We start from the raw sequence: 288358 nt of genomic DNA on the forward strand, positions 1-288358 counted from the left end.
GCCTGTTGGAATTAGGTCAATTAGAGATTCTATCTCATTCCTTTTTGGTATATGAGTTGAAAATAGTTTATCTGGAACTATTGTTTTAGTAATTGCATCTTTGGGCATATAGATTATAGGGATCTCATTGCCCAAGTCCAGGCATATGTCAATGTGGCTTTTCAGGTGGCTTTTATGACCAAAACCTGTCCTTTGGCACCATGTGCCATTTTTATTCAATCTATACATGGCTTTAATTGCTTCTCCGCTCAAGAATAATTTCAAGGGTGGAATTTGCAGTAAAAATTCTAATGCAGCAGTAGGGGTACTATTTAAAGCCCCACTAATGCTTAGGCAAGCAAGTCTTTGCACCTTTTGTAAAATGTTTAAATACGAGCTTTTGTTAATAACATTAATCCAGACCACGCATCCGTAAGAAAGCATTGGTCGGACAATGGCAGTATAAATCCATAGAGTAGATTTTGGGTTAAGGCCCCATTGTTTACCAACGATTCGCCTACAAAGTACTAGAACATTTGTGGCTGTTTGTGCCTTTTCTTTTATATGGGTGATCCATGTAAGTTTACTATCCAGGTAACATCCTAGGTATTTAACGCATTCCTTACGCCTAATAATCTGGTGACCCAGATATAAATCTGCCAGTTTCCATTTCCTTCTCCACGTGAAAACTATGACCTCAGATTTTTCAGCAGAGAAAGAAAGGCCATTTGTATCACCCCAGTGTGAAACTTTATTTAAGATCTGCTGAGCTTGATTATGTAGGGTTCCGATATCGAAACCCTGTAATAACACAATAAGGTCATCTGCATAAGCCTGTAACATGCCAGGTTCCTCCCGTAGAAGTACTAAGAGTGAGTCGAAAACCAGGTTCCACAGGAACGGAGAAAGAATACCACCCTGCGGACACCCTTTAGTAATATCTCTCTTTACTTCATAGTCAGCGAGACTAACACAGATATTCCTGTTTTTAATCATGAAGATGACCCATCTAGTTATCATAGGGTGAATATGACTTCCAGTAAGGGCCTTATGTATTTTCTCGAAACCGATGTTATCAAAGGCTCCTACAATATCCAGTAGAATCCCAATGGCAAAGTGTCCGTCTATAATTGTCTTTTCTATTCTCCACACGAGTTGGTGTAAGGCCGACTCAGTGGAGAAGCCAGGCCTAAAACCATGTTGGTCTAAGCCAAAGATATGTTTCAGATTATTATCTGACTGGAGATGCCAGAAAATCAATCGCTCCAACAGCTTAAGCTGGAAGGATGTTAGCGTGATCATTCTAAAAGAGTTTGGTTTCTCATATGTATCTTTTCCTGGTTTAGGAAGAAACACACCTCGTGAAGTTCTCCAGACCTTAGGAACATATCCTAAAATCAAACTGGACCTGAATATGTCCACGAGAATGTGACCAAAAATATCCCAGCCTTTCTGAAGCAGAATTGGGTAAATGCCATCGTTCCCTGGAGATTTAAAGGGAAGAAATACATGAAGGGCCGCTTTAGCCTTTTCAAAATTCACAATTGTCTTAGCAAAATCCAGATCTAATGGATTATGAAGTAGTTCCAATGGATTTTCCTGGGGGTCAGAGGTGACACTTCTGTCCCCCGGATGAAAATTCAACATGGTCGAAAGTGTATCCAAAGGGTTTATAGTATAACTGCCATCAGGTCGCATAACCGATGAGAGTTGAGACTCCTGAGATCTTTTAAGAATCTTATGTACTCTGGCAGTCTCGTGGTAGGACAGAATATCTGTGCAGAACGATCTCCATGAGTTGTATTTAGTTTTTCTGATTTCACTTTTAAATTTCCTTTGTAGAATTTTGAAGTTAGACCAGTTAACTTCAGATTTATTTCTGACAGCTTTCCTGTGCGCTCTCCGAACCTCTAGGCGGAGGCTTTCAAGCTCCTTGGTCCACCAAACTCTCTTGCTAGGAGAGTACTTCCTTCGTTTGAGAGGGCATGATGCATGATAAGATTCAATAATGATATTTGTCAAGTTGTCTGCTTGAATATCAAGCTCCTCGACTGTACAATTATTGTCTAAAACCTGAAGGTTAATAACATTAGAAACCAGGAAATCCTTATAAAGGTCCCAATTTGTGTTTTTAATGTTTCTGAAATATTCAACTGGAATTTCATCTCTAATACAAAATTGTATAAGGCGATGGTCAGAAAGTGAGGGATTGTCACTTACATGCCAATTCTCAATAAGGTTATAAATATCAGATGAAGTTAATGTGAGGTCAATGACTTCTTCTCTTCTTCTGTTAACAAAGGTGGGGCGATTTCCCCTATTTACCCAAGTTAGGTTGGTATTCATTATAAATTCCATGAGTTTTTCTCCTCTAGGATTAGTATCAGAACTGCCCCATGACAGGTGGTGAGCGTTAACATCACCACCAATAACCATAGGAATATTGTTTATTTCACAGAAGCTCACAAGATCTATAAATTCTTGCGGAATGTTAAGGTCATAAGCCATGTAAACTGAGCAAAAACAAATGTTTCCTCTCAGTGAACTGTTTATGTCCTTAATTACAATAGCAGTTAAGTCCTCTGATGTAAATTGGGATAATTTCATAGCCTTTATATTTTTAGAAATGTAAATGCTAGTTCTAGGTCTTTTATCAGGTCCCTCTGTCGAAAAGAAGTGCGCGTTCATGGGCCTACCAAGGATTTTACCCTTGTACACCCAAGGTTCTTGAATTAATGCAACAAAAGTGTCTTGCTTACCTAATTGAGCAGCTAAATTATATGAAGCTGCTCTGCTATGTTGCAAGTTTAACTGACTAACCTTAACCATTAAAACAGGTTAAATGAAAGAAAAGAACTTACCCTGAAGGATTTTAGGAGAGACTTAGTTAAAAGCCGCATCCTTAGCATACTACTTCAAAGGAAGTAGTGACAAGGGAGACCTATTCAGGTGTCTTCTCCAGAGCCTCCAAAGAAAGCTCTGGTTCCGACTCCTTTTCGGTCTCCCTTTCTTCCGTCAACTGTTTCTTTGGAGGATCCCTGGGCGAAGGAATTGATTTCTCCTGTTGCCTTGGTTCCTTCAACTGTACACAGCCACGGGCACCACAAAAAAGTTTGAAATTCTGGGCCTCCAGATAATCCATAAGTTCATGTTCTACTCCCAGCACCAAGGTATTACCTCCGTCTCCAGGGATAACTGCCTTGATGGCGATCTTCTTAACATCAAGGCCCTTGTTGCAGGCATCAAGGAGCTTGATGTTATCTTTTGGTGACCTGTTTCCAGGAAACCAAGCGAAAAACCTCTTCATGGGGGGTCTGTCTCCGGGAGCCATGGCATGATAACCTGGATGGTTTTCTTCAGGGCCGGGTAGATCATTAATTAAAGTCTTCAGGACGTCCACAGTCTCCTGGTCCTCACATGCAATGTTGAGGCCATTCGGCTGCAGGACTGTCTTGTGGACCCTGCAGGTGGTGATAGAGCCATCTATAATTCGATCATCAATTATAGAGGTGATGAAATCTGAATCCACCGATGTTATGTCTCTGGAATCATCCTTGCAGACGATTCGCAGAGTGATTGCCTTTCTTGCAGCTTGACTATATAGCCGTCGTTTCTTGAGGGCCATTTCCGGGGTGTCACCAGCAATGCGTTCTCTCTTACGAGACTCTTCATTGCTTGGATGGTTCTTCCTCACCGGTTTGGAGGTTGCCCCAGAGGTCCCAGCTTTATCTGTTTTCTCTTTCGCTCCCTTCTCCCCAGAGATCGAGATTCTTTCCATGGCCCTCTCCAGTCGTTTCCGCTCTTTCTGGCGTTGCCTTTTTTCTCTTCTTTTAATTACAACCTCCATCATTGGTGACTGGTCATCCGCTTGCGCATCTGGCACAGTACTTCTGACAGAGGAGTCAGTATCCATCCCCACTGGGTTCAAGGCGTCCGTGTCCGAAGGCACATTCACCCTTCCACCAGCGGTTCTGGTTTCTGTAGTCCTAAAGAGAAGAGCGTCCGCACCCGAGGGTACATTCACTCCCTCAGAAGGAATTACAGTGGTTATAGTGGGGATTTCAGAAGATGCTTTGTTATCTAATTTTGTATTACAAGCATCCATTTTGGTATAAGATTGAAGGAAGGGGGAGAAAAATTCCTTCCGATTTTCTAAGAGCCAGTTTGGAGGGGCTAGCCCCAGATTCAGCAGCCAGTAGTGACCTCGGAAGAGCCCCCCGCTCTGCCATGCAGGACCCCACCCAGGCACCACCTGGAACTACAAGGCAGGCGAGATTATACACCAGCTGATAGAGCAGCCAGGACATGCTGGTTAGGCTGCCCCGGGCTCCTGTACTATCTGGCGGCCTGAGACGCAAAACTCAGCTTTTCTCCTGTATCCTCTACACGGCTGCTTCCTCCAAGACCCCTCCTCTCCAGATCAAAGGTCCTCGGAATTTCAAATCCTCCTTACAATCGCCGGTTTTCCCAGGGAAGAGCGGTCCGTTGGGTCGTCATAAGATTACTCATCATCAGACCGAACCTCATCCCACTGAACCCCAGTATGCCACAGGACTTTGTGACAGTTACCCATTTAGCACCACCCAGGGGGCACGTGTGACAACAAAAAGACGTAATCATCGAAGAACATATTCAAGAGATGTTAAAGAATAAAATAATAACGCCCATAAATAGTGAGTTCGCGAGTCCAGTCGTACTATGTAGGAAAAAGAACGAGTTTCCTTCTTCGGATAAAAGGGCTCGGAGGTTTGCTATCGATTACAGAAAACTGAATAGTATCACTAAATTCCCAGTTTACCCTTTGCCGGTTATAGAGGAAATTATTAGAAAGATCAAATCTACTAGATATATGACTACTTTGGACTTAACGTCTGGCTACTATCAAATAGCTATGAAACCCGAACACATACATAAAACCGCGTTTATAACAAAATCGGGCACTTATGCATTTTTACGCATGCCCTTTGGGTTGTGTGGGGCCCCATCAACATTCCAGAGAGCTATGGACATTCTTCTAAAGCCTGTCCTAGGAAAATCAACTTTAATCTATCTAGATGATATAATTATAACGAGTAGTACGTTGGAACAACATATTAAAGATCTAGAAGAAGTTTTTAAATTATTAAAAGAGGTCGGTCTTACAATTAACGCCTCAAAATGCAAGTTCGCAACTAAAGAACTTAAATATCTGGGTTATAAAATTTCGCAAAAGGGTATAGAAACGCAAGATTAAAAAATAAAAGCAATCAAGAATTTCCCACCGCCCAACACCGCCAAGAAACTTTCGTCTTTCCTTGGGTTATGTTCTTACTATCGATCTTTCATAAAAGATTTCGCTAATATTGTTGAACCACTCTTAGTAATCAAAAGAAAAAAGAGTAAATTTACGTGGACAGCGGAAGCTAACACAGCTTTTGAAAGATTAAAAGAAGCGCTTATTAATGCCCCTGTTTTAAAATTCCCGGAGGGGGACGAAAACCTGGAAATTGCAGCAGATGCGTCGGACTATGCGGTGGGTGCGGTTCTTATGAAAAATAGCCATCCTCTGGCATTTTTTAGTAAAACGTTGAATCAGACACAAAGGAATTATACAGCTAGAGAGAGAGAAACATTAGCCGTATTAATTGCTGTACAAAAATTTCGAGTTTATTTCGGCAAAGCGCCAGTAACAGTCTTTTCGGATCATGCGGCTGTTGGTAGACTTTATTCGGGGAAAACCCTAACGCCCAGGTTAATAAGATGGGCTTTAAAACTCCAAGAATATAATCTAATAATAAAATATCAATCGGGTGAGGAAAACAATGTAGCTGACGCACTTTATCGTATAAAACTGGACGATGAAGGAAATGAACTTAAATGCGCTGTGTTGACTTCAAAAATTTTAGATTCTAGAGATACGATTATCACTGAACTGAAAGCTGATCCTGAATTTGGAAATATCTATGCATATTTGAATGACCCCGAAAGCTTTGAGCACACAGATATCGATGCGATAAGAAATAGAGCAGAAAACTATGAAATAATAGATAATTTATTATTTTATACGAAAACAACAAACGAAAATCTCGAGTACAAACCAGTCATCCCAGCCTCGCTTCCATTAAGCATTTTGAAAGAATTACACTACGCGAAAACAGCGAGTCATTTAGGTGTCAGAAAGACTTTAAAAAGGGTACGCGAGGCGGTATATTTCCCGCAATTATACAAAATAGTAACTGCGTATGTCAGGTCCTGCAATCAATGTCAGTTAATAAATCATATTAATTACAGCCCGGCCGGGTACTTAAATAGCATTCGCGCTACATTTCCGAATGAAATTTTAGGCATAGATCTTCTTGGTCCCTTCCCCCAGAGAGAGTTAAATAAAAATCGTTTTCTTTTAGTAATTGTAGATCACTTTTCAAAATGGACAGAAATTGTTCCACTTAAACGCGCGTCAGCCAAAACAGTCGCAGATGCATTCTTACACAGATACGTTTTAAAATACGGTGCACCGATAAAAGTCATTAGCGATAACGGAAAACAATTCATTAGTCAAATATTTGAAAACATATGCACTGGACTTGGCATACGCCATATCAAAATGGTTCCGTATAGACCACAGGCAAACATAGCAGAAAGAGTGAATAAAAAACATTGTAAAAATAATTCGCAGTTACGTGAGCACACATCACAAGCGCTGGGATGGCTACATAAATGAATTAGCTTATGCTTTAAGAACGGCACATCATGATACTACGGGAAAAACTCCAGCAGAATTATTTCTAGGCAGAAAGTTAATTACGCCTTTAGATAAATTATTCTTTGTGCAACAAAGAGAGCAGGAGTTTAAACAAAAAGATGTGCAAAAGGTGATTGATCAGGCGCTTAAAACCTCGGATACGGCAAGAAATAGGCAGAAACTATATTACGATAGAAAACGCCGTGAAGCAGATTTTAAAGTTAGGGATAAAGTATTGAAGCGGAAATTTTCTTTATGAAGTGCCCCAGACAATTTTACCGCAAAGTTAGCTCCAAAATTTGAAGGCCCCTATGTAATTCAGGAAATCAAAGGAGTATTATTGTACCTTAAGAACGAGAGAGGGGAAATCTGTAAAGCAAGTCCCGACCAGGTGAAAAAATACTATAATCAAAATGATTTTGAAATACTTAAAAGTTTCTTGCAGGACTCAAGCCTAAAAGAAGTAGAAGGTCCAGAAATAACGACAACCGTTCCACCACCCAAGAAGCAGAGAACTGAAGAGAGACCTAGCCCTTCTACAACCCAGACGACGGTACCAAAAAGAAAAAAAGAAAATTTTCAGACTCCAGCATTTAAGAAAAACAAGAATGCAAAGCCACTGCGTAAAGAAACCTTGGTAAAGAGGAAACCACCACCTACAACGTATCGCAGTACAAATTATACATCAAGGAGAACGCTCCCAGGGCCAGAGAGTCAGTTGCAAACAAGGCCGCCGTTCCGAAAACTGAAAAGACAGCAGGAGGAACGAAAATACCAGGAACAACAGAAGAAATTCAAGAAGGACTCCAGACCGGAGGACGTCAACACCAGCCGTCCAAGGGAAAAACGAAAAAGACAGCAACCCGGCGATTGCTACGCCAAGAGGCGAGCATGCTGAGGACGCAAAAGAAAAACTAATGTGGACGACACTCGGAGATCTGTAAGGAGAAGATTGACGTCCATGAAACCTATAACGTGGGAACAATTTTGCCAGAAAAGAATGACGGAGTTTCAATCATCGAAAACTCAAAGATAAGTTAAAATCTTCTATAATTTTTTTTTTCTTTTGTTCCGAAATGTTATGCGTAAGTACGAAGTTCTATGTTTTGACGAAAGTCAATATGTCTCGGTTGAGACTTAGTTTTGTTTTACTTTATTTAGCTAAAAAGTATTATTTTCTTTAAGTATAAAATCTAAGAACAAGCATTTTCTGTTGGTCGAAAGACTAATTCTGTTATAGTAAAGCCAAAATTTGGCCGAAGATAAAAGTAACTTCGTATTCTTGTATTAATAAGAATTTTAGTTTCAGTGCCGCCAGCTTGGCGAAGAATGAGTAAAGTAAAAATTTATTTTCTCTTATTCATTTTATGGTAAATTGTAAAAATCATATGTATTAAAATTTTGTAAATATACGTAAATACTTGAAAGTTATGTAAAAGTAGAATTTAGTCTAGAAGCATAAAATTTTAGATGCTAAAAGTAAAATGCTCAAAAGCAATGAATTCAAAATTTAAGTATTAAACTGTAGAGAAAATCATGCTTTAGAGCGAAAGCCTGCATGTCTAAAGATGAATGAGGGGGAAGTTAGAATGAATGTGTTGTGTAGGGTTCTCCACCTACACTTGAATTTTTAAGAGTGTTAAAGTAGCTCATCGAGTTGTAGAATGTCGAGTAAGGTGTGTCTATTTGGTCGTTGAATTCTAACAAATCATGGTGGTTAGGGGAAGTGTTGTAAGACTAAAACACGAATATTCCCGTTTGACACCACACATGGTGAAGAGCCAGATTAAAGTTAAATTAATGTTTGAATAATTGAATGAATGTGAAGTAAGCAGTAACTAAGGAAAACGAATCGTTTAAAAACAAAAATTTATTCAGTGTCAAGAAAGTGTAAATTATAATGTATTTAGAAAGATACTGATACTTATTCCTTCCAGATGCTGGAAGGAAAAGAACAAGATTGATTGATGAAGTCCAGGAAAAGTTGCTGTAAGAAGAGAGATTTATATAAGTAGCGACAGAAATTTAGTATACATTTTGTTACATAAGATTTTTTTTTTTTTTTTTTTTGTTTTTTTTTTGTGTGTGTGTGTAAACGAGGCTCTTAAGAGTTAGAATTTTAGAAACTTTACAACATGTCGTTTGTAGGACATGCTTCCAAGTTTTCCAAATTCTGGCAGCGGCAAATGCAGGGTTTATATTTATTTTAACTAACATTTATTTTAAGTTTAAACTATCTTTCCTGTCAAGCCTTACTTTCCCCTGGAACTGCCAGTGCCAGAGTATGTAAATTTTAGTAGAACGCGCAAGGATTCAAATTATCAGCGGAAGTATTCTGAGTTAAATAGAAAGGAAACGAGTTCGAGATGTGCTGTTCTTACTTCACGAGCGCGGAGGTAGTTAGCCAGAAATTGAAGGACCCCGCGTTTCGGCCTGTGTGCTTGCCTCGGAGAATTGTTAATCGTTCAACGTGATATTCAAAGTTTGCTGAATTAGCAGCGGTATTGTAAAACGCGGTGAGGTTAGTTACTTTTAGAGAGCTTCGTAGTTAGAGTCTTGTTATTATTTCTTTTCAAGTTCTTATTTTTATTTTACCGCCGGGTCGGCGTAGTTTGTGAGCGTCAAGAGCACGCAATTGTAATTTCTTAAGTTGAATAAAAAGGGACTTAAACCCTTAGCAAGACTGTCTATTTTCCAGTTTCAACAGTCACCTCTTGGTTGCGTGCAGGTTGGAGGCGCGCAACTCTACAAGCTTTACTTGAAATGCTTTTAATTTTTTTTTTTTTCTTTTTTTGGTTCAGCCAAAAGTTAACAAGTGTGTTATGTGTTATTTTTGAAATTTTCGTTGAGAGTTCGAACATAGGAAATTTCCATTAGTTGTTCTTTTCCTTCACTGCATATTTGAAAGTACATTTGATCAAAATGTAACTTTCTAATTCAGTTTTTGTTATCACAATCCCAGGGAAAACACATGTTGAAATTATTTATCAATGAGAAACAATGATTTTTGATGTCGCAGGCTAATACTTCTTTTATTTTCAAATTTCTTTCGGTTAGAAAACTTTCTAAAAGTGGTAAAAAGCATAAAATATTATTATTCAATTCTTTGTGTATTAGCTCGAGTTTTTTAATCATTGTATTTATTTTAAGTTAAATAAATTAACACTTTGTCCTTATAACCCTAAATTTAATTCATTTAAAAAAATGACAAAAATATCAGCTAAATATGCTAAATGCGCCAACCATAATTCACTTAATAAACCATTTTGGAATTCAGATTATGAATCACAGAGGAAAATGAGAATTTCTGATCAAAGTTCAAAAAGAAGATTTTAAAACTTTACCTCTGGATAACTACTTTACTTCGTTTCGTGTTCACTGCCCATCTCTTGGCACAGAATCGTAAGTATTCCTGAATTTAAAGCCCGTCTTTTAATAAAATTAACACTTTTCACAGCTGGATTCAAAACGATTTTCAGGTTTTCGGGAATTGTTTTGTCTACTAAAGCTTTACTATGAATGGAGAAGTAAATAAATTTAGGTTCAGGTGCGACTTTATTTCAGAAATAACACCGGAACGGGCCCGAGCTCCGTCACTGTATATGGCAATTCACTTATTTTAAGGAATGTCATTCTCAGACGTAAAACTGTCAACCACTTTGAAAATTTCATTTGCAGTTGCTTTAAAGAGATTCATAAAATAAATAATCTTCGGCAATTTGTTTCTCTTCTTCGAAACGTACGTAAACTAATAACTGAACAAAGTTCGTCATATCAGTACTTTCATCCAATATTCAATGCAAAATGTTAAGTCTGTCTATTGAATTTGCCATTTCATGAATTTGTCGACTTATTCTTTCATTAATAACGGAATAGTTTTAAGTTCATTAGCCACGTTTTCGTTGAATAATGTTAAAACGATATCTTTAGCTGCTCGTACTATAAGTTTTTTTTCCAATAGAGTGAGCCTGCCCAATATTGGCAATTCACTAGCTTACTATGTAACTAACTTCCAAAGCTTTTTCACTTTTGAAGTAATAAAACCTTCATTACTTGTTTACTCTTTTTGAACTCCGAATATTTCCTTTTAGCATGTTCATTTAAGTTGACACGCTCAAATTCAAGGTGTCGTTTAAGAAACGATGGTTTTATATTTTGATTGCTTAATAGTTTAACGGCAAACAACGCATTGAGGCCGAGGGTCCATTTCATCTCCATTCCAAATACACTCAAATGATATGTACCTTTCATTATAATTTCTATAAACAATTTTTCTTTTTCATTTCAATATTTTTAGTGATAATTAATTGCCCTATATCCATCACCTGTAAATAATCGCTTTCCTGGGCAGTTTTCATTTAAATGCACAATATATCACGAGTTCCTCAAAAATAAACGACGATATTTTCAAACAGCGTAGAAAAGTAAGGAATATAAAGCAACAAGAAGACAAGATACTTGTTGTCAAAGGGACAAAAAATCGACATAAAAAATTATTCTAATTGAAAATAGAGTAATATGAGCCCGGAAACGGTGGCGATATAAAGTGTAGACATGTTAATGAATCGATCAACTCAAAAAGATTTAATGGCATCTTATTATCTCTTTACAGAAACTTATTTTTTTCCTATTAAATACAACTCCCATTTCTATAACTCCTTTTACAAACACCATTTATGACAAATTTTGGTCTGTCTGTGGCTAAAAGAATATTTGTGAAAATAAAAACTGGCTTGAACAAAGCTCAAATAGCATAAATTTACGAGTGATAGAGAAAAAACTTAAGCAGGATGTTGGGATATTTAATTTTTGAATTTAATACTTCAAATACTTTTTTTCATTGCATACCACCTATTTTTCTCTTGCGTACCACCAGTGGTAAGCGTTAGCCTGGAATCGAACCTAGGTTGAAACTATTAGCGTTCAACGAATTTACTACTCAGCAGCTAATTTTGAGCAATTCTGTCTGAAAGAAGACTGTTCCTGTCTGAAGATAGATTAAGCTTTTGTACAAAACTATCTCCGATTTCTGTCTTAGTTTTGCCTACTTTTTAACTTCTGCTCTTCATCGCTTAGTGAAAGAAAGAAGCTTTGCATCAAGTAATTTTATTGAATGTATTTTCTCAAATCCCTGCCATGAGGAGTGGGGAAGACCTCTGAATACTAGGAGTTCGGTGTCCACCGAAAACATCCCGGACAAAAAACAAAGGAAACAGCACAAAGAGAGAACACCGTCGTACAAAGCATTGTGGGAGAAAAAGAAAGCATGGAGAAAATATCGCAGTTTTAAAATATTGTGGTATAAAACATCACCATAGAAAATAAAATAGTAAAAAATCAGTTTTAAAACATCGTCGCATGAGATATTGTGGTATAAAATTAAGGTTAATTAAGTCCTCGGATGAAGGATAACATTACAGAAATGTTTTTTTCAGACTTTAGAAGTTTAACAACAACATTTTGTTCTAATTTAATTTTATATCATTTTGTGAAATCTTACATGATTTACAAACGCGAAATCTGTGGTCGCGATCCGCGGACCACAGATAGGCTTTAACTCCTTTTTTTATAGCATTCAAATCACTGAAAAGAAAAAAAAAAAAAAAAACACTAAAAAAATTGGAATTACATAAAATATCGAAGCGTATGTACAACATTGGGCGCTAAAAAAGTTTCTTAAAACAGCAACTTCACAAAAAGTGTTCTTAACCAACATAGGAAAAATGTCAACTCATTTGCAGAGCCATAAAAGTGAAAATGAGAGGTCAGCAATGCTGCTGTCGAGAACTTCAAATTGCTCTGCCGGCGTGCTTTCCAACTATACGACTATACGAGGGTATAGAACAAAAAGTAGGAGACTTGTTTACGCTTTTAAAGGTGGAATTAACACAAATCCAATGCTACTGAACTCTACAGCAGTAAAGTATAATAACATTCAGTAAAGTATAAATAAACCGTTCAGCAAAGTATAAATAAACCGTTATCTAATAACTTCTGTTCTGTCAGCTACTAATGCGAGTAGCATTTTTCTAGACATCCGAAAATGCACTGCATGATATCAGGTATCGGGAAAGAAATAGTAGATATCAAAGTACTATCCAGATTTCTTTGTGCTCATTCCACTTTTTTAAAAAAACGCTGCAGTATTAAGTAAGATTTTATGCATTTACTCATTTTACTTTCTTGTACAAAATAAAGAAAGTACTGCAATCGCGAAAAATTTCGGGTATCATATTTCAACATAAGCAGCCATTTTGACCACTCTCAAATTCATTTGAATGATTGGGAGACATCTGCACTTACGGACAGAATAAAGCACTCTATTTTCCGAAATGTATTGTTAATCGGATTTAAATTTTCGTTGAGTCTATACGTAGGTAGACACGTCTATGTATCTCGCAGAATTCAAAACTTAGTAGTGGCAGAATGTTGAAATTTGGTATATGAGACTGTTATAATATACAGTACACCTCTCTTTTACCCGACTCGGTTAACTCAGTAATTTGGTTCTTATATGTAGGTAAATATGTAGGTAATTTTTCGTTTAAAAATTGATTGAATTATGTTGTTCTTATGTTCCGGTTAAAGTTTTATGCCTTTACTTAATCTGCACGCAACAATTATAGAATTTTTAATTAGTTTAAATGGCGCTAGGCCTAACGATTTGTTTACATTTGAAACTCTTAGTAGAATAGCGAATTAAGTCGGTTGTTGCACCAACTTCAGTTTTTTGCGCAGTGGAATCAAAAGTTATTTTTCGCTTTTGTGCATCGAAACTTTGGTCTTCTTGTCTATTGGCTGAATTGTTTATTATGGCGTGGAAACTCTAATTTTGTTTGTAAAAAAATTTTTTTAATTGCTTTGAACTCTATTTGGTGTTTTAGGCTTTTTTGTATTATGTAATTTCTAATGAAAATGTTTTGAGTTTTTATACATTCTTGCCATGAGTTTAGTAAATTTTAATCAGATAGCCATGAAATTGTAGAAAAGGGGTTCTTGCGTTCAGTACAATGAACACACAATTCAGTAGAAAGATCATGTGTATGCAAATGTCAAGAAAAAAAGGTCACAGGCTGCGTGAGCGTACGCAAAACGCGTACGGTCGGCAGGCTCAACTCGAGATTACCATAAAAGGAAGGATGAAGATGCAATTAAAAACATTCGCTGCAAGTACAAGGAATTCTTTCGTAAAATATGGCTAGAAGAAATGATCTGGATGACTTCACACGTGGAAGAATGATCGAAAATCTGGAGTAGGGGCGAAGTGTGACCAGTATAGCTGAAGCGTTCGGAATCAACAAAGTGGCATTTCGCGCGTTTAGAAAGCCTTCCATACCATAGGTACAGCTATTAGAAAGGTTGATGGTGGCCATCCCAGGAAATAAACTGCAGAAAATAACTGATATATAGTCTCTCAGACGAAAAGTTTCCGAAACCAGTCAGCAAGCGCCACAGCTCAACAACTGTGAACAGCAACGGGCGACAATTGTCGTGGTTTACTGTGTCCAAACAAAGGGGGCCTATGCGTCTGCCATTCTGAACGCTGCATCCCTTTGAAAGTTGACCATCGGCATCACAGTTTACAGTGGTGCAAGGAGCGCAAAAACTGGGCATCTCATCAATGGAGTCGTATCCTCCTTACGGATGTGAATTGTTTTAGTGCCACAAGCGATTCTCAACACAAATTGATTTGGAGAGAGGTCGGGACACGGTTTAATCTCAGTAATATTACGGAAAGAGACCGTTACGGTGTTCTGAAGATCTCGTCTGGAGAGGCATTATGCTGAACGGGCGGACGGAGCTCCAAGTTTTCGACAGAAGTTCTGTAACAGGAGATCGCTATCGTCAGGTGGTGATCCTTCCCCATGTGCGTCTGTTCCGAGGCGCCATTGGAGCAGACTTCGTTTTTATGGATGACAATGCACGGCCACACCGGACTCTTGCTGTTCAGAAGCTACTGAAAAGTGAAGATATCACACGAATGGATTGGCCAGCGTGCTCCCTTGATTTAAACCCCATAGAACATGAGTGGGATGCTTTGGGGAGACGCTTGTGATACGATTACATCCTCCGGGGAACACCCAACAACTGAAACAAATGCTGATTGAAGAACGGGCACTCTTACCTCAAGATCTGTTGGAAAATCTGGTGCTGAATATGGAGAGACCGTTCGAAGCAACCATTGCAGTAAGGGGAGGGCATATCCCATACTAAGGAACACATGCTTGTTGTTCTTCCTCTTGTCCAGACAATCATGTGTAACGATACTATGAGTTCAATAAAGCCTGTTTTTGTTTGATTCCATACTGTATGCATTGTATTCCTTTTTAGAGCAATTATGCTTTCGTCATAGTTTAAAAACAAAATGCTGTCTCTTAATTCTGAATTTCATGTGTCTCAGATGATTTCTCGTAGAGATATGCCACAAAAAGAACACCTGTTGCTTAAGTTTGCACACCAGTGTACATCATTTAGTAGCAAAATAGTTGCCCCCCCTCTTACTGCCGACACCATTGTAAAATGATGGCTATATGAGCTACTTATGTTACTTAGTTTGACATGCTGGCACTATTGTAAACTAATCAATGTCACCTACTTTGAATTAAAAAATAAAATAAATCAATAAATTATACAGAGCTAGCTCACTTTTAGCCAACTAAAATAATCTTGAGAAAAGACAAGTGCTAATGCATAAAGATAACTGAGAGGTTATTTTGAATCGAGTAGAATTTTCCGGCAAAATTTGTAGATATAGGTATGAAATTAAGATGTATATAACAAGTAATCGATGAGAGGAAATAATTATTTTTTTTTATGAAAAAGAAGCTCAAAGGATTTTTACAAAGGGAAAGTTTTAAGGAAAATACATTATTTTTAATAGATCTGAAGGCTTGATATAATTTCAGAAACGACAAAATGTTTTATAAAACTTTATCAATTGTTTAAACTATAGTCAATATAAAACGTTGTCTTTTATGCTTACATGATCTCTTCAGCCACACTTTTAAGGCATTTTCCCTAAATTCTCTAGTTTATTTTGAAAACTTCTTTTAAATTAAAATATTATCCCTGGAAAGATAAGCGTTTATCCATCATCTTCGACACCATGTATTACGTATATCCAGTTGAATACGTATATTCAATTAATAATAACTTGAATAGGGTAATATGCGGATAGATCTAGAAAAGCAACTTAAACTCTAGGATTTAAGAAGCAAACGCAGTATGATATACGCAATTATATGTCGTTAACTTGAAAACGTTTCGTAAACATAACGTAAGAATAAAGATTAGCATTAACAACATGCATATAATCTATCTATATTATTATTATATGACTATAATTATAAACCTTGTAGGGTTTATATTTATTTTAACTAACATTTATTTTAAGTTTAAACTATCTTTCCTGTCAAGCCTTACTTTCCCCTGGAACTGCCAATGCCAGAATATGTAAATTTGAGTAGAGCGCGCAAGGATTCAAATTATCAGCGGAAGTATTATGATTTAAATAGGAAGGAAACGAGTTCGGTGTGAGATTCTTACTTCACGAGCGCGGAGGTAGTTAGCGAGAAATTGAAGAACCCCGCGTTTCGGCCTATGTGCTTGGCGGGAAGTAGTGTTAATCGTTCAAGTGAGCTTCAAGTCTGCTGAATTAGCAGCGGTATTGTAAAACGCGGTGAGTTAGTTATTTTAGAGAGCCTCGTAGTTAGAGTCTTGTCCTTAGTTTCTTTTCAGGTTATTATTTTTATTTGACTGCCGAGTTGGCACAGTCTGTGAGCGTCAAGAGCACGCAATTGTAATTTTTACGTTGAATAAAAAGGGACTTAAACCCTTCACAAGACTCTGTGTTTTATGCAGTTTTCACAGTCACCTCTTGATTGCGTGCAAGTTGGAGGCGCGCAACGTTACAACCTATATACACAGTAATTCAAAACTAGAGGAACAAACGTTTAGGATGGGAAGAACACACCTAGATGGCCCTGAATCACATAGTAATGCAGTATCAGAAATGCCATCCTAACCAGACAGGGGCTGTCACAGGAAAACCGTCGACAGCCACCGCAGATGTGTTAGGATGGAAAATATGATTACATCGTGTTCGCAAGTTAACATCTAAAGAACATACTCTTCTCTTCATTATCAGAGATTATGACTTCTCTGGTAATGAAGCATGGAGGTAGGAATAAAAGGAGGGGCCAATCCCGCACTACAAATGAAGCCGTGCTCCCAGGCTTTGGTCTCCAGATTCGGTGTTTTTTGTTTACATCCAGATGCTCCCTTTACTGCGCTTTGATAGTATTTCCATACACGACAGTTCCATATAAATCGAAAACCGGGACACTTCCGCATAAAAGAAACATTCATTGTGTGATGGCACTTTGTATAGTTTAGTGACATTTACGCAAAAATCACATTTTGGTGATTTTTTGATACCTTGCAACAGCGATTTTGATTATGAATTTGTTTTATAAAATTCTAAGCTATTGGACTACAAAAATATAGATTTTAGCAAAAATGTTATGCTTAAAGAATGAAAAATATCTTATGGTACCTTTAAAATTGTATACGTCTTTCGATAGCCTTGATAGACGCAACTTTTATTTTATGTTCCAAACACCAAAATGTTTTGAAATAAAATACATTTTTCTTGTCATCCACATATTATTGTAGCAAATATATGTTTTTTTCTTAATTTTTATGGGAGAGGCTTAATAGTTGTTCATTTTAAACTCATCATTTTATTTTTATATAGCTGAAAAATAATCACTTTGGGTTAACTAAAAAAATTAAATTACTACCAAATGCTGCAATACTCGTCAAAATTAATAAATTTTACAGATAGGCATGCTAATAAGTTAACTTTTCCTTGATTCGTAACCGCAAATTTGTGTAAAATTATATACAAATTTACATAAATGTGTGGCATAGAAGACAAATACATTTGCGAATTCTGCGGAAGTAGCATGTGCGGTCAAGATGATGTGACCATGTGAACGTACCACATCTACAAGGCAGCTTATCAAGAATTTGAAAATAGGGTGATCGAGGGAGATGAAAACATTCTGCATCCTGTCAAACGAGGTCCAATCATAAATGGTCCTCTTATTGATTAAAGATTTTTAAATGTTTTCCACGCAAGTCTTTTCTTCCCCGACATTCGAGGTTCATGCTCGCATGAAATATGTATGGGTATTTATGCATATGCTTACAAAAAGCATGTATCTGCCTTCAACAATATACATAAATATTTATTAAATTATTTATAAATGTATTAGGAAATGAAAGGTTTAGTGATTCATAAATTCCTGTAAAAGTTACTGTGAAGAAATCTAGTTATTAAATATATCTAAATTTATAATGTTTATAAATATTAGCGTAATATATAATAACCGTAACATTTAATTGCAAACATAAATACAAATTCTTTTCATAAATACGTTTATAAAACTATTTAAGCAAGACTTGTTCGTACTGGAAAGCAATCTGTTAAAAGGTTTTGCGAAGCAAATTCTGTGAGATGCTTACTTAAGGAACTAGAAGATTTTTAGAATATATATTGTTGAAATTAAGGGGAGAAAAGGTCTGATAAGTAAATTAAAAGAATTATTCTCTTACATTTTATAATAACTCAGTTACAAGTTTTAAATAATATTCTTTAAAAAATCCTTTTTTTATTCCCTTTCAAAAATATTCAGAGAAAGTCAAGTACATGGAAATGAACACGAATATTAAATGTACTTTAAGATTCGATTTAAAAGATGCCTCAGAAGCTAAAAAATCATGTCATATTTGAGAAAGTATTTCAGGAAGAAGCTCTGCAAATAAAAAAAATAAAGTGTAATTTTAATAGTAATAATCCAATAAACTTTAATCTTAATTTTTAATCTTGAACCAAATAAAATTATATTACCTTAAAATTTTTCTAATGTAATTAACGGAAACTTGTGAAAATATTTCATTCAAATTAAACTGTTCTTCGTAAAGTATAGCATTTAATTCCGTTCAGAATGAAATATTGTTTAAAAATATATTCTTTTCATATACGTAGGACTCTGAAATATTTTAGGAAAAGAAAATTTATACATTTAGACGTATGTTTAGGACTTAATTACAAAATCTTTACATCCGATCGTGTCAAAACCCATTGATCTTAATGGTAAGCCACTAAATATGTTGGTCTTCAAGAACGGATCGTCCCTGCTTCAAAGCAATGTACAGGGAAAACCAGTTAGGGCCTCTCCTCTTACTTCCTATTTCCATATAATGGAGTTACTCCAAGTTATAACTTGGTACCCGCAAGGAATTTCGGATGTTACAACGGGCATCCATCGGACGTTCGCTGTATACGACAAAGATGCGCCATTTCAAAACGCTCAGTGCATTTCCAAACCTCCGAAATGCGAGTGCCATGCCCTACATCATATTGCGAAATGTCCGGGCCCTTCTTCATCAGGAAAGCCAGGGCTTAATTTTATAGTCTTTAAATGTCAGCTTGAGATCACAATGAATTACAACAATTTTTTCCCTGCTACATATAATAATCAGCTGGAGGGTAAACAAAGGTGCACAAATTTGAAGCCAATAGTGGGTGGAGAAACTCTTTATTTCCAGATAAATTACAATACATGTGGCACTTTTAGTTTCACTACACGTGCTCAATGTACCGATCATTCACTTCCTATCGTTTAGGACTGCTTTTCAGACTCCGCACTGCTATGTGATTCCGAGTCGTCTAGGTATACTTTCTCCTCCTAGAAGTTCTCCAAATAGGCCTTGAACAGCAAAACTAAGTTAAGAAACTCTATCACTTTTAGCAATAAAGTAACTTAAAATCTGTAGGACGCATATTTGCATTTTTATCATCTGTGTTACGTGGTAACGAACAAGATTTCACATATAGCATATTTAATTCTTTCACATGGAAGTTGCCATTCACACTGGCAAATCGCCCAAATGCCTGAATCATTTTCTACCTGGTGCTTTTCTCCATCATGTTAATGCATGGCTCATTGCTTTCGGGAGTTTTTAAATGACATGACAATCAGTCTTTTGAATCGTCTAAAAGTACTTCTGTTATTTGAATGCACCTTTCTTCTTCTTTGTTTCGTTTCAATATTTAATTATTGATGTCCTAAATTGCAATCTTGTCCTAAGTGAAAACTGCACAAAGTGGTGAAAGCGTATGAAGATCCCAGGAGGAAAATTGTCGCTTCACTTAAGTAGGTTATTCTTAGCGTTGTAGCACTCTACTTGGCGTGGGAAAAGGAAATCCATTCCAACAAAAATACATATCTACGGGCGTTTCAAATGTTCAAGTGAAACAGATTTAGTCTCTAACGTTGCGAAAGAGTTAAATAGTCACTGAAAAAATTTTTTTGACGTTTGGGTGTAGTTGCCGTGTTTGGCTTATGAATAAAGCACAAAGGTTTCATACTTCCGTTTATAAAATCTTTCCTACGTATTACACAAAAGTGTTGGAAATGTTCTCCCATCTTTTGAATAAAAGTCCACATTAAGCATCCATATGAATTCTTTCTTTTCTTCTAATTAGGACCACTGTTTCTAATTTTCTTGCTATTAGTAAACTTATCTCTTAAGCTGGCTCTCTGAAAATGCAGACATCAATTTAGAACTATTACTCGTAGTAATTTAGTTCTGTCAAAATAACCTACATTTTAACCTCCTGTCCAGTTTTATTTACTAGCAAAGGAAGTACTATAATATCGAAAAGTTTCAGGTATCGTATTTCAACGGAAATATCCCTTTTTACAGTTCCCGTATACATTTTGAACGATATTTTTGCATGACGTCTATACGTACGCTCAGAATAAAGGACTCTGTTTCCAAAACGAGTTGTAAAATCGATTTAAAAAGGGATTTTTTTTCTACGTCTGTACGTACGAATGTATGTATGTACTTCGCATAACTCAAAAACCATTAGCCATAGAACTTTGAAATTTGTACATAGGATTACGCACTTATCTTGCCTTATATTTGCCTTGCCTTGATATGCACACATATATTTGCCTTGAGGGATCGGTTAATTTAGAATAATTCGAGTCGAGGAAATAAATTTAAATGCAGACAGACTCAGACAACTCCAGACCCAAACAAATGTGACTGTAATATAACTGTAAGCAATGAAACATTCGTAACTCATTTGATGATTCACTCACAGTTAAAAGTATTATTGATTGCCAGTTACTTTATATGACACAGCGGAAGAAGGATTGGCTAGTTGCCTAAGGAATTGTGTAATGGTTTGAATTGGGCTAAACAATTGCATTGCTTTCGTGCACATCAATGACGGTCACAGTGGAATTCCCCGCAATTAACATTTTACTCGATGGCAAATTTTAACTTTCTAGACGTTTTGTTGTTTTAACAATATTCATTAATTATAACATTTTGCTGTTTTCTGCCAATACTATTAATTTTTTTTTTTTTTCGTACCATTGACTAAGCCGTAACGTATGCTTAGAGGTACACGTTGTACTCTAAGCTACTCTAAGTACAGCTGCTCTACATTTGCATTTCTGACAAACTATTTTAATATAACTAATTAGCTTAAATTTATTTCAGATGTTAAACGAAAACGTATACAGATCCGTATAAGATCGGACTACAGTTTCTTTTCAGTTTAAAAATTATTATAAATTTAAATTTTTAGATATTCTTTTAAATTTTGAAGTTTAAAGCCCTTGAAATATTAGAATGTAATCTGAAATATTTATACTTAAATCTTTTAATTAAAAATGTCCTGCTATACGAGAACAGGTATGATTCACGTGTGGTACACTTGAAGAGCCGTCCCGTAATTGAAGAGCCCGTAATTGAAGAGCCGTAATAAAATTGGGACGAAACTGAGCAAAATCGTACTATCGCCTGCATGGTGCTCAAGGCTCTTACCAACGATAGGCGCAATCTTGTATTCCATGCACTTACTTATATGCACAAAACTAGTAATGTCAGTGTATAAGCACATTCTAGAGTTCATTTCTGCTAAAGGAGGACATATTACCTGTTAATTTTACTACTATTACTGTACACTGCGAAAAAAAATTGGTACAGCTCCTATGTTTCCCGCTCCACTCGGCCAGTTGGCGAAAGTCAAACAGCAGTTTTCATGTCTCGAAAGCGCGACTTAGGTTATATATTAGATTTATATATAACAGTGCTCTAGCATAGGTACAAAAGCGGGCTTTATCTGAAACGACATGCCAGTTGTTTTCCATATTTCGATTCTAGGACTCAAATTGTGCCTAAATATTAAATTTTGTAAAATTTGGTGCGAAATTTACGAAGAAATTCAAAAATTTATTTTGGCGCATTTTTTTCAGTTAGCGCCAAGAATAATTCACTTGGCGAACTTCTTAATTTATAGCAATCTATATTCTTTTCCTTTTTTTCATTGTAAAAGAGCGTAGAAAGAGTCATCGTTCATTATTTCAAATAATTTTAACAAACCCATATTTAGCTTTATTATCGTTTGTAACCACTAAGTCAAATTTCAAAACGAGCCAATACGTAAATTCACAAATATCTTAGGAAATTTTGAATTAAAAAACTCTAATTTTTCGCAGGTATGCTTAGAAATACATCTTTAAGATGATGGTAAACGTTTTATAGGTTATAATTCAAAATTTTTTCGAAAAATTTAGAAAAATTATTTAAAAATAAATCATAAAAAATGGTCGAATTTTATTTGGAATGAAACTAAATTTCGAATTCTCGAAGAAGGACTCAAGTAAGTTTATTAAAAAAAAGAGATATTAATAAATATATATCAAATTTAATTAACATTGAGGAGCTAAAATTTTCAGGTTATTTTTTAAAAACTGGCGATTTTTACAAAACTTGGCAGTTTGGCATAATTTGGGTCGACGAATCGAAATATAGAAAACAATTGCATTTCATTTCAGTAAAATTCCGATTTTGAGTCAAAATATTTGCATTAGAACAATGCTATATGTAAATCTAATATATATTTTAAGTCACGCTTTCGAGACAAGAAAAACGCAAGTTGAATTTCGTCAATCGACCCCTTAGAACGGGAGATATAAGAACTGTCCTTTTTTTTCTGTAGTGTACATGTAACTATGTATGTAAATGATCTAAATAATCGCTTTGTAGGAATGATTTCGCACACTATAGTACATTTGAAGCACGAAACGCACTGAAAAATCTTAGCTGTGCAAATTCATTTATAAGCAGATGGATAAGCGGATGCATCTAGCGAAAAGCGGCGGAATGTTTTATGACAATCTGATAGTAATTAAGATTTAGAATTAATAAACAGAAGAAGAAGAAGAAATGGAACAGATTATCTCAGATTGAATTATTTAATGCAAAAATTACAATAATTTCCTTCAGTTAAAAAGCACAAAATTAATAAAAACATTAAAGCTTTTGCAATCTAGGTAAATTTTACAGTCTAATATGTTAACAAATTTTATTTGTATATTATATATTTATAATATTACACATTTAAATAAAGTTAATACATGCAAGAAACACCAGTTCACCAGTATTCTTTAGAAACCTCCAGGTGGAATTTCATTACTTCAACCTAAAATTGAAAAGTAACTGTTTTACATCAAAACTAATCAAAGGAATTCTGAAAAAAAAAAGATTTGATAAGAATTTATTTTTATATAGTCAAATGTTTAATGCAAGATGTCCCATACATCTGAACAGAGATTCTTAACAAAATCAACAAATCGGTGCATCGGGGTATTCTTCGCAATTTTATGAATTTTTTATGAAATAAACGTTTGAAACTTTATGCTTTCTAAAAAGAAATTAACCCTACATATGGTATGCAACAAATTCAAATATGTTTCAAAGAAAATTTGTTTTCTTATACGTATGTTAAGAGGATGATTATGTATTTTCACCACAATTCTTATCTTGTATTAAATTCACAGTTTATTTGTATTAATATTGAGAATGGGAAAAGAATTTAAAAGGTCTCAAAATTAGAAACATTAGTTAAAAATTTTAATTCGATATTATTTTAGGGCAGAAGCAAGGTACCTTGGTTTTCATCTGCAACTCTCAGTTTTCTTTTCAATGGATTATTCAGTTATTTCCAGACATTTCGTATTGTCAGACACTTTATGGGATTAACGTAAGCATCTGGTGAGATTCCAGGCAACGAACAAAGCAAATGACAATCACGTCTGGCATCTGGCGACAACATCATTTAATGAAAACTGGCGAAACGATTTGTCTAAGGCATCTGGCAAGAGCAAATAATATATGCACTGACTTCGAAATAGAGCATATGCAAATATTTCTTCAGAGAAATTAAAAGTTCTTCGATAACTCTAAGAGCTTTCACAAAAAAAAAAGTATTTAAATAACTTTGACTATGTAGTTCTACCAGAAAATTGAGCACTTAGAGATCTACTTTGCAGAATCTCCTCGAAGAAGTTCCTAACTATTAGTATTCTCTTTGCGACCACACCATAACAGATTTAAGCCACTAACGTTTCCTTGCGACCCGTCTACTATAGCCGCCAGAGTCAAATACCTGAATGCCTTATTTCTCATTATGAACCAGGTGGTTCCCTAGCGGATTCCCTCGACGTATTCTTCATGCGATGTCCAAATTTGTACTAATTTTGGGCGCAAGAACAGATGTTGCTCGGCAACTTGAACTCTTTTTCTCAAGAATTCTTCTGGTTATTCGCATTACTTTATAAAGTATTCAAGAGATAACGGACTGTATCGGCTAAACAGGCAAACCATGAAGTTGCCAAAATGTATTTATATGGCAACCCAGGTATATGCCCAACCGGAACAGACAATTGTTGATTTTTACTTAAAATTCAACGAACATGTTTTTGGTGTTTAGTTTTGTTGTTTTATACATTTTTTGTTTCTTGTAAGGAATCCTAATGGGATTGTGAAGCTTGCCGACTGATGAAAACTAACGTTGCATATTTTTCAGAAATATGGCATTTTGCCCAAAAATAGATATCCCAAAACCGGCATTCCATGAAGTTGTACTTCTTAAATGATCCAATTTAATGGAAAGTTTTAGAAGGCGAAATGCGAAATTTGTGCTATACTTCGATGTTTCAAGCGAAAGCAGATTTCTGTGTAGATGGGGAGGAAACAAATATGGGCAGAACCAAGTTTGTACAATTCTGTAAGTTTTTTTAAAGGAAAACAGATCGCTCAGTACACCGGTTCGTGAAAACGTAAAGCTTCTTAAAAAATGTTGCTAAGGATTTGTTTCTCCCTTTTATTAATTCCATTGCTTCATTACTCTCTTTTGGAACTCTTAACGCCTGATCATTTTCAAAATGGCTATTTCCATTCGCCTATTAGTTTGGCAAGCAATTTAGCCGCCAGCAGATTAGCAACGTTTTGGAGGTGGATGATAATAATCCGAAAATAACCTTTTCAAGAAATATGGCAGTGTGTTAGTATCATTATTGCATTATTTGTAACTGTGCCAAAATATGTGACTGATTTATTTCAGTATGATGAGACTTTTTCTGTATGCATCCCTAGTTTGGGAATGCACGTGAAAGCAGAATCGACAAAAATCAGCAGTTCCCAAAACAGGATACTTTTTAACGTTTTTAATATGTCTTAGTTTAGGAATTTAATGTTATTAATCAAGACTTAAATAAATTGGCTGCCAACAATGAATTTGTAGACTGTCAAATAGCTGCTACAATTCAATGAGAAGTTCAAAGTTTCAAGTTATGATCAAGACTGTTTATCACAATTTAAGAGGAAATGTATCATGATCTCGACTGGAAATTCTTAGGACTGGTTCCTTGGAATCACGTGCTTTGGCAATTTTTGCCTGTAGCTAAGTTGCATATTTCAATTGTTAATGACTTTATTATATTTCTCAATTCCTGATTAATTTTTTGCCTGTTTACGTAGCATCTAGCGATTATTTTTTAAAACCATGCGCCAATAACAGTATTTCAATAAACGATGTGGTAACAATCCTTGGGGGTTCGGCCAGATAAGTAACGATTGATACTGGATATATTGAAGCTATTTCTACTTTTTTGATTTTCTTCATTTTACCATACGATCTAGAAACGAAAAAGCAATGTGTAAGTTTGGAAAGCGGCTGCTGGACTCTATTCACACTTTGCACTCGGAGGTGACTCTCGGTCATCACTTGCTTTGATGCGGTTACTCGAGAGCTGACTGTCGGTCGACACTTCATTTGATATGGTAACTTGAGGAGTGACTCTTTGTCCCCACTTGGTTTGATTGCTAGCTCTAGAGGGGACTCTCGGTCACCACTTGATTTCATGTGGTAACTCGAGAAATAACTTTTGATCAATACTCGGTTTAATGCGATAATTCGAGATGTAACATTGCTTATTTAGATTTGGTTTGGGCAGTATCGTTTCATGAGTGTATTCAACAATACATGAATGTAAAGCAACTGCCAGTTTTCTTTATATAAATTAGTTTTTTTTTTTAGATTTATTGTTATATATGCGTCTTCGAATTTAGTTCAAACTCGACCATCCTGATCATAGGATATTATTTTCAAAGTTACGGAGAGCAGTAAGCATAAAATGCCATGAAGGAATAGTTTAAGTAAGATGCGTTCAATTTTTCGTAGATAAGGAACGAAATTCTATCTCTGCGTAGACTACTGGACTACAGAGAAGAGGAAAGCAGTCATGAGGATCGCGATGGTATAAAAAGGCGACAAATATGGTAATAGATTGTGAATGTGAAAGTGACAGTGATTCCGCAGAGGCAACAGAAAATTCAGAATATATAACGCGCACAAACTTCGAAGAAATGATGTAAAGCATACTGTTTGTATCCGGCGAAAGCGCAAGTGTCTTCGGACATAAAATAACTATTATAATTCTGTGAAATTGCTTTACATTAGCTGTAAGAATTTCACTCAGTTCTTCTCGGCTTGCTCATCTATCCAAGTGTAAAAAGGCTCGAAGGCAAAGAGTTAATATTTAGTGTTACCTACATCTTCGAAAGTCCGTTTTGTAACGGTTAGCATCAGAAGATCTAAGAAAGAATCTCATCGTTTAGAGGAGGAATATATTTTAAGAATTATGCAAAAAACGAGGGTTTATACTGTTCTAGGTAACAAATTAATTATGTTAAAATTAAATTAATTCTTTTTAAAACGTGTAAAATCGAAAATGCACAAAAACAGAATGCAAAAACAACTTTAGTTGCTCTATTATGAACTATGTTTCAACCTGTATTATTAAATGGTCATCTCTATTAAAAACAATGACTACATTCAGTTACATTTGGCAATGAAGGAAGCTCTCATTACAATGTTTACAAACATATAAAGATTTATATCTGCGCTATATATTTTGCAGCAGCAAACGAAGGGGGTCAGTGCAATAATTGCCACAGAAAAGCAAAAACGTACCACGTACAAGTGTCCCTTTGATATTTCAAATACGAATTTTGATACACCAAATACTTCAAATATGAATGTCAACATGATCGAAAAGTGGCCTCTAGCGTAAATTGAATTGCAGTTGTAGTAATTAATCGTAACATGTGTTGTTGAATGACATTTTTTTTGCTGCCATTATCATGAATATTATTATGCTATTTCCGGCGCCTCCGAGAATCCCCAAGAAGAATTATCACATGTACAAAATCATGAGAATCTTTCCTATAGGAAAATCAAATTATAGGAACAAAGGGAGACCCTCGTTTCGGGAATTAGCATGGAAAATTAGTCTCGTTGGACCTTAGACCAAAATTATAAATGCTTTGTTATTTACGGTTGTGCACGAATTACAAGCTGTGGTTCTTGATCGAAAAAAGAAATGCGAGTGTTGAAAAAGCTTTTCCATTGCTCTGACGGGAAAGAGGAAGTTGCATCTTTCACGAGAGGGCTATGTAGCAAACTTTCGGAAGTTTCTTACACGCAGTAAGCACTGTATTTTTGCTTATTTCTGTTAATTATTACACTGAACTATTTAATTTTTTATTATAAAATGAACACAGCTATTTGCCTGAAGTACTTACTTGCGTAACTATAGAAGCAAAATTCCGCGCGATGTATTTAAGAAATACTGGTGAGAAATGATAAATGGCATCAACTTACTCAAAATCACATTAGTCGTCTAAAAAAGGAATCTATCCAGCTGAAGCAATCACTCACGATGTTTGTAATATTTCTAACTATCGTTTTACAAACATTTACGACTGCTCTATATCCTCTGATGAATAAATTCTTGCAGAAGCTGAAAAGTGCTATTATCCTAATCCACCATCCACCACCTTTTCCAGGATTATCCCCACCTCCTCCAAGAGCTCCTTCACCTTCTCCGAATCCAAATATTCCCTTGATTACTTCTTGCAAGCCTTCTTCAGTTACTTCTTCCACATTAATCTAAAAAAAAAAAAAAAAAGATATAAAAAGTTGAATATGTATGAAATAAAAGTTAAAATTAAACGCATGTTTTGGTAAGTTTAGCTAAAGAAATCATGAGATATGCTCGATATGTCTTTATATCGAAATGTCGCGCACATGAAATACGAATGTCAAAATGATCAAACTATTGCGTCTTGCCTAAATTGAAGTTTTATTAATACTTTAATAACAATACTTGCCTTATTCTGACTTAGTCTGGTAAATATGAGCAAACATAAAAATAAAAACAGTAATAATGCAAAAATAATAGGAATAATAAAATACACGAGAAAATGGAAAACCTTTTAAAGAACAATACAAGACAAAAAGAAATAATGTTTATGAAATATTGAAAATATTTAAATGTTGAAGTAACTAGCTGTATGTTATAAAAATAAACCATAAAACTCCCAAATATACATTTGTTAAAAGACAGAGAGAGAGAAGCAATGTGGAAAAGAAAACAAGCAAATCAGTGCACAATGAAAATATCCACATTTTTTACCACGAGACGATATTGCTCAATTGCTTTTCAAAATTAAAGGATAACGTGAAAAAATATGCTCACTTATTAAAGTTAATGATTAGTTCCAAACAAAACCCAAAACAGCACTTCAGCACTTATGTAAGACCGTAAAGCATGCAAATTATTTCGTTGACAATGTGTTATGCAATGGAAACATGTTTGAATTCGCGAGGCTGCTGTTGGTTAACGTTAATGTCTTTCTAAGTGTGATCAGAAATTATTGCTCATTATTCAAGGGCATCATTTAATTGAAAGGCAAAAGCAACGGTTAACTGGAAGATTCGACGTGGAACACCCTAAATCTGAATAGCCTTCAGAATGTTATATCAAGAACTTGGCATCGAATTTTAAGCACCAAGTCAGTTAGTAGATACCCTGGATAAGGGCAGCTAAGTATAATAATTGCGTCCAGAAACCATCTTTTCTTAGTCCATCAAAGAGACCATGAAATAGCTACGAGACGTAATTTAGATCTTCAGACTACCACAGGAATTCACAGAGGAATTCAAATCTACCGTTCTACAGCAAGTGTTTAATTTTAAGCAAGGAAAACGATATTTTGTGTCCCACTCACTTCGTCTTTCAGAAATGCTCATTTCGCGTAATATCGCCGTCATATTTTTTGGAATCAAGAAAAATGTGATAGCGTTTTGTTAAGTGATGAATCCACATACAGCATGAAACTTTGCCTAAACGTGTTTTGATCTGAATGAAAAAAGTAACACTCAACTTGCGTTTGATTCTTCATGAAGGAGTCTAGTCAAACAGAAGAAGTTTCGTGATTCGGCATGGAATCATTAAGAAAGACCACAAAGAAATGCATACGATTAATGGAAGTTCTACAATCTTTAGCAGAAATGTGGATGATGAACTCCACGGAGAACTGTTTAAGGGTGTTGTTGATCCAGCAACTTTGTTAATGGATGACAATACTGAACGGCACGGAGCAACTGTAGTGTCAGAATACTTGACTTCAGAAGATATCTCTCGAACAGTCTATCCAGTTTACTCATCATATTTGAAGATGAGCATGCGCAGAATTCTTATTTCTTCAAATTACAGAGCACTAAATGCCTCTTTCAACCCATCATCCATAATCTAAAAAAGGACACTGTCATAAAATAACGGCTTGCAAGTTCTACAACTTTGGTCAACATTTTGGCAAACTGCACGATATCAAGATAACAGGTAGTAGCCGTTTATCTGACATTTGACCGTACATCATATTAACCGCCATCTACCATGTTCCTTCTAATAACAGGCGTATACCATATTCTTACCTTTTAAAAGATATAATATTAGGTAAAAGTCTAGATATCTGCTCATTTTTTAACTTCACCATAAAGTATGAAAATGGCATTTTCCCCCAGCGGCCCGCACTATTGTACACTGTAGACTACTTGGCCCTCTTGAGCTATTGAGTTTGGCATACTTCATTTATGCTAATCGTCTTTACAGACATATAAATGATTGAAAACCAGTCACAAACTATTGTACACTCATGACTACTTGGCCATTTTGAGGTCTTGAGTTTGACACGCCTGATCTACGCTAATGGCCTCTGTCGACATAAAAATCAGTAAGAAAACCGTTAAAAGCTATTGTACACTGATGGCTACTTGGCCTCCTCGAGGTACTAATTTTGATATGCCTGATCTAAGCTAATGATCTCTATTGTGATTAAAAATCAGCAAAAAAGTTATTATAAACTATTGCATCCTGATGACTAGTTGGTACTCTTGAAGTATGAGGTTTGACTTGTCTAATCTGCACAGATGGAATTTTTGAGACACAAATTATTGAAAAATCCGTTACAAATTATTGTACACTGATGACTACTTGACCATTTTCAGGTTGTGAGTTTCACATGCCTCCTCTATGCTAATGGCCTCTATCGAAACACAAGTTAGCGAAAACGCCATTACAAATTATTGCACACTGATTACTACTTGACACATGTCAATCTCAATAGCTGAAGAAAGCTCAGCACTAATCAGCCTACAATAGTTTGTAATAAGCTTTCACTTAATTTTATCTCGATAAACTTGTCTGCTCTACGTTAAAGACTATATTAAATCATAACCCACTGAAAAAGCCGTTAAAACTATTCTACACTGACATTTACTTGGCACTCTTGAGGTACAGGGTTCGATATCCCTGATCTACGCTAATGGCCTGTGTCGACACATAAATCAATGAAAAAAAAAGTTGCAAACTACTATTATACACTGATAACTGCTTGGCCTCCTTTAGATACTCAGTTTGATATTCCTTATCTACACTTATGACCTCTATCGGGGCATAAATCAACGAAAAAGCTATTGAAAACTGTTGTACATCCATGACTACCTGGCTTTTTTGAGATGCTGAATTTGAAATGTCTGATCTGCACTAATGGCCTTTGTTAGGTATAAAAAAGTGAAAATGCGTTATGAACTGTCGTCATATTAATTTTGCTCAGCTTCAAGCACATTTCTAATGTAAACGTAACACATAATAATCTCTATTCCAAGTTAATACAAGTTTTCCTTCGTGCGTATTTTAAGAAGTATGTCCTGCATTTTTTCACACACGAAACAAAGAGAATTTATTTCATGGATTAAAAGTATCTATTCTTTTTGTATGATTAATATGTAAGTAAACTAGTAATAGATGTATAGCTCTTGTAAATACACTGTTAGCCATTAAAATTGCAACACCATGAAAGAAGACAAATACAAAAAAGTTATTTATTGCACGTAAACAGTATGGCGTGAAGACAAAATAATTAAATTTGTAAGCATTTTGAAGGTTTACAGGTGTGCTAAATTATTAGAAACAGCTGCCACCTCTGGCAGCTAAAACGGCCCTTACCCCATCAAACTGGGTTTGGATGACAGAAATGGGCAACTCTTTCCATGCTACTTCAAGTCTATGCCACACTTCATCAACCGTATTAGCCAGAGAGGGATGGAGGGCCAGACTCTCTGTAACTAATGACCCGATGTTTTCAGTGGGTGACAGATCTGGAGACCGTGCAGACCAGGGCAGCAATCGAATACCCTGTGTATCGAGGAAGGTCAGAACACGACGTGCAACATTTAATCTTGTATTATCTTGTTGGAACATGGCCTTTGGAGGCCTCGAAGACAGAACACAACCACTGGACATAAATGTCAGAAATGTACCCATCTGCGTTTAAATTACCGTCGATCCGAACTAGAGATGTGCATGTCGTGTACATCTCTAGTTCTAGTCTGCCCAAACCATCACACCAGGTGCAAAGCCCCTGTGCCGATATCAAATGCAAGCAGGCAACGTGCGGTCTCCTCGGACACTCCAGACACGTATTCGGCCGTCAGAATTCTGCACGTAGAACCGGGACTTGTTTAAAAAGGTGACATTGCGCCACTCCTGTACCTAGATCCAGAGTGACCGTCTCTCTCTACGCTGCATTGTCAAGGGAACCGAAGTAATAGTCACCCTGCTGCAAACGTCGACGCACCTTACGAGCTCATACTGAGCATGCTGCAAACGTGCCCATTTCCTGAGTAATGGTCCATGATGGTACGGTTTTTCAGTTCTGAACCCACAATTTGTCTGTCCTCTCTGGCGTTAGTCATGGGAGGGCGTTGAGATCCTGCATGCCGTTCAGTATGACCTTTACCAATGCATTGATTCCATATTCGCATGACAGTGGTTGGATGTCGACCAATGCGACCGAACGGAATAATAATCTACATTTTCGTTACAAATCTAGACAACAATTGTATATATTGTAAATATTTTTCATCTTCTTCCTTATTTAACCAAGATTTTCAAGACTGTGTTCATAATGTTTAGTGTTTTGTGTTTGCATCTGCAAAGCCATTGGCTATATACTGTAAATTCTGCAAAGCAAGGACTTTGTTTTTATTACGCTTAACCATAAGGTCTTTACATTATTTATGTTTTAGTTACTTATTTAATGATCGAGTGTCGTCTTCACCTTCTCTTGTACATAGCGCCTTCCTACTGGCTCACGTGATTGACACGCCCACCCAACCAGGACTTTACATTTTCAGATATTATTCAAGAATTATTTTATTTTATTGCTTCATTTCAATTTTATTATGTCAAGAAAAAGACTGTGTTTTCTGCAAAATTACTGAAAGTTATGCCATAACTCTCATTTAATTGAAAAACTCTGAATAAATGCTTTTATCAGCACCTCCAATGAGAACGTGACTCCCAGTCACATGACTTCTACTAGTTGCTCATTCCAGTCCGCGAAGAATCTCCGTAGAGTCTACACGCAGTTTCACAACGCTCCGAAACACCTACTCTTTCTGCGCAACTTTAATTAATCTTCTATTTATCAGATCGAAAGAATAACTTGTATTTATACCTATGTACGCCTTCCTAATGACTTTGTCACCTCGATCATATTTCACCTTCGGGTGCGGCGCTCAGGCGCCACTGAGCTAAGAAAAATAAAAGTGAATTGCTTAGACCGCTATAACTATAGGTTAAAACCCGTGGTGGTTAATGCCTAGTGTGAGAATGACGATTCTGATTCTTCCATCGACGCCCTCCAACAGGCTTCGACGAGAGCCCTTCCAGAAGGGCTACGAACAGTGGAAGACGCGCTGGCAGCGCTGTGTTGATGTTGAAGGATTATATTTTGAAGAATTTTAGTCCGCTGTACTTAAATGTCCAATAAATTTCAAGTTCTGAGGTAAGTTTTGAAACTTTTAAATTACACCCTGTATACATATACAGGGTGATCAGCGAATAAGCCCTGATTTCAAAATTAAATATCTCTACAACAAAAATCGATAGAATTATGCGGTAAACTGTACATTTATTAGCAAAACTGTAAAAATAGTATACAAAAGTTTAGAAAATTTTGTTACGAAAATCGTTAACAGATGGCGCTCTGCACTGAAAACTCTCTCTGAGAGGAGTAAAAAAAATTAGTTAAAGAAATAAAGTGAAGCAGCCTTTGCAATCAAAATACAATTTTTTCAAAATGTTCACCGTTCGAAACAATGAGGTGGCGTAAACGAACAATGAAATTTGACATCACGTCTTGCAATGTCTCGACGGAAATGGAATCACATGCAACACCAATTAACGATTCAAGCTCATCTAGAGTAGCAGGATTGTTTCGACAGACAGCGTCTTTCAATGCGCCCCACAGAAAGAAGTCACAAGGACTCAGATCGGGAGAATATGGAGGCCAAGCTATTTCTGTGTCGGTAAATTGAGGATAATCTAACGCAATTACTCTATTCCCAGAGTATTCATGAAGAAAGTGAAAAACTTTATTTGTTCGATGTGGTCGAGCCCCATCTTGCAGGAACCAGTCGATAGCTGGTCGATCCTCCAACGCTAGTTGAGTGCTGAAAAATCGTTCCAAAATTGTAATGTAACGTTCAGTAGTTATCGTTTCTCGTACGAAAAAGGGTCTGATAATGCCTCTGGCGCATACCGCAGCCCATGCCATAACTTTAGGCGACTGCAGTGCTTTTTCTTCACACAAAGGAGGAGTTTCGGTACCTCAAAATCTCCAGTTTTGTTTATTAACGATTCCATTCAAATGAAAATTATCCTCATCTGTGAACCAGATGCAGCTCACATCAAATCTGTTGTTGTCGATCATTATTAGAATCTGATTCGCAAAGTCAACCCTTTGTTGCACAGCTTTCAAGAGTATGGCCTGATGACTTTGGAATTTGTATGGAAACAGACGTAGGCTATTTTTAAATATTTTTTGTGTGCTTGTGATTTTCAAACCTGTCTCTGATGCAATAAGTCGGATGCTTTTCCTAGGACTTTGCTGAACAAATCCAGAAACTTTGGCTGCGTTTTCAGGGGTGACTATAGTTTGCTTAGGCCCATCATTTCCCTTTCGATCATTAGCCACGCTACCAGTTCATTTGAATTTCGCGAAGAGCATGCGAATGGTTTTCGCATCGGGTCCAACTGGAACATTGAATCCGTTTTGAAAACTGCGACGTGTTTGAATTCAGTTTGGCCCTCGCGGCCCTTAAAAACTCCATACCTAAAATGAGAGGATTTTGCAGATTCTTCACTACAAAAATTAATACTTTGAGGATTTCCTCTTTTACCTGTATGTTTAATGATAATTTCCCGATGCAGTGACAGGTTTCTCCTTGCGCCGCTATAATTTCCGTATTTTTGTTTTTAAATAATCGTAACCTATAAAAATTCTTTTTGAAGAATGTTTCGCTCATAAAATTACCTTCTGCTCCTGTATCGATGAGGGCTTCTACTGGTACATCGCCAACCAGGACTTGTATAATTGGTAGATGTGAGTTTTTTACGATGTCCGTATTTAAATGTCTTTTTGAGGGTTTTTTTAAGACTTCCGCGGTCTGGACCCTCGCTTTCACTGTCCCCTCTACTCGTTTAAAGCTTTCCTTTCAACTTCGGCCTTCTGGGTACGCGGATGTTTGTTTTCGAATTTCCTTTTTGGGCCTTGACCTTCAAGGTTCGATGAGTTAGCTTGATAGCTCTTTTCCCCATAAGAGCGGTTTGCCTTTCTGGTCTGCTCATTTGAAGATTGCCTTCGGGTACTTTGAGAATATGATGCCCTATAGCTTTTTCCACTATTCTGCGATTTTGAAACTTCACCGCCAATTCGAAGAGCTCCTGCAATGTGCTTGGGTTTCTAATTTCGAAGTAGTCTTGAAGAGCAGGTAACAATCTCGGTAAGATTATTTCAATAATTATATAATATTATTTTTGAAATTTTCAAATGTATATATCTGGCTTCCAAATTCCCCTAATAAAAATTTGCCTATATTCATCCACCATAGTGCGGCCTGTCCTCTTAATGCAGATGTGGCGATGGCAACTTTTTGTCTTTCAGGCACAGGGTAGAGCTTAAAGTGATTTTCTAGGCCTTCTAGAAATAACGCCACCGAATTTTTTCCGTCGAAATTAACGTTTGGCTTAATTGACGCTCTCAAAGTCTGGACCAGGTATCCAAATCCTTCCAATTCGCTTTCCATTTCTTGGTGTTGTCCCGCGGCTTCCATCCGATTTTCGGCCATTTCAGTTCGACAAGTGTTCGGGCGCCAGTGTAGAGTTGCGCGCCTCCAACCTGCACGCAACCAAGAGGTGACTGTTGAAACTGGAATTTAGACAGAGTCTTGCTAAGGCTTTAAGTCCCTTTTTATTCAACTTAAGAAATTACAATTGCGTGCTCTTGACGCTCACAAACTACGCCGACCCGGCGGTAAAATAAAAATAAGAACCTGAAAAGAAATAATAACAAGACTCTAACTACGAGGCTCTCTAAACGTAACGAACCTCACCACGTTTTACAATACCGCTGCTAATTCAGCAACTTTGAATATCACGTTGAACGATTAACAATTCTCCGAGGCAAGCACACAGGCCGAAACGCGGGAAGGAGGACAGAAAATATTCCATTTATTTCATTTTAATCAAATATGACTGCCATATACTGATGAAGTCATATTTCCAATTCTTATGAATGAATCTTCTTCACAAAAGATATTCTAATGCTGTACATACCTGGAGAAATGCTTTCTCCAAATTTGTTACGTTTTTGTAGAGGAACGACCTGTAATTTATGTACACATTTATATGACAGTTATGAGTATTAAATCTAAAAAATACAAATCTTTCAAATCAATGAATAAAGTGCCATAATCTATAAAAATTTCAAGTATAATGTGGTATAAAGCAATTGTAACCAACCATTACATCACAAAATGCATTTATTTCACAGCATTTATGACTCTTTTTTTTTGAAAAAAAAAAAAAAATACAGAAAATGAGAAGGAATTCCACTTGTTAATTGCTGTATTAAATGAAAACTTATTACTTTCTAATGTTGCGCGCTCCCAACCTGCATGCAACAATAGTGGTCACTGCTATGAACTGGAAAGTATACAAAGTCTTGAGAAGGGTTTAAATCCCTTTTTATTCAACTTTAGAAATTACAGATGCGTGCTCTTGACGCTCACAAACTACGCCGACCCGGCGGTAAAATAAAAATAAGAACCTGAAAAGAAATAATAACAAGACTCTAACTACGAGGCTCTCTAAACGTAACTAACCTCACCGCGTTTTACAATACCGCTGCTAATTCAGCAAACTTTGAATATCACGTTGAACGATTAACAAGTCTCCGAGGCAAGCACACAGGCCGAAACGCGGGGTTCTTCAATTTCTGGCTAACTACCTCCGCGCTCGTGAAGTAAGAACAGCACATCTCGAACTCGTTTCCTTTCTATTTAACTCAGAATACTTCCGTTGATAATTTGAATCCTTGCGCGTTCTACTAAAATTTACATACTCTGGCATTGGCAGTTCCAGGGGAAAATAAGGCTTGACAGGAAAGATAGTTTAAACTTAAAATAAATGTTAGTTAAAATAAATATAAACCCTACAAGTTAATCTGCATGTTATCTAATATATAAAATTCTCGTGTTACAATGTTTGTAATAATACTCCTCCGAAACGGCTTGACTGATTTTTATGAAATTTTATATGTATATTTGGTAGGTCTGAGAATCGGTCCATACCCCTAAGTGATAAGGGTGGTCCACCCCAATTTATTTTAAATTTTTTGGAAAGTTTTTTATTTTTATTTTTTTGTGGCATTAAAAATACATACAACCCTAAATTTTCATCCTTCTACCACCAACCCCTATTTTTAATAACGAAATTAGTAATTTAATAATTTTTAACCCTGGTCGATCACTGATCAATTATGACTTGATCAGTTATCTCTGCCAGGCGTCTACCGGTGTCATTTCTCACCCAGTAAACAGCACTGAGTAAGGATGAGACCGAAGCCTGTCTCCTGCCTCTCTCACACAATAAGCCTTCTCTCACTCCCTACACAGTTTTCGGCCATTATTATTGTTTGTGCATCGATCTTAGTAGTGACATTTGCAATTATCATTTTACTAGCTCAGTGTAACTCTCATTTTAATTATATTCTCAAGCGAGTGTAGTTCTCACGTTTAGTTAATTAAGTGATTTCATATAAGCTCAAAAGTATTCAACACGTGTCACGAGCTTTCACCAACAAAGGCTATTGTGTTACATGTATAAATTATTATTATATATTTATTAGTTTTTATTTATTATTTATTAATTTGTTTATTATTAAATGACATTACAATAATAATATTATAGTCAGCGCGTGCAAAATTTTGTGAGAATCATTTTAAAATAGAAATATTGTGAAAGGTAGTTAAAATAATAAAAGAAAATATACACGACATGCACTAAATAACACTAAATATAGTATATCTTCATAGAATAAATACATTATTACTATTCTGTTTTTCATCATTAAGTAATTCAGTTTGTTCTATTTATGCGTCTTTTGTACAGTGTACAAGACGCAAATGCCTAATTTGGGCCGTCAAACGACGACAGACATACGAAATATAAGAGCTTAAAGAACAGAAGAACAAATCCCGCAATATACTACTGATATGCGTGTGAGCATGGCGCAATTGCGGCAAGCAGACTTGGAAGATGCACGAGCTGAAAGAAATGAATAAACAAGATTAGAATAAAGACAAGCACGCCGTTTTATAGTTAACAGACATATAGCAAATGACCAACAACGCCAACAGGTACATCGATCATTTACATCTGATTCATTCCTGCGTCTAGCATTCGAGTACGAGCCCGATATTCAATAATATTATGCTCATTCAAAAGTGGTAATTGGTGCTATGGACACGGAATACCCGCATTGTAATGCTCTTAAATTTAAAAATGAGCCAGCTGGGATGTGTTGCGCATCAGGAAAACTACAACTACCTGAAATTGATACACCACCTGAACCATTGAACGGTTTGCTTATCGGCACGGATCCAGATTCTAACCTGTTCCTGAAGTCAATTCAACATTCAATTCATGTTTCCAAATCACATCGCTCGGAGCAGCGGAAATAGTTAAAAATAATGCTGCAAATGGTCAACAATTCAATTCAATATTCAAAATCAAAGCCCAAATTTATCACAAAGTGTTCTCGTTGCCACCAATGCCAAACGAGCCACATAAAGTTTTACAAATCTACTTTATGGGCGGTGAGGATTCCGGAAGCGCACTTGCCAATTGCGTGGATGCACGTTGTGGCTACAATAACCTCAATTCACTTTTTGCCAGACGCATCTTCGGCGAAATGGATGCTCTATTGATTGAGTACAATGAATTGTTGAAAATATTCAAATTATTGCATGCACAAATTACAAAGTGATAATCACGCTATTGTCATCAATCCTGATATAACACCAGCTGGAGAGCATATTCGTAGATTCAATCCATCTGTTGTTGACGACGTGCTGGAATCATGGTTGGCGATTGTACAGCTACACGAGAAATCGTGATACGTAGAAGAAATAATAATCTCCATTTCATTGCTGATACACACAGTTCATATGACGCTCTCCAATGTCCGCTAATGTTCTGGAAGGAACAAGAGGGATATTGCATAAATATTAAACAACGAGATCCCGTAACAGGTACTTCATTCATTATGAACTTACTCGTTTAACCAAAAACGTAATTTATTAAACTTATTAATTTGAATTAATATTTATGAATATATTATTACAGGAGCCGAAACAAACAAGAGCGTTAGCTCGAAGGATTATTATGCGTAACGGTTGATGATTAGACGCGGTCAGGACAACGTCATTCTACGATGTCGTGAGCTTTGTCAACAATTCATGGTCGACGACATGCACGTGAAGATAGAGAGCGAACGACTACGATACTTGTGATATAATCAACAAAAGCTGCGCACGGAAGAATACATTCACTTGCGAGACGCTATTGTCAACAACGCCGACGTCGCCGAAATTGGTAACTCTGTCATTCTACCATCATCATACATAGGCAGTCCACGTCATATGCAAGAATATACAGCGGTGGCCAAAATTGTGGACACTTTTGGAAATTTTTAAGTTTTTGAACTTTGTATGCTTATAGAAAACGTTACGTTTCACAAAATGCAAACTTGTATATATCATTTTAAAGAGAATGTATTACTGAATTCAATACAAAACACAAAATTCAATTATTTGCAATACAAAAAAAAAAGTTAAACGATAATAGTTATCGATATACATTAGATATTGATGATTGCAGTGAGTTATCAGTACTTAGTAGGGTACCCTTTATTTCTGATTACAGCTTCACATCGACTTTTCATTGAGCTGACAAGAGTTTTAAGCTCTTCTTTCGTTATTACATGATGCCAGGAAACAATTATAGTCTCAATTAGTTTCCTTTTATTTGATGGGCGCCTCATTCGGACAAGAGTTTTCAAACAGTGCCACAAATTTTCGATAGGATTGAGGTCAGGACTGTTTCCTGGCCATGACAACAATTTAATGCTCTTTGTACGAAACCACTCTTTCGATATTTTGGCCGTGTGGCAAGGAGCAGAATCCTGCTGAAAAATAAGCGAAGCATTGTTGGGAAAGAGATCTCTGATGGAAGGTAGAAGTTTTGGTTCTAGAATAGTGTCAGTGTATTTTCTGGCATTCAGTGTCCCATATATGACATGAAGGCGACCAATACCATCTGCTGACATGCATGACCAAATCATAACACAAACTGGGTTCTTCACAGTTGCTTGAATGCAGTCAGGATGTAGCTCTTCTCCTATTCTACGTCTTACATATTTTCGCCCATCACTACCGAATAACGATATCTTAGTTTCATCACTCCATATAACTTGTGACCACTGATCATCTGTCTAATTAGTGTGTTCCTTTGCCTACTGTAGTCTTTTTTTTCCTTGCTGAAAATTAAGATAAGGCTTTTGTTCGTGGAATTCTACCTCTCAGTCCAACATCTGTTAATCTTCTCCTGATTGTTCTTGAACTGACAGAAACACCAGCATCATTCAGATCACTTCTGATGGCCGCTGATGGCATTTTTCTATCTTGGAGGCATAGTCTTTTTATTCTTCTGTCATCAATAGATGTGGAGCAGCTTTTTCGGCCTTTTCCTACTTTGTTTTTTATTGAATTTGTCTCCTGATATCGTAAACAAAACTTTCGGACTCCAGGTGTAGTCACTGAACCACCCATCTGTCTTGCAATTTCAGCATAGGAAAGACCACTTTCTCGTAACACAATAATTTTACATCTCTTTCTAGATGTCCAATCTACTCTTTTATTTGATGTCATTGCTTCTTGACTAAATATTAAAAATTTTTACAAAAATTCCTACTTGTAATTGCAGTGTATAAGAAACAGGTCCTCCTTCTACAGAACAAAGCAAAATAATGAATTGTTTCAAGTGTAAACATGATGTCAGCTTCTACTGGCAGTTACTAACCTTTGATTGGTTCTCAGAACAAGAACAGTGATTGGCCAGGAAAGCTAGACATTACAAACCACTTCATAACTGTGTTTTTTATTTATATTAAAGTACATATAACTTTTTTGTATTTCAAATAATTGAATTTTGTGTTTTGTATTGAATTCAGTAATAAATTCTCTTTAAAATGATATATACAAGTTTGCATTTTGCGAAACGTAACATTTTCTATAAGCATACAAAGTTCAAAAACATAAAAATTTCCAAAAGTGTCCACAATTTTGGCCACCACTACAGGATGCTCTGCCTTTCGATGCGTGAACATGGACGACCGTGTGTGCTTATCACGTTCACATGTAATCCAAAATGGCTGGAGATTACATCTTTGCTATTGCCTGGCCAAAATGCAATACATCGTCATGACATTACAGCACATGTGTTCAGACAAAAATTAAACACATTTTAAAAATTAAACGTTTAATAAGTTTCATTATAAAATTACATTTATTCGATCCCACACGCTGCTGGATGTATTCGGTTGAATGGCAAAAGCGAGGATTACCTCCTGCACACATTTTGGTTTGGTTAATCGATAAAATCCGTCCTGAAGAAATTGATAGTATAATTTCTGCGGAAATTCTAGTGCCATCTACTGATCAGTTGCTGTTTGATATTGTTACAGCAAACGTGATTCATGGCCCGTGAGGTAATCTGAATCGTTTATCTCTTGCATGGCAGATGGAAAATGTACCAAAAGTTTTCCTAAAAATTTCACTAACGATACGATCACAAACGTCGACGGATATCCAATATATCGTCGAAGAAATCCCGATAATGGCTGTCAAACATTTATTCAAAACATTAGCAGACATTGACATTGACAATCATTGTGTGGTTCCATATTCGCCTCTGCTGAGCAAAACATTCAATGTTCATATTAATGTTGAGTTCTGCAATTCAGTGAACAGCATCAAATACATTTGCAAGTATGTGACTAAAGGCAGTGATATGGCTGTATTTCGAGTTAAAAATACCAATGTGAATGCTCATCCAGTGAATAACACCGATGAAATAACGCTCTACCAAATTGGACGGTACATCAGCTCCAATGAAGCTGTTTGGCGTATCTTTGGTTTCCCAATTCATGAATGGTATCCAGCAGTTATTCATTTAGGAATCCATCTTGAAAACGGTCAGTGCGTATTTTTCACGAACGAGACAGCTGTTGATCGTGCTATAAATCCACCAAAAACTAAACTCACCGAATTTTTTTAATTGTGTAGTCGTGCGGATGCTTTTGGTGCCTTTGCGCGAACATTACTCTATTCAGAAGTACCACGTTATTTCACATGGGCTCAAACAAAACAAAAAAAAAAAAAAAAAAAAAAATGGATGCCCCACAATCAAGGCACACCGATTGATCTAGTCTATTCAAACCAAACACCTTGGGGGCAAGTATTTACAGTCAATCCAAGGCAGACCGAGTGCTTTTATCTTCGACTGTTGTTGGTTAATGTCACCGGCCCATTGTCATTTCAAGATATACGTAAAGTGAATGGACAACAGTATTCAACGTATAAAGATGCATGCCTTGCACTCGGCTTGCTGGAAGAGGACAACCAGTGGGAATGGATGCTTGTCGAAGCAGCATTGAACTGTGCAGCAATACAAATTTGTCTACTATTCGCTATAGTGTTGACTAAATGTTTCCCAGCCGAAGCAGAGACATTGTGGGATAATCACAAAGATTCAATGACTGATGATATATTGCATCAACATCGTATACGGTGCAATGATTTAACGATAACATTCAGCAACGCTATATACTCATTGATTGTTATTGAGGATCTTTGCATTATCATTGCCAACTTACCACTCAGTCATTTCCGTATGCATTCGCCAAATCGAAGTGCATCTGATTTAATGAACACTGAAATGAATCGTGAAGTACAGTACAATACTCTAGAAATGGCAGTGATTGTTATTCGCAATGCCCCACTAATGAATGAGGAACAAAGAACCATTTACGACCGCATTATGCTCCCACTTTCGGCAGGACAAGATGGATTTTTTTTTTTTTTTGATGCACCAGGTGGAACTGGTAAAATATTCTTTATTTCGCTAATTCTCGCCGAAATACGATCAAATAATTGCATCGCATTGGCCGTTGCATCTGGCATTGCGGCAACTTTATTGGATGGAGGGCAGACCAGCTCATTCAGTATTTAAGCTGCCACTAAATATTCAAAATAACCCAGACGCAGTGTGCAACATAAAATAAAACAATCGTCCATGACCACAATGCTGAAACATCATCTGGGATGAATGCACTGTGGCATACAAACATTCGCTTGAAGCGTTGAAAAGAACATTGAAAGACATAAAAAACAACGACAAACTATTTGGCGGCACTCTGTTACTCCTTTCAGGTGATTTCAGACAAACACTTCCCGTCATTTTACGTTCAACGTAGGCTGATGAGATCAACGCTTGCTTAAAATAATCGCCACTTTGGTGTAATGTTGAAAAACGTAAACTGAAAATAAATATGCGCTTTCAAACGTTTCAAAATCCATCCCCTGAAACATTCTCAAAACAACTGTTAGATATCGGAGAATATGGAAAAGTTACTAATAGATGAAACTGTGTGCATAAAATTACCGAACGATTTCTGCACAATCCTCAATTCGCAAGATGCTCTCATTGACCAGATATTTCCCGATGTACACACACAATACATTAATCATGAATTGCTGGCAGAAAGAGCAATTTTAGCAACAAAAAATGTGGACGTCAACGATTTGAATCTCAAGATACAACGGTTGTTGCCAGGGAACTTGGTGTCATACAAATCTATTGATACAGTTTGCGATGCCAACGAAGCTGTGAATTATCCAACAGAGTTTGTGAACTCATTGGATTTGCCAGGCACGCCACCGCATAACTTACAACTGAAGTTTGGATCTCCAGTTATTTTGATTCGTAATATGAAGCCCCCCACGGCTATGCAATGGCACGCGATTAGTCATTAAAAAATTGATGAAAAACGTTGTCGAAGCCAGCATTTTAAATGGCAAATTCCGAGGTGAAAATATATTACTACCACGAATCCCTATTATACCCACAGATGTGCCAATTCAATTTAAACATCTTCAATTTCCAATTAGATTGGCATTTGCAATGACTTTCAATAAGTCTCAAGGCAAACGATGTCTGTCTGTGGCTTAGATTTGAACACACCATGATTTTCACACGAAACATTATGCGTGGCATTCTCTCGAGTGGGCAAACCATGCAGTTTGTTTGTGTTGGCTAAAGATGGGCTAACAAAAAATATTATACACTCTATTACATTAAGGGATTGATATTGTTTTTATGATATTTTCATAATTAGTGATAATATATAATTTTAAAGAATAAATTACAATAAATTAAAAAAAAAATGTTTGGTGTTTTGTTATTTTTATGTTCCGTCATCGTTCACAGCGCTCCATGCCTTTTTCACTCACATACCACATCCTCACACACAATAAGTTAGTTATTTTTTTCTACCAAAATTTTCCCTAGAAATAATTTATATGGCAAAACAACGTTTGCCGGGTCATCTAGTAGTTGTATAATTATCAACAATTTAGAAGTTGTTGGAGTGCGACTAAGCTTAATTTTTTTACTATAGCTGCCATATTTGTCTACGTTTGAAATTTAGCAGAATGGTGGATTTGTTGCCAATCTAGAGAAACTAAGCTTCGCAACAACAAAGTAACGTCTTCTTTTATTATTGCGAATTAAATTATGCTTAATCTATCCTGGAATTATTATTTAAATTATTAAATTATCTGGTATAGTGACTCAGCATAGCGTCCACAACAAATTAAATTAGTTTCTACGCCTTCAGTGTCTTTTTGCCGATTAAGACCAAAAGTAAACTGTTAGTTTTGTGCACCGAAAAATCTGTCAGCGCTGTAGCTGACCGAATTGCTTGTTTTCGCGTACAAACTGTAATTTTAATTGTAAAAATTATTTTTTTTAATTTTTTAACTGTATTTGGTGTTTTATGTTTTTCTATATCTTTAAATTTTTAATGAAGTTATTTTATGTTTTTCCATATCTTTAAATTTTTAATGAGGTTATTTTGTGTTTTTATTATTTTTGCCTTGCCGCGAAGTGAGAACTGAATTAATTGAATGAGAAATGTAATGAAATTCGAAGAAATAAGTCTTTCATGCTAATAGAAAATACTTTCGCCAGTTCTGATATCTGCATATGTGGGGAACTGGAAACTCCTGAGCATTACACTTTCTCATGCCCTGAGGATAACTGAGGATATTCACATAAAATCCCCCCGAACTGATCTCCTGGCATTCCAAAGGTCTCTAATTAAAGAAAAACATCAATATCCAAAGTTTCAAAAAATTATGCAACGACTCTTCCTACGGCCTAGATTTCTGTCAAGTGTAAGTCCACATACTGTATAAATTTAGAGAACTTTTACATGCTGTGGTTATGAACAAATGACTCCACTCGTTAACTTTATAAACTGCAATGAACCTTTATGTCTGAAATAACCATGGACACCCACCTCTTGAGCATTATTATTACAATTCATTATAACATTGTGGTGCCCGCACTAGTTATAATTATCTCATTATGTTTACTTATTTACTAATTATGTTTATCTTCTATTTTTTTCCACCAAATCAGATGTTCAATTTAATTTGTGAATTTCAAATTGTATTCAGACTATTTTGTTATCTACTTATGTCTTACGTCATTATTTTTAATAAATACTGGATACGGGGCGTACGGTGGGATTGCAGACAAACTCTATACCATTTGGAAAGCTTCAGTTATGTAAATTCTTATAAAACTTGCAATCCCTCCCTCCCCCTTTTTTTAAAGAGTTAGTATGGGAAGGCACTACCAGTTGACGTATGGTACATTGCTAGTGTCCCCCATACTTGTACCTGTACCTATAGTATTTGAATAGAACACGTGGCAACGATTAGATAATTCAATTCTTCGGATGATATATATATATATATATATATATATTCATTCTGAGTAATAAAATTAATGAGATGTAACGCTGTTTAAGTGAACCTAGCGCCAGAGTAACGTTATGGTAAGTAAATATAGTGAATTTTAAAAAGCGCATATATTCTAGTGTGGTTTATGGGCTATCGACGAAGTAGATTGAATTCAATTCAATAAGTTTAAATGAAATGCATGAAAAAATGCGTATAATTTAATATTCCGTATAAGGAAGTCATGTGGCGTACACATAAGATTTTTTTAAAACAAGGAGACAAAATAGTGCATTTTTGGAATGATGAAAGTAAGCTACAGACCTCATTAGCTAATCGTATAATTTCTTGTCCTTCTGGAGTTCTTTCAAGTCGATCACACAGGTCTCCAATTCTTTCTCCAACTTGCCTCAACTGTTCTGTTTGGTTGACTACAGTTCTAACAAATAGAAATAATTTACATTTATTCATATCTTTAAATACGTAAATTTTACTTGTTTATTGTTGTTCTAACGTTTTTTTTTTTTAAATTTTTAAATAATGGTTTTTTTATTTTATATGAATGTTCGAAGTAATTTTTAAATTGATTTGCGCTTGTAGGGGAATTCTTGACATGCGTATAGGTCGGCTAAATATGGAAACTGACTATTTAACTATAATAACTCTTAATTTACATAGGCATGACAAGGATGAAAAACGATGTCTGAGCAGTTGAGAAGAGTGTGAAATAAGCTAATCCCCCTGAAGAGTCAGTATTATTTCAGCATGTTTTCAATTGGTCACATTTTGGTAATTTGCTTTGATATTGGTATAATTTTTATTTGCAGTTTTTGCCTCTTAATATTGTACCTTCTACTACTGTTAGCTGGTGCTTGTAAGGAAATTTTTCCAGTCACTTTTATATACATCATATTCTTCTCAAAATAATTTTACCTTTGAGTTTTATAAAATCAATTTTTATTTTACCTTTGGTTTAATTTTTTCTTTCTTTCCTTCCCTATTATGAATTTGTAGATTGGAATTTATGTAGTTTCCAAATTGGATTTCTTAGTTTTCGTTATTGGCATTCTTACGTTTTACTTTTTTGGAATTTATCAGAATTTTACTGTATTCCCCTTTCCTTCACTTGATTATGTTTAATTAAATCACTGCAGTCTAGCAGCAGGATTCTTAAACAGTCCTTCTTTCCTTTTGTTTATGTTATCATATGTATGTGGGAATGGAAAGTCCTGCAGCCACTAGACGGCATCACAAATTTTTGTTATCCTGTTTGCGTTTTATACGCACCAGCATATCACCTATTTCTTGGTCTCTACAGGACTTTCTGCTTATTTAGCAAGACCATTACTTGTAAATATTGTGTATATAGTCTTCCAGTTTATGAGAAAATTTGTATTTTTATGTATTATCTTATCTCCAGGACTCACTTAGGCATTTCTGTTCCTGCATCGCTACATGAAGGAGCCAACTGAAGTAGCCGGTATACAGCTTGCATTTTTGCAAGCTAGACGCGGCAACAGCAAACGGAACGGAACGGTTTCTCAGCCGTTCGAGGATAATTTCTTTTGCTGACCAAAAAATTGTTGGTGACAAAATCGAGAAGGGGTTAAGGGATGGAATTATAAAAAGCCATTTTGTTCAGAATATTCTCCGCTAATTGTTTTGTGTAGGAAGCAAAATGGCTTGACTCGCCTTTGTGTAGATTTTCATGAATTAAATAAAAAAATAGTTAAGGATTCTTTTCCTATGCCACGAGTGGAGGAGCGCCACGAGTGGAGGGGCTTTCAGATCATATGGGTGAAGCAAACGCTTTTTCGACGTTAGACTTAGTAAATGATTTCTTTCCATGTTCCCATGGAGGAAAACTGCACTGAATATTTGGCATTCATTACACATGCAGGTCTGTGCGAATTCCTAAAAGCGCCTTTTGGTTTGTACACGTCACCAAGTATGTTCCAAAGATTTATTTATAATGTGTTTAGAGATTTAATTCGAGATGACACTGTTGTTACTTACATGGACGATTATGATTTTCCAGTGTGAAACGAGAAAGAAGGTTTAGAAATGTTAAAACGCATTTTAAAGTATCGAAAGAATACGGTTTGGAGATCAAATTTAGGAAATGCCAATTTTTAAAAAGAAAAATAGAAATTCTCGGGTATATTATTGAGGATTGTACAATTCGCCTACTCTTCTAAAAAAAGACATGCCTATTCAAAGTTTTCCGGAGCCCAAGAACCTTAAGAAAATTCAGAGCTTCTTAGGTCTTACGGGATATTTTAGAAAATTTATTGCCAACTATTCAAAAATAGTTAAACCACTAAGTGATCTTCTTCGTAACAGGGTAGAATTCAAATTTGGGCCTGAGAGAAAGGAGGCATTTAACAGATTGAAAGAACTTTTATCGATAAGTCCTGTTCTTCATATTTTCAAACAACGAGGACCACAAGAATTGCATACAGACGAAGGAGTCTTGCCTTCGGCGCTGCTTTGTTAGAAAAGGCCGACACTGGGCAGTTACACCCCACTTACTTTATAAGTGAAAACCTAACCTCCAACAAGGGAAGCTGTCTAGTTATAAGAGCACTACCTCTTCAACTGTCCAATGACGTCTGTTCACCATATCCGTCATCCAAACAACCCAGGTCAGGGGTTCAGGCGATTTCTAATCAAGCACCGAAAAAAATTGAGTCAGATAAAGAACATCATCGACTACTATCGACTAATATGTGCCACCCTTAATCTTCAATCCCCTCATTCTGCAATAATTTCAGAGTGTCATTTTTATCTCCACCAAACACACGCTTCTAGCGTGTCTTCAATCTCCATTCATAAAAGTGCCTTACCCCCATACCGTGTAGCAGAGCTGATTCCAATCGAGTGCGATGCACTGAACTGACATGAACTTAGGTTTAATTACCAAGTATATCATATTGAACTGTGTGTCCTAACAACTGTGTGCACCACACCACACTGACTGTGTGCACCACACTGTACGTACTATAAGGATAGACTGACATTACGAACTTTACTGTATATGTTTATTGTATCTATTTATTATTACGAACTTTATTGCATCTCACCTACCTATGAACATTACCATCACCAAATATAACAATATCCAGCTCCGTATATCCAAATGTATAACATCTTTATGATTGCATGTTACCTTGTTTAATACTCAATAAATACGGAAAGGTAGTACACCGAGAAAATATCATTTTTGTTCATAGTGATGATAGATGATATGGTGCTCCCTGTACTTGTTCCTGTTCTGTCTAGTTATGAGCTTGAAGTTTTAGCTATAAAGTAAGCTCAAAGGAAATTCAGAAATTACTGTTGATAATTATAGACAGCTGTTACAAGAATTTTAATGGGCTGTATTTTAAAATCATTTTATTTACTTTCATTTTTAAAACACTAACTCTATTTTCCCAAACTGTTAGAATTCAAAATCTAAAGAAAAAAATCTGAAATGTTTTAGATTTTAAATTATGTCCAAAGTGGACTTTTTTTAACGTTTTGTGTATTATTATTTATTAAATATCATGTTCTACGTACTCAAACCAAAACTACCATCAATACGATTTGTGTTGAGTACCACGAAATGTGACACGAAAGCACACAGCGAAGCCTTTCTCCAGTTTGGAGGGGAACTTAGAACTCTAGAAGATATAAAGCATGACATCAAATCAAGAATCAAAAATGACAATTTTGTTAAAGGAATTATTCCTTACCTTAAAAAATTTGCAAATATTTCAACCGAAATTAAAGATCTCATCGAACGAAAGAAGACCACAGAAAGAAGTACGAAGATCAGAACCGGCGCTGTACAATTCGGTTCTAAAAAAACATCCACAGTAAGAAAGCCCACAGGAATAATGCTCACAGGTATAAATTCTCACAGGATTAAAAGCCCACACAGAAGTATGCCCCTAAAGAAAAATACTCACAAGGAGAAATGCTCACTTAGAAATATGCTCACACGGAAAAAAGCTCACATAGATATATGCTCTTATGGAAATAAGCCCACTGGTAAATAAAATACGTAGAAATATCCTTACATTAATCAATCACTAATTAATCGATTTGAACATCGTACATCTACTTGAAATTTTTAAAGAAAAATTATTTGATCATTTGAAAAAAATATTGGACAAATGCTCATATTAACCATTTAGGGGCGGTATATAAAAGAGTGAAAACTATACTAAAATGTAGCGTGTACTGTAATATTTTATACTACTGCTCCCTGTGCGACATTTTTTCCTGTAACTGCCAATAGTTTATTTTTGTTTTTTTATTTACTCTATTTTTGCGTACTTTTGATTTGTATCTATAGAAATTGATGTTTGAATGTAGTTACGAGCCAAAAAAAGTTCTGGAAGACCACAGTTTCCAGTCAAAGTGTGGAATAATTATGAATAAGTTTCCTAAAACAACAAAGTATTACAAAAGCTTTCATAAGGTACTAAATTCATTATTTAATTGTAGCCATCCTAGTATGTGGTTTTTGTTTGACGAACTGAAAAAAAGATTTAATTTAGCCTGTCAACTTTTATTACTAGCTATTGTACATACAGGGCGTACTGAAATAAAAAAAAAATAAAAAAAAAGAAAGTATGTAAACTTATATTTGGTAATCGCGAATCATGTAAGAAACTATGATGAAATCGATGATAAAATATATATTTACATATATTAGCTAATATTCAGTAAGTTTGTAGAGACATTAGGTATTTTGGATGCAAGAGATGTGAAAAATGTTCCTCGGGAATCGAACCACGGATCTCTGGAATACGCGGCCAGCGTGCAGACCACCACACCACGAAGACGTGCTAGGAAGGCGGCAGAAATACATTATATACCGCCCCCTTTTAAAGGACGACTGGGGTTTCTAGGGGACCCAATCGCCAAATCCTGATTATGCAGAATCATCATCCACCACCCTTTTAGTTCGGGCGCCACTGTAGAGACATTAGGTATTTTGCAAGTAGGAGATGTGAAAATCAGCAAAGCCTTCACCGGAAATCGAACCACGGACCTCTGGAATACGCGCCCATAGTGCAGACCACCACACTAAGAAGGCATGCTATGAAGCCGGGAGAAATACCTTAAAGTTTATGTGCAATATACATGATGTATATATAACAAGATATTTTACGTAATTTAAATAAAATAATTATTCTTATTTACTTATTCTTTTGAATGTTTATATTATAAAATGTGTAACTTATACTTACTATTATTTTATTTTTTTAACAATTAAAATTGTAATAATTTTTCGCTGTATAATTCTGTTTCATTTTTCTTCCTTCCTCCTCTCTTTTTCCTAATTCAAAACGGCCCATTCGTTAATCTTATATAGCAACTAAATCTACATATAAGTTATGTAGTTTTTGATATATATATATATATATATATATATATATATCAAAAACTACATATATATATATATACACCATAGATGTTTTGGTAATTTAAATAGTTTTTCTTTGAAAAATTCAAGTAGCTGTACGATGTTCAAATCGATTAATTATTTATTGATTAATCTAAAGATATTTTTACGTATTTTATTTATCAGTGGGCTTATTTCCATGTGAGCATATATCTATGTGAACTTTTTTCCGTGTGAGCATATTTCTAAGTGAGCATTTTTCCTGTGGACATTTTTCCGGTCAATGTGCAATTCAGTACTCAGCTAGAAACAAAGTATTGGTAATCTCACAACCTATTAGCAACAAGACCAAAAAATGATCCGCAAAATTCGCCCCCCCCCGACGAGTTGGCTCCTACATAATATTAAAGAGAGACATTCTCCTGTGAGCTATCAAATAGCTGATATTAAAGATTCAAGTGTGTCTCTTGGAACGTATTGCACGTCTTCCCTGTGACCATTTAAAGAAACCTCTAATGAAACTGAGCCATTTTATCCCCTTAAGAATAGAGGAAAACCAAGAAAGAACATTTCTAGGAATGTTTCACAAAAGAACCAACCACACAGTTCTTCCTCTGGCTACTCACCGATATGTCTTCGTAACTGGGGGGGGGACTGTAACGAATGAATATCGTCAGCAACGCCCTCTACTGGCGCTATGGGGAGAATAATCAGTTCAACGCGAGGCATACTTTCGGACCTTAAACACAGGAAATATCCAATGGAAAAAGTTAAGCAGTTCTCCAAAACCCACGAGGGACAGAAAATTAGACTCCCCATATACCTACTGGAACTTAAAAAGATCCCCTGAGGGCAATAAGATTCACCAGCTTAGTAATATGTTTAGTTTTAACATCACCATAGAGAAATTCAATCCCAAGAAAAGGCAAGTCCAATGTTACCGCTGCCAGCAGTTCGGTCATTTGCAGTATTGTTGCAGTAATCTTGTCAGATGTGCAAAGTGCGGGCAACAGCATCGAAGTAATCAATGAAACATGAAGCCAGAAGACAAGCCTAAATGTATTTTCTGTGGACTCTGCCACGTCAGCAGCTATAGAGGCTGCAGTGAGTATAAGAAAAGATTCGAAAAAAAAAAGCCCTCCCCAGCCTAATGCTCCAGAATTCACCGAAGAAAACTTCCCTAGCTCCAAGACCAGCGCAGAAAAATCCCAGCCAAGCTACTTATAGCAAGAAACTAAAAGGTAAAATTACTCCTACCCCTAAAGACCTCAGCGACGCAATGAAATAGCTTCAGGATGAAAAGATAAACTCGTGTTTAACTTCCATCATCTCATATATTGGCAGAATCAGATCAGCAAAGAATTCTGCAGAGAAATTACAAACAGGCTTTCAAGCGGTTATGTTACTCATCAATTTCGTGGAATCCGAAGATTAGGAAAGATTTAGCAGTCCCTCTATGACGGACCAGTAGCGACGCAGGAAATTCACACAACTACTTTCCGGACCTTATCTCTGCTACGTCATATGCAGTCTACCTTCCTCTTCGAAGGTCTTATACGCAAGGCTCGTATCTAACATCTCGTGAGAATTCTTTTTCAGAATTCTCTGCCAACACTTCTAATATTAGGGTATGTTATGTTATGTTATGTTATGAAGAAGTGAGGGGGCCACCTAATATTTACCCTAAGTAAGCAGGTATTAGTCCCGTTCACACTAAGTAGAAAACTAACAACATTCTGGCATCATTCCTCGAGTCGTGATGGAAATTGTGACTCCAATGAGCACTACATGTACTGTCACCGGCGGCGGCATCAACGGTACTCCTAACCTTTCAGCGTTAAATTAGCTCAAGTAAGGGATTAAATTACATGATATACATTGAGATATAGATAGTTGTGCAGGTGCATATTTCAAGATGTTATCTATTGTAGTAGGTACAGGCAACATATTGCAGGACATTATATATTGCAATACAAACAGGCATGTTGTTTCCACGTTACAAATCATTTTTATAGACATGATCTGTTTACTATCAGAATTAATTAAGAACTATAAAATTTTGTACAAAGCTTACATATAAGTACTGTTGTAAAGTTGTGCTGAAACTTTAACAGCTCAATTTTGACGATTCAAAATTTGTTTTAACGTACGTTTTTATGTTAATTGATTTTCAGAAATTATATTATTGTCTAGCAGTACATGTTATCTGCATGTAAAAATTGATCATGACATTATAAATTGTGGTGGATAGAAGTAACTTATTTGTAGTGTATAGTAGATCATGCCTACAATCATTGACTTGTTTACATTTTTTTTTACAAACAGCTGTCAAAATTTGAGAAGAATATAAAATAATAAAAAAGACATAAATAAATCTGAAAACAAAAGAAAAAAAGAGCTTCATCTGCATACATATGTGTACTACGTACTTTTAGATATATCTGCATACATATGCTGATACATTGCCAACTTATATTTGTCAGTGCATTGTATGCAAGTACATATGTTTTTACAACAATTAATTTACATCAATTACATTCTATGATACATTACATTGTTGATACTTTACCAACACAATGCTGGCTATTTATTATATGTATTCACTTATCAGGTAATTGGTGATCTTATGTTACATAGAAATGTAGGGGTCATCTATTACCATTTACCTGAAGTAAACAGATAGAAGCCCCTTACCCTACTTGTGAGTGACTTATTTTGTGCTTCATATGGTTTTGCGATGCTTATTTCTTCCTATAAAGGTACGCCCGCGGACATTATATCTACTTTTAATTGCTTTATTTTGCTATGGCTGGAGCATTTCTTTGAAGGCGAAAGTTATGCCATTTCACCATGCGTTCGTTATATACAGGATGAGGCTTTTAGCCTAGGCGCCTGTTCTCCAAGTGCTTTGCACCTGAGCCTTCAACGCGAGGGGCAGAGTTGAACTGTTGTACTTAACTCACTCTCTAAGCCTTAATTGTTTTATGGAATTCCATGTTAAGTTTGTCATTTTGTGTTTATTAATATTAGATGTTAATAAAATGTTATTTAAAATCACCTCATGATTTTAATGATTAATAATCATTCACTTTCTTGATTAATACATCAGTCTCTTCATGTGATTCTAATTCGAATCACAGATCTCCAGTTTGCTAGTTGAATATGCTAACATTTACAGCATTTGATAATTCTTTACGTTTTCCCTACTTAAGGGGACAAGGGACGTTCAAATTAGTAAATTTCTTTCAAAAATTCGAAATTTCGTTTTTTGTTTCTAAAAATAAAGAATAATGTAAGTGATGTTTACATAAAAGAATTTTTAAGTTGCGATGAAAATTAAGCATTTTATAAGGAAATTTCGTTTTTGACATGGACATTTAAATGCGTTTAAAGGGCATTTAAAGGGCTGCCATATTTGTTTTTCAGACTTTGCACTCGCAAATTAATGTCTTTTTACAAATTTATTTTCTTTATTTATTGGCTTTTTATAAAATTTTAAGCGATATTAAAATGTTTACGCCTTCTTTTTTTAAAAGAATTCTTAGAACTAATATTTTTTTAATATTTTTTATGTGTATACTGTATGTTGTCGCCAATAAAGTCTGCTTGGCGAGATTTGCGCCGGCAAAACGAAAAAGTACCACAAAAAAAAAAAAAAAAAAAAAAAAAAAAAAAGGGAAATTTGCAAGTGATAAAGCAAATAAAAGATGGAATAAACGCAAAAGTGAAACTGTTGAATGTTTTGATACAGGTTTGCACAAAGTATGCAATCCAAATGCTGATGTTTCACACCATTCTGATGTAGATGTGTTACTACATTCTGATTTTTCTGACACACAGAGACACATTTTAAACAATAGTAAAATGTCGAGGACTGAACAGAAGTTGTGTTTCTTCAGTAACGCTCGAAATAATGATGATTTAGTAGAACATAATGCTTCTACTTACACTGTCATGTGTGATAATATGGGGATTCATTTACTCAAAGAACTTCGGTGTCAGTTTTGCAATAAAAATGAACTAAAAGTAAACAAAATAATGATAATTTTGGTTATTCTTCAACGCTACAGATAATGTGTAATTCATGCAATGCACTTTATGGCTCAACATACTCCAGTCCACGACTGGCTGAACAGCGGCGTTTTGAGATAAACAAAAACATGGTTGAAGCTTTTCTAAGTATTGGTAGAGGACATTCTGCTATGGAACAGTTTTCAATGTCTGTTGGTATGAAAACAATGGACAGGAAAACTTTCGATAAATGTGTTGTGCAGCTTGTAAAAGAAAGCAAGAGTATAAAAGAGAAAGTTTTTGAGCTTTCGAGAAAGCAGTACGGGAACAACATGAAATTCTATATGAATGATGAAATTATATATGAAAATAAAATTATATATGTTTTGAATTATATATGTTTGAATGAAATTATATATGTTGTAAAGTTGCCCGCTTCCAACCTGCACGCAACAAAGTGGAGACTGCTGAGAACTGGAAATAGACCAAAGTCTTGAGAAGAGTTTAAATCCCTTTTTATTCAACTTTAGAAATTACAAATGCGTGCTCTTGACGCTCACAAACTACGCCGACCCGGCGGTAAAATAAAAATAAGAAACTGAAAAGAGATAATAACAAGTGACTAACTACGAGGCTCTCTAAACGTAACTAACCTCACCGCGTTCTAAAATACCGCTGATAATTCAGCAAACTCTGAATATTACGTTGAAAGATTAACAATTTGCCGAGGCAAGCACACAGGCCGAAACGCATGGTTCTTCAATTTCTAACTAGCCACCTCCACACTCGTGAAGCAAGAAAGCACCCTTTTGAACTCGTTTCCCTTCTATTTAACTCAGAATACTTCCGCTGATAATTTGAATCCTTGCGCTTTCTACTAAAATTTACATAATCTGGCATTGGCAATTCCAGCGGAAAGTAAGGCTTGACAGGAATAATAGTTTAAACTTAAAATAAATGTTAGTTAAAATAAATATAAACCCTACAATGTTTTTAATTAGTCATGTTTAGCCTGAAATATTAAAGTATTTTCAAAGCAATGTGATTCTGAATATCAAAATGTGCATAAAATTGAATATCAAGTTATTTAACTCTGTTTTGACCTATGTTTAAATTTTTATGCTACTTATCTATAATCTCTTCGACTGTAAAATTTTTCTACCATCGAACAATCACATTTTGATATACTTTCCAAAATAATTAAAATATTATGTTTTATGCATTTAGTTTTTTTTTCCATAAATATTAAAATATATTCAAATTGATGTCATTATGAAGCATAAAAAGTTGCATAAAGTTGAGTAAATATATAGTTTATTACCACAAAATCAATTGCTAGGTCATATAAAATATGATTAGCACAGCCAATAGAATTCAAGGAATTGTGTCTACATTTATGCCATATACTATGAAACGACACTCCAGTGTCGATAATATACTCACCTTTCATAGATGGATACCAGCTTTCATGTTATTCCTTACTATTTTCTGGACAACTCAAATACCTTCTCTTTTATACCTTTGATCACATTTACAAGCTGAACAACACATTTATTGCAAGCTTTCCTATCCATTGCTTTGATACCAAGAGACACTGATAACTGTTCTGTAACCGAATGTCCTCTACCAATATTTAGAAAGAGTTTGAATCGCTTTTGTTTCAAATTGCCATTGTGCAATCAATCAAAGACTTGAATAGATTAAATCCATTTCATTTATATAATATTGAATTTGCAATGCTATGCAAAATAACTAAAGAAAAATTTTAGACAATAATATTTGAAATATAGGTAAAAGTAGGTTAGCAAGTGAATACAAGTCTACGTGATGTACCGTGTGTTATGCTTGTCTACAGAGCATAGCACATAAAACTGATTCTGTTTACACCAAATGAACAAAATTGAGCAGAGAAAGAACTAATAAATGAAGTAGTAATATAATAGAATGCAGAAGCATTTATAAGTCATTTTCAAGTATGTAAGTAAAAGAAAATCTTTATATTGTGTTTTCACGGATTTCAGATTTTTGAAAATTTTGAGTACTGAATTTATCTCTTGCGTTTTAATTGTTCTCGAATTATTTTCATACTTGATTTGTATCATTCCAATACTATTCACAAGAGAACTGTGCATCCATTTTACTGTTGATGAACGTTTCTAGGAATTAGGCTTTTCGTAAAATAACGACCCACAAAAATTAAAAAAATTGTGAAAAATTCAATAAATAATTTATTTTTCAATGATGTTTCATCTTATTTTAAAATGCATGCCCACTTTTATTTATCATTTGATATAGATTCATTAGGAAAATTACTGTAGGTTTCTTATTAAATTTATGAGCAAGGGGCTATATGAATATAAATATAAAAACGTAAAAATACATAAAATTATTTTACCTTTTTTTGAAAGATTTTACCTGTATCATTATAAAATTGTATACTTAGGTAAATACATGCACAATACACATAACTGAAAAATATTTTAAAGTTTGAACAAAAAGTAAAAATTTTTCATTCAAATATCCCGTGTCCCCTTAAAGGGAGATTGAGGGAAGCGATTAACGCTATTCCACCAAATCTGACTGCCGTTTTATTTCGGATGCTACCATTATTTTTTTTATATCCATAATGTGAGAAATGAATGGGCTTATGCCATAATTTAAACCACGCATCTTCCAGCTGCCACTGGATAGGATAAATACTTATACCCTGCATAGAGGGATCCCATAAACAATATGTCACACAAATCATTTCCTTTAATTAATTTATACATAACACGCCAATTCCATATGTTATCAAATTAAATTCTTTGGTCTTCTTAGATCCCGTACGCTTATAAATACATCAAACAGCGCTAGATTAATATGTCTTAATATCATTATTGCTAATTTTATATACCATTTCATAAGTAATACATAATTGTCATAATTTCAGATACTGTGTACTTTACGGTTTTTTGCTTATGGATAATATTAGTAGTGCATAGCAAATGAATTTTATCTACCAGTCAATCAACCCACTGCTAGAAGAGCAGTTTGTCATATTACGTGGAAATACTGTGCTTTAGTATTTTTGCAGTTTATTCTAAGATACAATCTGCAATTGCAATACTATTGCAAACTTTACCCACAATTACTGTATACGCTGCTGGTTGTGAGCGCAGTTTTCTGTAAATATTATTTAGAAAGTATTTTAGAACAATAAATGTTTACTTGCAGTTAAGAATTCTTTCTTTCTGCCTAAATTACACAAACTGGAGCAATCAAGTAGACTTCTGCAATCTCATCGAAGGTTTTGATAACAAAAATCTGAGCAAAATAATTTTATAATTTTCAAATTTCGCAAATAATTTTTTTTTCAAATCTAAACATAAATTTATTTTCATATGTGTCATTTTAACATTTTTTAGTTAATTGTTTGGATATCAAGAGGGACGATAATTTCAGGGACCGCCCCGAGCTGCAAAAGCTCTAGCTACGCCACTGACATGTCCGCAGAGAAACGATGGGAGAAAAATATTCCTAGAAGCTCGGCCCCTGAGCGCTTGAATAAATATTCCTAGAGCTTTAGCTGACCCAAGCTGTAAATTACTTCACTCATATGTACTGTGATTGGTCTAAAGCTGCCTGAAGACTTATCCTCTTTCAATAAAGTCAAATGAACCGAACCGCGCATTAACCGAGGAACGCAGAATGAGTTTCTCAATAAAGTTGAAGGCTGTAGACGATACCGGTTATTTTAGACAATATTGATCGCACTTAGTTGAATCCAGTGATCGTACAATAGGCGCCCTAGCTCATATCCACGTTATGGACACGTTACGTCATATCCACGTTATTTAAGAAAAGGCCCATGTAGCCACCTCGTTCGCTGGGACTCAAAATCCGAAAGGAAATACCAGTGTTCAGCTGCTTTTACCGGTCGGTCGCTGGTAGGTCAACATAGCGGTTAACAGCCAGAATCAATAGTCCCTTAAAGAAATTAATTAGAAGAGTAAGTGTCCATAATTTATTACTCAAAAAACGAAGGTTGAAACTCGCTGCAGCTTTTGCACCTGTAACTGTAATCTACTTACCACTTGCGATACAGATTCACAGAATATAGAGATTCAAATATCGGCGCAACACTAGAAGTAAAAGGCAAAGTACTAAACGAGTCGTTAGTGCAAAATTATTTATCAGATAGATTCAGGTGCTAGCTGTTGTGATAGACATACTTTCTTCTGAAGATCAATACACAATATTAAAACAATCAAGTTTGGAGTACTTTTACTGAAAAATGACCTTACGCTATTGCAATTCTCAGTCACCATTTTAAGCCCTAGTTTTTCAAAATGAATTACGAAGGTGCTTTAACACAAATATTCTTCTACAGACTGCATTAGACATTTTCTGAGTAGACAAGGACAGGATAAAATTGCTACCTTTTCAATGAAACGTATGCTGCACAGACTTGAGATCCCAGTTCTGTGCTGTCGTCATTGCCGAAATTAAATATGCAGATTTTATGTTCAACATCAGAAGTAAAGAACATTATGCCCTGACTAATAAGTATATTCCTCAAGAGAATCCTAAATAGCATATAGGTGACAGAATAGTTCCCAGGAGTGAAAAAAAAGAGAAAAAACTCTTCTGCGATGCAAATGACTGCTCAAAACAGTTCCATTCCCACCCTCAAAAAAAAAAAAAAAAAAAAAAAAAAAAGAAGAAGAAATCTGGACTTCACTCAAGAAAACAGCCAAACTGCCTGTTCAAAATCAGTTTATTTACACTGCTCGACAATGAAAATGCAACACCAAGAAGGAGTGGTCAGAAAGTGATGAAATTTGGAGAAAAGACAGAGACAGCAAGCAGCAATAAGTGATCTTTATTTCAAAATGATAGTCAGAATACAGGGCGAGAACGACGTCGGCTCAGTAGGATAAGCGATAAGCAACGGAGGACGTGGGCACTGTCCCTTTACCAAAAGGTTAATCGGTATAGCACCACGTCCACCTATATCTAGAGCCTAAAGAGGAATCACAAGACGCCACGCGCCGGGCGCCCAAACCCAGAGCCAAATTCAACCCGGGGGCAGTCCAACAGACCAAATGCCCACGAAAGACAGTCCCAACAACCGCCCAGGCCCCACATTTATTAAATAAAATAACAAAAGCATGTAGGGCCAAAAAGGGCGAGTTTGGACAATAAGCAAAAATTTTACAAAGGTGTAATACACACAAATATAGAATATACATAAGCTAAAGTACAGTCTGATGTTGGGCAGCCCAATAATATACAATGAATAAAATATAGACAGTAGAATTAGACTTAATGACAATATAACATAAAAATAGAGAACATAGTGAAATAATGAATGTAAATGATTACAGCAATACACAGAGGATATACCAAAAGAAATAAAAATAAAAGAATACAATGTAACAGAATGCAATAGCGGTACAATACGCTTCATCACGTGGTATTGTGGGAAAAACATGCAATAACGCTAATTATACGATTATGAGGAATAAAAATAACATATTTAGCCTGCATAAAAGTTAACGAATATAAGATACTATACAATACTATACAATATTACAATACAATACAATACAAAAAAAATTGACATATTTAACCTGTACTAAAAGCCAACTGATATAAGATACTATACAATACTATACAATACCACAATACAATACGATACAGTAGATACAATACCACAATATAATACGATACAGTAGATGCTATACAATACTATACAATGAAATTACAAAATACATTCAGTGTTGGTGACACAAAAATACATTTAAAATTGTCATGATACCAGTGATCCTAATGCAGCAAATAAATTGATGCAGTTACCTGCATAAAAGATAACTTATATAAGATACCATACAATACTATACAATACTACAATACAATACAATACAATACAATACAAAAGCTAATTAAACGATTATAATGAATAAAAATTAACATATTTAACCCGTATAAAGCCAACTGATATAAGATACTATACAATACAAAACAATACCATAATACGATACGATACAGTAGATACTATACAATACTATACAATAGAAATATAAAATACATTCAGTGTTGGTAACACAAATATACATTTAAAATTGTCATGACACTTGTGATCCTTATGCAGCAAATAAATTGATGCAGACAGTTAAATGTGTTACTATACATTTGCAAAGGATGAAATATAGACTTAAGTATGCCACAAATTATGAACATATATTATACCGTGAAAAACACAAAATACATTCAATGTTGGTATAAATACAATGGATATATTTAAAACAATGGATAATGGTTGGATATATTATACAATGAAAATCTCTAGCGACCCCAATACATTCAGTGTTATTATTACACAGAGAATTAAATGTTACATGGGCAATTGATGAAAAGAAGACAGTAACAGTATAATGTATAGCCAAATATGCAAGTATATGGTATAACGATGTTTAACAGCAACTGGCAAACAATGTACCATTAATACGCCCAACTAGATATGCCAAGATATTATATACTATTATACAGTGAAAAACGCAAAATACGTTCAATGTAGATATTATCATAGTGCATTATGAGGGAATACAGACAGTTATATGTTTGATAATACATGGGCAAAAGATAAAAATAAAGACAATAACATTATTATTCATAGGTAAATATGCAGATTTAATATATTCAGATATTTAACAGCACCTGGTAAAAAATGTACCATAAGTACATTGATAGCTGCTATGGACAACAAAGAGACTATTAGGACAATACATATGCAACAGATAAATATGCAAATTCAATATATACAGATATTTAACAGCACTTGATAATAAATGTGCATATGCAAAAGATAACATTATTATTCATCGGTAAATAGGCAAATGCAAGATATACAGATACTAAACAGCACCTGGTATTAAATGTACCATAGGTTCAAGGACAGCTGTTATAGACAATATTACCTGGTTGCACTTAGAAAAAGATGCTGAGAGAGAATATACAAATATTTGACTGCTGCTATACACAGCGACTTATAACAGATGGATTACAATAGATTACAATGGTTACAAACACTTCAGAGCATAAAAGTAGATGGGTTATAATATATACAAGCAGTTGAAGAAGTTGAATCATATGTCGATATTATAAGGCACGAAGATCAAGTCCCAGATTCATCAGTTTGTCAATTAAACGGACTATCTTTTTGACTTGATGCCGTTGCTTAATCAAAAAACGACTAAAGGCAGTCCTATCCGTTGGTGGAAAAGGAATATGGAATTCAGTAGTAAGTGGACAATCGATTAGATAGTGTTCTGGATTGCCCAGTTGTCCACAACTACAGAGTGCTGAGGAAGAGAGTCCATGTCTCTCGAAATATAAGGGAAAAGGCCCGTGGCCCGTAATGTAGAAGATCAGCTGTGATGGCATGATTAATCGGTCTAAATCTACTTTAGGGACATGGGCAAATGCTCGGCGACCAGTTTCCTCCGAACTCCATGCATTTTGCCACAAGGAGATGGCTGTGAGAAGTAAGTGACGCTTTAGATTAGATACTGGGCGTGAAACCGTCAAGGTCTGTGTTATCTCGTGATTCTGTGCTGCTTCTTTAGCAAGCCTATCGACAGTTTCATTACCGTAGTTCCCCACATGAGCTTTTGTCCATTCTAAACAAATGTGTAGATTTTTATGTCGAGACAAACTAGTTTGAATGTCCACAATAATGTGGGATGAATGCAGAGGATTTAAAATGGCATACAATGTGGAGAGACTATCGGTAAGAACATAGGAATGTCAATATCGATGATTAATGATTGTTTGTATTGCTTGTCGAATAGCAATAGCCTCACTCTGGAAGACGCTGTTAAAAGAAGACAGATGGCATTTCCACTGGTGAAGAGTTGTCTGATCTTGCAGTATGGCTATATATGCACAGACAACCTGATCTTCCAATTTAGAGCCTTCAGTATAAAAGACCAGATCAGCATGAGAAACTTGATGACTCGGTTTGAGATTAACTTTAACTCCCGTACCATAGAGGGAGGGGTGTTGATCTTCTCTGTTTATTGCTGCTTCATAATCATGGGAGGAGAAAGAGTGATCTCCAAACTGAACTGAACAGGCAAGTTGTCTAATCAACTGATAAGCTGCTTCCTTTTCAACCGCAATAGGTAAAGGCAAGACTCCAGCTGCAACTGCGAGGGCGTTAGCTGGTGATGTGCGGAAGGCACGAGTGATATTTAAGAGAAATGGTCTCTGTATACTATTTAAATGTCGGACTTTGCGTCCTTGCATTGGTGCTGCCCAAATTGCAGCACCATATGAAACAATCTTTTCAGTTACTGTTGCATATAAAACTTTAAGAAGATGTGGATTTAAGCCCCAGTGAATTCCCTTCATAAGTTTAAGGCGTTGAGCAATCACAGCAGTACGCTTCTTGAGATCTAAGACATGGGGAATCCAATTGAGTTTGTCGTCGAAAATAATTTCAAGGTATTTAAGTTCACGTTTAATACGAAGACGCTTGCCATTTATGGTTATTCTCGGCTGACGAGTCATAGAACCACCCTTCTTAGGAATGATCAGAATTTGCGATTTCTCTTCAGAGATTTGCAATTTAAAATCTTCACATCTAGTCTGAAACAAAGAACAGGTCTCCTGTGAGTTTGCTTGAAGTTGATCACGAGTCCTACCTCGCACTATGAATGCGGTATCATCGGCATAAGTAACCACAGTTGTATGTTCAGGCCATGGCTGCTTAAGGATAAGATTGTATGTCACATTCCAGAGAAAGGGTCTCGCACATGAACCCTGCGGGCACCCTCGAGTCTGACATCTATGTACCAGGCCTCCATTATAGGAAATGATCAAATGTCGATCGGACAGATAATGTGCAAGAGTATTATATAAATTGCGGGGGCAATTGGCATCTATTAATGCATACAGAACTGCCGGCCACCACAACGTATCGAAGGCGCTCTATAAATCCACTGAGATAAACGCTGTGTGGTGGCCGAAGAACTTATTGCGCAGGATGGTATCTTGAACTTCCTTTAAAGCGTGCAGTGTTGATCTTTTGGTGCGAAAACCGTATTGAAAAGGACACAGATAATTTGTTGAGTGCAAATGAAATCTCAATCGTCCCATAAGAAGTTTTTCAAAAGTTTTGCCAAAAGCTGACAACAAACAAATAGGGCGATAAGAATCGGCACGGGCTGGATCACGGTGTTTCTTTAAAAATAAGATCACCTGGCCAATTTTAAAACATCGAGGAAAAGTTCCACTATTGAATAGCTTATTAAACAGGCTTTGGAAGAGACTGAGATTGGTGCTAATAATCAATTTGACAATACGATAGTCAACACCATCTGGACCCGGTGCGCGCTTAATAGGGAGTTGGCGTAAGACTTGCCGAATTTCTTGAGTAGTAAAAATAACATCGTCTGGTGTTTGAAGACTAGAAGTTTGATTTCGAATAGTCTGATGAAAGGAGGAATCAGTTGAATTATCATCTGTAGAAAAAACCGTATCAAGGACTTCTGATAGAGTTGATTCAGTCAGGTGACTATTAGGACTAACTGTAGGTAAAAGATGGAAAGTTGCTGGCTTAAACAGCTTGTCGGTCGCAATCTTATGATGAATACCATAAACAGATGTTGTCTCAGAACAAAATTTGCGCCAGCTAGTTAATTTGGCACGTATAATCATTTGTTTGTAACATGCTCTTTCCTGTCGGTAAAGAAGCAGAGTATTGGAGCTGATATTATTTCGACGCTCTTGCTTTAGCCGACGTCGAAGAGCTCTACATTTTTGTTGTTGAGTACGAAGCTGAGCATTCCACCAATTTAATGTGCATAACTTCTTAGTGGTACGAATAGGCAAAACACTATCACATACTATTCGAATGGTAGACATAAGATCACTAGTAAAATTTTGTAGATCTTCACGAGAATGCAGAGATTGAAGACGAGAATGATAAGAGGCCAAATTGGCTTGAATGGCTGCAGTAAACTGTCTGACCTTTCGGCCAGGTAAATTATAACGCCGTATGATTGAGGTGGCTGTAGTTCCCGCGAGTGAAAAACGTATATAGTTATGGTCTGATAGACTTAGACCCTCAATTACTCGCCAATCTTGAAGAAGAGAGGTCATAGGCAAAGTAGACAAAGTCAAATCTGGCCAACCATGTGAATGTTGACGATCAAAAGTCGGAGGAGCATCATGTGAATTATGTTTCACGAGATTAAAACTGGAGATAAAAAATCTTCCAGAAGTCTACCCTTTACATCCGTAGTAGCATATCCCCACGAAACATTATGAGCATTAAAATCACCAGAAAAGAGCAAATTTGGAATTTGAATTGAGGCTCAGTAGGATGTAGGACCACCGCGGACAGCGATTCACGAAGAAACACGTCTAGGCATAGATTCAATAAGAGTGCGGATGGTGTCCTGACGGATGGCTCTCCATTCCCTTTCAACCATTTGCCACAGTTCGTCTTCTGAATGAGGCTGGGGCAGAGCCTGCAAATGGCGTCCTATCATATCCCATACATGTTCGATTGGTGTCATGTCAGGAGAGTACGATGGCCAGGGAAGCATCTGTATACCTTGCAGAGCAAGTTGGCAGATGAGAGCACTGTGTGGTCGGGCGTTATCCTGCTGAAAAATTGCATTAGGCAGCCCCTGAAGGTAGGGGATTGAAACCGGCCGCAGTACATTATCCAAGTATCGTTTGGCCATCTTAGTGCCCTGAATACGAACTAGAGGTGACATGAAATCGTAGGCAATAGCGCCCCAAACCATTATGCCAAGTTGTCGCGCGGTGGTTCGTTCCACCGCGCCGGATTAGATCTATCTCCACGTCCACAATAACTGCCGGATTAGATCTATCTCCACGTCGACGCCACACACGCATGCGACTGTCGCTGGATAAACAGAAGCGTGACTCATCTGAGGACACGACGTTTCGCCATTCTGTCACCCAAATCGCTCCAGTCCGGCACCATTCTAATCTTTGGCGTCTATGCTGTGGGGTCAATGGCAATCTTCTTAACTTACGCCGTGAGTGCAGGCCACGTTCAACCAATCGACAGGAAATGGTTCTGATCGATGCAGGAATATCCAGGGTATCTTGCACATGCTGCAAAATCGCGATGCAAGTGACTTGCGGGACCGCCACAGCTTGTCGACGGATGCGTCGATCCACGCGTGCTGACGTCACTCTAGCACCTACACACCTCCTTCTTGCCATATTTCCTTGTTCCAATCATTTTCGCCATTGCCGATGCACCGTGCTCGCATCCATGCGGGTATCAGCTGCGATTTGACATAAGGACAAACCCGCTCTTCTCAGTCCGATCACCATACCCCTCGTAAAATAGTCTATCTGCTGGATGGGCCTTCGTTGACGGTGGCCTGGCATTCTCTCCTATTACACGTATCCTCCGGGACAAAAACCAACTTTCTTCGATAACTCGTCTGGCAGAAATAACGACACGAATATTGCCCATCCTGCACGTTCCTTCCCTTAAATCTTACTTCACGTGCGTCGGAGAGCTGCGCATTTCACATCATTCGCATACTTCAGTGACGTGCGTCTACTCTAAAATTTGCATAAATTTCTCACCACTCCATCTTGGTGTTGCATTTCAATGTCCAGCAGTGTATTTAAATGAGAAAGACATCACTTTCAGACACCTTCAGTCGTCGTTGACTATCGTCAGATTCATTCTGTTAAATATGTCTTTTATCTTAACAACTAAACTTCTGCTTTTCAAGGGGAATGAAAGCTTCATAAACTATGCAGTTTTATAAGTGCTAACGATCTGAACGTGGTCAGAAAGAATCTTTTAATAATCCGAATTACTTGAATTGTGCTGGTGAACAGTTTACATGAGAAAATAAAAGAAAGAAAAAAATGTCAAGTGTCTTCCCTCTCTGAAAGCCCAACCAAACAATTTCTGAAATTGCAAGTTTTCGGACAGGATAATTTACAAGTGCACATTGGTATCGCAACCAAAAGAGAGGCTTCTGTAACTGAACCAATATGGTAGCAATATTTTTTGCTGCATCATTTGACTTTTGCCGCACATACCGTTGTATATATTTTGCGACCCAATTTCTTCTAAAAAATTAAAACATCGTGGATACTTACTGAAAATTTCCAAAGCCAAGTTGGATCAAATACAAATAATTCAATTTTTTCACAATCTAGTTGAAGGAACTTGAAAGAAATACAAAACATGCTGAATACTTCGAAACAAATGCGAATTAAGAAGCAAACGTAATCTTTCAAAGACTCAACGTCGCAAGAGTAGTAGAAGATGATTGGTCCGTGTTCGAAACGCTTTCTTGGTAGCGATACCAATGTGCACTTAAGAGTTTTGTTTCCGGGAACAAAGTCTCTAATAATCTTATTTAGAATTCTATTCGGCAATAGATCCAAATAGCAGGAAGAAGCTGTAGATTTTCTGACTGTTAAAGGAAGGCCTACTTCTTTGCTGTTCGTCTGCAAGTTTAAACAATTTATTAATATTATCATTAAAATCGCGTAGAATTGAGAAAAGACAGCTTAACCTTTCGCGAAACTCATACTGCTTAAATTTAAAGGTTAAATTTAACTTTAATTCAAAACTTCTAATACTAAGTAAGCATTTTATTATTATAATGAATGGTATATGGAGGATTCAAAAGATTTTTTTGGATTCGAGGAAAATTAGAATTTATTCCTGAAATCTGAAGTGCATTTCTTTAAAAATAATGCAATTTGTCCAGATAAAGAACTCTTTTCGTTTAAACAGAAAAATAATTTGGTACGTAAAATTCATTTTATGTGTATACATATATATATCAGACTTACGTGTGCACTTGTTGTACTTCTTCATCTCTTATTCCGAGCAAACTGCTGAATAAGTTTTCGGCTTCGTACACAAGGCTATTACGTGTTACCGGCTGAAACATCTGAGCCATTTTCAGCGAATAATGAAGGTCGGGCTAATTTGTATTTCAGTTGTGGACTTTAGACGATCTGTAGGCTTCACACGAAGTTTTGTTGTAACTCGCTCAGTAGAAACTTTGACTGGAATTTAAACAAAAAGATACATCTTAACAAACAAAAAGATACATTTTAAATTGCTCAATTTCTCAATCATTTCGATCCAAGTATTTCCTGCTTTTACCAGAAATCTCCAGAGAGGAACTTCTACTCGACAGTACTTAAAGTGAACCCATGCCACAAAGCGTTATTATAATGCAAAGAAATTTTGCATTTTATATACAACATGCTTTGAACCTATTCTTTCTTATGTTATACGCTGAGAATTATGCATCTAATTGATAGACGATTTCATTCAAATACAAGCAACTTATTATTAAATTAATACCGTACTCGTTTCTGAGACTTTTACGGCTTTGGACTTCAGCTTCGAAGTCAGGTTAAAGTCTCGTTTAAGAAGCTGCATTATACGAGTATTACCTAAATTAGCATAATTTTTAAATATTTGAGAGAAATTACGTTGGATTTGCGATATGATTTGCGCTAAAAAAGGATATCTGAATATCTGATCTCTAGCTGGAAGGTTGCGTAATTTTAATACAATTAAACAATTTTAGATTTGCGAAACTTGCTAGAATCTCTTACCTTTTGCTCTTCATTCCAACTGAACCATACTTCGAGAACCACGCAAATTTAAGTGGCATTTTTAATTAGTTAATATTGTTTTTAACACTATTAATTTCAGCGTCAATTATCATTTATTTAATAAAATTATTTTTAAATAAATTTTATTAATCATATTTATATTATTAATCAAAAATTAAACAGTTTTATATGTATTAAACTCAAAAAATTCTCATTAGTTTTGCTCTTCATTCCAACTCAGTCCTACTTCGAGAATCATGCTGATTTAAGTGGCATTATTAATTAGTTATAACTATTTTAAATAATATTAATTTCAGAATTCATTATTATTTATTCAATAAAATAATTTTTATAAAGTTATACTAATATCATTAATAAAATATTAAAAAAATTAAAGAGTTTAAGATTTATTAAACTCAAAAATTCCTCGTATATAATGCTATATAAATAATATTAACTAATTAATAATCCTTCTCTTATAATGGTACAAAAAATTCCATTCATACTCATACGTTTTTCAGTCCCATGTCATATGGAGCCCACATTAAAAATTTCGATAGAAAAATAACCTAATTCTGTTTCATTATATCAGAAACAATGACACGCAATTTTTAATGATTTTCGTCTTTCTAATCAAATGATTATAAAATCTCAATTTCCATCCAATATTTCACCTATATTCAACTTTAGTCGATTAAATGTGGCAAAACCATTTATCATAATTGATCAAAAAATCAATAGCATGAACCAAAAAACACACACACAAACATACATTCCTCTTTATATGTATAGATTTCGTGAAACTTACAAATTTTCGATTAACAAACTCTACGATTTGAAAGCGAGCAGTAGCAACACTTTTCGAAATAAAGCATTTTTATCCGAAACGTGCGAGACTGTTGACACTCGGAAAATTGAGTGCGAAAATTAGCGCTTTCAGAGTTTTTAAATAATATTTCCGCTGATTAAAGTCGTTCGTACGAAGATGGGAGTAGTCGAAATGGCTTTCCACGAATTTTTAGAATCAGGAATAATAATGTTTGGCAAAGTTATTTTTACTTCCTTGTACGAAGTAAAAAGTAATCATTGTAATCGCGAAAAATTTCGGGTACCATATTTCAGCAAAAATATCCATTTCACTGCTATCGAATGCAATTTAACGATGTTTTTTCGAGACATCTGTACGTAAGGACAGAATAAAGGATCCCTTTTTCCCAAATGAATTATAAAACTGATTTAAAATGAATTCTGAAGAGAATTTTTCGTGGCATCAGTCCGTACGTATCTCGCATAATTATAAAACGAGTAGCCTCAGAACGTTGAAATTTTGTAAGTAGTATAATTTTACGGGTTCTGGAACAGTTGAGTTGTTTGTTACTGCTTCTTGACGCGAGTGGCGTCAGAGACCACGCCGCTTTTTAGAGTTGAGTTGTTTTCTGCTGGTTATTTTAGCGGAAATGACATCATAAAGCATACTCATTTCCTAGTTTAGTTGTTTTACCATAGCTTCTATACCGGAAATGACATCACATCGTCATCGTATGTTTTTCGTTAATTATAATTCTGGTGTATGGTAACAATAGGACTTAATGAAACTTTACTTTGGAACAATGCTCTTGCGCTATAATTAAACATTTCAATAAATAATATGCGTCATTGAAGCAAATAAATTTTAATTATTCTTTATATAAATTATTGAATTTATAAATATGAATTATAATTTGAATTGTATTCGAACATAAAAAAATTCAGCGGTGGAGCATGACGTCATTCCTTTTGCGGTGGAGCATGACACCATTATTTTTGCGGTGGAGCATGATTACTGTTTTGCGGTGGAGCAAACGATGGAGAATGACGTCATTGTTTTGCGGTTGAGCAAGCGATGGAGAATGGCGGCATTACTCTAGCGGTGGAGCATGACGTCACTGTTTTGCGGTGGAGCAAACGATGGAGAACTACGTCATTGTTTTGCGGTGGAGCAAGCGATGGAGAATGGCGGCATTCATTGTTTTAGCGGCTGAGATTGAAGTTATTTTTTTTGCGGTGGAGCACGATGTCATTGTTTTGCGGTGGAGCAAGTGGTAGAGAATGATGGCATTGTTTTCGACAGGGAGAATGAGATCATTGTTTTAGCGGCGGAGATTGAAGTTATTACTTTAGCGGTGGAGCATGACGTCATTGTTTTGCGACGGAGCAAGAGGTCATTGTTTTAGCGGCGAAGATTGATGTTATTATTTTTGCGGTGGAGCAAGTGGTAGAGAATGATGCCATTGTTTTAGCGGTGGAGATTAACGCTATTATTTTTGCGGTCGAGCAAGCTGGGGAGAATGAGATTATTGTTTTAATGGCGGAGGATGATATGATTCATTCTGCGGTGGAGCAAAGTTTTCAGAGTACATATGCTCTGAGAAATGACGTCATGGATTTAGCGGTGGAGCAAAGTCTTCCAGTAAGAAATTCATCGCGACGTCATGAGGGTTTGTCCGAACATGTTATGCTTACTAAATGACGTCATTGCTTTTGCGGTGGAGAACCTTTTCCAGCTGAGAGAGTTTCTGAAGATCGATAACGTCATGAATGTAGCGGTGGAGCATACCTTTGGTGCAGATTGGGAAAGAAACTCTTCCCCCCGCTCCAGGGAAAATAGAAACTGTTGAAATTGTGCACTTAGCTCTTTGTGACGTCATGAAGGATTTCTTGAATATAGTACATTACTTTGTTCTCCCTTCCTCCAAACATATGTATAAAGGAATAAAAGAATGGCCCCCACCTTTCTCAGCTAGTCCCAGCATGATAGAATAATTAATGTATATTATATAAAAAAATTTTTTTGGAACTGTTTTGAAGAAAAATTACTGATTTGTAAAATATTATATTTTTTTTCGACGTGATAAAGGAATTAAACTCTATTAAGAAGTCCAAGTTAAGTGTGTTGTGTTAATAATAAAAAAGTAAGCAAAAAATCACAAGAAGATATTTCTTTTATTCATATCTTAGAAACAAATTAGGGTTACAAACTTGTTTTGTTCACAATTTCAACCACCTTTTCGAGGATAGTCTCTTTTTGGCTCCTTTAGGTCTAGCACACGCAGTTTTTGTCAGCAGTAAATGCTTGTTTTTTATGAACTCTTCAGGAAAATTGTTTATATTTAGCATTTCTTTCAAACTGTTCGAAGGCAGCAAGCTTTCAAGTTATATTTCTTAACAGAAAATTTATGAGTTGTACAATATTTGAGCCAGGAAACGCGTTACCATCCAGTATCAGTTCTTTGTTCTGCGTCCAAGAAACCTGATGTTGTTTTAAAAAAACTATTATTTTCTCTGCAACTGTTTTCTGTTTGACAGGAACTGTCTTAATGATTTCATTTTCTATATCAAAACGTATCTCATAAGATTGTTCGAGAGGTTCTACTTCAGAAACTTTGACAGCATTTACGTTAGGAAACGTTACATACTTTTGTAAAACCTGTATGTACATCTTTGCCTTTTCTTCATCGTCCATTTTCTTTTTTAAGATATGTTGAATTTGAATATTTGAATCACTCACATGTTCATCCTCAAAATGCTGCATGCGATCCAGGGGGACCAAAGCAAATTTCTTACTATGTTCCATGGATTAACGATGATAAGGCACCTACGGCTGCTGAAATGAGAAGCCGTCGCCTTTTTGAACTACGAGACGTCTTTTCTTAAAAAGAGGTAATTTTTATCAACTAATTTTCTTAAGATTCTTTTAAAAGGAGCGATTCGATTTTTGCTACGTCTATTGATAGGAATGTTTCCTTTTAGAAGATTTAACACACATTCACAAACGGATTTGATGAGATAATTGAGACACTTTTTTAAAATAGCTGATTTTGATCGACTTTTTCCTAAGAGCTTTAGATAATGTACATCTTTCTAATGAGACATTCTGATCGCAAATGAGGTCTTCTTCCTGCATACTTTTTTTTTATAAAGGTTGCAAAACCGGCGGCTTTGGTTAAGGCACAACAGTTAAATCCACGAGAATGATACGAACATATTAATGAAAATTTCTTTTCTAAATTTTCTATTTTAGGGCTTTCTAAACTTATAATGTCTCGAAATAAGAGATTTTCTAATTTTTTTTTTCTTTTCCAAACCTTTCACATATATATCAGAATAAACTGATGATAAGTACTATCAAATAATATGAAGAGTGGTATAAGGTAAAATACCATCATTCCAATTCAAATTATGGCGATTTCTAATCACCCATGTGTCATGCATCTGGCTGCGGTTAGCCAATCAACTGCCTGGTAGAGCACAGTAAGTGAGAGAGACGACAGTTGCATGTTAGCCTCAGAGGAGGCAGGTGGTAGATTATGTTGTAAGAGCAAGGTAGTGCTCCGAGTTTACCAATATGCTTTGAACATTAATTTTTTTACCATTATTCTTTGAACGTTAATTTTTAATAAATGTTTGTTTCGTTTTCCTTATGGTGCCTTATTCATCCGTAAGGTCATTACAGCACGCTCTCGATTTCGAGAACCAGAGCGAACGAAGCCGACTGGATTTTGAGAAAAGGTGAGAAATTTTTGTTGTAACTTTAAGGAAAATTTCTTCTAAATATGTTTAAGGGAGTAGTTAAAAGTGATTTGATTTCGATGTTGAAGGAACTCGGCGAAGAAGCCGATTCTAGTTTAAAAGTTGTAGAATTAAAAAATAAGCTTTTAAGCTCTAAAGAATATTTGAAAGATAAAGATTTTGTTATTGAATTTCTTAATACTACAGTTGAAGGAAGGAAAAAGTCAGAAGAAATTGTGAAACTGCGGTTGATGCAAATCGATAGTAGCAACGAATCTAGTAACAACGTAGAAAATACACTTTCATTAGATAAGCTTTTGAAAGCTGTACAGGCTTTATCGATTTCTGTACCTAAAAAGGGTGAAGCATGGAACTTATTTTTTGATTTCATAGAAAGGGCTTTTAAGCATAAGAACGTACCAAATGAGTTTAAGTCTGAAATTTTAAAGTGATAGGTGATAAATCTTCTAATATTCTAGTATATATTAAAAATGATGATTTGAAAGATTATGAAAAAATTAAATCTTTAATCATTAAGGAATATGAACCATCGCCAATTATATGTTTAGAAAAGTTTCGCCAAGCTCAAAGGTTGACGGGGGAAACTCATTTGCAGTTCGCCTCTCGTTTAAGATCATGTTGGATCCATTATTGTAAAAGTAGAAACGTCCATGATTTTGAGTCTTTAATTAACTTAATAATTTCTGACAAACTTTTTCAAACGTTGGATAGTGATTTAGCGTGCCATGTTGCAGTTCGACAAGGTGAAAGTTGGCTACGTCCAGAAGAACTAGCGAAGGAATGCGACACTTATTTCATCGCAAAAGGTAAATCTTTTGATGACATAAGAGGTGAAAAACGCGCTAATTTTCATGATTCATACAACAAAAACTCTAAATACATTCCACCAGCGCTAAGAAAAGATTCAGTGGTAAATGAACAGAAACATTCGTTCAAACCGCGAGAATGTTACGTGTGTAGTAGCAGTTTACATTTGGCTAACGATTGCCCGAACAGGCGAAATAAATTTAAGAGGTCCAATAAACAGAACGATAATTTCCCGGTCAAACCGAAAGTTAACACTTCAAGTAAACCGAAGGACAATGCGGTTGTTACAAATGTGAATTCTAAACATTTACAAAAACGCGAGTGTTCCGACGGAAAACTTAATTTTTATTCCTTGGAAAAGATTACTATTTACATTGCAGGGAAGCAAGTAGAAGCTATAAAAGATTCAGGTACGGAAATACCAATTTTGAACACTACATTAATTCCTGATTTAAAAATAGAAAGTAAGGGTAAAATCATTTTAAGTTCCGCATTTGGCGACGTCATAGAAGCAACGTTAGCAACTATTCCCATTTATTACAAAAAACCAAACAGTTGTCTATATTCGCGCGTAGAAGCTCTTTTCGCGTTAATAGATAAGCTCAATGTTCAATGTTTAATTACACCAGATGTATGGGATCGCATATTTGAAGACGAGAATGAATCAACAGTCTTCCCTGAAACGAAACCGGAAACTCATAAACAGAAATACCCTAAGGTTGGCGCCGTTGAACTGTCAAATGTAAATCTTTTTTATAGTTCAGTTGCGAATCAGAATGATGAACTACTAAACAGTTATTCGGAATCGAATAAATTTAAGGTCGATCAGAGAAACTGCCAAACGTTAATAAATTCTTTTAAGGACGCAGAATTAGGGAAGAATAATTTCTTTTTACAGGACGAATTATTATTTCATAAAGAAAAAATTTGTGGGGAAAACATACAACAGTTAGTTTTGCCCGAGAATTATCGAAATAAAGTCCTTCAATTAGCTCATGATTCCATATTCGGAAATCATTTAGGTATGAGGAAAACTAAAAGAATTAAGCTTTCATTTTATTGGCCGAACATATCCAAAGATGTAGAAAATTATTGTAGAACATGCGAAAGATGTCAATTAAAAAGTCCGGAAAGACAATCGGATAAAATTCCGATTACTCCTATTGTTCGCGCGCCATATCCCTTTCATACAGTAAAAATAGATATTATTGGTGAAATTTCACCTCCTTCAGGAAGAAAACATAAATATTGTTTGTGTTTGATAGATAATCATTCAAAATGGCCAGAAGTCATACCTTTAAAAGTCTTTCTGCTAAAGCTACTTGTGAGGCTCTTTTGGATATTTTTATGAGAACCGGCATTCCAGAAATAATTTGTAGTGATCAAGGCACTAATTTTACCTCACAGTTAACTCTAGAATTCGAAAAAAGGTTAGGAACTCATCCTCGTTTTTCGACACCTGGTTATCCAGCATCAAACGGCTCAGTGGAAAAATGGAATCGGGTATTTAAACAAATGTTACATCATGTAATTCGCACAGATCCTGTTAATTGGGACAAGCACATACCTTATTTACTTTTTGCGTATCGGGAAGTTCCAAATTGCACTACAGGTGTATCTCCATTTATGCTTATGTACGGTCGTGAAGCTAGAGGTCCCTTAGCTGTGTTAAAATCATCATGGTCCGATGAAATACCATTACCTCTTAATCTGAGTAATTCAGCAGTTGATTATCTACAAGAATTAAAGATAAATTTAGAGAAAGCATCTGAGCTCGCTTCTTTATCTGCCGCGGAAAAACAAGAAGCTTATGCATATTATTTTAACCGTCGCAAAAGTATGAAAGAATTTAAAAATGGTGATCTAGTATATTTACTTATACCAGACTCTAGCAACAAGCTATATGCTAGGTGGACAGGTCCAGGTGAAATTGTTGAAAGAGTAAATCCTCATTCTTACAAAGTTAAATTACCCGATGGGAGTGTGAGGCATGTTCATGTGAACAAAATAAGAAAATTTTATGTTCGAGCACAAACTGTGGGAGTGATATTTGAAGATGATTCGGAGTTTGGGGAAATTCATGCAACTCCAAATAAAGGAGATTGCGCAGTAACTAGAAGGAACATCGAGGTGGATATTAGTCATTTAGAAGGTAACAAACAAAAGGAATTACACGAGCTCTTACTCAAGCAAATCGCGTTATTTTCTGGTGAGATCCAAATAGCCAGCGTTGGTGAACATAGAATTCGGTTGTTACCTGGAGCTGAAAGAAAAAAGCCGTATATCTATAAGATCCCAGAATCTTTGAAACCTGAAGTAGATAAACAGATCGAGGAATTGGAGAGCTTGGGTCTTATTGAGCCAAATGAAGCTGAAATAGCATACCCAGTCGTATGTGTTGCCAAGAAAGACGGAAGTATGCGTTTATGTATTGATTTCAGGTTGTTGAATCAAGTAACCAAGCCTGTTGATTTTCCAATGGAGAATGTGACTGATCTAATCAATAAAATTGGGCACGCGAATGTTATCACCTGTTTAGATGTCTTGAAAGGTTACTGGGAAATACCTTTAGAAGAAGAAAGTCGTGATTTAACATCATTCAAGACACATCGTTCCCAATAGTGATGCCTTTTGGATTAAAAAATGCAGCTTCTACTTTTCAGCGAATGATGAATGATGCCTTAAGAAAACATAGTGATTTTTGCAAAGCATATATTGATGATATTGCTATCTTTTCACCAGATTAGAATTCTCATCTCAAACATTTAGATGCTGTTAAGTGATCTCAGATTTACGGTGAACGTAAAGAAATGTGTTTTTGCACGTTCGGAGATAAAGTATATAATAGGAGCTGGAAGACATCAACCTGATCCTGAAAAATTACAAGCCATCGAAATTATAAAAAGTTCTAAAACAAAGACTGCTCTAAAGAGTGCATTAGGCTTATTCAACTATTATCGTGATTACATAAAGAATTATGCAGAAATAGCTCGCCCATTGACGGAGCTTACGAAAAGGAAAATTCCTGAGATAATTCCATGGACTGATGTTGAGGAATCAGCATTTCAAGAACTGAAACGTCGACTGTGTGAAGCACCAAAACTGTACACTCCAGAACCAGAAAAACCTTACACCATACAGTGTGATGCTAGTTCATATGGTGTTGGTGCTTGCTTGTCACAACGAGACAGCAAAGGCAGTTTGCATCCTATCAGCTTTGTCAGTCAAAAACTTTCGAAGATTCAGCAGAACTGGTTAACTATTGAACGCGAGGCTTATGCCGTTGTGTGGTCATTAAAAAAGTTCGAGTGTTGGGTGTTTGGATCAAATATCGAGCTGATCACAGACCATAATCCCTTATTATATTTGTATAAGTCGGCACCGCATTCAGCCAAATTACAGAGGTGGGCAATGGCACTTCAGCGCTATAATATTCATATTTCTCATTGCCCTGGTGCACAATTGAAAAATGCAGATAGTCTTTCAAGACTAGTTGGTGATTAGAATAGGTGTGAACTAAGTATAAACTAATAAGTTTTAAAACTTTGCATTAGTTATCTTTCTTTTGTTCCGGAATTGTACGAGAGCTACTTTCCATCTGTTTTGAAAAACAAATTACTGGTTTTCATTTAATGTTGCATTATAATATTGTGTTTTGAAATAGTATTGCCTATATGTTTTATTACAGAACTCCGGTATTGTATCAAGTCGTCTGTTCATCTGTTGCGAGATGAATGTTTATTGCACTTATTTTAAAGTATGTTATTATGTCATGCATACATGTTCATATATTTTGAATTAATTTGGTATGTGGAGTACACAATTTAAGTTTGTATTTGTTGGTTCAGTTTTCAGATTCTGCTTCGCTTTGGCGTAGCACAATCTTACCGGGGGGTGTCATGTATCTGGCTGCGGTTAGCCAATCAACTGCCTGGTAGAGCCCAGCAAGTGAGAGAGACGACAGTTGCATGTTAGCCTCAGAGGAGGCAGGTGGTAGATTATGTTGTAAGAGCGAGGTAGTGCTCCGAGTTTACCAATATGCTTTGAACATTAATTTTTTTACCATAATTCTTTGAACGTTAATTTTTAATAAATGTTTGTTTCGTTTTCCTTATGGTGCCTTATTCATCCGTAAGGTCATTACACCATGTAAAGCACTTTTGATGATGGAGCGATAATTTTTCCCACGAATGAGGGGGTAGAAATGACCAACAGGCATGATGTACTTCATGTACGGAGAAAAATGCCAATTCTTTCACAATGTAACATTGAGGCTTCCGTTGGAAGCTTTCGGAGTCAATAACGATTGTAGAAGACATGTTAATTGCGCAACGTCTCAACATTAAGTGACTTAACGAGGCTCGTAAACGTAATGCTCCTCCCCTGGAAATATACCACTGCGCAGACGCAAACTTTCGTTTGTTTCAGGCCGTAAATCTATTAGCAAATAACTGAAAGGAGACAAAGTAGCACCCTGAAAGATTTCTTGAAAGGCCTTCAGTTTTCCTGGGAACATTTGTCTAGCTAAATGCATGGTTTAACTTTTATCTCTAGGATTTTTATATATGACAATGTAATGCGAATTTAAATGGATATTTCGCATCTCCTTGCCTTGATGAAAAACGTTTTGCATTATAAAGATAATTGAGAGTTTTTGGTGGTGGCTTCCTTTTGTGAAAAGCTTACTTAAACGCGTGTCGCTTGCTAACTCAGACATTAAATCATCTATAATAATAAAAGCATTTTGTAATGATTGGTAATTAGAAGGCAGTCCTTCAAATTTTACATTTTTTATTGAAATAAAAAGCGGTTAATAACTTCCATAGCAATAAACTATATTTAACGGCATAGAATTAAACATTTTGTGGTCTATCAATTTCTTAACAAAAACAGTTTTTCCTGAACCCGTAGGACCGCTGATGAGACAAGTAGAAGGATGGACTAACTTAGGCAGTTCCATCTTTTGAATGATAACTACAAATAAATATTTTGATTACACAAAATCTGCGACTTTAAATTGTTGCAGTCTTCGCTGTTATGATTCTTTGTGAATAGCCTCAACACTTTTATAGAACCCTTTATACATAAATATTTTATGTACTAAAAGCGTGTGTTCCCCTTTTTCTTTTATCCAAAGCTCGGACAAACGAAAAGGTTAATAACAGAATAAAAAAAAATGAAATATATATAGAGAAATAAAGGGGGAAAACAACACACATACACATAATAATTCTTTAAAAAACAAAAACGGTTTATTTTCTAAAAAGCATGTTTACACCATATCGTTTTTTGAAGAACTTAATTTAAATTCTCAGATAGTGAGCATTGAAAGTGAATCGCCTGGTAACCATACTGCTGCCGTAAAGGTCGAAAACAAAACTAACATTCGATTACCGAAAATTTGAATTCCTAAATGTTATGGTGATCCTAGTTTATTTTTGGAATTTTATAATTCCTTTGAAAATGCTATTGGTAATAATAATGAGTTAACAAAGGTCGAGAAGTTTACCTATCTTAAATCCTTACTCGCAGGACCTGCTTTAAGTGCAGTATCCGGGTTTGCACTATCTAATGAAAATTATGACGCTTCTATAAGTTTAATTAAAGAAAGATTTGGACGAACAGATTTGGTAATATCTTCGCACATGAATAAACTCTTGAATCTTGAACCGGTTAGAAGTTCGTCCAATGTGAAAGCACTAAGAACACTGTACGATAATGGGATACGATAATTTTGGAGGGAATAGTGATTGAGCCATTAGAGTAATGCATACTTTTCAGGGTAATTTGAACAACATTATATTCCATTAGTCTACCCTGGATGTACCCAAATGAATAAATATATAACCCTTCTTTTCTTAAAGTCCTCAACTTTAGTTCTTTAGCCAAATCAGATCTAATAAATGACCTCTGTGATCCACCATCAATTAAGATTTTTACTATTTGGCTTCTAGTATTATCTGTATCTGAAGAGTAAACAGTGCAAGTTTGTAAATATAACACATTTATCAGCAGTTTCATAAACAGTCTTAGAGTTAAACGACAGGGATGCAACTACATTCTGCTTAGAATCTGATACTGTAACTACTTTCTGTTTAACATCTGAAACTGCTCCCACTTCAGGAACAATATTTCTACAAAATAGCTTATTATGATTAAAACCATTACACAACTCACAAGGTTGAAGTTTCATTTTACATCTGGAAGATACACGGCCTCTCTTAAAACATCTCTAACAACGTCCATGGTATTTTAATATCGCTCATTTTTGCTCATTTGTTTTCTCACATTTTCCTACATCATGCGTATTTTCATTACAATAGAAACAATACGGCTTAGTCACTGTAGCTAACGCCGAAGCAGTAGGAATACTTGCCCCTTTTATGTAATTATTTTTATTCTGCTCAACACCGTAATTTGTGTCTCTTTTCTTTGAGTTTATTATTAAAGTAGAAGCTTCCCGACTCTCAAATTCCAATCTAATGAATTCGAGAAGTTCTATTAGGCTATATTGCAAATGTAAAATGTAAAATTCCAATGTAATTTGTAATGTAAAATGTAAAATTCCAAAATGTAAAATTCCCTCCAAAAACATGTTAGAAATATTAAAATCAGAAAATCTAAAATTAGCCGACGATAAATCAGTCATTGAGAAATTTGAAAAAGAATTGCATTTTACTAATATGTTTGTTATGGAAAACACATCGTGCAAACTTGGGTAATAATTTAGAAAATTCCAAGCGACGTCTAGTATCTTTGGTTAATAAACTAAAAAGTAATGAATGGCTTAGGGCGAATTATGATAGCATAATAAACGAACAGTTAAAAAATGAAATAATTGAAGAGTGCGAAATTGAAAGTTGTGATAGTAGTAAAATGTGTTACATGCCACATTCTCCAGTGGTAAGAAACAATGTAACAAAAACTAAAGTCCGTATCATGTTTGACGCATCTTCGAAGTGTAATGGGGTATCTCTGAACAACTGTTTGATGCCTTTCCCAAATTTGAATCCTTCTGTTTTGGACTTGATATTGCGGTTCAGACAATACAAACATGCGTTCTCAGCAGAGATTGAAAAGGCCTTTCTCCAGATTGGAATCTCTGAAATTGATAGAGATGTATTACGGTTTTTATACTTTGATAATAATTACAAAATGACTCGCGTTCCTTTCGGTGTATCATGTAACCCTTTCATTCTGGCGTGCACTATAAAAAAGCATATAAAGATAATAGAGTTAGACAATCCAGATATTTTTGGGATGTTGAACTGTTCGATCTACGTAGATGATGTTTTCTACGGTGCAGATTCTGTGGAACAGGCTTTTAAGTTAAGTACTGGAGCCTATTGCGGAATGAATTTGCGTCAGTTTAATACAAATTTCGAGAAACTAAAGAAACTTTGGGATGATTGTGGAATAATTAAATCAGAAAATGAACTAAATAATTCTTTAAAAGTATTAGGGCTTAACTGATGTACGAGTAAAGATGTAATTTCCTTGAACATAGACAACTTGTGCGAAACATTAAATAGTTGTAGAAAAACCACAAAAATAAATATATTAAAGGTGACTGCTACTATTTTCGATCCAGTAGGTTTCTTGGCGCCATTTGTATTACATGCAAAATTGATAAAACCTTTGGCAATTGGGTTTAGAATTTGACGATGAAGTTTCAACTGATAGTAAGCAGTTGTGGTCCGAGTGGAGCGGTGAAATCGAAAAATTAAACAAATTTGAAATTTCTCGAGAATTTTTCCCCGGCAATTTGAATCAAAATAAGGATATCGAATTTCATTTATTTTGTGATGCATCTATTAAAGCGTATGGTTCAGTTGCATATTTTAGGTCAGTTGAAGAAGGACAGGTAGCATTCATTATGGCAAAATCTAGAATTGCGCAGATAAAACAAAAACTCACACTTCCAAGGTTGGAGTTGCTAGGAGCATTAACATCAGCAAGACTTGCTAAACATTTAAAAGAGCTGTTTTCAATTCATGAAGAAAATATTTATCTGTGGACTGACAGTATGATAGTAGTTCACTGGATTCATAGTGCTCCTGAACGATGGAAAATGTTTGTAAAAAAGTCGAGTATCTGAAATGCAATCATTAACTTGCCCAAATAACTGGAGACATTGTAATGGGAAGTCCAATCCAGCGGACATTTTATCTCAAGGATGTTCAGCCGAATATTTGTTGTCTTCAAGATTATGGCAGTCTGGGCCAAACTGGTTAGTTGAATCAGTGAGTGCTTGGCCTAGTAAATTTATCGTGACAACGAAGTTTTCTGATGCTGAATTAGAGCGGAAAAAGTGTATAAATGATACGACAATACTACCGTCTATTGCAGAAAAATCTAATTCTCTGTTGAATCTTGAAAATTATAGTAAATTAATTAGAGCCATTAGAGTAACTGCATGGATATTTAGGTTTATTTACAATCTGAAAAATAAAACTGACAAGAAAACCGGACCCTTGATAGCAGAACTTTTTGCCGCAGAATTATATTTGATAAAATATAATTCTGCGGTTCAATATGAAAATTTTTCTGATGAAATAATTAGTTTAAAGTCTGAACAGTTGATTTCAAAAAACTCAAACATTTATGAACTAAATCCTTTTCTAAATGAGGAAAGAGTTTTGTTAGTAGGAGGAAGACTACAAAAATCAACTTTAAGTTTTCATGAAAAGCATCCTATAATTATTCCTTCAGAAACTCATTTTACAGATCTTCTAGTACGTGATGCACATGAACGAGTTCTTCATACAGCTGTAGCTAGTACTCTCATGTTCCTCCGTTAAAAGTATTTGATAATTAGATCTAGATAAAATGTGAAACGTGTTATAAGAAACTGTGTACTGTGTCAGCGGTATAACTCACGACCGATGCGACAAGTCTTAGCACCATTACCTCTATCTAAATTTAGAGTGCTAAGAGTATTAATATTGTGTGATTGTATTTTCCTTCCTGAAAACGTAATCTTAATGCTACTAATGTTGTATCTATTTTATTTATTTGCTATTTAAAGTACTGTATATTTAATATTTAAAGAAAAGTATATATTAAAAAATTTTAAAGTTGTATAAGTGTATTTAAAGTTTTAATTTAATTCTGAAAAACAAAAAGACAGGTTTCTTGTAATAATTCTAGTATTTTAGTTGAATTATGATAATCTTGATTTTGAAATCATTTGTTTAATATTATCTTGAGTTATATAAATTCTTGATTTAAATCTTGATGCTTGAACAGGAATGTTATAACAATAATTCTTGATGAAATTTATTTGAAAATTCACTTGATATTCTTGAAACATATGGTAAGTTTTACATGTTCTTGATATTTATGTGACATTTCTTTATTACAAAACTTGAATTTGTATTGAAATGCATAATGATTCTTGAAAATAATTCTTGAAAATGTTCATGTCACTGATAATCTTGATTGTTTTGAACTACAGTTCAGTCGGGTCCAGTGTGTAAGAAATTTTATCTAGAAATATATTTTAATCGCCAAAGAGGGCGTAAGTCTTTCATGATGTATATATACTTCTTGGTCTTGGTTCTGGCACCGCCAGTTGAATGTGTGTTAGACGTGAATAAACTTGGCAGTTTAGAAACCTGATTCGTAGTGTTTCATGTACACCATTTTTACAGTTTTGCTAATAAACGTACAGTTTACCGCATAATTCTATCGATCTTTGTTGTAGAGATATTTAATTTTGAAATCAAGGCTTATTCGCTCATCACCCTATATGTAAAGTATAAAAAATACGATGGCTTTTCTCTACACCAACAGGCAACCTCTAATTAACTTTCCGTAATTTCAGGATCTTCTCCCTAGAGCAGTACTTTCGAGAACATTCTGGCATGTTATGTAATCGCTGCTATAAATGACGACATTTTTCAACAGATTGCTTTTCTCCTACTGCAGCTTAAGAACTTTTTGCTGCCGCTCTTCCAGTCTGTCTTTCTTTGTTTGAATAGTATGACGCCGTAAATTTAAATTTAATGGTATTCAGTCTAAATTACTATCGCATATGTAATCTTGAACAATTTAAAAGGATAATGATTTACCATTTGAATTGAATAAAGATGTGGAAACAAACCAGTTAACCTCTTCTGTGTCATTTCATGCCAAGCTTTATGTGTGTGCTCGACTGCCAAAATGTGACGTATATATATGTGTGTGTGTGTAATATGAAAGTTTATGTCCAGCAATAAAAATTATATTATTAATTATATTAACTTGGAGTAAGCTGCGATGGATTGACAATGGTTCTTATAACTTGGAAAGACTTTAGTGCGTAATTAGAAAGATGAGACTCGAAAACGAGATTTGCAGAGAGACGTGGCCGAATTGAATATAATTTTTATTGCTGGACACAAACTAATTATTGAAAATATATTTTTCGTCGCACATGATCATGGGCCCAATCAGCACCCTACTATTTTATACACATTTTATAAAATCAAAGGGAACGAAGGAAGAAAGCAAAGGAAACAAAGTAGCGTCTTGACTGCAAGAGAGCTGTAGCGAAAGTGCGTAATATAGAAGCACACCAAGAGAAGGTTTAGGTTTAGGTTAGAAAGGTTTCAGTTTTCAAATTTTATTTCAAGTTCTGAATTATCTACGTTATCAGCGTTCAGCAAAAAAATGGTGCAGTCCAGAAAAGTTAGTGCTACTTTTAGAATACAGAGAGGAAATACCCAAAATTGAGAAATTTAAGAGGCTATTTCTAAATTAAATGATAAAGATGATTTGCTTGGTAAACCCTTAAATTAAAGAGGATGTCCTTCCATTGGATCACCTCCCACTGTGAGATTGAGGGAAATGAGAGGGCTCATTATATTGCCAAGAAGGGATCTTCCGTTCTTCAGAAACCCCTTGTGAAATTGCGATTCCTTTCAGCTAATTTGGAAATAGCTAGAATTTCTGAATGCTTTCTTCATGATACAGCTTTGCATTTTTCGAAAGGCAGACCTTGGAATGTACTCTTTTCTGTACAACAACGTGTTCCTGACTCACCTCGTGCGGCTGCAGTTGCAACTTTTAGAATGCTAACCAGGTACGATTGCCTCCGTGCTCAATTTTTTTCTTTTCAACATTGCGGATTCTACTACGTATTTTTCTTCGTATAACTGAACAAGATATGTTTGCTTTACATTTGGGCACTCGCTAAAGTGCGTTAGGCAAATTAAATATCTTGGAGTTATGATTGATGATCAACTTTCTTTCTTGCCTCATTTGAAGATGATTAAACTTCATTGTGCTACAATTTTGAATAAACTTTACGCTATTAAAGGACTTAGTAGTGATATTAAGAAGATCTTTTATAAAAGAAGTATTGAGAGAAAGATTCTGTATGCCTGTCCTGCATGGTACAGAAATAATGTGAGATTTAATAATCTGTTGATTCAGATTCAAAGATTAGCTATGCTAAGCATTACAAAGTGTTTTAGAACGGTCTCTAGTGCGTGCTTATTTACTTTAAGTGGCTGTGAGCCCATTTACTTGATTGCACAAAGAGAATGTATTCTTTTTAACTTAAAGAATGGTAAAAGTATTGAAATTGATATTGATTTTGAATTTTTTGAAGAAATAAATAATGTTGAAAAATTAAGTTTAAAAAATGTTAAGCATCCTGCATTATATTCAAATCTGGATTGGGATAAGAAAGTACCTTCGGGTGAAGGCTTTGAAATTTTTACTGATGGTTCTAAGATTGCAGGAAAAATTGGATGTTATTTTGTTGCTTTCTCAAGTGGAGAAATAAGTACTGTTCAAAAATTTCGTTTAAGTAATAATTCTTCAGTTTTTCAAGCGGAAGTTTACGCTATTTTAAAGTCCTTGGAATGGCTTTTGAGAAAGAATTCTCAAGAAGTTAATATTTATTCAGATAGCCAAAGTGAAATTCAAGCTATTGCCGCCTCTAAGATTTATACGGATTTGGTTCTTAGAACATTTAATTTATATTTGGAAGTTTCTAAGAAAAGAAATATTTATTTTCATTGGATTCGTGGACATATTGGTCCTTCAGGGAATGAACTCGCAGATTTTTACGCAAAGCAAGCCTCTAAAAAAGAGGTTATAGATGACTTTCTTCCAACGTCGACTGTTTCGTTTAAAAATTCTTTAAGGATTAAAATTATACAAGTTTGGCAATCCTATTGGGACAAAGAATTGAAAGGTAGATTTACCTATAAGTTCTTAAAAGAAGTTAACACAAAGGAAATTTTTGGAAATAGTTATCTGAATCAATTTCTTACTAATCATGCTCATGTTCCGTATTACTATAATAGATTTAATATTAAATCTATTATGTGTCAATGTGGATCTAGAGAAGCAGATGTGGAACATGTACTTAATTGTGCTTTGTTAAAGGATAGATGGTGTAGATTTATACCAAAATTGAGGTTTGAATCGGATGTTGTTAAAATATATATGGACGAAAAATCAAGAAAAGGAGTACAAGATGTTATGAAAAATATTACAGAAACAGAAGAAGATTTGTTTTTAAGTTCTCAGTAAAGTTAACGAATAAGAAAAAGTCTTTTGTTAAAAATGTATTAAAAAAATTATTATAACACAATCTTCTTAAAAACATTATGTAACATTGTAAAAATTGTAAAAATTATATATAATTACAATTGAGATATGTAATTTAATGTTTGTACTCTTATCTTAGATGGATTGATGTTTGTATTATAAAAGTTCATTGAGATAATGAAAAAATTTTCATGTAATATTGTATTTAAGTTTTGTTTTATTTATATTGTATTGTTAAGAGTAATCAAGAAGATTGTAATTTGTTTATGTAAAATTGTTTTCAATAAAGATATTTGTTGGCGGTGCCAACTTGTCTTTTATTCAGGGACGAGTACAGTATGGTGGTTGCATTAAAAAATGAGTAGTTCCATTAATCCCTGTATATACCGCAAGGTTCGCAGGAGTTATTAACCAGTCTTACATTTGGGATATTGCCGCGCACTATCTGCTTTTTCCTGTTGTGTGGTGAGATATCGGCCCAGGCAGCACGTTTTTAAAAATATACGTACAAAATATATATAAAATAATTTTGGTGAAATAAGGGTATGGTACTTTTTGCACGTTACTTTTACGAAATTTATACGAATAAAAAAGGCTGAAGATATTGTTGACTCTTTACCGTTATTTTTATCCAAAATTATACGTATCTGAATGTACTGAAAAAAAACTACAGCTTTTATGGTATATTTCATTCGTCACTTTTACGAATATTATATGAATTCGAATGTATTGAAAAAAAAAAAAAACTACTGACCTTATGGTCTACTTCATTCATCACTTTTCATATTCAATTCACATATTATACGAATTCTAAAAAGAGTGAAAATGAAGTTTATTAATTCAAAATATTTACTGTATTTCTGGCATTTAACTTTTGTGTTTAGATATAATTTTAGATGTTGTATATAAGATAAATATTTAGATAATTTTGAATTTGCATAATTTTCTCAAACTATTAATTTTTTTATGAAATAATAAGTTACATTGTAAAAGGAAACTTTCTAAAAATGTCTCGATAAAGCATTTTTTTTTTGTAGAGGTCAACTTTTAGCACTGATCTAATATATTTATAAAATTTAAAACCGAGAATGATAACAATAATAGTATATTACAATGCATTGCAAGATCGACTGATAAATGTAAATGTTTTACATATCATAATTATGTCTGTAACTATATGCCGAAAAATTTTAAAACAAAAGTTACTCGATTAACTTGTAGATGCTAATTAATAATATTTTCATTCACATGTTTTTGATAGACTTAATTTTAACAAAAGGAAATATATATATATATATGCATATTATCTGAAGATATAAATGCCATATTTGGAGCATTAAACATTAATACTCAAGGAACGTAAGCAAAAAAATTCAACTTCGTAATTTTTTGAAAATGTAAGATTTCTTCAATATCTCTCCTGGTCTATATTTAACAATTTAAAAATTTGGCATATTCATTAAAATAATCTAAATACACGATGTTTCGTTTTGCGCTACAATCGTTTAGTGAATTCGATAATTTACTGCATTTTAGTTTAAACAGTTATTTACTAAATTCAGTTTTGCAAAATAACACTTTAAATAAATTATTTCTTTTTTCGAAGGACATCTTCTCATACCATGTAAATGAACGGTAGCATTAATCGATTTAAAATAGAGAATTCAGGTTTACGAAATTTATTGCATATTTTGTAGTCACTTTGAAATGAAATATGAAATATTAAAAGTGATTTTAGCCTTTAAGTGTAACTTTTTTAATAGATTATTTTTTTTCCCCATTTACTAGAGCATTTTAACTTTCCAGCGCTACATATACGTTCCATTTTGCCGTACATACCTAAAAGGCGGATATGTAAAAATGTGACATAAAAATGACATTTTCACTTTTAATCATAAAACGCAAAAAATTTTCCATAGATTTATGTAAAAAATATGAGATTAAATACGTATATTTTACGAAAAATGCGGTAAAAAGATAATTGAAGATTTATGCAAATTTTTACCAAAAGTGTGCATTTATACACAGTAAAGAGGAGAGGACATCGAACTAAATTTTTACCAAAACCACTCGCATATGCAAAGAAAATATAGGAAAGATTGGAGATGGTACGTATATGCGATAAATTTACATAAATTTTTACTAAAAATATACGTAAATCCCTGAAATTTAAGTATTTCATACGTAAAAGTTAAGAATGAACTGCAATCTTTCGCATAAATATACCTAAATTTTACGTAAATCTTACGTATATTATAACATAAAAATATACGTAAATATTTACTATTCTTTCCTGGACACTTTTTACAATATTTTGACGTTCAGCTTGACCATTTTCTATACGAAGGGACATTCGTAAATTGCACTTATTTTTCTCATGCAATTTACGAATGCATGCTGCCTCGGGGAGAGCCCGTTGTCTAATGAACTACTGCCCAAACAACAGGCATTTGATAAATAATTAAACCTCTTAAATTAAATAATAAAATTAAAATTTAGTGATGCTAGTACTCATTTCCCTTCTTTGCCCACTAGCAAGTATTCTGAAAATGGCCATGTCGATGCAAAATACTGTATTAAATAATGTTTATGACGTCCCGCATAAAAACAGTTGCAAAAAATGGTCTCTAATTCCTTAGTCAAATTTTTCAGGAATTGTAGACTGGCTTTAACATTCAGCATTTAAAGATATTTCTTATCGGCCCCATGCTTGTATTTTAAGCATTGTTTGTCTTCAGTCAAGTATAGTGAGATAATTTTGCTAAATTTGTATGCCCCATATTCATAGAAGCTTTAAAGTTACGGTTATATATTTGAAACAGTATTATCTGTAAATATCAACAAAGTAAAGGAAAGACGCACTTTATATATATCAATATCAATATATGTGATATATTGCTTTCGAATGAGACATCATTCAAACGCAGACAGAATTGCTTTCGAATGATGTTGAAACTATTTTCTTTGCATTTCCGTTTCGATAAATTGAAATCTAGTGATCCTCAAATCCTTATCTAAGATTATTTTGTCACAATAAGTTTAAATGCATATTTCATCCCATATATTTTTATTTAAAATGAAGCCAATATCATCTATATGGCGGGTCACATTTTAAATCTACGTTTTAAATCATTTTCAGAAAAATAGCCTCTTGCGCTCCTAGCCGTCTTAAACTAATAATTATAAAAAAGTATGCGTAATGATTTTATTGAGCTAGTGTAATTTCATAAAAATGTTTAATGCTTTCAATAAGGCATCTCATGTTTTAAATTCTTTTCATTTGTATCAATAAAATTAAAAAGTAGAAAAAATAGTCTGAAGAACTGCGTGTACTGCTTTTAAATCGCTTGATCCTTAATTAGTGACAGACACATAAACTTTAAAAATTAAATAATTTATGCTTTGCCGAATGGCAACACATTGGCTCTTGGAATATAACAATATTTTATAGTAGGCAGTGGCAACACATTACTTTTTAATAATCGATTCATTAAAAATGGCTCTCGATTAAAACTGAATCTTATATTTTACTAAATGGCAACAATTTGGCCCATTAGCGAAAAAATTGCTTTATTTCAATTATTAGTTCAAAGGAGCGTTAGCTCAGAAGGACTATTACTTTCGTCTTCGCATTTTGCTTCGATTCCCTTTTCAAGCTGTTGCCACCAAATATTATCGCCCTGTGTTATATTTAAAGAAATTAAGTAATGAAGAATCTGCATAAATGTATTTTTCTTGAATTGCGATAAAACAACGGTACATAGAGCTATCGAATTTTGAATAACGTAATTCTCCTCCAAATACGGGCATCTGAAAGCCCGAATTGAAATTTGGAATTTGTTTTATTATCGATTTCATATTTTGTAAACCTTTAACTAATTTTTGATTAACAAACTCAAGGATTTCAAAGTGAGTAATGACAACGTTGTAGAGAAAAAATATTTTTATGTCCAGCGCGCGAGACTATGTATCGGAAATTCTAAAGATATGCTCATTTTTAAATTATTTTGCGACATTGCTGTTGAATTGAATTTTATGGTTTAAGTGTGAAGAAAATTATGTTTAATAAATAAACGTTACACAGAAAAAGTTTAAAAAATGGCCCTTTGGGTGTAATGTAAAATCTGAAAGCTTTCAGATTTTTTTATTTTTTTTCCGATTTATATTGGATCTTTATAAGCCACTGCTCGCTTTCAAATCGCTGAAATTCTTAAACAAAAATTCCTTAGATTTGCACATAATATTAGACAAACTGAAAAGAATTTCGAAACTCAAAATTCGCCCTTCCAGACGTAAATTTCGGGGTGAAAATATATGTTCAAAATTTGGTGGCTCTAGATACTGTCGAATTTCCACTGTACGAGGAAGATATGCACATAGAAACACTAATACGTAAAGATTTTTAATTGCTTATTGATAGAAGATTTTTTTATTATTTTTTCATTTTATTACGTATAATCATTGCTAAATCATTCATTGAAAATAAACTCCTAAATTCTAAAAATAAATTAATTTATGATGTTTAATATACTTTTTCCCAACGACTCCTATCGACTTAAAAGAATAAGTAAGATATTGTTCTTTTCTGAATCAATTACATCACTAGTTTGAACATTAAGTTAATTTACATAATCATTATCTTCTCTTGTAACTACATTGTTTACATAAATGTTCTCCCACCGCATTCCTGTTTTTAAATGTAAAAGTAATGTCACACGAAATGCAAAGAAAATGTTTCATTTTCTTTTATTACTACTTCAATAGCAGAGCAAGAATAATTAATATTGTTACGAATTTCGTACATAGGACAGATTTTATTGCATTTATATATGAAATGGTATTTTCCTGTGTAATGTAACGCGAAAAATCTAAAGACAGAAGTAATGCCCGAAAAGTAAAAATACATGGGCGAGCCCATTTAACATTGAGTTAATCTCGGTAATCTGGCGAAAAATCGCCAAGCTGACAACGGTTTTCGTGACTTATTTTGTCGCCAAATTTCGGAGAGAAAACCTAAAAGTCACCAAATGAGGCGACCATTTGACTACATTTTCGTCCGGTCCCTGTAACCCATAATAGATATTGTAATTGAATAAATGTAATTGACCACTATTTTAGCTGTAACCTTAATTCGACCCGCATATTGTTTTCCAGTAATTTCGCGAGAAGTACTAGAAATACCTCGGCAGCCGGTTGAAAACTGTGTAAGACCGCAGAGGGAGCACTTGCCCTTACTTAAATGGTTATTACTGTTGTTAGTTCAGCGTGAACTGAGATATTATCTCCCGATTAGCTTTCCCTTTAGATGAGCTTTATATTGCGTTGTGCTTAACGTTCTTAGTAGTTTGAAGTGTAACAAAAGAATCACTAAGGAGAATCTCCTTAGAGATTCTTTGGTGTAACTACTGATTGTACTCTCCGATACTGTGAACAACTGTACGAATATTTCTGTGGAAAATTCCAGAACTTTGAAATGTTTCCTTTGATAAAAAAAAAAAAAAAAAAAAAAAAAAAAAAATTCATTAACTTATCATCGCACCTGTGTGCATTCAATCAATTACGAAACCGTTCAAACACAGCAATATTTTTATTTTAATATTGAAATGCAATGACACGTTAAGTAAGAAGCAAGTGTATTTTTATCTTTCATCAAAATTGCAATTTCCTGCCGTTACACAGAGCATATTTTTAATGTAATTACAGATAAAAAAAATTAGTTTTCTTAGTTTTTAATAAATTTTAGCTTTTATTGTGTATGGAAATTTTTATCACAATATGCATGCAATAATTTCCATCCTGCTTTCTTAAGTTCCTTTACTTGGGTATGTATGCAGAATTCTGAGTATTTTTAGAGGCTAGACGAAAACAAAATATTCTGGAATAAGAATCTTAGAACTTTTGGAAACTTTGAATATCTAACTTCATATAAGAATAATAAAGTAAATTAAAAACCTTTTTTTTTTAATATTTTTAAGTTATTAATTAAGGCAATATTTGAAATCAACTTTTATGAGATAGCAAATTTAAGAATCAAGTTTTTTTTTTTTTTTTTTTTTTTTTTAACTGTCCCTTTAAATAATACTAGTGCAATACAAGTGAAGTTGAGTAAATGAAATATATTGTTAAAGCTTTAAAATCTAAAATTTTGGTTTCAGCATATACACAGGAAAATAAATACAGTAACAGTTCCTACTTTTTACAGATATTTAAGAATATTTTAAATCAAAGCAACGGTAAAATAGAGAGCTTTATTTCAATAATTAACACAGATGGAATGCTAGATTATTTTCAAAAAATTAATGAGTATTTTAAATCAAAGCAACGGTAAAGTAGAGAGGTTTATTTCGACAATAAAACCCAGATGAAAAACTACGCATGGAATGCTAGATTAATTTCGAAAACATTTAAAAGTATTTTAAATCAAATCAATAGTAAAGTATAGAGGTTTATTTCCCGAATTAACACAGATGAAAACTGCTCATGGAATTCTATATTATTTTTAAAAAAATTATATAGTATTTTAAATCAAAGCAATAGTAAAATAGAGAGTTTATTTCCATAATTAACACAGCTGAAACTACACATGGAACGCTAGATTATGTCCACAGAGTTAGAGTATTTTAAATTAAAAAATTAAAACAACGGTAAAGTAGAAAAGTGTTTTTTTTTTTTTTTTTTTTTTTTCAGAATTAACACAGATGAAAACTACACATGGTATTTTAGATTATTTTCGAAAAATTAAAGAATATTTTAAATCAAAGCGACGGTAAAACAGAGAGCTTTATTTCCATAATTAATACAGATGAAACTACACATGCAATGCTAGATTATGTCCGCAACGTTAAAGAGTATTTTAAATCAAAACAACGGTAAAGTAGAGAGGTTTATTTCCATAATTAACTCAGATGAAACTACACATAGAATGCTAGATTATGTTCAGAAAATTATAGAGTATTTTAAATCAGAGCAACGGTAAAAAGTTTATTTCCAGAATTAACGCAGATGAAACCTAAACATGAAATGGTAGATTATTTTCAGAAAATTAAGATTGCATCAGCTAGAGTCACTACAAGATGATATTTATCGAATATGTGCACGTTCATAGAAATTATAACTGCCATGATTTTCATTTAGAATACTTTTATTGGATTCAGTTTAGAATTTAAGTGTTGGAGGGGGGAATTTTCTTCAAAGTTCGGAGAACACCTCGTCTTAAGATCCAGATTTACCGTGTTTTAAAAATTAATAAATAATTTGGAGACTTCTTAAAACATGGGTCTTATCCAAGTTGCGACAATCGTACAAGTCAATTCCTCACGGGGTTTTTATATCATCAAACATTCCAAATTTTGGAGTTAAAACGTTTAACGCTTTTTAACAGGAAAAAGAGCGAAGGCTTGGAACTGAGTTCTAGAAACCTCTTGAAGAGAAGTAAAATTGTAACTTTCGAATGTGGCGCCAAAATCCCTCAGCTTTCGATAGCTAAAAGTTTCGCTTAATGTTCCTTTTTCTGTGTTTAGTTTTGGGTTATCAAAGTTCCTAAGCGTTTACTAAATATAAGCAAACAATCCTTTTGCCGGTAGGGTTTACGCGCATATACGTGCAAAAAATTACATAACCACAAAGACACACATTTAAACAAGACACCATATGGAAACAAAATTCACTTACCTCACAGTTTAAGTTTTAATGGAAGAAACAGAGTAAGCGCAGTTACTGATCTGAAGTCGCATTTCAAGGCTCATAAAATGAGCAGCAGCAGTGTTACCGGTGAGTCAATAGTCTAAGTTATGCCTCTGAATACATCACTTTCACTTTCGCTTGTATCCACTCGCACAAGGAAATGGACGAATACTCGTTTCCTTATCGGCCTTGTGAATGGCATTATCCAAATGTTTTAATATTTAAACGTCTAGACGTTTCTTTGTGTCTCACTCATATATCTATACCTGCTAACTTTTGGATAGTCACCCTACATTACAATCGGTAAATAATCGTTAGTACCCAAAGAAACCCTTTATTTAAATTCTTTTAATATGAAACTACACCTTTTGGGTTGGCTGGGTAAAAAATATCGATTAAGTTTCTGCTGAATTAGTAATTTTTAATTTTATAGAAATTATGTTAATATTATGTTATAAGTTAATTAATTATGTTATAATTAATTAATTATGTTATAAGTTAGTTTTCCTCCAATAATTTCATCATATATTACTTAATATACGTTTCATTAAGTGCTTACGTATCTAAATTTTTATTTGAAATAAACTACTGTTATTCAACATTAAATAAATACTAAATTTATCTTTATTTATGACATATTTTGTTCACTTGGATAGAAAATGTGTTATTTTTTTTAATTCGTAGACAAAGTGTTAAGGGGAGGGATGCCTTCGTGAAGGACTTTCTAGGGGAATCTGGCTCGTATACACGTTACACGTGGGCAAAACCAAGAAAACGCCCATGCAGCTAGCCTTATCTCATTTGCCTGACAGCAACATCAGAACAAGTTAGGGTTCCCACCCCTCCCGGAAATCCCGGAATTCAGTCGTGAAAATTAAAATTCCCCGGCTCCCAGAAGGAATTTAAAATAAATATTACTCTCCCGGAATATCAAGTTTCTCGAAAATAACGACACAATGCGCACGGACGAAATGGTTGAGAGTATCGAAAATCACACGACCGCGCACAGCAGCCAAAAAACGTCTATGCCAATAACATAATCTCTGCAGCAGGCGATCTACGGTGAGCGGTGAGTAAGCGCCTTACGGGATGAGTGAAGGCCATCTCCCATCAAGATGGCCTTGGATGAGTAGTGGTTTCATGCCGGCATCTCCCCTCACCCTCTCATTTTCAATCTATTCTTTCATTTAGTCTGCAGTTAGCCAGGACTTAGAAGAGAAGGGCTAGCTCATAGAGCTTTTCCCCCTGAAGCAGAAAGTGAGAAGTGATGACGTAGCCATGATGACGCTGAGCGCGCCAATATAATTCACAGCTTGGAAATTAGCGTTTTTGAACCAGCGTTTAAAATGAGCTGTGTGTGAAAGATAGCTATAATTTGGAAAAGGCAATGTTACTGCTTTATGAATTTTAGACTGAACCATTAAAAATTTAATAATGCTTACTCAATTTTAAAATAATAGATAAAATGTGCTACTCTTTTAACATAAAGTTCCGTGGTTTTTTTTATTTTTATTTGCAGGTTTTTTTTATTTAATGCACGTTTATTTCTAATCATTTCTTTATTTGCATGCTAACTGAGAGAATTTTTATGCAGTTTCTAAGATAACTATAATAGCAGCTATTTAAATTTACTCAAAAAACAACTTTACATCGACATAGGTTTAAACATATATGACATATATGGCAACATTTCTGCTAACCTACGTTTGATTTTTTGCCTAATTGTAAATTTTACATTGTTATAATTCTCTTCCGATTCAATATAATAGATATTTTTTAAATAATTTTGTAATTTATACTTATATCTATATTACAATTAAAGAAATGTATAAAAGATTTTTACCTTAATTTTGACAAAATAGCTTTATTCAGAGTACCTAAAACAGTTATTTAATTTTTCAAAAGTGTGAGTAAAGGAAGCAGGTCTTTTTATGCCAATTACTTTGATGTTTTATACTATTATATTTTATCTAGAATGCTAATCTAGCACAAAATCTAATCAATAATTAGTTACAAAGGATACAATAAGAATAACTTTAACAAGTACTTTACAAAATTAGTTTGTTATGTACTTGTCATTCTTGTTGGTACTATTTTGGTACTATTCATAATACCGAAGAGGCCCACCAGCGGCCGAGCGGTAAAGTCGCTGAACACTGGTAGTTCGGTCCGAGGTTCGAATCCCGCGAACGGGCTGGCTGCATGGGTGTTTTCGTGGTTTTCCCCATGTGTAATGTGTATACGAGCCAGTTTTCCTTAGAAAGTCCTCCACGAAGGCATCCCTCCCCTTAGGCAGATAGCCCTAGTGTGTTTTGCCATAATTAAATACACACATACACATAATACCGAAGATATTATCGATTAACTCATAGAAGTCAGATGCTTTCTGATTTCCTGTGGGGTAGAGTATACCTTTTGCGGTACTTTTTGAAAATAATCTTTTCTCTGGAGCGACTTTTTGTCTCTCGTTTCGCTTGACCATTAAATAATTTGGTTTTAGTTTGTGACACAATTTGATTTCTTCTCAATCTCTATTTAAAACCTCTTTAATAATATCAAAATTTCAAACAGTTACATCTTCTAAAACAAATCCTCTATCTAAAACGCGGTTTCTCAGTAATTTGAGGCAGAGCGCGAAATGAGACTCTGATTCAAACAAACTGCACATTTTGAAAAGAACCAACTTAGTCGAGTTTAGAGTCATTGCAGAGTTTTCAATCTATATGCATTTCATCGAAACTGAGAACGCATATTTTTTCTACAGAATACAAATATTCGCCTCTTTCCTTCTTTACAGTCAGAACATTACTTTGAATTCTTGGACTACACTAAAATTTAGAAAACACTAAAAAATAAAATAAACACCATTTCTTTAATTTGATAATACTAGGTAAAGATATTCCATTTTTTTTTTCTTTCCAAAAATCATAGCTGATTTTTGGACTATATGAAATCATAGCTGATTTGGTAAGATGACAGAGCTCTTATGACGATCCTACGTGAAATATTTTCACTAGTCCACCTGATTTTTTTCTTCTTTTTCAGTAATTTTTCCAGTAATGCATTAATCTGCGTCTTTATAAAAATAGGCTTTAGACATTTTTCCGAATTCTCCGATTTGTGCTACCCCCCCCTCCAAATTTCGCTATTTGAGATTTTAATTTCTGATACCAATTTCTGTCTAGATGTCGTCCACCTTCTTTGTCGCTGAACAAACATTCTAAAATTGTTCTTTTCTCTATTTTTCAATACTTTAATACAAGACTAGAACTAGAAGAGAAACACGCTAATGTGACAATCAAAATCGTAAAAAACAACCTTATATTTAGCGCAATATACAATTTAATACAATTAATACAATAATACAATACGCTTTAATACAATTTAATACAATTTTCTAAGGATATTATTTTGTTCTTCAAATTATCAATGCATTCTTGTTTATCCTTAAACATTCAGGATGATCTACATTTTCAATTGTGAGTTTTATTTCAAAATCATTAAAATTTGATTCATTATTGTCATCATGAATTTCGATTTATTATTGTCATCATAATTTACTTTCGGCACAGCATTCCATTCCAACAGTTTCTTTTTGTGGCTATCCAAACAAGCGATTTTTCATATCATCTTCATAAACACTGCATAGAAAATGTTCGCTGCAAATTTTTCCGCTCTTCACATTAATAGAATCTTCTCTTTGACATTTGTGTATCCATACTTTCTTCAAAAGCAAACTCTCATTTGGATCCTTTGGTCCCATGAAATAAAATATCTCATCCTTTCATACTTCTGTAAGTGCTACGGCACGTTACTGCAGCGCAAAAAGCCATATTACGTAAACGATACTTTACAATATAGAATTTAAAATAAAAACTGACTAAAATTACATATATATAAATTATTTTAAATATATACATTATTAGAAAACAGATATATATATTATTAAAATTAATTTGGGATATGTAACCTCTAGAAAATCGTCTCGCAGCTCAATGAAAATACTGTTTTAAACGCGGGAAATCAGGACAGGTGGCATCACAGTGACGTCAGATTATTGCCTGTTACGTCCCCCCACTAGGCTCGCGTCGGCGAGGAGTCGAACAAAGAAATGAGCTAGCCCTTCTATTTATCCCTGGCAGTTAGCTAGCTATCCACAAACAAGTGCGTATTTTGAAATTATTTAAATGCTTTCATAATAATGTCTAATGAAAAAAATGATTCTGTTTCTGCAAGTGAACAAGTACCACAAAGATAAAATATTCGACGTCGTTTCAAGACAAGTGGTTAACTCAATTTGATTGACTCATAGAGAAAGGTAACTTTAACGGAGAATGTAAAGTATGTCGGAAAACGGTTAATATTAAGTACGAGGATGTTAGAGCTTTAACTGGACATTCCCAAAGCAAGAAACACCAGGCGTTAATATTGAATAGGGATTTGTCGCAATCGGTTTCGAACATTTTCGTGAAGAAATCTTCAGAACAAGGCAATATATCAGCAACTGAAATTACTTCAGTCTATCATTGGATTAAACACCATCACACTTTTAATAGCCAGGATTGCGCAAATTGTATAGCACTCTATTTCCAGACTCTTCTGGTAGAATAAAATGTACAAGTATTTGCGACAGTGTGTTTGCTCCTACAGCTCAAAAAATACTTTTAAACGAGATGAAGGAGGCGGAGTTTTTTCAGTTGGGTCTAGAAGAAACTTGTTTTCCTCCCCCGGATTAAGTCAGCCAAGAGGTGGCAACGCTAGAACAAGCCCACGAAATTCATCTTGGCAAGGAGAGCAAGATTGCGCCTGTCGTTGGCTAGAGCACTTGTCTTGAGCACCATTACAGGTCACAATAAGACTTTGCTTAATTTCGCCCCAATTTTGATGGAGAGCATCATCGGGGACGATTTCTAGGGTCTCCAATCTCCTCTTTCCCTACCACAACCTCTCGAGAGGACTTTCGGCTCGCCACATATTTAAAGTGCCCTCATGGCGCAAAGACACTATACACCATGCCTTCTCCAGGATTCAAGTATGGGCCCTTCGTTACCGCAATAGGCTCCCCTAACCACTATACCGTCTGGGCCGTTCGGACAGAACTACCAATATTCAGTGACTTTGCCGCTCGGCCGCTGCTGCACGATAGGTGATTGGTATTAAACTTTTAGTGTTCTTGAAAAATGTTAAAGCTTCTTCCAGACTTTCTTATGAAGATTTACAATTACATTAAAATAAAAATATTTTTCAAGGAGAAAAAAAAGTTTTTTTTTATAACTTGCAAAATATCCCACATAGCACAGAAACATCCTTGGAATATCCCAAGGATGTTGCTCGCGGGATATGCTCACATCCTCAGGACATCCCGGAATATCCCGCGAACCTCCTAAACACCTCTTCCCGAGTGCTTAATGTCACATCCCGGGATATCCTCAGGACATCCTAACCAAGTCCCATCGACAGCGTGCGGGATGTTATTAGGATATGAACTCCTACTTACTACATCCTCAGGACATCCCGGGATATCCCACAAACCTCCTAAGCACATCCCATTATATCCTAAAAACATTCTATCTATGTCCCATCGACAGCGTATGGGATGTTATTAGGATTTAAAGTCCTACTTACTATCATCCCGTAATATCCCAATTTCCTCCTAAACTCATCCTCCTGAGCGCTTAATGTCACATCCCAGTATATCCTTAGGACATCCTATCTACGTCCCACCGACAGCGTATGGGATGTTATCAGGATTTGAAACACTAGTTACAATATCCCTTTAAACTCTCAACTGCTTAGTGTCACATCCCAGTATATATACAGAGGAAAATTCCAGTGAAAGTATGTGAAGGTGTGATGATCTAAAACCTACTTTTTTTACAAAGATAGTCTCAAATCCTTCTCCTATGGTTACTATGGAAAAATCAGAAATGTTGAAAATATTTATACAACTTATTTTGTTTTTAAATCTGAATTTGTGAATATATTAAAACTGAGCAAGGAAATTAAAGTGAATTATTAATACAAAATATTAAAACTGAAAATTTTGCTTTTATTTTTAAGATATAAAAATCTTTTGATCATTTTTAAACATCCAATAGCCCGCAAATTGAATTATTCATAATTAAATTATTTTACAAAATCAGTTTCTAATTTCAGTTAATTTGTATTAAAAATTGAATAATAAAATTAATCTTTATATAAATGAATCATCTTTCTTTAAAACATGTAAGGAATTTATAGTGTTTTGATGACATTGTTGGGAAATTGTTAAAAGGAATAAATTGTATTTTTAAAACTAAATAAATTCCTAGCCTCAGAATAAATAAATATGTTTTCGTAACATGAGAATGCTGCAGGCTTTTTTATATATTTAATATTTAGTTGTAAAAATTTGACATTATATTAACGATTCTTTATATCATTCAAAAGGTAACTCAAGAAGCTCTTCTAAAATTCTATCTTTCTGCTCACACAATTAAAAAAAAAATCTGAAAGGCCTCAGATTTTAGCAGTCACTCAAAGAGGCTAAAAGTTTATGAAGGCATAGATTATCAATAGAGATGGGGCAGTGGAAATAGCCAAACATTTTATAAGATACTGACACCAGAAAGTTATATATCTTCTATGTATTTGAAAAATGAAGAAATATATCATGTAATTATGTAGAAATATTAAAATGTTTTCAATTAGATATATCATGAATTAAATGCATTTTAAATCAATCAGATTAAAAATTTAAAAAATCATTGTTAAGAACTGTGTGTAATGCTTTTAAATAGCTTGGCTTGTTAGTCAATAATATATTAGATTTTAAAGGTAAATATGTTAAATTTTGCCAAATGGCAAGACTTGAATGAAAAGCGAAACAAGTTTACGACTGACGATATGAAGTCACATTTCAAAACTAATAGCCCTTTTAGATTAAAAAAAAAAGTTCTGAATATAATTTGCAATGGTTCATTGGTATTATTTTACGCAAAATTCAGTAAAATGAAATTTACCCATTGAAATCAGTACCAAATTAAACTTTGTAAATTCTAGCGCATGTTAAAGGTTGTCTCATCCAGAATTTTATTACTAACCATTCATTTCAGAGCAAAATAAAACAGTAATTGCCATTTATATGACAATCAATATCAAAAATTTAAATCTGCATTTTACGCAACATAGAAAAACTTCAAAAGATCTACTGTTTACCATGCAATTAAGGCATTTTATTCTGCAATAAACTCTACCAATTATTAATTCCATTAAGTATATTCAGTTTACTCTTTCTGCTCAATATATGCTATGTAAAATTTTCCATAAATTTATTAATTCATTTTATTTTGAGGTGAGCTTTTATTCAACTCTCAATGTCAACGAGAATGTTTAGTTCATTTTTTATTCAGTCTCAAAAGAGAAATCAAAATACGTGGATTTATGTACGTGTATTTATGAATCAAAATACATGAGAAATCACAGTGAGAAAAGCACTACCTTAAACTGTGATTATATATAACAAATGCAGTGAATTATAGTTAAAAAATAGTGAAAATATTTATATTTCTGAACTATTTCATATCTAACATTTTCAGTTTCGCATATGTGGCAATTTAAGAACTTTTTTACGTATACCAATTTTTTGAAATATCTGCAAATTTTTGTATCTTCAAGGAAAGCTTATTCTTTCACCTTTAGTATATAAGTAACGGTAATTTATTAGATAAAATTACTTAATGGGGAACACAGAAAAATATCTAACCACTTACCTTTGTGACTTCATCTGCAGAGAGACTAAAACCGTAGTTCAGCTAAATCTGCTATAATAAATGTTTATAATAATGCTAAATTATGCAATATCTATTAATATGACAAATTTTTGTAAAGCTATTTATTTGGATGAAAAATAAACACATTCAGAAATTTATGGCACTATATTATGATTAACAGAGGAAAAACACTTTTCAAAATTCAAAATAGTTTTTATTAATCAAATTTATCACATTTTATTTGAATTCATGAAAAACAATCTTATATCCATGTATTCTTATGTAGTATGTAAGAACTCTTGATAAATTGGATCTCTGTCATTGCCTTTCACAGCACCTAAAATAAAAAAACACTCACAATTACTATATGTGAATATAATTCATAATTAAATTTAAACAAATGTTTATTAGAATGCAAATTAAAGGAAGCATTTAAAATATTTTAACATTTAGTACCTATAAACAGAGTAGCAATTATTTGATTTTTCGATTACAGTAAAATAAACATGGGGGATGCCTTTTAAAATTTTTTATGTCAGAAAATAAACTCAAACCACCAGCTGAACATATGAGCAGTTTTATCAATCAGCCACTGGTAGGTAACCTGGATACTGAATCAACATATAAAGTTGCCAAGATAAAGAGAGAAACAAAATTATGATAATCACATCTTACCTATTCATAAAACTATTTTAAATTTAATGTGTAGGCAAGTCCAAAAATAGTGAGAATGAATTTATTTTGTAACACAAAGTAAAGTCTTGCAGGAGCAAAAAAAACTTGTCTCATGAGATTGGTAAGTAAAACATAATTAAATGCATCTGGTAACATTTATCTGACAACACATAAGTAATTGTTAGCTACGTGCAGAAAATAAAATCTGATCAGGGGCGTAGCTAGAGGGGGGCAAGGGGGGCATCTGTCCCCAGGCACAGAATCCAAGGGGCGCCAAACTGATGTTAGAACATTTTAGAATTAAATGTTTTCCATCCTTGGCAAGCAGTAGGGGGCACGAAATCTTCAGTTGTCCCTGAGCGCTGAAAACCCTAGCTATGACTCTGACTCTGATCATGTTAATGCAATTTTAAACTTTTGAACTTAACCGCAGAAATTTACCAAAGAAGTACTTGTAACAGTAGTAAATGAAGATGTGGCTAATCTTTACTGTATGGTACACCTTGGTTTCTGTCTGAAAAAAAATCGCAAAGTGGTATTGGTTGTTTGTGAAATGTGGAAGCCCATTGCGTCAAATAAGTTTTTCGGTAACCCTAATGTTGATAATGTTGGCGAAAGTAGCCTTTGGGAAAAAAAAAAAAAAAACACTTTTTTTTTGTCAATAAAAAGGAGTTATTTCTGCAAATATTGCCAACATGTTGTGATAAATTTAGTTTTGGGCTACTTTTTTTAACAGTAAACATTTTTTACGGTCCCAGGTTTTTGGTTCTTACCATTCTTTTCAATTGCTGTGTTTGGTTGCACCGAAGTGGTATGGTCTTGTATTTTGAACATGCTATTTATTATTTTGGTGTGGGTACCATCGTTTGAGTATGTCTGAGGTGACTAAGAGACGAAAAATTTGCATAACATAAGCCTAAACATATGCATGTGAAAAAAAGGTATGTTAAAAAAATGACGTTTCATTTATTTTATGTCTCTGTGTTTTAATTTTTGTTAGAAGATTTGTTGTTTAATGTTTTTATGTTAGGTAATATGTATTTTTGGTAACTTATTCCTCTCTCTTTGTGTATTTTTGGTTGTCTGTGTGTTAAGACAGTGGCGAATTTTTTCTGGTAACTATGATATTTTTAACTTTCTGATTTTCTTAAAGTGAAAATAGATCAATGTGTATATGGACAAAGTTAAGGCAGTGCACAATGCCCAGTTTGTGCAGTTCTCTGTTTTAATAGGTCGATGTGTACATGGACACAGAGTTTGTGTATGTCTTTGACTTCTTATTTTGGTTTTGTGTAGCGGCCACCTTGAAATTGGTGCCGATCTTGATATAAAAAAAGAAACGATTCGCCAAGGGTTACAGTAGAGTAAATTTTTACCAAAGATGTTCTACCATAATCACCATTTCAGTGGTTTAAACACTAGTGGGGCAGAGATGAAGATTTAAGTTTTGTTTACACAGCATGGTGGTTTAGGCACTCCAGCCATTACAGTAAACAAAATTATAATAAACATAGCCACAATAATTGTCTATAAATATTGATGTATAACACTGTATTAACTAATATATTTCTTATGCTAGTATATACATAATCCTAAATTGAAGGGAAAATCAGAAGACTGTGCATGCATTTTCCTTTAACTGAAACATGGATTTGACCCTACAAATCTCAGTCTTACGGGACATGCCACACTATGCAGATAGACAGTAAAAAGTGCTTGTGTTGTTTTTATTTGTTAGAGGTATGAAATAAATATACTTCTAGATTTTAATTTTTTCTTTTCTTGTTTTACATTTGGATAACCTATCAAAAAGTAAGGAATTTTGATATTATTACAATATCGGAGTTAAAATAACCATTATTGGACATGTTAAAGTAATGAAAATTTTAAATTAGGTTAAAAAGTAACCCTTAATGTGGCATATTTTTGAATTAAACTCTATCGACATTAAAAACAACAAAACGTCCCTCTTTATTAAGGACTTTAATTAACTAATTTTAAATACGGAGCTATGAATGAATTTTTTCCCTTGCATGTTATAATAACTGAAACAAAATTACTCTGATACAGTCAAAATTCCTAAATGCAAGTACATAAAATTTACTTTAGCAATTTAAAGAGATGAGACACACTGAACACATGAATAAATATCTATCAAAGAATAATTATTAAATTTGGCCCGTTCCATAGTAAACTTTAACCATTAGATTACATTATTACACCGTGTTATCAGTTTGAAAAGCAAGTCATATGCCAGATCTTGGATGTAAAAGAAATACACAAAATAATATACAGGTTATTGAAAAAGGATGTATACCAATGTTTATAGATATGATTAAATGTAACAGAAAATTTACTGTCACAACCACATTTTTAAATGAAATGTATTATTTTAACACTTTATAATATTTAAGGTATGGCATTAAATGCAACATTATGTGCCTGGACATAAGTTAGTAAATTAAAAAAAATAATAATAATCAAAGAATGAATGTCATGAAAAATTTCAAAAACAAGCAGAATTTAATTTAGAAGACCTTTAGACACTTATGATAAATAAATTTGAGAATTCTTCACCCAAAATTAAATTATAATTAACTAAAACCAGTTTGACTGACCTTCTACAAAATCCTTCAGCTGCAATTTTTTCTAGCTTGAAAACCAAATTCTTCTCCACATGGTAATAACATCTTAACCAGTTGAAATTCCTGCAGAAAGTTTGATAACACAGTAATAGAATTAATAGAATAGAAAAATTAACACAAAAGTATAGAACATCATTTAAACTTAACATTATTACAAATTTTGGTGCTTTCTGACTATCTGCAAAGCTGTGAAAATTGGCAAAATGGTTAGTTTATGGTTCATATCTACTGCTCTGTTCACAAGTAGTAATTCAAATAAGCACTTTATAAGAAACAATAAATTTTAGGATGCACACACACAAAAATATATATATATTGGGTCAATATTCACATATTTTTCATCCAATGGAATACTATTCAAAAATAAAGATTAAATATAAAGCATGTAAATGCATATTCATAGTTTGCTATTATCGTGTGCATACTCTTGCTGTTTTAGCATAAGTTGAAGCTGTGAGGGCAGATAAGAAAATATCAGAATTTTTCATGTATAAGAAAAGATTGCCCTGACAATAGTATCTCAATTGTTTAGCACTGACATTTACATAGCGCATTAGAAATATATAGTAATATATGTATAATAAAAAGATAATTGCATATTATTAATTCATTTTTTTAAATGCCAAACTTTAACAATTCTTTCACATATAATTAAACAGAATGCTTTCACAAGAACATCTAAAATCCATTCTTAACTAAAGAATAAATAATAAAACCATGTAAATTTCTTATCAAGCCCATCATTTCTGAAATGTCTACTTCTGAAAGTTCCCAGCATTTCTCAATATATTATTAAATTACTAAACTAAGCATCAATGATCGTCATGTTCGCTAATGTGGCAATATCTTTTACACTTCTTTGTTACCACAAGTAACAAGTAATATAATAATAATATACTTGTTACTTGTGGTAACAAAGAAGTTGGCTTCAATAAATCTTTAACTGTTACATGCTACATTTGTCTAAAATTTGTACAAATAATAAAATTAAATGAGCTCTTTATAATATGCTCAAAGAAATAATTTTGTATGAAAATTTGTATGTTATATATTGGCTTGATTAATGATTCAGGAAATAACTCGGGTTTTCAAAGTGCTTCCAATAATTCAAATTTCAGCTTGTGTCAAAATAAAATCTATAACACAAAGATAAGCAAATTTTCTTATGAACAATGCATTTTAACATTATTCAATCACTGGCAATCACACAGTACTGATTGCTTCAATAAACATTACTGTAACTGTGTTATTTAAAAGACTGTAATGTTTTAATTATTTCCTTAATTAAAACATTACAGTCTCTTCCTCCTTCTAACACCAAAAGAAAACCCAGATAAGAAATATAAAAATATCAGTAAAAATAAATTATATTATTGAATGACACTTTACATTAATTACACTTATGCATATATTATTTTATTATAAATTATTTCAAAATCAAAGAAGAGAAGGGGGAGAAACTTTAATATTGACATTTCTAAAATGATATAAACATTAATCATTTAGTACAGTTTGTTATTTCAGGCAAAAAGAATTCACTTTTCTGGATAGCATTTATATTTCCATCTCACTTTCAATGAAACATCAAGAGAAATGCATATAATTTAAACACCAGTTTATTTTATTTATCAGACAGATTATGTCAACTCGAAAAAAACCTATCAGTAAAATTCGGTAGTAATAATTCTGAATGTTAGGCAACTTGCAAGATTCAACAAAAATTATCAATACTTTTATTATAATGACAATACTACAATAACATGAACATAAAATTGCATATAACTATAAAATAAGCCAGCATATAATAATGGTGCATTGGTTTCTAAAACAATGGGCTCTATGAAAAAATACATGTATTATGGTAGCTATTCATATTCTTCAGCTTTCCTAATATTCTCATGTTCACTTTACATAACTAAAGTATCTAAAATACAATAAAAATGCAAACAATATTTATGAGAAAATGTTAAAAGCAATCATAAGCATTTGATTGAATGACCATATTTTGTCTTCCTGCAAGTCGAATCTTAAAATGATATGCAGTTTGAAAAGTGCTTAATAAGATTTAAAAAAGGTACCGTTCTGTTATCAGGACCGGGTTCAGAAATGTATTTATGGATGCTTGTATATTTGTATGTTTGTGTGTCTACATATACACATCTATGCACATACTTACGAACACAGGTTCATACATTTCCGATTCTGGTCCCAATAACAGAACAGTACCCCCAAAAAAACTTGAATTACAAACTAGATTAAGATAATGTTTCAACCATACATATTTTGGACAAAACAATGCAAACTCTTATTTTTATACAATTGTTCAAACTATTTAACATAAATTTATTGCTGCAATAAAATAATAAGCAATCTGATCACACATATTATTTTGAAACTGAATGCATAAACTAGACTAAAAAAAATTAAATCATAAACATTTGGATAGCAGGGCAAATTGGATATTTGAAAAGACAGCCAGCCATTGAGATACACGTAATTCACGACAGAATGGTAACAATTGAATTCATAAAGCTGAGAAACATTTAACTGTCAAAATGACATAAATTCGAAAAGCAAAAAAAGGGCACAGCTTTACTATAGCCCACCTGGAATTTTAAACAAAAAAAAATATCACCAAGAGCGGCGATAAATGATATGATCTGGTAACCCATACTATTCGCCAAACGCAATGTAAACAAGAGGATGGAATTACGGTTACAGCTAATTTAGTAGTCAGTTACATTTATTCAATTTCAATACAAATTACCGACATATCCGTTTACTCAAAGTTTAATGCACGTGCCTTGTATTCTTACTTTTCCGGTATAGATTTCTCTTAAAATTTGTCTCACGCTGCGTTGCAGGAGGAAATACAACATTTTAAATTAGAATTCTACTATAATTAATATCTAAATACACAATTCGTAACACTGTTATTGGCGATCGTTTAACGCTCAGATACCGTGAATACTATTTTGTATATATATTTTTGGCTACTTGAGGTGATATTTTTGCGTTTAGTTATTGCTAAACCTTAGTTATAGGAGCCTTAGTTATTGCTTGCTCTAAAACTGCTGTTAGTGATGCTGTAATTAAATATCAGGAGATTATAAAGGAAAATTTAAGGTGGGAGTTTTCAAACAAGCGTAAAATTTTGGAAACAGATATTTTATGTATGAATTAACAATAGAGTATGAACGTTTTAGAGGATTTTTGATGGATTATCGATTATTGAAGGATAACGTTTTCTGTGAAAAATGTAAGATACCATGCTGGTTAGTTAGTCAGAAAAAGTCATCGAATGGTAGTATTTGCAAGATATGTGTGGCTGAGAAATTAACTAGGCTAGGATCTTGATTCGCCTGTAGTAAGCTCAATTTTTCTAGAAACTTTTTTTTTTTTTTTCCAACGCGAATCAGTGGAGTTGCTTATGCGCGAATTTCTGCAATTCTCCGATTTCTTTTAAGTGAAAGCAGATTTCTTAGTATATGAGCAATGCAGAGTCTATTCAATTTCTGATTTTTAAGTAAAAAGAGATCGCTATATACATGGGCAAAGCCAATGCAGTGCGCAATGCCGAGGTTGTGCGCGGTACCTAGTTTGTGCAATTCTAGGATGTTTTTTTTAGTGGAAATAGATCGATGTGTACATGGGCAGAGCCAGTGTAGTGCGCAATGCCGAAGTTGTGCGCAGTGCCTAGTTTGTGCAGTTCTAGGATGTTTCTTAAGTGAAAATAGATCGATGTGTACATGGGCAGAGCCAATGTAGTGCGCAATGCCGAGGTTGTGCGCGGTGCCTAGTTTGCGCAATTCTAGGATGTTTTTTAAGTGAAAATAGATCGATGTGTACATGGGTAAAGCCAATATAGTGCGCAATGCCGAGGTTGTGCGCGGTGCCTAGTTTGTGCAATTCTAGGATGTTTTTTTAAGTGAAAATAGATCGATGTGTAACATGGGCAAAGCCAATGTAGTGCGCTATGCCGAGGTTGTGCGCGGTGCGTAGTTTGTGCAATTACAGAATGTTTTTTTAAGTGAAAATAGATCGATGTGTACATGGGCAGAGCCAATGTAGTGCGCAATGCCGAGGTTGTGCAATTCTCTGATATTTTTAAGGTGGAAATAGATGGATGTGTACATGGACACCGAGCTTTGATGTTTTTCGGGCGAATTTCGTTGTGTACAAAGGAAAACGAGATAATGTGTGATGACGAGCTGTAATGTAATGTATTTTATATGCAATGTTTAACATATCGTTTGTGTATTTTAAATTTGTATTGTTGTTCTAATTGTGAATTATATTTAAGACATCATTTTTCATTTAAATTGTATTTTAATGTTTTGGTTTTGATATGTTTATAATGCTTTCCGACTTACGATATATATCGATAGCCCGACGATCTACTCAACAGTAGCAAAACTGTAAATTTTGACCCTATAAGTAACTTTTACCTCATTATTATAATACGTAATGTTTGCAAACGTAATCGTACTTGATAATGTGAGTTCTTTGATAATACAGTGTCTCACAAAAGTGATGGGATACTTGTGCTTTACAAAAGGAAACTGTAATAAAATAAATTAAAAAAACATGTAAAAATTTTTTGTGGGTGTGTTTCATACTTAAATTTAGTAACAATTATTACATCACATACATTTTCTCAAAATATTAATTTAATAAAAATACAATTGTTTAGAACGGAGCAAAAAATGGTTCACATAAGTGATGGGACAGCATTAGATACTACTACGTACTATGCAACAAAAATATTTTTGGGGATTTTTATTTTTACGCAAAGCAATTGGCAATAATTTATCGCAATCGTCTGCAGTATTTCTCTCCAGTTTGTTTTGGAATTTTTGTGTTTTTTATCTCTGTGCAGCCATGAATGCTAAACGAAAAGGAACTTTGCCTGAAATTCGAAAATTAGTTATTAAGTTGCATATTGAACGTGGAAATTCTATTAGAGAAATTGCTAAAACCATTAACCTGAGTCATTCAACAGTTTTTAATATCATTAAACGATATAAAAAGAATCATATGATTCAGGATAATCAAGACCTGGCCGACCATCAAAGCTATCCAATGGACTAAAGCGAATTATCGTTCGAAATATTAAAAAAAATCCAAGAATGAGTGCTCCCAAAGTTGCTGCTGATTTACAAGCATTATCTGGAGTAATTGTTAATCCTGAGACTATTGGAAGAGTAATTCGATTTGCTGGATATCACGGTAGAGCAGCCAGGAAAACATTCTTCGTGAGTGAAAAGAATAGAAACCTCAGACTGGCTTTCGCAAAATCCAACATAAATAAGAATTCTGATTACTGGAATGAAGTTATATTTGCTGATGAGAGTAAATTTAATATATTTGATTCTGACGGTAAAATCTTGGTGTGGAGAAAACCCAGGAAAGAATTTCGCAAACACACCATTTCTTCAAAACAACAATTAAAATCGGTGCTTCAAGAAGAATGGGGTAAAATCACTCCAGAAATCGCAAAAAAATTAGTCGAATTCATCCCAAGAAGATTAAATCATGTTTTAAAAGTAAAAGGAAATCCAACAAAATATTAAAACCTTTTATAAAGTAAAATTTTTGGATAAATATTTGATGGAAAAGTAAGTGTCCCATCACTTATGTGAGCCATTTTTTGCTCCGTTCTAAACAATTGTATTTTTATTAAATTGATATTTCTAAACAATTGTATTTTTATTAAATTGATATTTCTAAACAATTGTATTTTTATTAAATTGACCTCGGCATTGCGCACTGCATTGGCTTTTGTAAAGCACAAGTGTCCCATCACTTTTGTGAGACACTCTATGTGTGTGTGTATGTGAAGCATTGCTTAGTGTTCCTAATTTGTAGTATTTATTTTCTTATAATATTTTCTTTCATTGCGAGAAATTAAATTTTTTATTTATTTATTTGTAGAATTCTAGTATGCCTGCCTACAAAGAATATAATGTGATTTAGAAATTTAAGAACCTGTTTTTCATTAATGTGAAGTTTAAAATTTTTAGAAAATAATGAAAATTGTCTACTTACTGGTATATAAGGGATTATGTTGTTACGTAGCAAAACGTTAATTTGTAAATATGATAAAATTGATATGTTCCAGAGTATTAATTAAAAAATACTTTTTTTATTTGTATAAATGCTAAAGCTTAAAAATCTTTGAAAATATGGAAGCTGTATGAAATACAAGTATGAGAGACTGCGACGTTCTTTATCGTTGTAATAACTGGTAGAATTCGCTTACTGTATCATGATAATTTTAAATATAAATAATTTATTATACTTATTTTCAGTTACGCCTAAGCTCAGAAATGTAAATTTAAAGAATTTGATGTTAATTTACAATAATAAACAATTCATTAATTTTTTTAAAGAGAAAATACAAATTACGCGTAGCATGGAGAATACATTGTGACGTCACACCAAATTATTTATTAAAGGTGAAATAGCTAAAGGTTTCCGGTATTGTTTTTAAAATTACATCCTTTTAAAATTAATCATTTTTATTAATCATTTCTTAATATTTCTTTCTCTGAAAACCGTGTATAATAGTCGTAAACTTATTTCTATTATCCACGATTTCTGGTGAAATCAAGATGGCCCCCATTTTTTTAAACACGGAGTTTCGTCGAAAATCTGGATGGCAACCATTTTTCAAAACAACGTATTTCATGTGCTTTGGCGCCAAACCAAATTCGCCAAACTTTGAAGGTGGGCTATACTAAAGCTGTTCCAAAAAAAGTAAACATACAAGTATTGCAACTGAACTTACCTTTCATGCAACAAAAAATATCCATACAAGTTAACCTCATGGCGCAGCCATTTTGGATTTCGTTTCAAATCAGACAGATGTTTACGGATTTGCGGAAGAATACGAGGAACTAGTAGTTTGCCGGATACAATGTGCAATGACGCGAAAGAATATAGTTCTGTAGAACTTCATACATTATTCCGTAATAAACAGTACTATTTCCTCATTTTTTCTTTATCTAATTAATTAATTAATAGGGAAATAGTTAAATAATGCCGAATTCATTTTTAATGAAATGTAAAATTTTGCATGTATGGGACGACCACCTTCCGTCCAATATTTCTGAGAATATAAACAAATATCTGAGAATCTGAGAGTATTAGTAAATAAATATATAGAATATCGCCTCTCAAACGACCACTTCTGAAAGTGACCAATAGTTCTGAGATTATAAATAAATATTGATATTAAGCATTATTTCTATAAGACGACCATCTCTATATAAGACCAAAGTTTCTAGAATCTTGGATAGTCATCAGAGATGTATCTTTACTGCGAAATTATCGCACAACTGTAATTCAATATCAACAACAGATCGCGCGATTGAAAAACATTTTCTGTCCTGTAATTAGAGGAAAAAAATTTTCCTTATGAAGTATTTCTCCCGCTCTCCTAGCGTGCCTTCGTGGTGTAATAGTTCTGCACGCTGGGCCGGTATTTCAGAGGTCCGTGGTTCGATTCACGGCGAAGGCGGTTGCTAATTTTTCATCTCTACGGCTTCCCAAAAAATCCTAATGTCTCTACAGTGGCGCCCGAACTAAAAAGGTGTGGGATGAGGTATATCTACACCCAGGATTTAGTGATGGATCCCCTTAAAAAAAATATCGGCCTTTAAAAAGAGAAGTAATATAAGGTATTTCTCCCGCTTTCCTAGCGTGTCTTCGGCCCACCAGCGGCCGAGCGGTAAAGTCGCTGAACCCTGGTAGTGCGATCCGAGGTTCGAATCCCGCGAACGGGCTGGCTGCATGGGTGTTTTCGTGGTTTTCCCCACGTGTAACGTGTATACGAGCCAGTTTCCCTTAGAAAGTCCTCCACGAAGACATCCCTCCCCATAGGCAGATAGCCCTAGTGTGCTTTGGCATAATTAAATACACCACCACCACACCTAGCGTGTCTTCGTGGTGTAGTGGTTCTGCACACTGGGCCGGTATTCCAGAGGTCCGTCCTTCGATTCCCGGCGAAGGCAGTTGCTAATTTTTCATGTTTCCTGCTTCCAAAAAAATACCTAATGTCTCTATACCCAAATTAAAAAAAAAAATTCGTTTCCGTAATTAAATATATCTATATCTAATTTTACCTATATTTGTAGTAGGGTTTGTAATCTGTAAGTAATTATACATGTAATTTATACATTTTTTATAAAAAAAATATATGTTATCTAGAATTTTGCAAATATTCTAGAAAATGCTAATCCATTGAAAAAAATCTTTTCCATGACTAAATAAATTTTTAAAAAAGTCAGAAAAAATAGCAGTTAAAATTAATAACAAAATAACAAGAATAAATCATCAATCATATCAATATTTTTAATGTACAGCATTTAGAAACAACTTAGTAAAATACATATGAAAAATAAAATAATGTGCAAGTTTCAGATGTGCAATGTCAAAAAATTAAAACTGGTAAATTTGAGAACAAATATCCTCAAAATGTTTGACAACGAAAGTCCTCCGGACAATGCAGAATGAATGTCCTCAGGATGTGAAATTGATGAACTCCTCAGGACATCTGAGAATCAACATCTTCAGTACATCCTGTCATATCCCGGGACATAGCGACTTAAATAAGACATCCTCAGGATGTTAAATTACGATCTCCTCAGGACATCTGAGAATCAACATCCTTAGGAAATCCTAAGTATGTCCCGGGATATTGCGACTTAAATAGGACATCCTGAGGATGTTTTGTGCTATGGGGGATATGTAATCAACCAAAAATAAATATCGATTTTAATCATCTTAAATATAAAATGAAAGATCTCAAACTAAAAGTTAAATTCCAGGACATTTCGGACATTTACTTTTTAAGAGCTATTTTTAATAGGCTTCGAGTAAAGGATATAATTTGACATTTAAATGTTTTAACATATAATTTTAGTAACTTAAAAATACATTATTTTATGCACTTTATTAAGACTACAAAACAACTCTGTTTATTTTACCGTTTTTATACCTTATGACGTTCAAGAATCTTATTATCGTGCATATTTCATCAAATTTACACCTATTAAATACTTCACAGGAAATATATTAGTCTCAGAATAATTATCCGTTCTTTTGACGATGATCCAGTCATGTAATTTACATCTACAGAAAATAATTAATGAGATTTCAGACATGTTGGTTTTCGTTTACTGGAGTTAATACAAGAAGGAATGAACTGTCATATAAATTTAAGCAATAAGTGATTTGATCATTTGGTAGGATTGTATGTTAATTAGCCAGTTATTATGATCTGAATGTTTACTTCTTCTTTCAGTAGTCTTCACCATAATGCAAATTAGTTGCTGTGTATTTAAGACGAGGGTTTGAGTGTTTTAGAGTGACAGCTTGTAGCAACCTCTCATTTCAGATATGTACAACTGGCACATCCCCCAAAGTTATCATGGCTTCAGCATCTTGGTAGCCGAAGTTTAAAATACGTACCGTTAGTTATCTTGAGCTAGCTTGTGCAATGTATTTTGTGTGTAAATTACCTACATTACGTTACCTACTCTGCGTTATCTACACTGAAATTAACTTCATCTTAGACATCTTAGACTTCATTAACACAGATGAAACTACACATTGAATGCTAGATTTTTTTTTTTTTTAACTTAAAGAGTGTCTTAAATCAAAGCAACGGTAAAGTAGAGAGGTTTATTTCCAGAATTAACACATATGAAAGCTACACGTGGAATACCAGCTTGTTTTCAGAAAATTAAGAGTGTACCACTTAAAGTCATTGCAAGATGATATCCATCGAATTTGTACAAATTACAAACCATGGTTTTTATTAGAATATTTGTTATGGATTGAGTGGAGAATTTAAGAAATGGGGAAGTTCTTTTCAAAGCTTGGAAAACGTATCGTTACACATGCAAATTTACTGTGTTTTAAAATTTAATAAATAGTTTAGAGACTTCCTAAAACATGGGGCTATTCTCAGTTGCGACATGTACAACCGTATAAATCAATTCCTTATTGGACTTTAATATAATTAAACATCCCAAATTTTGTCTTTAAAACGTTTAACGTTTTTTAACAGAAAAAAGGCCGAAAGCTTGGAGTTGAATCTCGAAATCGTTTTAAAAGTAGTAAAATTCTATGATTCCAATGTTTCGTCAAAATTAAGCAAGAAACGGTGCTTGGAATTTTCGAATATGGCTTTATTTTCCTTATCTTGCCGCCCAGATGGCATAGTGGCTAGGAGAGCCGTCTAGGATGCCGTAGGGCCACTTAAAGCGCGTTTAAGCGACAAAAGTGCTAAAAAGACACTTAAGTGCTAAAAAGACTTTTTTTTTTTTTTTTAGTTTTGGGTCATCAAAGTTCCTATTCATTTATTAAATATAAGGAAACAATCCTTTTGTTGCCAGGGTTTACGTACCTATATGTGCATATAAATTAGATAAGCATAAAGACACACATTTAAGCAAGACGCCATAGGGAAATAAAATGCACTTACTTCACAGTTAAAGTTCTAATTGAAGGGACAGAGCAAGTGCAGTTACTGATTTGAAGTCGCGTTCAAGTCTCAAAAAGTGAGGAATATGCTTACTACCGAACGATAATCTTCTTTTTGCTATTTATGCTTCTGAATGCATCTCTTTCGAATGTGTCCACGTGCACAGGGTATGGATGAATATCTCGTTTCGTTATCAAAATTCGTTAATACTCAAACATACGATATATTCTTATTGTATCCCCCACATATATCTACATCTACTAACCTTTGGGTGTTTGCCTTATCTTTTAATCACGTATATTATCGGCCTGAGACCAGAGACAACTTTGTTTAAATTATTTTAATATGCAACTACATCGGGTTGGTTAAGTAAAACAGTACGCACTTTTCTTGCAGAATTATTTCTTGTAATTTTGTGAAAATTATTTAAATTTATTTTTCCTTGGATAATTTCATAATATATTTCTTAATATTTGTCTTTCATTAAGTGCTCGAATATCTAAATTTTTGTTTGAAATAAACTAATGTTATTCAACATTAGGTAAATGAATTTTATTTGGATAACATTTAAATTTCATGTTAAAGTTTTATTTTAAGAATGCAATTTTCAGGAAGAGCATTTAGGCACAGATTTTGATCAGATTTCATTTCCATATTTCCCAGCAAAACATTTTCATTTCTTATCAGAACAATGGCATAGCTATTAACTTTGTTTCAATTTTTCTTTAAATATTTTAATCGTAAAATCCTAGCTCCTTAAAAAAAAAAAATAAAAATAAAACAAAAAGGTCTGCAAGGGCTCAGATTTTAACGGCTGCCATGATTTGTTTAGGCTTTTCCGCGTTCTCGCCGAGCTCGTAGTCTAGTATACTCTGCTGTTGCACTCACTCCTGCTAACCAATTTCTTTTTGTCTTTTTAACTTTATCATTAAGCATTATTTTCTTCACATTTCCGCCTTATATAACTCAACAGCAAAATTACAAACATTTTAAAAGTAGCGAGTGTTTACAATTCCCGGTTACGTGTTGGCATACATTTTTCTACTTTTTTTTTCACTCGTTTCTCAGCTTATCATATCAATGCACAGTTTTCTTAGTAAAATGCCTTGCAAAGCTCTTTTTCCGTTTTTCTATTAGTAACTTTTTTGTGTTAAAATTATTAAGTAAATGTCATGTTCTTCGCACTTAAGCCACATAAAATTTATTTGAATAGTAGAATCACAAAATATTTAAAAACAATATAGCTTTAGAATTTCCGATATGGAGATAACAATGTTTTAATCCGTACACAGTGTTGCCACTGCTCGCTTTTAAGTGGTTGAGTTTGCTAATAAAAAATTCCTTAACATTTTACGAAATATGAAACATAAAATTCGAAACACAAAATCCGGGCTGCCAGGTGCACATGTTCGGGTGGAGGACTACGTTATTCAAAATTTAAAGGCTCTAGGCTCCGTTGTTTTTAACAATGCAAGAAAAATTTATGCATTCATGCAGATTCTTCATTATTTAGTTTCTGTAAATATAATACATGGGGATAATATTTGGTGGCAACAGTTTTAAAAATGAACGAACGCGGAAAGTGAAACGACGCAAAATGCCGTTTTGAAATAAAATGCTGTTTGGATCTAACGCCCGTTTGGGATAATAACAACTTTTTCTCAATATCAATAAAAGAATTAACGTGGCAATGGCATACCGTGTCAATTATTTTAATCTTAAACATAAAAGTGTCCAACAGCAGCTATTTATTTAAAACACTAAAATTAAGAAAATGCAGTGACGTCACATGAAATCGCGTGCTTTCTGCAACGTCAGAACATGGCCTTATATAATAATAATATAGTATTTAATGATTGTCAGTGCTATTTGTATTTCATATTTTATAAAACTTGCAAGTTTTTCATTAACAAACTCTACGATTTCAAAGCGAGCAGTGGCAACACTTTTCAAAATAAAGTACATTTTTACCTCCAGCGTGCGAGACTGTTGCCACTCGGAAAACTGTGTGCGAAAATTTGCGTTTTCAGGGTGCTTAATTAGTATCTCGTCTGATTAAAGTCGTACGAAGATGAGAATGATCGAAATGGGCAAAGTTTTGGAATTCGGGGAATACCTCACTCCAACCTCAGCTCCCCGCCGTTCTGGAGAAGATGATGCCACAAACAAACAGAAAAACAGACGCGCACCGATTTTAATAGTATAGATTACAATATTTCATTAACTATTGGTAAACTATTGTATGTTGAACTTGGGAAAGTTTGCGAAATATTAAAACTTTTTATGAATATCTACTGCATCATATAATTACTTTACGTTGAAGGATACAGCATTTATTAAAGAAATTTCTTTATCTTGGAACTGTTGAAATAGCCTCACATTTCTAATAAAAAAACTTATTCAAAGAACCTGAATTTAATGCAGTTTCAATGAATATTCTAAACTGTTTACAGTGCAGCATCGTTCATACGTTTCTCATTTAGTCATCTTTTACATTTACACTTTGCTTCATCTTGGTCACGATTCAGTCCTATTTTTTATACGTTATTTTTACTTGACTTGATTCATTGTTTTTACATTTCGCAGTCTCACCATTTAAGTATTTTTTCCAGAAATGAGAATAGGAGAAGGAAACAAATACATGAGACTGAACAATTTGGTATAGGAGTTGAAAACAAGTTCATGAATGGAGGGGGATAATTTGAAAGAAAAATAGATATGTTTTTTCTCTTCTGAACAGAACGCTGTGTTAAGTAAACTATATGAAGCAGAATTAATTGATATAAAATATTACGAAATTGAAAGGCATTCTCGTTAAAACATAAAACTCCAATCTTAAAAGAATTTAATAAAAATACTGGTTTGACGAAAGATGAATTAGCAAAGAAATTGGATATTCCTGTGACAACATTATAAACGGTTGTTTATGACACAAAAATAAAATTGAACAAAGAGCTGAAATTTGTGCGCAGTCCGCTTCAACATAATTATGTGTTCAAGATGGAAAGATTCTTGAGTCCGAGCCATTTTTGATAAAATTTTTCATTCAGTGTCATGCATCCAATACCTAGTGAATATCCCTATGTTAATCGAGAAGTCAATAGAAATAGCACTTCGATTGAATGCGAAGGAAGCTTGCATTTCAACTGGTTGGCTGGGCATAAATTTCAACTGCGGTATGGAATCTCATATCATATAATAATAGAGAATCAAAAAACATTCTTGCTGAGTCGGTTAAAGAATGGTTCAAGAATTTAAGCGCATTTGCATTGTTGATGAAAGTGATGTTTTCTTTAAAATTATGCCCACAAAAATCCAAGCTTTCAGAAGCGGCCAGTGTTATGAAGCTAAGAATGTCACAGTGTTTTAATTCGTGCAAATGCTGATAGTATGGAAAAAATAACTCCTTTAGTTATAGGAAAGCCTCAAAACCTAAGGTGCTTCAAACATGTTAAGACTCTGCCATTAAAATATCTAAAAAAAAAAAAAAAAAAAAAAAAAACAAGAACGCACAGATGATTACAGACATTTTTACATAATGGCTCAAGTAAATAGGCAAAACTATGAGGAGACGAACCGCAACATTTTTCATTTTATGGATTACTGTACCGTCTATCTGCAAATGACAGATTTCTTGCAAAATGTGAAAGTTGCACTGGTGTATTAGTGTAGTGCAACCATAAGAATCTTTAAGAAAGTGTTATTAATAATTTGAAAATGTTCTACTGGCAAAGGGTGATTCAAATAGCAATTCAGAATTAAACTACAGAAAATACAGAGGATGTTCGCCTATTTTTTAGACAATTACCTTCGTATTTACAGAAATTTTTTACCTAAACATTTTGTATTTTATATTTTGCATTTGATAACCCTTAATCTTTACTATGTTTCTATACCGTAATTTCAAAGACAATAAAGCCTTTTTTAGTATCGGAAGAGTTTTGTTTCCCATTCCTCTTGTAAAGCTTAACTTAAAAGGTTGACTCTTGAAAAGTTTGACTAAAGAAAGTTGTAGGTAGACTTTTGTACAATTTATTTTCCAAAAGTCCAAAAGCGCAAAATTAGGTCGACGATACATTAGGAGATTTAGTGGGGATAAGAGTGAATGTTAATGGCCTCGATATACGTTTCCTGTTTCATTTTTTCCAGGAAATTAACAGTGGATTTTGACGTGTGATTGCTTATTTTGTCTTGATACAGTTCTACTGATGGATGGCACTGTGGGTAGAGATAAAATATTTCATATTTAAAAATTGGATGTAAAATATATTCCTGATAATATGTGGAGAGCTGGGTTCTAGAAAAAAGCCTGCAGGAGTAATGCTTACAAGTATAAATGCTCACAGGAAAAGGCCCACACAGTAATATGCCCCATAGAAAAAAGCTCACATGGAAAAAACTGGGAAATATGCTCACACATAAAAAAGCTCACATAGAAATATGCTCAATGGAAATAAGCCCACTGATAAATAATTCACGTAGAACCCACATAACAGAAAAACATCCTTGGGATATCCTGAGGATGTTGCTCGCGGGATAAGCGCACATCCTCAAGACATCCCGGAAAATCCTCCGAACCTCTTGAATGCCTAATGTCACATCCTAGTATATCCTCAGAACATCCTAAGTTCCATAGACAGCGTACGGGATGTTATCGTGATCTGAACTTCTACTTACTACATCCTAAGCATATCCCTGGATGTCCCACTAACCTCCTAGACACAAGTTATTATATCCTCAGAACATCCTATCTAGTCCCATAGACAGCGTACGCGATGTTATTGTGATTTAAAGTTCTACTTAATACATTCTCAGGACATCCCGTAATATCCCAGTTTTCTCCTAAACTCATCCTCCCGAGTGCTTAATGCCACATCCCAGTATATCCTTAGGACGTCCTAACTAGATCCCACCGACAGCATATGGTATGTTATCAGGATTTGAAATATTAGTTACTATATCCCGGAATATCCCTTTAACCTCCTAAATACATACTCCCGACTGCTTAATGTCACATCCCCAGGAATCTTCTTAACATTCCAGTGAAATTGTGTGAAGGCGTAATGACCTAGTGTCAGGTCCTCCTCCTATGGTTACTATGGAAAAATAAGAAATGTTGAGAATATTTATGCAACTTATTTTCTTTAATTTGAATGTCATTTTATTTAATAATTTGTACATATATCTAAAATGAGCAAGGGACTTAAAATGAATTATTAATACAAAATTTTATAAGAGAATATTTTGCTTTTATTTTTAAGATATTAAAGATCTTTCCATCATTTTTACACATCCAGTAGCCCAAAACTGAATTCTTCAATTCAAAATTCAATAATAAAGTTAACCATTTAATAAGCTTTACAAATTAAATAAATCATCTTTCTTTAATGGATGTAAGCACGTTTTAGTTTTTTGGTGAGATTGTTGGGAAATTGTTAAAAGGAAATTTTATTTTTTAAATTAAATCAATTCCTAGCACAGAATAAATAAATATGAATGAGTACTTTTGTAACATGAAAATGCTGCAGGCCTTTTGATATATTTAATATTCAGTTGTAAAAATTATGTTCTTGACAGTAACAATTCTCAGCATCATTAGAAAGGTAACTCAAGAAATTCTTCTAAAATTCTTTCTCTTCACATATTAAGAAAAAATTGAAAGGGCTCAGATTTTACCAGTTACTCAAAAGGGATCAAAGTTTAATATGGTTCATTGGTATTAGTTTATGTTAAATCCAATAAAATAAAATTTTCCAGTTGAAATCAGCATCAAATTAACCTAGTTTCAATGTCATAAATGTGCAAGATTTTAAAAAAGCTCACATGGAAAAAAACTGGGAAATATGCTCACACATAAAAAAGCTCACATAGAAATATGATGAATGGAAATAAGCCCACTGATAAATAATTCACGTAGAACCCACATAACAGAAAAACATCCTTGGGATATCCTGAGGATGTTGCTCGCGGGATAAGCGCACCGTTGTAAAATCTTTGTAAAATCTTGCACATGTTAAAGGTTATCTCATCCAGTACCATTCGTTTCAAAGCAAAATAAAACAATAATTGTCATTTATATGACAATCATCAATATCAATGTCAAAAATTTAAATTTGCATTTTATGCAAAACCGAAAGACTCAAGAAACGCAATTAAAAGAAGATCTACTGTATGTTTACCATGATGCCATTAAGGCATTTTATTCTGAAATCAACTCTACCAATTATTAATACTTGTAAGTATATTCAGTTTATTCTTTCTGCTTAATATATGCTGTGTAAAATTTCCAATAAATTTATTAATTCATTTTATTTTGAGATGAGCTGTATTCAACTCGCAATGCCTACAAGAATGTTTAGTTAATTTTTCACTAGAGAGAGAAAGAAATCAAAATACGTGGATTTATATCACAGTGAGAAAAGCACTACTACCTTAATCTGTAACTATAACATAAATGCAGTGAATTATAGTCAACAAATCGTGAAAATATTTACATTTCATTTAAGAAATATTTCATATATAACATTTTCCAGTTTCGTATATGTGGCAATTTGAGAAATTTCCATGTATACCAATTTTTTTAAATGTCTGAAAATTTGTATTTTTAAGGCAGATTTAAGTAGCCTTTCACCTTTAGTATATGAGTATTGTTAATTTACCAGACAAAATTACTTAATATGCAATACAGAAAGTATTTTACCTTTGTGATTTCATCTGCAAAGAGACTTTGAAAAAGTAGTTCAACTAAATCTGTTATAACAAATATTTATAATAATGCTAAATCCTCCATCAACTATTGACATGACAAATTTTTTAAAGCTATTTATTTGCATGAAAATTAAACATATTCAGAAATTTATGGCACTGTCTTATGATTAAATGCAGACAAAACACACTTTTTAAAAATTTAAAATAATTTTTATTAATTCATTTTATCACATTTTCGTTAATTTCGTGTAAAATTATTCATTTTTCACCATGTAAAACATATCATGTATAAGAACTTGAATGACAAACTGCATCGTTGCCATTGCCTTTCACAACACCTAAAATAAAAAATACTCACAATTACTATGTGTAAACATAATTCATAATTAAACTTAAGCAAAAAATTGTCATTTTTTCATCTCTCTTGCTTTCAAAAATATCCTAATGTCTCTACAGTGGCGCCCGAACCAAAAAAGGTGGTGGATGATGATTCTCTTCACCCAGGATTTGGAGATTGGGTCCCCTAAAAACCCCAGTCGCCCTTTAAAAGGGGAAGTATATAAGGTATTTCTCCCGCCTTCCTAGCGTGCCTTCGTGGTGTAGTGGTCAGCACACTGAGCCTGTATTCAAGAGGTCCGTGTTTCGATTCCCGGCGAAGGCGGTTACTAATTTTTCATCTTTCCGGCTTTCCCAGTTAACCTAATGACTCTACAATAGGAGTAGATGAAGATGTTCTACTATGAGCAACATTTCAGTGCTTTAAACACTAGGTGGATTAGTGTGCAAAGATGAAGATTTGAGTTTTGTTTACAAAGTAGGATGATTTTGGCACTCCAACCATTATTGTAAACAGGATTATAATAAACATAACAACAACAATTGTCTACGAATAGTGATGCATAACACTGCATGAACTAATAAAGATTTCTTGTGTTGTATATACAGAATTCAAAATTGAAGTGAAAATGAGAAGATTGCGCATGCATTTCCGTTAATTGAAACACGGATTTGACCATACAAATCTCTGTCTTACATGACTTGCCATATTTTGCAGATAGATAATAAATAGTACTTGCATTGTTGTCCACTATTTTTAATTTTCTATGCAATATCTGAGTTAAAACGGTATTCCAAATAACGATTATTGGAGATGTCAATGAAGATTTTAAATTAAGTTCAAAAGTAACCTTAATGGGGCTTAAAGTCTATCGATTTCGAGAACACTAAAACGTCCGTCTATCTTAGGGAATTTAATTAACTAATTTTAAATACATAGCTATGTATGAATTTTTTCCTTGGATGTTATAATAACTGAAACAAAATTTACACTGCTACAGTCAAAATTTCTAAATGCAAGCATAGAAAATTTACTTAAGCAATTTTAAGAGATGAGACACACTTACTAAACACATTATGAATAAATTTCTCTCAAAGAATACATTATTTAATCTGACATTTTTCATAGTAAGTTTTAATCATTATATTACGTTATTACACCATGTAACAGCTTGAAAATCAAGTCAAATACCAGATGTTAGTTTTAAATGAAATACACAAAATAATAGATTATTGAAAAGTGAGGTTGCTGCCTGCATGGGCGTTTTCGTGCTTTTCCCCATGTGTAACGTGGATACGAGCCAGTTTCCCTTAAAAAGACCTCCACGGGGCATCCCTTCCTTACCGTGTAGTGCCTAAGGGCGGAGCACGTAATAAACAAAAATATTAGTGTTTATAGATACGATTAAGTGTAACAGAAAATTTACTGCTACAACCACATTTTTATGTGAAATGCGTTTTTTTTTTAAATTTTACAATGTTTAAGGGTCAAAATTATGTGCATGAACATGAGTTAGTAAATTTTTTTAAAAAAGTCAAAGAATGAACATCATGAAAAATTTCAAAAACAAGCAGAAGTTAATTTAGAACACATTTCACTTATAATAAATAAATTTTAGACTTCATCGAAAATTAAATTATTGTAGAATTAACTAAAACCAGTTTGACTTATTAGAAACAAGAAACTGACCTTCAAAGAAATCCTTCAGATAAATCTTTTCAAGCTTGAATATCAAATTCTTTTCTGCATGGAAATAACATCCTATCCAGTTGAAATTCCTGCAGAATGTTTGATAACACAATAATAAAATTGTGAATTAATAGAATAGAACAATTTATACAAAAGTATGAAAGATCATTTAAAATTATTAAAACATTTGATACTTTCTGACTATCTACAGAGCTATGAAAATTGACAAAATATTTCCTTGGTTAGTTTATTGTTCAAATCTACTGCTCTGTTTACAAATAGTAATTCAAATTAGCATTTTATAAGAAACAAGAAATTTTAGGAGACAAAAAACATGCATATGGTCGATTATTAACATATTTTTCGTTCAACAGTGTACTATTCAGAAATGAGAATTAATTATAAAGCATGCAAAGCTATGTGTGTGGTATGCATATTCATAGTTTGCTATTGTAGTTATTATCTTGCGTATATTCTTGCAATTTTAGCAAACGTTGAAGCTGTGAGTGCAGATGATCAGAGAGTATCAAAATGTTTAATGTATAAGAGATTAATTACCCTGATAATAGTATCTCAATTTTTAGACTGACATTTATAATAGTACATTAGAAATAAACAGTAATATATATATATATATATATAGATAGATAAATAGATATAGATATAAAGGTATATATGCATAATAAAAAGATAACTGCATACTATTAATTTACTTTTTTTAAATGTCAAACGTTGTAATTAAAACAGAATTCTTTCATATGAACATCTAAGAATTCATTTTTTATTTTCAACTAATAAACAACTGTAATGTAAACCATGTACATTTCCTAAGATGCGCACTTCTCAAAGACCCCAGCATTTCTCAGTATATTATTAAATTATTGAATTAAGCAGCAATGGATAGTCATGCTCGCTAATGTGACAATATCTCTCAGACGTGTTTGTTATCGCAGGTAATGAATGAGTAGGCTTTGATAAATCTTTAACTGATACATGCTACATTATCTATAATTTGTATAAAATAATAAATTTTAATGAGCTCTTTATAATATGGTAAGAGAAATAATTTTGTATGAAAATTTGTATGTTATTTATCACAGGCCTGACTTATCTTATCAAAGGTCTGACTTACTTATCACAGAATATTGGCCTGACTAATGATTCAGAAAATAAAATTAAATTTCAGCTTATGTTAAAATAAAAACTATAACATAAAGATAAGTAAGTTTCCTTACGTACAATGTAGTTTAACATTACTCAATCATTGACAATCACATAATACTAACTGGTTCAATAAACATTACTGAAATTGTTTTATTTATTTTCTTCATTAAAACACTACAGTCTTTTCTTCTCCCTCCACCTAACAAAAAAAGAACACCTCCGTAAGAAATATATTAACTTACAAATCACGATTTAAAATATATCAGTAAAAATAAAATATGTTGTTATTGTTTAATGCTCATTCATGACCTTATAAGAGATAGACTAACCCAGTGGGCGGAGCGCGCGTCACCCACATGTCGGCAAGAGTAGGGACGATCTGCTTTACTTTAACACTGAAACCATGGACCTTATAAGAGATAGACTAATTCAGTGGGCGGGGAGCGCGTCACCGACATGTCGGCAAGAAAGAGTACGGACGATCTGGTTTACTTTAACACTGAAACCTATAGCGTTTGTATCACATAACTCTTTTTCATTATTAAATGTGATACGTTGTATAGTGATGAGATTATAAAAGCCACAGTTTTTTCCAAATAGGATTTAATATATCTCATTAAGGCACTTTTTACTGCATTTCGCCCATTTTTTTCACGCGTAATTCTTGTACAAACATCTTTACTTTGGTAAAACGGTAAAAACTCTAAGCACAAAATTTATGAACTTAATTTTGAGTAAAAATGAAGTAAAATTAAATAAGATTGATAGTACACCATGCTTTCAAATAAATAAGGTAAAATTAAACAAGATCTGATAAATTTTTTTAAAATTTAATGAACATTTTCAGGCAGTGATTTTCCAAACTATAATAACATTACAAAACGATCATATTTATTTGATTATATGATCATTAAATTATTAACATTAAAATGGATTAGTTATTTTAATAATTCATAAAAATTGGGAGCATAAAATTTTCTGAGCGTAATGAAGGAAAAAAAAAGATAAAATCTAGAAGCACGCAGATTTTATATTACGCCCAAAAGGAACCTTTTTTTAAAGTTTTGTGTATTACCTATATTTATTGAATATCATGTTCTTCGCCCGTAAACCACATACATTTGAAAACAGCATATCTTTAGAATTTCCGCACTGGAGATAAAACTGTTATTTTCCGTACAGTGCTCGCTCTGAACTCGTTGAGTTTGTTAATCAAAAATTCGTTAAAGTTTTACAAAATATGAAATAGATTAAAAAAAATTCGAAATTCGGATGATTCATCCAGATACCCATGTTCGGGTGAGGATTACATTATTCAAAATTTGATGGCTCTAGATACTGTCGTTTTTGTCACAGTGCGAGACACATACATTGTATTCATGTAGATTCTTCATTATTTAATTTCTTTACATATAATACAGGGCGATAATATTTGGTAACAACAATTTGCAAGGAGACACGGACATTTTTAGTAAAACAGAGCAAAATGCCGCTTCGAAACTAACAGCCTTTCTAGGCTACCACCCCTTTATGCTAATAAATTAAATTAACAGTAAATAAAAAAAAATCTTATGCAGAATAAAAAATAAATTTAAAAAAATAATTACTATAAAATACAAACAAAATTAATTATTACGGTTAAATACAATTTTAATATTAGAATTAAATGTATAAATATTTTTAAGAAGTCAAAAGTGTTTATCACTATGATGTACTATGAAATATGATTGAAATAAAATTCCTTTATAGAAATTGTGCTATATTACTCATCTATAATTTTAAAAAAGCAGCACAATTTAGAATTTTAAACACAACTTTCAAAAATTCGTTTTTAAATATTTTAGTATTTTTTTCTTATTTACACCAATAAAAAGCGTAAAAATTGCAAGAGAAAATTGCTTGTTTGAAATTTTCTATTAGTTCAGATTTAAAATATTATTTTCTAAAAGAAGTAGTTACAAACTTCCTTACATCATAAGAAAAGCTAAAAAAATATCCAGTCCTGAAAGCATGCAATAACTTTATAATTATTTGGAACATTAATTATGCTTGATAAATATGCTAAATTTTTAAAAATCAATGTCAATTTCAAAAATAAAACTATGTAGAAATTCTAATTTGTGAAATGAGGCGCTACAACCAGCTTTTTCTTGACAATTATACACGCTGCAATAGGCAACCACTGTTAAATTTCTGCAAGTCGTCCCTACTCCTCCGGATGTGATCAAGGTGACAGCCGGCAACGCCTCAGACGAGGGAGAAAACCCGTTTGGGTTAGTCTCTTTCTTATAAGGTGACTGAAACTTATGGCATTTGTATCACATAATTGTTTTTAATTATTAAATGTGATACGTTGTATAAGTGATGAAATTATGAAAGTCACAGTTTTTTCAAATAAGACTTAATATATCTCTTTAAAGCACTTTTTACTGCATTTTGCGCATTCTTTTCACGCGTAATTCTTGTATAAACATCTTTAGTTTGGTAAAATAGTAAAAACTCTAAATACAATATTTATGAACTTACTTTTGAGTACAAGTAAAGTAAAAATAAATAAGAATGATAGTACATGAAGCTGTGAAACAAAAAAGCAAAATTAAACAAGATCTGATATATATACTTGTAAGGTACCTCACTTTGGAATTCTAAGTTAATGTTGGAAGTGAGGAACCTAAGAACTGATAAGCGAATAATCGCTAGAGTTCGATGACAGGAAACAACAAGAGAGAAGGGTAACTAACCCTTTATTATTTCGATAAGATTTAACAAAACTCTGCCTGGGAGTGTACAAGTAAAGCCCGCACTTCGGACTTGAACTTAAAAGACTAAGAATTAAACTAAAACTAAGATTAACTAAATAAGTATAGCCAAAGCTATCAAGGTTCAATGAGAGTTGGCCCCTTAACTTATTTTACTACGAAGCTGAGCAAGGGCCTGAGTACGGCCGAGTGTAAAAACAGCTTTGAGAGAGAGAGCGGCCAAAAAGGCAGACGCGCGTAGTTCAGAAACTCTGATTCTGTCTCAGTAAGTAACTTCGTGGTTTAAATACCACTCCTTCTCATTAAATATTCAGCAAATTCCAAAACTACGTTCTGGCCGGAAGTAGTAAGTTGAAGTTAAGAATTTGACAGGAAAGGAACTTTAACTTAAAATTTAACTGTTAATAAAATTAACATAATCCTTACATACTTTTAAATTTTATGAGCATTTTCAGGAAGTGGTTTATAAAATTATTATAACATTACGAGACGATCATTTATTTGATCATATGATTATTAATTATTAACATCATATGATGATTGTTTATTTTAATAATTCATAAAATTTGGAGCATAAACTTTTCTCTGTATAATGAAACTAAATAAATAAATAAAATCTGGACGCCCTCAGATTTTATGTTACGCTCAAAGCGACTTTTTAACGCTTTATGTGTTACCTCTATTTATTGAATATTATGTTCTTCGCACGTAAACCCCGCAAAATTCAATTCAACAGCAGTATTACATTCCGCTCTGGAGATAAAAATGTTATTTCCCGTACAATGTTGCCATTGCTCGCTTTAAACTCGTTGAGTTTCTTAATCAAAAATTCATAAAAGTTTTACAAAATATGAAATGGATTAAAACAAATTCGAAATTCGGCTGTTCGGGTGAAGGATTACGTTGTTCAGAATTTGATGACTATTCAGATATCGTCGTTTCACAATGCGAGAAACATACATGTATTCATGCAGATTATTTATTATTAAATTTCTTTAAATATAATACAAGGCGATAATATTTGGTGGCAACAATTTGCAAAGTGAAACGGACGTTTATAATGAAACAGAGCAAAATGCCGTTTCGAAACTTTTTCGAAACTTTTCTCTTTTTCTACCGCTCCTTTGGGCTAATAAATTAAATTCACAGTAAATAAAAAAATCTTATGCAGAACGAGAATTAAATTTTAAAAAATAACCACTATAAAATATTAGCACAATCAGTTATTACAGTTTACAATTTTGACGTTAGAATAAATGTATAAAAATTATTAAGGTGTTAAAAATATATGATGTACTGTGAAATATAATTGAAAAAAAAACTCCTTTATAAAAATTATGCTATAATATTCACCTATAATCTTAAAAAAAATCAGCACAACTTAGAATTTTAAGCAAAAACTCTAAAAAATTCATTTGTAGGTATTTTAGTATTTACACCAACAAAAAGCATAAAAATTATAAGAGAAAATTCTTTCTTTGAAATTTTCTATTAGTTCAGATTTAAAATATTATTTTCTAAAAGAAGTAGTTACAAATTTCCTTACAGCATAAGAAAAGCTAAAAAAATAGCCAGGCCTGAAAGCATGCAACAGCTTTATAATTATTTGGAGCATTAATTATGCTTGATAAATATGCTAAATATTTATCAAGTTTTAAATAATATATTGCTTTAAATATATTATTTATTTTAATATATTTGTAATATCAAGTTTTAAATAATATAACATAAATTTAATGATAAATATGCTAAATATTTAAAAATCAATCTTGGTTTCAAAAATAAAAATATCTAAATATTCTAATTTGTGAAATGAGGCGCTACAACCAACTTTTTCTTGACAATTATGCACACTGCAATAGCCAACCATTGTAAGTTTTTGCAAGTCGTCCCTACTCCTCCGGATGTGATCAAGGTGACAGCCGGAAATACATCAGAAGAGGGAGAAAAGCCATTTGGGTTGGTCTATCTCTTATAAGGCATAAGGTCCATGTGTCAAGCCCACGAGATTTCTCGTGGCAAGGACAGGGAGGTAAGAGAGGAATCCCATGGAGGAACTTCCTACCTCCATGGGCAAGGAGCGCTAGAATACCCCTGCCGTTTGCAGCTCGCAGAAACAAGCGTCTAGGCCCTCAGACGCTAGTTTCCTCCTGGTTCCTCCCTGAACATCTGCGCATGTCGTCATTTCCCTGAAGGCGCCTCGTATTTACTATTATTTACTCTGCTCTTTGCCCTGCTGTGGTAGCAAAGATTATATATTGTAGCGTGTGATTGCAGATACAATTCTCTTTTTTTATTTTGCTTCGATTATTATATCTTCTGCACAAAATCAATAAAAACTGCCCCTTTCAGGGCCAAGTACTTCTGTTTCCTCAGAAGGTATTTTTGATTCTAAATTGAATCAAAATTAGGAAGGAGTAATCGTGAGCGATAATTCAGTGTGATAATTCTGGTTGTGTTGTGAGTGATATGGTTCCTTGTGCAAATGATTTTAGTATAGCTCAGAGTGATTTTGTTTGCCGTGATTGTTTAAAACTTTCAACTATAGATACAATTTGAACGCGATGTATATAAATTTCATTACAATAATACTACATTAATTGAGTCTCTGAAAACTAAGAGTTCTAATAGTACGGTTGATTGTGCAAATAATTTTAGTGTGGCTGAGAGTAATTTTGTATGCTCTGATTGCTTAAAAACGTACCAAAATAAATGCAGTTTGAAACGGCATACCAACACATTACACTCTAATAATACTACATTAATGATTCTTTAAAAAGTGGTCGAACACCAAGCTACAAATGTGAGGACTGACATCTGAAATTTAGTGACATACAAAATTGGAAATATCATCAAAATAAAATTCATACTTCTAACAAGTAATTATGTGTGTCCTGTATGTTATGCTGATTTTGAAAAGCGATAAATAATATTTCATTTCAATAATGTTCATGATGTTGATTTGAATCATACTGAGCTAGAATTTAATTCATTTAATGATTTTTTGGCATGGAAGGCAGAAATTGAAAATAATATGATGACAAAATTTCTTATGGAGTAAGCGTATTTAATATACATGGTGTAATGCAACTGTTTAGGAAATTTTATATCAGAAAGTAAAGGTTTGCGTCACTTAAAAATCCTTGGTAGCAATAAAATAAATGCATATTGCCCAGCTGCATTAAAAGTAACAGAACATACAGATGGCAAATTTGTAGTGTCATATCAGAAAATACATATCGGCCATTGGAATGATTTAGGTCACTTATTTTTAACAACAGATGAAATAAAAAATATTGCATCAAAGATAGCAGCAAAAATTTCTCTGGATAATATTTTAGATGAAATTAGAAATTCTCTATGAGATGCTGGGCTTAGGGTTCATTTACTTGCAAAACAAGATTTACATAACAGTAAAAATCTTTCAATTTGTCTTCTAATTCTGTTAAACATGAAAATGATTAGGTTTGTGTAGATACGTGGGTACCTCAAATGCAAAATCCTGAACATCCATGTATTTTATTTTATAAAACCCAGGGATCAAGATAGCATGAGTGAATATTGTACACAATATTCATTTCTAAAAGGAAATGATTTTGTTTTGATAATGATGACAGAAGCACAAAGAGAGATACTGAAAAAATTTTGTTATGACTTGTATATGTATTGATGGTACACATGGGTGAATGCATACAGATTTCATAACTTTACTTACAATAGATGATTTCTATTTTCACCAAAGATTCCTGTGTGCATTTTTAATTTCTAATCGATGTGATCAGCCAGTGCTATCATTTCTTTTTTTTTTTCATGTATTAAAGAAAACGTTGGGCAAATACAACCACAAATATTTATGTCTGATATGGCTGAATCTTTTTTTAATGCTTGGGAGTCTGAAATGGGTTTACTACAGAAACGTCTTTTAGTGCATGGCATATTGATAGAGCCTGAAGAAACAATTTTAAAAAAATCAATGATGTTGAAAAACAGGCAAAAACATATAAAATTATTAGATCTCTCTTAGAAGAACAAGACATTCATACTTTTCATATACTGACAGAAGCAGCAATAAAATTACTTAAGATCCTGACACTATTGCATTTACAAATTACTTTGAAACATATTATTTACAAAATACATCTAGCTGGGCATACTGTTATAGATTTCACAGTGGTGTTAACACAAACATGCACATCGAACGAATGCACCGGACATTAAAATATATTTACCTTTATGCAAAAAAAAATTTAAGAGATTGGATAACACTATATATGGTATTATGAAATTTGTAAGAGATAAAATGATTAATCGCTTAATTACAGCAAATAAAGGTAAATTAACAAATAAGATTTGGGATTTAAGAATCAGACAGAAAACAAATAAAACACTATGTTTATAAGTATTACAGAATGAGAATGGGTCTGTTTCATAAACACATAATACAGAAATATACACTATACATGAAAGTAACAAAACTTGTACATGTCACATACAGTGCACCGAGTGTAATATATGCATTCATTGATATGTATGCAGCTGTTGTAGATTAATTCATCAGTTTGTAGATATATTGGGTATTTTTGTGGAAGCAAGCAAGATGAAAAATATTCAACGCTTTCGCCAGGAATCAAACCGCGGACCTCTGGATACACATCACACCATGAAGGCATGCCAAGAAGGTGGGAGAAATATTTTATCTCCCCCTTTTAAAGGACGACTGGAGTTTTTATGGGACCTAATCACCAAATCCTGGGTGTGGAGGACAATCATCTAACACCCTTTTAGTTCGAGCGCCACTGTACAGACATTAGAATTTTACATTGGAAGCAAGAGAGATTGAAAAATTAGCAATGGCTTCGCTAGGAATTGAACCGCAGACTTTTGGAATATGCGCCCAGTGTGCAGACCACCACACCAAGAAGGTGGGAGAAATACCTGATATGTTAGGTGAGTATATACACTGGAAATACTGCTACTTATTAAATACATTACTTACATCAGCACACTAGAAATATTACTACTTATACTACAACTACAATGCATAATAAATTATCCACTTAGTATAGATGATAAAAATGAATTTTGAATTAAGTAGCCAAAAAAAAAAAAAAAAATTGCAGACCCTCTCGCTGGAACACAGAAAGAATGAACTAACATATTTAGAATTAGTAGATTCATTAAAATCTGACAAACAATGTGATGTGGAACACAGAAAAAATGAACGGTTAATCTTTGGATTATGGTAACTTGGCGAAAATTTGGCGACCAACTCTGCTACAGCAACCTGCTAGTTTTGTTTTGAACGCCATTTTGTTTTCACGAAGTAAAGGCGTTTTTTTACTCAACATTTTTTCCAAAAATCTGCTAGCCGAATTACGCTTATACTAGAACTTTTGTGGAACAAAAATGTTTAATCATGACGAAGATTAGGTGCGAAATTGAGAGAAAGTGCAGAATCGCCCACTGCTTGCCGCGTTTTTAAGAACTGCACATACACGGTATCATCCATGTACACGTCGACCTATTTTCACTTTAAAAAAAATCCCAGAATTGCACAAAAATGGCATTGCGCACACTCTTGACTTTATCCATGTACACTGCTAAAGTCTTAGCTAGTAACTTTTATCGCCTTACCAAAATGTCGCCAAACTACCTGTTACCATATTCCAAAGAATGAACCAAAGAATGCCGAATGAACTATAACAAACATGTTTAGAATTAGTAGCTTCATTAAAATCTGACAAACAATGTGATGTGTTAAACAAGATTCTAAAATCAGCACCACTACAACTAGAAGCTGCTGATATGTTAAATGCGCAAGAAATACATTTCCCAAACTGCTAATAAAGATATTCCACCTAATAAAAATATAATACCCAAAAGATTTTCAAATACAAAACGAAAAATTAACTGACAAAATCTTCTACAGTAACTTCACAGAATGAAGACAAAAATACAGTTCTAAAAATTATTTTGGATCACAAAAATTTTACACATAATTTCACTGAAGAAACTTAACACATCTAGTGAAAAATATATACAGTGGCTCCCAAAAGTTTTTGTATACTTATGATTTTCATTGAAATAGGGTTCTATCCATTAATTTAAAGTAAACTTTCTGAATGAGATTTTAATAATAAGATTTATAATATATTCGTAACCAAATTACATGAAATATTTTTAAAATATAGCGAAACTTTATTTTTAAGAAATTAATAATAAAAAAATGATAAACAATCTCACAAAAGTCTTCGTACACTGAAATATTTTTGGATAAAATCAAAATTAGAATAATCAATTGCTTTTTTTTAATTTTTACATTCTTTTGGCATTTAAAAAATCGTTTGCTTTAATTGTTTACTGTTTACTTTATAATATTCTATTTATTATTCAAAAATGAGTCGCAGTCATAAAGAAATTACAGCATTCGAAAATTGATCATAAATAAATTTGCAATATCAATATCATAATATTAAATAAATTTGCAATATCAATAAATTAGTTAATTTACCCCATTCTACAGTGCAGTATGTGATAAAACGCTTTAAAGAAGAAAATTGGATTGAAAACAAGGTAAGAAAAAGTCGACCGAGAAAGTTAACTAAACGTGATGAGGGATTTATTCTTAGAAAATTTGTAAAAAACCCGCGTTTGAGTTCTGTAAAAGTTTCTGCAGAATTTAATGCAAAGTTTTCTACTTTGATTTCACCTGAAACTGTTCAACGAGTTCTCAGAGAAACTGGATTACATGGGCGTTCTTACCCGTAAAAATAATTTTGTTAGTGAGAAAAACAGAAAGCATAGGCAAACAGAAAGCATTCGCAAAAATCAATGATAAATACACCCGAAACGTACTGGAATAATGTCCTATTTGCTGACGAAAGCAAATTTAACATTTTTGGTTCCGATGATCGAATAACTGTATGGAGAAGAAAAAATGAGGAACTTCATTCTAAGAACTTAGTTGGAACAGTTAAGCATGGCGGTGGAGGTGTTCTTGTGGGGGGGGGGGGCATGACAGCATCAGGACTAGGTAATTTGGTATTTATTGATGGCATAATGAATCATTCTTTTTATTTAAATATTTACGAGACAATTTAAAATTATCAGCCCAAAATTTGGGTATTGGAAACAACTTTATTTTTAATCATGATAACGATCCTAAGTATACGGCTCTCAACGTTTGCCAGTAGTGTCTCTATAATTGTCCACAGGTTTTGAAAACACCACCTCAGTTGACAGATTTAAATCCCATAGAACACATTTGGAAAGAGCTGGAGGTTAGAATACGAAATCACAATATCAAAATGAAAAGCGAACTCAAAACAGCCATGATGGAAAGAATGGGTGAACATTGATACAGAAATTACCCTCCACCCAAAAAAAACTAGTAAAATCTATTCCGAGATGTTTGAAAGCTGTTGTGGATGCTAAAGGATATCCTACTAATATTAATTTAACGAAAAATGAAAACATTTACTAATATGTCAAGATTTTTTTTTGAAGTGTACGAAGACTTTTGTGAGATAAAATGTTTGTCATTTTTTGATTATTAATTTCTTAAAAATGAATTTTTGCTATATTTAAAAAATATTTCATGTAATTTTGTTACAAATAGATTATAAATCTTGAACATTGTAAGTCTCATTCAGAAAGTTTACTTTTGATTAATGGATAGAGTCCTATTTCAATGAAAATCATAAGTGTACTAACACTTTTGGGAGCCACTGTATTTTAACAATAGTCATTAGTACCTATTCACAATTCCTTTTGTCCATTTTTATGATCTAAAATATCATCTTTCAGCTGCCTGTAAGTGAATCAAAATCGTAAAAAGAACCTTGTATTTAGCGTAAGTATAGTGAAACAATTGATTTCGAGGGCAGCTGAAGGTCCCTCATCATCAGGAGAAAGAAATACCTAGAAAGAAGAAAATAAAGAAGGAGTCTCAGAAACACGTGGTCCTTATCAGCACTGCACGTGGTTATAACTGTATTTTTAATCAATGTTGCACTGGCCGCCTACTTTTACTGAGCCAGGCTATCTGATCAAGCATAAAGGACAAAAATTAGAGAAGTTAAAATAGGGAGCGAGGGGCAAATGCACCTTCACGCTCAAAATCTGAACATCAAATAATGAATGCCTGTATATGTTTTATATGTGTCCGATGATATTTTTTTCTTATTTATATAATACTCTCTCTCTCTCTCATTCTTCAGAACTTCTCTTTAATAATAAGATAATTCCAACTATGATCCTTAAAATGATCAGGAACAGATGTAGAAGGTCAGAACAGGGTTTTGAACCTTTATCTCAGGTCTTCGTGATAGGCTGATGTATTCTGTGATTAATGAGTAAGTCTATTTTTGTTCATCCTCCTTGCATTACTGTCTTCCTTTCCCCCCCCCCAAGTTCAACAATACCAAATATTGTCCATATAATCAATCATTCATTGACTTTTATACTATTCAGTCAATAGATTATTACCAAACGTTTTAATGTAGATAAATATATTTTGGAGAAACTGAGTCAATCCCAAATTTGAACAGAAAGCAATATTTTGTACTATTTCATATTTGTCAAGTTTTTTATTTTCTAATTATTCAACCCCATGTTCATTCACATGTTGTGCACTGGCCATTTTATTATGTGTAGAATTGTTTAAAATTAACTGAACATTGTAACAATCTCATCACAGTTTTTTGAATTGCCACATGCTGCTACATTTTTATTTTGGGGTTTTAATTATTAATAACATTAAATAATAGAAACCTTAAGTTTTTTTTTATACTAACTAGCTTTATATACCTGGTGTGTACCTTTAATAAGGCTTACTTGTATTTTATGCCAATCAGTCCCCCTCCCCACACATGTTGATGTCAGCATTTATTCGTATTCCTTACATTTTACAGCAATAATTCATAAGTTTGTCTTATGGATATCTGATGTGTGAAGGAATATGTGAAGAACACGTTTCCCCCCCCTTCGGGGCCGAATTTTGAAAACGTTTGAAATTGGTTTTTAGGTATTCATATTCCATACATTTTAAAGCAATAACCTTATGTACATCTGTTTCTTCCTTATATGAAAAAGCATAAAAACACGTTTTGCCCACGGAATCTTAAAAAATCGCTTCTTAAATGACATCTTCGGTACAAAAGGAATAAGCTCCTAAGTTTTGATATCTGTATCTCTAATAGCTTTGGGCTGTAGGTGAATAAATCATGAATTCTTCCTTTATGTAAAGATTTATAATAAAACACTGAATAAATAAATATGTATACCAATTAAAAAGAAAACTATTTCAGAAAAACTAACCAAAGAAATTAATTTACACTCAGTAATGCGCACCTAGTTCGTAACGTTTTAAACGCACGGCATTTTAAAAAAAATCGGCTTTGACCACGCCGAGCGAGCGTTTCGTTCGATGTTTAGAGTGTTTTGTTTTTAATAATGCATAATAATTAAATTTCCAGAGACTTGACTGGAAAACGTATATAAAAGGTCGTATATTCATTTGCAGTTAAGATTAATAACTTAATAAATATTATTTTTTAAGAAATATTAACGAAATTTTCTATGCCATGTTTTAGGTTATCTTGTGCATTTTTTTGTACACTGTATTGTAATAATTTGTTAGGATACACTCAAAAAAGAAAGTTTTGAAATAAGTAAATAAAAAGGCTGTTATTTATTAACATAAAAATGTCTTTACAGTTTGAGAAGGAGAGGAATGAAAGGAATAAAAAGATTTAGAAATATAAATAATTCACTAACAAAAGTAAATATAATTTAGCAAATCAAAAGACATAAAAAATTATTTTTCCTTAAAACTATAAATATTTCAGAGCTTCCAAACATTATGCAAATGCATTTTTAATTCATTTAAGTTACTATCTAATAAAATGAATAGCAGTTCAAAAGCCACAGAAAAAATTTAAATCCCCAATTTTTAAATTAAATAAATTACAATTTTGCTGCACCATTACAGAAAACGAATAACTTTCACATATTTATATGTTATCTATAGCAATAATTATAATAATATTTACATTATTACTTATATGTAGCTGCATAATAAATAATATATTTACAAATAAAAGCCATCCATATAATGTTTCACAAAAGCGTAAAATCAATAAATTTGCCAACTAAAACCGCAAAACAACTAAACATAGAACAAACCATCATTTCTGTCTAATTAGCAAATACTGTGCAAGTTGTACTAGTATGCTGAAGCAATAATTAATCGCAATTGATAATTTATTTTGAAAAATTATGAAGTATTATCTAATAATAAGGAAACAGCAAAAGGATTAATAAATTTAAATGTAAAAGATACATTATTGAAAATATATTTGAAATGCATCATATTTAGTACACTATTTTTAAAAAATAAAACAATGTCATTTACATACTCATATCTTTTCATCACGTATTCTTGACTTTTTTAAGTTTCCTTTCATCGATTTTTGTATGCATATTATTTTGAAGAACTTTAGTATAATTGTTTAAACAAATATTTGAAATGGTGCTCATTATTTTTTTTAATCTGCTAGAAAAGGGAATTCCACACATTAAACAAGTTTCATGATCATCAAACATGTTAATGTTTTGTACATATATCTCGGTAAGTTTGACCAGTAAAGAATGCTGTTGTTATCTTCTTTACTTTCAACTGGAACAACTTCATCTCCTAGATAAACTGCTATATCCATATGAAGCGATAGAAAGATACTTTTCTCAATTTTAGGATGTGGATGAAAACTGAGCAATAAAATATAAATACCAGCAGCAGATTTGTGTAAAATAATATTTGAAGTATCTGAAATATTTAACTTATTCGGTAAAATAGAAGAAAAATCCTCAAATGATGCTATTTTGTCCTTTCTCAAAAATTCATTAAAAATATGCTTCTCCATCTTAGTTCTTTTTTCCTCCCTGCTCATCCTGTGAGGGGTTGGACTTTCAGATAAGTATTTTGGACAACCAGAAAAACTGCATGGGTAAGCATCGTTATTTAATTTAGGATGCCCTCTGCACATCTGAATAAAAGTACCTTCGTTTGTTGGTAAATAATCATAGCGAATAATATCATCTTTTCGAAAATGTTTTTCACACACAATGCTGCGATCACTTGGAATAAAAATTTTCCTTGGAATTTTTTTGATCCATAAATCCCGTTTTACCGTATCTTTTTGAAATTTGAATACTTATTCATTGGTGAAATCGTAATTGGATTTGCATGCTGGAACGCAACATCGTGCAGGTATGATGATAACAACTCTACATAGACGTCGATCGTTATTCTTGTTAACAAATAAGTTAACTAGTAATCTCAATTTAAAAACGAAAATATCCTTAACAACATTACTTAAATTTAGCAATAAAAAGACACGAATAATAAAAAAATACAGCACGCAATCAACGTAATAAGAAGTCTTCGCTTGCAGTGTCCACACAATGCAGTGCGAAGGGTGAAAGTTCAGACGCCTTACGTGACGTCAAATCACGTGATTCTGCAGCTGACCAGGACATCTAATCTCGAAGGCCACGGCTAGACGCTTGTCTCGCAGAAGACCTCGCTCCATTATGAGACGCAAATACGGCATCTATCCTCCAGCTAAAAGGCGTAGACACGCCCCTCTCTTCTCAGTTCCGGCCCATGAAGGACGGACGTACTGCCATGTAATTGCTCTACCACTCTCCTACTCCAGTATTACTGAAAAGTGGCCACCTCTGCATTCTTATCAATTTTTTCACTATTTAATCACATCATGCCTTGGATATTTCGTCACGAAAATTTAATCTTTACTTCACTATGATTAGTGTCATATGCCAATGAGCCTATTAATCTGTAAAATCTTTCCTTTCCGCTTTTTGCTTTAGTTTCGTATTTATGCATTATAACATTAAAAAAAAAAGAAAAAGAGAAAATATATATAAAATTAAATAATACAAAAAACGTTTAAAATCATAAAACTTTCAAAAAAATCAAAACTTGATTTTTTCTATCCCTAAACTTTCTCGAGCTAATGTAGCTCCCTCTAGTGTGCATCATGATAACCAATTATGCAATTTTCCTATTTCTGTTCACTACTTAGATATATTTCTGATGTGTTTGAACCATAGGCACTCCTTAACTTTTAATCATTGGCATTAGCATATTGACCGTGTGTGCAATGCAAATGGTGTGAGCTGGGCTAAGTAACTGGATTGCTTTCGTGCACATCAGTGACGGTCACAGTGGACTTCCACGGTCACAGTGGAATTACTTAACATTTTACTCATTGACACATTTAAACTTTTAGAACCTTTTTGTTGTTTTCGCAATATTCATTAATTATAACATTTTACTGTTTCCCGCCATTACTGTTCATTCTTTGGCTAAGCCGTCACGTATCCTTTGAGGTACGTACGTCGTACCACATGCTGGGAATCGCTGCTCTACATCTGCATTTCTGACAGACTAATTCTTAAATTAGAAGACCTATCTTAACTAATTACCTTAAGTTTATTTCAGGTGTTAAACGAAAATCCGATTACAGTTTCTTTTCACTTTCAAAACGTTCATAAATTTTAAATTTTTAGATAGTCTTTTAAATTTTTAGATAGTCTTTTAAATTTTGAAACTTTAAGTTTAAAACTCTTGAAATGTCACAATGTAATCTGAGATGTTTATATTTAAATTTTTATATTAAAAATGTCCTGCTATAAGAGAACAGGTATGATTCACGTATATGTTATAAGGTGTTTCTCCCGCCTTCTTAGCATGCCTTCGTAATGTAGTGGTCAGCACGCTGGGCGGGTATTCCAGAGGTTCGATTCCCGGCAAGGGCGTTACTCATTTTTCACATCTCCTGCTTTGAAATAACCTAATATCTCTACAGTGTATTCTAAAATATAAAATTCTTTATGTAGTGCACTTGAAGAAATCAAATGTCATTACCCGTCTGAATAACATTTGATGAAAACCACATTCGAGGCATGTACAAAAGGAGATAAGAAGTTGATAAATGGGGGAAGAGGTGTATGGGACCTTTGAAACCGTCGCCCCGGGAGCATATTAGCATTCTGTACCGCGCAACGTAGGTAGGGAAAAAAATCCCTCCTCGTGAGCGGATATGGATTCCGATGATATCACTTTCTCTGCTCTTAGGAAAGCCTTGACTTTGCTGAGCTCGATGGTACACCTACATACCCTTTGTTTACATTTTGATAGCAGTACTGAAAAGATTATTATGTGTTTTGTATTTTTATTGCTAGAGTAATACACTTCTTACAACACTGTAATGTGGTAATTTTAATATAAAACATCGACTGTTTGCCTCCCTAAAGAGAAAAAGTTATTTCTTTTTGTGCTAACTCCTTAAATTTGTATTAATACTAAGTGCGTGAGATTTTTAATAAATGCATTCTTAATTCTTAAAGCCCTTCTTATTAAAAGTGTTGTGATTATTATTTCATTATATATCCATTTTCTGCAGATGGAATCTTCGAAAGCATGAGACAAGCAATTTTTTGGAAATATCAAAAACGAAGTTAGGAACTAACATGGCACACAGTACAGTCTGAAAAAGCAAAATTTATTTTTGAAGTTAGACTAATATAGGTTTAAAACAGAGATGCGTATTTTAAATTGAATAATATTACTTTAGAAATATTGCCCATTTTTAATGAGTAACATCTTTTGTACCTTTGCATAAAAATAGGGTTTGCCAGAGAAGGATGTATCTTTTCTTATGCCAGTGCATTAAATTCAGCAACAATACTGAATGCACTTTTTCTTTCATTTAAGGCAACAGAATATTAAAAATGACATGGACGTTAACATGGAAATAACATAGCGTTTGGAAAGGAAATATTTTCTGCAATGTGAAAGTAACAGAATGCAACAAAACTGCAATAATAATAACAATATACTTACTAGCACATAGTGCCTTGGATCGAGATAGTCCTGTTTTGGTTTTTGCACTAAATTCATGAACTCAGCTATTTGTATAATCTAAGCGCTTAAGATTGCTTCTGATATTAACAGCATCTTCGAATGATTTTATAAGTTTATAATTCCATGAAACAGGAAGCCATCTTCAGATCGCTGCAGCTAAATGTTCAGAAAACAAACGATAATTTTCACGTTTCCGTGTCACTCATGCGCATTATTCATCGAAAAACGAAACAGCAAGAATTCCGTCAAAATACCTTAACGCAAAGAGAAAATGATGTCATCGAAAAACATGTCCAATCAAAACTACGGATTTTCCCTATGCTCGTGGCGTGGTACAGAATGCTTATATGCGCCCCGGGATGCTCTCCATCGAAATAATCGGGGTCGGAAATGAGCAAAATTGTACTATCACTTGCATGGTGCTCAAGGCTTTTACCAACGATAAGCGGAATCATGTATTCAATGTCACAATGAATTTCGTGGTCTTGTTCTGATGTTATTATCTCGTTTTGCCTTCGAACATCAGAAGAATTAGTAATGGAAATGAGTGTAATCAGTTATTCAATGAAACATCTCGTTACAACACAGTTTACTCACAAATCTAATAAGTGAAAACTGTAGTTTCAACATCTCAAAGCAACATTCAGAAATATAAATGGCGTAAGATAATACTCATTAATTTTCAAAATATATGTGAAATTCAACTCGAAGCCATTTTTATCCTTTTCTCATAAAAAGAACGAGCTCAAAACAGAAATGTCAACAACATCTACTGTTGCCATACGTAATTTTCAAAATTTGTCAAACAAAGATAATATTAGATAATATTAACTTTCAGACACTAGATTAACTAAAGATAATATTAACTTTCAGACAAGTGAGATGAGTAACAACAAAACTGCATACTTTTAAAATATATTTGCAATCGTTCACTTTAGTGTAGTAAAAATGAGTATAACTCCTAGAAAGAGAACAAGGATTATCGCATTTAAAAGTAGCATATCCCAGACTACAAGAAGTATTGCTTCCGCAGTTGACGTTAAAAATTGATCGTTTTTGAAATTCTCAGGAAACATAATGAAACTGGATCATTTTCTCCAGATAGGAAGGACAAATGCAGACCGAAGAGGAAAACAAGTCCAAAACCTGTTCAATTCCTTTTCCGAAAGGGCATTACTAACCCAATAGTAACTAGCAAAGACCAAACAAGTGGTCTTTTGTCTACTGGTATTGATTTTTTTCTTCATATATTCCAGTCTCTTCGGAGGCGTGGGTTCGTATCGCACCGCTGCCACCAATTTAATAAGGCTGTAACGTCTGAACACCTATGCTGGAGGAAAAGAAAAGAGCAGTTGTCTTTTAAATATTTATTTTAAAAACTTAATAAGAATTTCTTGAATACTAATAAGTAAAATAATCAAATCATTACAGCCATAATACAAAACAATGGCCGCCGGGTGCGGCAACGACGCTGGTTACGTCTTCTTTTAAGTCTTTCACTGCATAAAAAGCTCACACAAAAGGCCCTTTCTTCGTTTTGTTAAACGTCTAGTCGGAAATACATGGGAATGGGGTAATTTACGACGTCCCTTGTGTCCGGAAACCACACCAGGGGATTTCAGTAATACCTTTTCTCAAAGTTCTAACTGACAATTAGTCTCTGGACAAAACAGGAAGTTCTTCTCATTAAGCAAATGTTCAGCAGAGGTGTGCATATTGTTACAGCGGCTTTTTGGCAGGTTAAAAGAAGGTCAAAATATAAAATGGTTGGAAAAAGGTCATTTTCAGCAATGTGACGCTTTTATTTGTTTATGATTACGCTTCTAACATTGTTACGACGAAGCAAGAGTGAATCATTAAGAATTCAACATATCCAACAATCCGTAAAATGCATTCAAAAATAAAGATTTTGGGGTTTTATCACTGCAGATGGCACTAGAAGTCCAGTTGCTATTGACCGGAATGACGAATTTTCCAAATTATATAGAAATTTTAAGACGCAGGATTGTCTCATTCTCAAAAACCTTTACAGAGAGATTTCAATATGACTGGGTTCTACATCATATTTCGAAATCTGTCCAAAATTTTACTTTGGAAATTAAAGTTATTGTAATAGAGTGGCCGGGAAATTTCCAGACTTTATTCCGATCGAATACTTCTGGCAGATTCCGAAAGATTATCTTATCAAAATGAATTGTGCTACAAAAAGGCGCATAATTAAGAACTCTATAAAGATGTGGTTCTAGGATTAAGGAGTAAAAGTTTCACGCGCAAAACTAGTAACATCAATGTCTAAGCACATTCTAGAAGTCATTTCTAATAAAGGAAGACATACGTCCTGTTAATTTTATTATTATGAATGTATACATGCAGAGTCGTAGCGCCCAGGTTTTCATATATGCAGGTTTTCAGCGTCCAGGGACAACTGAAGATTTCGCGCCCCCTACTGCTTGCCAAGGATGGAAAACATTTAATTCTAAAAATGTCGTAACATCAGTTTGGCGCCCTTCGGATTCTGCGCCCGGGGACAGATGCCCCCCTTGCCCCCCTCTAGCTACACCCCTGTATACATGTAACTACTATAATTCCAATAATTGCTTTATCGCAATGCATTCGCAAAGTAAGCAAAGATGGATAAGCAGAGGCATCTATCGAAAAGCGGTGGAATGTTTTATGACGATCCGATAGCAAGTAAGATTTAGAATTCATAAATAGAATTAGAATAATAAATGGAACTGATTAACTCAGATTGCCTTATTTATTGCAAAAATACAAAATTACAATAACTTTCTTCAGGTAAAAAGCACAAAATAAATAAAAACATTAAAACTTTTGCAATTCAGATAAATTTTACAATCCAATACGTTAGCAAATTTTATTTGTAGTGTTACATATTTAAATAAAATTAACAGTTGCAAGAAACACAAGCTAAAGTATTTATTTGAAACCTCCATGTGTAATTTCAATACTTCCACCTAAAATCAAAACAGAAATAGATTTGTAATGCTTTACATCAAACTACTCAAAGAAATTCTGAAAAAAAGGGACATTATAAAAATTTAGTTGGTATATTCAAATGTTTAATACATGATGTTCCATACAACCGAACAATTCTTGACAAAATCAGCAAATTGGTGCATCGGAATATCGTTTGCAATTTTATGAATTTCATTTGAAATTTTATGCTTTCTGAAAGGAATTTAATTCTACATATGGTATGTAATAAATTCAAATATGTTTCAGATAAAATTGGTATTCTTATATGTTTGTTAAGATGGTGATTATACAGGGTGATTCAGAATTCATCATCAATATTTGGTGTGAAGGTAGGGAATAGGAAAAGAAGGGAATTTCACATAGGAATGCATGGGCGCATATGCCATGTAGTTGGGCAAAATGAACCCAGTTTAATGATGGAAAGAACGCATAAAAAGGAAGTAGTAAGGGAAGAAATATTTATTAGCTTACATGTAACATTTCTTTGCATCGGTTTTACAGACTTACAAGAGGTGCTCGAACTGCTGACCATGTGCTAGAATGTATGACTCACAACGGTGTTGCATGGATAACCGGACCTTCTGGAATATGCCTGGCATTTACATGCATATCTGCAAGTTCATTCCACGTATACCGGTTCATGTTACTTCTGCAAAGTCACCTAGTCGAATGACGACTGGCTGCACACATGCTTATGTATGGAAGTTGTATACACACAACACCCTCTACACCACAATGCGTTCTTCTGCGCCCCTACTTTCCTATGTAAAATCTTCTTCTTTTCCTATTCCCTACCTCCACACCAAATACTGATGATGAATTCTTAATCACCCTGTATATTTTCCAGCATAATTCTTATCTTGTAATAAATTCAGAGTCTATTTTTATATTAAAATATCAATAAGGGAAAAAATCAAAGGTTCCGAAAATCAGAAACGTTAGTTAAGATTTTTAATTCCAAACCATATTTAAGGTAGAAGCAATGTATTTTGGTTTCCTTTCCCACCTCATTTTTTTTCAGCTGATTATTCAATTATTTCTAGACATTTCGCCTTATCGGACCCTTTAATGCATTAATTTAGGTATCTGGTTCGATGCCAGGCCACTGGCAAGGCGAATGACAATGACATCTGACAATGCCATCCGGCGAAATCATCATTTAATGGTGTCGGGGAAGGCGACCTGTCTTAATGCAAACGGCAAGAGCGAATAATATACGCTCTCATTTTGACACACAGAATATGCAGGTATTTCTTCAGAGAAGTTAAAAGTTCTTCGATAATTCTGAAAGCTTTCACAAAGAGAACTACTTCAGAGACTTCGACTATGTAGTTCTACGAGAAGACTGCGCACCTAGATCTTTTATAGAATCTCCTCAGAGAAGGTTTTCGACATATTCTCTTTGTGATCACCACCGAAACAGATTTAAGCCACCGCCTCTTTCGTCTGATGTGTCTACCATATTCACTTGAGTCACATACTTGGATTTCATATTTCACATTATGAACCAGGCGGTTCCTTAGATGTATTCTTATTGCGACGCCCAATTTTATATTAATTTTGGGTTCAAGAAATGACGCTGCTCCCGAACTCCCATGGCCATGGGACGGCCCCTCAGTCCTATCCTGGCTGATATCTACATGCATTATTATGAATCAAAATTATTTGAAACTTTAAACTTCCCGGTATGGTTCCGCTAAGTAGACGATAACTTTTACCCTGTTTGAAGGTGATAAAGATGATATAAATAAAGTTCTTTTAACAATGAATTCCAATGATTTTGATATTCAGTTCGCTTTTGAACTTGAGACACGCAATTCTCTTTCGTTCCTCGACATTCTGGTCACACGTAGCACATTCTGCTTCAGTATTACAGTTCAAAGGCAAACCATCATCTGTCTGCTTTCCACCACACTTCACATTCTGTCATCCGACTAAACAAAAGTTAGCTACATTTTATTCCTATGTTTTCCGTGCACTTCAAGTTTGCTCCTACAAACTGTCTCTTGATGAAGAACTAACTTATTTAAAAGCAGTAGGTATTGACAGGGACTTTTCACCGAACATTATTAATGAAGCAGTTAAAAAATTCTCATCTTAACGCATCAAAAGGCACACTCTTGTTTTAGGAGATATTAAGAATTCTGTTGTCATTCCCTTCTGTCCATCAATTAGCTATAAATTGCACGTATTTTACAGAAATTTAACTTTTGGGTCGTTTATTCTCCCATCAATAAAATTCCGAGTTCCATACACAAGGATCCCATTCCGTATATGAATTCCTGGGGTATTTACAGGATTCCTTGCCAATGTAATTTAATATACATTGGTCAAACTAAGGGAGCCTTAAAATCTCGCGTTAAGGAACATGAGACATATGTTAGAAAAAAAGAAACATAGAAGTCGTCTGTTGCCCAATATTGTTGGTCCGAAAATACCACTTTCAATTTTTCTGGAGCCAAAATTATTCAAAAAACATCTTCCATTGGTGAATTAGATTTTCTAGAGGCATTTCACATTCAAAAAATCTTTCTGTTCTAGCTAATGCCTTATTTACAATCCATCTTTGCCTTCAGCATTTAAGGAAGTTATGTTTAATTCGTGTTCAGATGGCGCCAGTAGCTTAACTCCTGTCCTGCCATTTTTATCTTATATAATCACTATATCTTATCTCGCTTATTTGCGCTTTGGCAGCTGAAGATGATGGTTCGGTAAAACCATGGAAAGTAGTCCTGTGAAATTTTAAATATATAACACTGATTTTGTTGTTTGACTTCTAAATTACTAGCTGAAATAGTTTTTGAGTTGTGCTCGTTTATTTAACTAAATTTTGTAATCTAGCTGGCTTTTGTGAACGAAGGAAAAAATTTCGTTTTTCGTGACATTTAGGGGTACAGGAGCAGGGTTAAGAAATTGAAGGTCGTTTCTTCATCCAGTCTGACGTTTGGGTGACAGGGTTAATTCTTTCCCTTGGCATGTTGGGGGCGATAAGCGAGTTGAACTACTGAGGTGAAAAGTAGAATTTTTTCTACTGTTTTCTGAGGGGCGATATTTTTTGGGTTCGTCCCTAATTTGGGTGAATTCGGAGAATTGTGGTAGACTTTCGCAACAGAAAGCTGTAAACTCGATTTTTTTGCTCTCTTGCCCGGCATTTCTCTTGTTATCGAGTTCCAATTTCTGCTGTGAAGGTAAATATTCTTAGCAGCAATGAGGGACAAAACCACTGCGCCCTCGGGCTTCGGCTGGGAATCATCAAACGAATTTTTCTAGTATTTCGGTCCTGACTAATGCCTGTAATTTTTCTTTCATGATCCTACACTCCGTTTACATGAAGATTCTAAACCGATGTGGCCTCATTTATCTTAGTTTTATTGCAATCTTTCCTTCATAATCCAATACTCCGTTAACATGAAGATTGTACACCGATGTGGCCTGATTCATCTTAGCTTTAGGACTGTCGTTCATAATCCGCTACTCCGTTAACATGAAGTTCCTACACCGCTTTGGCCTTTTTCTTCCCACCCTCGTCGCCAGACCTTCTACTGGAAGAAGCCATCAGTCGTTTCCTGGGAATTTTTCAACAACTTACCGGTTGACGTTAGGATTTTTTGGAAGCAGGCGAGATGAAAAATGAGCAACGCCCTCGCCGGAAATCGAAACACGGACCTCTGGAATACCGGCCCAGTGTGCAGACCACCACACCACGAAGGTATGCCAAGAAGGCGGGAGAAATACCTTATAGACGTGTGATGCCTCACCTTTCCGCCCTTGCAGCTTGGTTCTCCTGCCTTCAGCCCATAGACTTTGCTGTATTCTCTCCAATTCGTGCCCAATTACCCTAGTCCAATTCGTGCTGTTGCATCCTGAGTTGGATCAACATCAAAGATAAGTCATCCTTCCTTTTTCGGTTTATCTTATAACCTTTCAGCAATGTCTTCAATACAGTTTCTTGAAGGAGAATTACTAGTGTTTAATTAAACTAATTAATTAATTTAAAATTTTAAAACAATTCTTCCTTTTGCTCAAACTGTAGGGATTTTATCTGTGAATTCAATGATTCACTTTTCTGATTACAATAGTGTTTCATAAGTTATAGTTCTTGTTTAATGCATAACATTTAACTTTGATTCTGATTTAGTGTCACAGAAATTCTGTAAAGTTAAGATTAGCATGGATTCCTAAACTCATATTTCCATAAGATGTAACCACCTTAATTACCTCGTTTTTATGCAAAATACTTTAAATTTTGTATTTCAATGGCTGTAGAAGGAGAGTTGTTAACCGTAGGTCAGTTGGATATCTTTTAGTGCAATATATATTTTTAAGCTATACATTTAAGTTTGGTGTCAAGTTATCCTGAGATAAAAATTGATTCTATTAATACTTAATTGATTTACTTGTTTACCCGGTGGTTGATTTACCCCGCCGGCAATAGTGTTTAATATCTAGAAGTGCAATATCTTGTGTTCTTTAGTGCAATAAATTGTATTCAAATAGACTTTCCGGTTGAAATTGAATTGTATCAATAAAAATTTTCATGAAAAACTGTTATTGTTAACCTAATGTTAAACCTGTGTGTTTAAGCTGGAATGGAATAGTTTAATATTTAATTATCTCCCTGTAGAGTTATATTTTCTTATTGTATCTTTAAATTAGTCTAACTATATTCATATTATAATAGTCTACTATGTTCATATCATAACATTTCCATCATAATAAAAATAAATTTAAGCTTAATTGGTATACTGAAGTGTTTGTGTGAATGTTGTTATAATTTTTTTTTGTTGTTGTTCATGCTCTTGCAAACCACAGGGATTGTTCCACACTTCACAACGATATGTAGGTAAATTATTCATTTTTACTTTTGGGGACCGCTAATTCATTCTTTTTTCTGGATTTAATGTTTCTAGGTACCATCACTTTCGCGTTATAACAAGTGGGGGCTGTTATTGTTACTCAACATGTAGTGCCGTGACAACTGGCACTTAACAAGTGGTACCGCGATTATGTGTTCGTAACAAAGTCGACAAAACGTATTTATGTGCAACCCATATATGCTCGCAAGAGTGGTAAACAAGTTTTCATTTCCACCCTCAAATTCGATGATCATATATCTGGTGCTTAGTTTTGCTGCTTTATACCTTTTTTGTTTCTTGTAAGGAATCGTAATGGGATTTGGAAGCTTGCCGCTTGATTAAAATAAAGCGTTGCATAATTTTCAGAAATATGGCATTTTGAGCAAAAGTAAATAATCCAGAAACTGGCATTCCATGAAGTTGTTCTTCTTAAACGATCCAATTTTATGAAACCTTTTAGAAGGTGGAATGAGAAATTTGTGTTACGCTTCAATGTTTTCAAGCGAAAACTGATTGCTGTATAGACGGGGAGGAAAACAATGTGCGCAGTACCAAGTTTCCATAAACTCTGTAAGTTATTTTTAAAGGAAAAACAGATCGCTCTGTATACGGGGAAACTAGCGAGAAATAAATTAGAAAGGTATTTTTTGAAAAACGTTAATATTAAAAATCGTGTTTTATTAAGGATATTTCTTTCTTTTTTAATGTTATTGATTCATCCCCGTCTTAGCGCCTGATCGTTTTCAAAATGGCTATTTCCTTTTGCTTACTAGTAGTTTGACGAATAATTTAGTCGCCAACGGGTTAGCAACGCTTTGGAAGTGGATGATGATAATCCGAAAATACCTTTTCAAGCAATATTGCAGTGTGTAGTACTATTATGCAATTATTTGTAACTATGCCAAAATAAATGCCTAATTTATCTCAGTATGATGAGGCCACTTTCTCTGTATGCATCTCTAGTTATGTTATGCATGTGGAAGCAGAAACGACAAAAACTGCCAGTTCTTCAAAATAGGCTACTTCGTATCGTTTTTAATGTGTCTTAGTTTAGGAATTTAATGTCATTCATCTGGTCTTAAATAACCTGACTGTCAACTGTGAATTTGTAGACTGTCAAATAGCTGCTTCAATTGAATAACAAGTTCAAAAATTCAAGAGATTACCGAAATTATTAGTTATAATCGTACGGTTTCTCACAATTTTAAGATGCAATGTATCATGATCTCGACAGAAAATTCTTAGGACTAATTCCTTGAAATCACTTGCTATTGATGATTTTTCCCTGGTAGCTCTTATTATTGCAGACTTTAGTTGTCAATGACTTTATTATATTTCCCAATTCCTTGTTAATTATTTTTTGCTTGTTTACGTAGCATCTAGGCTATTATTTTCTTACAACCATGCGCCACTAACAATATTCTAATAAATGATCTGGTAAAAAATCGTTGGGTTTCAGCCAGGTGAGCAACAATTAATGCTGGATGTATTTGTGCTACTTTCACTTTTTGATTTCTGTCATTTTACTATCCGATCTAGAACAAAGAGCAATGTGTATGTTTGGAAAGGCGCTGCTGAATTCTATTCACCCTTTATACTCAGAGATGAATCTCGGTCACCACTTGATATGATGCGGTAACTCGAGAGCTTACTTGATTTGATACGGTAACTCGAGAGGTGACTCTGGATCACCACTTGGTTTGATTGGTAGCTCTAGACGGGACTTTCGGTCACCACTTGATTTAATCTGGTAACTCGAGAAGAGACTTTCGATCAACACTCTGTTTAACGCGATAATTCAAGCTATGACATTGCTCATTTAGGTCTGGTTTGGGCAGTACCGTTTCATGAGTGTATTCAATAATGCATAAGTATAAATCCACTCTCAGTTTTTAAGCTTAAATAGATTTTTTTTAGATTTATTGTCGTATATGCGTCTTCGATATGAGTTCAGACTCGACAGTCGTTACAGTATGATACTATTTTCAAAGTTACATAACCCAGTAAGCAAATAATACCGTGAAGGAATAGATTTAAGTAGATGAGTTCGGTTTTTTGTTGATAAAGAACGAAATTATATCTATGCATGGACTACTGGACGACAGATAGGAGGAAAGCAGTCATGAAGATTGCGATTAAGAAGGCAAAAAATCATGGTAATACATCGTGAATGACAAAGCGACAGTGATTCGGCAGAAGCGACAGAAATTTCAGAATAGTTAGCGCGCATAGAATATGAAGAAATGCCGCGAAGAATATAGTTTGTATCCGGCGAAAGGGCCGCAGCCATCACAAGTATCTTCGGACATAATAGAACCATTAAATTTCTATTAAATCATTTTAGGCTAGCTGTAAGAAATGTATCCTATATGCAGAAAATTGTCTTTAGTTGCTGGTCCGTCCGATTAAAAACAACTGAAATGCAAAGGGTTAACACTTAGTTTTACGTACATTTTTAAAGTCCCTTTTGTGACGATTATCATCACAAGATCTAAGAAGGAATCTCATCATTTAGGGAAGGAATATTTTTTAAGAATAACGGATATTTTAAAAACGGAGGGTTTACACTATGTTAGGTAAAAATCGATTAGGTTAAAATTTAAATTATTTTTTTCTAAAACGTGTAAAATCGAAAATGCTCTAAAAAGAATGCAAAAACAAAATTAGTTGCGCTATTATGAATAATTTTTCAACCTGTATTTTTAAATGGTCATCTCTATTAAACGAAATGACTACATTCAATTACATTTGGCAAGACGGAAGCTGGCATTGCAATGTTTATAACCATATAAAGATTTATTAAATCTCAGCTATATACTTTGCAGCAACAAACGAAGGAGGTTAGTGCAATAATTTCCACAGATAATTTACCGCAAACACTTATGGTGTACCACTCTTTCTTTAATACTTCAAAAATGAATTTTGGAACTCTAAATACTTCAAATATGAATAAACAAATAAATTATATAAACTTAATTGCAGTTGTAATATTTAATCTTAACATCTGTTGTTAGATGACAATTTTGCTGGCATTGTCTTGAATTTTATTATTATCGGTTTTGCACGAAATACAAGTTTTAGTCCTTGATCGAGAGAAGATATGCGAATGTTGAAACAAATTTTGCCATGCCTCTGACAGGAAAGAGGAAACTGCATCATTCACGAGATGGCTATGTAGCAAAATTTCAGATGTGTCTTATACGCAGTAAGCACTATATTTTTTTCTTATTTGTGCCAATTATTACACTGAACTATTTAATTTTTTATTATAAAATGAGCACAGCTATTTGCCAAAAGAACTTACTTTCATAACAATAGAGGCAAAATTCTGCACGATATATTTAAGAAATACTGGTGAAATACTGATTATAAGTGGCATCAACTTACGTAGTATCACATTAACCACCCAATAAATGATTTTATCCAGTTGAAGGCCTTGCTCACAATGTTTGTTATGAACCTGTATATCGTTCTACACACATTTTTACAAACATTTATGACTACTTTATATCCTCTGATGAATGAATTCTTGCGGAAGCTGAAAAATCCTGCTATCCTAAACCACCAACTATTACCACCTTTTCATCCTCCATCACTCTCTCCGCCTCCAAAGATTTCATCGGTTACTTCTTGCAAGTCTTCTTTAGTTATTTCTTCCAAATTAATCTTAAAAAAAAAAAAAAAAAAAAGGAAAGATATGAAAAGTTGATTTATAAAGTTGATTTATGATCATTTTTTATGTCTTTTATGAAATAAATGTTAGATTAAAAGCATATTTTAGAAAGTTTGGCTACATTGAAGTTTGGTTAAAGAAATTATGAAATATGCTCTATACCTATTTATTTTTATCGAAATCAAAATTGAAATGTCGCGCACATGAAATACGAATGTGAAAATGATCGAAATGTCACATCTTTCATAAACTGAATTTGTAATAATTGTATCGTCTATTGCTGGATGACATTCTGAAAGCATTAACACATATACACATACACAAACCACCTGTCGTTTAATGGTCATATGATATCTGTCATATGGTATTTATCATATGATAGCTTTGTTTGTGTTGCCAGGCAGACTGTGTCTTTTCAATTTTCATAGTTGAAAATACTATAGTGAACCAAGACATCATTGACATATAAAATTGCAAAGCAACAACCTTGTGCTTGGCTTAGATTTTTAGCTAATCGTACTTGGAATTTTAATCATAAATTATTCAGAGAGCAAAAATTATTCAGAGAGCTTCTTCCCTTGGCGAATAGGAGTTTTTGAAGCATTTGCACATTCACAAATCTTTATCTTGTTTAGTTTGTAGGTATTTTTTGGAAAAGCTGAAAAATGAGCAATGCCCTTCCGGGAATCAAACCACGGACCTCTGGAATATGCGCCCAGCGTGCTGACCGTGACACTACCAAGCCATACTAAGAAGGCGAGAGAAACACCTTATATACTTCCCCTTTTAAAGGGCGACTGGCGTTTTTAGGGGACCTGATCGCCAAATCCTCCGTGAGAAGAATCATCATCCAACACCCTTTTGTTCGGGAGCCACTGTAGAGACCTTAGGTATTTTTGGAAATAGGCAAGATGAAAAATGAGCAAACGCCTTCCCCGGAAATCGAACCACGGACTTCTGAAATACGCGCCCAGCTTGCAGACCGCAAAACCACGAAGGCATGCTAAGAAGGCGGAAGAAATACCTTATATACTCCCACATTTTAAAGGGCAACTGGTGTTTTTAGGGAAACTAGTCACAAAATCCTGGGTGTAGAGAATGATCATCTACCACCCTTTTAGTCCGGGCGTCACTCTGGAGATATTATTATTTTTTTTTTTTTTTTTTTTTTTTTGTTTTTTTTAAAGGCAGGAATCATGTAAAATGAGCAACGACTTTACCGGGTATCAAACCACGGGCCTCTAGAATACGCGCCCAGTATGCAGACTACTACACCACGAAAGCATGCTAAGAAGGCGAGAGAAATACCTCATATACTCTCCCTTTTAAAGAGCAACTGGGGTTTTAGGGAACCCATTCGCCAAATCCTGGGTGTGCAGAATCATCATCCAGTACCCTTTTAGTTCCAACGCCATTGTAGAGGCATTAGGTATTTTTCGGAAGCAGTAAAGATAAAAAATGAGCAACTTCCTCTTCGGGAATCGAACCACAGACCTCTGGAATACGCGCCCAACGTGCTGACCTCTACACTACGAAGACATGTTAGAAGGCTAGAGAAATAACTTAGAAGTTATTGACTTTAAATCCAATCCAGTTCTTCCTAACGCTTTTTAAAATTCAATTAACTTAATTTCTCAATTTGCGTTTCTATTTCTTTCGACAGATGGTGACACATTCTTATTAGTTTTACCCCTGTTGAGTATAAATACAACTGCGGTTTTCCCCTTCATAGCAGATTTATTTGCTCCTGATGAAGAGAGACCTGTACATTTGCATCCTCGAAATCGGTAGACCATTGTCTAAAATATATGCTAAACATAATTTGTTAATTTTATGTTTTACTTTGCAGTGCTTCTCATCTGATATCATTACATAGTTTTTTACATTTCTTGAAGTTAAAAGAATACAAGTGTTGTTTCCAGCAAGACGGTTTCACTTGTTACACATCCAATGAATCCATGCAGGTATTGAATGGATTTTTAGGCGTATCTTAAAGGACGGAAAAATCTATACAAATAATTGGCAAATACTGGGGAACGTAAGAAAGAACAGAAACATAAAGAAGAATCTTTACAGTAGCAGTTAGCCCTTCCAGTGTGCAGATGCTTCTCCGCAAAGTGGCCTCACATATAACAATGACAGAACGCGTATGAATTCCTAAACAGAGCTGCTTTTTCAGCATTTATTATAAAGAAATGGTTTGATGGCACAATTCTAAAGCAATAAGCCTTGTAAAGAATTGCGGTTTGTGCATTAACAGAAAATTTGATTTGCTCACTATGTTGTGAACACCTTTTCGATCACACTGGTTAGGTTAGTTTATTTGAATATGGGAAAGCGCACAAGGGCTAGTTGCCTAAAGAGAGGGTTGCTCCTCCACGAAAGCTAGTTGCTTTCGTGGAGGATAAGGGGGTATGGTTCGTATTTATGGGACATAAAGAGAAAACTGCGAAAACGAATCATCTCCTGAAAAAGAACCTGGGTCGAATACCGTATATTTAACGGTATCAACCACCTGCCCGTTTGTTGTGCTTTCTTCCTGATTTAGAAAAAAAATGCCTTTCAATCTTCATAAAGTTCCAGTCGCACTGAAAACGTTTCATGGTTTGGCATGGAATCATCCATAAAGGCCACAGAGAACAGCATATGATTAATGGATGTTCCGAAGTCGGTCCCAGAAATGTGGATGATGAACCCCACGCAAAGCTTTTGTTTAAGGGTGTAATTTTGTTAATGGATTTACAGTGTTCAACCGCATTGAGCAACTGTGGTTTCAGAATACTTGACTTCAGAAGATATTTCTCGAACAGACTGCCCAGTTTACTCATCATATTTGAAGATGAGCATGCGTAAGAGGCTTATCTCTCCAAATTACAGAGCGCGTATTGCTTCCTCAAACCTTTTACTTCACAAAATCTAAAAAAGGGCACTTTCATAAAAATAACAGCGTAGAAAACTTGATCAAAATTTTGGTAAATTCTATGATATCAAGATAACAGGTAGCCATTTATATCAGAGTTCACCATACACCATATTAACCACCGTATACCATGTTCTTATTTTCTAAAGAATATATAATTAGGTAAAATTTCATGCATTTGTTCATTTTTTAACTACAACAAAAAGTATGCAAATGGCATTTTTCTCTAGTGACCCTAGTACAAATAGTAAAATGGCATTTTACTATTTGTACACTGATGACTACTTGGCCTTCTTAAGCTATTGAGTTTGACATGTTTGGTTTATGCTAATCGTCTTTATATAACTCGGTGAAAAACCAATCACGAACTGTTGTATACTAATGACTACTTGGCCCTCTTGAGGTACTGAGTTTGATATGCCTGATCTATGCTAATGAACTCTGTCGATATAAAAATAAGTAAAAGATCCGTTACAAGCTATTGTAATCTGATGACTACTTAGCCTCTTTAAGGGCTAAGTTTGACATGCTTGATCTACACTAATGATCTCTAATGAGATAAAAAAATCAGTAAAAAAGCTATTCCAAACTATTTCATCCTGATGATTACTTGCCCTAGGAGTACCTCTAGAGGTTTGACATTTCTGATCTATACTCATGGCCTCTGTCGAGACATTAATCAGTGAAAAAGCTGTTACAAACTATTATACACTGATGACAATTTGACCCTCTTTTAGGTGTTGGGTTTGACTGATTTGCCTTATCTACACTAATGGAATGTATCGAGAAATAAATCAGTGAAAATGCTGTTGCAAAATATTGTACACTGATAATGCTTGGCCCTCTTGAAGTACTGAGTTTGAAATTCCTTATCTACGCTAATGACCTCTACCGGGACATAACCAGTGAAGAAGCTGGTGCAAACTATTGTTCAGTGACCACTACTTGGCCTTCTTGAAGTACTGAGTTTGACGTGCCTGGTCTACGTTAATAGAATATATCAAGTTATAATTCAGTGAAAAAACTGTTAAAAATTATTTTATGCTGACGACTACTTGGCCCTCTTTAGGTACTGAGTTTGTCATGCTTGACCTACGCTAATGGCCTCTGTCGACACATAAATCAGCGAATGGTCTGTTACGAGCCATTGTAAAGTGATGATTATTTGGCCTCCTCAAAGTCTTAATTTTGATATGCCTGGTCTACACTAGAAATTAAATACCAATGAAAAAACTGTTATAAACTACTGAGCCCTGATGACTACTTGGTCCTCTTGAAGTAAGGAGTTTGACTTGTCTGATCTGCACAGATGGAATTTATCAAGATATAAATTAGTGAAAGATCCGCACAAATTATTGTACACTGATAACTACTTGGCCATTTTCAGGTCGTCAGTTTATGCTTCATCTACGCCAATGGCCTCTATCGAGATAAGTTAGCGAAAACACCCTTAGAAATTATTGCACACTGATTACTACTTGAAACATGTCAAACTCAATAGCTCAAGAAAGCCCAGCACTCATCAGAGTGCAATAGTTTGTAACAGATTTCCTCTTACTTTTATCAGGATAAACTTGGCCTGTTTGAGATCCTGAGTTTGACGGGTACTAAATCCGAAATTCCTTATCTACGCTGTTGACCTCTATGGGGATATAAATCAATGAAAACGCTGTTGCAAACTATTGGACCACTGACCACTGCTTGGCATTCTTGAAGAGCTGAATTTGAGATGCCTGATCTACTTTAATAGACTACTTCGAGTCATAATTCTGTGAAACATCTGTTAGAAATTATTCTACACTACCGACTACTTTGCCCGCTTGAGTTATGACATGCTTGATCTGCGCTAATGGCTTCTGTCGACACATAAATCAGTAAACAATCCGTTACAAAATATTTTCCACTGATAACTGTTTGGCCACCTTCATGTACTAAGATTGACATGCCTGATCTACAATAATGGTCTGTTTTGAGGTAAAAATCAGTGAAAACGTTTTACAAGCTTTTTCACCCTGATGTCTGCTTGGCCCTCTTGAGGCAGTGAGTTTGATTTATATGATCTATGTTAATGGCCTCTATCCATACATAAACCAATGAAAATGCTATTAGAAACTACTATATACAGATGACTACTTGTCCCTCTTTAGGTGCTGAGTTAGACATCTATTACCCTTACCAATTTGCCTAATTTAGACTAATGACTTCTATTACGTTTTACTGATTTTCCTAATTTATGTTAATGGTCTATATATAGACATAAATCAGTAAAAAAAACAAGTTGCGCAAACTATTGTACACTGATTACTACTTGGCCCTCTTGAAGTATTTAATTTAAAACTCCTGACCTAAGCTGATGTCCTCTATGGGGACATAAATCAGCGTAAATTATTATACATTATTGACCACTTAACTCTTTTGAGATACTGAATTTGAATTACCTGATCTACGCTAAAAGTAGGCTCTATTTAGGTATGAATCAGTTAAAAAGCGTTACGAACTGTCTTCATATTAATCTTTTTCAGTTTCAAGTGCATTTCTAAAGTAAACGTAACATGTACTTCATTAAATATAGTCAGCATTTTTCCACTTACGAAACAAAAAGAATTTATTTCATAGACTAAAAATGTCTAATCTTTCCGTGTCTTAATATGTAAGTGAACTAGTAATACAAGTATGTCTCTTGCAAGTAGTGTTCGACCACTTGAAGATTTGCATAGGAGCAATGCGAAGTATTCTTCTTTGGACAATTAATTCAGATTTAATTTCAGAACAACCTGTTTATTCAGAGGGGCTACTGTCCAAATTATTTGTATAAATACGAGGAAAATATACTGTGAATGAAGGCAGAAGAAAAGTTCTCGAATACTGATACCTGATCAGTATGAAATGAATTTTCTTTCCATAGCTCAAACTTTATGGAATCAGTCTGATTATCAGTGGAAGTAAAATGAAATATAATTTTCAAAAATTCAAATGAATTTTCATTAGCCACACTCAGAAACACATTTTATTAAATTAAGCAAAAATTTGCATTGATTAAGATTTATGTTTATTAAGCCATTATTAATATTTATTAAGCAAAGTTTGGCTAATAATGAAAGCGAACTGAAAATTTTTAATGAATACGACACTTTATGAAGTTATACTTGGAAACTCCTAAACGAATTTTCTCTGCGGTTACAAATACTTGCACGCTCCAAATTAGTTGAAGCCTATCCAGTTTCTTTATTTTTCTAAATACCGGTGGCAATATTAAATAAAGAAGAATTTGTATGTATGTATTTATGTTCCTCGCATTGTGGGAAAAAAGACAAAAGCGAGTCTTTTTGTGGGAAAAAAGACTCGCATTGTGGGAAAAAAGCCACCAAATTTTGCATACTTATAGTCCTCCACCCAGACATCGATATCTCGAAGACCGAATTTAGAATTTGCTTATTTTTATTGCATATTTTGCACAAATGTGATGAATATTTGTTTAACAAACTCAGCGATTTGAAAGCGAGAAGTGACAGCACTGTTCGAAATAAAACGTTTTAACCTCCAGCGTGCCAGACTGTTGCCATTTGGCAAAATGTAAGATATTTATTTTTCAGTTTTAATCAACAAACTCGACTATTAAAAGCAATGCGTTGCCTCTGCCTCAAATAGAATACTTATTATCTCCTCACACCAGTGAGTTGCCATTCAGTAAAGAGTAAGATATTTAATCTGCGTTCTTGAGTATGAAACCATTTAACTGAAAAGCAGTGAAGGCAGTGTCTGTTCGGGCCATTTGTTTTCGAAAAAATGATGCAGCGAATATAAAAAAGCATTCACTATCTAAGGATATGCTGTTTTTAAGTAATTCGTGATTTGCTCTTGAATTTTGTGTGGCGTAAGTGGGAAAGCGAAGCTTAATGATAATTCCAAATATATTTAAAAAATATGTTTTCAGGAATGATTCCAAGAGAAAGTTACTGACCTGTGATGCTCAGCGAGAGCATTAAAAAGACATCAAAAAACCTCTAGTATGACGTTAAAATCTCAATGCTTTCAGGAATTTTTTTTTTAATTTTTATTTATTTATCTAATTAGTTTTAATTTTTTTTTAAATTAGAACTCCAAACCGATGCTTTACATTTTGTATAACGAGGACTCGTTTGATGTTAAGATATAGGTGTTCCCAAATCTTCAAAAATTTACCATTCGATAACGTAAAATTTAATGCTTAGTTTCATGCAAGATACTCAGTTAAATTTCTTCATGAATAAGTATCACAGACTTTCCTGTGACTTTCTGTATGTATGAGGTGAACGCTAATCAGTTTGGTTTAGAACGCCCAGCGCGAAGAAATTCTTTGCCTTAAATGGAAATTCTTGTTTCTTTTGCCATAATCCTTTAAAAACAAATCTGAAAGAAGAACTTAACCTTCTTCCAAATGGTCTGTTAAGTTTTCTTATGCTCTGAGCTCAAAGTCTACCAGTCTACTGTTACACTTACTCCTACAAACCTCTTTATTTTTGTCTTTCTCACTTTATTAATTAAGCACCATTTTCTTCGCACTTACGCCAAGTAAAATTCAACAACAAAATTACAAACATTTTAAAAGCAGCAGTACTCGTTTAAAACTCCAGATATAGATAGTGTTACGTTTGGCATAAATTTGTTTGTTTTTTTTAGTCCAAAGGGGCTTTGTCCCTGAAGAACTATTATTTTAGTTTTGTGATTTTGCGTCGATTCACTACAAACGGCGAATCACTTTTCAAACTGTTGCCACAAAGTATTATTACCCAGTGTTATATTTAAAGAAATTAAATAATGAAAAATCTGCATAAATGTATGTATATGTCTCGGATTGTGATAAAACAACGGTACATAGAGCCATCAAATTTTCAAAGACGTAATCCTACTGTGAATATGGGCATGTGGAAGCCCAAAATTGAAATTTGGAATTAGTTTTATGATCGATTTCATATTTTGTAAAACTTTAACGAATTTTTGATTAACAAACTCAAGAATTTCAAAGCAAGCAATGGCAACGTTGTACAGAACAAACATTTTTATCTCCAGCGGATGAGACTGCGTATCCGAAATTCTAAAGATATGATCAATTTAAAACTATTTTACGATATTGCTCTTAAACTGAATTTTACGGTTCAAGTGCAAAGAACGTGATATTTAATAAATAAAGGTAACACATAAAATGTTAAAAGAACACCCCTTTGGACGTAATTTAAAATCTGAAATCTTCCAGATTTTCTTTATATACACACACACATATATATATATATATATATATATTATTATTATTATTATTTTCAGTCTTAATCCGTTCATCATATCAATGTACAGTTTTCTTACACAAGTGGCCTTACAAAACTGTTTTTGTCTTTTTATTATTAATGTTCTCTGCTTTTATATATTTAAATGTGACGTTCTTGGAGCTTACGGCACATAAAATTCGATTCAACAGCAAAATCATAAAATTTTTTAAACCAGCGAATTTCAGTTAAGCAGTCTCGCTATGCTGGAGATAAAAAATTTTTATTGCGTACAAGGTTGCTACTGCTCGCTTTGAAATCGTTGAGGTTTTAATCAAAAATTCATTGAAGTTTTACAAAATATGAAACAGATAATAAAACAAGTTCGAAATTCAAATTTCGGGCTTCCAGGTGCCATATTTCGGGTGGAGGACTACGTTATCCAGAAGTTGATGTTTCTAGGTGCCGTTGTTTTTTTACAATGAGGAAAACATTGATAAATTCATGAAGATTCTTATTTAATTTCTTTAAATATTATAAGGACGATATTATTTGGTGGCAACAATTTTAAAAATGTATCAACGCTTTTAGGGATTCGACGCAAAATGCCGTTTCGAGACTGATAATCCTTGTGGACTCAAGGACCTTTGGACTTAAAAACTGCATCGAATAATTTATACAGACTTTAGTTCGTTTTCGAAATTGATGTGGTCTTCTTTCTTAAAACAAGGAGAAAAACTAATGCACTTTTGGAAATATAATATAATTTCGAAAATAAGGTACAGACCTCATTAACTATTTTTTTAATTTCATGTCCTTGTGGACTTCTTTCAAATTCATCACAAAGTTCTCGAATTCTTGCTCCTTTCCGCCTTAACTCTTCTTTTCGCTACTTTCAGTAGGCCTAACAAATAGAAATAATTTACATTTATGAATAAATGTAAATAAAAATCTTTAAATATGTAAATTTTTACTTCAGTATTTGTCTAACGGTTCTTTTTTCATTTTTAAATAATGTTTTCTGCATTTTATATGAATGTATCAAATATTTTTTAATTGATTTACATCATGTAAGGGAATTCTTGAGATACATATAATTAGCTAAAATTGAATACTTAAGTATAATAATTTTTAATTTGCATGCAAGACAATAATGCATGACAAGATAATAATGCATGACAAGAAAGAAACACGATGTCCGAGAAGTTGGGAAGAGTGTGAAATAAGCTAATTCTCCCTGAAGTTTCAATATTATTTCGCTATCGTTTCAATTGCTCATTTTTGGTAATTTTCTTTAATATTGCTATAATTTTTATTTGCAATTTTTGTATCTCAATATTATACATTCCACTACTATTAGTTAGTGCTTGTAAGGCAATTTTTTCAGTCTCTTTCTATTTTACATACTTCAAATTCTTTTCAAAATAAGTTAACCTTTGGGTTTTATAAAATCAAATTTTATTTTACCTTTGGTTTTAATTTTTTTTCTTTTTTTTTTCCAATTATGACTTTGTAGATTGGAATTTACGTTGTCTTTAAATTGTAATTCTTAGTTTTCTTTGTTGGCATACTTAATTTTTACTTTACTGGAATTTGGGAGAATTTAGGAGAATAATAGAAGTAGTCCCCTTTCCTTCATTTGATTATGTTTAATTAAATCATTGCAGTCTAGCCGCAAGGTTCTTAAATAGGCCTCCCTTCCTTTTGTTTATGTTATTGTAGATATGTGGAAACGGTAAGTCTTGCAGTCATCAGACGGCATCACCTGACAGGAAAAACTCATCGACTGCGCATACAGAGGCAGACGAGGAGAGGTCAGACCACGCGAAGGTAGTGACAATGAACTTTCGATTTAAATCTGATCGTGAGCGCGAGTAGGCGCCTTGTGGCTGTGTAAACATATAAAGTGATCTAAAATTATCCTTGTGTTCAACTAGTGCGAGGAGACATTAATCCACTGTTAAATTCCAATTTAATCTGTAGTTTTTTACATAATTATTAAATGTTCTGTTGTGTAGAAAACAAAAGGATTCCTCATTGTTTACTGAGGGAGATCACCCTAAACTTCCCCCGCAGAAATCTAGGGGGCGTCTGTCCGAGATTCCAAGAAACAAGTAAGGTAAAGTACTGTTTTGTATCAATTTACCTTTGTAATCACTAGTGTTATAAATAATATGAAAAGCAAGATTTAAAAATAGTTGATTTGAAAAGAGTTAGGCCTAATAGTGCCGGCCTAAGTGACTGACATCAAAACTATTATTGAGAATGCTACACTGGTGAAATAAATTGAGAGAATTTTCATATTTTATCGAATTTCATGAAAAGAACTGAACTGAAGGAAAAACCACTGCTTCTAGATAAAAATGCATATCTTGTACGGCAAATACGTAAGCGTATACGTGTGTGTAGGCGGAGCCAGCTGAAAAACAGGCTTTATAAACGCGTGGAGGGTAGGACGAATTGCGTTCGCTAGCATACCTGGAAGAATTTCTTGGTGTTATCTTGCAGCAATCGGTTAAATTTGCATCGGAAACAGTAAAAATGAGTAACCACCAACGTTTAGATGATGGAATTCACCGACGAATTGTGGGGAGGCTAAAGGCAGGCCAATCGCAAGTCCAGATATGCAGAGAGTCTAATTTAACGCCCAGCGTCGTGTGTAACCTATGGAAACAGTTCCAGGATACTGGATCCATAGAAAGCCTGGGTAAGGTCGTCCAATAGCCACGAAGGCCAAAGAAGGTCACTATTTGTCCATTTTTAGCGAGGCGTAACAGAGAGGCTACAGCTTCTCAGCTCTTTCAGGACCTGTATGCAGTCACAGGAGCCCGTGTAACAAGGGTGACTGTTTCCAAAAGACTGAATGAGAGAGGGTTGTTTGCCAGGAGACCGCCTGTTTGCGTCCCGCTCACGTCTACGGAAAGGAGAGTCCGGTTAGCATGGTGCAGGCAGCATAGTGATTGGAATATGAAGCAGTGGGCGACCGTCCTGTTCACCGACGAGTCCCGTTTTACCCTAAACACCGATTCTCGCCGTACTTTCATATGGAGAGACACAGGGACCCGGTACCTACCCTCCAATGTCCACGAAATCAACGATTATGGCGATGTCGGTGTAATGGTCTGGGCAGGCATCATGTTGGATGGCCGCACACCTCTCCACGTCTTTGACAGAGGCTCTGTGTCTGGTGTGAAGTATAGGGATGAGGTCTTGGAGCCCTATGTTCGCCTTTTCCGGGTTGCAGTGGGCCCCCGAGTTCATCTTACAGGACGATAACGAGAGGCCACATAGAGCTGTTCTTGTCGAAGAATTTCTCGAGAGTGAGGATATTCGCCGGATAGATTAATTAGCCAGGTCTGTCTCCAGACCTCAACCCTATAAATCATGTCTGGTACGCTCTGGGGAGGGCAATTGTAACTCGCAATCCTCCTCCTAGAACCATCCAGGAACTGAAAACAGCGTTGCTGAATGAGGGGGACCAGTTGCCACAGGCACTGATAAACTGCCTTATTTCCAGTATGACATCACACTGCGAGGCCTGTATGGCTGTAAGAGGGGACCATACCCCTTATTAACCCATCTCTTTTGTGTCTTCTGCAACCGCTATTTCAGACCTTCAGACTCCCATGAGTGTTACACACGAACATATGTGTCTATTATAACTGTTGAATGTTTGTTTTGTTTGTATTATGCCAACCTATGTTCACACCAAATTTTATTAAAATCTGTCCCGTAGTTCTTGAGATCGTAGATCAAATATGAAAATTCTCTTAATTTCTTTCATCAGTGTAGTATTTACAAAACTGACTCTGAAATTTTCCCAGAATTATTAAAGCTGTTGCAGAGGGTCACAAGAACAAAGTGACTGAAGAACAGTCAAAATTAAAGAGCGAAAAAATTAAGTTAGTTCAGCTTGAGAATAATATCGAGCTTCATAAACTGAACCTACAATCGGCCGGTGAAAATGCCGATTGTGCTTTGTTTACAGATTCTGAACCAGTATCGCGAAAGCTACTTGGTATTTCCTAATCATTTAAAGTATTTGTGTTAAATATAGCATTGCACCTGAATATTGAGCACGGAACACATATGACTCTGTGACTTTGTAAATTATGATTAAGTGCTTTGAATATTTATTATAAAATCTTCTTAACAATTATGAAAAATCTACTTCTTGGCTTAAAAACGAACTTACTTCAGCTGATATGAATATCTCTTTTCTAGGCTTTTTAATTATGTGTTGAATAGTGAATCGAGTATTAACTAAAAATCAAAAAACAGGCTGAAAACAATGGATAGTGTTACAATCGAACAGTGAAAAATAAGCAGTGAACGATGAATAAGGGGAAAAAGTAAATAGGGATATTCTTTGAATTCTTACTCTGAATGATGAGCAGTATACTGTAACTTTTTGCTATGAAGTAGGATGGATTTTTATTTTGTATTTAAATTCGAATATGTATACTGAACTATGAATAGAATTGAACTGCACTATGACTGCTTCTAAAAATGAACAATATCTTGCACTCAGAACAGATATGTGTGTGTGATAATAGCAAAGCCTCGAGGGCTATCTGCCTAAAGGGAGGGATGCCTTCGTGGAGGACTTTCTAAGGGAAACTGGCTCGTATACACGTTACACATGGGAAAACCACGAAAACGCCCATGCAGCGAGCCCGTTCGCGGGATTCGAACCTCGGACCGAACTACCAGTGTTTAGCGACTTTACCGCTCGGCCGCTGGTGGGCCTTCACTCAAAACAGAATAGTGGTACTTAAGGAAAATCCCGTCGGCCACAAGAGACGGCGCCAATTGCGCCAACCCCTCCCCCCAAAAAAACCCATATTTACAAAATACAAGAAAAAACGTTCTATTCTTATATTTCTTTCAAATTTATTATATTATTATTTATTTATATTTAACTTTTCATTATAAATTTCCATTATTTTTTTATTAAAGAGATATGCTGTAAAAGCGCTTATTTTCGCTAGGTTTTAATTGTCGCGAGGAAAGTTATTCTCAGGTAATTATTCCAATTTCAGTCTTGTCACTTAACTCTAATTCCTCTTTTCCCCATTCAATAGTCGTCAGTTCTCTGCGCCAACTATAAATGAATCGGAGCGCAGTCAAAATGAAATAGTAGAACCCTCGAACCACATGCTGTTTCGAATTGACACTCGCTTCGCACAACGTTGCAGCGCCATTGCTTCTCAGTTTTTAAATAAAGCGCCATTCCGTAGCCATTAACACATTTTTTGAGGCCGGTAAGATTCCATAACTCTGGAAATATTCAACAGCATGCTCTTCTGTAGTAGGCAGGTTCCAAATTTTAATCTTTTTTTTTTTTTTTTCGAAAATCCGTGATAGAGGGAGGAAAATGAGTCTTTACTCAAGAATAATAACTAACATGTGTGATCAAGGTTATACCAAACCCAACGTGTTTGAAGAAGGCTTTCCATTTTTGGGGAAACATCGCATAGTTTGGCTTCTTTTCGTTAATGGCAAAAATGGTCCACAGTACCCAGAATAGTTATATCGAACAATGAATAAAATCGAATTTTGATATATTTGTTTTTAAAGAACGAACTTTAGAACTATTTTTACATGACGGCACTTTCAAAATTCCATACAATCATAGTTTTAAAATTTTATCACTCAGTTGTATATGTAGCAATGCCTGTCTTTATATTCTCAGACTGTTATTTTTCTTGCATTGATGTATTAATTTTACCCTGAATATGTATTCTTTTTGAAACTTTGATATTTGAAAATAAATATTCTCAGACTGTTATTTTTCTTGCATTGATGTATTAATTTTACCCTGAATATGTATTCTTTTTGAAACTTTGATATTTGAAAATAAACTGATCTCTGGATCCATTTGGCTGGGCCTAGCGGATAGTGGATTCCCCCGCACGGTGATCAATTTGTTGACAGTCATTCAATGGCGGTAGACGGTGCGGTGACCTACCCCTCAGAGGCCGGAAGCTCTGCATTTTTGTTTTCAGCGCTTGAAAAAGCTTTTTCTAAAGAAAGGAGTACCAACTGAGTTAAAGTGAGAGGTGTCGAGTAATTTATAAGGTGATAAATGTAATCATATTTTATCGTATGCACGTATGCTTCTGAACAAGACATTGCGGATTATGATAAATTAAAATCGCTAATCTTATCGTCATTGGTCGGAAATTGGTTGACTTTACAAGGGAAACAAACTAATCCCCGTTCAATGAACAATAATTAATAAATGCGAAGGTAATAAACGCTCTTGTACTAAGCAAATGATTGCTGAAAACAGTTCCATCTCCCCCTCCCAAAAAATAGAAATCTGGACTTCGCTCAAGAAAACAATCAAACTGCCTGTTGAAATCAATTTATCCATTTAAATACAAATGAGAAAGATATCACTTTCAGACACCTTCAGGGGAAGATGACGATCGTCAGACTTATTCTGTTCAGTGTGTCTTTTAGCGTAACATCCAAACTTCTGCTTTTGAAGGGAACTGAAAGCTTCATAATCTATGCAGTTTTATAAGTGCCACCGATTTGAACACGGTCAGTCCGAATCTTTTAATAATAGGAATTATTTGAAATGTGCAAGTGAACAGTTTACATAAGAAAATTTAAAAAAAAAAAAAAAAAGGAAAGAAAGAAAATGTTAAGTGTCTTCGCTCTCTTAAAGCCCATCCAACCAATTTCTAAGATTTCAAGTTTCCAGAAAGTTGCGTAATTTATTTTATTGCCGCCTTTATCAGCAGTCTCTCGAGAGGAATTTCTACTCGACTGGTACTTAAAAAATGCCCCCATGGCACAAAGATACTATGCATTATTATAATGTAAACTTCGCATTCATTTACTAAAGGAATATTGATTATATTATCTCCTAATATAAATTTATTAGAATGTATCAAAATGAGGGAACCCATAAGTAGAAAGTTTAATTCCGAAAATTGTTTTTTAAGGAACTTGAATGTAAGTCATGAAAAACACTTTTTAAGGGGACTTATATTTAAATCATGAATAACAAAATTTCAAACTTTGAAAAAGAAATTAAAAATTAAAAAACAAGTAATTATAGCTATTGATCGGAAATTAGTTGAATTTTCAAGGGGAACAAACCAACTCCCGTTCAATGAACAATAAGTAATAAATGCGAAGGTGTTTCGTCTTTTACTCAAGTAAGAATGATGATACCAATCTGGCAAATTAAGTTAAGCCAAAATTGTAGTTCCATGAAGTGATGGGATTTATAGCCAAAGTAGAGTATCAAAGAACATTCTGAATGAAGCATTTTTGCTAATACAATATTCTTTAGAAATTTTGAGTGAAAAGCCAATTTATGTAATAAAATTTACAAGATACTTGAGCTAATGTCTCCCCCGATACCTTCGCTTTTATGCATGTCAATTCAAGACTATTATTAAAAAAATAAACATAATAAACTGTTATCTTAACTGGAATTCTGAAATAAAACTCAAAGTAATTGAAATAAATATTAGAAACATAAGAAACATAACTATCCTATCTTTGCAAAAACAAATCAAATAAAAGTTGAAAAATTGAAATTTATATAATAAGAAATAAGGAAATGTAAAATGTGAAGTGAACATGAAATGTAAAAGGGAAGAAAATGCATTAATTAACTTCTTTCTAATCTTTCTTCTTAATTAACTTCTTTCTAGTGGAATGTCGGTAAAGTGCTCTCTTCTGCGTCTTACTCAGAAGAGGTGTGTCCGAAATTCCATTATCATTATCGGCAGTGGGGATACTTTGAATTATTACAGGCGGTGAACCTTTGAGAATATATACAACATACTTTGAACCTATTCTTATGTTATAAGCTGAGAATTATTCATCTGAATTGTACACGATTTCATTCAAATACCAGCCATACACATTAATACCATACTAAATTCTGAAATTTTCAGGGCTTTGGACTGCAATTTCGAAGTCAGGTTCAAGTCTCGTTTAAGAAGCTGAACTATATATTACCTAATTTCTAAATTTATGATTAATTCTAATATGGATAATAATGGATAATTTCTAAATATTTGAAAGAAATTACTTTGAATTTGCGTTATGATTTGAGCTAAAAAGAAGATCTTTGTATATGTCACAAAAGTTGCGTAAGTTTAATAAAATTAAGCAATTTTAGATTTGTAAAACTTATTAAAATCCCTTACATTTTTCTCTTCATTCCAGCTCATTCCTACTTCGAGAATCATGCAGAATTAAGTGGCATTATTAATCAGTTAATATTGTTTTAAATAATATTAATTTCGGCATCAATTATCATTTGTTTAATAAAATAATTTTTACATAATTATACTTATGTCTTTAATAAAATTAAAGAGTTTAAGATTTATTAAAATCAAAAAATTCTGTTATGTTTTGCTATTATCATTCCAGCTCAATCCTACTCGGATAATCATGCAAATTTATGTGGGATTATTAATTAGTTAATATTATTTAATTAAAGTTAATTACAGCATTAATTATTATTTATTTAAGTGGACGTAGTAAATGCTACCATGTAATAAAATTGCTAGGAATGTCGAGTTATTTGGTAGTTTCGGTGTTATCTCATAGAGTAGGTTATTAAAATCATAGCACAGGACTTAAATGAGATGTTGTGTCTAGCATATTAAACCCTGATATGCTGTGTTATGTTCGGATTTGGATAGCGGAAATAGGACTAAGAAAGCATTTCTTGAATGAGACAGAAATAACTGAAAGACAGCATGTTGAGAGGATGATCATTTTTCATTTGATGTCTTGCGGAAAGGATTTTCACTGTTTAAAACTTGATATGCAACCAAGTAAGCATGCAGTAAAAGATAACAATTCATAAAATTCTATATCTCTTACCAATTAAAATGAATAATAAAAAACAGGTGAGTAGGGCTCCACCCGGGGAAAAAAATCTGAAAGGTTTCAGATTTTAAATTACGTTCAAAGGGGCATTTTTTAACGTTTTTTTGTGTTACCCTTATTTATAAAATATCATGTTCTTCGCCCTTAAAAAAATTCAATTCAACAGCAATATCACACAATAATTTAAAAAGAGCATAACCTTAGAATACACAGTCTTGTGCGCTGGAGATAAAAATGATCTTGAATGAAAGAGATTGCTTTCGAATGACGTTGAAATTATTTTCTTTGCAGTTCCTTTTCAATAGATTGAAATCCAGTTATCCTCAAATCATAGAAATCTTTTGTACGATCTTTGTTTAAAAAATGTTTTATGTGTATTTCGTCCGGGATATTTAGACATTCCCACTAGCAACTGCATGCTTGTACTTGCGAATATTCAGAAATATACAATATTCTAAAATATTGAGTATTCTTATTTATTTTATAACTTAGATATTTATTTAGAATGAAGCAAGTGTTACCTGTATGGCATTCCACATTTTAAATCTATACTTTAAATCATTTTAAGAAAAATAGGTGTTTACACTGCTAGCCGCCTAAAATATTAATTATATAAAGAAAATATGCGTAATCATTTTATTGAGCCAGTGCAATTTCATAAAAAAGTGTTTAATGGTTTCAATAAGGCAAGTTATTGAAACCCTTATCATTGTTTTAAATTCTTTCCGTTTGAATTATTGAAATTAAAAAGTAAAAAAAAAAAAAAAAATAAGGTTAAGAACTGCGTGTGCTGCTTTCAAATCTCTTGGTTTGTTAATTAGTCACAGATAAAATTCAAAATAGAATCACGTATGTTTTGTCGAATGGCAAAACATTGGCGCGTTGAATATAACAACATTTTATTTTAGGCAGTGGCAACATACTGCTTTTCAATAAACGATTAATAAAAAGTGGCTCGTGATTAAAATTTAAAGATAATGAATTATCTTATTTACATATTAGATAATTAATTTTCTTATTATCTTATGTATTACTGAAGAAAATATATGTAAGTCTCTAATAAATCAGACTGGATCGAACTTAAAGTAATAAACAGAGAACGTTATTTCCCACTTATTGACGAACACCAAAAACGAACTAAAACATATACATAATCATGACATCACAGTTTCTTTTTACAAATAAAGATTGCTGCCATCTATTGGCGATCGGAGGACACATAGTAAACTTATATTTAACAATTACCATTTTTACTAAATGGCAACAATCTGGCGCACTAGAGACAAAATTGCTATATTTCGAGCAGTTTTGCTGCTGCTCGCTTTCAAATCGCTAAATTTGTTAAACAAAAATTCATTAGATTTTCACATAATATGAGATAAGTCAAAAACAGTTGTACAGTATTAGTTTTTTTTTTTTTTTTTTTTTTTTTTTTTTTTTTAAATGCTGAAGAATTGAAAAATGGGCAATGCCCTCGCCGGGACTTGAACCTGGACTTCCCAAATAGGCACCAAGTGTGCTACCGTTGCACCACGAAGGCATGCAGAAGAAGGGAGAAAATACCTTATAGAGTTTTGAAATTCAAAATTCGGGCTTCCAGACGCACATTTCTGTGTACAGCCATATGTTCAAAATTTGGTGGCGCTAGATATTGCAGAGTTTCCACAATGCTAAGAACATGCACACATACACTATAATACTTCAAGATGTTTCATTATTTATTGATTGAAGATTTTTTATTATTTATAATCATTCTTCAATCATTCCTTGAAAATATGCTGCTAAAACCTAAAAATAAATTAAGTTTTATAGTCCATCGATTCCTATCTGAATCAAGTACATCACTGGTTTGACTGTTAATTTAATTTACATAATCATTATATTCTCTTGTATTACATTGTTTACATAAATGTTCTCACACCGTATTCCTATTTCTAAAAGTAATGTTACACGAAAAGCAAAGAAAATGTTTCATTTATTTTTATTAGTATTTCAGTAGGAAACAATAATAATTAATAAACTACTTTAATATTCCATTAGAATATGGAAATAAAAAAGTATATTTTTATCTTTCATAAAAAAGGCAAAATATATTTTGTCCCTCATCAGAAATGCAAATTCTTGCCGTCACACAGAGCATATTTTTAATGTAAATACAGATTAGAAAATTCATATTTCTTAGTTTTTAATAAATTTTAACATTTATTTTGCATGAAAACATTTACCACAATATTCCCGTAATAATTTCCATCCTGCTTTAAGTGTATTTATATGGGTATCTACGTAGGATTTTGATTATTTTTAGAGATTGGACAAATACAAAATTTTCTGGAATACGAATCTTAAATTTTCTCGAAATCTTTTAGTCTCAAAGATCATGTAAGAATAATACAGTGTAGGAAAAAACATCTTTCCTAATATTTAAAAGTTATTAATTAAAGTAATATTTGAAATCCACCTTTAAACGAAAACGAATTTAAGAATACACAATTTTTTTAAATTATACATGGATATACTAATACAATACAAACGAAGTTTAGTTAATGAAGTATATAATTCAAACTTTTAAAACTTCAATTTTAGTTTCGGCATATAAACGGAAAAAATGATTACAGTAACAGTTCTTATTTTTTACTGGTACTCAGACTATTTCAAATCAAAGCAACGGTAAAGTAGAGAGGTTTATTTCTAGACTTTTTAGACTTTTCTGAAAATAATCTAGCATTTCATGTGGAGGAAAACTCATGGAATGCTAGATTATTTTCAGAAAACTGAAGGGAATTTTAAATCAAAGGAACAGTAAGGTTTATTTCCAGAATTAAGACGGACGAAAACTACACATGAAATACTACATTATTTTTCAGAAAATTGAAGGATATTTTCAAAGGAACGATAAAGTAGAGAGGTTTATTTCCTGAGTTAGCACAAGTGAAAACTACACACGGTATGCTAGATTATTTTCAGAAAATTGAAAGGTATTTTAAATCAAAGCAACGGTAAAGTAGAGAGGTTCATTTCCAGAATTAACACGGATGAAAACTATACATGGAAACCTAGATTATTTTCAGAAAAGTGAAGGGTATTTTCAATCAAAGCAACGGTAAAGTAGAGAGGTGTATTTCGAGAAATAACACAGATAAAAACCCCACATGAAATGCTAGATTATTTTCAAAAAATTGAAAGGTATTTTAAATCAAAGCAACGGTAAAGTAGAGAGGTTCATTTCCAGAATTAACACGGATGAAAACTATACATGGAAACCTAGATTATTTTCAGAAAAATGAAGGGTATTTTCAATCAAAGCAACGGTAAAGTAGAGAGGTGTATTTCGAGAAATAACACAGATAAAAACCCCACATGAAATGCTAGATTATTTTCAGAAAATTGAAAGGTATTTTAAATCAAAGCAACGGTAAAGTAGAGATGTTTATTTCCTGAATTAACGTAGATGAAAACTACGCAAGGAATGCTAGGTTATTTGCAGGAAATTAAGCATGTACCACTTAAAGTCACTACAAGATGATATCTATCGAATTTGTTTAAGTCCATAGAACAACCATGTTCTTTAATTAGAATACTTGTATTTGATTCAGTAAAGAATTTAATAAATGGAGGAGTTCTTTTGAAATTTTGGAAAACACACTGTTACACATAGAGATTTACTGTGTTTTAAAAATTAATAAATAATTTGGAGACTTTTTAAAATATTAGGCTTCTTCCAGTTGCGACATGTACAACCGTATAAATCAATTCCTTTTTATAATCAAACATTCCAAATTTTGGAGCGCGAAAGCTAGGAGTTGAGTTTCGAAACCTTTTCAAGGGTGGTAAAACTCTAAGATTCGAATGTCGCATCAAAATTCCGCAATTCAATACCTAGAATTTACGAATACGTTTTATTTTCCGTTTCTTGGTGCCCAGATGGTATAGTGATTAGGGAATCCTAGTACTATACCAAGGGGCCCGGGTTCGAATTCCGGAGAAGGCCATGTTTGTTTTAAATTTCCGTCCTTTCCTTAGAGGTAACGGTGGCGCCTGTTAGGTGCCTCCACAATAAAATGACCACCACGTCCGACCTTAAAGTGTGGCCAGTGTCGAAAAAAGGCAAAATAGTGCCCGCCATGCAAAAACAAAAAAGACAAAATAGTGCCCGCCACGCAAAAATAAATAAATAAATAAATAAATAAATAAATAATAAAATAAAAAAAAATTCTTTTATCTTTGTTTAGTTTGGGGTTATTAAAGCTTTTATGCATTTTCTAAACATAAAAAAAGTCCCTTTTTTTGCACGGGCTTACGTGCATATATTTGTAAGAAATTAGATAAGCACAAAGATGCACATTTAAGCAAAATGCCGTATGGAAATAAAATGCACTTACTTCGCAGTTTAATTGAAGGAATTAACAGTTACAATTACAGTTCTAATTGAAGGAAGAGAGTAAATGCACTTACTAATCTGACGTCGCATTCAAGGCTCATAAAATGAGGAACATGCTTACCGTTCAGTTCTTTTTGTTAATTATGCCTCTGAATGCATCTCATTCGAATGTGTCCACTCGCACAAGAAATGGATGAATATCTCGTTTCCTTATCGAATTTGTGAGTGCCGTTATCAAAATGCTTTAATAATCAAACATCAGGATGTTTTTTGTTTATCTCACGTATCTATCTATAACTACTAACCCTTGGATGGTTGCACTGTCTTTTAATCATGAAAATTATCGCCAGCAGCACAAAGACACTTTTGCTGAAATTCTTTTAATATGCTACTACTATTAATTAAATAAAACAATCCACACCTTTCTTGCTGTTATTATTCATTTTAATTTTGTAGAAATTATTTAAAGTTAGTTTTCCTCGAATAGTTTCAAAATAATATATTACATAATATTTGTCTTTCATTAAGTGCTTGCAAATCGAATTTTTTATTTTAAATAAACTAATGTTATTCAACAGTAGTAAATGAATTTTATTGGGATAATATTTAAATTTCATCTTGAAGTTTTACTTTATTTAATGCAATTTGGGAAAGAGCACATAGGCACAGATTTTTGCTCAGATTTGTTTTCCAGATTTCACAGAAAAACATTTTATTTTTTATTATCAGAACAATGGCATAGCCTTTATGCCAATTTTTCTTTAGATATTTTAAACGTAAGATCCTAGTTCCTTGAAAAAGTAAAAAATAAATAAAATACAGGCCCCTCCCCCCAAAAAAAAATCTCAAAGGTTACAGATTTTAAATTACGTCCAAAGGGGCGTTTTTTTAACGTTTTCTGTGTTAACTTTATTTATTAAATATCATGTTCTTTGCACTTAAACCATAAAATTCAGTTCAGTAGCAATGTCACAAATTATTTTAAAAGGAGCATATCTTTAGAAATTCCGATACATAGTTCCTCGCTTGCTGGAGATAAAAAAACGATTGTTTTCTCTGCTGTAGAGTGTTGCCATTGCTCGCTTTTAAATCGTTGAGTTTGCTACTCAAAAATTCGTCAAAGTTTTACAAATATGAAACCGATAATAAAACAAATTTAAATTTCAAATTTGGTCTTCCACATGCCCATATTCGTAGGAGGATGACGTCATTCAAAATTCGATGGCTCTATGTACCGTTGTTTTATCACAATGCGAGAAATAGACATACATTTATGCAGATTTTTCATTACTTAATTTCTTCAAATATAATGTGAGGTACGCGCGAGTAACGCGTGCCTAACAAAAGTATAGATAACCTTACCTAGAAAAATAGCAATCTTAATTGAGATAGGCATTTAACATTAAGAATGAGATTTAATAAGGAGAAGTAATATCGATATATATTAATGGCTTAGGGAAGCGTACAGCCCCAACACAGATCGCAGTTACATATCACGTGGAAGGCACAAGACGAGTTGTTTCACAGACGCACACACACAGATTGAAGTCGTTACCCAGAACTGCCGGAAAAAATTCTTCTCTTCCCGCCAGCCCGTAGGGTTGTCCAGCAGGTTTACTGTTTCGCCAATTGGCGCTTTTCTCCAGAATTTTTGAGTCTGTATCACCTGTTTGGCGCTGCCGCTACATACTCCCTCCGCAGTGTCAACGAAATGTGACATACCGACGTGGCGGTCGGATTAATCGTCCAGAACGGGTGATACCAAAGTCCGAAGGTTTTTTTACACTCTTTGGAACAACTTGTGAAGAGTACATGGTTACAAAAGCGGGTTTTAATCTATCTATGGAGATTGTTTGCTTAGTCCCTTTTATTTCGAGATCAAACGTTTTATCTCGTCTTTCTAGCACTTTAAATGGTCCATCATAGGGAGCTTGCAGTGGTTTTCGAACTACGTGGTGTCGAACAAACACATGCGTGGATTCGTAAAGCCGTGGATGAACGAAACAGTTTCGTTGACTGTGGCTAGAAGTCGTAGTCGGGCGGAGACTGGCAAAATGGGATTTTAAATCTTCCACAAACTGTTTGGGGGATGCGTCCATAGGTGTCGAATTGAAAAATTCTCCTGGGAGACGAATCGTCTTTTCATACACAAGTTCAGAAGTGGTTGCTCCTATGTCCTTCTTGAGAGCGAAGCGGAAACCCATCAGAAGCGTTGGAAGAGCCACCACCCAGTTACTAGTATCATATGCTTTTAAGGCAGCTTTCAAAGGACAGTGGAATTCCTCGATATGTCCATTCGCCTGTGGATGGTACGGAGACGTCCTGATTCTCTTGATTCCCAATAATTGGGAAAGGGCTCGAAATAAGCCGCTTTCAAACTGTCGCCCTTGGTCAATAGTAATAACAGCTGGACAACTAAATCGAGTAATACAGTGGTCATAGAAAGCTTGTGCCTCTGTGCGTGCAGTTATGTCTGGTATGGGTACTGCTTCGGGCCATTTAGTAAACTTATCTATCATAGTTAAACAATAATTATTTTAAGAAGTAGGTAGCGGACCAACGAGATCAAGGTGGACGTGATCAAATCCCTGTGATTGGTATGGAAACTTCATTAACGGGGTTCTAGTATGTCTGCTTACTTTTGCTTTCTGACATGGAATGCACTGTCGTGCCCATTGCGCGCAATCTTTACGGATGGAAGACAAAACAAACCGAGAACATATTAACCACTCGTCGCTCCAGTTTGAGATCATTGTCTTAGACCAAGAAATTATATAAGACTCTGTGAATGAGTTTGGAAGGAAGTATATTGATCAATACTTTATAAGGTATTTCTCCCGCTTTCCTAGAATGCCTTCGGGGTGTGGTGGTCTACACAATGGGCGCGTATTCCAGAGGTCCACGGTTCGATTCCCGGCGAAGGCGTTGCTCATTTTTCACTTCTCCTGCTTCCAAAAAATACCTAATGTCTCTACAGCCTTTCAAAACAAGCTGCAGAGCAATCTTCGTCACTTAAATCTTTTAATAGCATAACCTTGTTTAAAACTGCTATTTTGGTTTCAGTTACGAAGCACTGCAAATATTTTTTTCTTCGTTCTATATGCAACACCTGAATATGATACGAAACGGGTCTCATTTTTGTCAAACGTTTTGTATTCAGTTTTATAGAAAGACTTTAAAACTGCTATTAAACACAACTATAAAGTTCGTAAGACCGTATAAAAGTTAGAGTTTATAATTTTTATTGATTTTTTAGTTTAAAACTGCCGGAACACTAATATTATTATAATTCGAAGTATATGTCTACGAACACCGGCAACAGAAAGAAAAGCCACAATAGGAGTTTTCTAGATACGATGTATATAGGCAAAACCACTAAATATAAAAAAAAAATCAATAGGAAAAAAAAACCATACTAAAATCGCTGCATATTAAAAAAAATGTTTTAGAGCTTTACTTCTCTCAAATAATATTAGTTACAGTAGCGGGCTGCGGCGAAAGCAATATTTATAAGTTCTATGTACTCAAAAACGGAAATTAAATAGAACTATTAATTTAATGTACTGTATAGTTGCTGTATAGTTGCTCAAAGTTGCCAGCTGTGACCAAAGCAAATTTTATGAGTTCTGTATATATTAGGGTATTCACATGATTTTTCGTGTTATGTTTAAATAATAGCAGGATATATGTATTATATGTTATGGTATTTACCTACGTTTTCGTATGTAATTGTTTTCCCAATTTTCATCGTATTTAAATAGTACGTATATGTTTAAAAGATATAAGTGTACGGCGTGTATATGTCATGGTATGTATACGTTAGGGTATGTACATGATTATTTGTATAAATCAGTTTTTTTTTTCAATGATTATCATTTTTAATTGAACGTACGGGCCTAAGCGATAGCAGGATATACGTATATTATATGTTATGGTATGTATCTGACTTTTTGTAAGTGTGCGTTTTTCCAATATTTATCGTGTTCAATAGTATATATATGTTTAAACAATAGTAAAATATATGTGTATGGCATGTATATGTCATCGTATATAAAGGTTAAGATACTATGTGCATGATGTTTCGTATGTACCTGCTTTTCCAATATTTATCATATTTACTAGAATATATAGATTTATTTTCTAGAATATATACTAGAATATTTACTAGAATATATAGGTTATGTTAGAAATGCTGTTCTAACATTTCTTGTAATTAATAATATGTTTTATGTGTTTAAATAATAGTTGGATCTATGTGTATGGCTCGTATATGTCATGGTTTGTATATGTCAGGGCATGAATATAATTTTTTTTCATACGCATTTGTTTTTCCAATATTTATCGTATTTAATAGTATGTATACGTTTAATAACAGGATATATGTAAATGATATGTAGTTGCTATGATATGTATATGTTATGTATTAAATATATGTATATGTCTGGCCAATTGTAATGTACGCTGTATAGAATATAAAACCACCACTCGCTGTTTACCCAAAAGTATAAGTGCGTACCTCTTTCAAGCACCCAAATCTATGCAAATTTACGTTTTGTGGCAGCCGCTGTGTGACCATGTATGTATACTGTTACTGTCAATAAACTCCCGATGCGGCTTTTATTGGAAGCCGGAAGGGTGTGCTGAACTGGATAATTACTGGTACCGAATGATACCCGATTTGCTTTAAAAAGCCATCCGGGTGCCCAGGCTGCATTCACCTGTTCACCTATATGTAAATATATATATATAACTAGTGTAATAATAAACAAAATTTATTAAATACCATAAGTCATTTTGCAGAGTGAAACAAAACACACACACCTTTAACAGAAAATGTATTTAAATTTCTTTCAGTTAAACTGCAAATTGCTGCAGATCAAAATATCTCCCAAAAACCTGTGAATAATCCCGTTATACCAAGAATTTTCCTTTTCTTTTACATTTTCCTCAGACTTGGTAATAATTTGTGTAGTATTTTTTTAATTTTTAAATTAAACAAGCAGAATGTTTTTGAAAGTAAGGAATTTGGAAAAGAAATCGTTATCTTTCAGGAACCATCGATTTATGAAAGTAAATTTTTATTGCTTTGAGGCTTTGTTTGTATTATTTGTAATACATCGACATATCGCTTTTACAGATATTTTAAATAGTCAATGACATATTTCAAATAATTTAACAAATAACTCGAATCTTTTCTTAGCTATCCGAATTCTGTTAGTCTTTTTTTCGAGTAATCTGATCCAAAAGCTCGTTTAGCTCTTCTTCAGTTATAGTCTCTGCATCAATCTGGAAATATAAATGCATTTGTTAGAAACTCTTTCAAATTTTAATAACAGTCAGCAAATATAAATGTATAACCTTCATAAATTTTAAAAAATTTTGAATGAAAGGACTAAACGAAATAACTTGCGTATTATATTATAGTTCTTAAGACTTTATTATTACATTTTCTTATCCCTTCTGCTTCTGCTTCTTTGTTAGTTAAAAAATATTTCAAAATGAGTGTAACGATGGAAACCGAAATAGAAACTTGAAGCTTCATACCAATGTATCTTTAATATACGCCAGCAAAACATGCTAAAAAGTTTTTAACCCTACAGAAATTATATTTTCGAAACTCTGTGTTCCTGTCTGCAAAGAGCAACCATCAAATAAGATGTAACTGAACTCGCTATAGTATTCCAAACAAATAAGATATTCCAAACAATATCAGTAAGTCTTTTATAGTCTGTATCAATCTGGAAATAAAGACAAATATAGTATTCAAACAAATATGGTATTCCAAACAAATATAGTATGTAAAACAAATATCGTATTCCAAACAAATATTGCATTCCAAACAAGTATCGTATTTCAAACAAATATTGCATTCCAAATAAGTATCGTATTTCAGAAAAATATTGCATTCTAAACAAATATCATATTCCAAATAAATATTGCATTAAAAGAGATATCGCATTGCAAACAAATATTGCATTCCAAAGAAATATTGTAGTCCAAACAAATAATGTATTCCAAACAAGTATCGTATTCCGAGCAGACCATCCTGTTCTAAAACAAATATTACATTTCAAACAAGTATCGTATTCCAAGCACATATTGTATTCCGAACAGACATCGTGTTCCAAGCAAATATTGTATTCCAAACAAATATCGTGTTGCAAACAAACTTTTTCACATCCAAGCAAGGCCACGTTGGACGTATTTCAAAGTTTGGTGTATTTCCAAGCTGGACGTATTTCAAAGTGGACGTATACTGAGGTATAATTGTACGTCTACTTTTGTTACCATTTTTCAAAACAAAATAAAAAAGTGCATATCAGGATTTAAAATCTCAAATTATAATATTAATTATTTATATGAAGAATTTAAATATTGAAACAGTTTAAAGTTTTTGGGTTTGTACCGCCTATTTTATAAAGTTTGATTAATTTAAATTGTGACTACAAACTTTTAAATTTGTCCAAGCAATATTATTGAATTAAATAGATAAAAACATAGTTAGTTTAAACACTGAAATACCTAAATGGAGCGCTGAAATTAAAAATTAATCACTTTCTAGTAGTAAACAATCAGTTTTAAAACTCTAAAGGTAAAAAAGGGCAAACCTCTTTAAATAACTTTTCCATCTTTTTTCCCTGTTCAGTTTTTGCATATTCGTCGCATAATTCTTTAACTTTTTTTACTTTATTCCGTAAATCTTCTGTTCGACTATTTCCAGGTAATCTAAAAATGATGAAAATAAATTGCAATATTTCACAATAATAAATGTATCACAAATTGTCAGAAAATAAATTTAGAATTTAAATACAGTCAAATTCATGTGATTAATTTCCTTATGTGAAAATATATCATTCTGATCTTAGGAATGGCATCATCTGGAAGTGTCTTTGGACACTTAATTCTCATTCACTTTACATATCCTACTATTTTTAAGAATTTTAATATCATCTTTTTAAAAGCTAAAGATAATATTTTTTTCTGTTGGGGATAAATATGTCACACAGCTTGCTTCGAAAGGATGGCTTTGGCTTCATTGGTTGAATTCGATACTATAAAATTACATGTCTAGTTACAATAGTCTTATAACAAGTCACAGAATTTATGAAAATCGTGTTGTTATAAGCTATGGGTTTTATTTAATTGAATGTATTGCAAGAGATATATATGCCCATTTACAAGATGTCTTAAAACAACGTCGAGAAATTTTTGAAAACAGCCTTTTCTGGATTAAAGCTTTATTTGCTTAAGATTAAAAAGCTTTGGATGTCATTTAGTTGGATGTGATTCCAGATATATACTTTCAGTTACTAGGTATCTTAAAACAAGATAAACATACAAAAGTAGTTTTGACAATGTCGGGAGAAGGCTATGTAAAAAAAGTGGCTAATATTACATAGTCTCAGTTCTGTAAATCTCCTTAAACGTCAAATCTGCTTAAAATTAATTAAAAACAAAATGTCTCAAAACCCTCTCGCTACAATATTCACTCTGATTCCTTCAATAAACATTTCCAATGAATCAGCTAATAATAAAAGCTGTGTTTCCCAAGGTTGAACTCTTAATCGATTAAATGAGCAATCTGATATGCTCCATAATTATTTGCTTTAAAAGCTTTTGAATTACAGCGGCAGTACTCTTGTAGTGAGAAAATTCGTTCTCTAATGTGTCACATGCTGATTTGGAAGGTCTTTTTTTTTTACTAATGTAAGAGTGATAAATATTTTATCAACTGGGAACTTTATTTAATATAAATCTTATAAAATTTTAGATTTATGTATTTATTTGGTTGTCGTTTACGTTTGTGAAATTTCAACAAATTCATGATTATGTGGCTCATACAGTTCGATAGTGTGTTACCTGCCGACGGATTCGTAATGAATTGAGTGCACACAGAACCGATGACAACTTGATGAAGTTCATCTTCCAAAAAACCACTTTGCAGTTCTGAAACTTTTGACGCAAAAGTATTCGTACAACATTTCTCAGTATAATAGAGCATAATCAGTAGTTATTCCTTCAAACTACTAAGAACATTAAACGCAAGGCAACACAAAAACCCTGAAATGCTTAAACTTGCACATGCTACGGAGGACGTGGGCACCCCTCCTACCAATACGGTTAATCGGTATAGCGCCACGTCCACCTTTATCTAGATAACCATACGTGGTGATTATACTAATACACTAATACATAAACATACATACAAATTTGATACTCAATACAGTGGCGTTAAAGCTAATTAATGTTAGACACTGGATAATGCATTGCCATGTTACAAGGTGTATGCAAAAGCATGGATACGGTAGCATATATACATAACGTGTGTACTCATATGTTGAGTACACTATGATCCTTTGAAGCATTATCATTAGATACACAAAACATATACGCCTCCAAAGCACAAAACATCCTCAGGATGTAATATTTAAGTCGCAATATCCAGGGACATACTTAGGATGTCCTGAGTATGTTGATTCTCAGATGTCCTGAGGACATCGTAATTTAACATCCTGAGGATGTCTTATTTAAGTCGCTATGTCTCGGGATATGAGAGGATGTCCTGAGGACTTCACCAATTTCATATCCTGAGGACATTCATACTGTATTGTCCAGGGGACTTCGGTTGTTAAACATTCTGAGGATATTTGTTCTCAAATTTACCAGTTTTAGTTTTTTGACATTGCACATCTGAAACTTGCACATTATTTAATTTTCATATGTATTTTACTAAGTTGTTTCTAAATGCTGTACACTAAAAATATTGATATGATTGATAATTTATTCTTGCTATTTTGTTATTAATTTTAACTGCTATTTTTTCTGACGTTTATAAAAGTTATTTAGTCATGAAAAGATTTTTTTTCAATGGATTAGCATTTTCTAGATTATTTGCTAAATTCCAAATAACATATACTTTTTTATAAAAAATTTATAAATTACTTACAGATTACAAACCCTACTATAAATACAGGTAAAACTGGAATTTTTTTTTAATTACGGAAACGAATTTTTTTTAATTAGGGTGTACAGACATTAGGTGTTATTTTGGAAGCAGGAAAGATGAAAAATTAGCAACTGCCTTTGCCGGGAATCGAATCACGGACTTCTGGAATACCGGCCCAGAGTGCAGAACCACTACACCACAAAGGCACACTAGGAAAGCAGGAGAAATACCCTATATTACTCCTCTTTTTAGAGAGCGACTTTTTTTTAAAGGGGGACCCAATCGCTAAATTCTGAGTGTGGATATAACTCTTCCAACACCCTTTTAGTTCGCGCGCTACTGTAGAGACATTAGAATTTTTTTGGAGTGCCGGAGAGATGAAAATTTAGCAACCGCCTTCGCCGGAATTCGAACCACGGACCTCTGAATTACCGGGCAGCGGGCAGAACACTACACCACGAAAGCACTCTAGGAAAGCGGGAGAAATACCTAATAAAGGGCAAAAAATTTTCCCATAATTACAGGACTGAAAATGTTTTTCAATCGTGCGATCTGTTATTGATATTGAATTACAGTCGTGCGATAATTTCGCAGTAAAAATAATTCTCTGATGACTATCCAAGACTCTAGAAGCTTTGGTCTTATATAGAGATGGTCTTCTTAGAGAAATAATGCTTAATATCAATATTTATTTATAATCTTAGAACTATTGGTCACTTTCAGAAGTGGTCGTTTGAGAGGCGATATTCTATATATTTATTTACTGATACTCTCAGATTCTCAGATATTTGTTTATATTCTCAGAAATATTGGGCAGAAGGTGGTCATCACATACATGCAAAATTTTACATTTCATTAAAAATGAATTCGGCATTATTTAACTATTTCCCTATTAGTTAATTAATTAGATAAAGAAAAAATTATGAAATAATACTGTTTATTACGGAATAATGTAGAAAGTTCTGCAGAACTATATTCTTTCGCGTCATTGCACATTGTATCCGGCAAACTACTAGTTCCTCGTATTCTTCCGCAAATCCGTAAACGTCTGTGTGATTTGAAACGAAATCCAAAATGGCTGCGCCATGAGGTTTACTTGTATGGATATTTTTTGTTGCATGAAAGGTAAGTTCAGTTGCAATACTTGTATGTTTACTTTTTTTGCTTTTCGAATTTATGTTATTTATGTCATTTTGACAGTTAAATGTTTCACAGCTTTATGAATTGTTTCCATTCTGTTGTGAATTACTTGTATAGTATCTCAATGGCTGGCTGTCTTTTCAAATATCTAATTTGCCTTGCTATCCAAATGTTTATGACTGAATTTTTTTAGTCTAGTTTATGCATTCATTTCAAAATAATATGTGTGATCAGATTGCTTATTATTTTATTGCAACAATAAATTTATGTTAAATAGTTTGAATAATTGTATAACAAATAAGAGTTTGGGAAGCACTACGCCCGCGATAAATACGCGCACGATAAATACGCACCGGCGCCAACGGATCTTTTGCGGAAGAAAACCCAGAGTTTGCATTGTTTTGTCCAAAATATGTATGGTTGAAACATTATCTTAATCTGCACTCATGTCCATAAATTAAGGATAATTCGGAGTCACGCGGAAATCGAACTCTAAAATAAATATATCACCTGTAAAATCACTACACACATCTTCAAGAATCATATGCAAATTTCAGGAAGTAACCAGATAACATCGATGGTACGTCATAATGATGAGAGTGTAAAAGAGTGATATATAAGGAATACTGGCAGAGAAATAAAATTGTTCGCAGACGCTTCATAAGCATTTCATTGCAATAACCGAATAGTTATGACACAAAGGACGCATTTGGATGATTTTTTAAGTGGTAGAATTATCGGCCGTCTGGAATGTGGGCGTACCCAACTGGAAGTATCAGACGAACTTGGAATTGCCCAGAGTGTCATCTCCAGGCTTTGGCAACGATTCCGAGATGATGGTAATGTGAGTAGACGTTACAGCATAGGTCGCCCCAGAGTTACAACGCCGAATGAGGACCGATATTTGGCAGTTACTGCCAAAAGAAACAGGCGGAGCACAGCCTCAGACCTGTTTCGTCAGCTCTCTTCAGCCACTGGTACGACAATTTCAAGGCAGACCGTATACAGACGCTTAGGGCAGATTGGTCTATATGCTCGTAGACCTGTCAGATGCGTTCCACTTACTGCAACGCACTGTCGCCTGCGGTTATATTGGAGTAGAGAGCATGCATTGTGGACACCGCAACAGTGGGCTTGTGTGATGTTTTCCGACGAGTCCAGGTTAAGCTTGCAGTCTGATTCTCGCCGGAATTTCGTATGGAGAGCTCCAGGTACCCGTTACCACCAAGAAAACATCATTGAACGACACCGTTACGGTGGTGCAGGAGTGCTTGTTTGGGGTGGAATTATTCTGGGTTCCAGAACTGACCTGCATGTTCAAATTGGAACCATAACAAGCCAAATCTATCGGGACGTCATTCTGGAAACATGTACGTTTGTTTCGGGGCGCCATAGGCGCACAATTTGTGTTTATGGATGACAACGCTCGTCCTCACCGTGCAAACATCGTAAGCGAATGCCTTCAATCGAAGGATACCACCCGTATGGACTGGCCAGCATTCTCACCGGACTTGAATCCAGTAGAGCATGTGTGGGATATGCTTAGCCGACGAGTTGAAGCCCCTCAACCTCCTCCTACGTGTCTACCGGAACTTCGGAGAGAATTGCTTTTTGAGTGGTGTAATATCCCCCCAAAATCAGATCGATAATTTGATACTCAGAATGCCTAGGTGTCGTACGGACTGTATTGCTTCGTCTGGGAGACATACAATGTATTAACAATCATACCAACCATGTAATATTGTTTTTTTTGTAAATAGGTTTTTTTTTTGTAATTTGCTGCAGGCAGAAAAAATCGCTATTTTTTTTAATAATATCAAACATATAGCATCTTTTTTGATATTTACCTTTTGTTTAATAAATAAGCTTTACAAATAAGTCAAATTTGTTTTGCTTCTAACTTTTCCTTTGCCTGATTTTGCATTATCCTTAATTTATTGTCACGAGTGTAGTTTGTAATTCAATTTTAAAACATGGAGAATTAGAAGTTTTAAGTTTTTTGGGGGGTACTGTTCTGTTATCGGGACCAGAATCGGAAATGTATGAACCTGTGTTTGTAAGTATGTGCATAGATGTGTATATGTAGACACACACACATACAAATATACAAGCATACATAAATACATTTCTGAACCCGGTCCTAATAACAGAACAGTACCTTTTTTCAATATTTTACAAAAGAATTAAGCATTTTTCAAACTGCATATCATTTTAAGATTCGACTTTCAGGAAGACGAAATATGGTCATTCAACCAAATGCTTATGATTGCTTTTAACATTTTCTCATAAATATTGTTTGCATTTTTATTGTATTTTAGATACTTTAGTTATGTAAAGTGAACATGAAAATATTAGGAAAGCTGAAGAATATGAATAGCTACCATAATACATGTATTTTTTCATAGAGCCCATTGTTTTAGAAACCAATGCACCATTATTATATGCTGGCTTATTTTATAGTTATATGCAATTTTATGTTCATGTTATTGTAGTATTGTCATTATAATAAAAGTATTGATAATTTTTGTTGAATCTTGCAAGTTGCCTAACATTCAGAATTATTACTACCGAATTTTACTGATAGGTTTTTTTGAGTTGACATAATCTGTCTGATAAATAAAATAAACTGGTGTTTAAGTTATATGCATTTCTCTTAATGTTTCATTGAAAGTGAGATGGAAATATAAATGCTTTTCAGAAAAGTGAATTCTTTTTGCCTGAAATAACAAACTGTACTAAATGATTAATGTTTATATCATTTCAGAAATGCTAATATTAAAGTTTCTCCCCCTTCTCTTCTTTTATTTTGAAATAATTTATAATAAAATAATATATGCATAAGTGTAATTAATCTAAAGTATCATTCAATAATATAATTTATTTTTACTGATATTTTTATATTTCTTATCTGGGTTTTCTTTTGGTGTTAGAAGGAGGAAAAGACTGTAATGTTTTAATTAAGGAAATAATTAAAATATTACAGTCTTTTAAATAACACAATTACAGTAATGTTTATTGAAGCAATCAGTACTGTGTGATCGCCAGTGATTGAATAATGTTAAAATGTATTATTCATAAGGAAATTTGCTTATCTTTGTGTTATAGTTTCCATTTTGACACAAGTTGAAATTTGAATTATTGGAAGCACTTTGAAAACCCGAATTATTTCCTGAATCATTAATCAGGCCAATATATAACATACAAATTTTTATACAAAATTATTTCTTTGAGCATATTATAAAGAACTCATTTAATTTTTTTTATTTCTACAAATTTTAGACAAAAGTAGCATGTAACAGTTAAATATTTATTGAAGCCTACTTGTTACTTGTGGTAACAAAGAAGTGTGAAAGATATTGTCACATTAGCGAACATGACGATCATTGATGCATAGTTTAGTAATTTAATAATATACTGAGAAATGCTCGGAACTTTCAGAAGTGGACATTTTGAAAATGATGGGCTTCATAAGAAATTTACATGGTTTTATTATTTATTTTTTAGTTAAGAATGGATTTTAATGTTCATATGAAAGAATTCTGTTTAATTATATGTGAAATAATTGTTAAAGTTTGGCATTTAAGAAAATGAATTAATAGTATGCAATTATCTTTTTATTATACATATATTACTATATATTTCTAATGCACTATGTAAATGTCAGTGCTAAACAATTGAGATACTATTGTCAGGGCAATTTTTTCTTATACATCAAAAATTCTGATACTTTCTGATCATCTGCCTTCACAGCTTCAACTTATGCTAAAACTGCAAGAGTATGTACACGATAATAGCAAACTATGAATATGCATACCACACACATGTATTTACATGCTTTATATTTAATCTTTATTTCTGAATAGTATTCCATTGGATGAAAAATATATGAATATTGACCCAATATATATATTTTTGTGTGTGTGCATACTAAAATTTCTTGTTTCTTATAAAGTGCTTATTTGAATTACTACTTGTGAACAGAGCAGTAGATATGAACCATAAACTAACCATTATGCCAATTTTCACAGCTTTGCAGATAGTCAGAAAGCACCAAAATTTGTAATAATGTTAAGTTTAAATGATGTTCTATACCTTTGTGTTAATTTTTCTATTCTATTAATTCTATTATTGTGTTATTAAACTTTCTGTAGGAATTTCAACTGGTTAAGATATTACCATGTGGAGAAGAATTTGGTTTTCAAGCTTGAAAAAATTGCAGCTGAAGGATTTTGTAGAAGGTCAGTCAAACTGGTTTTAGTTAATTATAATTTAATTTTGAGTGAAGAATTCTCAGATTTATTTATCATAAGTGTCTAAAGGTCTTCTAAATTAAATTTTGCTTGTTTTTGAAATTTTTCATGACATTCATTCTTTGATGATTATTATTATTTTTTTTAATTTACTAACTTATGTCCAGGCACATAATGTTGCATTTAATGCCATACCTTAAATATTGTAAAATCTTAAAATAATACATTTCACTTAAAAATGTGGTTGTGACAGTAAATTTTCTGTTACATTTAATCATATCTATAAACATTGGTATACATCATTTTTCAATAATCTGTATATTATTTTGTGCATTTCTTTTACATCCAAGATCTGGCATACGACTTGCTTTTCAAACTGATAACATGGTGTAATAATGTAATCTAATGGTTAAAGTTTACTATGGAACGGGCCAAATTTAATAAATTATTCTTTGATAGAAATTTATTCATGTGTTCAGTGTGTCTCATCTCTTTAAATTACTAAAATAAATTTTATGTACTTGCATTTAGGAATTTTGACTCTATCAGAGTAATTTTGTTTCAGTTATTATAACATGCAAGGGAAAAAATTCATTCATAGCTCCGTATTTAAAATTAGTTAATTAAAGTCCTTAATAAAGAGGGACGTTTTGTTGTTTTTAAAGTCGATAGAGTTTAATTCAAAAATATGCCAAATTAAGGGTTACTTTTTAACCCAATTTAAAATTTTCATTATTTTAACATTACCAATAATTGTTATTTGGAATGTTATTTTAACTCAGATATTGTAATAATATCAAAATTCCTTATTTTTTGATAGGTAATCCAAATGTAAAACAAGAAAAGAAAAAATTTAAATGTAGAAGTATATTTATTTCATACCTCTAACAAATAAAAACAACACAAGCACTTTTTACTGTCTATCTGCATAGTGTGGCCTGTCCTGTAAGACTGAGATTTGTATGGTCAAATCCATGTTTCAATTAAAGGAAATGCATGCACAGTCTTCTCATTTTCACTTCGATTAAGGATTCTGTATATACTAGCATAAGAAATATATTAGTTAATGCAGTGTTATATATCAATATTTATAGACAATTATTGTGGCTATGTTTATTATAATTTTATTCACTGTAATGGCTGGAGTGTCTAAACCATCATGCTGTGTAAACAAAACTCAAATCTTAATTTCTGCATACTGCTCCACTAGTGTTTAAACCACTGAAATGGTGATTATGGTAGAACATCTTTGGTAAAAATTTACTCTACTGTAACCCTTGGCGAATCGTTCCTTTTTATATATCAAGATCATCACCTGAGAGGATCGGCACCAATTTTAAGATGGCCGCTACACAAAACCAAAATAAGAAGTCAAAGACATACACAAACTCGGTGTCCATGTACACATCGACTTATTTTAACTATAAAAAAAAAAAAAAAAAAAAAGAGAGAGAACTGCACAAACTAGTCATTGGGCACTGCCGTAACTTTGTCCATGTACACATTGATCTATTTTCACTTTAAGAAAATCAGAAAGTTAAAAATATCATGTTTACCAGAAAAAATTCGCCAATGTCTTAACACACAGAGACAACCAAAAATACACAAACAGAGAGGAATAAGTTACCAAAAATACATATTTCCTAACATAAAAACATTAAACAACAAATCTTCTAACAAAAATTAACACACAGAGACGAATAAATAAATGAAACGTCATTTTTTTAACATACCTTTTTTTTTCACATGCATACGTTTAGGCTTCCCACCACCATCTCCTCCATCCTCCAGGTAAGCAATTCAATTAAATTTTTCGTCTCTTAGTCACCTCAGACATACTCAAACGATGGTACCCGCACCAAAATAATAGCATGTTCAAAATACAAGACCATACCACTTCCATGCAACCAAACACAGCAATTGAAAAGAATGGTAAGAACCAAAAACCTGGGTCCGTACAAAAGGTTTACTATTACAAAAAGTAGCCCAAAACTAAATTTATCACAACACGTTGGCAATATTTTCAGAAATAACTCCTTTTTATTGACAATAAAAAAGTTTTTTTTTCCCCCAAAGGCTACTTTCGCCAAAATTATCAACATTAGGGTTACCGAAAAACTTATTTCACGCAATGGGCTTCCACATTTCACAAACAACCATTACCACTTTGCGTTTTTTTTTTCAGACAGAAACCAAGATGTACCATACAGTAAAGATTAGCCACATCTTCATTTACTACTGTTACAACATAAAATATACTTCTTTGGTAGATTTCTGCAGTTAAATTCAAAAGTTTAAAATTGCATATCGCTTATCATGATCAGATTTTATTTTCTGCACGTAGCTAACAATTACTTATGTGTTGTCAGATAAATGTTACCAGATGCAGTTAATTATTTTTTACTTGCCAATCTCATGAGACAAGTTTTTTTTGCTCCTGCAAGACTTTACTTTGTGTTACAAAATAAATTCATTCTCACTCTTTTTGGACTTGCCTACACATTAAATTTAAAATAGTTTTATGAATAGGTAAGATGTGATTATCATAATTTTGTTTCTCTCTTTATCTTGGCAACTTTATATGTTGATTCAGTATCCAGGTTACCTACCAGTGGCTGATTGATAAAACTGCTCATATGTTCAGCTGGTGGTTTGAGTTTATTTTCTGACATAAAAAAATTTAAAAGGCATCTGCCATGTTTATTTTACTCTAATCGAAAAATCAAATAGTTGCTACTCTGTTTATACGTACTAAATGTTAAAATATTTTAAATGCTTCCTTTAATTTGCATTTTAATAGTCATTTGTTTAAATTTAATTATGAATTATATTCACATATAGTAATTGTGAGTGTTTTTTTTTTTATTTTAGGTGCTGTGAAAGGCAATGGCAGAGATCCAGTTTATCAAAAGTTCTTATATACATAAGAATACATGGATATAAGATTGTTTTTCAGGAATTCAAATAAAATGTGATAAATTGGATTAATAAAAACTATTTTGAATTTTGAAAAGTGTTTTTCGTTTGTTAATCATAATATAGTGCCATAAATTTTTGAATGTGTTTATTTTTCATCCAAATAAATAGGTTTACAAAAATTTGTCATATTAATAGATATTGCAGGATTTAGCATTATTATAAATATTTATTATAGCAGATTTAGCTGAACTACTTTTTTAGTCTCTTTGCAGATGAAGTCACAAAGGTAAGTGGTTAGATATTTTTCTGTATTCCCCATTAAGTAATTTTATCTGGTAAATTACCATTACTTATATACTAAAGGTGAAAGAATAAGCTTTCCTTGAAAATACAAAAATTTGTAGACATTTAAAAAAATTGGTATACGTAAAAAAGTTCTTAAATTGCCACATATGCGAAACTCAAAATGTTATATATGAAATAGTTCAGAAATATAAATATTTCACTATTTGAAATAGTGAAAAATTTATATAAATATAAATTTTTTACTATTTTTTAACTATAATTCACTGCATTTGTTATATATAATCACAGTTTAAGGTAGCAGTGCTTTTCTCACTGTGATTTCTCATGTATTTTGATTCATAAATCGACGTATTTTGATTTCTCTTTTGAGACCGAATAAAAAATGAACTAAACATTCTCGTTGACATTGAGAGTTGAATAAAAGCTCACCTCAAAATAAAATGAATTAATAAATGTATGGAAAATTTTACATAGCATATATTGAGCAGAAAGAGTAAACTGAATATACTTAGAATTATTAATAATTGGTAGAGTAGATTGCAGAATAAAGTGCCTTACAGTAGATCTTTTGGAGTTTTCCTATGTTGCGTAAAATGCAGATTTAAATTTTTTACATTGATTGTCATATAAATGGCAATTACTGTTTTATTTTGCTCTGAAATGAATGGTTAGTAATAAAATTCTGGATGAGATAACCTTTAACATGCGCTAGAATTTACAAAGTTTAATTTGGTCCTGATTTTAACTGGTAAATTTCCTTTTACTGAATTTTACATAAAATAATACCAATGAACCATTGCAAATTAGTTTCAGAACTTTTTTTTTTTAATCTAAAAGGGCGATTAGTCTCGAAATGTGACTTCATATCGTCAATCGTAAACTTGTTTCGCTTTTCATTCAAGTCTTGCCATTTGGCAAAATTTAACATATTTGCCTTTAAAATCTTAATCTCTTATCGATTAACAAGCCAAGCTATTTAAAAGCAATACACACAGTTCTTAACAATGTATTTTTTTACTTTTTAATCTGATTGATTTAAAATGCATTGAATTCATGATATATCTAATTGAAAACAATAAATATTTTTATATAATTACATGATATAGTTCATCACTTTTCAAATATATAGAAGATATTTAACTTTCTGGTGTCAGTATCTAATAAAATGTTTTGCTTTTTTCACTGGCCCATCTGTATTGATAATCTGTGCACTCATAAACTTTGAGCCCTTTTGAGTGACTGCTAAAATCTGAGGGCTTTAAGATTTTTTTTTTTAATTCTGTGATCAGAAAGATAGAATTTTAGAAGAGCTTCTTGAGCTACTTTTTGAATGATATGAAGAATTGTTAACATAATGTCAAATTTTTACAGCTAAATATTAAATATATAAAAAAGCCTGCAGCATTCTCATGTTATGAAAACACATTTATTTATTCTGAGGCTAGGAATTGATTTAGTTTTAAAAATACAATTTATTCCTTTTAACAATTTACCAACAGTGTCATCAAAACACTATAAATTCCTTACATGTTTTAAAGAAAGATGATTCATTTATGTAAAGATTATTAAATGGCTAATTTTATAATTGAATTTTTAATACAAATTAACTGAAATTAGAAACTGATTTTGTAAAATAATTTAATTATGAATAATTCAATTTCGGGGCTATTGGATGTTTATAAATGATCGAAAAATTTTTAAAATCTTAAAAATAAAAACAAAATTTTCAGTTTTAATAATTTGTATTAATAATTCATTTTAATTTCCTTGCTCAGTTTTAATATATTCACAAATTCAGATTTAAAAACAAAATAAGTTGTATAAATATTTTCAACATTTCTGATTTTTCCATAGTAACCATAGGAGAAGGATTTGAGACTATCTGTGTAAAATAAGTAGGTTTTAGATCATCACACCTTCACATACTTTCACTGGAGGTTTCCTCTGTATATATATTGGGATGTGACACTAAGCAGTTGAGAGTATGTATTTAAGAGGTTAAAGGGATATTGTAACTAGTATCTCAAATCCTGATAACATTCCACACGCTGTCGGTCGGACCTAGATAGGATGTCCTAAGGATATACTGGGATGTGACATTAAGCCCTCAGGAGGATCAGTTTAGGAGGAAATTGGGATATTACGGGATGTCCTGAGGATGTAGTAAGTAGGACTTTAAATCCTAATAATATCCCATACGCTGTCGATGGAACATAGATAGGATGTTTTTAGGATATAATGGGATGTGTTTAGGAGGTTTGTGGGATATCCCGGGATGTCCTGAGGATGTAGTAAGTAGGAGTTCATATTCTAATAACATCCCGCACGCTGTCGATGGGACTTAGTTAGGATGTCCTGAGGATATCCTGGGATGTGACATTAAGCACTCGGGAGGAGGTGTTTAGGAGGTTTGCGAGATATTCCGGGATGTCCTGAGGATGTGCGCATATTCCGCGAGCAACATCCTTGACATATCCCAAGGATGTTTTTGTGCTATGTGGACAATGCTAAAAAAAAAAAAAAAAAAAAAAAAAAAAAAAAAAAAAAATGGGACAGTTATACCTCTCGTTCTACTGTGCCGATTCACGAAATTCAAATTGCGCTCTTCATGTCTCGAAAGCGCGACTTAGGATATATATTAGATTTATATATATATAGCACTATTCTAACATAGGAATTTTGACACAAAATCGGACTTTTTCTGAAATAACATATCCATTTTTTTTTTTACATATTTCGATTCTACGACTCAAATTATGCCTAAATAGCAAATTTTGTAAAATTTGGTGCGAAATTTACGGAGAAATTCAACAATTTATGTTGGCGCTTTTTATTCAGTTTGCGCCAAAATTAGTTCACTTGGCGAACTTCTTAATATGTGGCAGTCTATTTTCATTTCCATTTTTATATAGTGCGTGAGGGGGATAAAACGACCCAATCGTTCCTTCTTTCAAATAATGTTCTTTATCTTATATTTTTAATTATAGTTGTTATAAACTTTAAGCAATTTTTTTCTTTTTCGAATTTATTTTAATTGTTTACGTTGCATAGTTTCTTTCGAATAACTGTTTTAAAAATTTCTATTTACTCATTCGAACTGCGTAGTTTAAATCAAAGGTGCATCGTCTATTTATTTTTTTTCAAATAGTTTTCTTTATACTATATTTTTAGACATAGTTACTATTTTAGGTAATTTTTAAATTTTTAGACTTTTGTTTTAACTGTTAGAGTTGCATTGTCTCTTCAGATAATTATTTTAAAATTTTCTATTTATTCATTCGAACTGAGCATTTTAAATATATTTATTAATATAAATTTTCCAGAATTTGATTTTATTTATTTGAATTCCGTTTCTTTCGGAAGAATTCTTTGTAACCCCGACTACGATGCATTTGAAAATTGCATATATTAAAAGAGAAATTACAGTAAAGCAAGTTAATACGCCTTTCGATGTTCCGTTCAGAAAAGAAAGATGTTTTCAATGTTCCGTTCAGAAAAGATAAATAAGAGAGATGTATAATCGACATTTTAATTTAGGATGACTTGCATACGCTGCTTTAAACAGTTTTATCATTGTGCCCATTGCTTTACACAATTTTATCCTACATTTGGTTTCTTAAAATGTTATTCATATTTTAGTCAAATATTTTATTTTTGAAATCGTAAAAATCAAATATCATAAGATTAAAAAGTTTTAAATTTAAAAAAATGTACAAATACTAAATTTTAAGCAAAAATTTATTTTTTTTTTCTATTTTTCTTTAGGCATTCTGCAATTATATTAAAAAGCATCCAACTTTTCGAAACATCTTAATATTTCTGACAATCATTTTAAATAAAGTTAGCGTAGTTACCTTCCATTTCATAAAGGCCCACAAATGGCCGAGCGGTAAAGTCGCTGAACACCGGGGTTTGAATCCCGGTACACGGGCTGGTTGCATGGGCGTTTTCGTGGATTTTCTCATGTATAACGTGTATGCCAGCTGGTTTCCCTTAGAAATTTCTTCACGAAGGCATCCTTCCTTTTAGACAGATAGCCCTGCTTTGCCGTAACTTAGTAATCCAATTCAATCCATTTCATCAGAGCTTTTATCAGTCTTTAGAAGCTAAGCATTTTGAAGGTATGAGATAAAAGGAAAGACTGGTTTCATCAAGAGGTTTTAGTTTATTTGATTATGACAAAGCACACTAGGGCTATCTGCCTAAGGGAAGGGATACCTTGGTAGAGGACTTTCTAAGAAAAACTGGCTCGTATATACACGTTACATATGGGGAAAACCACGAAAACGCCCATTCAGCCAGCCCGTTCGCGGGATTCGAACCTCCGACCGAACTATCAGTGTTCAGCGACTTTACCGCTCGGCCAGTGTTTCATCAGGAGGGAAAAAAACGTCTTTAGGTGACATCCACATACATCACTGGATAAACTCCTGAATCTTCAAATAATTCGATTCAGAAATCATGGGGTTCTCCGTTTATGATACGATATGATGTTCTATAACGTAATTTAAATTTATACAACCATATAGTCTAAAACCAGTCGCTCTTCACTTTAATCTCCAATGATATTGTTTTTGTCTTTTCTGTTAACCACAAGCTCAATTGATGGTATTTGCTGGTGTACACGTCCAAGTGTTTTCTCTTTGAACACCTAAATTCTTTGAAGTATCCTGAAAGTATCTTCAAAAGCGTCCAACTTTTTAAAACATCTTAGTATGTCTGACAGCCAAATTTCCCTACAAATTTTTGCTTACTTTTCTCCCTAATTTTCTTCTTTCCTTCTACAGTTATTTTCAGTGCTCACACAAGAAAATTAAGATTTTTTGACCGCTAGACTTCCATAAATTTTGCATTCTTGTCAATTTTTTTAAAATATCAATTACATGAATTGTGTTTCAAAGTTTAATTTACATGGTGGTTATAATTAAAGTTCCACTTTGAAATGGTCATAAAAGGAAAACTACTGAACCAAATGTTATCACACTTGGGAATCGTGTAAAGGAGGTTATGGAAATTTATTTTCCGCGGAAAAAAAAAGAGTTCAAAAACTTATCACCAGGGTAAAAATGACGCTGTATGAAATATTGTTAAATGAAATAGGACATGTAAACATCGGTTTAAAATGTGTTTAATCGTTTCCGAAACGTGTAACAAAGCATGTTCAATGTAACGTCCAGTATTTTCAGAAAGCAAATTAAATCCTGTTACTGCATTCTCAACAGCAGCTCTTAGCATATCAGGAGGAATGTTACGGACGTGTCGGTGTATCACATTTTTCATTTCTGCAAAATTGTTTAGATTATCACCATAAACAGTGCTTTTGAGATAATCTCATAGCTAACAGTCACAGAGGTTTGAGGTCTGGAGGGAAGAGGGCAAGTGTTGGCCTATAAGACGTTCATTCGTGAAATATTTCCTAAGTAACTGTGCGGTGGGGCCCAGCTCTGCATAAAAATCGTAGTATCTAAAATGCCACGTTACTGCAGTTCATGTATCACGAAGCATTTTTACATTGACTCTAAGCGAGCTGCAATCACAGTGGTCCAGTTGTCGACTGCTATTCAGAGAAAATGGTTCAGTTATGAAACTAGCTGTCATTCCACACCAATGACAAATTGCATAGCAGTCATTCCACACCAAACGGTGTGGAATGACTGCTATGCAATCGAATACAGTAGAAGGATGCAATGGAACTAAATCGAAAACATGAGGGATTTCTTTGGCCCAAATCGATTAAAAGCGTTTTGAATCAGTATCTTCATGTTTTAGGGCCGAATTCAGGTTTCAAAAATTACAAATTAGCGATCTGTAAGAAAACGATTTCCAGATTGTACGCACTTGTGCGAGTGATTTGCAATCTCACATTTTCTAATCGGTAATTCATGGTTTTTCACGGACGAATTTCTCCCTTACACGGATGGCCTTTAAATGGTAATTTAATGGTAATTTTAACGCCTTTAAATGGTAATTTGCTTACTTCAAAGTTTCTTAAGGGTATACAACATATTAAACCTGTGTAACAAAAGGTTAAGTTAGATTCCGACCCATATTTCGTTTAACAATATTGCATACAGCGCCATTCCCCCTGGTGGTGAGGTTTCGTAGAAAATAAATTCCCATGACCTCCGCTTTTACACGGTTACCAAGTTTGATAACATTTGATCGAGTAGTGTTCTTTTTATCACCGTTTCAAAGTGGAACTTTAATTATAATCACCCTGTATATTATTAAATTTTAATTTGAAGCTATGCGTTATATGTATACAATGTGTAAGATTTTCCCTTTTATGGAAAAAATAAAGAATCGAAGCAAACATACTTAGGATAATGGACCAAAACTGAAAAAAATTTCCCCTCCGTCCGAAAATAAAATATTGAAACTTCGACCTTGAATTTATTGGATTATTCGAAATAAACAATTTGACTTATCTTCTAAGCCCTAGTTCCGACAACAATTCCGTCAAAAATTCCGAATTACTGAAACTGAAATAAAAGGTTTAGTATATATTCACTGTATGTTAATAAAGTAATCAAAGTGTAATAAAAACAGGTTATAGAATTTACGCCGATAAAACTTTTTGTCTGAATGCACAACATGTAATGGAAGAGAAGGCTTGTAGAGATCTGTTTTTGACATGCCTCTAAAAGTAAATGTCATACTCCTTTTGTCTCTTCAATGTCAAAAAACTTTCGTTTGAGAGGCAACTTTAGTTTTTGGGAAAGAAAAAAAAATACAAGAACACAAATTTGAAGAACATGCAGGACGATTGAGTACACATACTTATTTTCGGAACACAAGCGGTTCTCCGATTGGTTATTGAATAATGAAAAGATGCCTTGTCATGCAATACAAAACATTTGGAATACGTTTTCTGACTGAATAACGTAAGATTAAAAGTCATCTGCTCAATTCACAGCCATTTACAAGTCAACTACTCGGGCAATTGCAGAATCGTTTTGATTCTGAGCTTGTAAGACAAACCTAATATTACTGGATATAAACACTTCCTTAATCTTCCGAGAACATTCCTTCTCTAGCTCATATTCCAAGAATATTAAGTGAATACAATTATTTCAAAACAAATTGAATATTCATTTGCACTACGACTTGGTAGTTTACTAACGAGTTAACAAAACTTAAATTCTACATTTTGTGTCTAAGAATACAACAATATTTTAAATATTTACAAATAAAATATTAAATAGGAGATTTAATTGGAGCCTCACCAGTTGCCTAGCATTTGAAGATTGTTAAATACTAATTGTTTGTTGCGAAGTCTAACCCGGGCTTTTTCATGGTTGGTTTTCGTAGTTATCTAGGTTCTCTTTACAAAGGTTTCCTATGAAAGCATCTTAACCAAATAGCTCCCATGTTCTTTCTATGTTCAAATAACCAACTAACCTAGTTTAAGCGCGATGTAGCTTGCGAGTCGGGAGTAACATGAAAGATACGGCGCTAATAATTGAATTGCTGTTACGGTACGCTGTTTCTAAACTTAGATGGTCATTCCTTAATTAAATATAATTGATTTGTAACTTCTACTAGAGCTGACGGTAAGAACTAAAGTGCAAATAACTATTACCATGTGCAATCTTGATTAATATAAAATTAGAAATATTTGCATTCAAACAGAAAGTTTTATGAAATATTTGCAGTTACTTTATAAGAAGGATTTATTAATAACCGTAATAAATACTTATTATATTACTGATGATTATAATTCAGTTCTTGACAATTACGTTCTAAAATAGAATTTTAAGGATATAATGAAAATACGCTACGCATAAAAATACATTTTAGGATAAAAAATGAAATGATTTTTCTTGTGTTTAAAAACTTCTTAAATTCCTTTAATAAACATCGTATCCTCGTTGTTAATTGAATCCAGAATTTGTGTGTCGTTTATATAATTATTCTTACTTGTCCACAGAACCTGCTAACTTATCCAGCCATTAAGTAGCTGCAGATCATTTCTACATAACCATTGAACTTCCATTTATTCGGTCTCTAGAGTGTTGTACGTTTATATCATAGTTTGACTTTTATAAAAATGATTATTCTAAATCTTATGTTTCTATAAAAATATACTGTGCTTTAAAAATATGGATGATAGTATCATCCGCTCTTTCAGTCACTTCATAAGCAACAGCTTGTTTAGAAATAAATTATGCAGTTAATGTCATAAAATATTTTCGTAAAATTCAAATAAACATCAAACGAAAGTTCTCAGTTTTAGAAAATTCGATTTAAAGGAAGTTAAATTAAAGTAGCAGACGATAAAACGCCGAAGATAAAAATTTACTCTTAAAAATATTTTTTTAAAACAAGAAAGAAAGAGAGAAATTTTTAAAATAGTTAAAAATTTTAATATTATCATCTATAATTTAAAAAAAATAGCTTTTCATATAGTATTAATAAATATTTATTACGCATCATTGAGGGAAAAAATTTCATATAATTAATTCTCTAAAATTTTACTTGAAATTTAATGTTAAAAATAGCGATGGCAATTCACTGTAACAAAAATTCATAAACCACATTTAAGCGGCTGAGCGGTAAAGACGCTGAACGCTGGTAGTTCGGTCCGAGGTTCGAATCCCGCGAACGGGCTGGCTGCATGGACGTTTTCGTGGTTTTCCCCATATGTAACGTGTATACGAGCCAGTTTCCCTTAGAAAGTCCTCCACCAAGGCATTCCTCCCTTTAGGCAGATAGCCCTCGTGTGCTTTGCCATAATTGAATAACCCATAACCCATAAACCACATTTGGCGTTATTATCGCTCAAAAAAAAAGATGCTAAATTTCAAAACAAGAAAATATGTAAATTCGTGTCTATCTTAGAAAATATTGAATAAGAAAGTCTAATTTTTTGCAGGTATGCTTAGAAATACACCTGCTTTTAGATGATGGTAAAAATATTATAGGTTATAATTCAAAATTGTTTTCGAAAAATTTATAAAAATTATTTAAAAATAGAAATTTAAAAAATAGAACGCAAAAAATAGGTAAATTTTATTTGGAATGAACCTAAATTTCGAAATGTGAAAGGAAAAATCAAAAAAGTTTAATAAAAAAGAGATATTAATAAATATTTGCCAAATTCAATTAACATTGAGGAGCTAAAATTTTCAGAGCTAATATTTCAAAAACTACTCGTACAATTTTTACAACACTCGGCCTTCTGGCATAATTTGAGTCGTAGAATCGAAATATGGAAAACAATTGGTATGTAATTTCAGAAAAAGTCCGATTTTGTGTGAAAATACCTATGTTAAAATAGTGCTATATATAAATATAATATATATCTTAAGTCGCGCTTTCGAGACATGAAGAACGCAATATGAATTTCGTGAATCGCCCCAGTAGAACGGAAAATATAGCACTGTAGCTTTTTTTTTTTTTTTTTTTTTTTTTTTTTTTTTTTTTAGCAGTGTACATACTGAAATATTAGGTGCACAATGTTATGCTGGAATAAGTAATTAGTACAGTGAATTAAAAGTTAGACCCTATATTGTAAGGATCTTAAGTTTTACTAACGTTTATTTTATTTTAAATCTTTACTATCACTTCTTATTTTCTACTTCCGGCCAGAATTATAAGCGTGAAGGAATTTATGCAAAGTTGTCTGGCGAACGCCAAGTATTTAAGTGTGGCCTTTTTGCCAAGCAGAAGAGAGGAAGCCGTGAGTTCGAAGCAGGCCGCTTACCTTAGAAGTTACGCAGTTGCTACTTTGCCTTCCAGGCCAGAGGTTTTAATCCTCTTGATAAATTAAACGTATTGTAGTGTTCACAGTCTCTGTGCTACATACGCTTTCTGTTATTATAAGGCCAATCTTATTCTAAAGTTAAATTAGAGTTTAGTTTTATTTTGATATCTTTTAAGTTAGACCCCGAGTGGAGGGTCATTGTATTCCGAAGTACGGAAGTCATTGTATATAAAGAAAAAATAAAGGGTTTTGTATACCCTTCGTCTGTATCCTGTCTACTTACTACAATTAGGGAACATAGCTTTAGTAAGCTCTCTGTTCTAGTCAGGTCATTGTATGTTTCCGAAGAAGGTTAGAAGAAACATTGAACCTGATAGTGGCGCCCGACGAAGAATAACCATGGCCGAGTTTCAAGAAGAACCTGTGCTGCCTGCAGAAACAGCTCAGAATCCAGAAATGCCAGCTGCCGCCCTGGAAGGATTTGGGTATATTGTCCAGACCATGCGCGCTTCGATGAAACCAGAAGCAACGTATAATGGAAACTCACAGGTAACCAGTTTTTTGGAAAAATTGGATGACCACTTCATGCTCTACCCCGTGCACGAGTTTCAAAAAGTTACCTTAGCTACCAGCGCTTTGAGGGGCCAAGCGCTTAACTGGTTCAAATGTATCGGCAGAAGTCTCTTGGGTCAAGCAGGAAGTCCCACCTATACCTACGAAAATTTCAAGACTGCCCTACTAAAAGCCTTCCCTGTTGTAAGGGATCGTGCGAAATTAGAAACAGAACTTTTCAGTATATATCAACAAAGAATGGAAAACATCTCCAGGTTTATTTTAAGAAAAATTCACGTTTTCAAGCTCTTGTATGGAAACCGTCCGGATCCTGAAATAATTCAAGTGATTTTGCCGAGGTTACTACCCCAAGTGCAAGACTTTATTGAATTGAGAAATCCGACTACACTGGAAAAATTATTTGAGCTAGCAATCCAGTTTGAAAGTAGAAGAACGGCGGACGTCGAAAGAAGACGCCAATATCAACAGCGAAACCAATTTGGTACGCCAAGACTACAGCAAACTCAAGCACATGGCTACGGAGAAAAAGCGAATCAGTGGGCAAGGAAACCCGAGCATTCAAAAACAGCCGGCGAACGTCGACAGTTCAATAGCAACCCAGGAAAAAAGTCTCAAGGCCAGTGGAGAAAGAAGGAAAGCACCGAAAGAAAAAATAATTTAAACTAAAACGGATTTCTGCTGACGAGAGGGTGCGGAAATCCGAAGGCCACGAAAACCCCTCTTCCTACAAGTTAAATACAGTAATGGTGAAAAATTTAACTCTTCCGAAGATTGATGTCTTGGTAAATAATATCCCGGCCACCGCACTCCTGGATACCGGCGCGCAGTGTTCCTGTGTGGCAGAAGTCTTTTTTAGAAAGTATTTTCGCAAATACCGCATATATAATGCGGATAATACAACAGTATTAGCGGCGCAAGGAGAACAATGTAAGTGCGTAGGTAAAGTACCGTTGTACATCCGTATCAAGGACGAACAAGTAAAGGTGATGTTTTTTATAGTAAAGAATTTGCAAGCACACTTAATACTAGGAATAGACTTTCTTTCAGACGCACAAGCTACACTGGATTTTAATGAAGCGTCTCTTAAGCTGACGATGAAACCAGTGCGTGTAGAAAAGGTTGAACCGCCAAGGTTAAATCTCGACCACCTGCCTAATGACGAGCAAGATAGAATCCGACAAGTGGTAAGTGAATTTGCTTCCTTATTTAGTGATATTCCAGGATTTACCCAGGTTACTAACCATAGTATTGACACCGGAGATGCATTGCCGGTTCGTCAAAAACCATACCGGTATCATAAGAATAAGGAAAAAATTATAGAATGGCATATTACCGATATGCTACGTAAAAAGATCGTAACGCCTATCTCAAGTAGTTATGCTAGTCCGGTGGTTTTATGTAAGAAAAATAATGATTATCCTTTGGAGCATCCAAAAAGGTGGAGATTCGCTATTGATTACCGTAAATTAAATTCCATAACGAAATATCCGGTATATCCGTTACCGATTATAGAAGAAATTTTAAGGAACATAAAATCAACCAAATTTATGACAACTTTAGACTTAACGAATGGTTATTTTCAAATAGGGATCAGGCCTGAGGACGTGCCTAAGACTGCTTTTATAACCAAGTCTGGCACTTATGCATTTTTGCGAATGCCGTTTGGCCTTTCAGGCGCCCCAGCAACATTTCAGCGATGCATGGACATTGTGTTAAAACCTGTTCTCGGAAAGTCCACATTTATCTATTTAGACGATATCATTATTACTAGTGATAATCTAGACCAACATGTACAGGATTTAAGACAGGTGTTTTCTTTATTAAATGAGGCCGGTCTAAAAGTTAATGTCGAAAAATGCAAATTTGCAGCCCCTGAATTAAAATATTTAGGTTACAAAATATCGCAAAAAGGGATCGAGACAGATGAATCAAAAATAATCGCTGTACAAAAGTATCCGACTCCAAACACGGCAAAGAAGCTCTCTTCTTTTCTAGGACTTTGTTCATATTATAGGTCCTTTATAAAAGATTTTGCGGCTATCGCTGAGCCGTTGTTAAAATTAAAAAGGAAAAAGGCAAGATTCTCGTGGACGGCCGAAGCCAATAGTGCTTTCGAAAAATTAAAACAAGCATTAACGCATGCCCCTGTGTTGAAATTTCCTGAAAAGGATGAAAATTTAGAAATTTCAGCGGATGCTTCGGATTATGCGGTAGGAGCGGTACTTTCGCAAAATCAGCAGCCAGTAGCATTTTTTAGCCGAACTTTAAATCAAACACAAAGAAACTATTCCGCGACCGAGAGAGAGGCACTTGCAGTTCTGTTAGCAGTGCAAAAGTTCCGAGTCTATTTTGGAAAGGCGCCGATAACAGTATATTCTGATCATGCGGCGGTAACTAGATTGTACTCTGGAAAAAATTTATCCCCAAGGTTAATAAGATGGGCACTCAAGCTGCAAGAATATAATCTGGTAATCAAGCATACCCCCGGAAAGGAAAATATCGTAGCAGATGCCCTGTCACGAATTAAATTAGACGAACAGGGTAATACCGTAAAAGTTGCAATGCTGACAGCGTGTACAATAAATTCCCGAGAAACTGTAATAACCGAACTGGGTAAGGATCCTGAGTTTGGAAGTATTTATGAGTATTTGAAGGATCCTGAAAATTTTAGCCACCAAGATATTGTGGCGATAAGAAATAGGGCGGCCCATTACGAACTAATAGATGGTCTATTATTCTACACAAAAACTACGAATTCCAACAACGAATTTCGACCTGTTATCCCAGCTAGTCTTAGATTAAATATCCTGCAAGAGCTCCATGACAGCCCTTTAGCTTCTCATGCTGGTATTCGAAAAACTACTCAACGCGTACGCGAGGCAGTCTACTTTCCTGAACTGCAAAAGTTAACAAGGGCGTATGTCCAGTCCTGCCCAACATCTCAAGCCGTTAATTATATTAATTTCCGCCCGGCCGGGTTTCTAAATAGTATTAAATCCGAATTTCCAAATGAAATAATCGGCATCGATTTATTGGGCTCTTTCCCAAAAAGTCAGTTAAACAAAAGTCGCTATCTCCTTGTTATAGTTGATCATTTTAGTAAATGGACCGAAATTGTTCCCTTAAAACGAGCCTCCGCGAAATTAGTTACCGATTCTATTTTAAATAAATATATTTTAAAATACGGGGCGCCCCTAAAAGTTATATCGGATAATGGTCCTCAATTTGTAAGTAATATATTTGAAGACATGTGCCAAAAACTGGGCATACGTCATTTAAAAATGGTCCCGTATCGGCCGCAATCAAATATAGCGGAACGGGTCAACAGAAATATAGTGAAAATTATCCGTAGTTATGTTAAAAATTTTCATAAAAGCTGGGATAACTATGTCAATGAATTTGCTTTCGCCCTTAGGACCGCAAAACATGATACAACGGGCAAAACTCCTGCAGAGTTATTTCTAGGCAGAAAGGTTATAACACCGTTAGATAAACTATTTTATGTGCAACAAAGAGCCCCAGAATTTAAAATGGGTGATATAGAAAAACTAATAAAAGAAGCAAAAAAGAATACGGAAGTAGCACAAAGAAAACAAAAATTGTATTATGACTTGAAACGACGGGGAGTAACTTATAAAGTAGGGGATGAAGTACTAAAAATTAAGCATTCACTTTCTTCAGCACCAGAAGATAAAACTGCCAAATTTTTTCCACGCTTTGAAGGACCATATGTTATAGAAAAAATAACTCACGCTGTTGTAGTATTAAAGGCAAGAAATGGTGAAACCTGTTCCGCAAACATTGACCAGATAAAACCATTCTATGACCGTAATAAAATGCAAATCTTTTCAGATCTTTTGCACGATCCGGTACGGCAGACACCGCAGGTACAAGTTCCAGAGGTGGGAAAACGACAAGTACAAGGGCAAGCCAATGAGAGACAGAAGCAAGTGAAAAGAAAATTGCCCGCGGAAAAATTGAAGGTACAAAGAAAAAGAAGCCGTTCCACCGTCCAAAAAACAGAGTTCACGAACACCCCCAGAATGAAGAAGGGAGAAGGACGACGTATGTGGAAAAGACCGGGAGAAAGGACGGCAACTATAACCCGGCTGTGAAACGGAAGATTGACTCATCCGACAGAACTCTCCGCAGCAAAAGTCGCCGAACTGCGGAAGGGCCATCAGCGGCGGAGGAAAAAGTACAAGAAAAATTTGAACGGCCAACAACGAGGTCCAAGCAGGATCACGACAGAAGTTTCCCGGTTCCACCAAGACCAGCTGCCTTCAAACGGCCAAGACCACAAGCAGAGGACAGAAGGAAGATGTTCAAGGGTGGCCGTAGTGGTGAAAAACGGAAGCTTCCAGAGGAAAGCACTGAAGGGCGAGCCCGTACAAGAAGGAGGATCAACCAAGCTACGGTCTGCAGCACCTTTAAAGACTGGGCCCAGAAAAGGATGTCTGAATATTACAAAGATAAGTAAAATTTTATGTTACTTTACAAACTTAAGTTAATCTTTCATTCTTACTGCAAGTGGCAGATTTCAAGAAGTTTTACCTCATGCGAGGTCTACCTTTATCGCCAAAAGGGCGAGAAATGAGTTGTGACCGATTTTCTTATTATGTTTTTCAATTACTCGCACGTAAAACTAAAGTTGATGTATAATAGCGTTGTATAAAGACTTAAATATTGTAAAAAGTTATTGTATAAATTTTATTTAAAACATTCTAACAAGAAAGAAGTTTTAGTCTGAAAGACTTTTTGAAATGTAGTATTATTTCAATGTAGAAAGAATTGGCACTTGCTTTGAAAAGAATAGAAGTTAACAATGTACTACTAATGTATGTTTTCAAATGTGTAAAATTAACGGCATCTTGATATGTTCTTGTATACATGTGAACTGTTATTTTGAATGTTTAGAAATAACGTGATATGGTAAAAGTGAAAGTAATGTTAAAAAAATTTGTTATTCGTGTGACTGTAAAGATTAAATCATGGTGAATATGTGTTAAAGGTTGAATGATGTAGTTAGGCTCTCTGACGCTACACTTTAGAGTTAGCCACTTTCAGAATAGTACCTCAGGGTCTAGAGTTGAAATTAGGGTGTGTTAAGAGGTCTCGTATGTTGAATTTTAACACGTTAGTGTTTTGATTGTAGGAGGAAGTGTTGAACACATAGACAGAAACACATTCGTGTTTGGTGTTTTTACAACACATGTCAGAGAGCACGGGGAGAGATAATTAAAATAGTCATGAATGAAATAAGAATGTTAAGAAAAGTATATTCTATATGTTATTTGCAATGTCATTCTGTAACATTTCATTAAACTAGTTTTCCTTCCAGATCTCTGGAAGGAACCAGAATTGAATAAAGCTCCTGTTTTGATGCAGTACAGATGAAAAAGAAAAAAGATTGTTGTATATTCCGGGAGCTGCTATTGTAACAAATTTCTTTCTTTTAAAATTTTCTAGTTTCTAGCTAAGTTACGATTGTAAAAGTTTGGCCTCGCGTTAGTTTCTAGAGCTAAAAGTTTTCAACAAGGTCGTTTTAGACCTCAGTTTCAAACTAATTAACTCTGGCGGGAAGTATGTAAGGATCTTAAGTTTTACTAACGTTTATTTTATTTTAAATCTTTACTATCACTTCTTATTTTCTACTTCCGGCCAGAATTATAAGCGTGAAGGAGTTTATGCAAAGTTGTCTGGCGAACGCCAAGTATTTAAGTGTGGCCTTTTTGCCAAGCAGAAGAGAGGAAGCCGTGAGTTCGAAGCAGGCCGCTTACCTTAGAAGTTACGCAGTTGCTACTTTGCCTTCCAGGCCAGAGGTTTTAATCCTCTTGATAAATTAAACGTATTGTAGTGTTCACAGTCTCTGTGCTACATACGCTTTCTGTTATTATAAGGCCAATCTTATTCTAAAGTTAAATTAGAGTTTAGTTTTATTTTGATATCTTTTAAGTTAGACCCCGAGTGGAGGGTCATTGTATTCCGAAGTACGGAAGTCATTGTATATAAAGAAAAAATAAAGGGTTTTGTATACCCTTCGTCTGTATCCTGTCTACTTACTACAATTAGGGAACATAGCTTTAGTAAGCTCTCTGTTCTAGTCAGGTCATTGTATGTTTCCGAAGAAGGTTAGAAGAAACATTGAACCTGATAATATTAGTACTGTGTGGTACAGTGTCTTGCTACTGGATTATTTCTGCTATTTCCTAAGTACATTAACCAATGTACAAAGATATTAAAACACATGTATTAGGTACACAGTAATCAGTGGGTATCCAAGCGTTAGGTAAGTGCTACTTTAACATACATTAACAATAGGTACTTAATGCAATGCTGAATTAATAGTTGGTGCAATTAATTTTAAAGTGAGACCCTAGTTTGATTTTTGCGATACGGTGCCGTGTTACAGGATAAAATGTGCAGATGCACAGTTACATTATCATATATACAGAACATAAATTCATATACATATATACAGACATTTTGAATACAGGCACATTAGGTACATGATTATTCAGTGCGTAATAGATGTATATTAACTATATAGTGCCAAGATATGTGATAATACTAGTAGATACATGGGTACAATTACATATAAACAAGGACGTACAGACACAATTACATGCAGACAAAAGCGTATATACGCTTATATTTGGTACATAATATTCATTGGTGACATAAATATTTAGTACTTACTTCATATACTTACATAAACTCTAGATCCATAAAATAATGTTATAACTAGTAATAGGTGCTCATTAATTTCATAACAGGACGCTAGGTTGATATTTTGCCTTACTGTGTCACGTTACGTAGAAATATATGCGGGTGCATGGGTACAGCTTCCTATTTACAATGCTATACTGTACTACCTATTTACAATACATATATCATTCGATTTCATAATCAATAGGTACATGGCACATTTATATACATGAGCAGATGGTACATTGTAGAGTACCGTTGAGGATAATTGATGCAATTAATTTTATATTATTTTTAAAATAATGCATTTATACGCAATTATAAGTTGAGTAATTGTCATTGGGTACATATACATTAGGCGCATAATACATATACGAGTACATATTCAGATATTAGTTTCTTAATACAGTCCTAGGGCAAGTAATTGGTGCTGTTATTTTTACATGTTACATGATGCTGTACGCGATTGGATGGATAAACTAATATACCGGGTGATCAAAAAAATCAGTATAAATTTGAAAAATTAATAAATCACGGAATAATATAGATAGAGAGGTAAAAATTGATACACATACTTAGAATGACATGGGGTTTTATTAGAAAAGCAATAATTAGAAAATCAATAATCTGATCAGAAAAGCAATAATTAGCATAACAAATTAAGACAAAGCAAAGATGATGTTCTTTACAGGAAATGCTCAATACACTAAAGTGACAAAAGTCATGGGATAGCAATATGCAAATATACAGATTGCAATAGTATCGCGTAGAAAATATATAAATGCGAAGTGCTTTGGAAGGGCTTTCATTTGTGTTCAAGTTATTCATGTGAAGAGGCTTTGACGTGATTATGGCCGCACGATAAGAATTAACAGACTTTGAACGCGGAACGCGGTAGTTGGAGCTAGACGCATGGGTCATTATTCCATTTCGGATATCGTTAGGGAATTCAACATTCCGAGATCCACAGTGTCAAGAGAGTGCCGAGAGTATCTAATTTCAGGCATAACATCCCACCATGGACAGCGCAGTGGCCGACCACCTGCACTTAACGACTGAGACCAGCGACGTCTGAGTAAAGTTGTCAATGTTCACAGACAAGCAACACTGCGTTAAATAACCGCAGAAATCAATGTGGGACGTACGAGGGACATGTCCGATAGGACAGTGCGGCGAAAATTGTCTTCCTTGGGCTATGCCAGCAGAAGACCGACTCGAGTACCTTTACTGACATCACGACATCGCCTGCAGCGACTCTCGTGGGCTCGTGAGCATATCGGTTGGTCCCTAAACGAATGGAAAACCGTGGCTTGGTCAGATGAGTCACGATTTCAGTTGGTAAGAGCTGATGGTAGGGTTCGAGTGGGACGCAGACCCCACGAAGCCATGGACCCAATTTGTCAACAAGGCACTGTTCAAGCTGGTGGTGGTTCCATAATGGTCTGGGCTGTTTTTATATGGCATGGACTCGGTCCTCTGGTGCAACTGAACCGATCATTGACTGGAAATGAATACCTTCAGCTACTTGGAGATCACTTACAGCCATTCATGGATTTCAAGTACTCAAACAACGATGGGATTTTTATGGATGACAATGCGCCATGTCACCGGGCCACAATTGTTCGCGATTGGTTAGAAGAACATTCTGGACAATTCCAGCGAATGATTTGGCCACCTAGATCGCCCGACATGAATCCCATCGAACATTTATGGGACATCATCGAGAGGTCAGTTCGTGCCCAAAACCCTGCACCGTCAACACTTTCACAATTATGGACGTCTAGAGAGGCAGCATGGCTCAATATTCCTGCAGGGGACTTCCAACGACTTGTTGAGTCCATGCCCCGTCGAGTTGCTGCACGTCGCCGGGCTAAAGGAGGACCGACAAAATATTAGGAGGTATCCCATGACATTTGTCACTTCAGTTCACCATCATTCCTCAACAATAGCTGTAGTCGAGGAATAATGTTGTGAACAGCACTGTAAAGCATGTCCGGAGTTATGGTGAGGCATTGGCGTCGGATGTAGTCTTTCAGCATCCCTAGAGATGTCGGTCGATCACGATACACTTGCGACTTCAGGTAAACCCAAAGCCAATAATCGCACGGACTGAGGTCTGGGGACCTGGGAGGCCAAGCATGACGAAAGTGGCGGCTGAGCACACGATCATCACCAAACGACGCGCGCAAGAGATCTTGCACGCGTCTAGCAATATGGGGTGGAGCGCCATCCTGCATAAAAATCGTACGTTCCAGCAGGTATTTATCAGCCAGGCTGGGGACGATGCGATTCTGTAACATATCGGCGTACTTTTCACCCGTCACGGTAGCAGTTACTAAACCAGAATCACGCATTTCCTCCAAGAAAAAAGGCCCGATTACAGTACTTTTTTTAAACTTTTTTTTTTTTTTTTGGTTCTAATAAAAGCCCATGTCATTCTAAGTATGTGTGTCAATTTTTACCTCTCTATCTACATTATTTCGTGATTTATTAAGTTTTCAAATTTATACTGACTTTTTGATCACCCGGTATATACTAATATACATATACACAATTATTAGGCACATAATAATCACTAGATCTTAAGCTTGCATAGTAATCTCTCAATATTGTGAGCTAAACTCTCAACTAAACTGAGAACTGATGCTTTCTCTGGTCCTATATAGTTTTCTCCCATCCCGCCAGAAATGTCCAGTACCTTTGGTTTTTCGACCTTCGGTTTTCGGGTTTTTTTTTTTTCCCTGGAAGGCCTACATAGTTGCAGTTACACAGGGCTGGATACAGTTGCGTAGGGATCGGACCAAAATATCACAAAATAGTAACCGAGTACCAAGTTTGATGATGGCTGGCGATTTCTCGCCAAATTTGACGATAAAAATTAGTTTCCAAAACCGTCGCCAGCTAAGTGCAATTTCGCCAAACTTTAGTGTTAAATGCACCCTGTAACCGTTGTTTTCCGGCATTGCATCGCGCTCTTGAAGCCCTCCATGTTATATTATACAAGAGATGCTATAAGTTACATATAATTTCACTAAAATCATATATATATATATATATATATATATATATATAGATTTATGTTATTCTCCCATGGAAAACGTATGATACCTCTTAAAAGAAAAAAAAAAAGTGTAAAAAAAGAAAACATAAATAATTACATGCTTTTTTATAGCAAATTAAAAATTTCTTATGTTCTCAGCTAATTCAATTTATTTGAAACGAAATGCATGGCAAATACAAAAGGAAGTATTTTACTAGTGCTACTAAAAATATGAGGAGTAACGTATATGTTCCGATAGATGTCCCTTCGAAAAGAACATCAGTTGACATTTCAAATAGAGCTCTCCTCTAAGGGTTTTCAGCGACTTTTAGAATGAACGAAAAAAATATCTTTCAAGTATTTAGTAGAAATGAGTAAAGATGTCCTTCTGCAAATTTTTAGGGGAATGAGCTTGTCTTGTAAATGGGCACAATTATTTATAAAAAAAATAAGTATTATTTCATAAATATATTTTTAAATACACTTTCCAAAAGCTTATGCAGCTCATTGCAACCCAAAATTTTGCTGTAACATGAAAAGGTATATGTAATACAATGTAATCTTTCAAACTCTTTGCGCAAAGCGTAGTCTTACTTGTTTTGAGGAATGATGTCGCTGTTTTCTCGAGCATTACTGGTCCGTATGATATCTCTATCCGTGATTTGATGAAGAGTTGCCACTTGGAGTATCGGACAAATAAGCATGAAAGCCATTTTTCCTAAATATTATCAGTAACTGTATTAACTTTAGTGTTCTAGGTATTGGCAAATAATAGCTTTCAAATACAGTTCTGCGATTCAGCTCGATAAAGTCCTAAAATAAAAAACAAAAAGTTTTATTGGATTATGTAAGGAAATGTATCCTCCGGTACTAACACCACTTCTATACCTGAAATGGAAGTCTTTCTATACCTGAAATTGGAAGCCCAAAACGAAACGGGTCGAATATCATAGCAACAGTTTTCTGTTTGGTGGGTTGTATAGTGAGATTGACAAATGTTTTATTGTAAGAACAGCAGATAGCAATGCGGCTCAAAATTTCCCAGAAATTATTCTGACATGTTCGACAACTTTCATGGTTCGACAGCAGCCAATTTTTGCGGTCGACGAGATAATATATACATATCTAATCATTTTCTAGTGTATAAACATGAAAGTTCTTACTCGTTCTCTCATTTTTCATTTTCAGCTGTTCTTCAAATGAATATACAAAATAATACGATATTTAAGAAACGCGGCAAAAGGTCAAATGATTTAAAATTCTGATTTATGAGGATACTTGAGCGCTGAAATTGGGTACTCGCATATTAACTCAACTTCCTTGACGTAGTTCAGTGGATTTTTACAGAAGAATGAGATTTATAATTGAGAGAAACTTCACTACACATATATTTGATGTTAGAATTCGGAATTTGTACCGAAAATCAATCAGTAAACTTACTTACAATCTCTCTCGGTACTTACGCGTTATCGAAACGATAGCAGAAGTCAGCAAATTTTCAAAAAGTGCCAAGTTCGGGCAACTCTGCGCATAAATATTCTTCAGGCAACCCTGCTCATAACAACTCTTCGGTCAAGCAACGTCGCCATTTTCGAATGCATGCATTTGTTGCATTATAAATTCCAACGCTCTTTAAAAACAAATTGTAATATTTTTTGCCTTAAGTTTGATTTGAAAATAAACGCTTGTAGTATTTCCCAGCAATGGAACAAACTGTAGTAAAATTTCTTCAGGGATACAGAATTTTGCCTATCTAAGGGGAACAACAAGGAGATTCGTTTTTTAGATAGCCGGTGCTGCAAAGTTTTGCGGGATCCCTGCAATTCTCTATTTTTTTTTTACGCGAAAACAGTTCGTTAAGTATTTGGAAAAAGGAATAGCAAAACAATATAACAGAAAAATTTGAAGAAGAATGTAAGTGTTTTATTTTTCAATGTACATCGAAATCCTTATCAATAATAAAAATTTGCATTTTAAATGGCTTAAAGTACATTTTCTTTTCTTAAAGTATATTTCGTTAAATTAGAGTTCCTTTTCGTACATTATTCATAATGTTTTCCTTCTTTCAATAAATATCGATTGTTTGTAATTCTCAAAGATAAATTGAGTTAAACCATGAAATTGCATTCGATAAGTAAGTTTTAACTTTGACCTCTGCGCCAAGGTGGTTGAGTTAATAGGTAAGTACCGAGTCCCCCTTTTTTTTTAATCTGGTAAAAATTCCGTAGCAATCATTTTCAGAATACATTCGATGAAGTGAAGAAAACCACGAAAACGCACATGCAGCCAACCCATTCGCCTGGATTCTAACCCGTATCGGAACTACCAGTGTTCAGCAATTTTACCGCTCGGCTGCTAATGGACTTAAGAAGAAAAAGGCTAAAAGATGTTGATATGTACAAAACCTTGAAAAAGGTCGTGTTTATAGTTTATGAAATTATAAAAGACTATTCACAGCACACTCCTGAAAGTATGAAATTACCCCATTCGACATCTATGCCTTTTTCAGTATTTGAACCCGGCCCCTTCAGTACGATAGTCAGAGTCACTGACCACTATTTCGTTGTGCAACTAACACTACTGCACGTCATTGACTCATATTCTGCTCCCCAAAAGCAACTATTTCCTACTCCTGTGTCTTCGTGGGGAACACTTTTTTATGAGAAAAAGGTGGGAGAACAATTTTATAACCGTGTTTGTCTACTTGGTAAATCCTAAGTAACATTTGCTTTCCTGGATAAAGTCAACAGTTAGCAATTAAATATTAAAGCTCTGGAAATATTTTCGGTACTATTCCGTTTTGAGGACCGTAAAATATTGCAGCGAAAATGTATGCGCAAAAACGCCAAATGTAGCAAACGCAGCCATTCAACAGCGCGCTAAATCTAGCGTACGCGCTGATTTCAGATTGCGTAAGTTTATATAGTTCTATATTTCTTAAGACGCCATTGAAATGCTAGTTTAATTTTTAAATCCTTTTTTGATTTTAAATCCTTTTTTAATAATATCCTATGGATTTAACAATTTGGGAATTGCCCATGACGAAAAGTCGGCAATAGAATTTTAGGTAAAGTGCAGAATCACCCACTGCTTGACGCGTTTTTAAGAATTGCACAAACTCGGTATCCATGTGCACATCGACCTATTTTCACTTTAAAAAAAATCCTCAGAATTGCACAAAAATGGCAAAATGCCCTTGGCTTTGTCTATGTACACATCGACCTATTTTCACTTAAAAAGTAAAAGAAAATTGACAAAAATCCAATTGTTTTTACTGTTGTAAAAAGCGGCAAACAAGATAATGCACTATACCGAGAATATTTTCAAAGAAAAAGCATTATTCATTATAGAAAATTACGTTTGAACAACCAACGAGATGAAATTAAGCTTTAGCGATAAGTCGGTAGCGAAATAGCGATGCAGGCATTCATTCAGTTATGTTTAGCAATTTTTATATAAATTATAATAATGATCAGAAATAGTTATTGACTCTTATGCTTTCATTCAGTCATGTTTAGCCTTTTTCATATAAAATATAACAATAAAAGAGTATTATATGAAATTAACCTTTCGTCTAAATTAAAACATCAATCTTTGATAACTTGAAATAATGAGCTGCTACAACAGAATTAACATTCGAAAAAAGAATAATCACGAATCATTACTATTTGATACTTTGTTGGTTATCTGGCATATAGCGGGAATTGCCATTCAGCATAAAATAAATATAAATATGAATATTAACAAAACGTTAAAATGAATTTTATGAAATAATTAAACACATGCAATAATATAAAATCCCTGAAATTAAAAATAATTATAACCAGTCTCTAGAAAACTGCCTCCTTTCTTGGACGCCACTCTAGAAGACAATTTCAAAAAGAGGTTAACAACTCAACCGTTATTTCGCGTTTCCGACAGACTTTTCCATGGACAAAACTTTTTTCCCATGTCCCGGAGTAAATTTCTTTGGTGCTACTTTCGTAGACGGTTGCAGGAGTTTGGCGAATTTTTTTATGGCGAGCGATACGATAAACCTATTGCTGGACAAGTTATTTATGGTAACCGACACTTTGTTGTCATTTTATTTTTTAAATAATGCGATTTATTATGCATAAATTCAGTGTTTTAAATATTATTTATGGCTTCTAACTATTATAAATCAATTTAATTTTGCATTTTTATTTGAAATAAACATTTTATTGCTTATGACATTTTATGGAATTTTATGTTGTGGATGATGTAATGAATGTCGTCACATTACTTTAAAAGTAATTGGTTTTAATATGTATAAATTTAATGTAATGTTTTAAACATTATTTATTGCTGTTAAATATTAAAATACAATTTAATTTTGCATTTTTTTTTAAAAATGGTTTTATTATGTATGATTATTTAAATAATTTAATTCTATTCGTGATGTAATCAGCTCCCTTATTGGTTACAGAATATTTGTGCATTAACGAGCTGTAATCAGCTCCCTGATTGGTTACTGAATATTTATGCATTACCGCTGCATTTTAAAATTTTATTATTCATCTCTTCGAATTCCTTAGATTACATTTTTCAAATGTTTTCCCTTACTTAGATTACATTTTTCAAATTTTTTTCATTGATATCTAAATTATGATTCCGATTTTTTTTTTTTTTTTTTTTTTTTTTTTTTTTTTTTTTTTTTTTTTGTGGTACTTATCAATATACGACAGGTTAAATATTCAAAAAAAATGTAAGCATATATTTTTCTTTTACTTTATAATTGTATACTTCAATTTTAATTAAAAAAATAATACACTGTTTTAAAAAATTGCCGACATATTTATTGCCACATATGTTTTAATGTTAAATAATTATATAATATAAAATTTATTTTAAAAGATTTGAATGTAAGTAATATTTTAAGTCTTTTAAACGTTGGTATGATGTTTTTAATTGGATATTCAATTTGAGTAATATTTTAATCCAATTAAACGCTGGCGCAATGTTTTTATTCTATTCCTTTGCCATATAAAAGTAATAATAACCTTACTTTAGTATTTTATACTCGTAGTAAATGTATTTATTTACATTTGCCTGCCATCTTAAAAAACGACGTTTTCAACAAAAAAATTAATCCGTTATTTTTAACGATATTTATTTTTTTAAAGTTTCGAATACTTTACTATGCGTAAAGTACATAAAAACAGCGTTTCTCAAGATGGCAGACGATTGTAAAAACCGCGCTAACGTGAATCGCCCAAAATCCGTGAAACCGTCTACCAAAGTAGCACCATTTCTTTATGTTGCCTTTTATTAATTTTTTCACGTAATCCTTTTATGTAGTGTTTGTGGCTTAAATTAAATTTATTTTGTTAGGGGCTACTTTGGTAGACGGTTGCACGGATTTTTGGGGATTTACTTTGGGGCAATTGTTGGCGCGGTTTTTACAATCCTCAGCCATCCTAAAAAACGCTGTTTTTACGTAAAAACCGAAGCAATTATTTGTAATGTTTTTTCACTACATTCGTTTGCACAACTGCAGAAAAAATTTGATTAAATGCACATTTATATCCATATATTATGATGTTTCCTATTAAAAATATTTAAAATTATTTCCCACAATTGTTAGACTTTTTGATCCAGAAACAGGAAGTAAAATTAGAATATTACATTTTATTTCATTGCTGGGTGAAACTTCACAAATAATTTTTGATTAATAAGTACTGTTTAAAAACATTTGAACAATAAAATTATTGCCTAATGTGAGGATAACACTAACGAAAATTTTGGTGCAAAAGCTAAAAAGAGGCATCAATAACAACATTTTTACGAAACTTAACGAACATTTGAACCAAAAATTTACTGGAGTAGGTCGTGCAGCGCACATTCTACACAATACTATTCAAACAGCACCTGACTTACTTCCAGTGATTTTGATAATTTTATTGAAAAAATTTATTCGTATTTATATATATATATATATATACTGTGCGTGTTGGAAGTTTGAAGGAGTTATGTGAAAGCGCAGAAATCAAATATAAAATAATTGGGTGACATTAAAAAAGGAGATTTTATAGGATTATGTAGAAAATTTTTTTTGATATATTAGTAAACATTTTCTGAAAAATAATATTTGCGAAAATGATCTTTTTGATAAGGTGCCATTGGTAAAAAGATATGTTACTGAAGAAAAAAATTAAATGTTGGTTGTCTGCCAATGTGGAAACAGACAAAAAATGGACTGAGTTATTCCTCTATTTTAAACAGAATAATATTCCTTATGAAAATATTTTGAAAATTGTAGAACACGCGCTCTCATTTCCAGGAACAAATGCAGCAACAGGACGTGTTTTTTCTCGTATCAACAAAATATGGGCAATTAAAAAAACGCAGTTGAACATTAAAACTTTAAAATCTGTATTAAGGTTAAAATATAATTTGATCAATTCATGTGAAAAATTCCACGACATTTTAATAAAAGATCCGAATCCATTGCAAATGATTCACTCTGATAAAAAAATATGACCATGAAAGAAAATTATAATTTTTTTAATAAAATTTTCAATTAATTAAAAAGCATAATATTCAAATTATAGTTTTTTACAAATATTTTTATAGTTACCAGTAGTTAATAATAAATATATTTTTGTATATTTATAGACAAGTATATGAATGTATACAGTAAAATATATTCTTTTTTGAATTATTGGTCTGCTTTCATAACTAAATTAAAATTCTCATCTCATTCCATTTGTCACTTTAACCTAGAGACATCAAATTTTCAATAACATAGTCATTCTCTCCAATATGGGCATCTGAAAGCCCAAATTTGGAATTTGTTTTACTATCTCTTTCATATTCTGTAAAACTTTAACTAATTTTTGATTAATAAACTCAAGGATTTCAAAGCGAGCAATGGCAATTGCTCGCTTTGATTTATACGAAATGAATGGCAATTTATACGAAAACAAGAACATTTTTATCTCTAGCGAGACTGTGTATCAGAAATTCTAAAGATATGCTCCTTGTAATTGTTTTGTGATATTGCCGCTGAATTGAAATTTATTGTTTACGTGCGAAGAGCACGATATTTAATAAGTAAAGGTAACACCGAAAACGTTAAACGCCTCATTGGGAGTAATATAAAATCTGGAAGTATTTCAGATTTTTTATTTTATTTTTATTTTTAATTTAAATTAAGCCTGATCTTGAGTTATTTCCTATATAGGATTTAAATTTTAAAAAATCATAATGCAACTTTTAAAAGCTTATTTTTTGCAAATAAGTTTCAAAAATAATATACTTTTCGAAAATCATTCATGTAAAATTAATTCTTTTCTATAACTAATCAAAATGGCCCACCAGCGGCCGAGCGGTAAAAGCCGCTGAACACTGGTAGTTCGTTTCGGGGTTCGAGTCCCGGCGAACGGGCTGGCTGCATGGGCGTTTTCGTGGTTTTGCCCGTGTATAACGTGGATACGAGCCAGTTTCCCTTAAAAAGACCTCCACGGGGCATCCCTCCCTTTCCGTGTAGTGCCTAAGGGCGGAGCACGTAATAAATAGAAAAAAAAAAAAAAAAAAAAAAAAAAAAAAAAAAAAAAAGCTAATCAAAATAAATTTGACCATGTTCGTGTAAAATTAAGTCTTTTCTATGTCTTATCAAAATAAATTTGACTATTTCCTGCACGTAATTTAGATATTAAAAGATTAAAACGGAATTTTTGCAGCTTATGTTTTGAAAAAATATTTCTAAAATAGTATTACTTTCGAAAATATGCATTAAAACGTAGCCTTTCTCTTTTCCACCCAAACAAGCCTAGATAGGGGCTATCCCAAGCAAAAATGTCATCTGTAATTTTTCAAATCAATTCAACTAATTATTATGAAATATTCAACTTCTTTGATATAAATAAATATTCAACAGAATTCTCAGACTATAAGTAAATAGTAAACAGACTCGATCAATCTATTTTTCTCTTTGTACTTGTCTTAATATCATTTACAACTAAAGCACTAACTAATCATGGTAGGACTTTCAGAAAAAGAGGAAAAGCTTTCTACTTACCAAAATGGCTTGAAGCTGTTTAAGTCCAGTCGAATACAAAAGAAGCGTTTAAAACCGTTCCCGTTAAAAAGTCATTTAACGCGAACAGTCATCAAGTGAAAGCGAAATGCTCTCTTTCCGTTTCACATGCTGCGTTTTTAGCATATGGTGGATGACTCACTTCTTATCAAAATGATATTGTAGATGGTTTTATCAAGAAGGAATCACAATGGAAAATTCGATATTCACGTACTGCATTGAATCTGTGATCTCATTCAGGAATTATCTTAAGCTTATTATAGATTTGCACATAATTAGGCAAAATGAATGTGTTTCCAATGAAATTTCAGTGCATATCTCAAAGTGATGAGTTTTGTTCTGAGTGTATTAATATTTATTCGGATTTCGCTAAAATGGTAACTTATGCCTTAGATTAAAATATACTTAAAATGAACAAAAAAATTTTTTTTAATTTGTTTGAACAAATCAAGCTTAATTTTGTTAAGAAGGATGCTAAGCATTTCCTCGGATAATTTAATGTATATACAATATTTAATGAAAAATTAACTGTCAGTAGAGATTACTTACTAAAATGAGAAATTATAACGACGACTGGGAAATTTTGATAACGACTGTGGTGTTCAGAAAATTAGTTTCTGAGATTAGAAAGGTTTAAAAGAAAATTAATGAACTTTTTCAGGTTCTGCTGTATGCAGGGATTATCTAGCAAATAAAGTAGCTGTGTTACTGTACGATGAAGTACTGTGTCTATAATGGCAATGAAAGTAGGAAAGTTCAAAAAGAGAAACATGTGTTAGTAAAAGGGAGCCAAAAGCACCTAATAAGCAGCCACGGCTACCTCCTGAGAAGGTAACAACATGCCTTCTCCGGGATTCGAATACGGGCTCTCTGGTCAAAGAATCTTTTTGCTCTGGTAGTCGACTACCCCAACTACCATCCAGTGTCAGAAAATGTTCAACTAAAGTAACAAAAAGTCGCAAATGATGTCGGAAATAACGTGATTTTGTGACGTCATAGTTACGCAGGCTCACATGACCTCTGACGTTATCATAAATTTACCGTCTGTTGGTTCTGTAAGTTACAAACTGCATTCAATTCTTAGTCTTACATATCTTTGCTTTAACGAAAATTTTAAAACTATATTGCTCATTTCCAATTGTTTAAATATCCATTTCTTTTTTAATTAATTCTCATTTAATTTAGTTTCAATTTTTAAATTAATTTGCAGATATCAATTCGTAAGCGATTCCTCACGTTTAGACTGTTAGCTCTTTTGTATTAATTTCTTTTAGTTGGCAGTTAATTTTTTTATTTCATTGTTTTTTTGCTTACTTGTGAACATTTTAATTGAGGAATGCTTTTCAGTGAGTTTTCTGTTCTGTGTACTGGATCTGTTTCAGATTCTGATTACTTAAGAAAGCCGTGTTCTTTCACTGTTAAATTTATTTTTGTTGTTATCTAGAAAAATGCCTTTGCTTTAATTTTCTAGTCATTTCTATTGCTTAGTTCAATATATGGCACGCAAGCTGCTTCTTCATCTTGTCAAGTTCCGTTCACCTGCCAGATGCCTTTGGCCTTTTCCTTTTTAGTACCCTTCTCACTTTTCCTTTCTCCGTTTTCTCTTCCGAGATGTTTTCCATTTCCAGAATTCATTATGTCATGTGCCCTTGGGCTTTATTTAAGAAACCGGCAACGTTGCGCCTGCAATAGCTGGGTAATATAGATCTGTTTAAGTCGTGCAAGCTACACATAATTAGGCAAAATGAATTGCCTATTTCTCGTTATACCGGCATCAGGCTGTGCAGCCTTGAAAAGAAAAAGCCCACATCTAAATAAGATTGCCAGATGTCAACTTCTATTTAAGCCTAAATAAACTATTTTTTAACATAAATTATATTTAATTGATAAATTTATTTTAAAATGAAAGCATTTTACTATATATTAAAAAAATTTTTGAAGGCGCAAAAAATAGCATAGAAAATGATGGATGACGCAAAAATTTCGAAAAATCGCAAATACTAAAATTTTAATAGCACAAATTTTTTAAAAGTCGCAAATTTTCACAAAAAATCGCACGATCTAACAACATCTCGCCGCCAGCAGAAGCCCAAACATAATTGATCAGAATATAAATTTTTTTGTTAAAATCAGTCATGAAGCTGGAAGAGAGGTGGCGCCATCTGTCATTTCCTAAAGAAATTAAACATAGGCATCTAACAAAAGTGGCTGAAAATTTGTAAGTCTAGCTCTTCAGTTGATTCAATAAATTGCAGAGCAAACTGTAGTTCTTCATCCCCCGATTTCTGATTTTTGAGGATCGTGACAAGTTTTAAAATTTTGCTGAAGAATGCAACAAATTTATCCAGATCATTTTCGAGAGGGGAGTATGTCCTGGGAGTGGCAGCCGGTGTCTTAAAAGTTGGAGCTGAAGCTTTCAAACAGCATTGGCATCAAGAGATGGATTCTTGGGTTTAGCAGCTTTTCGAAGTGAATTTTTCAGCAGCTGTATTTTCGGTTATATTTTTATTACGAATTTATGGAAATTTTATTGCGGAAAAAAAAAAAAAAAAGAAAACTGATATCAACAACATAGATGAATGTGATTCATGTTTCGAATACTTGAATTACAAAATAGAAATTGTTAACACAGTTAATTGACATCAATGACTTGTTGAAGGAAGGAAACAAAATGAAGGATGAAATTAAGACGAAAGATAAATATAATAAAAAATAATGATAATTAAATTAAAGTTGAAATCTTCGGATTGTGGTAACTTAGGGATTTTTTGACGAAAATTTGACTACCAATCCTGCTACAGCAACCTGCTAGTATTTTTGGACGCCATTATGTTTTCACGAAGTAAAGGCTTTTTTTTTTTTTTTTTTTTTTTTACTCAACATTTTTTTTTTTCAACAATCTGCTAGCCGAATTACGCTTATGCTAGAACTTTCATGGAACAAAAGTGCTTAATCATGACGAAGATTAGGTGCGAAATTGAGAGCAAGTGCAGAATCGCCCATTGCTTGCCGCGTTTTTAAGAATTGTACATACACGGTATCCATGTACACGTCGACCTATGTTCACTTAAAAAAACTTCCAAGAATTGCAGAAAAAATTGCATTGCGCACACTCTTGACTTTATCCAAGTACACTGCTAAAGTCCTAGCTAGTAAACTTTATCGCCTTACCAAAATGTCGCCAAACTACCTGTTACCATATTCCAAAGATTAACCACTGTTGAAAAAAACAATTAAGTCAATTAGAAAAGTTCCATATCATTTCCAAGTCAGTGGAACTAACAATAAATCCAGAAAATGTACACTGCTGGGGGGGGGAAGGACAGTTCTACTGGGCCGATTAACGAAATTCAATTGCGTTTTTCAGGTCTCCAAAGCGCGACTTAGAATATGTAATAGATTTATATATAGCATTGTTCTAATACAGGTATACTGACAAGTTTTGTAAAAATCGCACGTGTAGTTTTTTAAAAAATAGCTCTCAAAATTTTAGCTTCTCAATATTGAGTTTGATATATATTTATTAATATCTCTTGTTTTATTAAACTTATTTGATTCTTCCTTTCATATTTCAAAATTTAGGTTCAAATAAAATTCGCCTATTTTTATGACTTATTTTTTAAATGTGTATTTTTAAGTAATTTTTATAAATTTTTCGAAAAAAACTTTTGAATTATAACCTATATAAGTTTTCCCATCTTCTTAATGTAGACGTATTTCTAAGCATACTTGCAAAAAATTAGAGTTTTTTATTAAGAATTTTCTAAGATATTTTACATTTTGGCCGTGGATTTACATTTTGGCCCGTTTGGAAATTTGGCGAATTTATTACAAGTGATAATCAAGAAAATGTGGTTTTCGCATTTTGTTCAAATTATTTGAAAGTGTGAACGATGACTTTTTCCTCGTTCGTGGAAAATGAAGGGGAAAAGAAAAAAGGAAAATAGGTTGCTATAAGTGAAGAAGTTCGCCAAATGAATTATTTTTGTTGCAAACTGAAAAAAAAAAAAAAAAAAAAAAAAAAAAAAAAAATTCGCCAAGATAATTTTTTTTATAAATTTCTCACCAAAAATTACAAAATTTAATATTTAGGCATAATTTGAGTCGTAGAATCTATATATGGATAAAAAAACTTATATGTTATTTCAGATAAAATCCGGTTTTGTGTCAAAATACCTATATTAGAACAGTGCTATATATGTAAGATAAATTTATATGAATCAGAATTATAATATAACTATAAACATTAATTCTTCCTCTCTATTCTAAATTCATAATAACTCCTCTGCATTGCGTCATTTCTAGATCACTGTATGGTCCGCGCAACTCTGATGACGTAATAATTAAAAACTGAAACTGCCATTGTAAACCAAAACTTTTCTCTTCGCCGTGCTTCCATCTTTCATAAGTACGCAATTCAGCTTTTGCTCTCTCCTGTGCTAAGATGTAATTTCGCTGGCTTGCTTTCTATCTCAACAATATCAAAAATGTAAATCTTCTGTGGAAAGGCACGACTAGAGTGGCAAGTGATTGTGGCCACAAATATCAGTTGCAAATAAAAATGGAATTAAAACTGCCTCGACTGCCAAGTTGTTTAAATATTACCAAGTTAGCATTACTAGCATACTACGCAATCAAAATCTTCTTCAATATGGGTCTAATCACCAGTGGCGTAAATAGGGTATGCAAAGAATGCCGTCGCATAGGGGCCCGAAGGCTTAGAGGGCCCTTGAATGCCCTGCTGAACTACATTTATAAGTTTAAAATTAAAAGACAATGGATTCTTTTATAAATATTATATATATAATAGAATTCGTCTTCTTTTAAATTTCCAGGGGCCGTCTGCGTCATATGACATAGTTAGGGGGTCTTCGAAGCAGATTAAAAAAAAGCTGAATTTAGCGTTACATACACCAAAACTTCAACTGAATACGAAGCAGAAATATATGCTTTTATTTTGATCCCCCCCAGAGGAGAGCTTTTGCCGCCCAACCAGTATATAGTAGTATAGTGGTTAGGTTTGGTTTGGTTTATTAGATTACGGCAAAGGACTCGAGGGCTATCTGCCTCTTCGTGGAGGACCTTTTTAAGGGAAACTGACTCGTATACACGTTACACATGGGAAAAACCACGAAAACACCCATGCAGCCAGCCCGTTCGCGGGATTCGAACCTCGGACCGAACTACCAGTGTTCAGCGACGTTACCCCTCGGCCGCTGGTGGGCGTATAGTGGTTAGCGTCGCTGACGCGAAAACTGTCAAATGACACTATGTCAAATTTTAAAAGAAACATAGTTTTCGACAAATAACGAAATTTAACTTTCATTCGGTCTCCCGGTTCCTATACTTGGGAACGTTTTCTAGTCGTTATGAAAAAATAAATTAGAAGAAATTTGACTCCAGTACGACAAAACCTATATTATATTATAGGTTTTGTACCGACAGGATATTTAATTAAAAATGCAATTTTTGATGTCATTTTCAACTTGCTTTGAAGGATCGGGTAATTAAGTTAAAATTATTCGAGGAAATAACTTTAAATGAAATGCAGCAAAAAAAATGTGTGTAATTTAATAAACGATACAAAGTCATGTGTCTCCATATCAGATTTTTGACTTATTAAACCTGATCTGACAAAAATCATTATCAAAATGTTGGCTCCTTTAAACCCGGTTTTCTTATGGGGGGAGGAGGAGTATTGCAAATTTAATTGGGAGGGGGCAGGATTTTTTTATTTTATTTATTTCTTATTATTAGATATATATATTTGCGTTGGGGCCCTAGAGTTCTAGTTACGCCACTGCTAATCACGCATCTACTTTCTACATTTTTCTAGAAGCTACTCTGTTACATAACCTTTCATAAAATGCTGCGTCATAAGTTCTCCTACACAGATGCCTTCTCGCCTTGGTCCTGCTAACGCTTCCGCTATGCTCCTCTTTGTTAGAACGTATTAAAGTCAGTCGTATCTAATAATTCAATTACTGAATACTGCTGTAAAATAAAATAAAGATATGCTTGCTGTTAAAAGTGAAAAGTCCTGAGTCGTCATTTTTCTCCGTGGTTCAATCATCCCAGCTTTGTCAACCATCTGCCAGAACGTGTAATGGAATAGCCTCACCATTCGCCCACGATGTGCTGAAATAACTGAAAACATTACAGCTATTAATTAGCCGATAGGATATATCCTCTACGTGGGAAAATAGCTCCTGGATTTATTTTTAACGCGCTTCTAAATTCAACAGTGGGTCAAGGACAGTGTGTGATCGTCTTATGCTTTTGCTTCTTTTCCGGCGATGCTCAAGTGTTTTACTTCGTCCCCAAAGTTATGCGTTTTATCAAGTGCTTCTAAAGTGATTGATTTTAGTGTTCAAATTGATGTGTATGCGAACTCCTAAATTCAAGATTTTGTGATTGGAATGCTAACACGCTCAAAACGGCAAAAATGTCAACTGATAAGCAAGAATCCGTAGCTATTGTGGATAAAGTGAAATTTCAATTCCCTATTTTTGACGGCACAAGTACAAATTTTCCAATAGACAAATATTTTCTATTGTTTGAAGAGAAATGTGCCGCAAAGAACATTCCAGAAAAGGAAAAGGAATTTGTTTTCTCGGAGTGTATTAGAGGAGAGGCTTTAGCCCTCTATTTACGTGATTGTTTAGATAAAGACTGAAACAATATAAAGGATATTTTCGAAACATATTTCACAACATCGGAATCTGTTACTTTTAGTGATTTTGTGGCTTTAAAATACGAGAAATTTAATAATATTGATGTTTATTTTCGCAATAAGTTGGAATTAGGAGCCAGCTTTAAACTAACAGATTCCACAATGGTGGAAGCACTTACGGAAGGACTTCCTGAGTCTCAAAGAATGTTATTAACAGTGCAAAAAATAGACACACCGAAAGACTGGATTACTCTTGCTAGGAAATTGTTTCCAGTTCAGATGCCGTTGGATGGTCTAGGAAATAGCAATTACCAATTTGTTTCTCCAAGGCAAACTGTTCCGAGGTGCTATTATCCCAGACCAGTGCAAGCCACTCCTTATCAAAGTTTTCGTAGTGTGAGACCTTTTAATTATCAACAAGTGCAATACCGACCTCTACGGTATGCGTATCGGCCAATTCGATATGCACAATTACCTACTATTAATTATAACACGGTTCCTATAAGAGAAGTTAAAAAATGATATTACTTTAAAGTGAACGTCCAAATTGGACAGGAAAAAATTCAAAGTATTATTGATACGGGATCGCAAATTAAAGTTTTACCGTTAAAAATTTTTAACAAAATTGGTAATAAATTTAGAAAAATTTCAGTGAAATCCCATGCTAAAATATTTTCAATATTTAGTGAACTTCACATAGAGAAAATAATCAAAGTAAAGTGTAAAATAGGTAAAATAGAAAATAATGTGATATTTTATGTAGTAGATTCAAATTTGAATAATTTATTGCTTTCATCACCATGTGTTTCATTATTTAAATTACAATTGAATTTTCATAATTATGAAGTGTATCAGCTTGGAAAACAGGTCAGTAAAAATGTTAAAGTAGACAAGTTTTTTTCAAAATAATTATGTATGTAGAACAATCTAGTAAATATTTTGATAATAGCGAAAATTTTGTATGTAAAAATGATCTTAATACTAAAAATTGTGGTAATTATTTTGAAAATAGTAAAAATTCTTATAGTAAATTACAGAAATTGTTGAATGATTATAATCATATATTTGCAAAAAGTAAATATGATGTTGGTTGTATAAGGGTTGAGCCTTCCAGAGTTATATTAACAAGAGTTATATTATTGAATTACCAATAGCATATAGACCGTATAGAGCATCTCCTAAAGATAATAGTGAAATGTAAAAACAAATAGATGAATTGTTAAAAGCTGGAATTATTAAACCTTCTTATAGTCCTTATGCTGCTCCTGTAACTTTAGCTTATAAGCGAGACGAGCAGTCCAGATGCAGATTGTGTATTGATTTCAGGAAGCTTAACCAAATTACTAAAACTGATTCTGAACCTATTCCTAGAATTGATGCTGTATTAGATCAGTTAATAAATGCAACGGTTATCAGTTAACAAAGGACAGTTCTACTGGGCCAATTAACGAAATTCAATTGCGTTTTTCAGGTCTCCAAAGCGCGACTTAGAATATGTAATAGATTTATATATAGCATTGTTCTAATACAGGTATACTGACAAGTTTTGTAAAAATCGCACGAGTAGTTTTTTAAAAAATAGCTCTCAAAATTTTAGCTTCTCAATATTGAGTTTGATATATATTTATTAATATCTCTTGTTTTATTAAACTTATTTGATTCTTCCTTTCATATTTCAAAATTTAGGTTCAAATAAAATTCGCCTATTTTTATGACTTATTTTTTAAATGTGTATTTTTAAGTAATTTTTATAAATTTTTCGAAAAAAACTTTTGAATTATAACCTATATAAGTTTTCCCATCTTCTTAATGTAGACGTATTTCTAAGCACACTTGCAAAAAATTAGAGTTTTTTATTAAGAATTTTCTAAGATATACGTGGATTTACATTTTGGATTACATTACGTTTGGATTACATTACATTTACGTGGATTACATTACGTTTGGAAATTTGGCGAATTTATTACAAGTGATAATCAAGAAAATGTGGTTTACGCATTTTGTTCAAATTATTTGAAAGTGTGAACGATGACTTTTTCCTCGTTCGTGGAAAATGAAGGGGAAAAGAAAAAAGGAAAATAGGTTGCTATAAGTGAAGAAGTTCGCCAAATGAATTATTTTTGTTGCAAACTGAAAAAAAAATTCGCCAAGATAATTTTTTTAATAAATTTCTCACAAAAAATTACAAAATTTAATATTTAGGCATAATTTGAGTCGTAGAATCTATATATGGAAAAAAAAAACATATATGTTATTTCAGATAAAATCCGGTTTTGTGTCAAAATACCTATATTAGAACAGTGCTATATATGTAAGATAAATTTATATGAATCAGAATTATAATATAACTATAAACATTAATTCTTCCTCTCTATTCTAAAATCATAATAACTCCTCTGCATTGCGTCATTTCTAGATCACTGTATGGCCCGCGCAACTCTGATGACGTAATAATTAAAAACTGAAACTGCCATTGTAAACCAAAACTTTTCTCTTCGCCGTGCTTCCATCTTTCATAAGTACGCAATTCAGCTTTTGCTCTCTACTGTGCTAAGATGTAATTTCGCTGGCTTGCTTTCTATCTCAACAATATCAAAAATGTAAATCTTCTGTGGAAAGGCACGACTAGAGTGGCAAGTGATTGTGGCCACAAATATCAGTTGCAAATAAAAATGGAATTAAAACTGCCTCGACTGCCAAGTTGTTTAAATATTACCAAGTTAGCATTACTAGCATACTACGCAATCAAAATCTTCTTCAATATGGGTCTAATCACCAGTGGCGTAAATAGGGTATGCAAAGAATGCCGTCGCATAGGGGCCCGAAGGCTTAGAGGGCCCTTGAATGCCCTGTTGAACTACATTTATAAGTTTAAAATTAAAAGACAATGGATTCTTTTATAAATACTATATATATAATAGAATTCGTCTTCTTTTAAATTTCCAGGGGCCGTCTGCGTCATATGACATAGTTAGGGGGTCTTCGAAGCAGATTAAAAAAAAGCTGAATTTAGCGTTACATACACCAAAACTTCAACTGAATACGAAGCAGAAATATATGCTTTTATTTTGATCCCCCCAGAGGAGAGCTTTTGCCGCCCAACCAGTATATAGTAGTATAGTGGTTAGGTTTGGTTTGGTTTATTAGATTACGGCAAAGGACTCGAGGGCTATCTGCCTCTTCGTGGAGGACCTTTTTAAGGGAAACTGACTCGTATACACGTTACACATGGGAAAAACCACGAAAACACCCATGCAGCCAGCCCGTTCGCGGGATTCGAACCTCGGACCGAACTACCAGTGTTCAGCGACGTTACCCCTCGGCCGCTGGTGGGCGTATAGTGTTTAGCGTCGCTGACGCGAAAACTGTCAAATGACACTATGTCAAATTTTAAAATAAACATAGTTTTCGACAAATACTTTACGACAAATACAATAAATGAAATTTAACTTTCATTCGGTCTCCCGGTTCCTATACTTGGGAACGTTTTCTAGTCGTTATGAAAAAATAAATTAGAAGAAATTTGACTCCTGTACGACAAAACCTATATTACCGACAGGATATTTAATTAAAAATGCAATTTTTGATGTCATTTTCAACTTGCTTTGAAGGATCGGATAATTAAGTTAAAATTATTCGAGGAAATAAGTTTAAATGAAATGCAGCAAAAAAATGTGTGTAATTTAATAAACGATACAAAGTCATGTGTCTCCATATCAGATTTTTAACTTATTAAACCTGATCTCACAAAAATCATTATCAAAATGTTGGCTCCTGGAAACCCGGTTTTTCTATGGGGGGGGAGGAGGAGTATTGCAAATTTAATTGGGAGGGGGCAGGATTTTTTTATTTTATTTATTTCTTATTATTAGATATATATATTTGCGTTGGGGCCCTAGAGTTCTAGTTACGCCACTGCTAATCACGCATCTACTTTCTACATTTTTCTAGAAGCTACTCTGTTACATAACCTTTCATAAAATGCTGCGTCATAAGTTCTCCTACACAGATGCCTTCTCGCCTTGGTCCTGCTAACGCTTCCGCTATGCTCCTCTTTGTTAGAACGTATTAAAGTCAGTCGTATCTAATAATTCAATTACTGAATACTGCTGTAAAATAAAATAAAGATATGCTTGCTGTTAAAAGTGAAAAGTCCTGAGTCGTCATTTTTCTCCGTGGTTCAATCATCCCAGCTTTGTCAACCATCTGCCAGAACGTGTAATGGAATAGCCTCACCATTCGCCCACGATGTGCTGAAATAACTGAAAACATTACAGCTATTAATTAGCCGATAGGATATATCCTCTACGTGGGAAAATAGCTCCTGGATTTATTTTTAACGCGCTTCTAAATTCAACAGTGGGTCAAGGACAGTGTGTGATCGTCTTATGCTTTTGCTTCTTTTCCGGCGATGCTCAAGTGTTTTACTTCGTCCCCAAAGTTATGCGTTTTATCAAGTGCTTCTAAAGTGATTGATTTTAGTGTTCAAATTGATGTGTATGCGAACTCCTAAATTCAAGATTTTGTGATTGGAATGCTAACACGCTCAAAACGGCAAAAATGTCAACTGATAAGCAAGAATCCGTAGCTATTGTGGATAAAGTGAAATTTCAATTCCCTATTTTTGACGGCACAAGTACAAATTTTCCAATAGACAAATATTTTCTATTGTTTGAAGAGAAATGTGCCGCAAAGAACATTCCAGAAAAGGAAAAGAAATTTGTTTTCTCGGAGTGTATTAGAGGAGAGGCTTTAGCCCTCTATTTACGTGATTGTTTAGATAAAGACTGAAACAATATAAAGGATATTTTCGAAACATATTTCACAACATCGGAATCTGTTACTTTTAGTGATTTTGTGGCTTTAAAATACGAGAAATTTAATAATATTGATGTTTATTTTCGCAATAAGTTGGAATTAGGAGCCAGCTTTAAACTAACAGATTCCACAATGGTGGAAGCACTTACGGAAGGACTTCCTGAGTCTCAAAGAATGTTGTTAACAGTGCAAAAAATAGACACACCGAAAGACTGGATTACTCTTGCTAGGAAATTGTTTCCAGTTCAGATGCCGTTGGATGGTCTAGGAAATAGCAATTACCAATTTGTTTCTCCAAGGCAAACTGTTCCGAGGTGCTATTATCCCAGACCAGTGCAAGCCACTCCTTATCAAAGTTTTCGTAGTGTGAGACCTTTTAATTATCAACAAGTGCAATACCGACCTCTACGGTATGCGTATCGGCCAATTCGATATGCACAATTACCTACTATTAATTATAACACGGTTCCTATAAGAGAAGTTAAAAAATGATATTACTTTAAAGTGAACGTCCAAATTGGACAGGAAAAAATTCAAAGTATTATTGATACGGGATCGCAAATTAAAGTTTTACCGTTAAAAATTTTTAACAAAATTGGTAATAAATTTAGAAAAATTTCAGTGAAATCCCATGCTAAAATATTTTCAATATTTAGTGAACTTCACATAGAGAAAATAATCAAAGTAAAGTGTAAAATAGGTAAAATAGAAAATAATGTGATATTTTATGTAGTAGATTCAAATTTGAATAATTTATTGCTTTCATCACCATGTGTTTCATTATTTAAATTACAATTGAATTTTCATAATTATGAAGTGTATCAGCTTGGAAAACAGGTCAGTAAAAATGTTAAAGTAGACAAGTTTTTTTCAAAATAATTATGTATGTAGAACAATCTAGTAAATATTTTGATAATAGCGAAAATTTTGTATGTAAAAATGATCTTAATACTAAAAATTGTGGTAATTATTTTGAAAATAGTAAAAATTCTTATAGTAAATTACAGAAATTGTTGAATGATTATAATCATATATTTGCAAAAAGTAAATATGATGTTGGTTGTATAAGGGTTGAGCCTTCCAGAGTTATATTAACAAGAGTTATATTATTGAATTACCAATAGCATATAGACCATATAGAGCATCTCCTAAAGATAATAGTGAAATGTAAAAACAAATAGATGAATTGTTAAAAGCTGGAATTATTAAACCTTCTTATAGTCCTTATGCTGCTCCTGTAACTTTAGCTTATAAGCGAGACGAGCAGTCCAGATGCAGATTGTGTATTGATTTCAGGAAGCTTAACCAAATTACTAAAACTGATTCTGAACCTATTCCTAGAATTGATGCTGTATTAGATCAGTTAATAAATGCAACGGTTATCAGTTAACAAAGGACAGTTCTATTGGGCCAATTAACGAAATTCAATTGCGTTTTTCAGGTCTCCAAAGCGCGACTTAGAATATGTAATAGATTTATATATAGCATTGTTCTAATACAGGTATACTGACAAGTTTTGTAAAAATCGCACGAGTAGTTTTTTAAAAAATAGCTCTCAAAATTTTAGCTTCTCAATATTGAGTTTGATATATATTTATTAATATCTCTTGTTTTATTAAACTTATTTGATTCTTCCTTTCATATTTCAAAATTTAGGTTCAAATAAAATTCGCCTATTTTTATGACTTATTTTTTAAATGTGTATTTTTAAGTAATTTTTATAAATTTTTCGAAAAAAACTTTTGAATTATAACCTATATAAGTTTTCCCATCTTCTTAATGTAGACGTATTTCTAAGCATACTTGCAAAAAATTAGAGTTTTTTATTAAGAATTTTCTAAGATATACGTGGATTTACATTTTGGATTACATTACGTTTGGATTACATTACATTTACGTGGATTACATTACGTTTGGAAATTTGGCGAATTTATTACAAGTGATAATCAAGAAAATGTGGTTTACGCATTTTGTTCAAATTATTTGAAAGTGTGAACGATGACTTTTTCCTCGTTCGTGGAAAATGAAGGGGAAAAGAAAAAAGGAAAATAGGTTGCTATAAGTGAAGAAGTTCGCCAAATGAATTATTTTTGTTGCAAACTGAAAAAAAAATTCGCCAAGATAATTTTTTTAATAAATTTCTCACAAAAAATTACAAAATTTAATATTTAGGCATAATTTGAGTCGTAGAATCTATATATGGAAAAAAAAAACATATATGTTATTTCAGATAAAATCCGGTTTTGTGTCAAAATACCTATATTAGAACAGTGCTATATATGTAAGATAAATTTATATGAATCAGAATTATAATATAACTATAAACATTAATTCTTCCTCTCTATTCTAAAATCATAATAACTCCTCTGCATTGCGTCATTTCTAGATCACTGTATGGCCCGCGCAACTCTGATGACGTAATAATTAAAAACTGAAACTGCCATTGTAAACCAAAACTTTTCTCTTCGCCGTGCTTCCATCTTTCATAAGTACGCAATTCAGCTTTTGCTCTCTACTGTGCTAAGATGTAATTTCGCTGGCTTGCTTTCTATCTCAACAATATCAAAAATGTAAATCTTCTGTGGAAAGGCACGACTAGAGTGGCAAGTGATTGTGGCCACAAATATCAGTTGCAAATAAAAATGGAATTAAAACTGCCTCGACTGCCAAGTTGTTTAAATATTACCAAGTTAGCATTACTAGCATACTACGCAATCAAAATCTTCTTCAATATGGGTCTAATCACCAGTGGCGTAAATAGGGTATGCAAAGAATGCCGTCGCATAGGGGCCCGAAGGCTTAGAGGGCCCTTGAATGCCCTGTTGAACTACATTTATAAGTTTAAAATTAAAAGACAATGGATTCTTTTATAAATACTATATATATAATAGAATTCGTCTTCTTTTAAATTTCCAGGGGCCGTCTGCGTCATATGACATAGTTAGGGGGTCTTCGAAGCAGATTAAAAAAAAGCTGAATTTAGCGTTACATACACCAAAACTTCAACTGAATACGAAGCAGAAATATATGCTTTTATTTTGATCCCCCCAGAGGAGAGCTTTTGCCGCCCAACCAGTATATAGTAGTATAGTGGTTAGGTTTGGTTTGGTTTATTAGATTACGGCAAAGGACTCGAGGGCTATCTGCCTCTTCGTGGAGGACCTTTTTAAGGGAAACTGACTCGTATACACGTTACACATGGGAAAAACCACGAAAACACCCATGCAGCCAGCCCGTTCGCGGGATTCGAACCTCGGACCGAACTACCAGTGTTCAGCGACGTTACCCCTCGGCCGCTGGTGGGCGTATAGTGTTTAGCGTCGCTGACGCGAAAACTGTCAAATGACACTATGTCAAATTTTAAAATAAACATAGTTTTCGACAAATACTTTACGACAAATACAATAAATGAAATTTAACTTTCATTCGGTCTCCCGGTTCCTATACTTGGGAACGTTTTCTAGTCGTTATGAAAAAATAAATTAGAAGAAATTTGACTCCTGTACGACAAAACCTATATTACCGACAGGATATTTAATTAAAAATGCAATTTTTGATGTCATTTTCAACTTGCTTTGAAGGATCGGATAATTAAGTTAAAATTATTCGAGGAAATAAGTTTAAATGAAATGCAGCAAAAAAATGTGTGTAATTTAATAAACGATACAAAGTCATGTGTCTCCATATCAGATTTTTAACTTATTAAACCTGATCTCACAAAAATCATTATCAAAATGTTGGCTCCTGGAAACCCGGTTTTTCTATGGGGGGGGGAGGAGGAGTATTGCAAATTTATTTGGGAGGGGGCAGGATTTTTTAATTTTATTTATTTATTTATTTATTATTTTATTCATTTATTTATTATATATATATATATATATATATATATATATATATATATATATATAGATATTTGCGTTGGGGCCCTAGAGTTCTAGGTACGCCACTGCTAATCACGCATCTACTTTCTACATTTTTCTAGAAGCTACTCTGTTACATAACCTTTCATAAAATGCTGCGTCATAAGTTCTCCTACACAGATGCCTTCTCGCCTTGGTCCTGCTAACGCTTCCGCTATGCTCCTTTTTGTTAGAACGTATTAAAGTCAGTCGTATCTAATAATTCAATTACTGAATACTGCTGTAAAATAAAATAAAGATATGCCTGCTGTTAAAAGTGAAAAGTCCTGAGTCGTCATTTTTCTCCGTGGTTCAATCATCCCAGCTTCGTCAACCATCTGCCAGAACGTGTAATGGAATAGCCTCACCATTCGCCCACGATGTGTTGAAATAACTGAAAACATTACAGCTATTAATTAGCCGATAGGATATATCCTCTACGTGGGAAAAAAGCTCCTGGATTTATTTTTAACGCGCTTCTAAATTTAACAGTGGGTCAAGGACAGTGTGTGAGCGTCTTATGCTTTTGCTTCTTTTCCGGCGATGCTCAAGTGTTTTAATTCGTCCCCAAAGTTATGCGTTTTATCAAGTGCTCCTAAAGTGATTGATTTTAGTGTTCAAATTGATGTGTATGCGAACTCTTAAATTCAAGATTTTGTGATTGGAATGCTAACACGCTCAAATCGGCAAAAATGTCAACTGATAAGCAAGAATCCGTAGCTATTGTGGATACAGTGAAATTTCAATTCCCTATTTTTGACGGCACAAGTACAAATTTTCCAATAGACAAATATTTTGTATTGTTTGAAGAGAAATGTGCCGCAAAGAACATTCCAGAAAAGGAAAAGGAATTTGTTTTCTCGGAGTGTATTAGAGGAGAGGCTTTAGCCCTCTATTTACGTGACTGTTTAGATAAAGACTGAAACAATATAAAGGATATTTTCGAGACATATTTCACAACATCGGAATCTGTTACTTTTAGTGATTTTGTGTCTTTAAAATACGAGAAATTTAATAATATTGATGTTTATTTTCGCAATAAGTTGGAATTAGGAGCCAGCTTTAAACTAACAGATTCCACAATGGTGGAAGCACTTACGGAAGGACTTCCTGAGTCTCAAAGAATGTTGTTAACAGTGCAAAAAATAGACACACCGAAAGACTGGATTACTCTTGCTAGGAAATTGTTTCCAGTTCAGATGCCGTTGGATGGTCTAGGAAATAGCAATTACCAATTTGTTTCTCCAAGGCAAACTGTTCCGAGGTGCTATTATCACAGACCAGTGCAAGCCACTCCTTTTTAAAGTTTTCGTAGTGTGAGACCTTTTAATTATCAACAAGTGCAATACCGACCTCTACGGTATGCGTATCGGCCAATTCGATATGCACAATTACCTACTATTAATTATAACACGGTTCCTATAAGAGAAGTTAAAAAATGATATTACTTTAAAGTGAACGTCCAAATTGGACAGGAAAAAATTCAAAGTATTATTGATACGGGATCGCAAATTAAAGTTTTACCGTTAAAAATTTTTAACAAAATTGGTAATAAATTTAGAGAAATTTCAGTGAAATCCCATGATAAAATATTTTCAATATTTAGTGAACTTCACATAGAGAAAATAATCAAAGTAAAGTGTAAAATAGGTAAAATAGAAAATAATGTGATATTTTATGTAGTAGATTCAAATTTGAATAATTTATTGCTTTCATCACCATGTGTTTCATTATTTAAATTACAATTGAATTTTCATAATTATGAAGTGTATCAGCTTGGAAAACAGGTCAGTAAAAATGTTAAAGTAGACAAGTTTTTTTCAAAATAATTATGTATGTAGAACAATCTAGTAAATATTTTGATAATAGCGAAAATTTTGTATGTAAAAATGATCTTAATACAAAAAATTGTAGTAATTATTTTGAAAATAGTAAAAATTCTTATAGTAAATTACAGAAATTGTTGAATGATTATAATCATATATTTGCAAAAAGTAAATATGATGTTGGTTGTATAAGGGTTGAGCCTTCCAGAGTTATATTAACAAGAGTTATATTATTGAATTACCAATAGCATATAGACCATATAGAGCATCTCCTAAAGATAATAGTGAAATGTAAAAACAAATAGATGAATTGTTAAAAGCTGGAATTATTAAACCTTCTTATAGTCCTTATGCTGCTCCTGTAACTTTAGCTTATAAGCGAGACGAGCAGTCCAGATGCAGATTGTGTATTGATTTCAGGAAGCTTAACCAAATTACTAAAACTGATTCTGAACCTATTCCTAGAATTGATGCTGTATTAGATCAGTTAACAAATGCAACGGTTATCAGTTAACAAAGGACAGTTCTACTGGGCCAATTAACGAAATTCAATTGCGTTTTTCAGGTCTCCAAAGCGCGACTTAGAATATGTAATAGATTTATATATAGCATTGTTCTAATACAGGTATACTGACAAGTTTTGTAAAAATCGCACGAGTAGTTTTTTAAAAAATAGCTCTCAAAATTTTAGCTTCTCAATATTGAGTTTGATATATATTTATTAATATCTCTTGTTTTATTAAACTTATTTGATTCTTCCTTTCATATTTCAAAATTTAGGTTCAAATAAAATTCGCCTATTTTTATGACTTATTTTTTAAATGTGTATTTTTAAGTAATTTTTATAAATTTTTCGAAAAAAACTTTTGAATTATAACCTATATAAGTTTTCCCATCTTCTTAATGTAGACGTATTTCTAAGCACACTTGCAAAAAATTAGAGTTTTTTATTAAGAATTTTCTAAGATATACGTGGATTTACATTTTGGATTACATTACGTTTGGATTACATTACATTTACGTGGATTACATTACGTTTGGAAATTTGGCGAATTTATTACAAGTGATAATCAAGAAAATGTGGTTTACGCATTTTGTTCAAATTATTTGAAAGTGTGAACGATGACTTTTTCCTCGTTCGTGGAAAATGAAGGGGAAAAGAAAAAAGGAAAATAGGTTGCTATAAGTGAAGAAGTTCGCCAAATGAATTATTTTTGTTGCAAACTGAAAAAAAAATTCGCCAAGATAATTTTTTTAATAAATTTCTCACAAAAAATTACAAAATTTAATATTTAGGCATAATTTGAGTCGTAGAATCTATATATGGAAAAAAAAAACATATATGTTATTTCAGATAAAATCCGGTTTTGTGTCAAAATACCTATATTAGAACAGTGCTATATATGTAAGATAAATTTATATGAATCAGAATTATAATATAACTATAAACATTAATTCTTCCTCTCTATTCTAAAATCATAATAACTCCTCTGCATTGCGTCATTTCTAGATCACTGTATGGCCCGCGCAACTCTGATGACGTAATAATTAAAAACTGAAACTGCCATTGTAAACCAAAACTTTTCTCTTCGCCGTGCTTCCATCTTTCATAAGTACGCAATTCAGCTTTTGCTCTCTACTGTGCTAAGATGTAATTTCGCTGGCTTGCTTTCTATCTCAACAATATCAAAAATGTAAATCTTCTGTGGAAAGGCACGACTAGAGTGGCAAGTGATTGTGGCCACAAATATCAGTTGCAAATAAAAATGGAATTAAAACTGCCTCGACTGCCAAGTTGTTTAAATATTACCAAGTTAGCATTACTAGCATACTACGCAATCAAAATCTTCTTCAATATGGGTCTAATCACCAGTGGCGTAAATAGGGTATGCAAAGAATGCCGTCGCATAGGGGCCCGAAGGCTTAGAGGGCCCTTGAATGCCCTGTTGAACTACATTTATAAGTTTAAAATTAAAAGACAATGGATTCTTTTATAAATACTATATATATAATAGAATTCGTCTTCTTTTAAATTTCCAGGGGCCGTCTGCGTCATATGACATAGTTAGGGGGTCTTCGAAGCAGATTAAAAAAAAGCTGAATTTAGCGTTACATACACCAAAACTTCAACTGAATACGAAGCAGAAATATATGCTTTTATTTTGATCCCCCCAGAGGAGAGCTTTTGCCGCCCAACCAGTATATAGTAGTATAGTGGTTAGGTTTGGTTTGGTTTATTAGATTACGGCAAAGGACTCGAGGGCTATCTGCCTCTTCGTGGAGGACCTTTTTAAGGGAAACTGACTCGTATACACGTTACACATGGGAAAAACCACGAAAACACCCATGCAGCCAGCCCGTTCGCGGGATTCGAACCTCGGACCGAACTACCAGTGTTCAGCGACGTTACCCCTCGGCCGCTGGTGGGCGTATAGTGTTTAGCGTCGCTGACGCGAAAACTGTCAAATGACACTATGTCAAATTTTAAAATAAACATAGTTTTCGACAAATACTTTACGACAAATACAATAAATGAAATTTAACTTTCATTCGGTCTCCCGGTTCCTATACTTGGGAACGTTTTCTAGTCGTTATGAAAAAATAAATTAGAAGAAATTTGACTCCTGTACGACAAAACCTATATTACCGACAGGATATTTAATTAAAAATGCAATTTTTGATGTCATTTTCAACTTGCTTTGAAGGATCGGATAATTAAGTTAAAATTATTCGAGGAAATAAGTTTAAATGAAATGCAGCAAAAAAATGTGTGTAATTTAATAAACGATACAAAGTCATGTGTCTCCATATCAGATTTTTAACTTATTAAACCTGATCTCACAAAAATCATTATCAAAATGTTGGCTCCTGGAAACCCGGTTTTTCTATGGGGGGGGGAGGAGGAGTATTGCAAATTTATTTGGGAGGGGGCAGGATTTTTTAATTTTATTTATTTATTTATTTATTATTTTATTCATTTATTTATTATATATATATAGATATATATATATATCTATATATATATAGATATTTGCGTTGGGGCCCTAGAGTTCTAGGTACGCCACTGCTAATCACGCATCTACTTTCTACATTTTTCTAGAAGCTACTCTGTTACATAACCTTTCATAAAATGCTGCGTCATAAGTTCTCCTACACAGATGCCTTCTCGCCTTGGTCCTGCTAATGCTTCCGCTATGCTCCTTTTTGTTAGAACGTATTAAGGTCAGTCGTATCTAATAATTCAATTACTGAATACTGCTGTAAAATAAAATAAAGATATGCTTGCTGTTAAAAGTGAAAAGTCCTGAGTCGTCATTTTTCTCCGTGGTTCAATCATCCCAGCTTCGTCAACCATCTGCCAGAACGTGTAATGGAATAGCCTCACCATTCGCCCACGATGTGTTGAAATAACTGAAAACATTACAGCTATTAATTAGCCGATAGGATATATCCTCTACGTGGGAAAAAAGCTCCTGGATTTATTTTTAACGCGCTTCTAAATTTAACAGTGGGTCAAGGACAGTGTGTGAGCGTCTTATGCTTTTGCTTCTTTTCCGGCGATGCTCAAGTGTTTTAATTCGTCCCCAAAGTTATGCGTTTTATCAAGTGCTCCTAAAGTGATTGATTTTAGTGTTCAAATTGATGTGTATGCGAACTCTTAAATTCAAGATTTTGTGATTGGAATGCTAACACGCTCAAATCGGCAAAAATGTCAACTGATAAGCAAGAATCCGTAGCTATTGTGGATACAGTGAAATTTCAATTCCCTATTTTTGACGGCACAAGTACAAATTTTCCAATAGACAAATATTTTGTATTGTTTGAAGAGAAATGTGCCGCAAAGAACATTCCAGAAAAGGAAAAGGAATTTGTTTTCTCGGAGTGTATTAGAGGAGAGGCTTTAGCCCTCTATTTACGTGACTGTTTAGATAAAGACTGAAACAATATAAAGGATATTTTCGAGACATATTTCACAACATCGGAATCTGTTACTTTTAGTGATTTTGTGTCTTTAAAATACGAGAAATTTAATAATATTGATGTTTATTTTCGCAATAAGTTGGAATTAGGAGCCAGCTTTAAACTAACAGATTCCACAATGGTGGAAGCACTTACGGAAGGACTTCCTGAGTCTCAAAGAATGTTGTTAACAGTGCAAAAAATAGACACACCGAAAGACTGGATTACTCTTGCTAGGAAATTGTTTCCAGTTCAGATGCCGTTGGATGGTCTAGGAAATAGCAATTACCAATTTGTTTCTCCAAGGCAAACTGTTCCGAGGTGCTATTATCACAGACCAGTGCAAGCCACTCCTTTTTAAAGTTTTCGTAGTGTGAGACCTTTTAATTATCAACAAGTGCAATACCGACCTCTACGGTATGCGTATCGGCCAATTCGATATGCACAATTACCTACTATTAATTATAACACGGTTCCTATAAGAGAAGTTAAAAAATGATATTACTTTAAAGTGAACGTCCAAATTGGACAGGAAAAAATTCAAAGTATTATTGATACGGGATCGCAAATTAAAGTTTTACCGTTAAAAATTTTTAACAAAATTGGTAATAAATTTAGAGAAATTTCAGTGAAATCCCATGATAAAATATTTTCAATATTTAGTGAACTTCACATAGAGAAAATAATCAAAGTAAAGTGTAAAATAGGTAAAATAGAAAATAATGTGATATTTTATGTAGTAGATTCAAATTTGAATAATTTATTGCTTTCATCACCATGTGTTTCATTATTTAAATTACAATTGAATTTTCATAATTATGAAGTGTATCAGCTTGGAAAACAGGTCAGTAAAAATGTTAAAGTAGACAAGTTTTTTTCAAAATAATTATGTATGTAGAACAATCTAGTAAATATTTTGATAATAGCGAAAATTTTGTATGTAAAAATGATCTTAATACAAAAAATTGTAGTAATTATTTTGAAAATAGTAAAAATTCTTATAGTAAATTACAGAAATTGTTGAATGATTATAATCATATATTTGCAAAAAGTAAATATGATGTTGGTTGTATAAGGGTTGAGCCTTCCAGAGTTATATTAACAAGAGTTATATTATTGAATTACCAATAGCATATAGACCATATAGAGCATCTCCTAAAGATAATAGTGAAATGTAAAAACAAATAGATGAATTGTTAAAAGCTGGAATTATTAAACCTTCTTATAGTCCTTATGCTGCTCCTGTAACTTTAGCTTATAAGCGAGACGAGCAGTCCAGATGCAGATTGTGTATTGATTTCAGGAAGCTTAACCAAATTACTAAAACTGATTCTGAACCTATTCCTAGAATTGATGCTGTATTAGATCAGTTAACAAATGCAACGGTTATCAGTTAACAAAGGACAGTTCTACTGGGCCAATTAACGAAATTCAATTGCGTTTTTCAGGTCTCCAAAGCGCGACTTAGAATATGTAATAGATTTATATATAGCATTGTTCTAATACAGGTATACTGACAAGTTTTGTAAAAATCGCACGAGTAGTTTTTTAAAAAATAGCTCTCAAAATTTTAGCTTCTCAATATTGAGTTTGATATATATTTATTAATATCTCTTGTTTTATTAAACTTATTTGATTCTTCCTTTCATATTTCAAAATTTAGGTTCAAATAAAATTCGCCTATTTTTATGACTTATTTTTTAAATGTGTATTTTTAAGTAATTTTTATAAATTTTTCGAAAAAAACTTTTGAATTATAACCTATATAAGTTTTCCCATCTTCTTAATGTAGACGTATTTCTAAGCCCACTTGCAAAAAATTAGAGTTTTTTATTAAGAATTTTCTAAGATATACGTGGATTTACATTTTGGATTACATTACGTTTGGATTACATTACATTTACGTGGATTACATTACGTTTGGAAATTTGGCGAATTTATTACAAGTGATAATCAAGAAAATGTGGTTTACGCATTTTGTTCAAATTATTTGAAAGTGTGAACGATGACTTTTTCCTCGTTCGTGGAAAATGAAGGGGAAAAGAAAAAAGGAAAATAGGTTGCTATAAGTGAAGAAGTTCGCCAAATGAATTATTTTTGTTGCAAACTGAAAAAAAAATTCGCCAAGATAATTTTTTTAATAAATTTCTCACAAAAAATTACAAAATTTAATATTTAGGCATAATTTGAGTCGTAGAATCTATATATGGAAAAAAAAAACATATATGTTATTTCAGATAAAATCCGGTTTTGTGTCAAAATACCTATATTAGAACAGTGCTATATATGTAAGATAAATTTATATGAATCAGAATTATAATATAACTATAAACATTAATTCTTCCTCTCTATTCTAAAATCATAATAACTCCTCTGCATTGCGTCATTTCTAGATCACTGTATGGCCCGCGCAACTCTGATGACGTAATAATTAAAAACTGAAACTGCCATTGTAAACCAAAACTTTTCTCTTCGCCGTGCTTCCATCTTTCATAAGTACGCAATTCAGCTTTTGCTCTCTACTGTGCTAAGATGTAATTTCGCTGGCTTGCTTTCTATCTCAACAATATCAAAAATGTAAATCTTCTGTGGAAAGGCACGACTAGAGTGGCAAGTGATTGTGGCCACAAATATCAGTTGCAAATAAAAATGGAATTAAAACTGCCTCGACTGCCAAGTTGTTTAAATATTACCAAGTTAGCATTACTAGCATACTACGCAATCAAAATCTTCTTCAATATGGGTCTAATCACCAGTGGCGTAAATAGGGTATGCAAAGAATGCCGTCGCATAGGGGCCCGAAGGCTTAGAGGGCCCTTGAATGCCCTGTTGAACTACATTTATAAGTTTAAAATTAAAAGACAATGGATTCTTTTATAAATACTATATATATAATAGAATTCGTCTTCTTTTAAATTTCCAGGGGCCGTCTGCGTCATATGACATAGTTAGGGGGTCTTCGAAGCAGATTAAAAAAAAGCTGAATTTAGCGTTACATACACCAAAACTTCAACTGAATACGAAGCAGAAATATATGCTTTTATTTTGATCCCCCCAGAGGAGAGCTTTTGCCGCCCAACCAGTATATAGTAGTATAGTGGTTAGGTTTGGTTTGGTTTATTAGATTACGGCAAAGGACTCGAGGGCTATCTGCCTCTTCGTGGAGGACCTTTTTAAGGGAAACTGACTCGTATACACGTTACACATGGGAAAAACCACGAAAACACCCATGCAGCCAGCCCGTTCGCGGGATTCGAACCTCGGACCGAACTACCAGTGTTCAGCGACGTTACCCCTCGGCCGCTGGTGGGCGTATAGTGTTTAGCGTCGCTGACGCGAAAACTGTCAAATGACACTATGTCAAATTTTAAAATAAACATAGTTTTCGACAAATACTTTACGACAAATACAATAAATGAAATTTAACTTTCATTCGGTCTCCCGGTTCCTATACTTGGGAACGTTTTCTAGTCGTTATGAAAAAATAAATTAGAAGAAATTTGACTCCTGTACGACAAAACCTATATTACCGACAGGATATTTAATTAAAAATGCAATTTTTGATGTCATTTTCAACTTGCTTTGAAGGATCGGATAATTAAGTTAAAATTATTCGAGGAAATAAGTTTAAATGAAATGCAGCAAAAAAATGTGTGTAATTTAATAAACGATACAAAGTCATGTGTCTCCATATCAGATTTTTAACTTATTAAACCTGATCTCACAAAAATCATTATCAAAATGTTGGCTCCTGGAAACCCGGTTTTTCTATGGGGGGGGAGGAGGAGTATTGCAAATTTATTTGGGAGGGGGCAGGATTTTTTAATTTTATTTATTTATTTATTTATTATTTTATTCATTTATTTATTATATATATATATATATATATATATATATATATAGATAGATAGATATTTGCGTTGGGGCCCTAGAGTTCTAGGTACGCCACTGCTAATCACGCATCTACTTTCTACATTTTTCTAGAAGCTACTCTGTTACATAACCTTTCATAAAATGCTGCGTCATAAGTTCTCCTACACAGATGCCTTCTCGCCTTGGTCCTGCTAACGCTTCCGCTATGCTCCTTTTTGTTAGAACGTATTAAAGTCAGTCGTATCTAATAATTCAATTACTGAATACTGCTGTAAAATAAAATAAAGATATGCTTGCTGTTAAAAGTGAAAAGTCCTGAGTCGTCATTTTTCTCCGTGGTTCAATCATCCCAGCTTCGTCAACCATCTGCCAGAACGTGTAATGGAATAGCCTCACCATTCGCCCACGATGTGTTGAAATAACTGAAAACATTACAGCTATTAATTAGCCGATAGGATATATCCTCTACGTGGGAAAAAAGCTCCTGGATTTATTTTTAACGCGCTTCTAAATTTAACAGTGGGTCAAGGACAGTGTGTGAGCGTCTTATGCTTTTGCTTCTTTTCCGGCGATGCTCAAGTGTTTTAATTCGTCCCCAAAGTTATGCGTTTTATCAAGTGCTCCTAAAGTGATTGATTTTAGTGTTCAAATTGATGTGTATGCGAACTCTTAAATTCAAGATTTTGTGATTGGAATGCTAACACGCTCAAATCGGCAAAAATGTCAACTGATAAGCAAGAATCCGTAGCTATTGTGGATACAGTGAAATTTCAATTCCCTATTTTTGACGGCACAAGTACAAATTTTCCAATAGACAAATATTTTGTATTGTTTGAAGAGAAATGTGCCGCAAAGAACATTCCAGAAAAGGAAAAGGAATTTGTTTTCTCGGAGTGTATTAGAGGAGAGGCTTTAGCCCTCTATTTACGTGACTGTTTAGATAAAGACTGAAACAATATAAAGGATATTTTCGAGACATATTTCACAACATCGGAATCTGTTACTTTTAGTGATTTTGTGTCTTTAAAATACGAGAAATTTAATAATATTGATGTTTATTTTCGCAATAAGTTGGAATTAGGAGCCAGCTTTAAACTAACAGATTCCACAATGGTGGAAGCACTTACGGAAGGACTTCCTGAGTCTCAAAGAATGTTGTTAACAGTGCAAAAAATAGACACACCGAAAGACTGGATTACTCTTGCTAGGAAATTGTTTCCAGTTCAGATGCCGTTGGATGGTCTAGGAAATAGCAATTACCAATTTGTTTCTCCAAGGCAAACTGTTCCGAGGTGCTATTATCACAGACCAGTGCAAGCCACTCCTTTTTAAAGTTTTCGTAGTGTGAGACCTTTTAATTATCAACAAGTGCAATACCGACCTCTACGGTATGCGTATCGGCCAATTCGATATGCACAATTACCTACTATTAATTATAACACGGTTCCTATAAGAGAAGTTAAAAAATGATATTACTTTAAAGTGAACGTCCAAATTGGACAGGAAAAAATTCAAAGTATTATTGATACGGGATCGCAAATTAAAGTTTTACCGTTAAAAATTTTTAACAAAATTGGTAATAAATTTAGAGAAATTTCAGTGAAATCCCATGATAAAATATTTTCAATATTTAGTGAACTTCACATAGAGAAAATAATCAAAGTAAAGTGTAAAATAGGTAAAATAGAAAATAATGTGATATTTTATGTAGTAGATTCAAATTTGAATAATTTATTGCTTTCATCACCATGTGTTTCATTATTTAAATTACAATTGAATTTTCATAATTATGAAGTGTATCAGCTTGGAAAACAGGTCAGTAAAAATGTTAAAGTAGACAAGTTTTTTTCAAAATAATTATGTATGTAGAACAATCTAGTAAATATTTTGATAATAGCGAAAATTTTGTATGTAAAAATGATCTTAATACAAAAAATTGTAGTAATTATTTTGAAAATAGTAAAAATTCTTATAGTAAATTACAGAAATTGTTGAATGATTATAATCATATATTTGCAAAAAGTAAATATGATGTTGGTTGTATAAGGGTTGAGCCTTCCAGAGTTATATTAACAAGAGTTATATTATTGAATTACCAATAGCATATAGACCATATAGAGCATCTCCTAAAGATAATAGTGAAATGTAAAAACAAATAGATGAATTGTTAAAAGCTGGAATTATTAAACCTTCTTATAGTCCTTATGCTGCTCCTGTAACTTTAGCTTATAAGCGAGACGAGCAGTCCAGATGCAGATTGTGTATTGATTTCAGGAAGCTTAACCAAATTACTAAAACTGATTCTGAACCTATTCCTAGAATTGATGCTGTATTAGATCAGTTAACAAATGCAACGGTTATCAGTTAACAAAGGACAGTTCTACTGGGCCAATTAACGAAATTCAATTGCGTTTTTCAGGTCTCCAAAGCGCGACTTAGAATATGTAATAGATTTATATATAGCATTGTTCTAATACAGGTATACTGACAAGTTTTGTAAAAATCGCACGAGTAGTTTTTTAAAAAATAGCTCTCAAAATTTTAGCTTCTCAATATTGAGTTTGATATATATTTATTAATATCTCTTGTTTTATTAAACTTATTTGATTCTTCCTTTCATATTTCAAAATTTAGGTTCAAATAAAATTCGCCTATTTTTATGACTTATTTTTTAAATGTGTATTTTTAAGTAATTTTTATAAATTTTTCGAAAAAAACTTTTGAATTATAACCTATATAAGTTTTCCCATCTTCTTAATGTAGACGTATTTCTAAGCCCACTTGCAAAAAATTAGAGTTTTTTATTAAGAATTTTCTAAGATATACGTGGATTTACATTTTGGATTACATTACGTTTGGATTACATTACATTTACGTGGATTACATTACGTTTGGAAATTTGGCGAATTTATTACAAGTGATAATCAAGAAAATGTGGTTTACGCATTTTGTTCAAATTATTTGAAAGTGTGAACGATGACTTTTTCCTCGTTCGTGGAAAATGAAGGGGAAAAGAAAAAAGGAAAATAGGTTGCTATAAGTGAAGAAGTTCGCCAAATGAATTATTTTTGTTGCAAACTGAAAAAAAAATTCGCCAAGATAATTTTTTTAATAAATTTCTCACAAAAAATTACAAAATTTAATATTTAGGCATAATTTGAGTCGTAGAATCTATATATGGAAAAAAAAAACATATATGTTATTTCAGATAAAATCCGGTTTTGTGTCAAAATACCTATATTAGAACAGTGCTATATATGTAAGATAAATTTATATGAATCAGAATTATAATATAACTATAAACATTAATTCTTCCTCTCTATTCTAAAATCATAATAACTCCTCTGCATTGCGTCATTTCTAGATCACTGTATGGCCCGCGCAACTCTGATGACGTAATAATTAAAAACTGAAACTGCCATTGTAAACCAAAACTTTTCTCTTCGCCGTGCTTCCATCTTTCATAAGTACGCAATTCAGCTTTTGCTCTCTACTGTGCTAAGATGTAATTTCGCTGGCTTGCTTTCTATCTCAACAATATCAAAAATGTAAATCTTCTGTGGAAAGGCACGACTAGAGTGGCAAGTGATTGTGGCCACAAATATCAGTTGCAAATAAAAATGGAATTAAAACTGCCTCGACTGCCAAGTTGTTTAAATATTACCAAGTTAGCATTACTAGCATACTACGCAATCAAAATCTTCTTCAATATGGGTCTAATCACCAGTGGCGTAAATAGGGTATGCAAAGAATGCCGTCGCATAGGGGCCCGAAGGCTTAGAGGGCCCTTGAATGCCCTGTTGAACTACATTTATAAGTTTAAAATTAAAAGACAATGGATTCTTTTATAAATACTATATATATAATAGAATTCGTCTTCTTTTAAATTTCCAGGGGCCGTCTGCGTCATATGACATAGTTAGGGGGTCTTCGAAGCAGATTAAAAAAAAGCTGAATTTAGCGTTACATACACCAAAACTTCAACTGAATACGAAGCAGAAATATATGCTTTTATTTTGATCCCCCCAGAGGAGAGCTTTTGCCGCCCAACCAGTATATAGTAGTATAGTGGTTAGGTTTGGTTTGGTTTATTAGATTACGGCAAAGGACTCGAGGGCTATCTGCCTCTTCGTGGAGGACCTTTTTAAGGGAAACTGACTCGTATACACGTTACACATGGGAAAAACCACGAAAACACCCATGCAGCCAGCCCGTTCGCGGGATTCGAACCTCGGACCGAACTACCAGTGTTCAGCGACGTTACCCCTCGGCCGCTGGTGGGCGTATAGTGTTTAGCGTCGCTGACGCGAAAACTGTCAAATGACACTATGTCAAATTTTAAAATAAACATAGTTTTCGACAAATACTTTACGACAAATACAATAAATGAAATTTAACTTTCATTCGGTCTCCCGGTTCCTATACTTGGGAACGTTTTCTAGTCGTTATGAAAAAATAAATTAGAAGAAATTTGACTCCTGTACGACAAAACCTATATTACCGACAGGATATTTAATTAAAAATGCAATTTTTGATGTCATTTTCAACTTGCTTTGAAGGATCGGATAATTAAGTTAAAATTATTCGAGGAAATAAGTTTAAATGAAATGCAGCAAAAAAATGTGTGTAATTTAATAAACGATACAAAGTCATGTGTCTCCATATCAGATTTTTAACTTATTAAACCTGATCTCACAAAAATCATTATCAAAATGTTGGCTCCTGGAAACCCGGTTTTTCTATGGGGGGGGGAGGAGGAGTATTGCAAATTTATTTGGGAGGGGGCAGGATTTTTTAATTTTATTTATTTATTTATTTATTATTTTATTCATTTATTTATTATATATATATAGATATATATATATATCTATATATATATAGATATTTGCGTTGGGGCCCTAGAGTTCTAGGTACGCCACTGCTAATCACGCATCTACTTTCTACATTTTTCTAGAAGCTACTCTGTTACATAACCTTTCATAAAATGCTGCGTCATAAGTTCTCCTACACAGATGCCTTCTCGCCTTGGTCCTGCTAATGCTTCCGCTATGCTCCTTTTTGTTAGAACGTATTAAGGTCAGTCGTATCTAATAATTCAATTACTGAATACTGCTGTAAAATAAAATAAAGATATGCTTGCTGTTAAAAGTGAAAAGTCCTGAGTCGTCATTTTTCTCCGTGGTTCAATCATCCCAGCTTCGTCAACCATCTGCCAGAACGTGTAATGGAATAGCCTCACCATTCGCCCACGATGTGTTGAAATAACTGAAAACATTACAGCTATTAATTAGCCGATAGGATATATCCTCTACGTGGGAAAAAAGCTCCTGGATTTATTTTTAACGCGCTTCTAAATTTAACAGTGGGTCAAGGACAGTGTGTGAGCGTCTTATGCTTTTGCTTCTTTTCCGGCGATGCTCAAGTGTTTTAATTCGTCCCCAAAGTTATGCGTTTTATCAAGTGCTCCTAAAGTGATTGATTTTAGTGTTCAAATTGATGTGTATGCGAACTCTTAAATTCAAGATTTTGTGATTGGAATGCTAACACGCTCAAATCGGCAAAAATGTCAACTGATAAGCAAGAATCCGTAGCTATTGTGGATACAGTGAAATTTCAATTCCCTATTTTTGACGGCACAAGTACAAATTTTCCAATAGACAAATATTTTGTATTGTTTGAAGAGAAATGTGCCGCAAAGAACATTCCAGAAAAGGAAAAGGAATTTGTTTTCTCGGAGTGTATTAGAGGAGAGGCTTTAGCCCTCTATTTACGTGACTGTTTAGATAAAGACTGAAACAATATAAAGGATATTTTCGAGACATATTTCACAACATCGGAATCTGTTACTTTTAGTGATTTTGTGTCTTTAAAATACGAGAAATTTAATAATATTGATGTTTATTTTCGCAATAAGTTGGAATTAGGAGCCAGCTTTAAACTAACAGATTCCACAATGGTGGAAGCACTTACGGAAGGACTTCCTGAGTCTCAAAGAATGTTGTTAACAGTGCAAAAAATAGACACACCGAAAGACTGGATTACTCTTGCTAGGAAATTGTTTCCAGTTCAGATGCCGTTGGATGGTCTAGGAAATAGCAATTACCAATTTGTTTCTCCAAGGCAAACTGTTCCGAGGTGCTATTATCACAGACCAGTGCAAGCCACTCCTTTTTAAAGTTTTCGTAGTGTGAGACCTTTTAATTATCAACAAGTGCAATACCGACCTCTACGGTATGCGTATCGGCCAATTCGATATGCACAATTACCTACTATTAATTATAACACGGTTCCTATAAGAGAAGTTAAAAAATGATATTACTTTAAAGTGAACGTCCAAATTGGACAGGAAAAAATTCAAAGTATTATTGATACGGGATCGCAAATTAAAGTTTTACCGTTAAAAATTTTTAACAAAATTGGTAATAAATTTAGAGAAATTTCAGTGAAATCCCATGATAAAATATTTTCAATATTTAGTGAACTTCACATAGAGAAAATAATCAAAGTAAAGTGTAAAATAGGTAAAATAGAAAATAATGTGATATTTTATGTAGTAGATTCAAATTTGAATAATTTATTGCTTTCATCACCATGTGTTTCATTATTTAAATTACAATTGAATTTTCATAATTATGAAGTGTATCAGCTTGGAAAACAGGTCAGTAAAAATGTTAAAGTAGACAAGTTTTTTTCAAAATAATTATGTATGTAGAACAATCTAGTAAATATTTTGAAAATAGCGAAAATTTTGTATGTAAAAATGATCTTAATACTAAAAATTGTGGTAATTATTTTGAAAATAGTAAAAATTCTGATAGTAAATTACAGAAATTGTTGAATGATTATAATCATATATTTGCAAAAAGTAAATATGATGTTGTTGTATAAGGGTTGAGCCTTCCAGAGTTATATTAACTTCTGAATTACCAATAGAATATAGACCATATAGAGCATCTCCTAAAGATAATAGTGAAATTAAAAAACAAATAGATGAATTGGTAAAAGCTGTGTAATGATCGTGACTTGTAAAGATCAGGACTTGTGAAGATCGTGACTTAAAGAGAACGTGAAATATAAATAATAGGACAAGAACTTGCATTTTACGGTGTGGCAACAAGAAGAGGATTCGAAAGATTTATATATAGTTTTTTTTTAGAGAGTTTAGGACGTTTGGAATATTTTTAATAGTTGTAAGAGTTTTTAACTGCAGTAGTTAAGAGTTTAAAATTTTAATAGTTTAGAGCTGCTGTATTTATTTTTTTTTGGTTCTGTTTTAAAATTTAAATAAAAGTATTTTGTTTATTCTGAAAAATTAGCTTTATTCTTCCTACAAGATTCAATATTCATTATATTGAAATAAGGAAAGGATTTTTAGTGGCGCAGTCGACAGGATCGGAGTTTCCTCGCATATAATTACGAACCAAAATAACTCAGGTGAGAGCTCAATTTACCTTGTAAACCTAAAATAGTTAATTAAGATTATGAAAAGTTAATTATTGTTTCCGTCATGGAATCTTAGTTTATTTACTTGTCAAAGTAATGAATACGCCAGTGTTCAAATGTAATTTTCAAAGTAATGTATACGCCAATGTTCAAAGTAATTTCGTTTGACTCGCCAGAGTAGGTGAACAACACATTAAATATTGATTCTACTGATTGATTTTCGTGTCGAATAAAATTAAATTCATTGTGAATTATATTTAAATAGAAAAAGAAAAGAGAAAAAAAAATTGCTTTTCATAAAACTAAGAGTCTATTGGCTGAATAAAATCGAGACATGGCTTTTATGGGACGTGGGAAAAAAGAGGATTTGCTGGCTTTAGCTGCTGAATTAGAAATTCAAGTAGATCCAAGTATGAAAATCGTAGCGATAAAAAATGAAATAATTCAAAGTGATACATATGATGAAGCATTTACTAAAGAAGTGTTTTTAACGATTATTGAAGAGAGGAAAAGAAAAGAAGAATTGGAAGCACAGCAGAAAAGAGAGCAAATGGAGTTTGAACTGAGGAAACTCGAAATTGAATCTCGTGTTCGACTAACACAAACTCCACCAACAAATGAAAATGGACATCATAATTTTGATTTAATTAAGCTTATTCCCAAATTCAATTTAAGACACGATGATATTGTGATTTATTTATCCTTATTTGAAAGACAAGCTAAAAGGACAAAGATTGATCCTAAAGATTGGGTTTCATGTTTATTGACTTTATTGACTTTAATGCCATCTGAAATCATTCAATTAATTGGTAGGGAATCTGAAGAAAATTTTGAAGATTATGAGTACATTAAGGCCATTTTATTGAAGAGATTTAAATTAAATCCTGAAAGCTTTAGAAAAAAATTTGTGATGCACCAAAAGAACGCTGAAAAATCATGGAGAGATTTTTGCTACGAAATTACAAGTTATTTTGAAGAATGGATCAATGGTCTTGAAATCACAAATTTTGCCGCGTTAAAAGACTTGATTATTACTGACCAAATTAAGAAAAGAGTACCCTATGAAGTAAGAGACCATCTTCTTGACGACTGGGCGAAGTTCGTTTCTCCAACCAAATTAGCTGATAAACTTGACGAATATGACAGTCTTCGTAATATCTCAAAACGGACTGGTGGTAATCCATCAGCAGACAGAACTAATAAAAAATGGCAACCTCATTCTCCACTTCCAGGAAGAGCTTTCAGAAATAAATCGCTGTCCGCTGAAAACACGCCAAGAGTGTACCCATCCCGTAAGAGTGACGAACCACAAAAGCCTAGTTTCAAACTAACTTGCTATAATTGTGGAAAAGAAGGTCATACATCTAAGTTATGTACCAAAAATCGGATACCAAGAAGTGCTTCTGCAGCAGCACAAAACAACTTAATACAAACACAAGCACCCCTTACAGAAAAAGAAAAACCAGAAGTGCTAACTGCCAAGATCTCTATTCCTGTTTCAAAATCAGTGGACGTGTCTAGAAACATAGATGAATTAAAACTTGTCAAAGTTAAATGTGGAGATATTATTTTAAATGGAATCGTAGACACGGGAGCACAAATCTCAGTAGTCCGTGAGAAATTGGTTGACAACATACCTTGCGAAGGAGAAAGTAAAATAGAGATATCTTCTGCTTTTGGTGAAAACGAAATTACTCCACTAAAGATTTTCCAGATGAAAATTGACGATGATTTTCACGGTAGAGTGTCCATTACGTGTGCTGTTTCAAAAAAGCTAGTTAGCGATTTGCTATTGAGTTCTTCAGCTTATGAAACACTCTGTGGGAATATCCAACTGTTTAACTGTGATCGTTATTGGGATGCATCCCCCTTAGAGTACAAAGAGACAGATGATAAACCGTTACCAGTTGAAGAAAATACTACAAATTTGGCTGTTGTTAATCAGATTTCCCAAGAAAACATAGAGTCTCGGAAAACAACGAATAGAGTAAGACTAGAATTCAAGACACATCAAGAACAAGACAAAACTCTGAAAAAATGCTTTGAATGGGCAAATAAAAATCAAAATTCATATACTTTCGATGATGGCATATTACTTCATTCCGAATATATCTGTGGTGAAAACATTAAGCAAGTTGTGTTACCTTTAGAAAAAAGAAGGGAAGTCCTAAGAATGGCACACGAAATCCCTCTTGCCGGCCACCTCGGTGAGAAAAAGACAATTCAACGAATCAAGTACTCATTCTTTTGGCCTACTATTAAGCAAGATGTTAAAAAATTCTGTGAAAGTTGTAAAGAATGCCAATTGAGGAGAACAGTTACGTACAAAGATCGAATTCCAATTCAACCTATTGTTAGACCGGAAACACCCTTTGAAGTATGGAGCGTGGATTGCATCGGGCCATTAGAACCTCCATCCAGGAGGGGTCATCGGTTTGTGATATGTGCAGTTGACCTATGCACCAGATGGGAAGAAGCCACCCCCGTCAAAGACATAAGTGCGAAAACAACATGCAACGTTTTGATGAGGTTTTTTTACTCAAACTGGATTTCCAAAAGTGATTTGTTCCGACCAGGGAACTAATTTCACAGCCAAACTCACCCGAGCCTTTGAGAACTTACTTGGTGTGTCTCCACGATTCTCCACTCCAGGACACCCCGAGAGTATGGGTGCCGTCGAGCGTTGGAATAGAACCTTAAAAGAGATGATGAACAAAAATATCCAAGAACATGGGAGAAACTGGGATTTGAATCTTCCCTATCTCCTGTTTGCCTACAGAGAAGTGCCACATAGCACCACTGGTTTGTCTCCCTTCCAGATGGTATATGGAAGAATACCACCAGGACCATTATCTTTGCTGAAAGAGATATGGACAGGTGAACGTAGCATTCCAGTTACAGCTTCCCGTTCAATTGAAAATTACCTACAGGATCTTTTAGAAAAATTAAGAAAAGCTCATGACATTGCATCAGCAAATTCCAAAATATCTCAAGAAGAGTACACTTCAAGATACAATTTACGTTCTCAAGAAAAGACTTTCAATGTTGGGGACAAAGTCCTCGTGTTAATGCCATCATCATCACATAAATTGCTCAACACGTGGCAAGGACCAGCTACCGTGCTCAAACTTACCAGGCCACACTCTGCCATAATCGAAATGGAAAACGGAAGTATTAGAGAACTCCATATAAATAAGTTAAGGCCATATATTGCTCGTGTAGATCACGTTGGTATCATTTTTGACCAAGATGAAGAGTTTGGAGATATCCACTATACACCAGCAGATCTTATGAATAAATCTGCTGGTGATATCTGGACCCATTTACAAAATTTGAAAGGCGACTTAAAATATTACCAACGGAAAGGACTATTTAAAGTACTAAAATCTTATGTAGATGTTTTCAGTAGCAAACCTGGTCAAGCCAATGCTGATGGTCATGACATCAAGGTTACAGAAGGATGTAATCCGAAAAGATTGAGGCCCTACCGTGTTCCTGTTTCACTTCAAGAGGAAGTCGATCGTCAAGTTAAAGAACTGTTAGAATGGGATCTTATAGAACCCAGTGACAGTAACTGGGCACATCCTATAGTATGTGTTGCAAAAAAGAATGGCGGCGTTAGACTGTGCATAGACTTCAGGCTTTTAAATAGCTTCACAATTCCGGACGCCTATCCGATTAAGATTGCTAAAGATTTACTATTCGAAATAGGGAAAGCCAAATTCATAACAGTTCTCGATTTAACCAAGGGATATTGGCAAATTCCTATGAAAGAAGAAGCTAAACCCTACACAGCATTTATCACTCATTCCGGCCATTACCAATGGAAAGTTCTCCCTTTCGGTTTGAAAAACGCTGGAAGTACCTTCCAAAAATCGATGGATAAGGTGCTTGCAAACCATAAGAACTACTGCCGTTCATATATTGATGATGTGGCAATATTTTCTGAAACTTGGGATGGCCACCTCTATCACATCGACCAAGTGTTTTAGACACTGAGAAACGCAGGTCTAACCGCAAATCTAGAAAAGTGTGATTTCGGAAAGAGTCACGTGAAGTTTCTAGGACATGTAATAGGTTCTGGCACTCACTCTCCAGATCCCGAGAAGGTAGAAGTCATCAGAAATCTGTCTAAGCCTACCACTAAATAAGAAGTCAGGAGTCTTTTAGGGCTAGCAAGCTACTATAGGGATTATATCCCAAATTTTTCTGAGATTGTTTTACCTCTAACAAACCTTACAAAGAAGAGTGTTCCAAATAATATTCCATGGGACTCTGAAAAAGAAGCAGCTTTCAACAAACTTAAAGAAGAGTTGATTAAAATGCCATTTCTGCATACTCCGGACATCAGCAAGCCCTTTCAACTCTATACGGATGCATCTGCTTTCGCAATTGGAGCGTGTTTAGCTCAAAACGACGAACATGGCAAAGAAATGCCCATAGCATTTTTCAGCAAGAAATTAACGCCCTGTCAACAACGATGGTCAACCATCGAACGAGAAGCATTTTGTGTCATCGAAGCCTTGAAAAAATTTGACACATGGATTTTCGGTGCCAAAGTGCAGATTGTGTCTGATCACAATCCCCTCACCTACTTGACCCAAAGCACCCCTCATGGTGCTAAACTGTCTCGTTGGGCCTTAGCGTTACAACGGTATAACATGACTGTGACATACCGCAAAGGAAGTTCACATGGGAATGCTGATGCTTTGTCAAGGTTAGCAGTTAACTCTTTCTCTCTCAATGAACTCTGAGCAGCATTGTCTCTACGGTGACGAAGGTGCTTCTTGTGGGGGGACTTGTAAAGATCGTGACTTGTAAAGATCAGGACTTGTGAAGATCGTGACTTAAAGAGAACGTGAAATATAAATAATAGGACAAGAACTTGCATTTTACGGTGTGGCAACAAGAACAGGATTCGAAAGATTTATATATAGTTTTTTTTAGAGAGTTTAGGATGTTTGGAATATTTTTAATAGTTGTAAGAGTTTTTAACTGAAGTAGTTAAGAGTTTAAAATTTTAATAGTTTAGAGCTGCTGTATTTATTTTTTTTGGTTCTGTTTTAAAATTTAAATAAAAGTATTTTGTTTATTCTGAAAAATTAGCTTTATTTTTCCTACAAGATTCAATATTAATTATATTAAAATAAGGAAAGGATTTTTACTAGCTGGAATTATTAAACCTTCTTATAGTCCTTATGCTGCTCCTGTAACTTTAGCTTATAAGCGAGACGAGCAGTCCAGAAGCAGATTGTGTATTGATTTCAGGAAGCTTAACCAAATTACTAAAACTGATTCTGAACCTATTCCTAGAATTGATGCTGTATTAGATCAGTTAACAAATGCAAAAATCTTTTCTACATTGGATTTGGCATCAGGCTATTGGCATATAAAATTAAATGAAAAGGATAATGAAAAATTGGCATTCACTACAAATTTTGAACTGTATGAGTTTACTAGATTACCTTTTGGTTGGAAAAATTCCTCAGCTGTTTTCCAACGAGCTCTTAGACAAATTTTAAACAATTATCAGATTCAATTTGCTTTAAATTATTTTGATGATATTATAGTATTCTCTCCAAATTTTGATGAACATTTAAATTATCTTAAAATAATATTTGATATATGTGAGAAAGAGAATATAAAATTAAAACAATCTAAATGTAATTTTGCTAAAGAAAAAATAAATTTTCTAGGATATGAAATTCAAGCAAGTATACCACCCCAGTAATGCAAATATAGAGGTTATTAAAAAATTGCAACCCCCTAAAAATATCAAAGAAATACAAAGATATTTAGGAAGTATTAATGTTTATCATAAATTTATTCAAAATTATGCTAAAATTAGAGCCCCATTAACTAATTTACTTAAGAAAGATACTCCTTATAATTGGACAGATGAATGTCAAAAAGCTTTTCAAAAATTAAAAGATGCATTGATTTCTAGACCTATTTTAACTTTGTTTAATCCTAAATATCCCTGTCATGTATTTGTTGATGCGTCCAAAGAAGCTGTTGGTGCTGTTTTAAAACAAGAACATCCTGATGGTAGTTTACATCCAATTGCTTTTCATTCTAGAAAATTAAGATCTTATGAACAAAATTATGCCATTACTGAGCTGGAATGTGTATCTATTATTGATACAATTGATAAATTTTATTATTATTTACATGGTAACCATTTTACTGTACATACTGATCATGCTGCTTTAGTTTGGCTTAAAAATATAAAACACCCTACAGGTCGTCTATTTAGGTGGTCTTTAAAATTATCTATGTATGATTTTGATATAAAATATAAAAAAGGATCTACTAATGTTGAAGCTGACATGCTCTCTAGAAATCCTATGCGTCAACATTTAAGATTGCAAGTTAATTTATTATCATTAGAAGAAATAAAAGAATATCAAAATTTAGATAATGTTTGTAATACTAAGTATAGGAAAATGAATGATGTCTTAACTATCAAAAAACAGGGATTGTACAAAATTGTGATACCCATGTCTCTACGTACGAAATTACTTGAAAAGGCCCATATACAATTTGGTCATATTGGTGTATCATCTATGTTAAATTTGTTATCTTCACAATATTATTGGCCAGGAATTGTTCAAGATGTTAGAAATTATTGTAAACATTGTGAAGTATGTCAGTTTAATAAGAAAAGTAAACAAAAGAAATTTGGTTTAATGCAAAATTTACCATCAGTTAGTGAACCTTTTGAAATATTATCTATTGATACTGTAGGTGGTTTAAATTATTATAATTCTACTAAAAAGTATATTCACATAATTATTGATCATGCAACTAGATATATCTCGACTTTTGCTTCTAAAAGTGTAACTACAGATACTTATATAAATTGCTTAAAACAAATTTTCCAAATTCAGGTACCTAAAAAGATTTTAAGTGATAGGAACGCTGCTTTTACATATTCAAAATTCAAGCACTTTTTAAGGAATCATAATGTAAAACAATTGCTAACTACTGCAAATAGACCCCAAACTAATGGTAAAATTGAACGTGTTAATCAAACTATTATAACTAGATTAAAATGCAAACTAAATTCTTATCAAGGTAATATAGCATGGACAAAATTATTACCCCAAGTAACTGAAGAGTATAATAATACCCCTCATTCTGTAACAAAATTCCCTCCATCATATTTAGTGTATGGAAAATTACCTTATGATTCCTTAATTCAAAATCAAGAATTGTATCCGTCAATAGAAGAACCTAGAAAAATAGCTCAAAAGAGATCTGATGATTATCATAATGTAAATAAAGAAAGATATGATATTCATTTTAAACCTAGTAATTTTAAAATTAATGATTTAGTAATGTATGAAGAATTTCAATACCCTAATACACGTAAATTATCTCCTCCATTCTCAGGACCTTATAAAATTTTTGAAACAATATTCTGAAGTTACTTATGAAATTGATAAACCTAATCCTTTAACTAAAAAGAAATCAGAAATTGTTCATTCAACTAGATTAAGACCTTTTAATCCAGCAAGTGAGTTTAAGTTAACTGTCAGAAATAGTAGAATTCCTATCTCTGTTCAAAATAAAATTAATTTTTCAATATTCTCTATTAAAAATCTTTCTGATTATGACATTTAATACCTGATTTAGACTTAAACCCTAATTATGACAAGTTATTTTTCCGACTATGACAAATTATTCTCCCGATCTTGACCTTTTATATTTTTCACATAATTTGAATTATTTTGTAGCAAAAAGTTTCTTCTTATTGTAGGATAATATTTGTTTCTAATTTACAGAATTATAAAAAAGACTTTAACTTGATTATACAAGTTATCTGTCTTATAATTTTGCTTTTATATGATCTTTTATTTTTTAAACCACTTTGAGGTAATGTACAATGCCAAAAACCAGTTACTTTGAATTAGGCAACGGAGGTTTTTCGATATTTGTACCTAGCAACCCCCAACCATCAGCAAGTAATCATGCTAATCTGTTGGCGAGGACATGCCATAGTTTTAAAGTCAAAGTGTTCATGTTCTAGTGTATAATTGTATTATTTATATTGAATTGTTTTTTGAATAATTATAATATTTTGTATTGAAGTGTAAAATATGTCAATCTTTAATTGCCTACGATGAGAGGGAAAAATGCACATAATATATTATTCATAAATTGTATAATCCATTTCTTTTCTAAGTTTTATCTGAAGGAAGAAAAATTTAACATATTTTCTAATCAAAGCTTATTATTATGAAAACATATTCAGCGCAAAAAAAATGCATCATATTTGTGAACTATCAACATGCATCATATTTGTAGACTATCTAGCATTTAGAGATTTTACCAGATATTTTCATTCTATTCGAATTCTTTTTATGAAAATGACTCTCAAAAAACAAAATGGACATTTTTAACAAAATTGAGGACTTTTGTAACTAATTTATTTATCATTATTCCATATTTATTATGTTATAGTTTTAAAATTAGTCATATATTGTATATTTATTTATAACTCATAGTTTTAATGTTCAAAATTTCATATGCTATAAAGTCAAAATTTTATATGAGAAAGTCATGAACTATGATTGGCCATAGTTAAAGCTTGTACGCTATGTCCTGGATGTTTTCATGTCTTTTCTCATACTTTTGCTTTACTCCTGCACTAATGCTTTTCTCACCCCGGCCTTTCCTTTTGACGGGGGGGGGGGGAAGATGTAAAATATAAAAAAATACGATGGCTTTGCTCTTTGCGAACCAGCAACCTTTAATTAATTTTCTGCAATTCAGGATCGTCCCCTAACACAGTACCTTCTAGAACATTCGCACCTATTACATAACCTCCTCATATAAATGCTGCGTCAGAAGTTTTTCTATATTTTTCTAGAAGCTACTCTGTTACATAATCTTTCATATAAATGCTGCGTCATAAGTTCTCCTACACAGATGCCTTCTCGCCTTCGTCCTGCTAACGCTTCCGCTATGCTCCTCTTTGTTAGAACGTATTAAAGTTTAAAGTCAGTCGTATCTAATAGTTCAATTACTGAATAAGTTATTTGATTAACTCCATCTGGAAAAAGTCATCTGCTCTAAATTAAAATAAAGATATGCTTGCTGTTAAAAGTGAAAAGTCCTGAGTCGTCATTTTTCTCCGTGGTTCAATCATCCCAGCTTCGTCAACCATCTGCCAGAACGTGTAATGGAATAGCCTCACCATTCGCCCACGATGTGTTGGAATAACTGAAAACATTATATATATATATATTGCGCTGGGTCCCTAGAGTTCTAGTTACGCCACTGCTAATCACGCATCTACAGTGTTCCGTTTTCCTTTGCTTTTATTATGACATATATAAATCTAATATATATCTTAAGTCACGCTTTCGAGACATGGAAAACGCAAGTTGAATTTCTTAAATCGGCCCAGTAGAACGGAAGATATAAAAATGCCCCCCCCCCAACATTTTTTTTTTTTTTTTTTTTTTTTTTTTTTTTTTTTTTTTTTTTTTGCGCAGTGTACATTTAAGAAATCAAATTTAAATCAGTTCGAGAATTATATAATGGATAATTGTAATTTAAATAAAATTGCCAGATTTTGCGTGTAAAGTCATTATTAGGTGGTAAGGTTGTAAGGTCCCTCACTTGAAATTCTAAGTTAATGTTGGAAGTGAGGAACCTAGGAACTGATAAGCAAACAATCGCTAGAGTGCGAAGACAGCAAACAACAAGAGAGAAGGGTAAATAACCCTTTATTATTTCTATAAGATTTAACAAAACTCCGCCTGGGAGTGAACAACTAAAGTCCGCACTTTGGACTTGAACTTAAAAGACTAAGAATTAAACTAAAACTAAGATTAACTAACTAAGTATAGCCAAAGCTATCAAGGTACGATGAGAGTTGGCCCCTTAACCTATTTTACTACGAAGCTTAGCAAGGGCCTGAGTACGGCCGAGCGTATAACAGCTTTGAGAGAGAGAGCGGCCAAAAAGTCAGACGCGCGTAGTTCAGAAACTCTGTTTCTCTCTCTGTCTGTCTCGGTAAGTAACTTCGTGGTTTAAATACCGCTCCTTCTCATTAAATATTCAGCAAATTCCAAAACTGCGTTCTGGTCGGAAGTAGTAAGTTGAAGTTAAGAATTTGGCAGGAATGGAACTTTAACTTAAAATTTAACTGTTAATAAAATTAACATAATTCTTACATAGTTTCCGACCAGACTTTAAATACTCGAAAAATAAGGTATCAAAACGACCTTGTTTAAGACTTTAAAGTCTGAAAACTTACATTAACTACACTCTTCCAACTTTTACATTAACTAAATGACTTTAAAGTTTCGTTTTTAGGGCCAACTTTACAACAATTCTAAAAGCTAGACTAAAGCTAGGAAAAATAAAAATTTACAATGCATTCTTTCTGGACATTATATCTTGACATAAATCTTCTTCCTACATACTCTTTATTCAGCTAGACTTATTTCAGGTCTTGATCCTTCCATATCTGGAAGGAAATGTCATTAGTAATGCATTTTTACAAAACTTTACTTTAAATCCTAGCTTTACGATTTTAATTCATTATTTGGCCCTTATGCACTTTCATTCATCTACAGATTTATTTCACCCATGCTCTCCAGAAAATGTACTGAAATGTACTTAGGGTCCTCTATGTTGTGTTACCGCGAACGAACTACCGCTACACAACACCTAACTTTGTTAAAATTTGACACACTAGACCTGCCAAGACTCCCTACACGAAAACTGTTTCCTACTGTAGTAAGCAAAAGCTTATATTTTACTTTTAAACGTGTTAACTGAAGAGCCTAACATTAAACACATATATATCAACATTCCATTCTTCCGTGACTCCCACACACAGAAATAAAAATTTATTTTCTATGTCCTTTTAATTTTTACAATATTTCAACACTAAGATCAAACATTTATACATGAACATAAACATTTAAATATTTACACATCACTTTTTGAATTCATTTTACATCAACAGTCATAGTTGCTTAATTACACTTTACCAAAATTTACACGAAATCTTAACTTTACGTTAACATATTATAGTATTCCAATAGTCTTCCGACTAAACTTATTCAGAATTTACTTCTCGCAACTTGCGAGTTCTTAACAAAAAGTATTTAACGCTAGTAGCTTCTCGCCAAATTACTAACAAAAAATCCATGCTTACGAACATTTACAAAATATCGCTATCTGCGATTTAAATTTTCTAAACAGATTTAGCAACTTATAACAATATGATATAATTTGAACTTCAAAGAAAAATTAGCAAAGAAATTTTCACTTATCTTTTGCTGTACTCCTGCATCCTGTCTTTACAGAATTGATCAAATGTAGAAAACCTGATAACCTCACTCTTCTCGATGTTCGATGTTCCGCTCCATTCAGTTCCAGTGCTTTCCTTATCTGTCCTTTATATAGGAATCTGGGACTCTTCCGGGCAGGTTGTGGATTCTGGAATGCCAATTTGCTTTTTGACTCCGGTGGGGCTCTCCGTCCTTTAAGGTCTTTGAATCTTCTCTTGGCCCTTCTAACTTGTTGCTCCGGCACGGTTGTGTCTACAGGTCTTTTCTGGCTTTTCGGTCTCCACGCTGGTCCTCCTTGGGTCTGCCTTGTAGTTGTTGACGCTGGAAACTGGGGTTTACGTCTACTTTTAATTCGTCGTTGAATTTTCTCCTTTCCTTTAACCTTGTCAGCAGGCCTCCCTCGTGTGGTCGATGGCACTTGAGTTTTTGCAGCATCCTGGGTTCTGACTCGTTGATCTGTCGGTGCTAATTTCCTCCTTTTTTTTGCGCTTGTAGCCTTAGTAGTATGGGTTTCCCTGGTCAAAGTTTGTTGGTTCTGCTTTCTTTTTTGCGTTGGGGTCTCGAGCTGTACTCCTGAGCTGGCGGGCTTCACTCCTTACTTCCAGAATCCTGTAATAAATCCTGCAATATTTTAAAGTCAGTGCAGCTGTAATAAGGTTTTAACTGATCGATATTTGCCACCAGTTGTTGGCCATTTTCGAGCTTTAAATAAAACGTGGCTTCTCTTATTCTTTGCACCACGTACGGCCCTTCAAACCTGGGCCCAAACTTCGCCACTCTGTTTTCTGGTGCCGACGATAACGAATATTTCAACTTCAGCACTTTTTGTCCCACTGTATATTCCAATTCCCTTCTATTTCTTTCATAATAAATCTTTTGTTTTTGTCTTGCTATATCAGAATTTTTAATAGCTTCGTCAATAATTTTTTGAACGTCTTTTAACTTAAATTCTTCTTGTCGCTGTTGTACAAAGAATAGCTTATCCAACGGCGTTATGATTTTTCTTCCTAAAAATAACTCCGCGGGGGTTTTCTGCGTAGTATCGTGCTTTGCGGTTCTCAAGGCAAAATCTAACTCATTGACACAGCTGTCCAGCGGTCATGAAAGTTTTTTACATATCCCCTGATAATTTTTACAATATTCTTATTTATGCGTTTCGCTATATTCGACTGCAGTCTATATGGTACCATTTTTAGATGGCGTATGCCAAGTCCTGTGCACAAATTTTTAAATATACTACTAACAAACTGTTTTCCGTTATCTGATATTACTTTTAGTGGGGCCCCGTATTTTAATATATATTTATTTAAGAAAGAATCTGCGACTATTTTAGCTGAAGCTCGTTTAAGAGGGACTATTTCTACCCATTTTGAAAAATGGTCAACGATTGTTAAAAGATATCTGTTTTTATTTATTTTTGTCCTAGGGTAGGGTCCTAGCAAATTTATTCCACTATTTCGTTTGGAAAAGTGGTTTTTGTGTTTTTTAAATACCCGGCCGGGCTGTAATTAACATCGTTTATTAATTGGCACATATGACACGACTTAACATACGCCGTAACAACTTTCTGTAACTGCGGAAAATAAACCGCTTCGCGTACCCTCTTTAGTGTTTTTCGTATTCCGAAATGTGCTGCAGAAGGTAGATTGTGTAACTCCTCTAAGATACTTAAACGTAGACTCGCTGGGATTACTGGTCGGTATTCCTGATTTTCATTAGTTACTTTTGTGTAAAATAACAATTTGTCGATTATTTCATAATGCTGTGCCCTATTGCGGATAGCTGTTAAATCTATATGTTCAAATTTTTCAGGGTCTTCCAAGTATGCGTAGATGTCTTTAAACTCTGGGTCCTTTTTTAATTCTTCGATTATTGTTTCACGGGACTCAATAACTCTTGAGGTGAGCATGGCACACGTGATAGTGTTTCCCTCTTCATCAATTTTTATTCGCGAAAGGGCATCGGCGACCAAGTTTTCCTTTCCCGGAGTATGTTTTATAATTAAGTTGAACTTTTGTAATTTTAAAGTCCAAAGTATCAAGCGAGGCGATAAATTTTTTCCTGAATATAAGCGACCCACTGCCGCATGATCTGGGTAGACTGTTATCGGTGAACTTCCGAAGTAGACCCGAAACTTCTGAACTGCTAATAACACAGCGAGCGTTTCTCGCTCAGTAGCGGAATAGTTCCTTTGCGTAGCATTCAAGGTTTTCGAAAAGAAAGCTATAGGTTGCCCATTTTGGGAGAGCACCGCTCCAACTGCATAATCGGATGCATCCGCTGAAATTTCTAGACCTTGCTCGCCTTCTGTGAATTTAAGGACTGGGGCATTGATTAGGGCATTCTTTAATGGTTCAAACGCGGTGTTCGCTTCGGCTGTCCAAGAAAATCTACTTTTCTTTCTTTTTAGCACTAGAAGAGGCTCAACTATTTTCGCAAAGTCTTTTATAAACATTCTATAATAGGAACATAAGCCCAAAAATGAAGACAATTTCTTAGCCGTATTTGGGGGAGGATAACTTTTAATTGACTTAATTTTTGAATCATCAGTCTCTATTCCCTTATTCGAGATTTTTTACCCGAGGTATCGTAATTCCTTTGCCGCAAACTTGCATTTTCTTGCATTTATTTTGAAACCGGCCTCGTTAAGTAAAGAAAAAACTTCTTCCAGATGTTTCAAATGTTCCTCTAATGTTTCGCTGGTAACTATGATATCGTCAAGATAAATTATTGTGCTTTTTACCTAAAACTGGCTTTAAGAATATGTCCATAGCTTTTTGGAACGTAGCTGGCGCTCCGCTCAAACTAAAGGGCATTCTTAAAAAGGCATAGACGCCTGACTTTGTTATTAACGCGGTCTTCTGGACATCCTCCGGCTTCACGGCTATTTGAAAGTAACCCGACGTGAGGTCTAGGGTTGTCATGAATTTAATCGAGCGGATGTTTCTGATGATCTCATCAATTATTGGTAGGGAATATGTGGCATATTTTGTTATACTGTTTAACTTACGATAATCAACTGCAAACCTATACGCGTCCAGGTGTTCAGGCGGTAGCCCGTTCTTTTTTCTACAAAGGACCACCGGACATGCGTAAGGGCTCGTGCTTGGTACAATTATTTTATCCTTTAACATATTTTTATATGGGTTTCCAAAATTTCTTCTTTTACTTTATCGTAACGGTAAGGTTTTGACCGGACTGGAGGGGCATTCCCAGTGTCTATGGAATGACTAACTACCTGACAAAACCCAGGTTTTTCGTTAAACAAAGAATTAAATTTTCTTACCAATTCTTCAATCTTCTTTTTCTCTTCTAACTTCATATGTTCCAGATTCAATTCCGGCATGGAAACTTCACCTTCTTGTACCGGGTCCATGTGCACCTGAAACGTAGAATTCTGAAAATTAAGATTTGCGCCGGATGCGCGTAAAAAATCGATCCCCAATATCACTGATGTGAGTAAATTTTTCACGACTAAAAAATTAATTTTTAGGACCTCGTTTTTAATCTGAACATGCAGTGCGGTTTTCCCCAAACATAAGCACTGTTTGCCTTGAGCAGCAATTACTTTCTGTCCCGTGGCTTTAAACAGTCTGTAACGACGAAAATGTTTTTTGAAAAAATTTTCCGATAGAAATGAACATTGTGCCCCTGTGTCCAGGAGTGCAGTGGTTGGTACATTATTTACCAAAATCTGTATCTCTGGCATAACAAGATTTTGTACTACGACTGTATTTAGACAAATTTCTGAGGGGTCTTCTGTCCTACTCGGTGACTGTTGCCCCTTCTCGATCACCGGTTTGCGTTTAAAGTCTGGTTACCTGCCGCCTCTTTTCGCTCATTTTTATATCCACCGCCCTTAGATTTATCTGCGCTCTTGCTATTAAACTTTTCACTTTTTCCTGTCTGCCGATATGCCTTGTACTGAACTTGTGGTTTCTTTTGGGGAGTAAATCTTGAGTACTGGCCAAACGGACTTGCACGCGCTTTCTCTGCGTTTCTTCTACTTTGAAATTTCATTGCAAGCTGGAACAGAATTCTGGGTCCCCCAACAAGAACTTTCCTATACTCTTCTGCCAGCTAAGGGCTTGACCTTTTAAGGCTGTCGTAGCGATCATCATTTGTTGTAGCTGATTCACAGGGTGTAAAGTGAAATGTAGGTCTAGTTGCTACAAAAATGTCAGGACTGAGCCCTTGCCATTGAAAGTGGCTGTCGGTTTCATGGCTGCATGCAGCGTTTCCACGAGGAATCCAAACCCTTCTACTGGATTCGTGGATGTTGTAGGGACTTGAATGGTCGGACGGGTCAACGTAAACTTCCCGGTTTCTAACGACATGGTCCGTTTAGAATTCTTTTCGGGCGCCAATTGTAAGGTCCTTCACTTGAAATTCTATGTTGGAAGTGGGGAACCTAGGAACTGATAAGCGAATAATCGCTAGAGTTCGAAGACAGGAAACAACAAGAGAGAAGCGTAAATAACCTTTTATTATTTCTATAAGATTTAACAAAACTCCGCCTGGGAGTGAACAACTAAAGTCCGCACTTTGGACTTGAACTTAAAAGACTAAGAAGTAAACTAAAACTAAGATTAACTAACTAAGTATAGCCAAAGCTATCAAGGTACAATGAGAGTTGGCCCCTTAACCTATTTTACTACGAAGCTTAGCAAGGGCCTGAGTACGGCCGAGCGTATAACAGCTTTGAGAGAGAGCGGCCAAAAAGGCAGGCGCGCGTAGTTCAGAAACTCTATCTCGGTAAGTAACTTCGTGGTTTAAATAACGCTCCTTCTCATTAAATATTCAGCAAATTCCAAAACTACGTTCTGGCCGGAAGTAGTAAGTTGAAGTTAAGAATTTGACAGGAAAGGAACTTTAACTTAAAATTTAACTGTTAATAAAATTAACATAATCCTTACAAGGTTCTTGCTAACATTGAACAATTCTCCCTCCAGAGGACTATAATCAGGCTGTTAAATAAATTTATGAAACATTTCGACAAAGAGATATTTTAATAATTGCTCCCTTGCCAAATTTGTTAAACCTGGCTCCCGTTAAATCCTTTAAGCCAAACTCAAATTAGATAGTTAGAAGAACTAAATGTCAAATCAGAAGCATATTGAACAATACTTTTGTTCTAGAGTTGTTGACTAGCATAATATTAAAAAATATGCCTGGAGAGTTTATTCTTGAATTGTCTAAGCAAAATATAAATTATCGTCGTGATTATTTAGGATTGATGAAATTTTTGTTGAAATCAGTGGTCAGAAAAAGCGTTCCGTATTCATTCTGAGATTTTACCCCTTCATGTAATAATTTTTCTTAGAAGCGATACAAACAAAATAATTTTCTATGTCAGAATGCAAGCTTTCCTCCGAGTCTGACAATTTTGCTTTATTCTGCGGTCAAGGTCATTAAGACTGATTGTGAAGATACTACTGTGCAACAAAAAGGGATCAACTAGCTAAGGAAAAGAGGTATCTGTTATGTTATCATACAAATTTTACAAAAAAATGTGATGTCGTCTTAAGAAGATAATTCAACATTTTTCATACCAATGTTTCTGAGAGAGTTCACTGCAATTATATATTATTTCTTTAAAAAAATCTGCATTTAAATTTTATGGGTATAATTTTTAAGCTTAATCTTCCAATCACTGACGTAAAAGGAACTAGTTTCCGTTAATATTCCTCTGCTGAACTAGCACCAGTGCCCGAGCGGTAGAGTTGTTGAACACTGATATTTCGACACAGTGAACGAGCTGGCTTCATGAGATTCTCTGGATTTTCTTAATGTATAACGTGGATATGAACCAGTTTCTAAGTACTAAGTAAGTTTCTAAGTACTCCACGAAGGCGTTCCTTTCAATTAAGCAGGTAGTCCTAGTGTGTCTTTGTATAATTCAATAAATCCAAATTCCCTGCTGAAATATTATATAGCTGACTTTCATCATAACCAATAAATTGACATCCAAATAATTGACGGCACGCTTCACATGAAAATGTTAACGGTACTTTAAGAATAAACACAGCCAAAACATATAGAAACACTAAAAAAATATCAGATTAACAAAACTTGAGAAAGAAAATAATTTGACAATTAATTAAACAATTTTTATAGAGGTTATTTTATGGAGTTAGAGATCTTTTTTTCTAAACTTTGTTAGAATATATTTTTCATGAAATAGTATCAGTAAAACTTAAAAAATTAATTTATTTATGACCTTTATTAGTTAACTATGTAAGTTTAAAACTTCTATTACGTGCACTAATTTTCTACTCATTTTCAATTTTTAAATGCTCAGGTTTACTTCTCATATTTTCAACAAAAATATATTAGTTAATTCAAAACTATGGATTATAAAAATAAATATATTCCTCTTTCCTTCTTGTGCTTCCAAATCATTATGCGAATACGCATTTACAACTTTTAAAGCCTGAAAATCGCATGTCTGCAATGTTATCGCATTATCTTTATGCGATGATTTGCACCACGATGCTTTAGAACTGCGGTCTTTTCTCTTTGCTTCCTTTTCTACCATGAGGTGTAGAGACATTAGGTATTTAAGAAGTAGACAAGATGAAAAATGAGCAATCGCCTTCGCCGGGAATCGAATCACGGACCTCTGAAATACCGGCTCAGTGTGCTGACCACTACACCACGAAGACACGCTAGAAAGGTGGGAGAAATACCTTATTTACTTCCCCTTTTAAAGGGCGACTGGGGTTTTTGGGGGGACCCAATCACTGCTTTTATTTTTTAGCTATCGAAATGAGCTGCTACTTGAATAACAATAATAAAGGAATCAACATTCGAAAACAGAATAATCTCGAATCACTACTCGTTGCCATTCAGCATAAAAGAAATATAAATATGAATATTAACAAAACTTGAAAGTTAATTTTAAGAAATAATTAAACACACACACAAATATAAAATACTTGAAATTAAAAATAATTAGTATTTATGCAGTAGTTGGGCCACTACAATACTACGTCCAGTATCATTTCGCTTTAATGAAGCGAAGAATACTGGTAGTTTCGTCATAGCATCACTGGATTTTCCAGTAAATTGGATAACCTTCATAACAAGATATCCTGCTTCACAAAGTTCTCTTCTAATTTCATTGGCACTAGAAGCTCGAGTTAAACCTTTGATCATTACTTAGATCGAAGGATCTTCCTTTGATGTGGAGGTGTTGACCTGAACTTCATTTTTCCTAAGGTAGCTAAAGCACGATCACGATTTATTGAAGAATCTAAAGTAATAATGGTTTTATCTCTGGTCAGGTTACCAGTGAAATTGTTAACACCATTTTTTGAGGACAACCAGTGAAATTATAAACACTTTTTTTTAAGAACAAAGTTCTGATCTTCTTTTAAGTAACCTCAGGTCTTAGACAAACAGCCGTAGCACCTACGAGGAGAAAGATATGCAAAAGGTTTTATGCTACAGATGTGCTAATTTGCTTTTACGGTGTGAATGTTATGCTTCAGATATGTTAAATCGCTATCTTACCCAAGTTTTGCCACTGTTACACATTGTCACACTGGATGTGATTCAGCACTTCAAGTGCACAGGTTTGTTCCAACATTTGGATTTATTTTTCACTTTTAGGATACCTACTTAAAACATATATAGATAGGTAAAGACTTCAGGGTCGTATACCTATTAAATAAGCGAAGATGTCTTAAACAACGTATGTCTTATATAGGTAAAAACTTCAGGGTTGTATACCTACTAAATAAGCGAAGACCTATGACCTATGTCTTGGACAAATAATCGGGGTAATCTTTTTTAGTCCAAAGGGATTTGAATCCCGAAGGACTATTAGTTTCGTTTTGGCATTTTGCGTCGGACTCATAAATGTCGGTTCACTTTTCAAACTGTTGCCACAAAATGTTAGAGTCCTGCATTATATTTGAAGAAATTAAATAATGAAAAATCTGCATAAATGTATGTATATTTCTCGTATTGTGATAAAACAACGGTACATAGAGTCATCGAATTTTGAATAACGTAATCCTCCAACGAATATGAGCACATGGAAGACCAAATTTGAAATTTGAAATTTGTTTTATGATCGATTTCCTATTTTTTAAAACTTTGACGAATTTTTGATTAACAAACTCAAGGATTTCAAAGCGAGCAATGGCAACGTTGTGCAGAAAAAACATTTTTATCTCCAGCGCGTGAGTCTCTGTATCGGAAATTCTAAAGATATGCTCGTTTTAAAACTATTTTGCGATATTGCTGTTGCACTGGATCTTATGGTTTAAGTGAGAGGAACATGATATTTAATAAAGAAAGGTAACACACAAAATGTTAAAAAACGCCCCTTTGGACGTAATTTATAATCTGAAACATTTCAGATTTTTTTTTTTTTTTTTTTTACCGCCAGCTAGAGAGTCATTTGAAACTTCCATGCTGCAGTCAGCTTTAGGTGACGAATCTTCTAAATTTAAAACATCCATTTTTTTTCTTCTGGTGAGGAATAGAAATCAGAGCTTTGAATCTATTCGACGTAGGTGTAAAAGTGTCCCTTGCTGTGAAGGGTGTCGTCTTACTGGCTCTTTTCTTAAACTCAAAAGAAGTGATAGCAGTAGTCAACTTTACAGTTTCGAAGGAGTGATCCAACGTTTCTCAGCATTTGGGTCTTCGTTACGTGGTAGTTGACTTGCAGGCTTGATGAATTTCTTGTGTTTCTTTGCTTTCCGGAAAGAAGAATCAACAGGAATCTTATTTTCTAAATTCTTAAAATCATCAAAAATAGTATTTTCCAATTTCTTAGAATTATCAGTATCATTAAGCTAAAGAATATCCAGTCTTTCATTCTCTGTAAATCTAGCAAGAGCGGACTGTCCCCTAACTTCAACGGCCCTACTAGCTTTCAACGACTCTTAAAGTTTGCTATTTTCTCCAAGGATTATCATCAGTTGCAAGGGTTCTTTACCATTATCCAAAGCCACCCAGGGAAACTTCCTAAGAAACCGAAGGGCCTGTGTTCAAATCTTGGAGACGGCACGGATGTTTGTAAATGTATAGTATTTTTGCGGCATGGGGGCACTCTAGATATATGGCGAGTAGAAACTCTTGTCATGAGTTTTGTTGCAAGGGCATAGGGGTGAGAGACCCTCAACCCACGCCCGGGGTGATCTTCCTCAAAATTGGGGAATAAGAAATTCAACCTCATTGAGGCTCTGGTAACCATTCTTCCATAAAAACATGGACAGGAAAATAACAGCAACAACCGTTACTTAAAGCCCATCCATCAAAGGAGCTTATATCCATTAAGCTCAGTGTTAGCGGTAGTCATGATGAATTGAGAAAAGCGGTGGAAAACACAACAACGCGTCGCGAGAAAAGTAAGAGGAAAAATCTAAGTAAGAGCTTCTAAAAGCTTTACCGTTACCTCTCTTCTCTCCCACTATCAATTTTCTGAAGTGTTATGGACAAGTATATGAGGGCCCTTATGTTATGAGTGGTATCTATAACGGCCTTCAGCAAAAGATGAAAAAATTCAGACAAGTGCAGAATATGTACATCGCTCGTCTCACAATTTAAACCTAGTCATTAATGAGGATGAGGCTGTACGACGTATAGCCTTATTACGTGGTTCATTAGTGTACGTGGTTATAAAGAAATTACACCATTTTTTAATATATTGGAAAATATATGTATATTCTGTTAGCAAAGTCGAAACCGATAGGATTTGTTAATAAATTTTACATCCGAATCATAAATACCTTTAAAAAACTAAACCCGACTCGTTGGTGAGTAGGATTACCGCACTAATTGCAGTAAAATTACATTATGGTGACATTCCGAAAGTTTTAACGGAAATCCATCTTAGCAATAAAAACGTGCGATGGGAAAAAGCTCTGCAAACAAAAATGGAAATAAAAAAAAATAAAAATATATTGAATTTATTAGTATTCGTATATTTATGCATAAAGTATTAAATGAAATAATTTACGTTTCTAAAACATTACAGAAAACTCATGTACATCTAGATGAAGCTACGCAATGCTTGAATAACACTTCCTTTTTTGTAGCTTTTTCCATAAGGAAAGGGCCCACCAGGGCGCAGCGATAAAGTCGCTGCACACTGGTAGTCTGAGGTTCGAATCCCATGAACGGCTGTATAGGCGTTTTCATGTATGGGTAGTATGGCCAGTTTTCCTTACAAAATTCTCCACGAAGACATCCCTCACCTTAGACAATCCTAGTATGCTTTGCCATAATAAACTAAACCAAACAAAAACCCATGTGTAACGTATTTATACGAGCCAGTTTCCCGCAGAAAGTTCTCCACATATGCATCCCTCCCTTTAGGCAGATAGCCATCGTGTGCTTTGCATAATTAAATAAACCAAACCATCAAGACGGAAAATAAAAACTTTTAAATAATCTCTAAAATGTATTTACCTATAACTTCCCAAAATACTAGAATTTTCAGAGTGGCTACTAGTAATAGCAATATAGAACATTTCTGACTCAGCAGCGGTCGAGTAGTAAAGTCGCCGAACAAAATGATTAAATAAAACTGCAAATAACACATTTAGTATCTGAAATGCATCAACTTAAAAAAATATTAACTCTATCCAATTAAAATACTACCATCAAAAAATTCTATAATTTATTTTCAAATGTATGAAAAGTCATCTTCGTGGAAATTACTTTAACAGCAAATATTGCACAAAGGTTACAGTTTGAGAATGCTTCAGGCTTTTTCTAATAATTTCATTCAGAAAAATTTCTTTGCTAGAAAAGTATTAAAATTTTAGGTAATAGAGAAGACCAGCTTACGCTTTTGAAGTACAACGAAAAACCTCTCAAGTTTCATTTTGTTTCCTTCCTCTAATTTACCTGGATAATGAGTAATAAATTCTAACTCAATTTCGATATGTGTTTAATTTCGATTATGTTCACGTAAATCGTTCACAATCGTAAATTTTGTACATCGAAATAAGGCTAAGAGAGAGAGCAATCACATTTATTTGAGCAAATACGCTGTAAATAACTACTAGACTTGTTGCTGTAAATAACTACTAGTCTTCCAAGAATTGCAATTTCATGAGTTAAATTGAATTAATCATTATCACAGAATAATTACTTATTAATAACAATAATGATTAATTAACAATACTACAATTAATATCAAAACTACATAATAAAAGTACTACATTAATACTACAAGAGGAGTAATAGATAAAAAATAACAGTAATAGATAAATGATAATAATAATAATAAGAAGAAGAATACGTAGATTTCTAAACGAAATGTTTAAGTTTAGATTGTCTTTATTTTATCAGCATATAGTAATTCTGAAAGTTCCATTGGATATAAAAGTTGTATTTGCCTTTTCACTATACCTTATTTAAGTTTTACACTGCACGATCGTATCTTGCCATCGCGTCCGGTATACATTTCCCCAATTTTGCCTAAGTGCCACATAATTTTAGGCAACTTGTTGTCTCTGATCAAGACCACATCTTTGACCTCATAGTTGCAATTCCAAAAGGTAAGTGTTTACATATTGTTTTAATTCAGATTAATTTTATCTAGTAAGTCAACAATATTCATATATTGAAGATAGAATATGCAATCTATTTCTTGGAAATATAAAAAAAAATTAGTAATCCAGCATTTTTTACTATAATTTATGGTTTTTATTTTATACGTAAAGCTGTTATTATATGTATGTTAATATTATATGCAAAGCTACTTTAATTAATATAAAGATTAATTTTTTTCATAAAACTTTGCTTTTGTGTATTATGTAGTCATTACTTAAAATATTTTCAAAACGGTTTTGCATGTAGGCTTTCCAGCTGAATGTCAATGATTTGGAATCAAAGTGATTATTTTTGTAATTTCTTTTAGCTACTATAATACCTATATATGGAAAACTGTATTCAGTAGTCCAAGTCTATATAGAAACTGCCCAGTATAAATTCCTGTGAATATAAACCTTTCATCATAATTACCAGGAAGGTTGAAAAAGGAATTATCCCTCCCAGTTGTTAGATTATTATTAATACGTAGTCAAAGAATTAACTGGCGAATAAATTGTGTTTTGATTCTTCATCAAGAGTCATCATGAATTACTCCAAATCCACGAACCCGTAGAACGCAATGTTATATTTCGTAGAAAGAATAGACTGAACATCATTAGAAACATTTACAATTTGGTGCAGTTGACTGTACAAAAAAAATGCATTTTTGGCTTCCTTTTATATTCATATACCCACAGTATACGTCTATTAGTCCATAAAAGAGCTTAAAATATCGTTTCATACTGCCGAAAATACGGGATATACCCGCAATTAATTACTTTGAAATTAAATCTTAAATTGTATCTTAGATACAAAATTGAAACTTAAACCCCCTATCACATTATGTTTCCGCTACGCGGGACTGGACGTCGAAAGGGACAGTTCTCAGAACCCGCACATTTCCAGGAAGCCCACATAGCTAGGTTACCATTTTTACTTATTACAAAGACTTGAACGCCAAACAGTAATCGATTATCGCTCAGATTGGAATCACGTAATCATCCAGAAGCAGAACTTTCGTCTGATTAGTTGTTCTCTACGCGAGACAGAGCTGCAGCCGAAACATTTTCGACGAGGCTTCAAAAAAATCCCACGTAGCTGGTACATTGTTTCCGTAGCTAGGCGGGACTTCCAGCGGGCTCTTTTATCTAGCAATCCTCCCGTTTAAACCAGTGCTACCAGAATTTCGCTTCTCAGAAAAGTTCCGTCTAGCAAGGGACCATCTCTAGTTGTGATAACTAGCCAGATGTAACGCAATACCATCAGAAACTCTGTGACATCTCATAGTAAATTCTTGTTTAATATTTTATTAAGAATTTTAAATTTCATAATGTTCTTATAAGAAAAGTTTAATTCCACATCATGAATAATGTAATTATCTATTGTTGTTTTTGTGACTAATCTCACTTGCTTGACCGAATCAAAATAAGCTCACAAATTATATTATATCGTAAAAGTCTATTATCACATATTATCATCATATATACGCATCACATATTATATCGTAAAAGACTGCGTCGTTGGCAAGACCACTGGGCACCATTTAGGTGACAATATAATGCTGACCACTTCGAGCTCTATTTTCAGTGAAAATACCCAGAGGGGATGTGGTCTCCCACTCCTCTTCCTCAAACACCAAACAGCACAAGAGAACTTTCGGCTCGCCATATATTTAGCGTGCCCTTATGCATTTAAAATTATACATTTAAAACATCCATGCCTTCTCTGGGATTCGATTGCCCTTTGATACCGTAATCAGAGCCACTAACAACTATCCCGTTGGCGATAGGCAGTTGCGTTGCACTGATAAATAAGAAATAAAATAAGGAAATACAGTGCTTAGCCAATAATACGAAGAAATCATGTAGAAGGGATAATTAATACACAGACTATATAATCCTGTAATATTAACGCTTTTCGATGCAATTAATAATGTATGTGCGAATTTGCTTTAACGGATGATGACATAATTTACTTCTAAATGTAATAACCAACAAACCAACCTTAAGCATCTTACACAGTAGTATCTTAAGTATCTTTTCTTAGTGCAATAAGGGGACAAGGGACGTTCAGATTCGTAAATTTTCTTCAAAATTTCATTTTTTGTTTCTAAAAATAAACAATAATGTAAGTGATGTTTACAAAAAAGAATTTTTAAGTTGCGATGAAAATTAAGCATTTTATAAGGAAATTTCATGACATGGACATTTAAATGCGTTTAAAGGGCATTTAAAGGGCTGCCATATTTGTTTTTCAGACTTTGCACTCGCAGACAAGCCACTAACTCATTTTATTTCGAACTGTAGAACTGCAACATGCATATTATTCTTTCCGTGAATGGCAACAAGAACTACTTCGAGTTTTGTTTACATTTATCGGCACGGCGAAGTTCGTTTGCTTATATTTGTGATTTGTTTTTATAAATCGAAAGTATGCATGCTGTGAGTTCCAGATGGCGAAAACCTGTGTTCCGTTCTTCAAAAAAAAAAAAAAAAAGAAAGAAAGGAAAAAAAAAAAAAAAAAGAAGAAGAAAAAAAGAAAAAGAAAAAAGAAAGAAACTTGCAAGCGATAAAGCAAATAAAAGATGGAATAAATGCAAAAGTAAAACTGTTAAATGTTTTGATACTGGTTTTGCACAAAGTATGCAATCCAAATGCTGATGTTTCACACCATTCTGATGTAGATGTGTTACTACATTTTGATTTTGCTGACACACAGAGACACATTTTAAACAATAGTACGCCCGGATTTTGGCGATTTTCCTTTGTCGAGTAATACAACTTATGGTAAACCCATTGCTGGATAAGTTATTTATCAAGGAGGTTAGAATATAAGGAGGGAGGGTTCGCAGTTTCCTCCACTATCGGGGAATTAAACTCCACCGAACAAGCGGCGTCCATGTTTGTAACTTCAAAACATTGCATTACGGCAGTGAAAGATACGTGTTTTTAAGCTGTTCCGTGCATATATTTTCCACTAAAAATATGTAAAATTTATAATGAAATACTTCGCTATTGTTAGTTTTTTGTTTCAAAGTTATAAAGATGATATCCGTAATTTACTACGTACAGAAAATCATTACGAAATAGTTCGAAATCTAAATGCATGTGCATAACATTAAAGCCTTTAAAAATAGAATTTGTTTAGGTTTTATTAGCACTCTGTTGGGTGTACTTTTCAGTTTTTCCTTTAAGAAGTGATATTTCTGATTTATTCACAATATTGTAATTTATTAAAGAATAATTTAAAATATATTTAACCTGAAATTAAAATCAGATAATTATCTAAAAAAATAGTCACAGGTTGCATTTTTCTTAAATGAAAGTTTGAGACTCTTTTCACAACCAACAACCTTATAACAACAAGAAAACAAATTAAGACACAATAACACGCCGAATAAATACTAATTCAGAAGTCAAACAACAAAAACGCTGATTACGCTGATTTAACGCTGATTTTTGTTGTTTGACTTCTGAATTAGTAAGAAAACAAATATTAATAAAATAAAACAGATTTATGTGAATTCAGTGATTTCAGTTTATGCGCGTTTCATATTTATGAATCTCAAAGAAATTGCCTTGAATTAAGCTAAATTAGAGAAGTATACCTTTATTTTTGGATACATCTTTCCACATGTTCAGTTGTGTAAATATTTTACTTACTTTTATCGCTATACTGCCCACAAATTTGTAAATTTATGCAAAAACATTTTAACAACAGAAAAGTAAGTTTATCTTGATCAAATGCACAAATTATATTCTTAGCAGTTCAAAAACTTTAAGTTGAATAATAATTAATACATAAAGAAAAGCATTACTTTATTTAACACCTTTAAAAATTCATAAAAATAGTAACAATTGGTGTCTTACGTTTCATGAAAATTATCAAACGAATTACCTAAAACGTTCAAATTATACAGTTTAAATCCTAGCATACATCATTGTATGTTAAGGAACAAAGATACCAGCTATAAACAGAAACATTAAAATGTATTTAACATATTTTGATTATTATTAAGTCCTTTTTTTTTACATCTGGAAAGAAAACAACATGACATTGTGATATTTTTTACCATAGTTATCAAATTACATAAAAAAGAAAATCAATACTTACGCGTGAAAAGTAATCCCAGGAATCTTTTTCAAAAATCTGTTTGTGCATCCATATACAACACAAGCTGACATGCTTCAAAAAGAAAAGAAAAAAAATATTGCAATTACAGACTTCCTTGCACAAGTCACAGCGATAACAGGAACATGGCCGCCAAACTTCACCGTTTGAGTTGAACCTTCCCTCCTTCTATTCTAACCTCCTTGTTATTTATGGTAACCGATACTTTGTTGTCATTTTATTTTTAAAATAATGCGCTTTATTGTGCATAAATTCCGTGTTTAAAATATTATTTATGGCTTTTAAATATTAAAAATCAATTTAATTTTGCATTTTTATTTGAAATAAAAATTTTATTGTTTATCTTATTTTACGAAATTTTGTGTTGTGGATGATGTAATCAATGACGTCACCTTACTTTAAAAGTAATTCGTTTTAATATGTATAAATTTAATCTAATGTTTTAAACATTATTTATGGCTCTTAAATATTAAAATACAATTTAATTTTGCATTTTTTTAAAAAAATGATGTTATTATGTATGAATTTTTAAATAATTTTAATTCTAGCCGTGATGTAATAAGCTCTCTGATTGGTTACAGAATATTTGTGCATTAACGAGCTGTAATCAGCTCCCTGATTGGTTACTGACAATTTGTGCATTTCCGCGCCGTTTTAAAATTTAATTCATATCTTCGAATTCCTTCAAAGATGTTATCTAAATTATGATTCTGATTTTTTGTGGTACTTATCAATAAACACCAGGTTAAATACTCAAAAAAATATAAGTACATATTTTTATTTTATTTTATAATTGTATACTTCAATTTTTGCTAAAAAAATTAATACACTATTTTCAGAAATTGCTGAAAAAAAAATTAATACACTATTTTCAGAAATTGCTGAAAAAAAAATTAATACACTAATTTCAGAAATTATTGTCCATATGTTTTAATGTTAATTATATTCTATATAACGTATTTTAAAGTATTTGAATTTAATAATATTCTAATTCTTTTAAATGTTGGTATGAGGGTTTTTAATTCGATATTCAATTTCAGTAATATTTTAATCTAATTAAACGTTGGCCCAATGTGTTTATAGCGGTGTTTTTATTCTATTCTTTGCTATATGAAAGTAATAATAACCTTACTTTAGTATTTTATATAGTAAATGTATTTATTTACACTTGCCTGCCATCTTAAAAAACGACATTTTCAACAAAAAATTAATCCATTACTTTTAACGATATTTATTTTTTTTAAAGTTTCGAATACTTTACTATGCGTAAAAACAGCGTTTTTCAATATGGCTGACGTTTGTAAAAATCGCGCCAACAATTGCGCCAACGTAAATCGCCAAAAATCCGTGCAACCGTCTACCAAAGTAGCACCTTTGAAACAATAGTAAAATGTCCAGGACTGAACAGAAGTTGTGTTTCTTCAGTAACGCTGGAAATAATGATGATTTAGTGGAAAATAATGCTTTTACTTACACTGTCATGTGTGATAATATGTGGATTCATTTACTGAAAGAACTTAGGTGTCAGTATTGCAAAAAAAGGAACTAAAAGTAAACAAATAATGATAATTTTGGTTATTCCTCAAAGCTACAGATAATGTGTAATTCATGCAATACACTTTATGGCTCAACATATTCAAGTCCACGACTGGCTGAACAGCGGCGTTTTGAGATAAACAAAAACATGGTTGAAGCTTTTCTAAATATTGGTAGAGGACATACTGCTATGGAACAGTTTTCAATGTCTGTTGGTATGAAAACAATGAACAGGAAAACTTTCGATAAATGTGTTGTGCAGCTTGTAAAAGAAAGCAAGAGTATAAAAGAGAAAGTCTTTGAGCTGTCGAGGAGAGCACGGGAACAACATGAAATTCTATATCCATCTAAGATTGGAGAGGATATTTTCAACATTGAAGTGTCATTTGACGGCACGTGGCATGAACGTGGACATAATTCCTCATATTGTATTGGCTGTGTCATTGATATTTTGACTGGCCTTGTTATTGATTTTGTGATAATTTCAAAATACTGCTATCATTATAAAATTACTGCCCATGATTTGGGTGTCGATACCGCAAAATATGCTGTGTGGTTCGATTCCCACAAAACCTCAGGTATGTGCGAAAAGAACTATGGTTGTTCTTCCACTTCAGTGGAAGTATACGCAGCTGAGATACTGTGGAAACGTTCGATTGAAAAATATCGAATGTGATATACCGTAATTCTTTCGGATGGGGATGCAAAATCATTTATACACCTTTCAAATTTAAAAATCTTTGGGGATATACAAATTGTAAAGGTTACGCAACATGATTGTGTTTAAATCATGTTGCGAAAAGACTTGGCACTGGACTACGCAATAAAGTAAAAGAATGGAAGATAAAGGGAGAATGTTTAGGTGATAGAAAGAAAGGAAATAATCTTACAGAACAAACTATAACTAAGCTAACAAACTATTACCGGAAAGCAATCAGAGATAATGTACCAGATGTAGCAAAAATGAAAACTGCAATATTTGCTTCCCTGTAACAAATACTCTCTACAAATACCAATCCGCGACATAAAAAGTGTCCTTCAGGAAGTGAATCTTGGTGCTTTTATAATAGAGCTTTAGCCAAAGGCACACAAATTCCTAACCATAGTACTATGAAGACGTTTCTATCTGAAAAGGTAGTATCTAAGATACTTCCTTTTACCAGCGATTATCAAATGATGAAATGTTGAAACGATGCTCAAATGGAAAAACACAGAACTCAAATGAAAGTCTGCACAATTTAATTTGGCATCATTGCCCAAAAGATTTGTTTCAAAGCGAACGCTAGAATTGGCTGCTCTGTCAGGAATAAGCCAGTTTAATATGGGAAATGTAGCTTTCGAACAAGTAAAGAATCCCTTGATTACAAACAGTCCAGTATTATGTATTGCTAAGAAACGGGATGGCCGACGTTTAAAACAAAGTACTCTGAGAAACACTGTGACATATAAAACTGCTTTAGTTAAAAAAAAAGTTTAACAAAAGTAAAATGGAAAAGAAACAATTAAAAGATGAAGGTATAACATACAGTGCAGGAGCGTTTTAAAAACAATGGAGATTTAGCATATTTAACTAAGTTCAAACTAAAACTAAGTTCAAACTGTGATTTCTGTTGTGTATAATTTTGATTCTTTTCCATTACGTGTCTGCCACACATTTTGGAATATGTGTATTTGCTTAGCGTAAAAGTACTGTATGTGTGCGAGCCATTTGTAAACTATTCTTCTAACTAAAAGATAATTTACAATTAAAAAAATGCATGGCGCAGTACCAAGTTTTGTTTTTGGTACTCCTCTGTTATCAGGACGGGATTCAGAAATGTGTGTTTATATGCATGTATGTGTGTATATGCATATATGTGGATTATTGGATTCATGTATGCATGCTTATATGTACTTATGTATGTATATGTGTGTACACACACATGTATACGGACATACATTCATATACATGTGCATACGCTAATCTGGTCCCGATAACAATAGAGTACCTTTTTTTTTTTTTTTTTTTTTTTTTTTTTTTTTCAGAATTTGTATTTTATTCTATTTTCTTAAGGAATTTTCTATGCATTATAATTTTATAATATATGTTTTAAATTAGTCATGTTTAGCCTGAAATATTAAAGTATTTTCAAACCAATGTGATTCTGAATATCAAAATGTGCATAAAATTGAATATCAAGTTATTTAATTCTGTTTTGACCTATGTTTAAATTTTTATGCTACTTATCTATAATTTCTTCGACTGTAAAATTTTTCTACCATCGAACAATCACATTTTGATATACTTTCCAAAATAATTAAAATTTTTTCCATCAATATTAAAATATATTCAAATTGATGTCATTATCAAGTATAAAAAGTTGCATAAAATTGAGTAAATATATAGTTTATTACCACAAAATCAATTGCTAGGTCAGTCAAAATATGATTAGCACAGCCAATAGAATGCAAGGAATTGTGTCTACATTTATGCCATATACCATGAAACGACACACCAGTGTCAATAATATACTCGCCTTTCATAGATGGATACCAGCTTTCACGTTATTCCCTTACTATTTTCTGGACAACTCAAATACCTTCTCTTTTATACCCTTGATCACATTTATAAGCTGAACAACACATTTATTGCAAGCTTTCCTATCCATTGCTTTGATACCAAGAGACACTGAAAACTGTTCTGTAACTGAATGTCCTCAACCAATATTTAGAAAGAGTTTGACACGCTTTTGTTTCAAATTGCCATTGTGCAATCAATCAAAGACTTGAATGCACTAAATCCATTTCCTTTAAATAATGTTGTATTTGCAATGTTATGCAGAATAACCAAAGAAAATGTTTAGAAAATAATATTTGAAATATAGGTAAAAGTAGGTTAGCAAGTAAATACAAGTTTACGTGATGTACCATGTGTTATGCTTGTCTACAGAGTATAGCACATAAAATTGATTCTGTTTAAACTAAATGAACAAAATTGAGCTGAGAAAGAACTAATACATGAAGTAGTAATATAATAGAATGCAGAAGCATTTATAAGTCATTTTCAGGTATGTGTAAAAGTAAATCTTTATATTGTGTTTTCACGGATTTCAGACTTATGAAAATTTGGAGTACTGAATTTATCTCTTGCGTTTTAATTGTTACTGAATTATTTTCATACTTGATTTATATCATTTCAATACTATTCATAAGAGAACTGTGCATCCATTTTACTATTGATGAACTTTTCTAGGAATTGTTAAATTTTCGTAAAATAACAACCCATAAAAATTCAAAAAAATGTGAAAAATTTAATAAATAATTTATTTTTCAATGATATTTCATCCTATTTTAAAATGCATGCCCAATTTTATTTATCATTTGATATAGATTCATTAGGAAAATTATTGTAGGTTTCTGATTAATTTTATGCGCAAGAGGCTATATGAATATAAGTATAAAAACGTAAAAATGCATAAAATTAGTTTACTTTTTTTGAAAAATTTTACCTCTATCATTATAAAATTGTATATTTAGGTAAATACATGCACAATGCACATAACTGTAAAATATTTTAAAGTTCGAACAAAAAGTAAGAATCTTTCATTTAAACGTCCCGTGTCCCCTAAAATTTCTGAAACTTTAAATAACTTATGTACCAGTACGTATACACAATATAACACTGAATTGCCAGATGTCCATAATCTGTATTTTTACAGATATATTCGATGTATAAGTTAGTTTAATGTTCGCACATTTTTTAGACTAATTTCATTGCATTTACCGAAATATTTTACCTAAAGTTTTTGTATTTTAAATATTCCATTTGATAAACCTTATTCCTTACTATCGTTCTACACCATAATTCCCAAGACAATAAAGCCTTTTTAGTATTAAAAGAGGTATTTTATCTCATTCGTTTTGAACAGCTTTCCAAAGTTCAACGATGGTTATAGGTCGACGTCTGCACAATTCGCTTTTTAAAGTCCAAAAGTCCGTGGATTAGGAGATTTAGTGGGGATATGGTTGCCCAACCGGTACAGTGGTTAGCGTAACACATTATAATACTTTGGGGGTACATTCAGACCCTCCTGGCCACGAAGTGGCCTCATGGTCAGAAACAAACAATGACCCCAAAAGAACATCAGATACAAAATAAATAATAAATAATATAAAATATAAATAAGATACAAATAATACTCAAATATAAAATAAAAATAGGGAAAACATAAAACAAGCACTCCTGAACATACAAACAAAACTTAACACAAAGGACAATATCAGATCAGAATTCCAATTACTCCTCGATTTGAATTAATAAATTTAAGGACATCTTGTGCAAAAGATATAAAAGCCTTGATATAAAAATTATCATTATATATAGCATTATCAATTTTGTAAAGCTTCCTCTGATCGGCGAAAATAGGACAGTCCTCCAATAAATATTTCGCGTCTCCAGTTGCATTACAAGAAGCACAAAGTTCATTATTTTGTAAGTTGAATCTCTTAAAACAACGGGGAAATCTCCCGTGGCCAGTAAGGATTTGGTTTCAATCAGTATTGTTAGAAATAGCCATTTTGTTAGAAATTCTGATAATTTTCATGTGTCCTTTATTTTTTGGTGAATTTCCCATAGGATTTTCCATTTGTAAGTGTAAAATTTCTTCATGTGTATGATGGCCAACTGTTTAGATCCAGAAATTTCAATAAAGGGGATATCCATATCGGAGGCTGCCTCCTTGGCCAGACAGTCGGCCCTTTCGTTTCCAATATGCCCCACATGAGCTTTGATTCAGTGCAGTTTTACATCTAAATCCCCTTTTTAAAGTTTGTAAACAGTTTTCAATTTTCAAGATTGGCGTTGTCTGGGCGGGAGAGAGACTGAAAATCAAGGGCGGGAGAGCGACAAACAATCTGTGTAAATATTAATCGCATTTTGAAAAGCTACGAATCTGTTAATGCAGATTAAGGCTTGATATAGAGCCTCGCACTCTGCCTGAAGGACAGAGTTATAGTTATTTAATCTAAATTTCATATAGTCGACTTCGACACCAAAATAATATACAACAAATGCTGCTCGAATCCTCTCCTCAATCTCAAACCCGTCTGTATATACCGTATTTATGCGAATCTAATGCGCCATCGAATCTAATGCGCATCCCCATTTTAAAACTTTAAATAATAAAACAATTTTTTGTTGGCGAATGTAATGCGCATCAATGGTATGAGGAATTTATTGAATCTTATTTTATACAACAATGGATTTGTATATAAACTATCAATCAATGGTATGATAATTTTATTTAAATTTAGATACCATATTTTATACAACAATAGATTTATACATAAAGTAGCAGAACATAGAATTAACGTATTAGTGGGCTATTGTTATGTGAAACAATCATTGTTAATTACCACTACTGTATATACGGTACATATTGTAAAGTATGAACATGAAATAAATCGTAACATTTCTATCTAGCTAACAGTTTCTAAAATCAGTGATTAATAGTAAACGTCTTTATTCACTATTTTGATGATAACTTCCTTAGTCCCCTTCTACGTAATGGTGTAGTTAGGAGGCATATCAAACCAAATTGGCGTCTCGTCAGCATTGCCAATTTGCCCCATTGAAAAATTCTTTTCCTTCCGAAGTGTGATGACATACCGCTAAAATGTTAGTAGTTTTCTCTCAAAATCTGCAGGAAGCTTTTGGCATATTGTTGTACGGCGTCTTAGAGATAAGCCCATCCACTTCATCAACCGATCCACCCATCCACGGCTAGCTTTAAACTCTGGTTTCGGTATTCCAAGAACTTCAGCCTCCTCTTTTGCTTTATTTCTTATAGTGTCACTAGTCACAGGTTGTCCATTCTTCCTCCTTTCACGTACAAATTCCAAAACTTTTTCTTCAATTTTAGGGTGTCTTCCTTTGCGAGGGCCAGTGAATTTCTTTCTACTAGTTTTAGTTGCAA

The 288358-nt window shown here is 33.6% G+C and overlaps 2 protein-coding genes and 2 long non-coding RNA genes across 10 annotated transcripts; all 4 read right to left on the reverse strand.

The window, feature by feature from the left end:
* Positions 1-23027: 23027 nt before the first annotated feature.
* On the reverse strand, positions 23028-116336 carry LOC118205845 (uncharacterized). Of its 4 annotated transcripts, none has more exons than XM_085821360.1 (6): positions 116187-116268; positions 87695-87750; positions 68239-68457; positions 46296-46410; positions 27798-28085; positions 23028-23273 (listed from the first exon to the last, which is right to left on the reverse strand). In XM_085821360.1, exons 3-5 carry the CDS (start codon positions 68346-68348, stop codon positions 27804-27806), a joined length of 507 nt encoding a protein of 168 aa, XP_085677486.1. In that variant the 5' UTR covers positions 68349-68457; positions 87695-87750; positions 116187-116268; the 3' UTR covers positions 23028-23273; positions 27798-27803. The 4 variants fall into 4 exon arrangements, with proteins under 4 accessions (XP_085677486.1, XP_085677483.1, XP_085677494.1 ...); XM_085821357.1 differs by lacking the exon at positions 116187-116268 and adding an exon at positions 94612-94756; XM_085821368.1 differs by lacking the exon at positions 87695-87750 and having other exon boundaries at positions 116187-116336.
* Positions 102575-112546, reverse strand: LOC146999273 (uncharacterized). Its single transcript, XR_015039600.1, has 3 exons — positions 112485-112546; positions 105668-105757; positions 102575-102711 (listed from the first exon to the last, which is right to left on the reverse strand). It is a non-coding gene; the product is annotated as an uncharacterized LOC146999273 (long non-coding RNA).
* A 6746-nt stretch (positions 116337-123082) lies between the features above and the next one.
* LOC118201884 (uncharacterized) lies at positions 123083-175950 on the reverse strand. 3 transcript variants are annotated; one of them, XR_004760323.2, is made up of 4 exons: positions 175848-175950; positions 163265-163381; positions 124921-125009; positions 123083-123232 (listed from the first exon to the last, which is right to left on the reverse strand). It is a non-coding gene; the product is annotated as an uncharacterized LOC118201884 (long non-coding RNA). The 3 variants fall into 3 exon arrangements; XR_004760325.2 differs by having other exon boundaries at positions 175801-175917; XR_004760324.2 differs by having other exon boundaries at positions 175728-175863.
* A 4837-nt stretch (positions 175951-180787) lies between these two features.
* On the reverse strand, positions 180788-221514 carry LOC118201885 (uncharacterized). Of its 2 annotated transcripts, XM_085821377.1 has the most exons (4): positions 221357-221514; positions 213910-214128; positions 182335-182452; positions 180788-181012 (listed from the first exon to the last, which is right to left on the reverse strand). In XM_085821377.1, the coding sequence occupies exons 2-4, from the start codon at positions 214026-214028 to the stop codon at positions 180941-180943; spliced, it is 309 nt and encodes a 102-aa protein (XP_085677503.1). In that variant the 5' UTR covers positions 214029-214128; positions 221357-221514; the 3' UTR covers positions 180788-180940. The 2 variants fall into 2 exon arrangements, with proteins under 2 accessions (XP_085677503.1, XP_085677504.1); XM_085821378.1 differs by lacking the exons at positions 213910-214128; positions 221357-221514 and adding an exon at positions 210280-210418.
* Positions 221515-288358: the final 66844 nt, after the last annotated feature.

Source organism: Stegodyphus dumicola, chromosome 1 (assembly GCF_044657685.1).
Source record: "Stegodyphus dumicola isolate Sdum_Otavi_A_Nest chromosome 1, ASM4465768v1".
Taxonomy (NCBI): Eukaryota; Metazoa; Arthropoda; class Arachnida; order Araneae; family Eresidae; genus Stegodyphus; species Stegodyphus dumicola.

What these genes read in the sequence shown, in the direction of transcription:
- LOC118201885 (XM_085821377.1), bottom strand. Translation starts at nt 214,028, where the DNA reads ATGGCTTTCATGCTTATTTGTCCGATACTCCAAGTGGCAACTCTTCAT. An exon ending in GACATCATTCCTCAAAACAA is followed by an intron (nt 182,453 to 213,909) that starts GTAAGACTACGC and finishes CATCATTTTTAG; the next exon opens with ATTACCTGGAAATAGTCGAA. An exon ending in TGGAAAAGTTATTTAAAGAG is followed by an intron (nt 181,013 to 182,334) that starts GTTTGCCCTTTT and finishes TTATATTTCCAG; the next exon opens with ATTGATGCAGAGACTATAAC.
- LOC118205845 (XM_085821368.1), bottom strand. Translation starts at nt 68,348, where the DNA reads ATGGCTCAGATGTTTCAGCCGGTAACACGTAATAGCCTTGTGTACGAA. An exon ending in GAAGTACAACAAGTGCACAC is followed by an intron (nt 46,411 to 68,238) that starts GTAAGTCTGATA and finishes TCTATTTGTTAG; the next exon opens with AACTGTAGTCAACCAAACAG. An exon ending in TTATACGATTAGCTAATGAG is followed by an intron (nt 28,086 to 46,295) that starts GTCTGTAGCTTA and finishes TTTTTTTTTTAG; the next exon opens with ATTAATGTGGAAGAAGTAAC.